The sequence below is a fragment of the Cololabis saira genome, chromosome 16 (assembly GCF_033807715.1).
Source record: "Cololabis saira isolate AMF1-May2022 chromosome 16, fColSai1.1, whole genome shotgun sequence".
Taxonomy (NCBI): domain Eukaryota; kingdom Metazoa; phylum Chordata; class Actinopteri; order Beloniformes; family Belonidae; genus Cololabis; species Cololabis saira.
This window is the reverse complement of record NC_084602.1, coordinates 17,055,624-17,310,940: the sequence shown is the minus strand read 5'-3', so window position 1 is coordinate 17,310,940 and position 255,317 is coordinate 17,055,624. Positions and strand designations below refer to the sequence as shown.

Here is a 255,317-nt window from a genome sequence, read left to right as displayed (position 1 = left end):
CCCGATACAACATGCATCATGTCTTCTATTAACAACATTCTGTAAGCATTTACAATTCAACACATCTGGATTGCCAGCAGAGCAGTTCGGTGTCTGGACGGTTTTATCTTCACACAGACTTTTGTAATACTTTCTAATTACTCCTTGGCATTTTTTGCTAAGAAACACAATTCCTCCACAGAGTAGTGAAAGAAAGTCTTTACTTCTGAGATTTGCTTTCTGCAACCAGATATGACCCTGACCTTTCGTCCCCTGATTTGTTTCATCTGGTGTTTTATTTATGCCATTTCAAAGTGTTACTGCTATCAAATTGCTCACTGCGGTCCTGTTTTCTGTTTAAATGTAGGATTTTAGGTGGCTGGTACATCACCGCTTTGGGCTTTTATTTCCGCTATACACGGTGCACCAACATTTTTAGAAGTACTCGTTATATATTGCAAATGTTCAAACATGACTTTAAGTATAAAAGCATTGTATTTTTATCCAGTTTCAGTTTAAGACAGAAGCAGCACAAACCAAAATGCTGAGTGTCTCTGTCAGGCAGTCAACAGTGGACTCCAGGCTATTTCAGTCTGGGGTTTCAGCAGCCCTGCTGCCCTCCCCGTCACTGCAGCGCTTTCTGGTTACTAGCTGTTTCCAAGGGAATTCTTTGGGGCTTTGGTTATGTGTTATTCTCTGAGGCTTCTGCCCTCTGTTATGCTTGCTAGACCCAGGCATATCAGACTTCAGTCTGCATTCCTGAAATACTGTATATGAGCATCTAAGACAAAAGGACCAGTAATATTGTGGGATGGATGTGTGGATGAACAAAAAGTCAGGGGCAGGGTCACATTTAGTGTCTGTTGGATTCATCAGCATGTTTGTTTTTCTGTCAGGATCAGGAACAATTAAGGGAATGTGAAACAGACGGGTATATGCTTTTGAATGATTTGTTTATGAATGCCGCGCTCTAAATGAGTTCGATTTGGCTGCAGGCGGGATATCATGTGATTTTTCCATGATGCAAGCTGAATGTCGAGGGCAGAATGAAGAGAAAACTTTTGTTTTCTCATCTTTTGGTTATTTGGAGAGAGACCAGATGAAACTGATACTCTCAAATGTTTGTCAGCCTAAATATTACCAGCATCACAGTTGATGCATTTCAAGCCTGTACCGCACTCTGCATCTTCCCTTTGTAAGGATCGCCTCCGCCTGAGAGGATCATCTTGGATTACAGTTCCTCCTGTCAGTAAATATTGTGCTCTTACAAAGTTCTCTTTGATGACCTGCACATAGAAGCTTGATAAATACTTCTCAAAGCACTTAAAACAATTTCTGTCCAGTATCTGATCCCTTTGGCTGGAGAATGTAACGTGTACCATTTCCTTTTATAACAGCTCTCATGCTTGGCATTTTTTGCCAACTCTTAGGTCATTATTACATAATGGACATTACCATACAGCTTGGAGAAACACTTTTAATCCAGCTCAGGCAAACAACAACAATATGGAACCTTTTTTTACCATCATTCTTGTATTTAACAATAGTGAAAATTAAAGGGAATAAAATCATATGGGTAATACCAAGCACCTCTTTGCTGCCTCAGCAGTATTTAGGAGGCTAAGCTGCAACCAGGTGCTGCTTGTCATCACCTTGATGCGCTGATCGTCAGCAGCTGTGCAGACCCCTATAAACGCCGTCGGTTTGGCGGCCTGAAGCGTTCAGGTGCGTGTTAACACAATGCCAAGAAGAAAAGACATAAACAATGGTCTTATTTAAGCAAATTTTTCTGCACATATATCACACGAGGGTTTGAAAAGCATTTCCAAACAAATCTGAGTTCAGTGTTCTACAGAGAGAAAGATTATTCCCAAAAGGCAACCATTCAAGACAGTTGGCACTCTTCCCAGGAGTGGATGACCCCGAGGTCAGACACTGCAATGTTCTGAAAATCCCAAAAGCTGCAGGGCATCGCAGATCCTCGAGGCCTTGGTGACTATGTTAAACGATACACTTCATCACAGGACAATTAGAAGAAACCTGATCAAGTATGAAACGTACAAGAAAAACCTGGTAGCGACATCTCACTTAACATGATAACTTTCTGAAGTCTGTGTAGAAAACTGAACAGGTTTGTTTGGAAGGGTTTCCTCGAGAAAACCTTGTTTGTCTACAAGTAACATGGATGCACCGCGGAGCTTAGCAAAAGTGCATCTGAACAAACCTCAAGACTCCTGGAACAATGACTTATGGACAAATGAGACCAAAGTGGAGATGTTTGGCTTTAACACCCAAACAGAACATTTCAGCAGAAACAACTCATACCCTCTGTCAAGCACGGCAGGGGAGGGGGGTCATTTGGGGTAGTTCTGAAATAACAAGACATCTTGCAGACATTGAGTCAACCATGAACTTCAAGAGGCAAGTGTGAGGCCGTCCGTCCAAAAGCCAATCACGCCATGCAAGAAGACAGTGATTACAAGGAACACCAGCAAGCTGAAAGATAAATGAATCAGAGTTTTGGAGTAGCCAAGCCAAAGTCCAGACCGTGACCCAACTGCTGTTAAAACACCCCAATGAAGTGAAGCAATGTTGGAAAGAAGAATGGATCCTGCCTCCTCAGGCATCAGCATCTACAAGCTTCTGAATCACGGGGGTGCTTAGTATCGCCTTTGTGAGTTTCTTTTCTTCTTGCTGCCATTTTTGTTAAATAAACAACATCACTGCGAAAAAAAAGTGTATACGTTTGTTTGACCGCAGTTGTATTTGCCTAGTACGAACACCCACTACAATCTGAACATTTTTATCACATAAAAAGAAAGGTAGGACGTTAAAGGGTGTTAGCTTGTCATCAACTGTCCTGAGCTATCATTGGCTGAGGATCTGCCAACCTCACTTATCTCACGCTAAACTACTTTTCTTTCACCTTCTATCATCTTCAGTCTTGTGTAAATAAAGACAAAAGTCATCATTTGCTTTCAATCTCATTTCTGTAGGTCATTTGGAAAAGATGTTTCTCGTGTGCAAATGTCCAAGGACAGAGGTATAATTTACTCACAAGTCAAACACACATCAGTTTGGCTCCCGTTTTAGTTTTTTTAAACACCTCATGCAGCACATGTTTGTCAAGTGATTCCTCCTTTCTGTCCATTCCTTCCACCCACTCCATCCCTCCACCCCAGCTGCGTGCGGTCAGGAGCTCGGAGAGCGGGCAGGCACACAGCTGGGCGGTCCTGCTGGCCCCAGGGTACTTGGCAGTGGGGAAAGTGTGTGGATTTAATCCCTCCCTTCTTCCAAAACCCGGATCTCTGAACGCAGAGCTAACCACTCTAACTGCACAGTATAAATAGTACAAACTTGGGTTTGAGAGAGACCACGTCAACTGTCAGGAGCATGAAAGACAGGGATAAACAGGCAGAATAAGTTTATAATGAAAATATACGGGGACGGGCTGAAGTTTGGACAGAAGTCATGTCAACGTGAAGTAGCAATAAGTGAGGGATGTAGTCACAAGAGACATGGACTTTAAGATGGATTTCATGGAATAATACTGTTATTTTTGTCTTTGTCCATTATCAGAATAAACAACTGAAAGAACTGCTATGCAAAAGTCCCCCCCCCCCCCCCCCCCCAAAAAACTCTCTTAGGTAACTTTTACCAAACATTTGGTGGTTTTCTGGCTTTTTTGGCAAGCAGCAGAACAACTCTTCTCTCAGCTTCAAAGGTTTTCAAAGAAACCTGATGCATTTTAGAACAAGTCATGTGGACTGATTAATTTAGATAGAGCTTAAAAGCTGCTAAGAGCAAGTGTAACTTTTGTCTTTCTTTTTTTTAAGGGCAAAATATTATGAGAAGACCACCTCTCCAGATGTTAAGCATGGGGGAGGACTGATCATTCCCAGGGCTTTTGTAGGTAATCAGGATATTTAACTAAAGGAAATCACAGCTGAGTCGGTGGATTCATCCAACCATCTGTTAAAAAGCTGAAAATGAAGAAAGGATGGTTTCTACCACAGGTAGATTTCCTGAATAAAACTCAAATAATCCAGAGACTTGATGAAACACAAGCTTGTTTTGCCACAGTCTTCACAATCCTCCAACCAAGACATCACCGAAAACCTCTGGGCTAAACTCAAAGAGTTTATGCAAAAACGTCCAAAAATCCATCACCTAGAAGACTTGAGTAGGAAAAATGGGATCAAAATCTCACATCCAATAATGGAGAACAGTCAAGTGTCCACAAGCTTTGCTTTTTTTCATAATTTTTTTTAATCTATTAAAAAGTAAAAAAAAGAGAAAAGAAGAGTTGTGCTTAAAACATTGAAGAAATTTATAATCTCTACAATTTTTAAAAAGATAATCCAAACGTCAGTATGCCTCTAAAACTTAATATGTTTGTTATCGTTTATACAGTAAGACGAAAAGGGAGGATAAAGTCTGCAGGATGGAAGACAAGATTTAAGGAAAGAGTACTAAGGAAACTCACACACAGTTTGAGCAGCTATCCCCACTGGGACATTGCATGGACTTCCATCCATTCTGTAACTTGACCCAAACCCCAACCAACCTTAATCATCCCACAATTACAGCCCTCACCCTGACCTTTTCCCTGATCCTAACCAACATGGAGTCTCAACCTAATCCTAACTCATCCATAATATTTTCCCAGGGCTTGGGCATTCACTCTGCACTTACTCACCTCAAACACAAACAGTGGACATTTGGGATCTCCCAAATATCCATGCACTCAAAGAACAGTGCAGAATCCCTCAACTGTCAATGCCCCACACGGCACGCTCCAAACATAAACTGACCTCAGTCATGGCTGTCATACCATGCACCACGCATAAACAGGAAGTCCAGGTCAAGCACCTCAACCAAATCTCAGGCTGTGAGCACGTTCAGTCTCCACACCAAACCTGAGCAGCAAAGGTTTTAATTTCAACTTGGTCCCCAGAAAGAATGTGTGTGTGTGTGTGTGTGTGTGCGTGTGTGTGTGTGTGTGTGTGTGTGTGTGTGTTTGTGTGTGTATTGATTTATATTATATTATATAACAAACATAAACTGTTATGTAAGCCTGCTCCTGCAGCTCCACCAACTTCCTGCCACTATGGAAGATTCATGGCTCCAGAGTCCCCTCCCAGTGGAGGTAACATTGAAATATCGAGCAGTGTTGAACTCATCCGGCTTTGAACTCTCGCAGAGGATTGTTGCTGCTGTTGCATTTCATTCCATGTTAAGTCACTATTAACCCCCTCCTCGGCCGACATGGGCTGTCAGGGCCAATCCACGCTCATATCACAGCTGCCAAACCATTTCTCCTATCCTGGAACATGCAGCAAAGACAGGCTGGATGCACGATGAAAACCTCACAGTGGTGTTAAATTCTTTACCACGCAGATGTTTTGGTTCTTCTATTTTTCCTCCAAATGTTATTGGTTGTGCTACTGGCTATAAAAAGTTTTTGTATCAGAGTTGCGCATGAGGACAGCTCAGTGACGACATTGCCATTGCAAGAGTGGGTGTGTGTATTGATCAGCAACAATGTGCCACTATCAATCAGATCACAGTGACTAGATGAGTGGAAGCTGATGCAGTTTATGAGCTTCAGTCACCCAGAGGGCCTTATCCTGTTGTGGCTGTTGCCAAGAGTTGATATTTCTGCCAGACTAAGTGTTCATATAACGGCTTTCCAGCAATGCTTCTTTTCCAGAAACTCTAACACGCACAGTCTGTTTCACCGGCATAGACGGAAGGAGATACCAGCGGCGCTCCTCTGCAGCTATGAAGTTGTGTGAAAAGACGAAGAGTGAAGGAGAACACATACAAAACGAAAGGTGTAAACTAATATCGGAGGGTGATTTGCAGCAACAACTTTCCTCTCCTGCTGTGTTCTGGGGCCGTTTCAGAAGCTTGTGAACACGGCCTGTTCAGCTGGATTTGTGAGACTACGAGTTTGCCAGAAGGTTAACAGAAGTCCATGTGCGGTAGTCAGCTCGTTGAAAGACGTGTAAGTCACCACGTCTTGTTTTTTCTGGCACTGTACATATTAAAAGGATTAGCGGTGTTAAAATAACTGGTTTTTGACCTCTGAACTGAACCTCTCCTTGTATGAGGTTGAATATAAATTAATAACTTATATAAGCTATTTGTAATTCGTACATGTCCCTAATGTGTGCAGCACACCAAGTATTACAATATGATTCCTGATAGTTTCAGACGTGGACGATTAACCCAGATCTGCAGGGATTCCTTCATCACTAGTTTCCATCCGGTCACATTACGCAGCACAGTTATGTCTTCTGAACTCATGGTAAATCCCTCAAGCCATAGTGTTGATGGATACGAAGAACCTCTTTAGTTTTGGCAGATCAGTTGCTGTTTGTGCCACCTCTGGGCCTCACTCTGACGTTGACATTCTGCAACCAACAAGGCAAAGCCTTCATCCTGGAGGTTTTCAGGAGTCCAAAGTCACTGTCCAGTGTTTCGTGGAGGAACACTGAATCCAAAATGTTAGATTTTGATGAACTTTGCAGAGAAATAACACCTCTTGTTGATCTGCCACATCAAACCCAAGGGAGTCAGCTCTCACAGAGCATTTGCAGGTCATGTGACCTGCAGAAGTGGAAAAGGCATTTCCTTGTACTTTTTTTTTGCGGTGGGTATTTTTGTGTCAATGGGCCATAAAAGAGGTTGTGTGTTGCTGTGTTTCCATACGTTGTATTTTATGTTCATAATTCTGTGATGAAATACAGTAGATGTAGGCTTAAAGCCATCCAACATTAACTTGGCAGTAAAAAATATTCAAATCAAGGCACCGTTGAAGAAGGTAATTGAATAAGTAAAATAATATAATAATAATACAAATACATTCAGAGACAAAACCAGAGGCAGGAAACAGACAGAGAGGAAAAACCAAACCATCCAAGCAAAGACAAACTCTGATCCCACGCTGAACAACGGAAAGCACAGAAACTTAAATTATAAAGCCACTTAGTAACAGAACACAGGTGTGTAACACTGGCTATAAGTAGAGAAAATACTCAGAGGAGCAAGTTATTCCAAATAAAACAGAAAGTAAAGCTGCCAAGGTGAAAAAAAGCCGAACTAAAGCTGACTAGAACGAGGAAATGAGGCCAGTAGCGAATAAACACAAAACAGTGGAAACACCCTGATGTTTTAAAGTTCAAGAAAACTGAAAATGAAGTTCTTTCTGAGGTGACCCGACTTGTACCTTTTTGTTAAACAAACCAAAATGTCTGTTTTAATTGCAGCACCAGATAATTCAGTTTCAACTTAAACGTCTTTCTTCCTTTTTTGTGTAAAAACAACAAACCAACAAAAATTATCTGAAGACACTTTACACAAAAAAGACAAATAAGTTCATGGCAGCCCAATCAAATATGGTATATTCCAAAAATGTTCCATTTAAATCCAAATTCTCCTCCATTTATAATCCAGCTGATTGTAACAGAGTCCAGTTTCAATGGTTATCTAAATCTAATCCATTAATTAACAGACTAGCTAAGGAACCCAACAGATTTCACTGAATCTTCACTTCCATCCAACCCTCCATGCTGAACGTGTGCAAGGTGATGGAGGACAGGAAAGCAAGTTTAACAAAGGAAACCTTAGCCAGAGCAGCAGGTGGTTCTGGGTCTCCTGAGCGATGGTCTCTAACTGAGCACCAGCTGGGAACTGGTTCCACAAGAGGAGAACCTGATAACCAAAGGTTCTTTCTCCCCGTCTGCTTTTAGAAACTGTAAAAATCACAAATATACCTGCATGCCGGTGTGAGTGTGAAATCCTCTGCTTTTATGAAACTATGGCATATTTCAGATAAGCTTAGGAGGGAGGAGTGAGGAGTAAAGAGTAAGGAATGGGGAGTGGGAATGGGGAACGAGGAGTGAGGAAAGGGGAGTGGGGAGTTTGGAGTGAGGAGTTTGGAGTGAGGAGTGGGGGGTGAGGAATAGGGAGTGAGGAGTGGGGAGTGAGGAGTGGGGTGTGAGGAGTTAGGAGTGAGGAATAGGGAGTGAGGAGTGGGGAGTGAGGAGTGAGGAGTGAGGAGTGAGGAGTGGAAAGTGAGGAATAGGGAGTGGGGAGTGGGGAGTGAGGAGTGAGGAGTGGAAAGTGAGGAATAGGGAGTGGGGAGTGAGGAGTGAGGAGTGGAAAGTGAGGAATAGGGACTGGGGAGTGGGGAGTGTGGAGTGGAAAGTGAGGAATAGGGAGTGGGGAGTGGGGAGTGTGGAGTGGAAAGTGAGGAATAGGGAGTGGGGAGTGGGGAGTGAGGAGTGAGGAGTGAGGAGTGGGGAGTGAGGAATAGGGAGTGGGGAGTGAGGAGTGAGGAGTGAGGAGTGGGGAGTGAGGAATAGGGAGTGGGGAGTGAGGAGTGGGGAGTGAGGAGTGGGGAGTGAGGAGTGAGGAGTGAGGAGTGGGGAGTGAGGAATAGGGAGTGGGGAGTGATGTGTGAGGAGTGGGGAGTGAGGATTGGAGAGTGGGGAGTAAGGAGTGAGGAATGGGGAGTGAGGAGTGAGGAGTGGAAAGTGAGGAATAGGGAGTAGGGAGTGAGGTGTGAGGAGTGAGGAGTGAGGAGTGAGGAGTGAGGAGTGAGGAGTGAGGAGTGAGGAGTGGAAAGTGAGGAATAGGGAGTGGGGAGTGATGTGTGAGGATTGGGGAGTGGGGAGTGAGGAGTGAGGAGTGGGGAGTGAGGTGTGAGGAGTGGGGAGTGAGGAGTGAGGAGTGGAAAGTGAGAAATAGAGAGTGGGGAGTGATGTGTGAGGAGTGGGGAGTGAGGATTGAGGAGTGAGGAATGAGGAGTGGAAAGTGAGGAATAGGGAGTGGGGAGTGAGGAGTGGAAAGTGAGGAATAGGGAGCAGGGAGTGAGGAGTGAGGAGTGGGGAGTGAGGAATAGGGAGTGGGGAGTGATGTGTGAGGAGTGGGGAGTGAGGATTGGAGAGTGGGGAGTAAGGAGTGAGGAATGGGGAGTGAGGAGTGGAAAGTGAGGAATAGGGAGTAGGGAGTGAGGTGTGAGGAGTGAGGAGTGAGGAGTGAGGAGTGAGGAGTGAGGAGTGGAAAGTGAGGAATAGGGAGTGGGGAGTGATGTGTGAGGATTGGGGAGTGGGGAGTGAGGAGTGAGGAGTGGGGAGTGAGGTGTGAGGAGTGGGGAGTGAGGAGTGAGGAGTGGAAAGTGAGAAATAGAGAGTGGGGAGTGATGTGTGAGGAGTGGGGAGTGAGGATTGAGGAGTGAGGAATGAGGAGTGGAAAGTGAGGAATAGGGAGTGGGGAGTGAGGAGTGGAAAGTGAGGAATAGGGAGCAGGGAGTGAGGAGTGGGGAGTGGGGAATGAGGAGTGGAAAGTGAGGAATAGGGAGCGGGGAGTGAGGTGGGAGGAGTGAGGAGTGAGGAGTGGAACGTGAGGAATAGGGAGTGAGAAGTGAGGAGTGAGGAGTGGGGAGTGAGGAGTGGGGAGTGAGGAGTGGGGAGTGAGGAGTGAGGAGTGAGGAGTGAGGAGTGAGGAGTGAGGAGTGGAAAGTGAGAAATAGGGAGTGGGGAGTGATGTGTGGAAAGTGAGGAATAGGGAGCGGGGAGTGGGGAGTGAGGAGTGAGGAGTGGGGAATGGGGAGTGAGGAATGAGGAGTGGGGAGTGAGGAGTGGGGAGTGAGGATTGGTTGAGTGAGGAGTGAGGAGTATAATTTTTAATGTAGTTTCATAGGAACCAATACAGGACAAGGAGCATTTGGAGAAAGTGATCTCTCCTGCTCAGAGGAGTGGGGAGTGAGGAGTGTGGAGTGAGGAGTGAGGAGTGAGGAGTGAGGAGTGAGGAGTGAGGAGTGAGGAGTGGAAAGTGAAGAATAGGGAGCGGGGAGTGAGGAGTGAGGAGTGAGGAGTGGGGAGTGGGGAGTGGGGAGTGAGGAGTGGGGAGTGGGGAGTGGGGAGTGAGGAGTGAGGAGTGGAAAGTGAGGAATAGGGAGTGGGGAGTGATGTGTGAGGATTGGGGAGTGGGGAATGAGGAGTGGAAAGTGAGGAATAGGGAGCGGGGAGTGAGGTGTGAGGAGTGAGGAGTGAGGAGTGGAACGTGAGGAATAGGGAGTGGGAAGTGAGGAGTGAGGAGTGGGGAGTGAGGAGTGAGGAGTGAGGAGTGAGGAGTGAGGAGTGGGGAGTGAGGAGTGGGGAGTGGGGAGTGAGGAGTGAGGAGTGGGGAGTGAGGAGTGAGGAGTGAGGAGTGGAAAGTGAGGAATAGGGAGCGGGGAGTGAGGAGTGAGGAGTGAGGAGTGGGGAGTGAGGAGTGAGGAGTGAGGAGTGGGGAGTGAGGAGTGGGGAGTGGGGAGTGAGGAGTGAGGAATGGGGAGTGAGGAGTGAGGAGTGAGGAGTGGAAAGTGAGGAATAGGGAGCGGGGAGTGAGGAGTGAGGAGTGAGGAGTGGGGAATGGGGAGTGAGGAATGAGGAGTGGGGAGTGAGGAGTGAGGATTGGTTGAGTGAGGAGTGAGGAGTATAATTTTTAATGTAGTTTCATAGGAACCAATACAGGACAAGGAGCATTTGGAGAAAGTGATCTCTCCTGCTCAGAGGAGTGGGGAGTGAGGAGTGGGGAGTGAGGAGTGTGGAGTGAGGAGTGAGGAGTGAGGAGTGAGGAGTGAGGAGTGAGGACATCATCACTACCAGTAATCGGGTGTAAGAACAGATCTGGGGACTCGAATGACGATGTATCATAAAGGAAACATCCATGAAAGCCTGACGAGTAAACATGGGCAAAGGATCTCAGTGTTGTTTAAGACATTTGAATGATTTTAAGTGGAAATAGTTCACAATGTTTTAAAACAATTTCTTAAAATGTGCATATTAAGTATACTGTATGTCTCCATCTACAGTTTATAAGATCATTAAATCTGGAGGAAATGATGAGAAAAGGCTCAAGCTGAAGCTGGATACCTGTAATCTCTGATCCCTCAGATCTCTGGCTGATAAAACTACATGGACAGAGGTTACTGTGGGAAACAAATCACAAATGATTCTTGACATGTTGCTGTGTATAAAAGAAGGCTAATTTCAACCTGGTGTCAACATCTCTGGACTCCGAGGCGTCTGGGATGGGCCAGTGGTAGCAACGTGATATGTCTTCAAGACCACTTCTGTTGCATTTTTCTAACAAAACTGCAGAAACACAGCCGGTACATATCACAAGGTCATGGCTGAGGAAAAGGAGGGTACTGGTCCGGTCCACCTGCAGTCCCACCCCGTCCCCAGTAGAGAATGTTGGAGAAATGCAAATACAACGTGCACAAATATACTGATGATGACCACACTTTAAAACATGTATTCAGGGAGAGTGGAGCAAAGCAAGCTCAGAAACCATTGCTTCATTTGTGTCAGTGCCAGATCATTAATGTGAGAAGAAATGGAGACGCTGGAAATTTTTAAAAACTCTTCTTTGGAATGTGTTAGGGGCCTGAAATGCAAAAATGGATTGATATTATAATTAATCAAGCTGATCAAAATAAAACACAAAATATGTTTGGTTCTTGTTGTCTTTATCAATTGTTGCTTTTTTTTCCTTTATTATTTTTCAATTTCTTCTGATTCAAAGTTCTACATTATCTGCCCCCCTTCCCCCATTAGACTGAAGTCAAACCTCTGCCCAAGATGTGTGTGTGCTGTAAGTGCATGCACATACATGTGTGTGCATGTTAAATGGACATATGTGGATTCATTTAACAGCCTTCTGCTCTCCCAGACACCCCAGAGATCTGGAGGTGTCGAACGGACCTTTTCACATCTGCAGCTCTGTCAAATCAGAAGCGTCCACAAACACGCTGGCTCCTGCCTGACAGACGCTCAGACGGTCCTCCTGTAATTGAATCTGTTAGTCTTGGCTCGCTCCGACTCACAGGCTACTTTCACATTATTAGAACCAATTCTGCCGCCTGGACTTTTCCTCAAAGGGCTGACAAGTCCAGCGGTTTCAAGTCTTTCAAACGTATACTTAAAAGTATGTCAAGTGTACTTTAACAAAGACGGTGCTTGGATCTGTTCTCCGCTGTTAACTCTGACCTCAGTAAAACCTGGATTGGCTACCTCTGAGCCTTGGATGCTGAACTTCTCTCTCTGGGTTTACTGGAAAAGTACTTGATTCGTAGCGGCGTCACTGAAAGAATGGCTTTCTATGACGTGGTGTGTCCACTGAATAATATCAAAAGTCATGTATTTGTGTTTCAAACAGTAGGTGGGTTTGTTTGAGTTGACTTCTGGCACCATGTGAAGGAAAGCATGTGTGTATGAACTGTCTGAATTGAATGATGTCATTATCTGACATGAATATAACTTCTTAGTGATATACAATCTGGTCTGGATTATAAATCTGACTCCCCCACCTAGTGTGACTAGTCTGAAGGGATTAATCGAGGCTTCCTGCTCGCTTTTCTCTCCACTGAGCTACTGAACAGCTCCACTCTGTCTCTGCATCTGGGTGACTTACAACCCCCCTCCTTTGAAAACATGACACTTACTGCAACACACAAGTTTGATTCTCTCTGGAAGCCACACACAGATACCATCTGAATTCTGAGCTACTTTATCCTGGATATAAACGGTTTGTGAAGTTGCAACAGTTAAAATAAAAAGATGGAGAAGAAGAACTGTTATCAGCAAGAACTGTCGAGGACACTGGGCTGTTCCTTTGCTAGACGCTCGAGGCCAAAGCGCCACAACTGCTGGTGTGGTGGTGGGCTCACGTGACCGAAAGGGTCCCACCTGGGGTGCAATTCAGTTTATTTAACATATAAACATATTCCACAAAACCCTTTCCTTATGAAAGTTAATTCAAATAATACTTATTTTTATTTCCAAATAAAGTAAGAGATTTGTTGGTAATTAATTTGTTGTCTGTTCAATCAGTTGTAAGCAGTGTAGGTTATGTGTTGTCGGCACTTGGTGCCACGGCTTTGGATTTTGTCACGGTTTTTGTATTTATGTCCTGTTTTATTTTGAAATCCCATGTCCTTGTGTTTAAGTTTTGTCTTTACTTCCCTGGTTCCCTGCTACCCCGATCGTGTGCACCTGTGTCTCATCAAGTCTTCTGTGTATATCTTGTCTTGTCTTTCCCTTGCTCCTGGCAGATCCGTACTGTTCTCCCTGCCATGTGTCATGTCAGGTTTTTTGGGGGGTTTGTTGTGTTGTGCATAAGCTCATGTCTTTTGTATTCTGCTCAGCAGCGCTTTGGTTTTTGTTTAATTAAATCACGTTTTTTGGAACTCCTGCCTCTTCTGTCTCCTGCGTCTGGGTCCTACTCATCCACACCTTGACAGAACAGATCTGCCAGCATGGACCCTAGCAGGACAGATCATCACTCTGGGAGTACTTCTGCCAGGAGGTGGAAAAAACAATGCCGTGTTGACAGGTGTAGGATTCAGCCTTCCGGGGAACGTGCCTGGCTCTCCACGGACCCAAGAGTGTTCAAGCCCAGTTTAGGCAAAAGACGACGTTGGTGCTGACAGTCCTCTCCTGTCCCTGTTCCCGAGGTGGTTCTGGCCACAGCCCAAGACTCTGCCCCGAGGCCAGCTCCCTGAACTGTATCGCCAGTCGGCCCAGCCCAGGGCTCGGCAGCGCTTTGGTTTTTTGATTAATGATCGCATGTTTTGGAACCCCTGGGTCCAAACAAATCAAGTGTGTTGCTGCAGAAAACATCCCTGGAACCAGTCTGGTTAAATCGTGTGTTTCTTGTTTTTTTGGTCTTTTCAAGTTCTCAAAAGATGAAATTACATTAGACAGAATTTATTTACTTTCATCGGCAGTCTTGATCAGACAGGTTGACAACTGATTTAAAATTGAGAAATATCCAGGAAAAGCCGTAATTACCATCCAGTACACTGCATCGTTATTTATGGAAAGAACTCCTTCCCTGCAACAATAGTTCATTTTGATAGTTGGTAGGTAACTAAAGATATATGTTTAGTCCTCTCTGGCACCTGTTAATAAAATGTTAGATCAGACTGTCAAAGAGGGCTGTGAAGGACACGCTCTCACACCCACGTGTCTTAAACATAATATCTGCTGCAAGATTAAAATGTGTGTTTGTTTGTTTTAACAAATGATGGTACTAACCATTAATATATATGTAGACAATTGTTTTAAAAAAAGTAGATATTCTAACTTTGTATCTAAAAACTTGAGGTCATTCAAATAGTCCAGCAAATGAAACTATACAGAATACATGTTCTGCAGTTACACTTGGTGTGCAGCAAAGAACAGTAATACATTTTGATCTTAAGCCAAAAAGTAAAGTGAATGACACGTTGAGTGCTAACCGTGACCGTTTAAATGCAACATTAGTTAAATGTACAGCTACTCATTCGTTTATGTTGCAGTTGCTTGTCTTGAGCTGATGATGCTCCAAGAAGCATCAACAGTATCCAGGGGATTTCAGGACTGTTGTCCAACAGTGGCAGGCCTGATGTTTATTTGACAGACTGCTTTTGTGTTGTCATCGCTTGATTTAGTGTGTCTCACAGCTGAGGTATTTGGTTACGTTTTCTTCCTCCTAATAGTGAAAGTGAACTTCAGCATAAATGTGCCTTCATTCTGAGGTGGCTGCATCTCATATTCAATATGAGTGTATATCTAATTTATTTCTAAGATGAAATAATTGTATCTTTGGGCTGCCTATAAATGTCAAAGCTGAAACATGAAAAACGTGCTAGTTTAAGTGGCCGCAGGCTTGTGGAGGTGCAGTAACCTTCCCCTGTCAGTTTTCTGTCTTCATCAAATAATTCAGGATTCTTTGCATGTTTCATTGACATCATGATATTTTCCTCTGCTGCTGAGGAGCTGTTGAGGAAGTGTTCAAGAACAGAAAAGAACAGAAGAACGCTCATCTAAAATATCTGGGTGATATGTGTTGTCAACATCTTCCACAGGAATTATGTATTATTGCACTTTTGTATATCTATGTTTAAAATAGCCACACACAATTTAAATAATTGTGTTCATAAATATCAGTTTTTTGTGTTCAACTTTAAATGAGGCATAATATAGAAACCCAGCGGAGAAGATGTCGGGGTGTTTCACTGTACCCCCTGAAACCAGCTGCATTGAACAGAGCTGTATAGCTGTGCTGGAAAGAAAAGCGTCTGTTTTGTATTTGTTTGATCGTTGAACAAATGCATGACACACACACCTGACTGAAGAAACTGTGGAAGACTGCAATGATCAGAGTGCTTTAAAAGCTTCCTCCAGCAGCAACACGAATGTTGTTGCTTTTTGGTGACCAGCGCTGACTGAACCGTCCTTGAAGCCGTTGTTGAAGGAGCCGATCACATCAACAGGGCTGTTGTTCATGTGTTGACAGAAAACATGGTTGTGGTTATATCTTGGTGACCTGCCAGACTCAGGAGATGACCTTAACACTTCTTCCTAAAACGCACCAGTCAGACTTCAGCCTCCAGTTCATCCATCCGTGCAGCCGCCACGGCCTGCGTGATCCAGAACGTCATAAGAACAACAACTGTGGATTACCACGAGTTCACTTCAGGCCACCTACTGCAATTTACGCCTCCACTCCCACCCAACCATGTTTACTGACCGTTACTCTGTTGCTTAGGAATTATCTCACTCCCTCTCCATAAACAGTACAGTGGGGGCTGTTTTTATTCTTAAATATGGGAAATTATGTTAGAGACCAGGTCAAAGTGGTTGACCAGAATATGCAATTAATGAGGTATTACAGGGAGTGAGGAGATCAAAACACAGCCAGCCATTGTGTTCCTGCGTATTTAAGAGGATTAAATGCTTGGCAGGTGGGCCAGCAGGAACTTTTTTTGCATTTACCAAACGTTATTAAACCTGCAGGCAGAGCCGTTTTTTGCAGACTATGGAGAGACGCAGGGCCCCGTAGCCATCGGGGCACCCCAAGCTACGAGGTCAGCCTAAATGTACAATGAAGAGTATCTGGGGAGAAATAAAATGACCTGATTTTGTTTGTAGCCACCTAAACAAGAACATCGAAGTATTTCAGTTTAAAGGTCATGAATTTAGGGCTCAGATGTGCAACATCTGTGTTGTGATGGGAGTTTTCTCCCAAGTTGTACGTCCATAGTCTGAATCCATTTCAAGTTTGCAAATATATATTGAGTATATAATGAAATACCTAATGAGTTTCTTTTTGCAAATTTGTGAGGTCATAGCCAGAAATTCTGGGTTTTCTCTCAGAGCAGCAGCCGGTTTTAATCAATGAATCCAGTGTTTAGTGAAAAAATGTGCAGTTCCTCGAGCAACCACTAGAAGCCAGCTTAAAAGTGTTGAATTATCCCATTCGAGAGCAAAAAGAAACATGAAGCCTGGCACAGAAAACAGTTCTGAAGCTGTACAAGAGTTAATTTGTATTTACTGCATCTACTGAACTTATAATAAACTCTAAATGTATATGTACTTGTGGGTGGGAGTGACACCTGCATTCCAGTCTATAGTTTAAAACGGCTCGCCGTCCTCACTTCAGCTACTAAGCACTTTTGGTGAATTCAAGACAGCTTTTGCTATTAAAAGCACAAACAGACCCATTGTTGGATTAACCAGGGGAGAGGGCAGAGTCTGCCTTGTACAGTCACTCCCCAGAACTCCAAAACACATGCAAAAGTGATGCAAGAAGTGTTGATGGGATCACTTTTCATCCCCCCCCCCCACCTTCTTTACCTGAGGCCTTCATATATGACAATGTTATTTGTCGGTTACCACCATGTGCTGCTTTACTACTTTACTCCTGTGTGTTTCTCGCTTTGACGTTGACTTTTGGTTGTAGACTTTGGCTAATGAGTAAAATAGTGATAAGTATTCTGTTTTTGGTTATTCTTATGGAAGCCAAAGATTTCTAGTGTAGATTAAAATGTTTCGAGATGTTAGAACAAATGTACAAACAAAAAAGCTGCCAATGTGATTTGGGAAGAGAACAGAGCTCCCTGACCGGTTGCCAGCGGTCAACTGCCGCTCTAGCACCTCTAGAGCTCAGGAGAATACCCATGCACCCATGCACCCATGCACTCCTTATTTTTTACCAGGATGTGGACGACTGATACTCTCAAGTGCCGACCAATCAAATTCTGAGTTGAATCCCATGGGGAAATAAGATTAATTGTAGTTCCTCGACTAGCCACTGGAGGCTAACTGAAATAGTGACTTAAGCCTGATATATGGTTCTGCGTTAAACCAACGCAGAGCCTACGCCATTGCCGTGACGCCGTCGTGAACCCTTCGGACTTCTCCGTCACTCCATTTCGCCGCGGTGCAATACCCCCCCAGAGCGCTAAGGGGTTGCATTCTTTTCCAGAGAAAAGAAAAGGCGATTCATGCTCGAAAACCCTCCAGTGTGGCTGAATTACAACAATTTTATTGTTATCGTCGTCTCTAGTTGATTCTTTGTTTAGCTTCCGGCTTTTCTGGTCACAGTGAACAATGGCGACCGAGAGAGAACCGGAACCGGAAATGCGTTTCTACCAAGCAAACCAATCACAGCCCTCTCGGTCTGCGTTGGGTCTGCATCTCCTCGACGCGTAGTTAAATTTTTTGGGAGGTGCACGTCAGGCTACAGAGAGCCTCCCGCGTAGCCGCGTACCCTACGGCGTAGGCTCTGCGTTGATTTAACGCAGAACCATAATTCAGCCTTTAATCTCCACTGACTGCTACGTTAAAAGGTAAAAGTTTACAGACAAAATAAACATATTTACAGCCAGTTCAAAAAACGGTTTTGTCTCTATTGTTTGATTTCACACCCATGACAACTCTGAGGAAGGTGAACTTTCTTGTACCACATCAGAGGAGTTATATAAAGCAATGAATGTATTTCTAATGTGAATGATTGATGGTCGGCTCAGCCACTGGACAGCTGTTATCACTTCCTCATCTGTCGTCATCATGCAAAGTAATGGCCAGTTTATAGATCCCTTTTTTGTTAGTAAACAGTATGACATATTTTGGTTGGCGGGGCATATTTGGAGGCAAAACAACTTCCACTGTAACCTGTGTGCAGCTGGGTTAGCAGCCCTGAGTTAACTCGTTTTAAAAGTTATGGGTGAAAATAATAATTGTATAACTCGCATCATGGACCCAGTCTGAGTAGCTACGTTTACTTAAACACCATGAGTGTTACTAATGGATATTAACCCTGACGGATGTAGTCCAACACACCCGTATGATAACACTCAGAGGAAGGTTGATTTATCGTTATTCTTGTTGTCCATCCAATTTCTGCTTAGATGGGTATGATAACCACCACATGCTATGTTATACACGTGACAATAAATGCATTTTTTAAAACTCATCTGCTATGTCATGTGCGCTGCAGACACAAGCATTTTTGATCATTGCCTCGTTCTGGTCTTCTTGCTGTATCGCCTTTTAACCAACTGAGTAATTTTCTGTTTTTTTTGCTCATAGAGTTGTGGCTGGCATGTGATTAAATGTTGATTTCAACAACACAACAAGAGGACATCTTAAAATTTCATATTTTGCCTACTGAACAGCGTATTTGTATTTTCATTCAGGCTTCCTCTGTTTTTATCGTGACATAGGCCCAGAAAGGTTCTATATACTCACTCAGCTTCAGCTAAACGCAGCAGGAAGTTTTAATTTTGCCACAGAAACAACATCTGAAATAAGATATTCCACTAAAAACATAGGCTGGCAGCTTTATAGCTATTTCAGCTACTGTAACTTTGATTGACATACAATGGGTGTATTCCTACCAACATGGCAGCGCACAGTAGGAGGAAAGGGCTTCAAAGCACGTTCAGAAGCATATGGGTAAAGTGACAGATGTTTTTTCCATGCTCCAAAGGAATGCAGGATATGTGGGACAGCCATTCATGTACACGTTATATGCGGCAAGTAAATTTCAACTTAATGCGCCAGCGTGCTAGCTCAGCTAGTTTACATAATTTCAGATATCAGAAATCTCTTTATTTTTGCCAAATGTACAATGTATACAGGAATCTGACCTGCTAAAAACAGCACCACTGAGCAATAAAATAACAATTAGAAATAAAATATAATAACTAAGTAAAATATATATAATATGTATGTAATATGTACATCCAGGAGTATTTACAGGATGGCAGCCAGGAATGAAAAATTAAATAAAGTGTTCTTTAAAGGTTTTTTTAGAAGCGGAGGGTTGAGACGCCTTTATTTAGGAGGGTGGTGGCCTGGGGGAAAAAACTGTTCGAGTGCCTGGTGGTTTTGGTTGATGGACCTGAACCTGCAACCTGATGGAACAGGGAGTGAGCTGGGTGAGATGGGTCCCCCACTATCCTCCTGTCCTGGCCCTCTGCCCGGATCTGGCATCCTGCAGAACACACACAGGCTCCAGTTTGAGGCCCGTAAGATGACTGGCTGTTCAGACGAAGTCTACAAAATTCATTTGCACGTCAAGTCAACTTAATTTTGGTAAATAAAGTCAACTTAATTTTGATAAATAAAGTAAACTTAACACAATTACGTTGAATGTACTTGCAAAATGTATTATTTACATACAAAAAATTAAGTAGTTTATACAAAGACTAGTCTTTCTTGATCAACATAATAATCTCATGAAAAAAGTTGACTTATTTTTTTTTAAGTAGATCAAGCACAATATTTATATCAGTGTACTGGTAGCAGAAGACATGTGCACGTCTCGGTTTGTGACTCAGAGCAGCTGAGCTCGCGGGAGCGCGGATTTTGCCCGTCATGCAGGCGCGCGGCGGCTTTAAGGAAGGAGGCGTGGTGCTGCTGCTGGAGCGACCTGTCAGCGGCTTCATCCCCACACGCACCCAGCTGAATGAGCAGCTCTCCACCGGGGATCGGCTCTGCCCTCAGCGCGCTCACGCTCCTTTCTGCCCGCGTCGCACCAGCTGACAGCGGCCAGGGATTATTATTTCCGAGCAGCGACCGTTTCCTCCCCGAGAAGCTGGAAGGTAAGCTCTCCGTGTCTGTGTGCGTCAGGGCGCACGGCGCTCCGCGGCCGCGGGCTCGGCTGGAAAACGGTGGACGCGCTTTGCCGTGGGAGTGGATGGTTGTGGTGTTTATGAAAATAGCAGAGCATCTCCAAATGTTCAAGGTAATGATGAAGCGATTTGCTGCTGCAGATGCCACTTCAGACCCAGCACTTGATCGTAACCTTTCTAAAAGCTATTATGCGTTGATATTACAGTGCAAATAATTCCCATCCAGTCTCCCTTCAGTTTGGCAATAACACGCTACAGGCCGCTGATAGGGACGTATTGGTTAATTTATATGCACTTTTTGCGCATGACAGTGCCCCTCCACTAAATATATTCTCCATCGGTATAAATTCCGCCTATTAATAGCCATTTCTGACATACGGAGGGAGCAAAATGATAATTTTCATGCCACTCTGTGCATTTGACCTGGATATTATGCGGCTGTGCGTTCACTGGGCTAAACGACCAGGAGGCAGTACCCGCAGGCGCCCATAGAGGGCGCTGCGCCACCTCAGCAGCACCGACTCCAGCTCCGCTTCAGCCCCTCTGGAAATGAACGGCCACTCATGCCAAGACATGATGTGCAGTGATGGTTCTGTGCCATCCGAGTGGAGAAGCCTTTCCCTGTTTTCATTCTGCATTACAACTTTCCCTTTTTACTCTGTAGAAATGTACTTGGCATAAAGCAGGATCATCTTTTTACTTTGCATGTGCAGTAGTTGAAGAATAAAAATGAAGTACATTTAAAGGAGGTCAGTCCATTTCTTTTGTTTTGCAAGATATTGTCTTGTTTGCATGAGAATGTGATACCTATGCTGAATGAATTGCAAGTTGTGATTGATATTCTTTTGCGCTGGGCAGTAATTCTTGTTCTCCAGAGTTACATTTGGCAGCAGGAGGTATTCTGGTTCTGTTTTACGTTCAAACATCAGCAAGTCCAAATATTTCTTTCTGAAACAGAAAACAGGTGTCTCCTTACAACTTGGCTGTCTAAATATCAATAATGGATGTGGACACTAAACTTGAAGTTTCAATTAAAAGTCCAGCAGAAGAGTTTAGCCGCGACTCTCAACGGCGTCTGCACTGGAAGCTCGAGCCGTGTGTCCGCTTATGGGAAGAGAAGGCATCAAGATCTGTTTAATCTGGCTGAACATCTGGCAGCGATGCCGCACTGGCTCCTCTTGGCCAGTTGTTGAGGCTTTACTAGCGCAGCACCATGCTAAGCCCAGAATGATCCCCTCCTCCTCACCCACAAAGCTTTGCATGAGGAGTTCTTAACATTTGCTGTTTTTCCCCAGTGGATAAGGGCTGTTCTGGTTTGGGAGCTTCGAGTAAAGCCACGGTGATCCTCAGCTGTTTGGCTGTGGTTCAGACAAACGAAGAAAAAAAAAAGATTAAGACATATAAATTTCATTTTAATCATATTAACCCAGAGGTGCAAGGCTGCTGCGGTAACTTTTTAACAGTGTGTAATGCACATACTTCACAGGGATCAATAACCCCGCAGAGATGTGTTAATGCATGTTGGTGATGGATGGATTTATTGTAAAGCTCTGTAGCTCGCTGTAGATCTCCAATCCACTGAGCTTTTAATGTTTTAATCTCTTCCACAGGTCCAGCTGCATATTTGATTTCATCTATGAAATGGAAATATTTGTCTTTTTTTTTACTCTCCAGTCAGGCTAGTGAAGCTACTTGAGTGTTTTGCCTCGAGTATTTTTAGGTTTACTGTTTCGAGCTTCTCCAGCTACCTGCGTGTTTTCAGAGGGGAAGAAAAACACTGGTGACATCCAAGAGTAACAGAGCCGCTGGGCCGAGGTGTTCTGCTTCTGGCTGCCGCCCTGCTGACTGAGCGGAGTGTGTACGATTTCTGGTTGTGTGTGTTTGTTTCTCCGGTGGTGGGGTCCTTGCGCAGCACAGCGTGGCTCTGTGCTGCTGTGTGCTGCCACACATGATGCTGAGCCGGGCCTGGTTTTTGCCACACGGAAGGCGGAGGTTGTAGGGAAGAGACGGGATCATTGTCCCCCGACCGGCAGCTGAATCAGAGGTTCATTCGTGTCCAACAGTGCCAGATGTTTTGGTTGGCAGTTCATTGTGCCCTGTGGGGGTGTGGGGTGGTTGGCAGGATAGGGCAGCCATGGAGCCAGGCTGAGGTATGTGCGTAAACCAGGGTGGTCATGTTAAACCATTTTTCCTGCATCTCTTGTGCCACTTTGTATAATAGATCCACATCTGGAACACACAGTCATCTGTGGAATAACGCTGTAATCCAATGTTTGTATGCATGATTTTTTTTTTTTTTGTAGTTTGTTTTTGTTTTGTTTTTTTGCATTAAAAAAAACAGTAAAATTAATCTCATTACAGTGGGAATTTCTTCTCAGTGAGAATTAGAAGAAATGAAACCATTAGAAAAAGACTTGATCAATACTAAGTACCCCTTTGGAACTTCCATGGGATTTAGGAGTGTAAATTGCAGAGGGGTGTGGCTAATCATTCTAACTTGATGAAATTATCATCATTAGGCGTGCAGACCTCTATCAAGGTAGATGTGGCAGTTTGTTGCTTGATGCATTCAGGTTTGTCAACACAGTGCCAAAAGGGAAAGACATAAGCAGTGAGCTCTTCATCGCGTGTTGACATTTGTTCGATTGTCAGTTGAAAGAAGCAATTGCCAGTTTCTGGGAAGTATTTTAGGGGTCAGTGTTCTACGTCGTATGCTTTCTTGTTGTCAAAGTTAGAAAGTATACAAAACAGCGGCCAACCTTCCCAGGAGTAGTCTTCCCCGCCCTCAGAAAATAATAAAAACCCCAAGAGCTAATTCTCAGAGCCTGCAGGCCACACTGAGCATGTTTAATAGTAACATTTAAGCAAAATTAGAAAAATATTTAATGATATATTGTGTGTGTGTGTTGAGAAGTTGGAAGGAGAAAACACTCCTTTCAGATGGAACACGCAAGCATGACTGTGGCCAGAGTTGCATCTGAAGAAACCACACAACTTCTGGAGCAATGCCTTATGGACAGATGAGACCAAAATGGAAACTCTGGACCATACACAGTGCCACATAAAGCAGAAAGCATGCAGCACATCAGCAATAACACCTTACACCTGCTTGGAAGCAGGGAGATGTTTTGGCGACCCGGGCACCTTGCAGAACATTGAGCCAACCATGAACTACTCCTCACCAGAATAATATAAAGGCAAATGTGAAGGAACCTGTCTGGAACCTAAAGCTTGGTCAAAACTGGTTCATGCAGCAGGATAGTGATCCGGAGTGCACCAGGACACATCGTAATGTTAAATGTTGTGAAGAAGAATGCACCCGAATTCTCCCACATCATCTACAGTAAAGACTGATGAAGTCAATAGTCAGGTCAAGAAACAGCAGCTACTTCCAGTTATTGCTGCAAACTATTGAATCATTGGGTTACTTAGGATTGCCCATATGTTGTCTTTTTTTCTTTTTTCAAAGTTCAATTTTTTTTAAGTATTGGGTTTGTGAAAACAACAACAACAAAACATTATGTCATATTCGTTTTTGCCTAAACTGGCCTCATAAAACTTCATCCTAAAATTACCAGGAGTTGGCAGGCCTCCTTTTTCTGTTTTTACTCCTCACTCTTCACACACCAAGTGGCCACAGTGCTCGCACAAGGCTTGTGCCAGTCTCCGCTCCCCACCACACTCCTCTTGGTGTGGTGGATAGACGGGCTCACATTATCTGTGCAGAGTTGCTGGCACAAACAGAAGAAATCTGGGAGCAATTAGCTGGGGGGGTATAATCCTGTACCGGGCAAAGTGGTGCGTCTGTTGTTCCTGATCGTCAGTCACTAGTGGTTCCATCCCCACGTCCCCCCATCCCTTTCCTTGTGCCTTCATACGTGAAGTGTGAAAGTGAAAGCGCTAAGATTTGCAGATTTGTCTGTGCTGAAGATGTTGACTCTCAAATGCTCATGAAAAGCACAGACGGGTGGAAGACGGGCTTAGACAGGTTAAAGCTCTCAACCTGTATAATCACCTGAGTGCCAAGTGTCTGCAGAACGGGTTGCAAACGCCTGCAAAGATGTGCAGATCAAATCCTCTCTGAGGGACTGATAATTTAAAGTTAGAGGTTGATTTAAGCATGAGTGCATTCGGATTCGCTCAACATTTCATTTTAATCCATATTGTTTAATCTATTTTGAAGCAAAATTGTGCAATAATACTTTTTGTGTCGTTTAGCTCGGTTAAGGGAGGAGAGCAAATGAGCCAAAGCTGATGTTGCAGTGCATCGGAAAAACATTGAATAACAACAATTTTTCCCGACATTGCAGCAATCCATCTTTTGATCCAGTTTGTCAGAGGATGTGGTAGCAGGGAAAACATAGAAATTAAATGCTAGCTAGCTGTGCCCGTCGCCCTGATGCCTACTTACGCTAGCCCACTGGAGAGGCTCAGGTGGTGCAACGTCTGCAGTTTCAGTGAAGGGGTCTCCACTATGGAAGCCCAATGCCATGAGTTCAACATAGGAGCGTAAAGTGGGCCTTACACGTGGTCCTGCTCGTGGGTACAGCAGGCTGCCAGTATTTCACAGCTTTTGGTTTCATGCAAGTCTTTCCCCAGTAGAAAAAGAGACTAATAACTTGTGGCTTCTATAGATGAGTGCTCTTTGATCCTTGTGGTAAATAAGACTTGAATGTATGTTTTTGTAGGATAACAGAAAACATACAGGTAGAAAAGTGAAGGAATGAGCGAGCAGCACAGTAGCTAGCCTCTTAAACTGTCAATAAAATATTGTTAGCTAGCTTACATTAAAGTTGCAGTTGGTAAGTGTATTTTTGTCATATTTGCTGAAATTGCCACTTTCGTTTCCGACCCTCCCGTCGCGGCCCCTCCAATCACAGCCAGGGGGCGTGTTTCTGAATGTCGGCCCCAGTTGTGTGTTCGAGACAACCCCCACTCCCCTTTTTCAGGTAAACATTTGCTCACCACTGCTTGAGGAGGACTGGATGTTTGTTATTTATGAAGTGATCTACCTCGATTTGTTATATTATTGCTGAGCGATAATGTAACGCCCTTCCCCCTGCTCCTCTTGAAGAGCAGGGGGAGGGGCTGTTGAGCAGAGGGGGTGGGGCAGTGGCAAATATAGGGGGTAGCTACTTGGGCTACAGCCCCGGATGTTTTCTCAAGAGCCCCGGATCTCGCTTCTGAGCTGGTGCGAATATAATGTGCACTACTGGAATTCACCAGAGAGTGGCAGCACGCGCAGGAAAGCAGCATGTAGCCTGCGTGTCCAGAAGAAGAAGTTTTTTCCTTTTGTCGCTGCCAGCTTCTACGGCAAATTTTAAATGGATAGGGCAATAGGGCAGTGGCGGATATCAAATTGATATCAGAATCCCCCCCAGCTCCGACAAACTTGCTCGCACCTGGCTAAACCCCTAATCTACTAGAATCTTAGATCCGCCCCTGGGTGGGGATTGACTTGGGCATGTGTAAGACTGTGATGGACATTCAGAAACCGGCCCTCTGGCCCTGATTGGAGGAGCTTCGACGGGAGCGGTGGAAACCGTAGTTTGTTTACAACAGTAGACGCTCGCTTGCAGTTTTACAGGTTTCACGCTTATTCTTGTGAATTCACATACATTACCATTGTTCCAGTGGAAAGTTTACGAGCTTTAAAAATTCCCGGAACCCTTGGGGCCGAGTGACCGGCGAGCTGCCGGGTGGCAGCGACGGCTCTGGTCTGGTTCTCACATACAGTAGTGAGGCTGTTCTCTGTGCGGAGAACCCGAGACGCGCTGCAGCGGAGCAGGAATGCTCCATGTCTGCCAGAGACTCGGCCTCGGCTTCACCCAACTGTGAAGTGCTGCGATACAATCTTAATATTCACTTGTGTGAAAAAAGGAGTACACCTTTTTTCCATTTGAGGACATTTTATATCCTGATGCATAAACTATTTGCGGTTTTTCTTTTGCATCAGTAATGTACGTTTTCTCTCTTTTCTCTGCATTTTTCTGTTGTTCTGCACAAATTCTGTTGCATGAATTAAAAAAAACAAACTGTCTGAATCTGTAGGCTATGCTTAGTTTGGGTCCATGTGTCACATCTCTTTTTTTTTTTTTAAGGAGGAGACATCTTTTTCTGGAGAGTTCAACTAAACAAATGTCGAAAAAATGGCAGGAGACCTTTTATTTTCCCATCCTTCGCTGCTCTTCCTCCGCCTCCTTTTTCTTCCTCCTCGGTCTCCTTTTTCTGTCACTCCCTCGCCACATACACCCATAAACATCAGATTTAAAGGACACGCAGGAATGTTGTTGTCAGTCCAAATTTTTCCTGTGAAACACAAACAAGACACACAAATCATTATTTGAAGAAAGGGCAAAGTTCTGTGCAGTTTGTCATCGTTAGCGCAGCTGTTCTTAGGAACCAGGGTTTGCTGCTACTTCTTCAGAAATGTCCATTTCTGGTGAAAAATCTCAGAGGGAGGGATGTTTGTGGGATTCTATCTGCACTGTTGTCTTTACTGAACCAGATTTTTGGTATCGTTGCTCATCAAAAGTCTGGTTGATGGTTGCTCTTTTAGAGGAAAACACAGACGTGACATGTCTGAACTGCTATGAAACATTCAAAGAAAATGAAAGTTTTATAATGAATATTTTTGTCATAATTAGATTTATTGACAGTATTGTGAGGAGGCTGTCTGCTCGCTGGTGGGGTTTATCCTGTGTTCATATCCTGTTGTGGACTATAACATGGGTTTACAGTAGTTTATACCAACAACAGCACAGTGTATCCAGGATCCTACTGGTTTAGTTGGAGCTGGTACAACTTCGGCAGTGGTTCTCAGTACTCACTCTTACCTCTGCTGTAAGTTGAAGGAAGTTGGCATTGGTTTTTTGTGCACTGCTCTGCTCCACAGTGGAGTGCTGGTGGCCCCTATAAAGCTGCATGACGGTTAGATCATTTGTTTTTGTCACTGGAAGTGGGGCTGAATGGGCAGGGAGCAGGTGCTCATCTAAGATTGCCTCTTTAATGTCTCTGACAATTATTTCCCCATGACTGGGACTCATTTAGCACTGGGAGTAATGGAGGCTGAGAATGTCCTAATATTTCTTCCCTTCATGACAGCTTTCTCTCCCTCTCTGGTCAATTGCCTTTCCCCTCTGCCCTCCTTCACCCCTCAGAAATCCGACTCAATGCGGTGCTTGTTTTGGTCCGCTGTCTCCATGTAGTCAAAGGCAATTAGCTCCCGTCAAAACAGGCAGCAGGAAAGCGGGTTGAGACTTGGGCATCCGTACCTCCTTCTCGTGCTCCTTGGCTAATATTACCCTGAGCTACCGAGAAAGGGCCACATAGGTTTTGTCAGAAAGTGGAAGGGGAGGGAGTCCATCTGAGACCTGTGCGCGTGCTACATCACTGAGCACAAAGCAGCTCTTTCACTTGGGATCTGGCGCACATATGGAATCATTTATCAAACCTCCAGTGCGTCAGCGGCCCTGCCATACTCTCTTGGTTGCAGGTTTTCCTCACCTTTACATATTATATCCCCTTTGCTTCTGAAGTCATGGTGAAGAGCGACTGGAGATGTGGTCGGCACTACTAGATTCATACTCGGTTAACATGTTTATTTCAGTCCTTTAGATATATTATCTGCAGCCTGCAGTCCGTTGACACCTTTAGCAGAATCGCAAGTCCTTTGATAGTGCGTCATGTATTCTCATGGGACCAGCTGGACATCATTATTTTCATTTATTGTCATTTTTACTTTGCAACTGTTTTAATAAGGGTTGTAGTTATCACATTTAAGGTCTGTGTTGACTTCCTCGTTCTTGAATGAATGATTATCTGTACACCATTCTAAAAGCACAACTCCAACAGTAACACGATGCCAGCGTGACATCATCTTCAGGATTGTCTCCTAAACCGCACAGCTGGGTGAAGATAACGTAGCAGCTTGGATGTTTATTTTCTCCCCCCTCCCTCTGCATTCCAATGTCTTATTTATAATGGACATGATATCCAGCACTGGGGGCTACTTCTATAAAAGGAAGTTTGTAGACTTTTGCTGACCCACTGGAAAGAAGGTTTGCATGCCACATTTTCATGAGATGTAACCCTCAGATTTTTAGCAGGGGAACATCAGTCACAGAAAGGCCAGTTTGTCTTTGGTCACGGTCGGAGAGATGCACGACCAAAGTCTTGTTGGACACTGCAGTAGGACTCTGTTATCCAGTTAGAAAGGGGAATTAAAATTCTCGGCTTCTGAAGTCCTTAGTTACTGCTCTCTTTGAAGGTCAGAACCGTGTCCATAAAAGATGGAGCTCTTTCACTGGCAGTTTCAGGCAACTTTTTCATTGAGAATTGATATTTTGATGCCTGATCTTTGACCTGTTACCGTAACTGATTTGGTTTTGTCTCTTGTAAAGAAACTTGTTCAAAGAGTTTCCAAGTATGTAGTTGAAGTGTGATTTATGGTTCCACGTAGCCCAGATTGTTGACGTTTCGCACTTTTTCGCTGTCGTTTGTGTCGCTCTTTAATTAAAACACCAAATGCTAGGTGGCGGTGCGGGTTGTTTTATGTAGGCCAGCAAAGGAGCAAATTAAGCATAATTTGTGCGAGCTGGAGCTGACATTACAGCAATCTTGTCTTTCTACCCGGCTTGAAACCCAGATAAAAACCTTTACAGATGGTCCAGAATGCGGCGAGCAGCGTTTTTTAAATGAACCTAAAAAATAACGCTTGCATCACTCTATTGCTTATTAGCTTTAACTGGCTACCAGCAGTAGCTCGGATCAAACTGAAATGACTTCTGCTGTCCTACCGTGGTACCTGTGTCGGCTCCCACCCACCTCAACTCAACAGGTGTGGGGGTCCCGGGGTAAACCTGCGAGATGGGAACCTCCTCCAGGGAACACCCTCCCCTGCTCCTTCAGCTGGCGTGTCTCCATTACACTTAGCGCCACACAAGAACCACTGAGCGAACACTGCTTACGAGGGGATAACCAACATAAAAGGAAGGGACAGAGATGTTTCGTGTTTGCTTTCTTAGCGTACATCGCAATAGTAAGTTGAGATTAGAAGAACTGAACTCACAGAGGATTTCCAGAGCGCCGAGCGGGTTGAGTTGTGCCCACGTGAGAGCTGAATTAAATTTCCTGCTAGTAGAATACCCAATCAACAGAGACCCCCAAGATGCGCATTAGTGATCCGGCCCCTGAGAAACTTGCCAGAACCCCCTCTAGTGGAAAAGTACATAATCACACAGGCTTACACTCCCGGCCACTCATTGCACTCCACACAGGAACGCCATCTGGCAGTGCCATCCTTCAGAAGATCCTCAATCCAGACAGTTCTCTTCGACCGTTACTCTTTGTTCAAGAAGGTGTTGAAGACACATCTTTTACCATCTTCATCTTCTCTCCTTAAATTTTATAAGAACTAACACAATCTAACTCTTTTTAAGGTGATTCTCTAGCTGTAATCTTGACTTTGTTTCCAGCTGGTACTTTATGAGTGCCCTTTTCCTTTTAGAAATTGCACCTTTGGGGCCCTGGATAGCTCAGTGGGTTGAGCGTGCGCCATTTGTAGAGGCTATAGTCCTCATGCGGGCAGCGCAGATTCAAGTTCCGGCCTGTCGCTCTATACTGCAAACCCCCCTCTCTACCCATTTCCTGTCTACCTACTAATGCCACAAAAACCTTTAAAAAAAAAAAAAGAAATTGCACCTTTGGCACACTGCAAGACTCTACTTTTTGGCTGGATTGTGCTCCTCTTTTTTTCTAAGTCAATCTGTCTGCTAGGTAATGGGTAATGTAGGGGAAATGCTTAAAGGGGAATGCGAAGCTGACCAAATCAGAAACTGACATGAAGTAACATTTCTAGAGAGGTGCATGTGAGGCTATGGCGGGGTTTACGGCGTAGGGTTCTCCCCTATGGTGGACGTACTTTGGTGGATTAATATAGATGCACATTAAACCACACTTACAGAAGTACAATTGCCTGCATACTTTAACCCAATAGATAGAAAGACTGAGGCTGCAGGCTGTGAGATAAAATGACCACCCTGGTCTCGCTGATGGCAGAGACTGGGTTTCTCAATATTATAAGCTTCCAAAGTAAAGACTTTTTTTTTCATGGCCACTCGCATGTACTGACACCAGCTAGAGCTGATTGGGTTCTGATAACCAACTCATCAATTGGCTGGTCTCTAGTCCGGACTCGATTGTCTTGGCATACGGGATACAGTAGACGATGACGAGCGACAGCCAGGTCTTGTTTAACCTGTTTATATGTTTAAACTGGCATCTAAAGTGATTGTTATACTTCCATGTAAATGTTCAGGGTGTGCCTTTAAGATTGCATTCTTCCTAACGGCCACCAGGGAATATAAAATGACGTCTGGCATAAGTTAGATCTATTGTTAGTTTCAAGTCTTTTCCTTTCATTTTGGAAATGCTACTTCACGCTGAGTTATCAAGTGTTAGGATCTTGTGAGTGACGTGTTAGTGCTCATTGTCTTTCATCATGTCTGGTCTCAAACATCAATATGACCTCAGCTTAAATGTCAAACCTGAGGCTCTGAAACTGAAGTCCACGAACCAGTGGGTGTTGGAGGCTAAGTCCATCATTTGTACAACCTCTACGGGTCTGGATAGTAGGTTGTTTTTTTTATCTCTCATTGTTTGTTTGAAAGATCAAATTCTCCCTGAATTAGCCTGAACTCCTCAACACTAACAAGCCAGATATCCCCGGTGGCCTGACACCCTGCTTAATACGCAGCAGATGGGATTTGTAGCGGTGGATTTTTCTCAAAACAGATTACCTTAATGAGGTCATTTACCAGTGAACTGAATGGATTTGGTCAAATCAGCTGGTGGAAGGCTGTACAGCCCCGTAGGTCTCTAAAGTTTACTTAGTTACTTTCGGGTTAAACGCCCGCGAAAGACTGTTGGACACCACATTTTCTATATGAAGATTGATGCCTTTAAACGAGATATGGTCTTGCATGTCTTTATTTGGTTTGCGTTATCGTCGCTATCAGGTCCTCTGCATCTCTATATTTTCTTTTTATTCCCGCCCTTTGCGCCTCTGTTTGTGTTCGATTGTGGGAAAATTTCCCCACTGTCCGTGAGAGTCCCTCGCTCCCCGGACCGGCTTTTCCCTGGAGGTCCTCCACCAGGCCCCACCGCTGCTCCGGGGCCGTTCTCGTCTCAGCTGCCCCCCCGTGGTAGCGAGCCAAATTCATGACTCGCAGTCCACACATATAAGATACGTATGTGACCTGTCCACTTCCTTCAATTATCAGGCTCAATGGCACGGAGAGGAGGAGGAGAAAGGGGAGGGAGGGGTCATTAAGCTTTTCAGCACAGTCATAAAGAAAACTGGCTAAAAGAACTCCCCAGCCATAAATCACTTTCGATGGGAGACTAAGATTGATGGATGGGTCTTGATGTGCCACATAACTTAAGGAAAGGGCCCGGCTGTGGCGGGTTTACTTTGGCCGACGGTTCTCAGCGGGCTCTGGCTCCAGAGCTGGATATTGACCTTGATTATGTAAAGTTTTTTTTATCTTGAGAAAGCACTTTTGTTAACTGTTCTTGTCACTTGGCTGCGGCCTCACTTAAGGCATGTTTGTGGCTTTCTATTTTAGATTTTGTGAAGTTGAGATCTCCTTAAGTGCATTTGGCTCCTGTCGGTTTTATTTTCACACAGAGCTGAGCAATTAACGGAATTAATCAAATTTAACACCCCCCCCCCCCCCCCCCCAAAAAAAAAAAAAAGAATGGGAGATAACACACACAAACAACATAAAACAAACATAAGACAGAGATAAATAAAAAAAAAACAGTTATTTTGCACATACCCCATCTTGTGTTGTGAGTGGTCGTGACCTCCAGGCATGGACAGCAGCTCTTGTGAATGTACCATCCTTCAGAAACCAGTGGAGGATCATTTTGATATTGGCATAAAAAAAACAAAACAATTATGATTGTTTTGATGGGACTATTTTTGGAGATGGGAGCTGGTTTTATTGTCACTTAAGGATAGAATGAACCTGAAATCCTCAGATTTCTGTGTTTGTATGTGATTGTGTCCATGATGACCAAGAAATAATGTTTTTTGAAGATGAGCCTGTCAGATACAAAAGCCTCTACCCACAGTCCTCAATTCAATTTAAGTATGTAATTCATTTTCCTGGTGTGACCAATTTGGTTAACTGTGCTGATTTAAGGCCGGAGCATCTTAATTTAACTAGATTTGACAAGTAGCTGCAGGTCATTCATCTTTCCATTCCTTCTAACCCATCAAGTTATTGTCATCCTTTCTCAAAATGCGAAAGCAAATTGTATAACCATTGAAAAAACAGTCTCACATGCAGTCAAGGAGAGTCAGGAAGAAACCCTTCCTGGTGCCGGTGATCTTGCTTCATTTTAAACCAAAAGGCTAAATGGTAAAACAGCTGAAAAGATCGACACCATCATAATTCTTGCACAGATTTGTGATTTGACTAAAATAGGCTTCTATATTTTTCCGTGCTTTTCTTTCCAATTATGTAACGAGTTTGAGATGCACTTCAAAGCTCGAGTGGAGAGCTGTGACGGGCGCTTTTACAGCGTGCTCAGCCTTGCTCCCGGTCCCTCGTGCATCCTCGGATCCAACTGCCATCATATTGTGTTTGAGCTTTAAGACGAACGAGCCAACAAAGTTAACGGTCCAGGACTGGTTCCGTCGTTCTGTTTTTGCTGTGGAGTAACTAAACGGACAAACAAAATCCAAACAGTGGACCGGAGACATATCGTTCGTTTACGGCAAGGTCTTTTCAAAAAGTGCTTTTCACCAAAAGACACACCACTTTGTTGGCAACGAATGAAGCACTCAGGGGTGGATGAATGGAGTTCTCTCTCTGGAGGGGCTTGTTGAAATGGGGGCTTTTGCTTTCATCCCTCGGGAGAGCAGACTGATCTCCAGCAGGTTCGCACTGGCAGCACACTTCAAATGGACCGTTGAAAGGCGACGCGTTTATTTGTGCTGTTATAAACTGTGTCCTTTTTCCAGATTTGAGATCAGTTGGGTGTTCTTCATCATCCGTGAGGATCAGCCGCCCGTGCTTGTCTCCTTCTACTTGAGTTATTCTTACATTCACATGTAAAGGTAACCCCGGCATCCCTCTCAGCTTGCCCTTTGGTGTTCTCCATGCGTGCACCAGAGCCTCCTCATCTTCTCTCTGATGAATTCTGATGAAAAACACAGGTATTCGCGTAGATCCTGGCTCCTTTTTCCTTTTCATAGTTCTGCAGATGGAGAGGAAGCCTGTTCCAACAGATGTCCTCCTCCTCCAACGTGCACTCCATCACTCCCTTGCGGTGAATATCACATGTGGCCATCATGTGATCCCCTTGTACTGTGCTCCTGGTTGCTAAGTTACTGCCCCCGTTCCCTCATCCTCCTCCTCCTTCCTCTTTTGCATCATGCAGCACCCTCTCAGAGCAGCGTGCTGTTTTTCTTCCCCATCCACTTGTATAAACTATCTGCCATCAGTGTTCAGGAAGTGTGGGGGTAAACAAACCACAGGAGCCTGTAGGAAACTGAAGGAACTCAAATGACCCCAGCATATCCCAGCAGCCGTGGAGAGGGGGTTATTTTTGGGTCGTGTTTGTGTCCGTATGCTCTTCGTTTACGGAATAATGTAGGTTCAGCTTCCTGTACTTTAAAGCATCAGCACCGACTGCCACGCACCATGATGCATCTTCTCTTCATCACTCACGCTAACTCATGACTCATTTACAGCCGTGTGCAAAAGTTAGTTTTTTCTAAAAGGAAAAATAATCACGTTATAGCAGCGGGTCTTAGTATTACGCGAATAAAACCTCAGACAATAACATATCATGTTTGTCTCTGTGCAGTCATGTACTATGTGGTCAATGCCTAGTAACGCCTAATTTCTTCCACAAGGTTTAACGGTTTAAAGTTGCAGTCAGGTGCTACTGAGTATTACTAATCAGTAAGTACAGCTTCTTTCTTTTATTGCAAACAGAGTTTCAGCAGGAACACCTCACACCCACTGGCCAGTATGGCAGTGATGAGGTGATTATTTGGGCCTATTAGCTTTTGCAGCCACAGGATCGGCGAACCCTGCAGTCATGGAGTCGGCCATGAACTCGCCTGCATGCCAGAGTATTCTAGAGGCAAGTGTGAGGCTGTTTGTCTCACAGCTGAAGCTTGGCTGCAACTGGGTCATGCAACAAGGCAGCGATCAGAAGCTCGCCAGCAAATCTACATCAGAGTGGCTGAAACGGAGAACAAAGTTCTGAGATGGTGCAGTTACAGACCAGACTTCAACCTGGTTGAAATGTTACCAAAGGACCTTAGTAGGGCAGTGAATAAGCAAAAGCCCCAAGAACCTCAAGTGTTTAGTAGAAAGAAATGCAGACCGTCAGCGTTAAAAGCCTTGCTTTATGGCTGTCTGTGTGCTCCTCTCATCCCTGGAGCTCTGGAGTGATGTGGAGATAACCCATGAGCCAGTGTTGTGTATGCCGAGCAGTCCAACTCGTTCAGGCACACATTAAAAGCAGGAACTGGCCTGCATCAAAGCTACAGGAGGTTGATAGCTTTTCCAATTGCTTAGGTATTGAAAGCCAATTTTTAAGCTGAATCACAGCATGTATGTTTTTTTCAGAAAGCAATCCATCTTTTTAAGAGGTACTTAATATCCAGTTTTCCTCCATCTCAGTTCAGCCCCTGTAATGGCACATTGTCCAGGAGCTGCAGGAATGATTTGAGGCTGAAAGATACGGTGAGCATTGCAGAGGGAAACGGAGGTGGAAGGAGGCGGAGGAGTGAAGGTCGGCACGGGTCTGTTGATGCTGCGCTGGGATTGATGCTAGCAGCGGGAGGCAAGGGGGGACAGATTAAAGGTATTAGGCAGACAAACCAAACCCTTGGTCCAGACATTCTGTAAATGCTGCGATATCCGCTCATGCGCACATCCCCGCCCCCCTCGAGCCCCCGGCCCCCCACCCTGCTGCGGCGAAGAACAAAACCCGTAAATGTGCAATTAACTGCTCGAGTGATCAGGGTTATTACAATAACACGGGCATCAGCTGTAATATGGATGAGTTTGAGTTTTACTCAAAGTCACGTGGATCTTTGATAGAAGGAGGCAGAATAGCTGTGCATTTCACCTGAAGTAGAACGTTGCTGGAATAGTGACACAAATTTAATTAGTTGATAACAGATCTAAATGAGGTGAATTTTTCAGTTTTGAAACTTACACTGAGGGAATTTATATCTTTAAACTGTCATTAGCATCCTGACATGGGTCACTGCCACAGCCCCAAGCTCACAAATAAAAACCCAACCATATAAATTGGTGATTTTATAAGTTCTGTTTTTAAAATCATATTTTTTGGGCCTCGATGAAAGCCTGTTGCCTAAACAGGCCGAGCTCTTTCCCTCCCCTGAATCACCACTGCTCTTGTGCATCATCCTGATTTGCCGCCAGGTTGCCTTGGCAATGGGCTGCAGTACATAAACCAGCTGATGTTTGGGGAACGCTACACTGCGAGGCAGGAAATCTTGTGCATTCCTTATCTCTCACCCGTTGGACGGTGCTGCGGCGGTCCTCGGTGGGGGCGGGGATTCCACCTCGCTGAGGCTGTTTCTCTGCTTGCTCCTCTTTAGACCGAGATAAACCAAAATCTTTTAGCCATGCACCTTTTAATGCATTTATACAATTAGCTGGGGGGGTGGGTTAAGAAGGAGTAATACTGTAATGGAAAATCTGGAAAATATCAAGACTTCTGCTTGATGATTGCTAGATGTTCCAAGTTCATCTATGGACTGCGTGTAAACATTCTCGACTTTGCTTTCCTCACATTCCATTCCAGAGTCTGAGGAAGAGGAAAGGGTAGCTCCTGACCTAAGGACCGCAGATCTGCGGGCCGGCAAGCCGGCAGGCCTGGCCTGTGAAAGAATAGAGGGAAAAAGTCCTGCTGCGATGGTGTGTTGTGTACATTTGGACACAAACGCTCTTCTAAGTTGTTGACAAAGTAATAAAACAGACACCGATCATAAATCTTTAGTGGCTACTAGCCAGTGGCGTGCAATACAATTCCCAGACTTATCCTCTCTTCCTCCTTTTCAACAGGGGAAATAATAGGTTCTTGAAAATGTTACTGGAGTGTACTTTTCAATATAGACCTCAGCTTTGGATGAACAGTGTCAGACACTTCTTCTTCTTCTTCTTCTTCTTTGCAGTATTCTAGTTTTACAAGCGGCCAGAGATGAAGGCCTTATTTCTGTAGCTCCACCCAGCTATGCCACCCAAACCAGGAGCTGGAGAGAGCTGAGGGGCATGAAGTCGCTCGACAATCGATGCTTGTGATTTATTGAAATGGCTGCTTTGGAGTGTGTCTGAAGGTCACTGAGTTCTTGTGTCACATCTCAGAGCTGAACGTTGTGCTTTACGCGGCTGTTGTGCACACAATGGTGCCCATTCCCACTGCAGTCCCGCTGTTGTGGGAGGAAGAAAGAAAAGTTGCAGTCATTGTTCGGAGAAGGAAACTCCGGTGCCGGGAGAGGAAGAACAGCGCGGGAAGAAAAAAGTGTTGACCCACATTTTTGCTGCAGCGTGCACTGGGACAACAATTTGAGGCCCGACCTGACCATTTCACTTAAATCGCATGTAATCGGAACAATGTGTGTTGATTGTTCGCTTCCAGAGCAGATGTGATTAACTCAGATTTGTACTACTGAGGTCAAGGTGTTTTTTGGAGTAGTTTTTCATCCTGTAGAGGTTGTTGAATGAGAGAACTTCTCATTGTGTTGCTGCTTTGCTTTTGTACTGATTTCTGCAAGCAATATTCCCTTTTGTAGAATGGGCAGGAAAACATCTGCAGCATATTTAATGAGAACACTATACGGTGAGTAAGGGATGCCTAAAGTTTCGACTTAAATGAGGCTGGATGCTACAATTGACTGCAGTTTGAATACTCCGGAGGAAACGTGCCTGCTTGAGGTCAGTGGAGGTCACGCTGTTGAGTACAGAGCTAAGACACGTTTGAAATTGTGATTACACAGCCCAGCCTGGACCTCTTGTTCAGTTGGACTTGGTCTGCAGAGCCCTGCTAAAGCATGTAGGAGGTAACTGTTAACCTGGATATTTTCTGTCTGGTGGTGAACTCAGAAACGGCCGCTGCTTTTAGCCGACGCTGGGTCAGCTCTAGCTCACGATTGCTAAGCTAACCTTCATAGCATGACAATGACGGATGAGGAAGTGATGATGGTTAACCTGGCTGCCAATCAAATGTCTATGTCTCCTTAATGTGGGAGTCGATGGGGATGAACTCTCTGTTGTAACCCAGCCCCTAGTGGTCAGTTGATGAACTGCAAGCCCCCCTCTTTAATACGGAGGTTAGATGGCACTTGGCCGTGCTCAGGCACGATTGACCTCATCCTGGCCAGCACTTGCAGGACTCCAACCTCAATCGTGTTTCCGCACAGCCCCTTTGTTTACTTGAAGTGCTCCAAGTCTCAGAGAGTCATCACGAAGGCGCACCGCTCAGGAAACCCAATGGCAGCTCTACCTTCTGTGTGGCCGTTTGTGTTTTTCTGGTTAGATGCAGACTTCTGACATTGTTTGAAATTATGGATGACACAACTTTGTTCTAAAATTATTCTCATGAGGAGCAGTCGCACCTACATGGCATGTACTTGCCCTCTTTTACATACGTTTACAGATTGGCTTCTCTTAGGGAACCATAAGATTTTGATATACAAAGTCAACTACTAATGTCTGATATATTCACTTCCAGCCCAAGATTTTTCGTGAGAGCAAATCAGAAACAGACCTGTGCTGAAATGGCCCACGGGGCTCGAACGGTGAGAATGTGTTATCTGTTTTTTATCCACACTTGTTAGGAAGTGTTTATGGGACTTAGAGTAATGCTCGTCTTCAACTTCAGCAACTCATAGTCTCACTTCTGCTGATTTGTTGCAGTCATGGAGAGAAGTAATGAATGACTCCCTGAAAGTAACTAAATAACTGTACACTCATATTTATGAACACTTAATAAAATTAGTTGGATAACATATATAAAAATGTAATAGTAAGGAAATTTGTATGTGGTTGTGTAGATTTTTGTTGGTGGTTGGTGTTTGGTTGGGGTTTGTGTGATATTTTAGGGAAAACTCTGAAAGGTTGCATCAGAAGCCAAACAACTGATTCTTTTATTGAGAAACGAGAACTTGAAAGGAAATTAAGAATTAGTTTTCCTCTGGTACATTGCTATTACTAACGGAGCCTCGTACGGGTCAGCTGAAACAAGCCCTGAGTGGTGAACTTTGTTTGTGTGACACACATCATGTACAAGACGATTAGAAGTGCTTACAAATAATGGTTCAGAATTTTGGAGTGTTTTTTTTTGTGTAACATTTTGCATGCCGTAGTCAAACATTTCATCTGCCTCTTCAAATGAGCTAAAGTCCTGCAGAGCCAGGGGAATGCCAAGCAGTAGCTACAGCTGATGAGTGGGCAGCCATGGTCAGCGTCGCAATGTAAAGTTGAGTTTGTCTGGTCGGATCTCACTTCCACCAGCTTTGCCGAACAAGCCTTTGTTCGTTTAGCTTGGCTTGATTTTCAGCAGCTTAATGACGAACAAGCCCGTATATCTGGCCCGTCGGCATGTCGTGGAAAAGCCAGATGGATGTCAGGGCCACGTGCCGATGGTCTGCTGCTGTATGAGCCTGTTCTGGGCTCAGCTGGCTTTAATCAACACAATCATTTACCCGTCATGTGGGTAATCGGTGCACAATGGACCCCTGAGTAACGGCCCCCCCTCCCTCTAACACCCCGCACAGCATGGGGGTGATGGTGTATACAGTTACACGGCCTATCTTCAGCACACAAGAAGAGCTCTGACACTGATTAATTTATCTCATCTTAATGAAGCACATCTATGCAGTCTTAAGCTTATCATGTCTCCAACTTGCTCTCGACTAAAACGGCGGCTAGTTTGACATCTTGTGTGCAACTGTCTTCCAACGTTTTGCTGTATCTCCGTGCTGTTGGCTCAGTGGCAGATGTGGGGTTGGGGGGGACTCAGCCATGACATCTCCGTCCACTCTGACACAATTGGGAAAGAATAATTAAAACTCGGATATGATCTTTGCTCACTTGGTTTGTGTACATGTGTGTCTGATGGCTTCCTGCAGACAAGGCTGAGTGGAGCTTATCAGCTAAAACACTGGTGGAGTGGTGGCCCAGCCCTCGGTGCTGAGGACCCTTTGTCTCGGGTTTGTTATTAGGGGGGGTTCCTCAGCAATGGACGATGTGTGTTGGCCCAGCAGACAAGAAATCCACTTGACATTACAGTGCATCATAACTCTGAGGAAGCCCCTACCCCCCCTTAGCTAGGGAGCAGGATGTTGCCACCTAATTTAGTGGGATAGTAAATCAGTGAAACATGTCCCACCCCTCCCAGACGGAGCCTGGAAACACACTGACTGTGTTGCTGGAGGGAAGACGGGGCACGTGTGTGTCTGAGTGATGCAGTTGTGTCAAAGGTCAGCTGGTATTTGGTCTTTCATGTTTTTTAACTAGATAGGCTCTTAATCTCTGCAGGCGCATCTGCACTCTTTATTTTATTTCATCCATCCATTAATCCATTATCTACTCACTCTCCTTCCTATCCAAGGTCATGTGGGTCCGGTGGGGCCTACCCCAGCTCTATAAAGGTGAAAGGTCGGTGTACAATAACAGAGGGGGGTCACCAGAAACATTGCAGGGCCACATGTAGACAAATGATCACACTCTGACACTCCTGTGGGTGATTTTTAAATCACCAATTAACCCTAAAGTGCACATAATTGGACTGTAGGAGGACACGCTGGACGCTGGAGAAACACCGCACAAGTTTGGGGAGAAACTTGAAAAAAGCCCCACCTGGCTGCCGAACCAGGGACCTTCTAGCTGTAAGGCAACAGTGCAGAGTAAAGTCAGGTGGTGGTCTTCGATAAATGTTTCTTTAACGTAAGCAAATCTGTGCCACATCAGCATCATAAATTGGCCATCTGCTTTTGTCACTCCACTCCAGACTTAGGTAGTCCTGTACCCCAACATAGAAGTTCTGGGAGCACCAATTAAATTTAGGAGTGCTGCTTACTTCCACTTTCCTCCACCACATTGGGTTTTTCTTGATTTATTTATTTTTTTGCCTTGGAAGCATTATTGATGAATACATATTATTTTTTTAGTAATCAACAAAGTTATTTATTCATTTGAAAGGAAAAGTGGTACCTTGAAACAATGCTTTAAAGCCCCTCAGCGGTTTTATCAATACTTATTTATACTGACACTTATCGATACTTACAGAAATTCTGATTTAGAAGAAAAGTTAGTTTTTATTTACAAATTAATTCATTTCCTTTTTTATGAAGAAAATCAAAATGTTAACTAATTTTACTGTCCATAATAATAAAACTAGTTGATGTACAAGTCACAGCATCCTGTACACAGACGGGGTGAAGCAACAGTTTCCTGTCTTGGCTCCAAAACATCTTTATATGTCAGGAGAGGAATTTGACTATTTATTTAGGATTTCACAGGAAGTCATTAAAGAGCAACTGAGACTGGAGAAATATGATGTCTCCTGCTTGATCCTCATCAGACCTCCTAATGGAGACTGTCCAGAGTCATGGTAAGACACCCTCCCAATGAGGAACCTTGAAGAATCAAATGCATGAACTTGTCTTTTTCAGCATCAATGAGACAGGATGTTCCTTACTGTAGCAGGTGGCCGGCGCAAGTTCTAGAAAGTTATATACAAATTAAAGGGCAACTGCTGCTCAGACTCCAGCTTTATGTTTGAGGTTCCTGCATGGTTTACACATCTCATTGCTCCAACATACCTGGTTCTAACTAATGCTCGTCATCAGCATACGTGTTGGTGATGTACTCATGCTAAAGTCTCACAGCATGGTGCATGTTTCTGAAGATGATGAAAACAGGAATTCTTTCCATGTGTTTTCAAGTCGCATTGCTGTAAAATTTAGTTTGCAAAAGGCCACTAAGTGATGGCAGTCCGGAGTCCTGAAGTAATAACCAAAGTATCTGTGTAGGAATGAGCGCTGGACGAGAACAGACTGTTCTGACTGACTGTGGAGATAAACAGGAAGTGTTTGTTATTCTTCTGACTTCCCTGGGGAGCTCATAAGATTCACTGCAGCAAAGTGCAACACCCATCCCCAACCCCTGGCACAGAATATGGAATCAGTCAATCAAATTTATGATCAACTTTATCTGAAGAAAGAAAAGGTTCCATCAAATGCTGAAACTTTAGTAGTTTTGAAATGTGTACAAAGACATTGTTGAGCATTTCAGTAAAATACTTTTGTCCCATATTTATGATTTATTTAAAAAAATGTTTCCCTACAAAATAAAAACTGCTGATTGAACATCTTTCAGGAGTGGTGATCCAACTGTTTTTGGTTGTTTTGTTTTTTTGCCAGGGTTTGCATCACCCAGAGCCTTTTAAGACACAGAAAGTGAGGGATTAAGAAAAAAAAGGTTTAACTTAACGTTTATTTTCAGCAATAGTAATCCGTGGCTTCAGCTGGGTTTGCTGGACCTATTATGGTCACTCCAGACTGAAAGGTTTGAAGGCAAAATTGGTGGGCTATTTTTAGGCCATCCACTTCCTGTGGTTTGTGATTAAATCTTTTGAGAGAGAACAGAACTTTTCTTTTTTAAATTGGCTTCATAGTTTGGCCTGTAGTTGCTCTTGCTGTCCCAGCACAATACAAATGCTTAATTCTTACAGCGGTACGTTTATTTTGAATATTTCTGCACGTTATTGTACCGGTTCCTCTCCGCAGCTCTTTACGCACATCATCTCATTATGCACTTAGAACTAGAGGTTTTCTCATCACTGCAAGCCCTGACCTGCAGACTATTCACCGAACAACAAATGAGTCCCGATCGATGGCGGCACGAGTCTCCGGAAATGTGACCTTGGCCATTCAGACAGAGCCGTCTTGCTCAGGGTCCAGCAAGCTCATTAGGGTCATGAAAAGGGTGAAAGGCCAAGGATGCAGACTCACACCTGTTCACAGCCTCAGCTAGCGGAACAGATGACTCCCAGATGTTTTCAGGGAGAACCATCGTACTGTGTTTCAAAGTAGGGGAACCTCAATAAAAATCCACACTTCAGAATAGTAGTGGACATTTTCATCACATTTCCCAGAGATTGTCCGGCATTGATGGATCGGTGTTCTCGGAGGGATATAAAAACCTCGGTTTACACTACAGGAAACGGCTGACTTTATGCCGGATGTTCAGACTGGTCAGAAATTAAGGTTTTTTAGGAAAAGGAATGTACTTTTTACTTTCTTTACTTTCTGTCTTTAGAATGAGTAAATTTAATAAATTACATTGTCAGCTGAAGGGCTGAAGTTGGTTTCCCACGGAAAGGTTATCCCAGGTCGGCACTGGAATACGTAAACCTTCCTTCTGAATGGAACCACCTGGAAAAAGAGCTGGAGCTCGAGTTTTATCTTTTTCCCATTGTGCTTCTCTGTCGGTCTTTTTTCTTCTTCGTAGTTAACACACCTGCTCATTATTGTGGCCAAAGGCAGCTCTGAGAAGTTAGATGATGCAACAAACGTATGGGATCTGTTTTTCTTACTTACTCTAGAACTCATACTCTAGAAGAGTATCTTTTGAGGATCCTTTTTTTAATTTTAGATTGTGCATCATCCAGTTTCCACATTTTCTTCATAGGTTTAAGTCAATCATTTTATTTCAGAGGTCTGTTGCTCTTGGGTTAAAAGTTGAGATCTACAAAACCACAGTGTTCTCAGACTGGAAGCTGCCTCAGAATTTGTTTTTCAAATCCGTATGAAAAGCTCAGTTTTGGTTTTGTCTCTTAAAGCTTCCTTCCTGGAATCCCCGTCTGCCCTGATATTTATCCATCAAAGATACACATACATTTACACAGTTACATATGTACCTTCGTTCTATAATAGTTGCCCTGTCATGAGGCTTTTTCACCAGAAAAACAGTGTTCATGAATTAAAGAAATTCTGAACCCAAAACTTGGTTCCCTGTTGAACATTTTTCACCAAAGTAGACCCACTGCTTGTTTTCAGCCATCACCCTTTTTTTTTTTTTTACAGGAAACTGTGAGTAGAGTTCTGGTTGAGAAGAACGCTGGTTCTGTTCTGGTACCAAAAGTTTGATGAGGATCAGACTATGGTGGCCAACTGAATGTAACCATCGTTGTTGGGCAATGTCGGTGTCCTACGACTAGAGTAGACGCTGACTTATTGGATTTAATGATGAATGGACACTAACATCAAGGAGTGGTCCATAAAGACAACTGGTCAATAACCATAGTGCAAGGATTTCAAAGAAATAGGATTAAAAAAGCTGAGTTTCAGCATGGAAGTGAATCTGACGCAGTGGTGGAAGAACATTTAACTGCGTTTAACGTTGTCCAAACTTTAAGCTGAAATGAAAACCAGTGTTTGCGGTTTCTTAAACATTTTTAGATAAGTCATGATCCCCTTTTTGGTCTTATCACGCGGACTCAAAACGACAAGTGTAAATCCTGCTTGTAGGGGCGTTCATGAGCACCGGTCAGCACTTGGAAACGCCAGTCAGCATAGTGGTTGACCCGTGTCTAATCTCTCTAGGGCCTTTGGTTCTGTGGTTCCTGACCAGACCTGCTGTGTGAACTGGTGCCAAACCAGTTCTCTGCTGGTCAAAATAAAACATGCAAGTTCTTTCTTCTTGAAAGTTTTGTTGAAGGAGACGGGACCCAGAACAAGGAGAGCCTTCTGCAGAAACCGGTACAATATACAAAACGAAGCACCACAACCTCCAGAATTATGCATCTGGCCTTTTTTTATATATATATATATATATAAAACATGACATGTTGCCACGCTGCAGCTGATTGGAATCCAGAAAGAGAAACCCTCATCTACCAACAAAACCTTCCAGACGGTTGAACACAGTGTCTCTTTTTGCTTGCACCAAAAATTCTGCTTAACACGAAAAGGGTCTCGATATGGCTGTTATTGACGCTGCAATATTGGATGAGGTCATTGTACAAGGAATCAAAGTCTAATAGCGGTGGCCTTCATGCTCAGAGATCAAGCTATTACATCATTTGTTAACATGTTGAAGCTGTCATCAGCCAGTCAGCAGAAAGCTGGACCATTGTCCAAACATGACCGCATTTAGCTGGCGCACCTCCAGGCAGACACAAGAGGTACTGTGGGAGCAGGCGGTTGGATGACCTCCGACCCTACCCAGTCTGGATCTCAGACAAAAGAGCCATTCAGATACCCGTTCCAGAAAAATCACTCGGTGCAAGTGACAAGTTATCCTGGGGCTATAGTTAAAGGCAGACTGCCTGTCACACTTTTAGGGAAGAAATATTGAAGGTAAAAGTTTATCCAAGTAGTAGGAGGACAGGGGAGGGTGTACAGAACATGAATGCTGTCATGAGGACAGCCTGGCTCTGTTCAGGTTTATGCTTTACTTCCTGACTGTGATTAGGCTGCTTTTATGCAAAAGCATTTGAAAGATGGTGGATATAGGGCTCCCCTGTTCTGTGATTTATAGCTAACATACAATTAGGCCATGTGTAAAAATGTGTCCTCATATTTATGCTGTCAAGAGTTCAGGCTTTGTGAAAAGCAGTGTTATTCTTCTCCGTAGCAATTTATCTCTCTGCGGGCGTGAAAGAAATGGTTGTGTGCGAAGTGCTGTCACAGAGAATTCCTCACTTAAACAAAACAAACTTAAATGAGAGCTGTCTGGTCAAAAGAAACCCTAAATAATACTTTTAAGGAACAACAGGTTGTAAAACATGACCGTTTGCCCTGTTGGCTCTGGCAGCTGCTGGTGTGGAGGTCGACCCGTGCCACTTCTCTCTGGCAATAACCCTGGAAATACTCTGCCGATTCTTCAGCTTTGACCGCTGCTGTACGTGAGGTGTCTGAAGAAGACATTTATTGTTCTGAAGTGGACCGCTTCTTCTTGTCCAATATCAATTTTCATCTTTAGTTCTCAGAATGCGAATGCATGCTCAGTGGAGGTGTTCATCCATGTCCTCTGTGAGTGTCATTTTTGTGGTGTACAGAACCCTGGAAAGGAAATGATCCAGCATACTGTGCAGCTGTTTTCTCAGTCATGACAAACAAATCGCCGGCATCACTAGTGTTTAAACTCGTAATGATGGGGGCAGATAAACTTCACCAGTGCCAGCCATGATCTGCGGCCATATTTTTTTTTCTCCTTCCCATTATTTATGCCGTGCAAGCCAAGGGAAAACATCATCAGGAAAGAAAAGCAGATGGGCCTGTGGGTGGGGTGAACTCTTTATGCCCAGGTTTTTCAGTGGGCGCGTGATGTTTAACACGAGCATCAACTCAATTTTCCTCAATTGGCAGGCTGTGATGGATGATGCAGGAGCAGCTGAAGAGCACTTAGCCAGACAGGAGCGTGCGTTTAGCCTTTTCCTTGGGGCTTCAACAGGGTTTCATCTTGTGCTTTGGGAACAGAGAGGTTACCCTGGAGAGAAAGTACAAGTGATGCTGCAGAGAAAGTGAGGGGAATATTCAGGAGGGGAAGTGGACATCATGGAGATAAGCTGGCTCTTTCTCTAAGCTGGGTTAATGGATGCGTCCCCAGGGTGCTCTCAGGAATGCACCCAGGCATTACAGTCAGCAACTTGATGTCATCCGTCTTCTGTCCCCTGAGAACGATGACGAATGGGATTTTAACTCCCTCTTTCTCCACTCTATAGCATATAAACATCTCCAGTTTGCCTGAGTTCAAACTCTGCTTTCATAAAAGTATGGTTGATTGTTATTGTATTTGGGCTCTGATTTATAGGCTTTGTGACAGACTTTTTTCTTCTTTTTTTTTTTTAAATCATTGTTATGCAATGAAAAATGTGACTATTTTTAATCTGTCGATTATCCAAAACATATGTGAAGCTGAAAATCCCCCAGGCCAAACAAGCAAACAAGGGAGAGAAACCTCTCGAAGACACAGGAAACACTGAGGTTTTAGTGAAAACATGTTATTTAAATCACGCAAAAGCTTCTTAAGTGTACGTTCAAATTTGTAGTTGAGGAGTTTTACTTGGGACCAAAGCTGAAAATGACACGTTGAGTTAGGTCCACTACTATAATCCGGGTTAGTTTGTTCACATCGGCCCGGTGTTGATGTTGAGTCACAAAACCCCGAGTGCGGGTTCGGTCTCGAGTCCCCAGTTTTTAAAGCTCAAATCGAATTCAAGCCATTAAAGAAAAAGTCCAAGTCCGAGTAAAGTCCAAGTTGAGCCCAATCCTGATTACGCAGCTGTCAGGACACGTTTTAACCAAATCTAAATGCACATGTTCAAAGGCATCCTAAATGTTTACTAGCCTTTCAAGCAGTTCTGCTCTGATTACCTGATATGTCTTCATGTTTCAGCTATAATTACATGTTTACAGCCTAATTCTTTGTCCAAAGTGACTTACGGGGAAATCAAAAAGACGTACACTGACGTTTAAATGAAAAACTTTGTCTATTCCTTAATTTGACACATGCGTGACATAAACTGATGGGATGTAGACACATGCACCCTTCATAAAACTGATATTAAGCTGAATGTAGTCATCATCATCTTATGCCAAATCATGATAAGTTGAGTCAGTATCATGGACAGCTTTCACGCTGCCAAAGCTGCATTTCAGACGAGCTTTCTAGGCAAAGATAAAGTCGCCAGTGAACGCGTGACCCCCGTATCTTCAAGCATGAGGCGGTGCTGTCGATCTGTGTGTTCTGTTCTGTCAGTGACGTGCAGTATAAAGGTCCTGATTGACTTGTAGATGTTGCACTGTGTAAGAAGAGTGATGCCACAAGGCTGATTATGAAACTCAGGTCTTTTGACTGTAGTTAATAAATGCTCTTTTAAGAAGAGGGGCACAACACAGATCTGGAGCTGCTCTTTCCCACATGAAAAACAAGCTATAATCCTCAACAAACATGAGGAATGTAATTGTAAAATGTACTCCAGATGGAAAGGGCCACTCAAGCCAAGAAGCAACACTAGCTGAAAGTTGTCTGCTGTGTGGATTAATGGGCTTCTATCGCTGCACAAGTCAATCTGCCTAAAAATGCAGCTGTGTGTCTTATATGTATAAATCAACACGTTTCCTTGGGGTGTATTACAACATTTGCCACACAATAAGGAGGATCTTAGTTCAAATACCAGCTGAGAGTTATCTATATGATGCAGTCCTGAAACTACCTGATAAGCGTGCAGCTGGACTCCACGACACTTGTGCCCACGTCTTCTGCTAGGAATCTTGGTGTCATGTTAGACAGGCAGCTGACCTTTAAGGACCTTGTTGCCTCAGTTTCCCGGTCTCGTTGATTTGCTCTTTACAACATCAGGAAAATCAGACCTTACCTGACAGAACATACAACACAGCTCTTGGTTCAGGCTCTGGTCATGTCACGTGTTGAGTACTGTTATTCCTTGTTGGTTCTACGTGCTCAGTTAGACCTCTTCAGGTGACCCAGAATGCAGCAGCATGTCTGGTCTTCAACCAACCCAAGAGAGCTCATGTCCCTCCGCTGCTAATCTCCCTGCACTGGCTTCCAGTTGCAGCATCAAGTTCAAAGCTCTGTTTTTGGCTACCAAACAATTACCCAAACAACTCCTGCCTACCTTCACTCCTTCATCCAGAGCTACACTCCCTCTACCTTCACTCCTTCATCCAGAGCTACACTCCCTCTCCACAGCTCCGTTCAGCCAGTGAAAGACACCTGGTGCTTCCACCACAACGTGGTGTGAAATCAGTAGTCAGACTCTTCTCCTCCATTGTTCCTCGATGGTGGAACGACCTGCCAAACTCTGTCCGGTCTGCAATGTCTGTATCTAACAGCAAAATAAAGACTCAGCTCTTCAAGGAGCACTTCTGCATCTAGTAAACTTCTCTGCTCATCAGAATTAGTTAGAAGATTTGTCCAGCTCTTTGCAGGACTCAGCACTGAGTAACCTGCTTGCCCTTATGACAAGATGATCATATGATGGTGTCTTTTAAGACGTAGCTTTATTGTATAATAAGGGACTTACTTGGCACTTAAAGAGTTGCTGGGTCTGGTCTGGGGGGTTGATTATTGGGATCGCTGCGATCACTGGGATGTCTTCGTCTTGACTGGTGAAATGGGACTCTTGGATGTGTTGAGTTTTTGAAGCGGATCTTTGCTCTCATTGACCTCTCATATTATCACAGCGGCGGGCTTTGAATCTCCTCCTCAAACCTGTCAGTGGCGGGACCCTTCGGCGAACACGCCCCCCTCCAGTTCCACGCTGACATCAGTCTGAGATAATGCTGCCAATTCCACCAGAATCTTGTATAATGGAGAGTTGCCTCACCTTCTTCTCAATGAACTCTGATTGGATCTCGGGAAAATCCTTTTCCTGTCTGAGTCACCGGGCTAATTACTAATGGCAACAGTTGGCATGGCTGTGCAGCTGAGACCTCATGCTGGCGTGTTTGTGTGTGTGTGTGTGTGTGTGTGTGTGTGTGTGTGTGTTTGTCAATGATGACGATATAACAGGAAAAGACTTTCCTTTGGGCCTTTCGTGTGTTATCTCACCATCCACAACCTTTCTTTAATGCTCACTCGCTGTGGGAATGCCTTGGGTGGAGTTTGGGTTGTAGACAGGGTGGGAAGCATAAGTCAGCAAGGGTTGCTTCCGTTCATCTTGCCCTCTTCCTCTGCCTCACACACACACACATACACATACACACACACGTACACTGTACACACACACACATTTACATACACAGAAAATCCACCGCCTTGTAGCTGACATCCACATGGACGCTGTCATATGCTGGGGCTGGAATCCAGAAAGGGAGGGGAAGGGAGGGAGGGGAGATGAGGGATCAAAAGACGGGGAGGGAGGGGGGAGTGAGAGGGGACAATGTCAACAGCTCAGCTCCCCAGCACAGTCAGCTGAAATCCAGAGCTCGTCCCAGCAGCTCACGGGACAAGAAGACGGCAGATTCGCTCAGACTCTGCTGAGGCATGGAACCAGGACCTGAAGCTCACGCCCCAGAAGGTGGAAAGACTTCCCTAAAACCAGAGAATGCAGGAATGCTCTAAATTTCCTCTCTGAGCTTGTTTTGCGGACTGGCTATTTTCCGTATTGCGACTCGACACAGGGACAATTAATCTCTCAGCGCAGCTCTTCTGAAGTGGGTAAGTAGGAGACATTTGATCTTGACACTGATGCCTCTAACCCATCCTGGTCAGAGAGAAGAGCGGCTTCACTGGCTCACGCTGAGGGAGACTTTCACACGGGGCTACACTGTAGATGTTCAGCCCGGTTGGGTCTCGTGCTGCGTCCTGCTGCTCGGCTCTGCCAGGGAAATGCACATTACAGCAGCCAATAAAATAAACAGTAAGTCACAAAACTCAGAAAGCTGCAGGGCAACAAAGTCTTCAGTTCCCGCCTGATAGTTTCCACATTTTCTGTTTTGATCGGAAGGGCAGTATTTTTCACTTATTAATTTTAATACTTTGGCTTTATAGGTCATAAACTGCAGCAAAAGCTGATTTGTAAATGCATGCCGTCGTCAAGTTTGGGCTCTTTATTCAGCATTACTGACAGAATTTCTTGCCAAACACACAAGTTTGCAGAGACAATGTACTCCAACAGAAACCTCTTTTGTTTGTGATGATTTTCCCAGAAGCTGGACTTTTAAAGTGGACATAGTATGAGGAAAAATCTGATTTCTTGTGTTTGGGAGGATTTATGTACGTGCCTGAAATGACTAATGAAACAACTCCAACATAAGCCTTTAGCTTTGTATGTTCGCCTTGGTCTGACAATTAATAATTTAGTTAACTGTTCAGATATGCAGGGTTCTGTGACATCACAAATCCAGCACTAAGCTGCAACTCTAATTTCAAATGAGGCCCAAATAATGAAAGAAGGCAGCGGAGTTGCATAAAAATGTATGTCTCCACCCCCTAAATCAGCTGCTGTGTACCAACCTCTACAGACGTGGTTGAAAAGGAAGCTCTTGTAGTGTATCTTTGGGGTATTTCGACCAAATAATGGCGTTGACGTTTCATTGAAAACTCAGGAAACTGTAAACTGGTGAAAAAAAATGTACATCTCCTTTTTAGTAGGGCTATGAAAATCCATGAGACAAACATCCCTTTCAACATTTCCAGGGTAAAAAAAACCCCGAAGAACCATCCATCAGTGTTGTCTTTGTGGTTTTGGATTGTGAACAAGATAAAAATCAATTTGGACCACATTAAAGGCTTACTCTTCAGCCTGCTGGAAATCCTCCTGCGTTCACGCGCACCCACAGGGCCAGCAAGAGTGACATCACTAAAACATTTAACATAGTAGGAGAGCATTAGCAAAAGTTGACAACTTGCATACTGTAAGTACACCTTCTGCTGCCGTCAGCACTTGCCAGGGTTTTCATATTTTAGCGACTGTCATGTATGCATGAGCTGCTATGTCAGGATTAGAGGGAGTTGCGAGGGCAGTTAGCGATCAACAGCCGGCGTTTCATCAGTTCAGATCTGCTACCAACTGGTGACTCGATGGGCTGTTCATTCGCACGGAGGAGGGGAGATGAAGCCTGCAAAGCTGCTTTAATCTGATCTTTTGGATAATCATCATGTTGTGTTTACAGTACACTGGATGCAGTGTTTGAAGAGCAAAAGTCCAGGAGGCTTCAGGAGGAATGCTACTGCTCCTCTGCCTCGCTGGAAGTCCCCGAACTTGAGCGTGTGTCAAATGGTGCTATTGTATTTGTGCCAGTGACACACTTTCTGTGGCCTATGATGTGTAAGCATATCTCCTCTTTACACTGCCTCAATTCAGTGCAACATTACTGCAGGCTATTTTAAAAATATGCTGGTCACTTCAGAGGGCTGTCCCTTTCTGCCTCGCTAAAAGTGTCCCAGAAGAGCATTCCAGACATTACCCAGAAGCCCTCTGTTCCTGATGCTGCAGCTGTTGACCTTTCACCCAGGGAAGACTGGTCACTTCAGACTGTAGTGCAAAGAATGATTAGTCAAACAACAGTAATGTGACAAATATACACATCCTCTGAGAACTGCTGGGCTGGCGCTGAAGGCCGGCGGTCTTCAGTGTAAGCCGGCGCAGAAACAAACCGGAGAACACTTGTGAAGGATTTTGCTCCCTTTGATAGTTCAAAAGTTGCTCCTTTCAAAAAGAGCTGGAGCTTCTCAAGCATCTGTGTAATTTGGACGAGTTCACCGTACTGATGGAAACAGTTCATTCCTTCAAAAAGAGAGGGCTCTGGGGTTTTGGGAGAACTCGGGTTCTCAAGGAAGACCAGCATTCTTGCTTCCCAGAGAGTCATGGTGACCAGCTCTGAAGCTGTAACTGTGCCAACTTCTTTCACATACATGATATTGCATGTTTAGTTGGAGAGAGCTCGTGACTCTGGCGCGTTCCTCCTATGTGAAATAAGAAGGCAATTTGACACGGCAGGATAGCGCTTTGGGGTTCGAGGGAAACGGGTGCCAAGTATTGGATTTCATTTCTGAGTCCTGTTAATACGTGGGAATGTTGGGGCTGCTGGAATGTGGAGCGGCCGGCTTTCTTCCCATTCCCAATATTAATAGCATAGTGATCCAGTGTATTGGATGAGCAGAGATTCATCCGTTGCCCGATGTAGAACTGGGTCAGCAGTGGGACTGTGCCTTTGTTTGTCTCTCCACCTGATTCAACCTCTGTCCTCAGCCAGCATCAACATCTGCATGGCAGGAACCCCATGCGGAATTTGGCTTATACTGTCTTTGTGCAACATGCAGATTAACTTCAGAATAGTTATTAGTACTAAAGCTTAACGGTGAAGATGCTGCATGAAGTGGAGGAGAAAGTCTCTCTTCAACAGTGGCATATAAACAGGTGTGGCATCTCTGATGTGTCAGACATCACTCGTGCAGATCACTCAAGTTCTCTGCTTTTGCACGGTTTGAATTTTCATCATGCAGCCTGTGTTTGGAGATGTCCGTGGCTTCTGTGGAGGGATTAACATGTTGATAATGATTTGCGCTGAGCTGCACCCATGCATGTTTGGTTAGAGCAACAAACTCAACAGCACTGTTGTAAAAACCTCCTGCTACTTCATGTGGTCTGCACCATAATGAATGTTCCTCACATCAGGAAAAGACTCGTTTTTTTCCTTTTTTTTAATGAATCAAACTAAATTAAATGGCTTTTAATGACATCCCTGGGGGATTGGAAAAGTCTCTCCCTCCTCTTTTTCCAGTGGTTGTAGTTGAGGCATTTCCGCTTCATGGGTGAGGTGGGTTACTATGCCTCACGGCTTTGTTAAAACCTAACAGCGCTTGTACAGTATGTTTGTTTTTCAATGAAGTCGCAGCCAATAAGACCTCTGAGAATTCTCCAGTGTTACTTATAAAAGACCCGACAGTTTAAGAATGACGGTCGAGGCTTAGGTTATACTGCAACGTACTGATCCAGGGAACAAGTGGTTGGACACATGACTGCTTCAGTAGAGGTGGGTCATCTGATGGTCTTGCATTCTGGGAAAATGAACATCATCCATTTTTCAAAAGAATGCTTCATTTCAAAGATTGGATATAACCTGACTTGGCTTTGATGTCGTGGACTTTTGCTCATTAGATGTACTTTGTATCTCTGAAAATAAACATCAGAAAAATTGCAAAAATGTAATAGAAAATCTATGAAAAATTTCACCTCTTTTCATCTAGAAGTTTCAAAATAAAACCGTGGTCATGATGGCTTTCTGTCTGCTCCGCATCAGCCTCGTTGGCCGGTCATCACACGGTATCGGCTGTTCTTTGTTGTTCATCATCCTCTGGCCACTCTCTGTAGGCTGTGAACTCTGGGATTTCCCACAACCTTTCTCTCTATTTGGATTGAGAAATGCACAGAAGAATATCCAACAATAAATCGGGCTGTAGTCTTGTATTGATGTGACAGGCTTGGTGCACAGGCAACATGTGTACAACATGTGTACAGCTCTGTTCACATTTTTGATCACGATGCTATCCCCAAAAGGTATCACATGATATTTGGTCCAGATGTCCCAACCCACCCTATATGAGAGATGCTGCCATGATTCTCCGTATATACGATTGATTAACTTGTGCAGAGGGTGGGGTGGGAAAATACCTAAACAGCATCATTTCAAGTTTGACCCACAGTTATATTCAGTTGAACGTGACTGCAGTATCACAACAAGGACAACTCCGGCTGATCTGAAGGGCGAGTTGGGGAAGCTGGAAGTGCGCGACTATGTCAACTCTGCGGAGTTGGTACAGGTTAAATTAAATCAGTCATTTTATGTCAAAAATGAATATTCCTAATTAAAATGTATCGGTTGACTCCTGTCATCACGGAAGTGTTGCTGATGATGAATCTGATGATTCCATCTCCACGGTCAAATCAAGCTCTAAAGCCTGGTTTACGCTTCTCTAGACCACAGACGCGTTCTCAGGTTAAACTCTAAACCTCAGTTTATCTAAGGAAAGGTCAGATGCTCTGCTTTCAACTATGTGACAGCTGTTTGTAAACAAGGACGATGAAATATGCCTCTCTGCCGGGCTGTGATTGCATGTGCCCTGGAGCCTGTCTGGAAATATTTAACCAACACTATTAACCACAAGCTATTAAAGTCATTAATAATAATTGTGGTTGTTGGCTATTTAAGTGGAGGAACAGCCGTCTGGCACTGAGTCAACTCGCCTCCTGAACATTGTTCTGTTAAGCTGGCATGATGAGTTTAACAGAACAATGATGAGAGACGTGAACTGCAACTGGAACCTGCCATGTTGTTACACAAGTATCACTCCACTATGAGGTTTCCTGGTGCATGTTTTGCCGCTGACCCGGATGGCTTTGCCCCAGACTGTGTCCCCGTGTCGATGTCTGGCGGCGCAGCACTCGGTTCAAAGGTTCTCGGCTGTCTCACCCTTTCAGCTGCTCTTGGCCGCTTGCGAGGCTGAAAGGAAGTGATTGAGGGAGAACATAAGCAAAAGAATGAATAAAAGCAGGAGGGCGTCTAAAGGGTGGGTTTCCGATTCTCTTCTGATTGTTGACTCTCTTCCTGGAAGATGCACGTAGGCATAATAGCGCAGGCGGCCCTTATCAGTAACCGCCAAACCCTTGAGGGCACGTGTGGATGTAGCCGAAGCAGAACAGATGAGTGTGGTTTCATACTGGCTGGACAAACATTCAGCTCCGATTGTAATGCTGTCAGGTATGATGTAGTAAAAGATTTGCTTTAACTTGTTTGCCAAAGGGCCCAGGACCCTGGTGCCAAAAGAGCAAACATCTTAGGGATCAGATGTACATGTACACTCCAGCAACAACCTACCCTGCCGGGCCTCAGCACAATGGTCTAAAACAAAGCAGACTATCCTAATTATTTTATGAAGGATAAAAAAACAACTGTAAATAATCCAAAGGAAATAGTCAATGAGTTTAATATATACTTCTCAAATGTACAGTAGGTTATAACTTGGCAAATGAGATTGTGGAGCCTGCAAATAAGGAAGGCATAGTAGATATAGTTGAACGGAATTATTATACAGTTTATATAAGTGAAGTTAAAGAAATAGATATACTTGATATAGTGCATAATTTCAAAGATAAAAAGTCTGCTGATTGGACAGAAATAGATATGTCATTAGTTAAAAATATTATAGTAAGCGTAAAACCACTGACCTACTGTATATATGTAACCTATCATTTCAAACTGGAATCTTCCCAAATAAAATGAAAACCGCCAAAGTAATACCCATTTTAAAAAAAGGAAATGACACCTTTTGAACAACTACAGACCAATTTCCTTGCTGTCTCAATTCTCAAAAATAATAGAAAAATTGTTTGTCAATAGACTTGATACATTCATAGATAAACACAATCTGCTGAGCAATCATCAATATGGGTTCAGCCTACACCTTTTCGGCAAAAGCAATGTTTATTTTACTTTTTTCATTTTGTTTTCTAAAATAACTTGTACTTGTCGAAATAAAGACAATTCATTCATTCATTCAAATCATCTGGCCTATTGTCCTGGTCCACACGAGAGAGCCTGGCTGCGTGTGTGATGAAAGCGCTGACCTTCCGACATGAAATCCCGACAGAATGTGTGCTTTCAGAGCAAGCGCAGGAATGCAGCGCATGCAAACGCAGCATGAAATAAAGGCAGTTCCTCAACTGTCAGCTCTGCTCATTTGTCAGCTGAGGCTGGAGCTCGCTGCGAACCGCCGAGACTTTCCCCGAAATAGATGGCTGATATCATGCCGCAGGAATGCACGATATATATGAGCTGAGAGCTCAGCATCGTGTGCTTCCAGATCGTTGATGATATGGAAAATGCAAAGAGAAAATATGTGTAGCGCTTCCAACACTGACAATTAACTCTTTTGTTGACGGTTTCTTTTGCGTTGTCTTCTTAAAAACGGCATGGAGGCTCCCGGGGGAGATGTGGTCATGAGCCAGAGCGTGTTGTTGTAAAATCAGCTTTTCTGCATTAACGCCATCACAAAAGAGGAGATGAGCTTTGCCAGAGGCACTGATTCAACCCCCGACCATCACAGAGCCTGACGATTGTACTCGCTTCTCACAGCAGTCTACTTTTCTTCCTCTTTGGGCCAAAACTTGAGGTGACTCCAGCTGACCAAACTTACACTTTCCCAGTGTATGATGGTCCCTCTCAGAAGGCTCCGAGCTCAGAGATGACAAAGTAATGTTTTAAGCAGCATTTTTCTATGAATCCGTTATAGTGCTGTATGGCCTGGCTGTACTGGTCCTTGTAGGAAAGTGTTGTGCATGCTAAAGACACATTTTTTGTTCATGTGGTACTCATGAATGACGGTTTTTCGTGCAGCCCTGAGGTCTGAAGGTCAGCGTCCACCGGACGGCCACAGCCTCTACACGCTAAAGTTCTTCTGGATTCCTTGAACTGAATAATAAAGTGTGGCTTCAAACCCTCCCAATCTTTCTTTGAGGAGCATATGACGTTGACAGAGTGTAGATCCTCCACCCATGACTCAGCCTTTCATGGATTCTGCTTTTGTACGAGTCATCAGTCTTTATGATCACATGTTGACATCACCCGCTCTAAATAGCACAAGTAACTTTTGCACTGGGTTTCAGGCCTGAAAGAGATGTGTATTAATAACTGACATGAAGTAAATGAGAAAACCCACGATGCGTATCTCGGGTAATAGTGTTTTGGGATGCACGTTGACGTGGTTTAGACCATGGCTGTATTTTGTCATTACTTATGCTTGTTGTCTCAAATCAATTATATATCATTCCTTCCCATGAATCGGACCACCCGTGCTGCTCAAGCGCCTGTAATTGAGGAAGTGATGGATAAGTGAGACGACTTTTATCTTTGTTGTGAGAGAGAACAAACAATGGCGTGTGTGTGTTTGCCTTAGTGCCTCTGTCTCGTGGTGCAGTAGGGGCAGCTCGCCCATATGTTGCTCTAATGTAACCAATTAGCACACAGTGTGGCCCCTGACTCCAATGAGGTGAGATGTCTTGTGTGTGCATGTGCCTCCCTGAGGCAGGAGAGCTTGGCTGCATGTTGGCTGCAGAGTTCGTGGGATCCGTGGGAGAATGGATTTTCAGGGTCCCAAGTGATTTGGCCTGCAGCCAGTGGTTTTTAGTGTGGAGGAAAGCACCAAGGGGTGAGCCCATTAGTCACTGGATAGACAGGCAGACAGCAGAAAGGGAAGGCTGGGCACGTTGGAGAGGGGAAGTCTGGGGCAACGAGAGCCAAGACGTGGCATGTCTCCAACATATTCAATGGCACGGGACGGGTGAATAGCTACTTCATGTCGAATAAACAGACTAGTTCACTTCCATGTCGAGAGACATGAAACTCTCACGCAGAAGCACCAAACCACATAGGGGGGAGCATGTAGACAGCAAGATCTTTACTTTGTACCAAACACGTTGGCATGCCAGATGACTTCAGTCCACAACGTTTATACATGACGACAGAAAAACTCTGATTATCACATAAGTCTGACTTAATGCGTGTGAGCATTTTAGTCTGATTGAGCTCAAACTAAAGCGAATAGTCTGACTAACGTACACACACACATGAAGGCAGTTTAGTTGCCTGCAAATGTCCAACTGGAATGCACCTGGCCTACGTGCTCCGCGCTTCCTGTCCTGGTCTTTGACCTGGAAGTACTGGAAGAAGCTGATTATAGAGAAGGAACAACGACCAGAGTGTACATGGTTTACGAAATGCACAGCGCTGTAGGTCAAAGTCACCACTCGCCACCTCTCACTTTTCACTTTCAGCTAAAGCAAATACTCATCCGTTGTTCTCGTGTATTGTTCCAGACAAGCCTAGTGCGACCGACTTTAGTCAATTAACCATTTCCCCAAAGAAGTGTCCCCTTTTAATAGCCTCATCAAGCTGTGACTGCAGTGAAGTGACTCACTGACTTAGAAGTTGTCATCTTCTGTTGGCCCATGATGTCTTCAGCTTTGCGCCGTCGTTGATGTGCCGTCAGAAACATCCTCTTATACGTAGTACTCACTGGGGCAGAGTCCGCCTTTCCTTTCCAACACCACGCATGAACCCCTACTTTCTCATGAGCTCCTAGCATGCCAGCATTCTTCATTTTAATGAGCAGGAAGCTGATTCAGCCATGTTTTCTGCCTCCCGGTAGGTGATAAGTGCTTTTTCAAATGTCTCCAAAGGAAATATAAAATGAAAGTACTGAAGTCACCACATCAACGGGAGCCAAATTCTAAACATGTGCCCAAACCCCACCCTTCCCGTCTGCAGCTGCCAAAACAAAGCCAGTTCCTTTAATGTGCGCTGCATTTTGGCATCTCGGTGGCGTCTGTGCCAGCGTGGCATCGCTCCCTCGTCTCTGGTACCGGCTGCTTACGTAAGCCCGCCTTGTCCTCCTCCTCTTCCACGGCCCAGCGCCCCGATGGAATGGTCCTCATTTGTGGAGCTCAGAAATGATGCATGTCCATAAAAGTGCACGCCACAGACTCATCTCTGATCTTTTATTCAGAGCCTCTTCAGAATACATGCAGCTCTTTTTTTTTTTTTACTTTTGCTCACTCCGCTCTTTTTTCTTCGACTTATTTCTCTTTACAGCTGCTTGGAAACAGATGGATGAAATAAATGGGAGGTTAGGCTAAAATCCAGTCATCTGTCTGTGTTTTTTGTGCATGATGGAGGGGCTAGGTAGCTGGAAAACAAATGACTTGCAAGCACAAACGGCAGCATCTTGTTTTATTTTAGGTTTTGCAACAGTCAGTATTGTGTTGTGTTGAGAGGCAGATGCTGAGGAGAGAACTTAAATCAAGCAGCCACACATGTTTGGAGGATAGATATTGTTCTCTCTTCTGCACAGTCACACAATCACACACCAGCAGCAACAGCAGCTCATCTTCTCCTCCTCCTCCTCCTCCTCCTCTTCCTCTGACCTACTTCCCAGCGCTCAGGATGAGGTAGTAGTCTGAATGAGAAGTGGCAGCAGTTTCTCCTTGTATCCTTCCCTCCCTAACTCGTCTCCTCCTCATCTCTCTGTTTGCTCGGTGCGTCTGCACTCTTCAAAACCGGAGCAGGAGGATGCGTTGCTCTGCTTCGGGTTTCTATGTGGTTTGGTATCCGGGGCTGTTTGTCCGCCTGTAACTAGATCAGAAGCTTGGAGTAGTTTTGTCTGAATTCAGCACCAATGAGCGCGGCTCCCATGATGGCTGTTTTATAAAGTGCATGGATATGTATTTTTCTTGGCAGTATTTTTTGCTATAAAAATGTGTCTGTTCACACATTCTCCAGGCATGGCTGTGTGAATGCAGGCGATTTCTGTGTGTGATGAGAACTGGTCGACAGTAACAAAGCCCAGAGTAGCTACTCATCCGTCTCCAAGTCTGGCGCTGAAGCCGATGGTTTATTTGTCCCCAGGTTTATTCCACACCAACTCCCCCAATACCCAGAATGTGGATTTTCTTGGAACCCCAAGAAAATCCGCAAATACTGATCGGCCTTCTGTCCGTCTTTCTTTTTTTAGTTCTGATTTGATTCAGACATATATCTACCTATAACTGAGATACATTTTCTTGAAAGTTGCTGAATTCATGAAGTAAACTATTTTCCTAAACGTACATGATCTTGAAGTTAAGTGTCGTGTTTGTGGGTCCTGAGATTTTCTGCACCTCTTCCAGCCTTTTTGAGACACCCCTGCAGCACTGTGACTAAAACACCTGATCAGGGAATATCTGTCGGAGAAATCTTGTTCCATTGATCATGCAGGGTTCTGAGGATTAGGAGAGTTAACGGTTGTGTTTCCATGACACTTTTGCTCAAAAGAAAATCAAATCCCTAAATCTGTGAATAAGGTGGCGCTGCAAGGGCTCGGTGTTTCCATTGAAGGGTGTTTTTTGAATAAGTTTGATTCTCATAACTCCTGCGAGACGTCTCTTCAAAACATCAAAAAGGAAAATCTCAACATTGAAGAAGATGGACAAAACATTGTGATTGCTGCTACTGCTGTTGAAAGAATAGTCATAGGATGATTATTCAGAGGTAAAGCCCTTATGTAGTGTAGTGTACATCATATAAACATGGCCAAAAACCGCTGTTAACTAGGTTTTGATGACTTGAGACTGACCGGCTACGTCACATCCAGCCCAGCCAGACGTGGAAGTGCACAAAAAGTGTTTCCATTACACTTTTGCGAATAAGTGGATAATCGAATCGCCTCAAAAACCACATCCAGGAAGCGCATAAGGGTTCATTCATTATTTGGGAGTTTTTTGGAATTGGTGCCATGTCCATTAAATGATTTCTTTTCCGATATTTGGTTCCGGGGTTGATGGAAATGCGCCTGAAGTCAAGGTGCACTCTGGCTTCTGGAAGAGGAAGGTGGTAGGGAGGAGCAGAGGGAAGAGGGGGATTAAAGATTAAAAGGGTAGATGGTGAGCAGTGGCAGAGAAAAGTGGCAGATGTTACTGTCAGAAGGGGATTGTTGGAGGGAATGGAGTAATAAAAGATGACAAGGCGGGAGGGAGAGGATGCATAAATGAAAAGCTCAGAGATCAGCCTTAGAGGGGGGGTGGGGGAGGGCTCTCGGGTCTCACGAGGCAGTGAACACGGTCGATTGGGATTGACGTGATAAAAGCTACACAGATAGTCTGCTTTTATAACTGGATACAACGTGTGCTGCGTTTCGCTCTGCATATTTAATGTTTGTGTGGATTTGGATTGCTTGGCCTACTTGGACTCGGTTGGAAGCGGCCCAGCAGGACAAGGTTGTGTGACCTTGTTTGTGCAGTGTATCAGCTGTATGTCATACTGAAATTCATCTGATGCAGGTAAATGTGTGCCCTCGATACACTCTGCACATAGTTTTGGAAAGTATGAACCAGTCTTTTAGAAAAAGCGTATTATTTTAAATTGAGAGCAGGCTTCCTTCATTTACTCTCGGATATTCCACCGTTCAGCCCTCAAAAGTCTGCCCTCACTCCGAGAACGGCTCTGCTGCACCCTAAAGCTGAATTTCTGAACTAAACGTACCTGGAAGGACATGGGGGACACCAGCATCGTGTCTCTGGGCTGGATGTCAGGGAAGGTGTGCAGGAGAGCACAGACACGCCGCTCGGGGTGAAGCAGAGCGTCTTTGCATGTCAGCAGGGACTTTCTGAGTTCTGTCTGTTCAGGCATGAAAGGAAACCCAAATGAAATACTGCAGTATTTTGAGAGCCGAAGAAGATATTTCACCCAGTTTTTGTCTGAGCTGTAATTTTTCAGGGGGAAGTTATCGCTTTCTGTTTCTTCGGAAGTCGTAGTTGGGAATGATGAGTTCAGCCGTAAAAAACATGGATGATCACAGGAAGGTGACATGCTGCTGTGTACGCTGTATTCATCACAGGGAAACGACAGCACAACACCTCCTCTGAAAGAAAGCGAGCCGTACCATGTGCGTGCCGGACTTATTTTCAAATTGAAGCAAACTCGTAGTAACACTAAAATTAGCTGGGTGTTCACTTTGTTGATGCCAGTAGCTGCAATGTTGGAGTCAAAGGTGGGATGGAGGACGTCTCTCTAACCTTTTCTGAGTGGAGTTAAAACATCGCTGTTTAAGCACAGCTGTTTAAGCAAGGTGGACTTCAGGATGCAACAAAGTTCACTGATGTGGTGAGAAGGAAGTACCATTTTCAAAACAACAGGTGCCACATTTATCTCATTCTGACTTGGGATGTATTCTGAAACCTGGGAACCTGCTTATCTGGACGTGGCCGACAATCTTTAAAGAGTGCTATGAATCAGCTCAGTGAGTTGAAAAGATCAGGGAGGGAAGAAAAAACCCCAAAACATACCGAACCATGTCAAGACAACATGATAAACTACTGTCCTATCAGTATGTGGGGCTGAGTAACGGCTTTGCAGCTTTATTTCTTCCCACACCACCATGCTTGCTAGAAGTGCACCGATGCACACCGTGAAACATTCCCCTCTTAAATATGTGGTTAAAATGACTAATTTAAGAAGTGGCACAGAAAACAATCCCGCTGATTCCTTGTTCAACAAACGAAAGAAACCTTTGGATGCGTTTCATTTAAAAACAGCTTCCTGTTCCTTTTTTGGCCGTTCCTTTGTTGCATGAGAGGAGAGGCATAATGGAGATGTCGTGTTTTTTGATCTTTCCCTGTTTTTGGAGCTCGTGTTGAGCGCAGAGCATGTTCATAAAGAATTTACCATGCTGCTAATTTTAGAAGGCGCAGCGAGAACTCGTTCACCCTCCAAACGTGTGGGAGGGATGGCGCAGAATCACTCAACATGTAGTAGATTGTGGCTTTTTGTGGAAGCTGAAGTCGTAAAGTTTTCCTAGCACACCAAACAGATGAGCGTGAGGCTCTGGTCATCATTTAACACTTGCTAGTCGTGAGCAAGTATCAGACAAGACATTAAGTTTTTTGCATTTATAATGTCTAAAACTGTGTTTTTTTTAAAATTCTATTAAAAACACTTCATAGACATTTTTCATTGGTAGCGTAGACAAATAGCTCCAAATCGATTTCTTTATTGAATAATTCTCTTGGGTTTGCATGTCCATGATATTAGCATAACAAGCGAGGGCTCCATTCATTCACAAATTTGGAGCCGTGGAGGCCGTGCGCTGCTGCGGCCGTCTTCTGGCGCCGTGCGCGTCCCTGGACAAAGTAAAGTGTGGAGAGTGTATTATGATGACAGAGTGAAGACCACCCATGTCCTTTTGTTGCGCCGAGGAAATCCTCCGAGGGCGTTCAGGCCTCTGCTCCAGTTTTGTGCTGCTCATGACCGCCAGCACACACACGCATGTGCAGTTTGTTTTCATGGCTGCATCAAAGCAACCGCTGTAGAAATGATGGCGGTGCGTGGCCATGACTGCTGCCACCTGCATTCTCTTTTCTGGTTCTTCTGTCCACACAGCAGCGACGGCTCCACCCCACACATGGACATAAATATGAGAAAATCCAACATTAGCATTCTGGGATGGAGTGGACATCAGCATTTATTGTATTTTTTTTTTTTTTGATGGCGTGATGTTTTCTTGCTAGGATTTTTGTGGCGATGCAGTTTTCTGCAGGTTGTTGTTTTATTTTTGCATGTTTGTTTGCCTGTGGTGGCTGTTGCTCATGTATTTATCCCAAACAATGTCAGGCAGCTGGAAACCAAAATAGCTTCACTGCCTCGCCGCTGCAGAAAAAGCAGTTTTTCGAAGGAGACGTTGACCAGACACAGACCGGCATGCAGCTTCATTAATTGACTCCAGGCTTAATCTTTGTTTGAAGTTGTGTTTGATTGAAATTGGGATGAATTATTCAGCAGACGGCTCTGTACTTGTTATTCTTAGCCACGCTTGCTCTGCGAGACATCTGGGACAGTCGGCATCTCTCATCCTCTCCCTTCTTCTCGCTTCTTTTGCAGATCATGCCCCCTAGATAGCAGCCTCGGCCTCCTCTCCACTCCCCCCCTGCCCCTTGGTTCCGTCCTCCGCCTTCCTGGTCCAGCTTTGCCACTGCCACCTTCATCACCGCGGCCATCATGCCCCCCAGGAAGAGGACGCGGCCGGGCCTGGGCTTCCTCTGTTGCTTTGGCAGCAGCGAGCCCCCGGAGATCAACCTGAAGGACAGCGTTCCACTTCAGCTGCTGGAGTTCAGCGCCCCCATGCCACCTGCAGAGGAGCTGCATGCACGTTTCTCCGAACTCGTGGTGAGTAAAGAACTTTTACACCTGATTACGCCGGTAGGATCGTGAGCTGGGGGCTGTTTCGCTTATGCAGGAGCATCAAAAATAAACCTCATTAAAAAAAAAAGGCTTTGTAAACTAAAAATATAAACAATGCAATGATTTGCAATAGAGCATAGAATAAAATCTGGTTTAAACTAAAGAAATGTAACGTCTGCAGGAAAAGTTAGGTAATTTTGCATTTGAGCAGCAACACACCAACAACATATGCATATATGTTCTAATGTTTAATAAAACGTGGTTATGCGATTTGAAAATCATTGCATTCCATTGTTATTGACACAGCATCCCACCTCTTACAGAGCTGGTGTTGTACACGTGTTCATGACTCAGTCTTAGAGGATGTGCTGTTACTTGTGAACGAACTGCCAATTAGTGCTCTAAGTGCTACAGCTTTAAGAGTCGACAGGAAAAATTAGCAGACTGATTGTTTCTGCAAGACTGATCCCACATTTTCAGGAGGTTTATCAGCTTCAGAAAAAAAAGCCTCTGCATGTCTGCTCTTAGCCATCTAGAGCATGCGTTAACGAACCTCTTCCTACTGGTCATACGGAGTTGAAGACTACTTTTCGAACTGGAAGTGAAAAGTTTGTTTTTAAAATATTAATTTGCTACAATATAGTTTCTTTTCTTTCATGTCGAGTGGCCCGATTCTTTCCCTGTGCGTGTTGCTCATTATCCTGAACAAATAGGATAATAGGATCAGAGACAGGAATTAGGATGGTTGGCTTTTGCACAAGGCATCTTGATGGTTGGCTGAGGCCATGCCCCCCCCCCCCAAATCACTGGCCCCTCTATCCACAAACGCAGAAGCTCATCATCTCTTATTAGTGCAGCCCACCACTTGTTTGGGGTGCAGGTCCCAGCACAGACCGGTCTCGTCGGCGGAGGCCCGTACCAGTGCCAGGTGGATTTAGCGGAGCTGACTTGAGCCCGTGTGCTGTAGAAGAGGATCATGGTACAGCTGTCAGAATGAAGAGTTCTGCGGTGGTTTCAGATGCCTTGCTGGCCATTTTGGAGATGTTTCTCTGAGTCTGTCGAGTGCCTGTCCCGTCACCTGTTTCAGTTCCGTCGGTCTCCATTTCAGTGCCTTTGTGGCTTCCCTTAACGTCATATTTCCTGTGCAGTTCCAGCTTTCTCAACATAATGTTGAGCAGGATGACTGCTGACTGCTTCCCGGGAATGCTGAACATCGTTGTCTGCAGGATATATCACTCCAGGTGGTACATGATCAAAAGGTCCCAGCTGGGGTTCAACTCAATTTTTTTAACACGCAAACTTATTCCCCAAATGCTTTTCCTATGAAAGTTAGGTCAAATAGTATTTCTTTTTTTGTTTACAATAAAATACAAGATTTGTTGACATTGTCCATCTATCTGATCCTTCAGTTGTAAGCAGCGTGAGTGAATTGAGTTGGCTCTTGAGATGTTTTTAGGCCACAAGCAAAATCTTGTTTAGGGCCAGTGAAATCCCAGGACCGGCCCTGTTCCCAGCTCCCCAACAAGACTGACCCTGCATTTGCTGTTTACATGTGATTACAAAGGAGTCTGGAGTAGACTCATTAAAGTTTAGTGGCTGCAGGATATTTATTGTCTTGATTGGAGAAAATTCAATAAGATTGCAGTAATCAAGTTGCTGGTTTCCTCTGAGTGGGATTGACCTTGTGGCTTTGCAGCTGTATAATATGTATAAATGTTAGTGGTGAGGGATCAACAGATTGTTTGACACTTTTGATGACCTTACAGCAAATAAATAATTGAAGCATTTGGTGACTTGTTGTTATTTTTAGGCCATATGTTGGTATAAAATGGAGCAGATGGGAACATTTAAGCCAATCATGGCCAGCCTGGTGGTTGGTAAGACAAAATGAGCCACAGCTCCTTCTGGAGTAAATAACCGAGCTGAAGATGAAAGCGACGCACATGTATGAATTAAAGTGTCTGTCCCTGCTTTCCAAACCTCTTGACTTTTCATCCAAAAAGAGGAGGATGGTTAAGAATGCTCTCTTCATCACTTGTGCTAATATAATATATCATTTTCCCTCTGGGTTTGATAAAGTATTATTGAATTGAACTGAAGTATTTTGAAGATGGTAGTTGGATGATTGTATTTTATAATTTATGTTGCCAGCTCAAATGTTTTGTCTTCAGTTTCTGCAGAACTGAAACATTTAATGCAGCACAGGTTAAGACTGTGTTGCTTTAAAGCTTCAAATGAAAGAAAGATGTTCCAGCAGGACGATCACCGTCTTTGACAGTCTGATTCATGTCTCCTCTGATTGTGACCAGTGCATGAACTGATTGTACCAAACCAAAGTCACCTGGGTCCTCCACATCTGTTTTACTGCTCCTGCAGCCGATGTGCTGACGCACATGTGACCAGGCGTCCAAAAATCAGCGCGACCAGACCTCTCGCAGACAGTCGGCCAGCCTGGCCTGGCTGCCTGTAACTCAACCGGAGAGCGGAGCTGTGCTGCAAGAGAGGAAATCAAGGAAAATGGATAATAACATAACATGGTGCGTTTCTGTGGCAACGGGAGACAGGGATTATTGTTGTAAAAGCCTCTTCTGACGAGGGGAGTGAGGCTCTGTGGAGACTGTTGGAGCTGGAGTGACGGATCTGGGTCAAACGGGGGAACAGTCACCTGCGCGTAGACTCACATTCATAACAGGCTCTTCCATTGTGTCTGGAGGCGAAGAAGTGCACACTCAGCGTACGGTTAGTGGGGTGGGGGGGCTACGGTGGGAATGTGTTGAAAAGAACTCCTCTGCTGCGGCCGTGGAATGGAAAGTGAGATCCTGATCTGTTTGTCTCTTGTGTTGCCTGGGAACACCAGAACGAGATGCCGAGCCGGGCCGCTCCGACCGTGCGTTCGCTATTCTGGTCGTTGTCTCGGTCAAAGACAGAACATGGACTCGAGTTCTTCCGGAATCACATTACACCTGCCGTCAGCAGTCTTCAGCACCTTATAACTGAAGGATTCACAAACAAAAAGTGATCAAGAACCCTTAAATCCTCATGGTTTTCTAGAAAGCTTAAAAACGCTCACTGAGTTTGTGAGACTAGAATCATGAAATACAAGCCGAAGGTTTGAGGGCGTAAACCTTCTGTTACTGCGCTCAGCTCTGCTCTCGTGTGGTCTGATACTCAAATAGGTCGGTTCACATCCACAAACGAGCGTTGGAATGCTCACCGTAATGCGTACAGAGCAGCGCTGCGTCTGCATGCTCACCTCACAAATGCCCGCCACCATGTGCGAATTCTTTGACGAGCACCGGCTATGCTGCTGCAGTTTGATTGGTTGATGCCTATGTGGAAGTGTTGATAGGTGAAAAAACCCCAACACTCCTCTGCGACCCCCCCCATCCAGAGTGAGTTGGCGGTGCCACCCAGGATGCTTTCAGCACGGCCCTGTGAGCTTCAGTCGGGCCCTCGCCTTCGGCTGCTGCTTGTATCGCGCAATACCGGATGGTTCCAACTAAAGCTGCTTTAGTCAACGAAAATTATGACTAAATATCGTTGTCAACGAACCTTTATCACCTGAGGAAAACGAGACGAGACGCAACAAAAATAATGGTCATGTGACGATAACGATAATTAAATATGTATTGCAATATTGTAGACGAATAAAAACAAGACTAAAATGTAGATTACAAAATAAAAACTCTGCTCAAATGTGTCTTACGGTAATTTTCGTTGACCCAAAATGAGACGAGACAAAATGTTATAACAAAGATCCTTAATCTCCATGTTTTAAGTAGTTTCCTCTGGTTTAGTTCTGCTGGGTGATGTCACGTCCTCCATCCCAGTCGCGGCAGCGGGGAATCAGATCCAGAAGATGCAGCTGCAGAGTTAGAGGCTGATGCTGTTAATGCAGAGCTCTAGGTTCACGTCAATTAAAAACAAAGTTACATAGAGAAAGGGGCCGATGGCCGGCCACGCGGGTATCTTCTCTGGGGCTGAGAGAAGAAGAAGAGACCATTTCTGGATACACTTTCGCTACATAGATGTGGAAAAGAAAACACAATGTGTTGTCGAAAAAGAAAAAGATGGGGAGAAATGTGGAAAAATAAATATGTTGTAAACTCAAATTATAGTCTTCTGTATCTGAAATGAATGTATTCTGGAGTCTATAAGGTAACAATAATATAATAATAAGATAACTTTGTTTGAATTACAAAATGTGTTTGGCTGAATACAATCTTTGACTAAAACTAGACTAAAAGGGTCAAGGACAATTCTGACTAAAATAAGACTAAAATGATCAGACTTTTAGTCGACTGAAACTTGATACGACTAAAAGGAGAATGAACGTGACTAAAACTAATAAAAACTAAAATGATAGCTTGACTCAAAGACTAGACTAAAACTAAAATTGAAACAGGCTGCCAAAAACAACACTAGTTCCGACCCTTCGGTGTTTCTTGTCTGGAGCGGCTGCTTATATGACAATGTTACACCTCAGCTAGACGACCCAAACATCTGAGACCAGGCACTGGAGGAGATTTTTCAGGGAGGCCGTTGTTGATAAATCAGCGGAGAGTTATTGGGACAGTACTTCCTCTGTGACTGATGACGCCTCACAAATCCACGAGAACACAAGTACAGACAGGAACACTTGCTGAGAAGTCTTTGGCCTTGATTAGGGCTCTTTCTGGGGAGGTGGCATTGGGATGTCGACCAGGGACGAGGCCCAGAGGCCGACCCAGAACCCAAGCCTGAGATCTGGACCTGTCTGCTTATGCTGCTGCTCCTGTGACCCATGGATGGATGGATGCTATGAGAAATGTTGTGCAACATTTGCTGGAGGTGAAAGCATTCTTTGTTCCCTGGTGTTAATACTCAACCCTGCTCTGTCGAATACACAAGTCCCCCTAGAGAGAGTCTGAAGAATAAACCTGTTTCTTAGCCTGTCATCATCAGCCCGTATGAAAGCCTCCTGTGGACCTGGAAGCAATCGACGCTGATTTTGTCACGATAAGCATAAACCACATCAGAGGGGTTGATGCAGCTCATCAGTTGAGCTGCATATTTGCATCTGGCAGCAGACGCCCGTCTTGCAGGTCTGGGTCTGTTTTTTGGATCTTGGTGCAGTTTAAACACTTTTCCCCTCAGAGCTTCACGGCTCTCACGCATAGTAGACACGAAGAGCATTTGTGAAAACCTAGCTGTGCCGCAAGGACATTGACAGTTTTTATCTTTGTTTGTCAGGGTCGTCCTGCTAATAACGTTTATCATCAGTGTGAAGCGACTCGTAGTTTGGTCATTGGAAGTGGGCTCTTTTTGGACGTGGATTCACCTCTCATTGGTGGCAGCACAGAAAACCAACGTCAGCCCTTCGTTTGTACAAATTGAAGTCAAGTGTGAAGTTGTTTGGGGACATCTAATCTGGCATTTACAAGTTTCAGCTGATAACACAAAGCGTTTATTGTGGAAAGGTGTCCATATGGCCGCAGTCTGTCGACACATGCTCCTGAGCTTCTCCGGGAAACATTTGAGGTTTATTTTGGCAGCTGCAGACTTCATTAACGTGTATACTTTGCTAATAAAGGCTGTTACTAACTTTTATATCACCCCCTTTTCTTGCTCACCTGTCGTGACTCATTGCTGGCTGAAAGAATGTTGTGCACAATATATCGGTCACGAGTGAATCAGCCCCACAAAACCAACATCTGGCGTTTACAATAGTGGCACACATGAGATTAGTGTTCTGAGCTTTGGCCTCTTTTTTTTTTTCCCTGTTTGGTATTATTTGGTGCTGTTTCAGTCTAGTCCCCCTCACAGCGTCCAGCTGTGTTCAAGAGCAGTTGCTTTTTTGTATGGAGGTGATCTTTTAATAATAATATTCTTACGGCCTGATATTGGAATGAAAATATTATTCTTATGTAGGAAAGGCTTAACTTGCTTTTCTTATTTAAAATCAAGCTATGTCATATATCATATATACTATCATATATTCTATACGGGAGAAAGTAACTCTTTGGAGCATAAACAATCTCCCAAAGTTCTTAGTGTGAGTTTTTAATTAAAACTGCATTTCACTGCGTGACGGCACTGGGGTGGGGGTGTCACTACTGGGCGACAGGAGTGAGTTTCCTTCCCTGTGCACACCCTGGGATGCACCATCCTTCCTTTCTGCTTCCCTCCCTCCTTTTGCTGCCTTCCTATTCCTAATACTCTCTTCCTATTCCTGTTGGAAAGCCAGCGCTCCCTGTCCCGAGTCAGCCTTATCACAGAAACAGCATCGCCTGGCGAGGGCTGTCGGCCAGCAGCAGCACACTGACTCATCAAAGACTAGATGGTGTGACTCATCTGGAAGCTTCTACATGGGGCGAGCCCAGCGTGTGAGGGTGCAGTGGTGGTTGGCAAAGCCGAGCAATCTGGCAAACTCACACTCAGAAGTTCATATTTGACCTTTTCTGGGTTACTGTTGATGATAAGAGCAAGTCCATCCTGCGAGGATTAGCTGTAATTAAGACTCAGGGGCGTCAATAGGAGGCTGACGCACACGAAAGCAAAGGCAGTGAATCTTGTCTGGGTCAATAATGGCAGCTACAGCTTCCTGCGGGTCCCCCGGGGGCCTCATATGACTTCCTGCCATCTTGCTTGTCTTTCCTGCACTTCCCCGTCTCGCCCCGAGACCGCTGCGGGATTTCTGTGTGTCCTCTAAGCCAGATGTACCAGAGGGTGTACACGCTGAAATCTAGCCAGGAAATGCCACTTTACACACACACACACACACACACACACACACACACACACACACACACACACACACACACACACACACACTTGTATGAGGAAGGGTGTTGCATTTCCCTTGTAGGTGGAAAACTGAGGATTTCCAGTCTGAAGATTCTCCCAGAAGAATAATTGCAGCTCCTCACACCTAGGGCCAATCCCAATACACCCCCTACTTTCTACCACTAGCCCTCACTCACCACCACTAGCCCTAAAAATGAAGCCACAAGGCGTAGGGCCCGTGTAATCTTCCCTAGGGATTGGGACACCACTTGCTACGTCACTGCGTGGTTTACGTTCGGGTACGTAAGCGACTGCGTAGTTACGTTTGCACATACGTCACACCATATCAGGAAGCCCAGAGCTAAAAGCTGTTTTAATTTCAGCTGTAGCGCTGTTAACATGCCACTTTATTAAATTTTAATATTTTTTCAGGCGTAAAAGTAACCATTAAGATCCCCAACCTGGGCTCAGTTTATCCAAATAACGCCTGTTAAGAAATTTGCTCCGATGTTTTCGGCCTGCCGGCTCGGGAGCTGATTTATGGTTCCGCGTTAAATCGACGCAGAGCCTACGACGTAGGTTACGGCGTAGGCTCTGCGTTGGTGTAATGCGGAACCATAAATCAGCGTTTATTCTGGTGCGATCTGAAAAGACTTCGCAACAACGGGCAAGCAAGTACATTCACTGAGTGAATATTATGAAAGTAAAATATCTATTTCTCACTAGAAATGTAATCAAAACGTATTTTAATGCAGAAACTAACTCAAAATATTGATTTTATTCACAAAAAAATAAGAAATGTCCGCCATGTTTTTTTGTTTGATTCAGTCTGCAAATGATGACGTAAAGCATTCTGGGAAATTTTCTCAGGCCCTAGGTCGCAAAGTCAGCATCTAAAATCCCTAGCTGTGAAGGGGTAGATTCATACATACTACCCCTCGATATGCCCACTACCCCTAGATGCAAAGAGGAATTGGGACACCACTACCCTCACGGGAACGCGCACAAATTAGGGGTAGGGCTGAAAAGTAGGGCTAGGGGGAGTATTGGGACTGACCCCTAGTCACTCACTGAGCCTTTTTATTTCCCATCATATACATGTGAATTCCGTTTCATTTGACCTTTGTTTAATCTCCATGTTGATTACAACTACATGCACTGGTTCATACAAGAAAAATCCACTTTTTTACCCACAGTTTTTCTACTGAGCTCTTTATCTCCTTGCCCCTTAACTGCTTGCTCCCTGGAGTGGAAGCATTTGATAAACAGTGGGATTTTTGTGTCACCAACAACACAGGGATTTTTAACCTTGTGTTTCTTTACCTCTCAACCCTCTGCTTATTTACACAATACGTCCCTGTGGTGCATACATTCAAAGTTCATATGACGACTCATTAAGAAACGGGCTAAGAACCCAACAGAATGCACTGGATCCATCGATTATCCATCCCGAGCAAGTATGAGGCGACAGTGAGAAGAAGAAACCTCCTGCAGAAGGGAAGAGGAACGTCTACCTCCACCCCTGGAGAAGTTGAGGGAAAAAAAAGAAATTAATCCAGGGATACCCTGTATGACGCACACAAGTAACAAGGACATATACATACAAGAAGAGGAAAGGAAGTGGCATGAGGAAAGAGCCCAGTGCATCATGGGGTAAGTCCCCCAACAGTGTAGGCCTTTAACAATGTCCTGCCCACACGCTACCTTTTGGATAAATATGTAACACTTCAGCAAACATGCAGCACAATTTAATCTCAGAAATGACATAAAAATAATTTCAAGCTGTCATATGATATATATCCTTTACCAATATTTCAAAACATTTGTGTGCTCAAGATAAGATAAGATAAGAAATCCTTTAATAGTCCCACAGAGGGGAAATTTGCAGATTACAGCAGCAAAGGGAATAGTGCAAAAACAAGAGGCATCAATAAAAATAGTTATCACACAGTAATAATAAAAACACTATAAACAGTATATACAATAATAAGAAGAAGAAGGAGAAGAAAAATAAATAATAAGAAATACTAGTATATAAAAAATAACAGATGGATATTTACAGATGTTATTTACATGATTGCACGTTGCAGAGAATGATATTGCACATTATTTTCCGGTATGTATATTTATTGTCAGGTTGTATGTGGTCTACTGTGAGCAGTGCTGGTTGTGTAGTCTCACAGCTGCAGGGAGGACAGACACGCGTTTGTGTTTTGTCATATTTTACTTACAACGGTGCCTGAAAACTCATGACGCCCTGAAAAGCCACAACGCTCCGAAAATACATGGAAAATTCTGGAAATGTTGCCACTAGAAAATTCAAAGTTGGAATGAAACGGTTTCTGTTAACTATTTTGTTTGAAACAGACGGACATCACCGCTACCTGCAGACAGATTTGATCACACATATTGTATTCAACCTTATCCCTGACAATGCTGATTGTTGTGCAGACCACAGGGACATGTCTCCCTGTTTTGTAAATACTGATGCCAGTCAGGTTTTATGTGCACATGTGCTTGAGCCTGGTGCACTCACTGCGACCTGGGAAACGGATCCCGGTCTAACAGGCTGGTCGTGGTGTATCAGCATGGCTGAGAATCCCACCTAGAGGCGCAGAGAAGACGGCGACAGAGAAAGTGTAGCGTTATTGGACTGGCAGCTCTGGGCAGAATTTGAAAGAATCTGGAGGTGTGAACTTTCCCCTGGAGCAGCAGGTGGAACAATATTAGCTTTGGTTTATGTGAACTCCCATCTGAAACATGCTGGCGTTGGAGGAGGAGGGCACATCAAGAGAAGGTTTTACACAGCGAAGAGGAAAGTGTTGGATTTGTTTTTGGAAGAATGAGGGACCTGCATGTTTTTTGGGTGTTGCTTGGGTCATGAGGATAGTCCATGTGATGTGGATGTGGTTTGGAAGGAGGTGGAAAGATGGAGGTGCAAGAAAGCGGAGGGATATTACATAACTGGAAAGTGAGAAGACTTTTCTCCCACCCTCTCCATGTCCTCATCATCTACTTTGGATTTTTCCTTTTTCTCTGCCTTTAATGCAGACCAGCAGCGTTGGACCTGACAATAATTGAATCAAACATACCACAGTTTAAGCTCTCTAGAACGCCTCCGCTCTTCCCCTGATTTCCTGTTATTGCTCTCATACGCAACGTTGCCGTTATCCTGTTAATGCCCTTAACGTATTATGTAATCCAACAAGCATTGCTTAATGGAAGTCTTTAAAAGAAAAATGCCCTGATGTGGTACAGATGTTCTCTTTAACTGTACAGAAGTGTTAAAAATGATGCCTTCAGTCAAAGCAGTGTAGAGACAGCGTACCATTACAGGAACTAAGAACTTAACTAACACTGTTTGTGTTGTTCTCTCAGATGTAAGTTGCTTTGGATAAAAGCGTCTGCTAAATGACAGTAGTAGTAGTAGTAGTAGTAGTAGTAGTAGTAGTTTGTCAATATGACATAGCAGTCATCTTCTAAATGTCATAATGTTATTGTAAATAAAGTTGGCCAACTGCTTACGAACAGGTTCTACTAAGAGAGGCGGTTTGTGTGTCCATTTAGTTTTTAGTACAGCATTTGTACCGTTTTAGTATGTAGTTTTAGTGTCGGAGAGATTTCATTTAGACATGTAAGCAATATTTTAAGCATCCATCCATCCATACATCCCAGCAGAAGCACAGAAGTCCAGACCTCCCTCTCCTCCTCTCCAGCTCTTCCAGGACACCAGCCGAGGGTTAAATGCTCTGCAGGGTTCTGGGTCTACTTCTGTTCTTCTCTCAGGTGGACATGCTTAAAACACCTCCCCAGTTAGACGTCCAGGTAGCATCCTCACCACATGTCTGAACCACATCAACTGTTTTCTCTTGATGTGGATGAGCAGCAGCTCTGCTCTGATTCCCTCCCAGATGACTGAACTTCTCACCTATGTCTAAGGGCGGGTCCAGCCACCCTGCGGAAGACAATCATGTCAGCTCCTTGTGCGTCTTGTTCTTTTGGTCATTACCCGAAACTGGTGACCATAGATGAGGGTGGGCTCAGAGAAGCGTTAGCTGAACGTCGGTAAATAGAGAGTTATCTGTGAATAATATCACAAAATCTGTAATTAAGGCTCATTTGACATGGAAGGCAGTAGAAAAGTGATCTGAGGTATGATCGAACAGAATTTGAGATTTTGTTCATAAGTCCTGGATGGATGGTATCTTGGAATTAGGAGCAGAGGAATCATCATGCAGTTAAAAGCCAGCGTCATTATTATTTGCTGATTATTGCATTCAATGTTTATTTACAATTATGCAACATCCAATGCTGCGTTTTTCTGAAAGCAAACCTGTGGAAAGTACAACCCCAAATCAGAAAAATGATATGGAAAATGCAAATAAAATTAAGTTTCTTTGCAGACGGTAAATTCAGTCCTTCAATACGTGGCAACAAGAAGTTGGTACGGAGGCAGATTAGTTCTGGTAATGATATTGATGTCAGCAGGTACATTTAGTGAAGGTTTAGTACCAAAGGCTGGGATGTTGAGGAGTTGATGGAAAAAGGTTCACTATTTAGGAATTGATTTTTGAGGAAAACCAACACTCCTCAAGGAAAGGTTTTCTAATGTCTCACTTCAGAGTCATGTGATTGAAAGATTCCAGGGATCTTGAGGTATTCAAGTGCAAGAATACAAGCCTGAGATGTGATCTCCAATCCTTCAGAGGGCACACGTTCATCCGCAACTGATATACCCACATGATGAAGGGATTACAGTGTGGTCGGATGAATGAACAGTCCAGATAGTTTTTGGAAGGAACGGGTGCCAAAGGTGAAAAGCAGAAGCAAGTACAGGCGTCAGGCTCCGTGACGGTTCGGGGGTTGTATCGGTGTTCTTGGCAAAGCTAATTTTTACGTTGTGAAGGCAGCATTAATGCAGAAAAGTATGCAGAGGTTTTAGAGGAACATAGACCGCCTGCAGAAGTGCTTTGACTTGGAATGACTGCATTAAAAGTGGTTAAAGCATTACTGTGCCAGCTGTTTTGGGATTGGGTGCCCCAGGCTGGAAATCTTAAAATGTCTTAGCAAAACGTAAAATTAAATATAAGGATTGCTTTGCTGTTATTTTTTCATGTTACATGTCACCCCAACATTTTCTGGTTTGGGGTTGTAAATGTCCCAGATGGGACATTCCTAGTGTGCTGATGTTGCTCTCCAATTGCTCTCCCATTGCTCTGTGGCCATGTAAAAGCTGAAATTGGGAAGCCTGAGGCACAGAAGCTGCTGGGCTCAGCTCCCATCGGGTTCACATCCAGGAGCATCGTTCACACCAGCTCCCAGAGTTGGATCCTCAGAAGAGCAGCGGCTTGGGAAGCGGGGCTTTGACCCGGTGACCAGGCGAGGGCCCAGAGACGCGCTTTCTTCTGCTTCCTTGTTTCAGGGCTGGAGGATGCGGAGAGAGCACTAGGGTCCAAGTCGGGAGTAAATGACAGAGTCAGGGGTTAGATGTGGGGTTGCTACATGTTGGCTAGTTTTCCACGCAAGGGGTGGGTATTGGGAAGGACCTCACGATACGATACGCATCACGATACTTGAGCCACGATACGATACACATTGCAATATCCCGATTATGCGATATCCCGATTATTATATTCTACATAGTTCACCGAAAAACTTAAAAATGCATTACACATCTTAAAATCCAAGTTGTATACTGTATGTACATCAGATGATAGTGATGGATCTTAAAATCCGAGTTGCACGTTCATCAGATTATAGTGACAATTCATGGGACAAACTGAGTCAAAACAATGTTTTATTATAACTATACAAGCTAAAGTTACAACATATTTGTATATGTTTTTCATATTATTTACATCATATGAAATTAACATTAAATTTAGTATGAGGTTGCTTTAATTATGTGGCAAATGATAATAAACACAAGAAAGATGGTACTAAAACCAAGGACAGGCACAGTGATCAGTCAGTATAGATATAAATCCATAAATAAATAAACCTCTGTCCATTATTTTTAATTTTTAAGGACAGCCAATTGTGTTATATAAAAAAGAAATTATAAAATGAAATAAAACGTGAAATAAAACCTGAGCTCAGTGCAGGGCCCTCCCAGGGTTGGTAGAGAGTGGCAATGCCCAGGACTGTCACTTAGGTAGGAGCACTGGGTGATATAATGGGGAAAAAATCGGGGATAAAAAGAAAAATCGATATTCAAATTTTGAATATCGATATTGAATCGGCTGGAAAAGTATCGCGATATATTGCCATATCGATATTTTTGCCCACCCCTACACGCAACACATGCGTGGAAAGGTGGACCCGTGGTGAAGAGATTGCGCGATTGGAGCCTGCACCGCCAGCGCGGGGGCAACAGCCTCTGCACACGGTGCGCCCGCTCAACCCGCTGAGCCATCTGGGGCCCAGGTCACAAGTAATCCTTGAAATCATTCTTTCAAGATGAAAATGCTTTGACCAGATGCTCTAAAGCTTCCTTACAGTTTCTATCTGTGTTTCACCCCCGTGACGTTCACAGCATTGAGATGTATTTTTTCCTTTTCTTCAAAATGCCAGTAATGTTTCTCCTGCTAATCCCAGTGAAAGGACTGGCTGAGAGATGATGTCATTCTTCTCACCATCAAACTCTTGGAGTTTGGAATTGGCCTCGGTCCTCCCTGTCCAGTGGAAAACAAACCCTAGCTGGCTTAAAGGGGCCCCACCTCTGTCACCAGTGGCCATCTTCATTCTGGGGGGCCCCGGGAGGCCCCGCAGGTCACGTCTGACGTCATGGTAGAAAACCATTATGAGGAGCTTAGTTTGAGCTTTGGGACAAAAGCCCCGGCACTGCGGCCTCTAGTGTTTTTTTATTTTGTGCCCTCCATCGCCACATCCTCACTTTGCTCTTTTTCATTGCATCTCTCTCTCCTTGCCCCTTTCCCTCATCTCACACTCTTCCATCAAGCCTGATTTATCCACCTCTCTTTCCCAAGACTTCACCGTTCCTCCCTGGCATGCAGAGACTCATTTCCTGGGCTCATATGCATTTCAAAAGGTGCAGGGGTCTCCTTGTACCAAGCTGGAGGATTGAACGGAGCAGCAGGGAGAATATTAAAACCCTCCTCTGTGCTTAGTGGAGACACTTCTCAGACGGACAATTAAACACTCTGAGTAAACTAAACTCATCCAGTGATCTATGGCCACGCCTAAAATGTTTGACTTGCATTATTGTTTGGATGTCCTGAGGGACGTGATCATGTTCACGGTAGTGTTCCCTTTTTTCTGATCAGTTGACACAGTGTCCTGAGATCTTAATGAATGCTTTGGCATGTTTGGTCAGAACCCAACAGTGACACAAAGCTCGGTTCCCAGCAGCCGGTACCAGAGGGCTGGCAGCTCCTTTCTTCATCGGCGTGGGGCTTTTTCTGACATCAGTCAAACCAAACAGCTTTGTGCCATCTTTCTCAGAGAAACTGAATTAATTTTGAAAGGACATTTTGTCAACCTGGTCTCACAGAATGGTTTGTGTTTTTATGACAAACTGCTCATGACACATTTACTAATAAAGTTTTTCTTTTCTTATACACGGCAATCACTCTTGATAAAAGTTTTCATTTCTGCATTAAAACTTCATATCAGTCCTTGATATCCATAAAGCCCAGGACGTAACATAGTTTTAGCATGACTTTCATGATAAGTTGCTTGTTGTGTTTTTACGGGTTCGTAGTCGCTCCAGTTGGTTTACAGTTGGTCTTGTTTTAAACAACATCCAGAGTTAAATGTGACCACATGCGTTCTCTTCTTTCTCCCAAACGTTCACATTTTCCAGTTGTTTCGTCCTCTCGGGGGGCGACGAGAGGATGCAAAGGCCCAACTTCTGGATTACTGCCTAACCTGTTCTGCTTTTCCACACAACTAAATGAGTTCTGACCAGCTTGTTTGTGCTGAATATTTTGTCTTGGTTTTTATCGGTTGACGGCTGTGACCAAACATTTCAAACATGTCCTCAGGCATGCGTTTTTGTTCAGTTATTTCCTCATTTTCACTAGTTATTTGAAACAAAAAGGCCATTTGCCAAAAACTGTCTAAACAGTAACACAGTTGATGTGGAGGTAAAGATGGGGAAGATGATGCAGGTTTGGGAGGTTACAGAACCCTGAAATTATAACCGGCTGATATTTCTGACCGATTCAGCCCCAAACAAAGTGAAAGTGTTGTTTTATCTTAGTTTTTGGACCATCAGTGACATCACACACCCAAATTCATGCTGTCAGTTGTGTATGAAGGTGTCCCCTTTTAAATGGTGCGTGACTAGTATATGTAATGGCTATTCTTGTCATTGTTTGCTTCTTCTTGACAGCAACTTATAAATGATTTCTGTCTGGTTGCAGGATGAGCTGGACCTGACGGATAAGAACAGAGAGGCCATGTTTGCTCTGGCTGATGAGAAGAAATGGCAGATCTACTGCAGCAAGAAGAAGGTGAGTGGTCTTTAGTGGTATTTGATCATACATCAGCTCTGATCCGTGGCTGGCCTTTTGTTGACCGGCTGCCTGAACCCACAACTTGGAGTTCAACATCAGCCATGAATATTACTGAAAGCAGCCTCTTACAGTTTGGAATCAGCTCGACCGCACAGCCAGACTCCTTTCCAGCTTCTAATGTATTCTTTGTTCTTAATGTATGCACACACTGTCCCATCGGGGTATTGCAGAGTATTCTTTAACAGCCTATTGTATGTGCAGTACTGGTACACACATGCACTCCTGACCTCTGCTCTGAAGCACTCACCTTTCACACTTTTAACCCGGCATGATGACAATCATGCCGGGAAAGATTTCCCGGGAATGCTTTGGTTAGGCCTCTCTTTTACCTCTTTCCTTCACGTAAACCTCCCTTCATACCCTTCAGCACGACAGCCATGGTCTCATATTGTGGTGGAGTGTCCACAGACATGAGAGTGCCGCTCTTCCAGCAACCTTGACTGAAGCTCAATAGTGAATTGAATAAACACTCTTGGACCCTCCGCAGTGTTTCATTGCTGTTGTTTCTCTGGCTGCAGATTTTGTGTCAGTAGCAGAGTGAGGATCACATCACTGCTTCTCCTTTCCAGAGCGTGCCTGCTCGGCTTCAGGCTGGCCCACGCTAAAAGATTTAGAACATCTTGACAGATATTCATGAAGTGAGAGGCAACACTCGACCATTTCAAACATGATAGACTTAACAGTTGGAGTACGTGGAATGATGCAGTATGACCTGGCCCCTGGCAGCATGCCAGAACCTTACGTTTCTTCTGTAACATTAGTTGGCGTTTGTTGTAGCGAGGGGACTTCGGGAGCTCCAGCTGAGTGACGGACAGCCGGGGCTACCGGTGATCCGGCCGGGCAGCGAGGTCCAAGCAGCTGGCGGCGCCAGCGGGATTGGACTCCAGCCAACACTTTCTCATGAAGAAGATATTCCTTCTGAGACTATTGGATTAAATAAACTTTACATCAATTTCTTCCACCGTCTCACCTTCTCCGTGTAACAGTCCAAAGAACGTGTTAGCATCCTGAGGGGTTCTCCTCTCACAGCAGGACATTGTCCTTGCATCTATCTGTCATTAATACCCCCTTCATCCTGTTGTTCTGGAGTTTACACCAGCTATCAACATGCCAAAGCCACAGGTACAGAAAGGTCAGCAACAGGATTTTTGAGTATTTACAGTGTAAGGCTGGTCACTAGGGGTGGGTATTGGGAAGGACCTCACGATACGATACACATCACGATACTTGAGCCACGATACGATACACATTGCGATATCCCGATTATGCGATATCCCGATTATTATATTCTACATAGTTCACCAAAAAATTTAAAAATGCATTACACATCTTAAAATCCAAGCTGTATATATGTACATCAGATGATAGTGATGGATCTTAAAATCCGAGTTGCACGTTCATCAGATTATAGTGACAATTCATGGGACAAACTGAGTCAAAACAATGTTTTATTATAACTATACAAGCTAAAGTTACAACATATTTGTATATGTTTTTCATATTATTTACATCATATGAAATTAACATTAAATTTAGTATGAGGTTGCTTTAATTATGTGGCAAATGATAATAAACACAAGAAAGATGGTTACTAAAACCAAGGACAGGCACAGTGATCAGTCAGTATAGATATAAATCCATAAATAAATAAACCTCTGTCCATTATTTTTCATTTTTTAAGGACAGGCAATTGTGTTATATAAAAAATAAATAATAAAATGAAATAAAACGTGAAATAAAACCTGAGCTCAGTGCAGGGCCCTCCCAGGGTTGGTAGAGAGTGGCAATGCCCAGGACTGTCAATTAGGTAGGAGCACTGGGTGATAAAATGGGAAAAAAATCGGGGATAAAAAATATTAAAAAAAAAAAAAAAAAAAAAAATCGATATTCAAATTTTGAATATCGATATTGCATCAGCTGGAAAAGTATCGCGATATATTGCAATATCGATATTTTTGCCCACCCCTACTGGTCACTCAGTCTTTACACACCACATTGCAAAGGGAAATTTGAGAGAGGTACTTGAACTCCTCCACTTGGAGCAGGATCGTACTCTCGACCCGGAGGGGGTACCCCACCCTATTCCGACTGAGGACCATGGTCGCAGATTTGAAGGTGCTGATTCTCATCCCAGCCGCTTCGCGTAACCCTGCAAACCGCCTCAGTGAGAGCTGCAGATTGTGGCTCGATGAAGCCAGCAGAACCTCATCATCCCCCAAAATCACCAAACAGGACTCCCTCCGCTGCTTGGCTACACCTAGAAACCCCTGCCCATAAAAGCAATGAACAGAAGTGGTGACAAAGAGCATCCTTGATGGAAACAACTCAGTGGAGAGAAGCCTCCTACCTACGGTCCAGAGTCTTGGGTAGTGACTGAAATGACGAAAAACATGGATAAAATCGGCCGAAATGACTTTCCTTCGGAGTGGGTCCGGGCTTTCCCTTAAAGGACGAGCTCAGTAATCCGGGAGGGGCTCATAGCAGAGCCGCTGCTCCTCCACGCCGAGAGGAGCAACATGATGTGGCTCGGGCATCTGGTTAGGATCCCTCCAAGACACCAGGACACGCTAGATGGATCATGTTCCTCAGCTGGCCAGGGAACGCCTTGAGATGCCACCAGATGAGCTGGACTGAGGTGGCCGGGGAGAGGGAGATCTCAGCCTCCCTGCTTAGGCTGTGTCCCGACCCCGGATAAGCAGGAGAAGATGGACGGAGAGGATTGATGAGCTTCAGGAACTGAGATTAAAGTCAGCCTGGTTATCTTGTAGTGTCTGGCCTGACTTAAGATGCTCTGATACTTTTTTGTGTAATTGCGTGCGTGCGTGCGTGCGTGCGTGCGTGCGTGCGTGCGTGATTTTAACTTACTCAATAACTTAAGAAGAGTTGAATTCAGGCATGTTTGGGTGTTTGTCCAGGTGATTGAAGATGGAAAACAGTAAGAACAGTAAGCTTTTAATACATTATGTTAACCTGCAGTATCATGAGATCAGATCGTTGCCAGAACATGTATTTACGCTTTAATAACACCGGTATCAGTTACTGCATATCTGACGGCAGCAAACACAGGCTTTTATGTGGGCTGTCTGCTCTGTAGTAGAAGGTACTGGAAACAAAATCTTGGCAGCAGCAAAGGCTCTTGGGAACTTGTGCTCCTGAGTTAGGTTTTAAGGTAGGATATATTAGTTTGTCATTCCTCCCCCATCTCTCCCAGTCAGAAATCATTTCCTCTGCAAAACTAAGGTGGAAAAAAAATAAAAACTGGCCACGTGTCCAGGCCAGGAAACGGAAAGTATAACCGGGGTAACCGGGAACAGCGGAAAGCCGGAGGAAAATCCAAACAGACCCCTCATTCATGGACTGAAGCAGCGTAATGGAGAAAAGGGGGGGGGGGGACAACTAAGGGGCGACATTAGATAATAACCTGCATATGTGTGTATGAATGTGCAGACAGGAAGACATAAATACTGTCCTTGCCGGCACACACCCAAACAAAAACCTCATACAGTAGGGAAAAGCCCGCTTGGATGTTAGAGAGACGTGACACGCACATGCACCGGCCATAGTGCCCTCTGTCGCTGAGAATGAACGCAGGACAGCGATGTGACTGGAGAGCAGGGGACAGCAGAAATCCCCTTCTGGGACAAACACTGGGCGCCTTGTTTGCTCTGCTGCAGCAACGGCTTCAGTTGTTGTGGTTAGATAACACTTGGAGTGGCCAACTTTGTTCCCGTGCAACAGACCGCTCAACAAGGCAACGTGCCGGGGTCTTGTAGTCCTTATTAAGAGAAGAACTGCATGTGTGCGATCTGTATGCAAAAGTATCTAAATGATAAACTGATGCATGTTGTGCAGAGATGCAGATTCTCTCACAGATCACCTCATCAGGAGCTCCTGCACCGTTGTTTATTCAGGCAGTAACTCAATCACGTGGGAGGGGCGCAGCAGAAGATCATCGAGATGCACATCAGGAACTCCGCTTCAGGTTCAAGCCAGATATCTGAAATGGGGAATGATGTAAAACATGACTACTGAAGTCTTGAGAAGAGCAGGTCATCGTGTTAGTTTGACGTCCTCAATGTGGATCCCTGAAGAGAACCTGCTCCGTGTCAACAGGCTAGGCGGTTGGTGGTGCTCCAACCAGATCAGAAATATTTTCTACAGTTCTTTGGATGCTAAATGAAACCACAAAATATGAAACATGGACTTTTCTTTTCCTTTTTTTTTTGTTACAGAATCTCAGTGACTATTGTGATCATGATTTGGGGGTTCTAATCTGTTGTTTTATATGAAATGTCCCTTCATATCCCTTGTTTTGTTTGGTTTCTTCTGTTTTGCAACTCAGGGCCACCGCACTATGAAAACTAGTCCGAATGCTTTTCACCGTGCAACCATCGTATACAGCCACAGTCAGACGACTTCTTCCTGTATGATGATGCACTATGTCGCACAGCAAATCTGTTTAAAACTGGCATCTGGAAAGTGAACGGCTGACCCATGAGCCTGAGAATAAAGGCAACATCACTTCATATTCAGCTGTCTGCCAAGCCAAACTGGTATTTCTCAACATGAATGGCTTTACTTAATATCTATGTATTATTTACTCCTGAGGTCCACTGAGCGAGGAAAAACATATGAGCGCTACTGCTCTCATCCACTTTGATTATACATTTGGTTCCCTGCAACTTGCAGTTCTGTCCCAGTCAAGAGTTTATTAACAGTTTAACTTCACCTGTACTAAGGTTTTAGATCCTTCGGTTGAAATTAACCCAAAACTAAATGATTGTCTCAGCGCAGGCTGAGAGAGCGTGGATGTGCTGAAGGAAGCCCCACGTCTCTTTAGACATCACAGGCTGCCTGTTCTTGATGTTTTTGCCTCGGTTGCAGTTCCTTGCTGTGTATGTTTTGGTCTGGTGGAAATGTTGGAGTGTTGGACAAAGTTTTTAATGCTGTGCTGTCTTTGAGCTGTTTGAGCCAGTGACATTTTCTACTTTAAAAGAACAGTAAAATTCAAGTTATTTTCAGATTCAGCAGCTGGCGAAAAGGCCACTGCTGAATTGGAAACCAAGTTCAGGGTCGTGAAGTATGCCGTGATTTAGTCTTTGAAGTCAGTACAGCCTACAGGAAGTTACTTGTTTTATTTACTGTATATTTAGCTGATTTTCTGCTTCCATGTGCTTAAACAAAGGTAAATGATAACAAAATGCGTGTAGAATGAGAAACATGTCTTCTTTTTTAAGGACGAGTTGAACTTTTCTCAAAACTTCACTGTATCACCTTTTGCAAATACACAGGAGAAGACATCTCTAGCGGTCAGTATTTTCTCAGGACACTATCTGACTGCTAGCAAACTAACCTTCAGCTTCAGGTTAAACCATAGAACTGAGTGGTCTTGTGACTTGCTTACATAACAGTTTAACCCTGGGTTGAAGTCTAACCCTCAGTTAGGGTCGTTACGGTATAATTGGCCCTTTGTAGCACAGCTTCTCATCAGGAAGTAAAACACTGATCAAAATCTTCAAACTGTAGTCCAATACCTAAGGTCCTTTAATAGTCTCCAATAACCCCCCTAAATTTCAATTATTTTATTGACTGCCATATAGGGGTTAAAGCAGTGGATCACACTATTCTGTTGTCCAGACTTGAACAGATTGTTGATGTCTAAAATAAAGATTCATATCAGTTCAAGTCAGACCAGACAGCACCTTTGTACACTTACTGTATAAGAGTGGTCTTCTTCTGTAGCCCCTCTTACGTGGGGTGCTTCATGGCTCAATTTTAGCCCCAGTGCTATTTTCACTCTCCATTTCCTCTGAGCACTATTTTTAGGAAACATGATGACTTCTGTGGTTCTGTTGATGTCCTCCAAATATATTGTATGCATTGGACAAAACAAAAAATAGAAGAAAAAAAATGCTGCAACCTTTACTGTAATGTCTGTAATGACCTTAAAACCTGGATGAAGCTCAAGTTTCTAAATCTCATTGAAAACAAGATAGAAGTCATTTGGTTTGCAAAGTCTGATCTCTTTGCCAGTTCTACTGGTGCCCTTGGCTCTTTGGCTCCAGATACTTGTTCTGTTGTCAGTTCTCTTTTTTTATGTTCCTTTTGGTCTTTTGACAGCTGTTTTATGTTGGGTAAACTGATCAATACAAAGATTTTTTTCCAAGATGAAACCAGATCTCCCCTCACAGACCTTTACTTTTATCAGCTCTCGGTCAGATTACGGCCGTGTGCTGAGTCTGGCTTCAGATCTGTCTTCTTAGTGGTTTTTGCAAATAATTCAGAAGGCCGCAGTTTGTCTTATAACTGGCACAAAAAAAAAGATCATATCACTTCAGTCTTGGCATCCAATTCTTCCCTGTCTCATATTGAATTAAAAAACATGTCCCCATTAGTCTTTAAATTTGAAGTTTTTTTTTTTTGCTGTATCATATCTTTTCCATATCCATACCCTTGTAAGAGCTCCCAGTTACTCCATGAGGCGCCCTCAAGAAAGCTTTTTGTCATCACCTGGAAACACTGGGTTGAATATTTGCACAAAGACCCTGATCAAGCATTCATGAGAGCACGAGAATGTCATGTTCAAAATTCAAATTCAGCAGCCGTGTTTGGAATTGGCCATGTGTGCTGGCTCGTTGAACACTGGTCCATGTACAACGTCTTGCTTCCACTCAGCGCTGATTTAAGGTAATTTGCGTAAATAAAGTTTCCTGTGTACCAATGCTGTTGGCCATGATACACAGGAACATTTCGTCACTGTTGTTTATATTAGCCAGTGACTTCTGCACGATTGATCACAGAAGGATCGCTATGTGGACATGAGACAAGAGTGAAGAGATGGTTTTATGTTGTTTGTCTTTGTCAGTACAAGTGGAGGTGGACTGAGTAATGGCGCTTTTACATTAGTACCTACTCAGCCCGGCTTGGCTTGCTTCCACTCGGTTTGGTGCTTTCCCACTAGGGGTCTAACGTGCCGGGTAGATACTTTTCTGTAACTACTGTGCCGAGGTTTTAAGCATCTGACGTCATCACACTACACGCCACCGATTGGTCGGGGGGTGGGGAGTCAGACGTCTGAGTCAGGATGTGGAGATCAGTGAAAGAGCGACTCTGACGGCGGCTTCTCATTCATTCTATTCGACAGGCAACGGTAGCGCAAAAGTCTGAACTCTGAAGTGCAGATGTTCATAAACCTGGTGGCTGAGGAGAGAATTAAAAAAGGGATCTAGACGGGCGATAAGGAACGACAAGATCTACCAGGAGTTCTGTCACTTCATAGCTGCTCGCAGCTACCAACGGACTTTTCAGCAGCGCCGAGACAAACAAAAAAATGTTAAAGCGTCGCCGCTTGAAGCTTCTCTCACTCTCATTTTTTAACTTGATATCGAACACAAGCCACAGACCCAGCAACACATATACCATCTCCTCCAGGTTCTACATCTTTAGTGTCTTTAGTGTTTAGTGTCTTCTTCGTTTAGATCACACAATCAAATACGTCACAGCAGCTTCACTCCAACCTGCCCACTTCTGCTCCGGGTACTGGATTGTAGTGGAAAAGAAACTAGGACAAGTTGAGTCGAGTCGAGCTGAGATGAGTACAGCCGAGTAGGTACTAGTGGAAAAGTGCCATTAGTCTCTATTTGAGCACATTGCCTTCCTGCCTCTGTGAGTATGTGTGTCTGTGTGTGTGTGTGTGTGTGTGTGTGTGTGTGTGTGTGTGTGTGTGTGTGTGTGTGTGTGTGTGTGTGTGTGTGTGTGTGTGTGTGTGTGTGTGTGTGTGTGTGTGTGTGTGTGTGTGTGTGTGTGTGTGTGTGTGTGTGTGTGTACTTGTTTTTGCATGACTTGTGTTGAGCAGCCTGCAGGTAGAGAACACGATGTAACATCGAATGGCTCCTGATAATCGTTGAGCGCCGGAGGCCAAACAGGCTCTCCTGACTCCCATTAGTTGCACTGCATGACAAACACAAACACTCTTGTGTTTTGAGGACAGGATCACACAGTAGATCCCTTTATCACTTTCTGAAACAGTGACAAAAAACCCCAGCCCTGCTCCCCAAAAAGCAGAAAATGCCACAAAGATATCCTATCAAATGTTTAAAACTGAGATGATGCAGATGTAGATGGGTCTCATGACAGACAGGACTAAAAGGGTATTTTAAAAGCAATTATGAAGAAGAGTTGAGTGTTGTTTGAAGGCTTGTGACAGTAAATAGTCCAACAGTTTCTAAGTTTCTAAACATAAACAGCAAAGAACTTGGAGATTTTACCATGGAGAGTGTATAGTATCGTGAAAGTATCTCTGCACGAGCCAAGGCTGGAAACGAGCTGTGAATGTTGAAGTTCTTCGGGTCCTGAGGCAGCACTGCATTAAAACCAGACACAATTGTAGACTGAAATCACCTCATGAGCTCACGAGCAGGAGCTCACGAACACCTCAAAAAGCCACCGTCAGTGAACACAGTTCATCACTTAGTCCTCAGAAAGAAGTTAAAACCTTACCATGCAAACAAGACCCACAAACCCTGAGAAAACTGTCCTGAGGTCAGCCCAATCTAAATGTCAGAGTCTCTTTGGAAATGATCAATGTTGCATGTGTGATGATGTGTAGGTGTAACTTTCTGAGAAACTGGACTATATCTGCCGGTACGTCTGGAGAAAAATACCTCTTTGCTGGGGCACTTCTAGCTTTGATTGCAAACATTCACAGTGGCATTGGTTTTATAAACGCGTGCAGTTTCAAAACATCAATTTCTGTTCAGAATTTCGCACTTTTTTTTTCCAACATGATCTTGTAGAGTCGGACAACTATGTAAAGTCTTCTCCAGCACATCCCAGAGTTTCTCTCAGGGTTTAAGGTGCAGATTCAAAAGAACTGTGTGAGCCAATCAGTGTATGAAAATGAAATGCCACGCTCCCATAACAGATCTTTCCAAAAATCCATTGGTGGACATTAAGTTTAGTCAGGTAGTCAGTTAGCTTAACTCTTCTCAAGAGACCTAAAACTAACCCACTGAAGCAACCCCAGATCGTGGTCCTGCCAGCGAGGCAGGATGAGGGCATCACTTCATCGGCCAGTCTTCCTCCCCTGATGCCTCCATCGCTCCCATCAAACAGGGTAAACCTGGACTATTAGATTATCAGATTTTCACTGAAACACAATGGTTCACTACTATCCTTCCAGGTTTCAGTGACGTGCTGGACCGTTTGGCCACAGCCCTCCCCTGGGGTGAACTCAGTCATCCAGGTCACAACTACTCCTAAAGGCTTGAACCACGTCTTCAGTGAGGTCAGCTAAAGTCTGACCAGTCTGCAGTCCAGACCTGACGAACCCTGAGGAGACTTGCCCTTTTATCATACCCTGAACTGCAGAGGTGTCAAAAGTATTCACATTCGTTACTCAGGTAGAAGTATAGATACTAGAGTTTAAAAATACTCCTGTAGAAGTTGAAGTATCAACTCAAGTTTTTTACTCAAGTAAAAGTATAAAAGTACTTGTTTCAAAACTACTTAAAGTATAAAAGTAAAAGTAATGTAAGGGGGAAAAGCCATTAAGGATAAAAGCCATTGAAAATGAATGCATCTTGGTATAATGCAAATATATTAAAGAACCATATATGTGTACTATTGAGCATTAACATGTGTTTCAGAGAGCAGGAGATATGATGACTAGTTGCCTATAAGTATTGTAATGGTGCAAAAAGTCAAACTTCAGAGGCATGTTATCATTTATCCTAACCTTTATTGGAATGTACATCCAAGTTTATTTGCAGGAATCTGAGGGATGTAGAACAAAACTGGACAAGAACATCTGTGGCACAACCAAATTCACTCTATCCGGATGGAGCAATTTAACTGGAGAGGTTTTTTCCAAAGGCCGAAATGAAATAGAGTAACAAGGCTGTTTTTAAAATGTAAGGAGTAAAAAGTACAGATAATTGTGTGAAAATGTAAGGAGTAAAAGTAAAAAGTCGTCTGAAAAATAATTACTCTGGTGAAGTATAGATAACCAAAATTTCTAAGGTAAGGAAAGGTAACGAAGTATTTGTACTTCGTTACTTGACACCTCTGCTGAACTGTATATCAGCTTGAGAGAGACGGTCCGTTGCCTCAGTTGCCAAACACTTGCACCTTGTCCCCAAAAGAAAAGGTGATGAAACAGAGTGGTAAGTCGCTCTCATTTCCATCTTATTTTCCATCTTACACGACATCTTTTCCGACTTCTAGGCTTCATCTTGTCACTTTCTAATGATTAGATTCAGATTTTATTTACATGACGCAGAGTCACAACCTGTTTTTAAACTGCTGTAAATTTCCACCTTCTAAAATGCTATCAGGAATTCTGTTGCATAACTCATTCTGGCCGTTATTACGATACACATGGGCACGCCGCCTCTGAATGTAACAGCAGCTTATGTCTTCAATTATCAATCACATGTCCTTCATCCCCGTTTAATGTAACCCCCAGGCAGAGATTGCAAAAAAATCTTTTACGTCTGCTAACTGTAAAATAACCGGCAAGTGTTACATAACCTCCCAGAATTCAATATCCTGTCCATTTCCTGCCTCTCAAGGTGGGACCTTATATCCTGGATTCAGTACTGTAGATAAATACTCCCCACGGACAGATCTGCTCCGTGGAATGTCAGATATTCCCGCTGATTCCACAGATGGGAACTTATTGTGGTGTCAGCTTGAGCTGAGAATATGCAGAAAATATCATGTGTAATGACCGCTAATGGATCCCAGTATCCAGCTGTAGGGAGTGTGTTTAACGGGGCTGGACAGCTCGTCTGCTCCTTCTACAGTAGTTTAGTATACAGCAGTCACAGCCAGAACTATTTAATGGATGTAATGAGCACATTCAAGAAGACTTGGTTCCCGTTCGCATCCAAGTGGATGTCAAATATTTTAGATGATGAATAAAATCATCTGTTGAAAAAATTGTTTCCTGCACACTATTTGGTTAAAAACTGCAGGCATTTCTTCCTAATTTTTTGCTTATTTTGTCAATAAATTTTCAAACCATATTCTAATTATCCACTTGGCTCGGTAACGAATGAGTCCAGGTGCTATACTGTCCTCCCTCCACAGTTTTGAAGTTTACTCTTGTCCAATAAAAGGCTGTCTTGTTCAGTCCAGTCCAGCCAGAGTGGCTCTGCGGTAAAAGAATCCCACCTCCACTCCTTTGCTGTTTGTTCCAGTCCAATGAAAGGGTGTTTTGTTCAGTCAGGTCTTTGTTGGTCCTGTCATGATTCTGGACTCCTAAGGGTCCAGACTTTACACCCAGGGCCCCCTAGGTTTCTCTGAGTGTCCGGGTAACATCTTTTCAGAGAAGGTCTTGTTGATTTCAACAATACATTATCAAAGCATATTCAGTACGTAATACAAACAGCATGGCTCTGCAGCAATAGAGTCCTGCCTGCACTCTTGCAGTTTATTCCCGCATAATGAGGCGGTATTGTGTTGAATCTTGTTCTCGCTGGCGCTGCCATGTTTTTGGACTCCTCCTGAGGGTCCACACTTTACAGCCAGGGTCCACCTGGGCCTCTCTTAGCACATGTGAACAGAGTGAGGTGGCCAACACTTATTTCCTGTCGCCAGAGAAACCGTAGAGCTCATGGAAGCACGGGAGCAAGCCTCCCAGACCCGATGTAAAGATGCAGAAGCAGTTGAAATGCACTTGAATGAGCCATTTTGGAAAGTTGTCCGTCAAAGCTGAAAGGCATGAAAATTCACTGCTGTCCCAGCTTTGTTGCACACAGCATTTTAATATGGGTGTGTGGACATGCGTTGCGGGGTCATGTCAGGGCACGCTTTCCTCTTGTCGGCTCAGCATCCTGTCGGACGTTCTCATTTCTTTGCTCCTCATCTTCTGTTGAGACCATCTCCTTCAGTCAAGCAAACCGTGACCTTTCAAAGAGCTTCTGCTTTAATGTGGCCAGCTCAGTGGTTAGAATTCCATCCCCTGTTGTTCCTGAAGCTTTGACTTGAAAGACGTGCAGGTATTTGCACGGGATTGTTGCAATCTGAGCGCTTGGTTCTGATTGCCGGTGAAGCCTCTGAGGGGGTTTGAAATCTTTAGCTCACTGCACAACAGAAGGAAAGCTGAAATATGTAATTTCATCTTCTCTTTCAACAGGTGCCTCTCCAAACACTATGCCTCGCCAAACAGACAGCAAAATATGCGTTCTGGCTTCAGTCAGGTATTTGGGTCTTTGGAGACGATATATTCTTCAGCAGATGTTTGCAATAAGAGAAGCACCTTACAGATATACCTGATACACTGCTGGGGATTCCTGTCCTCCTTCGTTGCAGCCCTGACTGTAAATCATATTTAATGTCACTAGACGTGAGGAATGCAAGTTGTAAGTGTGTAATTTCGGCAGCAGAATGATGGACCTGACCTTAAACTGCTGCAGCCGAGCTCAAGACTGGAACGACTTCACCCGGTGGAAACCATCAGCAGGCTGCGTTTGTGATTTTGTGTAATGCAACAAGAAATTTCATACACGTGAAAACAAATGCTGAATTTTCCAGAACTGGATATTGGTACTTTTCACCATTCACAAGCACCATTCACCAAGTCTGGCTTTTTATCACAGGACTTTAATACCAGTCATCAACTGTGATTAACTCCCAAAAAGGTTTGTTCAGAGCAGCAACACGCAGGAACGGACTCGCCATCACTTCACCGCTTAAAAATTCCATGATAACGATTTGAATTCAGGAAGTGTGTGGACTGATATGACTTGCGCCCTCAAAACAAACCTTGTGTTGTCATAATGTCTTATTTGTCCTGAAACATGTTGGAAATTGCAGTCCTTAATTCCTTCTTGTGACGCCGCCAAAGTAAATGTTTGGTTGGGCTCGACATGTTTTCGAAGGAGTGTCGGCAGCTGTAATTTGTCTGAAGGGTCATAAAGAGGCAGTGGAGTTGTTAATCTCAGCGTCAGCATCTGTCTGGCACAGCGTCCAGAGCGTGTCAGCAGCGCTGTCGAAATGACGGCCAGCCTGGACACTGGGTTCTATTGTTTTTCTTTTACTTTAACTCTGAAGATCTGACTGGCTTCTGGCCCTCAGACCTGCAGGTCAGAGACAATGCTCATTAAAGGGGCTGAAACCTAAACTGACCAAACCGTTTCCCACTTCAGGACAGAGGAAACTGGTGGTGAAGGGGAACAAAAAACAAAAATCAACAGACTTGCTGATTCAGCAGCTTTCTTTTTTTAATGCTCACATTTTGTCTTTTATTTTATTAGTGCAATTAATTAAGATGATTCAAGGTCTCAGAGTGGAGCATGTTGATTTCAGTCATCCGAAAGGATCATTTGAAACAGTATTGTTGGTGGTTCTGTAGGAAGGAACGCACACAGAACTGATTAGGTTTTACTGAGCACAAGTGACCTGGAAGTACATAAAGATGTAGAGTACGGTTGAGACAATCCTTCAATTAAACATTTCAGTCGGGTTATTGTTGTAAACATGTAAACCTTGGAAACCTCCTTAATTATGACCTCATACAGAATCAGTACCAGCAGGTGGGTTTCAGCCGTCCCTCTGACGGGACTCTGAAGACGCTGCATGAGCCGTCACCTCCCGAGAAAAAGGTCCTAGTAAAATAAGTAATGAAAAAGTAAGTCAATTGTGCGTTCAAAGATGAAGTTTGATTTTGTAGGAATGAAGTAGTAATTATTGGACAAAATGGTAAAATAAAGTATAAATAATATAATGAGAATTAAATTGATTAGTAATATAAAGTCTTTTTTTAAGAGAAACAGTAATTTATAGGTAGTGGTCGGCACCTCTCTGGTGTTTGATAAAGTGGTTTTGATGACACACATGAGGAAGGCCGAGGACAGCCGTGTTCCTGGCTTCCCACCAGGTTTTTTCTTTGTCTTTGTAGTCGGAACTTTAGCATCAGAAGCATAACTTGCGACACATGTCGAGACTTAAAACACACTGAAAGCCTCTCTGTTCTGCATCTTATGGAGTTGGTCAAATTTGCAGTGATGTGGCTCAGTCTTACTCCACACAGGACGGTAATGTGTCTCCGAGCCTGAGGTAAATAGCAGCAGATGTGACTGATGAATATGGTCCATCAATGCCCTCGTTTTGAGGTGGTGTGTCGCGTCACAGTTCCCCCGACCGGCTGCAGCAGACGGAGATGCGAGGCGTCTGTTGTCTGGTCGACTTCCGTCCCTGGAGCACTTTTTTCTGCTTTATGCATCTAATAAAAGCTAAATGTAGCGAACAGTCGGACATGTTGAAGCTTCTAATAGACTAGAGAGACCTGCTAACCTGAAGATAAAAGCGGTGGTTTGGATGTGTGGGAGTGGGAGGACCACAGGGAGCATTGACTGACTAAAAGTTTGGATAAAAATTAAACTGCATTGTTTTGGATCTTCCTTGAGGGGCTTCATCACATTCCTAATGTGTTCAGAAATCCTAATAATTCTGCTGTTTTGGTCCTACGTCACCTGCTTTCTGGTCACGACTGTTGTAGCATGGCATGCAGTTAAAGTTCCGTCCACTTGTACTCCAACCACTTTATAAGGAACTTTACACAGAAAGCAAAATTGAATTCAGTCCAATAACACAATCCAGTTCAGTTCAAATTCTATTCCAGTTTGCTTCAGTTGAGCCCAAAACTTCATATCCTGCCAAGTATAATAAAAATGGCTTTTTGGTTTTCAACCTAATCTCAACGATGAAGATGGTTTCTGCGCCCTGAACTGCCAGATGGTTGCACAAGAGAGGAGGACGATCTCTGAAGGCCTCGCCTCCATTTCTGCTTCTGGAAACTTTAGGAACCACAGCTGCTAACCGCTAACCGCTAATCCTGCTGTGTGAGAGTGTCTGTGGGGATGGTGATTTTGATTCTAAAGTCCCGGTGTTATTGTAACTGCATCATGAATACAAATTTGGAACTTCTGAGGACCAGTTTGCTTGGTCCCTTTTGGTCTTTGTATGTGCAGCAAAAACAGGAAACGGCAAGCTTTGTACTGGAGGTCAGACCAAAACGTTATGTCCATCAGCAGAAATACTTTCTTTTTTTTTATGGAGGGGGGGGGTCCTTACCACCAATGATTACAGATATGTGCCTAAATGACATATAAATGTTGACACATTTGACTGATCAAGCCGTCGTAATCTCACTCAAGTTGACGGGTTTGCCACCTTTCAGAAATAGAAATAAGGGACACCCGATTTCAGCAGCGCAGGAGCCAAAAAAAAGCCCCAAAACTTCTAAATTGCATAAAAAAGTGTTTATTTTATATGAAAAAACAAAATGCTTTGATTTAAAGTGCTTTAATAGCATTGAACTTGCATGACTGTACAGACAACCAACCATACTAGTAACTGAAATATCCTCCTATTCTATGTATGTCCACATCAGCCAAGATGTATAATATAGCCTACAGGTGAAGAATATGGTGTAAAAGTTAATTTATTTCAATAATTCAACTAGCAAATAGTGTAAAAGTTAATTTATTTCAATAATTCAACTAGAATACTGTGTAAAAGTTAATTTATTTCAATAATTCAACTAGAATACTGTGTAAAAGTTAATTTATTTCAATAATTCAACTATAATATACAGAGCGCAGCAGGTCCTGTTGTCCTGCCACAAAGATTTTGCTGGCCTTAATGTTTCCTGTGTTTTTATTTTGTTCAGTATTGGTAAATTTAGTGTTGATGTGTGTGTGACAGACGTGTGTATGGGGCGTTAATGAAAATACAGGAAAATACAGGACGCGTCCCGTATTAGTTCAATACGGGACGCAACATTTTTTTCTCAAATAAAGGACAATTCCGTATTTTACTGGACGGGTGGCAACCCTACGTATGTCCATTATCATCTTGTGTTGCCTTAAACTGGCTCAGGCAGCAGCCGCTGCTGCCGATGCCACCTGAATGTGATTTTAACTTAGGGTTGACTGGTTTGGGCAGGAAAGTGTCCAATGTGAGCATCATTTCTGCCTTCATAAATGAACTGAAAATAAATGCAGAGTGACTCTGATTACATCACGTTCTGGATCCTTTTTGACTTCCACGTCCAGCTTCTTGACAGTCTCACTTGTGGCTGTCAAGACCTGTTACTTTATTCCACAAGGTGTTCTGGCTGTCAGCCAAATCCAATAAAGGAGCCAGAATAAACGCAGGTTCCACGTTTGCAGAATGGCTGTCACGTAAACTTCAGATTTTGGTCTGAAGTGAAAAATAAACACATTTCAACTTTAACTAATTGCTTAACCCTTAAATCACAACATTTGGGTTGTGATGTGTAGAAATGACCCCGTCTCTTTCTGTGTGTCTGCAGGAGCAAGAGGACCCCAACAAGCTGGCCACCAGCTGGCCCGACTACTACATAGACCGCATCAACTCCATGGCGGCTGTGAGTAAAAATGATTTCTAATTCCTTTTGGACAGAAGTTTACTTGTAGTGTAGAAAAAGACTTGTCTTCATGTCTGACAGGAAAGTTGACAAAATCTTTCCTGTTTTAGCTCAGTTAGGATTCCTGAATGTCACAATAATGAGAGTTCATAGAGGGTTTTGGTTGTATTAGCTTCTTCAATGTCAGGTGTTTATCCACTAACTTGACCTTAACCCTTTGAAGCCTGACACTTGAAATAATGCTGAAAATATGCTTTATTTACTCTGTTGCCATGTCTGCGGCATATAAAGCAGCAACACAAAAGAACCCTAATGACCATCTAGCATTTACTGTTATTACAGAGCAACTCACCAAGAACGCCCAAGTATGTCCGCCAACTACTATGTAGGTCCCATACGTAGACTGCGCGTAGCTGTTATTTTGAAGTAAATCCTGTGTTCCACATGATGATATTCAGAAGCTTCTGATAGCCTTATTGACATAATTTGGGTTAATTGGGGATATTCCTGTGGATGTATTTTAAGACACACCTCCAAACACAAGGACCTCATAAATCAAGAGACTCGGAAGGAAACTACCAAGACTTCAGGAAAAAAAAACCAACTATGAACCTCATAAGCCTGGTTCTTCCTGGGCTACAATTCCCAGAGGCGTGAAGGCCCCATGTTCGTCTCTTCAAACATTGAAACATGAGTAGAAACAGCCATCAACCACTCAGGAAGGAACTGGATTATGTGTCCCAGAGATGAGCGTGTTTTGGTATCAAATGTACAAATGGACCTGAGAACAAGTACACAGGTTGTAAAGATGCTGTCTCAAAGCAGGACAAGAAGATCATTATCCCATTAAAACACTGTGCTGACATGAGCTGCAGAGAGAACACCACGGCTCCAAAACCACCATAAAATAGGACAGATCACAGTTTACAGCTGCACATGTGGACAAAGATCTTTATCCACGGTGACGTGTCCTGTGGTGTGATAAAACAATGTTTGGTCATAATGATCATTGTAATGATTAGTGGGAAAATGGGGACGTGTGCAGGCCTCAGAACATGGCCACAGCTGTGAAGTATGAGGCTGCCGGGATCATGTACTCCACAAAAACTTCATGAGGAAAAATACTTATGTGGAAATACTGAAAGAACATCTCAAGACATCAGCCAACAAGTTGAAGCTTGGCCTGGATAGGTTTTCCAAATGGACAAAGACCCCAAGTGTGCCTTCACATTAGTTGCAAAGTGGCCGAGGGACAACAGAGTGAAGTTTTTGGAGCAGTCACCAGAAAGCCCCGAGCTTAGTCCTGCAGCAGAAGGCATCTGTGAGCCAGAAGGGGACAAACTTGAGCCAGACCCACCAGTTCTGTCAGGAAGAACGATCCAAAACGTTTGAGCCAAGCTAAACGGTTTAAAGTCAATTCTACCAAATAATAACAAAGTGTATGTAAACTTCTGACATTGAAAAATAGAATAAAAAAATACTCTCTTAGTCTGACATTTTACAGATTAAAGAAACCCCACAAATTCTAACTGACTTAAAACAGGAAAATGTTCCTCAACTTTACTGTCAGACATGGAGGAGAAAAAAAAGTCAACTTTTTATAAACTGTTTCTGAACTTGTGGCTGCAGCTGCACCTCCCTGTGTTTTAAATCTGCACATAAATTTGCTTTAACATTCTCCGCTTTAGTCAAGCATCTCCCTCCGAGGAGGTCATGGCTCTCTGTCGTTCTTTCTCATACTTCTCTCTGGGCGAACTTTTTATCGTCCCCCTGCTGAGTGCCGGGTTTATTCACATGACCGCATTCCTCCGCCGCGACCCTGGCGTTCACACACGCACTGTGATGACAAACAGGCCATTTAGACACTCAGCAGTTCGATGAGTGGGAACGAGCCGGGCCCCGACGGCAGTGATTCCACCCCATTTGGATGAGAGTGAAAACAGCATGATAACATCCCAGACATCTGCTCTGCTGCGATGTTGCTGTCACTTTACTTGTGCTGCTATGTGGTAATTTATTTGAATCTGTCAGCCGCTGGCGCTTCGAACCCGTGACGTCTCACCCGGAGTCTTTATGGTGACCACTTGTTGGCTCCTAAAAGTTTGGAGTTCATAAATGCTGACGTTTTAAGAGAGCTCTCCAAGGGTGACATGTAAACATGAAATTTAGAGAAGAGGGCAACTTTTACAATTTCAACCGATTAATTTATTTGCATATTCACTTTTTTAAAGTTTTTTCCCTTCTTTTACGATTACTTCTATTTCTTTTGTGTTTCCAGGCCATAGATCACATAAACTGGCGTTTATTTACACAGACCGCCAAAAAATAATGATATTAAAATCTCCTGCTTATTCCTCCTGGTTATTTGGCCGGCAAACACCCTTGTAGCAGCAGCCAGTGATGATGCTTGTGTATTTTACAGTTTACATTTGTTTTATTGGCTTTGATTGGGAAGGGAACGAGCTGCTTCTGAAAAGCATGCTGGTTCCAGAGTGCAGCCTTGAAGTTCGTGGAGGTGGGTTTTACTGTCAGGCTCAGGCGGCGTGCACGCTCGCATAAATGGCGTTGGAAGTGGAGCGCAGAGAAAGTTCTGACATGTTCGCTGCCAAAAAAATCTCAAATCCAACCGGGCTGTAGCAGTGCCTTGCGCTTATTGGATGTCAGACGTGCTGTCAGGGTTTGTGCCAGCCTTTTTTTTTACAGATCTGCCTGGTGCACGTTCAACACCAAGTCCAAAAAGACGTAAATAGAACCAGAATGCAATGCTTGTCACAAAAAAAGGCAAGACAAGACAAGGCAAGTTTATTTGTATAGCACAATTCAACACAAGGTAATTCAAAGTGCTTTACATCAACATTGAAAGCGGCAAGAAAAAAAGAGGTAAAATAATAATAAGCACAAGTTGTTAAAAAGTAAGGGCAGTAGAGTACAGGAGATACACATCTCATTCTTCAAATGGCAAGAATTATGTTTCTATACGGTCAAAACGTACAAAGACCAGGTCAAATACAGTATTACAAAAGTAATCTGTATGAATTCACAAAAGTAATCTGTATGAATTTTAACAACAGTCCACACACATCGGGGAACAGAGGAGACCAGTCGTTGATATCAGACTGGGCTTGACTAACTGTCCTGGATCTTTTCTGTTGTATCTTTTGTTTTGCGATGCTCCAGATCTTTTTAGTTGGTGAAAGCGTTGCAGGCAAGCCAGTTCAGCATCCGGACTCTGCTGTTACGAAGCTTTGATGAAATGAAGCTCAGTCACTCAGCTGAAAGGGACCAACTGAAGAGTTTGCTCAGTCAGTTCACACGTAAACCTTCAACCAACCCAACAGAGGGAAAAAGGAACTATTTTAAAAAAAAATCCAATTCCAGTCACTTAATATCTGAAGGCAGGCGAGTCTTGGGTTAGTGTTGCTGCCCACAGGCCAGGCTGACGGATATCGGGGGGAAGCTTGGAGGTTGTGGACAACTGGAGTTATATCATTGGCAGGTGGGGTTTAGCACAGAGAGATTACGGTTTTATGGTTTTATAGTGCATTCCTTTTTCCACTTTATTCCCCACTTACACAAGTACACACTTTCCATCCCCAGTTTCCATTATTCACCATCAGACCAGTTTCCTTTGCCTTCCAAACTGTTTATCATCTCAACAACCAGTCCTCCATCAGCTCCACCCTGCAGACAGCATCTTCATAAGAGGGCTATTACTCCAAGTCTTGGCTCGCGAGCAAACTCAGAGGGGACTCGTCCTTCTACAGTAGCTGAGTTATTGGACGACAGCCCTCAGGCTGCCGTACGGTGTTCATAAACACATGACACGGCCCTGAGGTTGTAATGCAGATGTCCCTGCGACTCTGATGAGTTACTGTCATCCTGACATGTCCAACCGAATGAGGTGGTGGCTTCTTCTGCAGCAAAGTTGGGGGTGTGGGGTGTGTGTGTGTGTGGGGAGGGATTGGGGGGGGGGTAGCGCTCACGATGGGAAGAGAAATGACTCGTACTGATGTCTCAGAGGAAAGAAATCATGTAAAACTCACCTGCAGCTTCACAAGCACAAAATCACAGGGGCCGGGTTTCCCAGATCCAACCTCTCTTAAGGATTTAAGAAGGTTCCAAAGAAGGTTTGAACTAAGAGAGAACCCTAAGATACGGGTGTTTCCCAGATGACTTCTTAACACCGTCCTTTAGTTTCGCTCTTTCAGAAGCTCTTTGGAGCAGCTGTCCGGTTCTGAAACCAAATGAATCGATGCCAGGCAAATCGATCACCGATCACTATCAGCGCATTTTCACACGCAGCACTGCTGCCTAACGCACTAATTCACTGCTGCCTGTGCGTTATAATAAAAAATTAAGATGATAAATATAATTCAATTACCCTTTTTCATCCAAACGGTGCGTTACTCCGTTATTTCTGGCTACAGTGAGGCTTTTTTTCCCCACACGCAGAAACCGGGAGGAAACGGGGTGGGCGTGCGTGTGCATTCAAAAACATGAGCCAAGAGAAGGCGAGTTTCGCAAATCGCAACGTGGAATTACAGCAATCCCTGGTTTTTCGCATGGGTTATGTTCCAAAAAGAACCCGTGATAAGTGAAATTCTTTTTACAATTATAGAGGGCTTCAGATTGCAGAGATCATCCCCGCCTCGCACGTATTCCTCCTCTTCTGAATGATGCGGCATCCCGACTCGCGCTGTATACAGCGCGAGTCGGCAGGTGGGTTTTTTCAAGAGAAGAAAATAGTTATGGGTCGTTGTCTTCGCTCTTTTTTCTTCTGGGCAAAAAGATTCTTTAATATAAACCGACACCATTGATTATATTTGAGACTGTAATGAACGATTCATCAAAGGATCTCGTTCTTCAGCTGCTGCTTCCCTGTCATCACATAGGGGCTCGGGCTCGGGCACGGCGCAGGTGTCACGGCTGCCTGACAGCCCGGTCCGACACGTCCAGGGGATTGAAGTGCTGACGCACGAATGCGTTCATAAAAACAGTTCTGCTTCGCGCACGGCGATGCGGTTGATTTGCAGCGAGAACATGCTGTATAGCAGCCAAATTATCAAATAAATGATATTCATGATGATCGTTTTATTTGTGCGTAAAGCATAAAGCATATACAGGAACACACTTGTTATTCCTTATTTTTCTTTTTTTTCCCCCTTTGCTGTCACCAATAAATGCTAAACAATATAAATCTAAAGTATAAAATAGATCAAAATTTGTGCGGGGTGCATTGTTTTAATATCTCATTGCTTGGTGTGATATTGATTTGCCTGACGCGGCTGGATCTGTGAGTCTTTGTTCACTAAGATGGTTGGAAAGACTGGGTCAGCAGCATCTTTCATTTCCTTCTTAATGAAAGAGATACTTAAGCTAAGAGCGACTCTGGGAAACGCGATTTTCTTTCACAGGCTCCTTAAGAAGGTTTGAAAGAAGTCTTTCGCTGTTAAGAACTACTTAACTGATCTGGGAAACCCGGCCAGGGTCTGTTATGTATGTTTTTGGACTTATATCTTTTATGAATACTGGTTTGGTTATATTTTAAACCAGCTATTTTACAAAATGTAAAGCTTTGCCTTGAAAAGTCATTTCTAAATGTAAAACATCACATAATGGCTTTATTCTGGTGGGCGTTTTTCCATTTTTAGTCCATTCTCGCCACGTGGCATGACCTGGGCTTCAGTGGTTTTACTTGTCTGTGGGTGAGGTGATATACTGTCCCTCACTTATATATTCCTGCTTGCGTTAAATGATGAGAACGCTTCAGCCAGGCGTTGGCTCTCTGTGGCTCCGAGTTCTAAAGTCCATCACGCCCAGTATCAAACAACAGGTGGTTTTGCAAATGGGTTAAAAAAAAGACAAGAAAAGAAACAACAACAACACTGACTTCTCCTTCTTCTTTTAGCCTTTTCATTCAGCAGATGGAACCCTGTTTTCTGCATTGTCCTCTTCCACCACATCCATAAATCTCCTCTTTTGTCGTCTCCTTTTTCTTCTGGATTCTGGTTCCAGCTTCAGTATCCTTCCGTCGCTTTATCCGTCTGTGTTCAAACCATCTCAATTTGGCACGCCTTACTCTGACTCAGATGTCTCACCGTGGCTGATCCTCTGATGGGCTCACTCTTGATCCCGTCCTGTCAGTCCCAAAGACAATCTTAACATCTTCAACTCTGCCACTTCCAGCGTTACTTTCTGTCTCTTGGTCGGTGCTTCCTCCGAGCTTTAAAGGAGCTTGAGGCAGGATTGAGGCAGGATTTATGAAAAAAATCAGTATACGTTGTAAGTTTTCTAGTAATAATGTTATGGAGCCAAATCAAGGCCAAAAGTTTTGCTAATTTGAAAAAAAAATTTGAACCTGAAAATTTTTTTTTACAGTTTCAATTTTATTTTTTTCAGTATCAGATCTTTTTTTCAGTTTCAAATCTTTTTATTTCAGTTTCAAATCTTTTTTTCAGTTTCAAATCTTTTTTTTTCAGTTTCACGTCTTTTTTTTTCAGTTTCAAATTTTTTTCATGAGTGACAGCAGAACAGAGAAGGCGGGGGACGTTACTCAGTCCTGTTGCCTTCAGGAAATGTAGGTTGCAGAAGTTATCAGTAGAAGTATGATCCAACACTATACACCATATTCACGTGATTGGCAGTGGAAAAACTGATATTAGTGACACATTTCTGTTTAAAAAGCTGTTTTAGACCGTATTTGGCACCAATCGCAGTATAAAAGCAATAAACTATGCCAGACTGTACAGTTCAACAGCCACACTTTAAAGTTTGACATTTCCCACTTCAACATACTACCAAGTACGGTCTAAAACAGCTTTTTAAACAGAAATGTGTCACTAATATCAGTTTTTTCCACTGCCAATCACGTGAATATGGTGTATATACAGCGTTGAATCATACTTCTACTGATAACTTCTGCAACCTACGTTTCCTGAAGGCAACAGGACTGAGGAACGTCCCCCGCCTTCTCTGTTCTGCTGTCACTCATGATGCCACGCCCCTCTCAGTTGATGCCACGCCCCCCACGCCAGATCCGGGCCAAAAGTCTGAACCTGAAAAAAAAATTTGAAACTGAAAAAAAAAGAAGTGAAACTGAAAAAAAAAGAAGTGAAACTGAAAAAAAAAGATGTGAAACTGAAAAAAAAGACGTGAAACTGAAAAAAAAAGATTTGAAACTGAAAAAAAGATTTGAAACTGAAATAAAAAGATTTGAAACTGAAAAAAAGATCTGATACTGAAAAAAATAAAATTGAAACTGTAAAAAAAAATTTTCAGGTTCAAATTTTATTTTCAAATTAGCAAAACTTTTGGCCCTGATTTGGCTCCATATAATGTCAGATGAAGCGTTCCAAACCAAAAAGAATGAGCTCTCTAGTGTTTATCTCCGTTGCCTTGAACAGGCTGTGTGCTGCAAAATGTGCTGCAATTCGGACTCCGAATTTCCCGCGTTGGGCGGCGGATGTGACGTCACATGACGCTGCATGCACGTTCTCCCCGTTCTCCCGTGCCGGCTTCGCTGTTGGCTGCAGTACCCCCAACGGCCGTTGTGGCGAAGGGTGGTGCTAGAGAGTCTAATTTCTTAAAAGAAGCCTCATGCTCCTTTAAAGGAGGGCTTGTTTTACAAACATCTGGTAATGCTTTCCCTTGACTCTTGCTGCTACTCTTCTGTCACAGATACCTCTAGACCCTCTTCTCTGTGTGGTCCGCCCTCCCTACACTCTACACTCCCTACACTTCACCTTTTGACTGACTTTTGTTCATCAGTGATATCCATCTTTGACATGCCACACCAAGTTTGATTCCTGTATTCAGGTTTATCATCATCATGTTTTTATTGTTTATTATGGTTATGATTATGTTTTGATGTGCTATATAAATAAAGTTTGATTTGATTATTGATTAGTATGCCGTAAGATAAGGTTCCCCAGTCCAAGTCCCTGAGGGCCGCTGCCCTGCATGTCTTAGTTGTTTCCTGCTAAGCAGTTGATTTCAATGAAGGTTTTATTAGCAGACTTGTGCAAACAATGTTTAGTAGCTGACGCCGAGCCATCGGTTTAGATCAGGGTTGTTGGAGACGGGGAATGTGTAAGACATGCAGCGCCGAGGACCTGGACTGAGGAACACTGCATCAGGAAACAAGATCTTTATCTCAAGTGTATATCCTCAGACTCCTCTCAAAACTGCATCTGCAGTCATCAACTCCACATTCTGATTCTTGGTCCCCCTAAAGAAGACCTCCACATGTTTTATTTGCAGGAAAATGACCGTTGTCTCATGTAGAGCGATTCACTGCACAAATGTAGATAAATGGATCATTTAGAGATTTAAAAGGCATAACGATAAATTTTGTAAAGCCACGGGATAACAAGTAGAAAAATTGTTTTTTAGGCGAAAATCAAATAATTTTTCCTCAAAGGTCGTTATTGATATTCTTTTTATATGCTTTAATTAGATTTACAGTAGTACTCATACGTGACTTTGACTCAGAATCTTGGCAGTACTGTCTGTTTCTCTTTTTCTTCTTGCGTCCTGAAGTAATTCTTCAGTATCAGTGATCCATATGGTCCAAGTTAAGACGTAGATGAGCAGCACTCATCGCTCAGGGACCAGAGCTCTGATGACAAGCTCCAAAGCGCTGTTTGGGCTCTGGGGGGCACTTCCCATAATGAAGATTTAGAGAAGTACGGTCTGCTGGTTTACCAACAGGCTGTAATGGTATCCTTGTGTGGATGTTGGCCACAGGTATGAATGAGCTTACAAATAGCAGATGTAGGAAGGAGCCCTTGGCTACACTCATTGACGTGGGGAGCTGGCTCACAGCACGACCAAATCATTCACGCTCCCCAACACTCGTGGAGTCCAACTTCCCATTGACTAAGATCACATTAGAGCAACAGGAGCCAGAGCCTTTAGCTCCTGGCTCAGAGATCCCGAGCCATCTGGACTCGAGGCTAAGTTGACATGATGGATGTTTTGACTGTACTGTTTCTAGATTAAACACACTCAGACCAGGCAAGTTGGAGTTGTTGCAAGGTAGTCAAGCATCAGGTGTCTGGTAGGTAACGAAGAGCTGTCAGTCATGCTGTGGAATATTAACACCCAACTTTAACCTGGATGTCATGTTTAAGGGCTGGAGAAGAAGACCACATTCAAGCAAGTGCCAGATTAATCTGCAGCGCTGTGACAAGCTTTCTCCACGGCTGAAGCCTTCTCAGTTTGAGCACTTGGCAGCGAGCTGCCGTGGAAAATGCCTGGAAAGACTGAACAGAAGCCGTGACTAATGGGACAACAACAGCTCTTAGATGTTACTGACGAAAGCTTTTAAGTGATGCAGAGGTGCATTAAGGCTATCACCAGTATAAATGCTTTTCATTATGCGCTCCATTTGTTGTAAGCTTGATTAGAGCTAAAGTTCGCATGATTTCTCGTGGCATATTCTAGCAGTTCTCCCAAAACAAAGGACAGTCAAAGAGCTAAAACGCATTGGTTTTTTGTCGGCTGAAACATGATCTGAGTGAAGACGCTGGTTATGTGTTACTGGGTTTGATTGAAACAAATGCATTTAGCTGTGAAGTAAGGGGGCCAAGTTCTTATTAAAGGTCCATTCCAGAGTTAAATCGACCCCAGCCATGTTGTTAGATGTTTAGTAGAGTGGACTTTTATTAAGGACCACAAAGATGAGAATGGAAGCATCTTTGAGCCTTGTAGCGTTGGTCCCTGACTTTGGTCTGTTTCCATCCATTCTGCTGTAAATCTACAGTCCAGCTCTGTGAATTTAATAGTCCTGCTAACACCTGCATTTGTCACTGCAGATGCAGACATTGTTTGCCTTTGATGAAGAGGAAATGGAGATGAGAAACAAGGTGGTTGAAGATCTGAAGACGGCGCTCCGAACTCAGCCAATGAGGTGAGTGGACATTCCCACTGTTTTTCTCTGAGCCCTGCACAAAATGGCACTCGGTTAGATAAAGCAACATTTTCACTTGTTGAGGTCATCAGCTCAAGCGAATTACAGCTAATTATATAACATGCCACTGGAATGATTTGCTCTCCGTCAAGTCAGCTTCTTGTGTTTGGGAATGAACCTACAGTATTTAATTACTTACAACTGAACTGCAACCAGTTGCAGATATTTTTAAACCAACTGACACGGTCAAGGGCAGCTGTTTGGCTGCAGTCATCACCGCAGAGAATTGTTCAAGGACACTGGACATCCCACTCATACTGGGCCGTCCGTCTGCCTGCATATCTTGTGTGATGCTGTGGTTTGGATCAAAGTGGGTTATTTGGTTGGGTTTTCTCAAGGGGAGCGGTAACGTGGCAGACCTGCAGTGCAGGGCGACAGAAACTCCGGGCAGCTTTGAAGTCTGGGTCACGTCTGGGTTGTTGGTTTGTAGGTCAAGTCTGTGTCTGCATGGTTGCATTTGTGTTTGCTCCATCTGCATTTGTTGTTGGAAGAAGTCCACTGATACGACTTTTTCAGTTTCTACTTCAAATTATTTATGAAACGGGGCCAAAAAATATGTCCTTTTGTTACGCGGATGCAGTGTTGTTTTTGCTTAAAGGAGACCTATTATGGCATTTAATGTATATTTTAAACAGGCCTTGAATGTCTTAAAAACAATCAAAAGCTTGTTTTTTCTACATAAATGAGAAATTCAGCCTGTGGGCCATGTCTCTATTTTTATAGCTTCTTACCTTCTTCTCTATGAGAGATTCTGAGGGGAGGGGAGGTTATGATAATGAGGCTCTAAGCTGATTGGCTGCCTGAATGACGTGTAGCAGGGGAGGACACAAAGCATCGCTCCAGGCTGAAGAGCAGCCGGCTGCGTACACAAAGCGTGTCCCATGCGATCCGATTGAACTTCAGTGAGAAAATCAATTCCATTGCTTTATTTTGTATTGGACTGTCCTAACTGGCCGCGAGTTTAACGGTTTCAGTGTGGACAGAGAGCGTCCGATGTCACGCAGCTCAACGCGATAGTCGGACGCTCGCATGCATTTATGACCCGGTGTAAACGGATCTTAAAGCCTGAATTAGGGTTCTGAGTTAAATCAACGCGTAACCTACGCCGTGGGCTCCGCGTTGGTTTAACACGGAACCATAAATCAGCCTTTAGTCACCTCGTCTTCACACAGGAAGATTTATTTGAATTCTAAACAGTTACACCACAGTTATTTACTCCAATTCCTCATAATTTCATTTCTTATGTTACAAGACAAATGCATCATGTTAACTGTAAATAAATCACAACACTGAATTTTCAGAAATGGCAACTTTATTGTTAAAAAAAATAAAACAAAAGTTGTATATAAATAACATTTATGCACTATTGCTGGCTCAAGGAAGGGCCGTGCATTTCTTCTGAAGGTGTCGTTGAACAGCTTCAGGTGCATTGCTTGGAAGATCTGAAACCATAAACAGAAGAAAATGTATTACGGTACTAATAGAGCTCCATAACACGGAGTAACACCGGAGCTAAGCTAAATACTTAGCCCATGCAAAGATCATACTTGTAAACAAATATAAATAACATAAAAAATGAACGTCACTTACCGCTGACTCGTGTGCAGTTGCCGGGTCTGTACTGTTGGTACTGATCCTTTTATGAGGGTAAGTGTTGATGCAAAACCTCATTATTACTGTCCCTCGCTGTGGAAACAGCCACCGCTACAGAACAATGGCAGACGCTCCGGCCAGCGGAGTTAGTTGTGGGTGTGGTTTCAGCAGCGGAGGCCGACCTATGGAAATCTGCTCCCGTCATGACTCACAACGGGAGCAGATTCTACACGGCTCGTAGAAGTCACATGACACTGGAAGGATCCTCCGGGCGGGGTGTACAGACACTGCAGAATATGTTTGCTTTCCTCCTTCTCTGAGTTGGCAGGCTGAGGGGAGACCAATTTATATATGTTAAAGCAAGAAAAAACGTGTTTTTCATAATAGGTCCCCTTTAAATCAACTATTTTTGGATCTAATTTTCTAATTTCTTCATACTCTCTTTTTCTTTTTGTGCATTTATTCTAATTCAGTTCTGATGTATATTAAAATTAGGTCCAATTCAGGTCTGAGATGAGAGAAGAGAGATTCCTCAGATATCTGTCTATGAGACACAAAGTAATAATGACAAATGCTCTACATACAAGAAGATTCAAGTGAACGGAGAGAGGAAAGACCCCAGTGCATCATGGGAGTCCTCCAGCAATCTATCCCTAACAGCACGGTTCAGGGTTCCTTGAGCCACACATATGTTTTACCCAGAAAACAATTGTGAGCCTAATTTTAACGGTAGAGTGGAGCCTTATAACTAAAGAAGCCACAGGTAAGCCTGCAATCTGAACGAAGGGCTCTGTTGGGGTAAAATGGAACGATGAGATCTTTAAGATAAGAGAACTAAGCCCTGAAGAGCTCTGTATGAGAGGGAAAGACTTTTATATTCTGACTTTTACAAGAAGCTGAGAGTGGAGACACATGACCTCTTTTGCTAATCCTCGTCATAACTCTTACCGCAGCGTCAGAGTACTACTCAGATCAGAGTAGAATTTCCCACACTCCACATCTGTAACTCAACTCAGCTTCACGTCGTGCAGCATTTGCTTCTCAGATCAGGGTGTGAAGCTGCATCGTAACAGCTGATTGGTTATCAGGGGCAATCCCTTGGTCAAACTGGAGTGGTGCGTCTAACTCCTCCCCCTCAAATCAGCTGCGCTGAACAAAACTGCAGAGATATGGTGGAAAAGGAAGCATTTTCTGGTGTATTTTTAGCCTAAGCGTGTCACAGAGAATTCCTTAAGACTTCAGGAAATTGTTTCAGCTTTTGAAAAACGAGCAGAATATGCCTCCTTTAAACTCACGTTAACTAAATAAATGCCCACAGAAAATAAAAACCAGCCATGCTGATCGGGCTGTCTGTGTGGCAGATGTGTCTGCGTTTAATTTTTGTTCTTCCACCATGATTACAATATGAACAACAGTGACGAATGGCATATGGAGTTGGTTGAAGTATCTTGGAGGACTTGATGAGTGGGGAGAAAACTTTTGTATCAGACTGATACAAAAAAGATACTAGATACAGTGGGCACGGAAAGTATTCAGACCCCTTTAAATGTGTCACTCTTTGTTTCATTGCAACCATTTGCTAAAATTAAAAGAGTTCATTTTATTTCTCATTAATGTACACTCAGCATCCCATCTTGAAAAAAAAATGAAATTTAGAAATTTTTGCAAATTTATTGAAAAAGAAAAACTGAAATATCACATGGTCATAAGTATTCAGATCCTTTGCTGGTGTTATTCAGCATAATTTTCATCGGCTGAGTCAGCTGATCGTTGGTCAGTTTGAGCTGCCATCTGCAACAACTCATGACCACCTTTGGCAAGTCTTTTGAGTTGTAAGTTTTTTGTAATATTCATTATGTAGGTCTGCTGAAGTTGTCAAATAGTGTAATTTGCCCTGTGAAGGTTAATGTGCAGTCAGCATCTGCACAGAGGGAAATAAAGGCTTTGTCAGTTTCAGAACCTCCAGGTCACCCAAGTCCGTTGTTTTTTAGACATTTTGTTTGTTTGACAGTTACTCCTCCACTATGGTCGTCTGTCTTTCTTCCTTTCATTCGTTGTATGTTTTTCAGTTAATGAGCGTCTTTAAAGGCGACTGTAACGACTCAGTCAACATTTGGATAATGCACCTGCACTCACCGTCGTTTAGGTTTTGTCCCAGAATGAGTGATGGACCATTAAAATACTGATGTTCTCAGGCCTGTAACAGTGATGTGAGTAGCAGGTGCGTTTCATTGAATATGGGTGTTCAGGGAAACATCAGGGTAGTGTGTTAATATCCTGCCATTGTCACCTTGGTGACAGATGGGGGTCTGAGACAAAAAGATGGCTTTGAGCTTGGATGCTTGGGAGAAATTGAACTACCTCACCAGTTTTACGGGTGGTGTGTGTGTGTGTGTGTGTGTGTGTGTGTGTGTGTGTGTGTGTGTGTGTGTGTGTGTGTGTGTGTGTGTGTGTGTGTGTGTGTGTGTGTGTGTGTGTGTGTGTGTGTGTGTGTGTGTGTGTGTGTGTGTGTGTGTGTGTGTGTGTGTGTGTGTGTGTGTGGTTTTTATGGCCGTGTCTTGTGAGACATGGTGGTGTCTGTCCTTATTCAGCTTTGATTCATCCTCCCTCCCTCCCTCCATCCTTCTGGCACTTTGCAGATGCAGCTGGGCCCGGTTGTGAAGAGGGGCCTTGTTGCCACCAGCTTGCTCTGCAGGGCCGCAGGAACCAACCACATGGTCGTTATGTAGGGTGCCAGGCAGAGTGCTCAAAAAGAGCACATTGTTAGCGAGCCGCCCACTGCTGTCACACTCACTCACAGGAAGATAATGCAGATGCCGAGGTGTGTGTTACTGTATATAGAACAAGATATGAACACACACTGTAAGGTTATTTAAAGTCATCCTCCTCCCCCCCAACCTCCCCAACCAAGTGCAGATGTCACTGGGATAGCTTTTGGGATAGTTGCTTGTACATTTACAGTTGCAAGAAAATACATGTGGACCCCTTGAAATCAAAAAAGTGATGTGTGCGTGAGTATGTATTTTGTTTTATCAGCGATATTTGCTTATTTTAATTGTTGATTTGGGGATTTTAATTTTCTTTAGTGTTATGTCCCACGTTTAGTCAGCTTAGGAGACGACATGAATGAGGTCCCACGCCCCCCTCAACCTTCAACCAGTCAATAGGCATAAATAGTTTAAATACATTAATTTTTTTCTTCCATATCATTAGGTGGTATCGGCACACTTCAGGCCAAAATAACAAACAACAGAGAACTACCTTCAATAACAACAACCATACCTGATTTCACAATGAACAAACCAAAAGACAAGGACTTCCCTCCCTAAACTAAAGAGTCGGGCGAAAACAAGGATCGACATAAATGACAGCCCACTCCGACACAGGAGCCACCCCTGACTACGGGAGGAAGGCCTGGCTGGTTGGGGGGGGTGCAGTGAGCCTCTCCTTGTTCCACATCCTGGCACTTAAAAATCCTTCTCAGGTGGATCTCAGGCAGCCAATCCCGAACGAGCAACCGCACACTATTTCAATCCCGACCAAGCTCCTGCACGCTAAAATTAAGTCATTGGATCAACACAAGATGTCAGTCATACCATGGTCCTTAGGCCTGTGCACTACTTTGATCAGCTGAGGTTGTTTAAAATGTGCTGTATAAATAAACTTGACTTGACTGTTTATACATCATTCAATCATTTTAACAGGATAAACAAACAAACATTTTCAGCTTACACTCATTTTGTTCTAGACGTGTCTTTTATTGCAACAGGTTTCCAAGTTGTAGGAGGGTTAGATTTTTCTCAGCCAATCATATGAGACTAGTATTTTGCTTCAAACCAGAAGTTCGTTAATCACGTCGGCTCGCCAAGATGTTTGGACTGAAAACCTCTGTTTCATGTCATCGCGTGAGACAAACGGGTCGTCTCGGTGGCGTGTCCAGATTCAGGGACCAGTCAGCGGTCACGCGTCAGGCACCGACCACATCATTCTGATTGTGACTGGTGAAACTGGGGGTTAATGTGTTTGAGTGGGAGCCGAGCCAGATGTAGTTTGCTGGAACATATGAAACATAAGATTTCCCACTTCACTCCAAAAACTCCTTCCAGGGCGTTTCTGCTTTTGCAAACAAAATTCCTCTGTCATACCATTTAATCATGTATATCTATCTTTATTGTGTAATGAAAGGGGGTTTTTACAAGATCACAATCACAAGAGAAGTCATCTGTCCCTAACTATGTAGAAAAAATGAATGAATAGAACCTCACGTTAAAGACGACACATTAACTGTTACCCTCATCACTTCTTTAACAAAAACGAAGTACGGTAACAATTCAGAGGCAGTGGGTGGAAAAGGATAAGTAGCCGCCAAATACTGATAAACCAAAAAACTGGATTACATTGAATTGATTTAGCAGATATTTCCATTCCAAGTGACTCCCAAATGAAGAATCCTATGTTGGGAAGCAACTTCTTGCCGAAGGGCTTTCCCGTCGAAACCGGAGAGTTGACCGGTCAAAATGGAGAAGACACTTGCTGTGCCTCCTGAACCTCCACAGCCACTCAAAGACGGGCAGCAAGGGCGACTGCCACTGTAGATGACAGCAGTTTAACAGTTTGCTAGTGGGAAGCATTCCGTGGTTTTAACACAATGCCAAAAAAGCAAAGACATCAGCAAAAATATGAGATGTTTCCAATCATCCCAGTAGTTGACTTAACATACAGTTCAAATTACACAACGCTCAAGAGCTGCATTTGAGTTTCTCTGATACTAGTTAATGGAAAGATTCATGATGATATAGAAAAAGATCTGGGGTTTTTAGAAGAAAGACCCTTTCAAAAAAAAAAGAACATGGCATCATGGTTTAGGTTTGAAAATGTACTTGTGTGTGAGAACAAAAGTGTTTTTGGTGAGAATCAACCTCAGCACTTCAGCAGGGACACAACCGTCAAGCACGATGGCGGAGGGGTGATGGTTCGGGTTATTGGGCCCCAGAACCAGGACGTCCTCCGTTTACTGGGGGAAACATGAGCTCCTCCCCACATCAGTCTCCTTCTGAGACGTTGTTCATAAGGCTTAACATCCAGCACGTGTCCCGTATCGCTGTGAAGCAAGTTGATATATTTGAGTCAGAAGTGGATTTCCTGAAGCAGCTCAAAGTGAATCTTGCAGCAGGACATTGAGACAAAACATCAGCAGTCCTCCACCTGAATGGTTGAAAAATAAAAGAATCAAGGTGTTGCCATGCTACAGTCAAAGTAAACATCTGACACTGGATTTAAAAAAAATGTATCTAGTGTTATAATGCTGAAATTAAATCCCAATCAAGCCGACAGTCAAATATAACCTGCTTCGAACATGTGCACCGCCTGGTTTTTTACGTCGATGCAGTTTCCAAATATTAGAGTAAGTGAGTTTGCAGTATGTAAACTGTCCGGTGAAGTAGTTTCTGAAACGTCTTCCTGAGTCATCTGTAAATCTGTTCTGATGTCTATGTTCATGCTGAGGAGTTAAGTGGCCGTTCTTGCATCCGAGACGTGAAGCTCCACGAATGTTGCCATTTCAGTTGTGAATCATCTGCAGGAGGTCGGAGGAAAAACACTTTCCTCTCAGGTCACTGAGGCCGCCCTGGCCCAGGAAGCACTGCAGTCACAGGCTGCTGTCAGCCGTCTCAGAGTTTCTCAAAACAGCTGTCTGGACGTTGTTTCTGCAAATCTCTTCCAGCAGGAATATTGACTTGAGCCGACATCAGCCGGTCGCCTTGCTCCTGTGTCAACAGCCCTTTGAATGATCTGCTACCAACACATGTACATATTATGCTTGAAAACATGTTGCTGCCAGATCTGACAGAGGGAGTTGTCTCTTTTCACTATTTACAATTTGCATTAGTGGGAGAGATGAGTAACGTGAAGACAATCTAAAGAGTCCTAAATGGACTTGTGTGTTGGCTTCTCTGACAAGACGGAATAATTTCTTGGTACTTCGCACTGAGAAGTGAAACGGACAGAAATGAGGGCCAGGTGGGTTCAGGTGTGTTTACAGAGACCTGGAACAGGTGTTGCTAGAGCAGCTCCAGATCCTGAGAGGACAAAAGGAGATAACCGCAGGGTTGGTCTGTTGGCACATTTCATCTGTTACTTGTAATTACTACTGGATACAACACTGATATCTGGAGAGGGAGCAGATCTACTGCCTTACGGTCCGTGTTGCAATGATGAGATTGCATGGTACTTCAGGATAAACAAAACTCTGCTCTTCCCCGGCCTTCAGGATGAGCCGGGATTTTAATTTGCAGGTTGCAGATCTGCAGCTTTCCCAGTTAGTTTTCACCAAACCCTTCTACCTCTTCTTAAAAGAGGCAAATACGCACAACATACACAGTTAAGTGAGGCTAAAGGTCCGTTTGTTCTGTGTTTGAAAGGTAAACTCAGCCAATCATCTTATTACTGCTGTGGATGAGAGATGCCTGAAGAGGTCCCTTCCAGGTCTCAAGAACTGGAGTGTTTTCTTCAGGCTTCTATATAAACATTTATAAATTTCCCCATCTGTAAAATTTGAAATAAAATGCATCTCATTTAAAGTGATTTGTGTCTTTGTCCCAAAAAAAAGAAAAATCTGTCCATGAGTGAGAATGGGAACAGTCCTGACGAATCAGTTGTGATGTAAAGAAGGTTCTCGTCACATGACTGGTCCACAACTGCTGTATCAGAGCTGCTCCCCGTCTTTCAGGCTAAGACCCATTTTTAAAGATCTGTTTCCATATCCGTCTCAGATGTTGGAGGCCGGTGTTTTCGTCTGTCTTCCACCGTGAGGATGGAGTAATGTGTAATGTAGCCTCGAAACCGTGCAAAGGCACAGTTCTGGTCGGCGTCCAAGTGAATGTGCTCGTGCACATTTCCTGTTTGACATTTCAGAAATTTGCTTTCCACTTGGATGGAAACACGTTTAAGTAAGATGAGAGCAGGAATACTTTAAACTGGCATGTTTTTGGATGAGCTGGCAGGAGTTGATGACGGGAGACATCGCTGCCCTACAGAGAGCAGGCAGCACATCAGCTCCAGCGTTTCAGTCAGGAGGAAAATGTTTTCCATTATTCTCAATGGAAGTTTTTGTGAGGATAATAGTGGCACGATAGAGTAAGAGCACAAGCTTTTTCTAATTACCTTCATGTCAGATCGCTGCAGCGTCATTATGCAATTTAGATTTTTAAGAAATAACTGCACACATATTTAAGTTGATTAATTTTTCATTTAATTTGTTTCACTGATGTTTCCTATATACTTCATTTTACACAAGATGGGGTGGATGGGAAGAGCGTTTCATGTGGTTAGAAAACAGGATGTTTGAAAAGTGTCAGTTAAACGTCTTGTTAACATATTTAACCGTGTGTTGGTATTTTATGTGACGGCACACAGAAACTGGTGCAATTATTGACATTTGTTGTGGTCTGTTGTGTGGAAACGTTAGTGGCATGGTTTGATGTTTTGAGGTTTGATGTTGACGGGTTTGTTCTCGTAGCAGAAGCTTCTGGAAAATGTCCAGGAGTCCTGAGTTGTACAAGTGGTGAATTTCAAGGTTAGAAACCAGTTATTTTTGTCCGTCTGCCGCTTGGTCAACTTGTTTTTTTGTAAATTTGTATCCACAGTGGTGGTCGTCTAAGCAAGTTAACCCACCGAAGCACATGTAAACCCACATTTGTTGGGTGAGTGGGTGCTCATTTCCAACCCTGGTCAAGCTGCAGCCATGATCCTAATCTGTGTTTTATTTACGAACTAACTCATTTACATTCTTTTTTTTTTTTTTAAATCAACCAAAACATGTGTTTTCTCTGTGAAAGTGGTGTGAATCAACCACCAGGTGACTCCTCACAATACGTGCAGCAGCTGGCATGCACATAATAATAAAATGTTTAGGGTATACAGTATAAGGTTGTTAAACCAAGTCCATGGTCTGAAAGGCGATCTTGAAATTTTCCTCCTAACACTGTGATACTGTTTAAAATATACTCCAATTATGCAATTTAATGCATTTTGCTGGCTTCCTAGACAAGTCATAGAGATATATTTCTGATGACCGGACCCAGCTGGGAGACACCAGTGCATTGAGAGCTGTGGATTAGCCCCAGTGGAGCTGCTAATGAATCATGAGAACACTTCTGTCCGTACCCTGATATTTATTTTACGCACGTATTCATCGCAGATGTGTGCCTTGGCCACGAGTTTTATTGTGTCAGTTTCATGCAGGTGGTCCTTTGTTCAACCTTTACTATAGCTCAGTTACACACCACGACTCACAAGTGGAGAGCTGATATCAATGACTGCTGCTCCAACTGTCGCAGACACCTCTGTCAGCTGCCTTTGACTGGCGTTTCTGACGACCCTCCCGGGCCCTCACGCACATTCTGGCCCTTTTAAACCAGAGAGACGCATGAGTGCACATGTGTGTCCCTGCATGTAGGTGAGTAGGTGTTTGATGGAGATGCTACGTGTGGGACAAGGTGGTGGTGATGTGAAGGGCAGAAGAGATGCTCTGGGGACACATGAGCACTGGAGTTTGTGGAAGTGTAGGACTCAGATAAGTCGTGTGGTTCAGCTTTTAGGCAGACTGTCTGCCGCAAGGGTCGTCCTCAGTTCAGAAAGGAAGAAAGTTTTGGACACGCAGCTAAAACCTCAAGCAATTCTTCTCGTTGGACCCGAGTTCTGAATTTAGAGTGGGCCGTCTGGATATGTTTTCCTCCTGGTCCTGCTCATTAAGAGTATTGTCTGCCTGTGGTCGAGGGGGTTTCCAATTCTGAGAAGAGTTCATAGAGATAGTATAGCTTTGTATTAATGTTTATCAAAGAATGTGATGGGTCTTTAAGGTGACGAATCAGTGCAAGGTAGCAACGCCCCTTTCAGACCAACTTGAACCAGATGCTGTGTTGAAAGTTCAGTGTTGCTCCAACTTTGCTGCTTTGTTTTTTCCATACACTCAGAGCCATGTCATTACATCATTACGTCTGTGGTTTGGACCTCCCTTTAGTGCACTCTGAATATCTGTGGAGGACCGGAGTGCACTAAGGACATCGGTCCCACTGTTTGTTCCCTCAAAAGCAGCATCTTAATATTGCGTTATGAAGGTTGCCGTTTGGTGTTTGTGAATGTGATATTTCCTACTGTAAATATTGCGTTTAGAGGGGTTTCGTTTGATTGGTTGGTATGTTGATGCGCTGCGATATATGTTTTGCGCTTTCGTGAACGAGGTGCAAGGAAACGGTTGACTCCATTGATCGGTGCGGCTCGATCTCCTTTTGATGTCACGTTGTATTGCTTGTATTCCTCCCTTCTTTAATTACGTTTCATTAGTTTCCTACCCTGTCCAAGAACAGCAGAGCTCTGAGGCCAGAGCAGTACCTCTGGTACTAAGGGAGGCACCAGTTCTTAGCCAGCATTTCAATCTCTTTGGTGGAATAAGTCCCTAAAAGTCTGGAAATAGATCTGGTGCTTGAAATGCCACAACAACAACAACAACAATCTCCGTGTGAACTATTTGGTGTGCAGATCCATCTGTTCTTATTCTGTCTCCCATAATTTGATTCTGTAACCAATCAAGACTACTTTTTTGGATGGGAGTTTCAGACGCATTATGAAACAATAAAGAATTTATTTGCCGCTCAGCATGTATTTGACAAAATAAAAAGCTCTGAAATTATATTTCGTTCTCTTTGTTCGGAGCTCCTAGGTCTTGTAAAAATGCTGTTCAGTGAGCCGTTTAAATTTGCTGAGAAGTGTGACATGTGTGAAGTGTGTCCAGCTTCCTCATCTTCACTCCACCCAATTACACATCATGCTGCATTTGTGTATCCTCGGAAGTGAGTCTAGTTTCAAATTTTAAATGAGGCAAACCCGCAAAAAGGGGTGCGGTTGAGCTTCTGGCTCCGCCCCCTAACTGGATGCTCCGAACAGAGCTGAAAATACATGGTTGAAAAGGGAGATTATGCCGTGCTTCTTTGTGGTATATTAATGAAAACAGCTCACAGAAATGTCATGAAGAACTCAGGAAACTGCGAAGTCTCGAGACACGGAATAATATGTTTGCTTTAATCTTGATCAGTCTTGACCCAGACTTAATACAGCACCCCCCCCACCCCCCCCCACTGTCACTTTTGTTTAGTCTGATCTTACTCCAAGCTATGCTGCCTCCTTTTTTCTCTTGTTTGAAGATCTTGATGCGTCTGTGTGTGGTTGGCTTACCTTCAGCATTGTTCTGCAGCTCTGCCGCCGATCACATTGTATGCAGAAGCGGTTGTACGCTTGCTGTTTTGAACCTTGTGGGTTTTTTTAAGTATGCAGCGCTTGTTCAGAGAGGGGAAAGGCGCTGGGGGGGGGCTGCATGCCAGTCGGTTAAGCGTGAATGTCAGCGGGTAGGAGAAGACTGGAGTGGACTTCAGAGTTCGAGGATATGTGATTCATTGATTCAAGTGCACATTGGAGAGAGCACAAAGTATAGAAGGGGAGGAGTAAGGAATTGTTGCATGTCAGCTCAGGAGGTTTTACAGTGGATTGGACACAGGTGAATGTCTTTAAAGGAGCCATGAATGTACGTTTTGTGCAAACGTCTTGCGTGCAACTCCTCTTAAACTTCACCTACACACAGATGCATCAGGTTATATGGCTTGTGCATGTGCATATGTGTTTTCTGGCAAATGGTTGTCAATTCAAAAGAATGAATCAAAGCAGGCAGCGTGCAAAGCTTTGAATCCCATCCATCCATTTGAACTCAGACTCCAAGAACAACATCTCTCACTCTCTGCTTTCCATACATTAATCACGAGGATGTTCAGCTTAATTTCTCTTCCACTATGAAATCTCCCTCAGTTCCCGAGCAGGCATTGGGCCATCGCTGCCTTCTGTACTGGCCAAATACTTGTCACTGATATAAAATGTGCAACTGTTACAGTTGGAGCAGTTCTGCCTTGCTCCAGCTCCAGCGTCTGCCTTAAATCAAGTCATATATAATACGATGAATTTACTTTTTACCACCCTGGTGCAGAGTGGAGACTGCAGCGTCTGCACCCAAACAAGAAGCACATTGTCTGCTGAGAGGTTTAAGCGCACCGTTGAGAGCATACATGTATGATCTTCTCCATCTCATTCAGGCACTGCTGGAAATAAGAGGTATGACTGTTCCAGGTGGAGTTTCTGTTGTTTATGAAGGCTGCTGGATATCTGGGTTGAGGGGAAGGGGTGGGTATAAATATACGATGCTTTACATCTTCTGACGTGTGTTTGAGCCAAGATGGGGTTGGAATTATGACACCAATATAGTTGTCACAACAAACAGCTCCTTTTGTCACTTTTTTTTCCTCTGTTCCTTTCGTTATCTGACTCCCCCGCTCCGTCCTCTGCAGGTCTTTGTCTTCATTTTCTTCATCTCACAAACCCTCATTTGTTTGAAATAGTTTAGGCCTAACAGGAATCTTATTGAGTGGGAGCGTCATTTACAAAACAGCCCGCATTGTGCTGACTGGACGTGACTTCCTTCACTTGTTGACACGCGTTGCCGGTCGCTGTTCTGCTGTCGGTCAGTGACTCATTACTTTTTGATTAATGCAGCTAAGGAGGGCTGCAAGCAGGAAACTGGCTGAGCTCAGTGTAAGTTTGAAACATTTACTTGGTAGTGATGAGTAACCTTCTGCTGCTCAGCTGGCCTGAGGACCACGGCAGTGCCCTGCGGTCCTCAGGCCAGCTTTTACAGGATGCCCCCAGATCCACATTTAAACAGAGGGGTGACCGCTCCTTCGCCTCGGCGGCCCCCAGATTATGGAGTAAACGGCCCCCAAACATTTGCACGGCCACAGACTTTTTAAGTCAAAACTCAAGACCCACTTTTTTAGTCTAGTTTTTAACTGCAACTAGAGAAGTCCTTTCCTTGGGTCGTTGTAAATACTTGCTTATATTGGTTTTATGTTTTGTTATGTTTTTGTTTTTTTTTTATGTAGCATTTTACATACTTATTAACTTTTTATGGGCGTTTTAATTATCTCTTTTTTGTAAGCTATTGTTTTAGGACCTTCATGTAAAACACTTTGGGTACATTTTAGTTATTGTAAAGGGCTATTCAAATAAACTTGATTTGATGTGATGAGGTTTGGGCGTTAAAGAAGCGTCTCAGTGGGCACGGTGGCGCAGCTGGTAGTGCAGCGGTCTCACAGCAAGAAGGTCCTGGGTTCGATTCCCGCCGGGGACGCTGTGGGTGCTGAAGTGCGTGTTAGTTCCCCCATGACTTCAGTGCCCACACCATGGGTGGGGTTGGCGAAAGGATCTTTCTGTGTGGAGTTTGTATGTTCTCCCCGTGTTTCCCTGGGTAGCTAGTGTGAGCTACCCTCACAAAAACATGCACACAGTCCTGGGCTATACATGCCCCCTCTGGCCAGCCGGGGCGCCAGATGGGGTGGGGAGGATCCGGCCGGAATAACGTGATCCTTCCACGCGCTACGTTCGGCCGGAGAAGCCTGGTGAAAAGATGCGGCCTGCTCACTCCTCAGGTTAAGGAGGAGACCTGAGCTCAGTGCAGGGTTGGTAGAGGATGGCAATGCCCAGGACTGCCAGTAGGTAGGACCACGGGGTGGTAAAAAAAATGGGAAAAAAACCGGGATAAAAATATTTAAAAAAAAATATTTTTTTTTTTTTTTAAAAAAAAAAAAAAAAAAGAAGCGTCTCAATTGAAATGAATAAAGTGAGGCTGGACCGGCTCTTTGTGAGTCCCCACAGAACAAAATCATGGCTCCTGATTTGAAATTGTTTCTACTTTGGTTGGTCTTTACAATTGTATTTGACACACTGACACGAATCTAAATAGATTATAAACAACATGATGAGCAAGAACATGTATGTGATCTTTTTGGAGTTAACTGCTTATCTGATCTTCAAATAATTCTCAATAAAAGTCAAACACAATGTGATCAAGCTGACAACTGAACGTTGAAATGTCAGAGACTACTTGGAATTAACACCTGGTTGAACCTCCTTTGGCAGTGGTGACTTTAAGAAAGCTGTTCCAGTATTTCTGTATTGGAGCTCCACAAAATTCAGGAGGAAGTCTGGCCCATTCCTCTTTCCAGGACTGCTTCAGCTCAGACACATTTGTAGATGTCAGTCTTCAGGGCATCTTTATGACATATGGCGTTACTGATGTCTCGGTTCTGACTGTGAGGATAGTTGTTTTACGGATTTTACTTCCTGTTCAAGGTCATTCTCCAGCTTTTACAAAGCTTCAGCTGCTTGACAGCCACCCTGGCAGTTTTGATGTTGGAACGATGCACTCACATCGCCCAGTAATTAATGCTGAGAAGCCTTCGCCAGCGAACTTTTCTTCATCAGTCCACAAAACATTTTCCAAGTGGTGCTGCAGATTGACACGGTGCAGGAACAGGCTTGTGGAGTCCTGCCGTGGTCATCTTGCCGGTTCAGTGACTTGCATTTGGTAGCCTCATGAGTGGAGATGTTTGCCAGTTCCAGTGACGTCTTCAAGCCTTTAGCTAACACACTTCCTTATGGGTTCTTCTCTGTCTTATTGAATATTCTGGCTTGTTCCTTTGGAGTCATCTTGGCTGGAAGTCCACCTCCTGGAAGAGAAGCCACAGTTCCAAACCTTCTCTGTTATGGATAGTTGGATGGTTGTGGGCTGACAGACTTGTAAACCGCTTTGCATGACTGTGTATCCCTTTCCAACCTCATGCAGATCAGTTAGTCTAGTCTTCAGGTGTATGAGTATATACAGGTGTACTCGTGTACATACACTTACTACGTTAGTACAGTAGCGCCAAAGACTCGTATGATTTGGTCTCTCCAGTGAGTGATAATCAAAGTTTCTCTAAACTACACCTCCCAACTGTTTAATCTGAGTAGCATTCATTAAAGTATAGATTTATGGTTCTAATTTTTTAAGTCCATTTTTAAGTCCAGCTAAAATGATCAAACTGCAAATGTTATTGATGAATTTGCATACTTTTTCTTCTGTGTTTATCTAAATGTTCATATTTTGTGCTTCATCAGGTTCGTCACGCGCTTCATCGAACTCGACGGCCTCACCTGCCTCCTCAACTTCCTGCGCAGCATGGACTACGAAACATCAGAGAGCCGTGTCCACACCTCCCTCATCGGCTGCATCAAGGCCCTGATGAACAACTCGCAGGGCCGTGCACACGTCCTGGCTCACCCTCAGAGCATCAACATCATCTCACAGAGCCTGCGCACGGAAAACATCAAGACCAAAGTGGCGGTGCTGGAGATCCTTGGGGCGGTTTGCCTAGTGCCTGATGGCCATAAGAAGGTGCTGCAGGCCATGGCGCATTACCAGAAATACGCTGCTGAGAGGACTCGCTTCCAGGTCAGGAAAAGTCAAATGACCTTAATGAGAGAATCTGTTTAAGAAATTCAGACTTGAGGTGCCCTCAAAGAATGGTAACTGCATCACATGCACATGGGTTAAACAGGACTTTGTAGGAGATAACGTTCAGATAAATCAAGCTGCAGTCATTTTAAAAAGGTAGCTTATTTTAGTTTTGTTGACTCAGATGGCCTCATGTTAGATCAACATTAGGGGTGTCAAATTAGTGTGTTAATTGCGATTAATTAATTACAAACATATTGAGCGCGTTGTATTTTTTAATCGCTTAATCTATTTTTAAATCTCTAACTTTACTTTTTCTGTTTGCGAGTTGCTTTTATTATGAAATCTGTGTTTGTGCAGTGGGCTTCTTGTAGGGTGGAAAACAATGGTCAGTCACACCTTGAAGTGGACATTGATTGGCTGTCACTGTGTGTGGGCGTGGTTAGCTACGCTGGTAGACTCCCATTGGACAGGCATGGGGGGGGCAGTGAGTAGCGGAGAAGAGAGGTGAAACTGGAGGAGCAGGTGAAAGTTGATGGTCCAGTAATTGGGGAATTTACATTTCTAAAACGCCCCAAAGGCACCATTGATAAAGGTAAAGTTATGTGTTCTTTGTGGAAAGGACTTTGCTGACCACCGAAGCAGCTCAAGTTTAGCCACATAAACACAAAGCACCCGTTCGCGAGCGCAGCCACAGTTAATGTTAGCAGCTACGATGTTGCCACAGCAACGCTTTTCAAACTAGACTGGAGGAGAGCACCGCGCATGCGCTCGTCTGCGAATAAGAGGCTGGTGAATGTTCCTGCCAAGTAAATGTAAATGCTAGGACTGCATCTATTTGAGTATGATAAAAAAATAAATAAATAACTTTATACAGCCACTTTTTTTTGTTATATATCAATCTTTTGATCTGCCACAATATTGTAATGAATTTAAATGAAAACACCTCAAGTTGAGGGCTTTTCTCAGCAATTTTTAGGTGTGATTAAACAAGCGATTAATTAGATTAATTAATTACAGATCTTAATTAATTAATCGCTCAATTTTTGTAATCGCTTGGCAGCACTAATCAACATACTGTGCATATTTGAAAAAATGAGGACTCATTGAAAGCACAGTATGTGTAATGTTGTAGTAAGTAGCATGACTGAGTTAACACATGTTACACCCCTTGGAGAGTTATGTGATAGATCATACCCCATGGATTCAATTAACACCACAGGAGATGAATGTAGGAGGGCTTTGAATGTTGGTTTGAGTTATGACTGAGCTGCTGAAGTATGTTGAGTCTCGGTTTAAGATGAAGCGAAGGGTTTGAGAGGTGAGAACAGTGCTCCTGTGTCACCTTGCTTGCCACATTGTTTGAGTTGTGCAGTTGGGTATGTGATGATTTCAACACTGTAAAACAAACATTTTGCTGACTAACTTTCCACTCTGTGCTGTTTCTTCAGACACTGCTGACCGAGCTGGACAAAAGCACGGGCCGCTACAGAGATGAGGTCAACCTGAAGACCGCCATCATGTCCTTCATCAACGCGGTGCTCAATGCAGGAGCAGGAGAGGTTTGCATCCGCTGCCTTTTAAACACACTGTGATCACATGCAAGGAGAAATCTGAACTGTCTTGAGCTGAATGCAGTTGTTTTTATACTATCTTCTTAGTTAGTGCTGTAAATATAAAGCTACATTTACCAGCTGCTTAGCTTAGCTTAGCACAGGCTTCTGGAAACAAAAAAGCTGGGCGAACCCTCTGAGATGTCACCCATGAGGTTCTGAAGATATTTGAATATTTCTTAAACCTAAGACGGACACCATCTCTGTAGAAAGGTACTTTAGCAGTTAGCTGAACGCTTCCAACTTAATTCATTTACACCCCAACACAACCTGCATGTTTTAGCTTAGTTTATCTCATGCTAACTTATGATGCTAACATCATCTGATGTTTTTCAGACGAAATCTGTCTTTGGTGACCAGCACGGCCTGGCCCGGGACCATCAGCATGTTCAATTCAATTCATTTCAATATACTTTATTGTCCCACTTGGGGAAATTTGTCTTGGACTCGACAGCTGAGCCACAAATGCCACAGCTACAGTGACAAAACAATACATCACCATTTCAGCAACAACTACAAACACACACATACACTACCTGAAACATGTTAAAAAATCACCAAAATAAAACACATTATAAAAAGAAATAAATGAAACTGTTGATGTGAAACTACAAACGGTCAGTTTTGTAAATGGTGAGGGTGTAGTTTTGACCCACAAACGTCTCCAGGACTGCAGGTGCAGGTGTGGGCCGCAGGTCTGTGTCGCCACTTATTGCCTTCTCTTTAACTTCCAGGACAACCTGGAGTTCCGCCTTCACCTGAGGTACGAGTTCCTCATGTTGGGCATTCAGCCCGTCATCGACAAACTCAGAGAGCATGAAAACGCTACCCTGGACAGGTGAGTGTTTCCAGTTGACTCTCTGAAGAAGAAATGTTTAGAAAAGTATTGATGGGACGCTGTTTTTGGAGGTGACAACCGAAAAGTATTACCCCAGACAGACCCGCTGTTACATACCAGGAATATCCATTAATCCATCTTCCCAGATTGCTTCTTCCTGTTCAGCATTGGAGATAGTTTTTTTGTTACTCTTCACTATGAAATATTAGTCCGGTGCTTCTGCAACTGTGATTTCCTAGACCCTGTTGAACAGGAATAAAACCAGTCGGTCACAGACGCTCCTGTATGAGTCATTGCACGGAGCCCGGCGCCGCTTCACTGTGATGGCTTCGGTATATTCTGTACTGGAGGGGTAGCAGACAATTTCACGACACTTTTCACTAAGTGAATGAGTATAGGTGGCTAAGCTAGCTCACACCTCCATCCATCTGACACGCACGTTTCTGGAGTTAAGATCGTTACTGTGCGTTGTATCCTGAGCATGTTTACTCAGACTTCTGGTTTTGAATTACAAACGGTGAATGTTATACGTGAGTGCAAAACTCTAGCGGTGATCCCAGTGTAGATGACTCCGTCAACAGTGGTGCCTTATCAGCTTGTGATCAGTTTAAAATCTTTCTAAGCAGCTGTTTAAGGGATGTAATGAATGTAAAAACTGTCATGGTGATGAAAACAAAAGATAGAACTTTTTGGAGTGTCCGGACGGCTTTAAATACTTTGGTCTGTCCTCTCTGTCAAGGCACTTGGACTTCTTTGAGATGGTGAGGAATGAAGATGACTCAGAGCTGGCGAAAAGGTTCGATTTGGTGAGTTGAACCACTATTGCCCTTACACTGTGGTTTATTTGTAGAGAAGGCACTCCTTTAAGTGTTTGACAGGGGTTAATCAACACTACTTGCTCTTTCTTATCAGACCCATGTAGATACAAAGAGCGCTGCTGCCATGTTTGAGCTGATCAAGAAGAAACTGAGCCACACAGACTCCTACCCACACCTCCTCTCCATCCTCCACCACTGCCTGCAGATGCCCTGTAAGTCGCAGCAAATCATGCAAAAAATATACCATTAGAACGATTTCTTGCCTCTGTGTCACACTCTGAGGAAAGTGGGTTGCGACCAAGGTGCATCATGGTTATAAAGTGTGTCATTGCTGGGCCGTGTTCTCAGATAAACGTGGAGGCGGCAGCCTGCAGCACTGGCAGCTCTTGGACAGAATCCTCCAGCAGATAGTCCTGCAGGATGACAAGGGAGAGGACCCCGACGTGACCCCCCTGGACAACTTTAACGTTAAGAACATCATTCGCATGTGAGTGAAAGCTGCACAAACGGAGACACATATCACATACAGCAGGTTCTGCACACAGATTTCCAGTTTTGATATATTTCCTTGCATGGATGTGAATGTCCAAATGAATCCCTTATTTTAGTGAGTGTTTATTCACAGTCTTCTGCATTGTAGGTGATCCAGGTCAATTGTCCATCCGTGCCCTCTTTAAAAATCTGATCATATTACAAAGCTGTAAAAGAATTCTAGGGAAAAGAATAAGCCGTGATATCAGCTTCCGTGTGAACGTCCCGAAGGGCAACTGCCACAGGTGTAATCTGATTCTGCTTCTTTGCAATGCTCATGCTGGGAACAGAGAATGTGACGGCACAAGAAGATGAGGTGATTTGAAGGTGTCTGCGGGGGGTCGGGGCTGAATCGGAGGAAGCTTCACTCTGAGCATGAACTGGCATGAAAGCGGAAACTGGAGATCAAAAGAAATGTCCTCTAATCGCATTAAGAGGGCCGGTCAGCCATGTCGGCCGTGTGGAGGTGCGGCGAAGCAGCCATCTGGGGGACAACAGGGATAAGTAATCATTTTCTGGAGGAACATCAAGCAGTTTTGGATGTGTTGTGTCATTTCTTCATTTCTGCAGTTTGGGTTCCTCTCTTTATCCTGCGTTTGGGTGCATATGGTTAAAAGATGTAGTAAAAGTCAACTGAGCATCCTGGGTCTTAATAAAAGGCAAACCCAACCTCAGACGAAAAACAACATATCACTTTTTTCACTAACCCGCCATTTTTTATTTGACAAAATGTTAACTGTAGAAATTTGAGATTCAGGTTTTATGGGAATAGTTTTGTAGCCCTTTTTCTTTCTAGCAACACAAATAGCTTCTCTAAGGCTGTTGCTTATCTATTGCCTTCTTGTCATTGTTTTACCAAAATTCTCCAGACTGGTGAACTACCAATTGTCTGCTTAAACTGAGGTCTGCAAACCTGCAGATGTTTAGCAGCACCTGACTGCAACCTTTTAAATAGTGAGGGGGGTGCTTGGTGTTGCCAAAGTGATTTTTTTTTTCTTATTTTTTTTGGTTAATAGATGTAAACAAGTAATGGCACACAGAGAGAAGGAGAAGTTAATATGTTCATGCAAGGCTGTATTTTCCCAAGAGTAAGACCCACTACACTCGGATTAGTTATGTTTTTGCAAACAAACAAAAAAAGACTAAAAGAGGGGTGACACACTTTTGCACATGACAGTAAGAGAAGACCTTTGTAGCTCCGTCTACAGATCCTGCATAGATTATCCTCAGTTTCTCGTTCTGACAGGCTGTCACTCTTCTCTTTTATCATACTTCCTCTCACCCGCCTCAGTTTTGTTATGTTTAAACCAAGCTCTCAATCAGAGATTATTGTGTTTAGTCTCTGTGGTGAGAGCATGCCGTGTGGTGCACCTTGGCTTCTGCCAGCTCCTGCTTTGTTCACTAATTCAGCCACCAGTGCAATTCTTTCCAGAAAGTGGTTCCGCGTCTCAGCCCCGAACATTCATTCTTCCCCCTCGCAGGCTCATCACGGCGGTCAGAACCTTCCCCTCACTTTACATCCCTGCCAAAGTCTTATTCTGTTTCCATAAACTCTCAGAGTAAACTGTGGCTGGAAAAAGAGAGCCTGAACTGAGATTTCCTCGTCGCGTTGGCCGCGTGCCGGAGGACCCTGGTGGTTAACGGGTGAAAACATAGGTCTCGTGACGTGACGTGCGGATGGAGGAGGGGCGCATTGAAGCAACTGGCAGGCAAAGGCACTCATCATCTGTGATCCCCATGACGATCTGAATCCTCACACTTGTGCCAGGTCTGACATTAAGGCTCATGTACCACTCATATTTACTGCAGCTATGCTAGGTACTTATTTGACAGGTGGATGAAGAAGAGGTTGTGTGTCTTTGCTTTAATCCATCCAGAGGTAATTGAAGCAGAACTGATTTAAAAAAAATGTTTTTATCATGTTTGAATAATTTTCGTGGACGTGAAACTGATTGACCATTTTGTTGTTAAATTGCCTTGTGGATTATGTAACCTGAAGTAATTAGGTCTGAATCATTATTAGAGAGAAATCCTCACTGGCAGCCAAACTTCCCTCCAGTCGGTTGTTCTTTCTCTCACTCATTGTAAAAAAGAGCTTTGTGTCAGTCGTGTGCCTGAAACATGTTTGTCTCCTCAGCTCTAGCCGGGGCCCGCACCATTGTTCAAGGTTTCACTTTCCAGTCTTTCACCTCATGACCTCCTCAAACATCCCATTACTAATCTATTTCCATCTGTCTTATAACAGTTTTCTTTGTACAATTGAGGATTAATGCTCCCTCTCACATTAAATGGCCTCATATTTATAACCCCAGTTCCAAAGACAGGAGAAAATGGTTAATTTTGAAAGCAATTTAATGACACAAAGTGTGGTACATGGGCAACGAAAGGCTTGGGGGGGAGGGGGAGGGGACATCTTGCAACTTACTAAGTTAATTGTCATCAGGTCAGTAGCATCATTGGGTATAAGAAGCATTTTAGGCAGAAGCAAGTGGAGCTCTCCTGAAAGAATACATCTCCAAATTGTGAAGCAATTTCAGGAAACATTGTACTTTATATAAAGTTGTGAAGACTTTTAATAGCTCACAATCTGTAGTGCATTATACTGTCAAACGAATCTTGGGAAATCCATGTGGCCACAGGAAAATGGTGAAAAATCACTTGGATGACAGTGATCTCTGTGCTGTCAGGCAGAAGTCACTGCGGGGGCTCAAACAGTTCTGAATCTCTTCTAAATCTTTGTCAAAGAACACAGTTGGCAATGCTATTCAGAAGTGCAGGTTAAAGCGTTGTCATCCAAAGGAGAACATAAACCAGAAATATGGCAGTCTTGTCCTGGCCACAGCTCTTCTAAAATGGAGTGATGCAAAATGGAAAACTGTCCTGTGATCATTAAATTATTCATGGGAACCATGTACTCCATGCCCTCTGGACTAAAGAGCAGAGGGCTCATCATCTGCACAGCGCTCAGTTCAAATCTGATCGTATGGGGGTGCAGTAGTGTCTATTAAATAGGCTGCGTACACATCTGAAAAGAAAGCATACGAGGTTAAAGGTTTACATAGATATTCTCCCATATAGACAATATCTTTGTCCGGGAAGGCCTTTCATTCTTCAGCAAGATGATGCTAAACCACATACCACAGCCATTGCAAGAACCTGGTGCTGAACGGACCTGCCTGCAGTCCGGACCTTTCACCACCTGGAAATATTTGGCACATCACGAAAAAGATATAACTTAGAAGACCCAAAATTGTACCCTGATGCACCCCCTTCTTTTCCTCTCTAAAATGTCCTTGGTTTTAAATATATATATGTTTTTTGTCCTCCACTATGAATAAAATATAAGTGTAGGAGATTTACAAATCATTGTATTCATTTGGATTTGGGGTTGTAGAGTCATTTATAACAGATTTTTCAGCCCAGCAGGATTTATTTCAGCACTAATTTCTTTTTTTTTGCAGCTTACAAATTCAAACTGCATCAACTTGGTCTATAATACTGATAATCAGACACAAGGAATGTTGAGGATTGCAGGTCCTTGGCATCCCTTGTTACGGTTTCTGTGTGGTTATTTTTGTCTGTCTGCTTCACAGGTTGGTCAATGAGAATGAGGTGAAATTGTGGCGCGACCAGGCAGAGAAGTTCAGGAAAGGTAAGACTCGGCCCATTATTCGGTCTCAGCCTCTTTACACAGCTCAGTTTGGGGGGTCTTACCACCCCCCCCCCCGTCGTTCTTCTCCATCATGAAAACTGCCCTCCCCCTTGTTTACCTTCAGATCATGTAGAGCTGATGGGAAAACTGGAGAGGAAAGAGCGGGAGTGTGATACCAAGACCCAGGAGAAGGAGGACATGATGAAGACTTTGAACAAGATGAAGGACAAGCTCCAACGAGAGGGTGTGGAGCTGCGCTCGGCCCGGGAACAAGTGCTGGATCTCTCGTTGCGTATCACCGACTTTTCAGTGAGTAGAGCCGCTGGCTGTAGCGGGTTAGAGTGCTTTCACTCCTGAGTTAATTTGTTCTGGTACAAATTGCTTGGTGAGTTTGTAAACTGGTTTAATTTCTTGTCACACAGACAGAAATCCAAACGTCCTAAATGCATCTCAGTATTAATCCCACAGAAATAAATGTCTGCATTTAATTTAGCACCACAAATCATCTGATTCTAGGCATCAGGTCATGTGTTGGTCTGGTATGCTCTCTCACAAGGACGGTTGCACCAAAGTTCACCTTTTGATTCAGATTTGGACCAGCTCTTTTGGAGGTGTTGGATTGCGTTGGAGTTTCTGGACAAAACTACACCCAACAAACTCATGTTCATAAAGCCTTGATGAGCAGTAGCCTCAATGATTTAGAGAAGATTATTCCATGATTTCTGTGAGATACTTGTTTTTGTCACCTCCTACTAAGAGCCCTCGGATCACGATCTGTCGTTGGAGTTCTCTGTGGTCCACTGAGCTGTAACCAGCCTCAACACTACCTGTAAAAAAACACTGGTAGTTTGTGTCTGGACCTTTGTGTCAGTCGGCCACCACCGGACCTAAAACTGAGGAGGAACAAGGAACAGTTGTTTCTTCAGCTCTACAGTTGTTTACTTTAAACACGACTTACACGATCTGATTTTATTTACAGTTGAAAATGTTTTTTTTTTTAAGATGAATTTTTTTCTTGTGCTTATTGTAGTTATGTACAAAAATAGAAAATAGCAGCTTTGATGAACATCTGATCAAAAATGAACAAAAGGAAAGACAGACTAGTCTGAGTCATACTTCCTTAAAAACTGCCAATATGTTTATTTTACAGTGACAAATTATTATATTCATGTAGTTCTATGTCTTAAGTTGATCAACACACTGCAGTGAAAATAACAAGCAGTAAATGGTCAAGACAGCTGCTCTGGGCATTTGTTAATCAGGTCTTCAGTTATCGGGTTTTCTTGTATGTATGTATTTATTATTATTTATTTATTATTCAAATAGTTGTCTCTTGCAGTTTTGTTATTAACACGAGCAATGTAGTTGTGATGTAGTTAAAGATGTGTAATAACGTCTCATTTGGTCCAGCAGGGCGGCAGCGGCTCTTTACCACCTCCCCCTCCCGGCGGCCCCATGGCTCCACCTCCTCCACCCATGATGACCGGCTTTCCTCCACCACCACCGCCTCCACTACCATTCAGCAGCCCGCCTCCTCCGCCGCCTCCTCCTCCACCAGGAGGACCGCCTCCTCCACCTGGAGCTCCTCCCATGTTTGGAGCTCCACCCCCTCCCATGCTGTTGTCATGCAACTCCACCATGCGCTCCAGGTCCCTCCCTCAACCTTCTCACCCCCTCAAGTCCTTCAACTGGGCCAAAATTGGAGAGGTGAGAAAATGCTCAAAACTTTCCTCCAACAAACACAAACACAAAATGTACACAATAGAAGGTGAAAAGTGACAGTAAGAATCATTTAAGCAACTCAGCATCCAAAACTGTGTGGAGAGAGAAAAATAAAATGGCCAGAAAAAGTTCAGGAGAAAATAAACAATACACACAACCCATCTTTGAAATAAAAGTGCATTTCCAACAGAGCCAAGGACCTCAGGCCTTTGTCGTAACTTCCTCCATTTCAAATCATGCCTATGGATGTAACCATGACGACGGGAAGTTGATTACATGCAGGTGCCACTGAATGAGATTTCCAACTCATTTGTAATGTCCAGAATTGAATCCAGAATACAAGGATATGTCAAAGATGTAGAGCAAGTCGGGTGAAACCGGCTGTAAGGAGGAAGAAGTCTGAACTCTTTTCTTTCCCTTGATCATCAAGGGGAGCATGAGGTCACATCAAGAACACCATCAATGCAGGAATGCAGTTTAGACACTGCAGGAATGTTGGGAAGAGACTGCAGACGGAGCGGTAAAAGTAAAAGAACAGGTGCTGCGGTGATTGGTAAAAACAGACGCAGTGATTCTGAACATGTCCCTGCAAAGGAGCGTCTTTTCTCTCAGATATTGAACTGTTGGCCTTGAGTTTCCATCCTTGTTGTCTACCAGGAGAGATGGCACTGCAGTGACATCATCAACTCAGGAGTTCCCAGGTTACATCACAGAGCAGTTTAGTCACGAGGTCATCAGTCACTGTGGAGATTTAACCCTCTTTTTTTGCACCACTTCCAACTTTTCATCAGTAATTATTCTGTAATGATGAATATTTCCACTGGGGATTCATACGCTATTGTTCGTTTCAGTCCAACAGGACTCTGACGGGAAATCAGCAGCATGGCAGTCTGATCAGTGACGCGTCGTTTGATTGGCTGATGACGAGTTGATGCTGATGAATGAGTGTTCAGAAGTCCAAGGTTTTTTAATTGCCCATAGATGGCGCTGACGGGGAAACGTGACGTGAGAGATTGTCACTCTGAGTGCAGAATAGTCAAACAAGGCGGTTTGTATGATCCAGAGGGGACAAATTCACCTTCAGCTCTAGAGGAGGCGTTTCCTGCTCCTTTTCACAGACAGTGAAGCAAAAGGGTATCAAGTAGGCAAGATGTCTCTAAACCTCTCACATAACATCTGCCGATCCAGTAAGTGGGAGAAGTGCATGCTGCAGCCGTGGGTGAGTTTTCAGTGACATCCAGGAGTGGAGGTTCCTATTTGCTGATTCAGCAAGTTGTTCAACTACACTACTTAAAGTGGCGGCAGCATATTTTTTCCCATCATCCGCTACTTACCGTTGTCCCAAACAGAACTTCCCAGATGGTTCGGTGTCATTGTTCCTGACTGGCGAACCCTTTCTGAACGATGGGACAGAACATGGGAGCCTTTAGCATGTCGCCTTTACCCTGTCGTGATCTTCTGGAGGCTGCTCTTCTGCACATGCAGATGCCCACACAGGCAGCGTGTTCAGGACCCGCCGCTTTGAACCTCGCTGCACTTGTGTAGTTGCAATTGAGCCCGGAGACTTTAACTGCACACAAAATTGAAAACATCTGTTCTCTTCATCCCCCTAACACATGACTCAGGAGTAGCGGTCTTCATTGCGAATGAATGTGTTTATGTTAACTTGTGTCTCTGTCCCGTTCCAGAATATGATCAATGGCACCATCTGGAATGAAATCGATGACCTGAAAGCTTTCAAAATTCTTGACCTGAAGGACATAGAGAAGATGTTTTCAGCCTATCAGAGACAGCAGGTCTGTATTGTGTGACTGAGTGTGTGTGTTGCGATGGGCAGAGGGGTGGGGTGTGTTTTAAGAGTGGGCTCCGAGCAGCGCCAGCGGTCCATCTTCAGGCCAACACGAGCAGCTGTTCACTGCTGAATGCCTCGTTGTAGGAACGCCACAGAGCTCCAGCTTCCGCCAGTATCTGCAGAGCGTTCGTGTGAGAACTGCCGGGTTCTTCGTGGGCTCATGAATCACGACAGTGCCGGGGAAGCACTCGGCCCGCAAGGTCTCACGGCACACAAAGATGGGACACTCACTGAAATGAGGATACCAAAATAAAGAGACTATTCAGTAAATCATGTTGGACCAGGGACTGACTAATGGGGTAATTGCAGCATGCGTGCTCTTGTGGCAATACAGTACGTAGCAATTACTCCCCTCTGCGCTCCAAACTAATTGCACACTTGTCATGTGATAATATTAGGTGTAATTGCACAAACTGATATATTACAAAGTTCTGAATGGGTTTAAGTGGAAAGTTAATATGCCCTCATTATTTTCTAGTAATGGCAGTTTAAAGCGTGGTCCGTAAGGATTCATGCAAGAGCAACACATGCTCTTTGTTGAGGTTGAGCAGTTAAATTCCTGCATAATGCATTTTACAGCTTTGATCGAAAGCAGACAGTAAAAAGCACAAGATTTCTTTGCAGGCTTCTATTAAAGAGTAACGGGTCATTTTAGGTTGCTGCTGACAGTGATTAAGTGCGGGTATTTCTTTTTACGGAGCAGGTTTTCATTGGCACAGGCCAGCGCTTAAATGCAGATTTCACTGGACACGGCCACATTTAAGCCAATCTTCCTGCGTTTGACAACTGGGCTTCATTTGGCAGGAGTGCGGTTCAACTGGACTGTACTGCAGTGTTTATGCATGGCATTATTTCTGTCCCTAAAACCTCTTGGTCTTTGTCTGAAATGGAATTTTGTTTACGTTTTCCCTCTGTAGGATTAGCCACAGCCGTTTTTCAGGGCTTTGGTTTTTTTTTTCATGTCAAAACAGACATAGATGCAAATGAAAAGAATACACTTGAGCAATCGTGAGTGCTGCTAGGAGATGGAAGCCTAGCTAGAAGGGTGATTTTGCTCCCCTTCCAGCCCCCCGTGCAAAGTTCATGAGCCCTCGGAGACGCGGACAGTTTGTCACACAGAGCTTCGCAGCTTCAGCTTTTGAGGTGCACATGGTAGCTGTAGTTCTTTTCTGTAGCCGCCACTTTTCCTCCAGCTTTAAATGCTAATCTTTGCATGTGTTTTCAATTTTTTTTGTCTCTCTCCGCTCTTCGCTCTCCGACTGCCTGGCCAGGACCTGCTAACTAACCAATCCTTCAAACAGGTGAGTGCTCGGTTACCTTCCTTAATTGCTTCCTGTACTTCCTGATGCCGTTTTTCATTACCATCCTTTGGCATTCAGTTTGAATTGTACTCTGGGATGTTGGTTTACTCTAATATTTATAATCCAGAATGATATATTGGCAACAGTTCAGATCGCGTGTGATGTGAATCTTGTGAGAAGCCCTCGTGAACCCAAATCAGAATCGTGGGAAGATATGGAATCACACACTGATTCGGTTTACATTTCTTTCTTTGCACACAGTTTGAACCCCTAGTTTTTAATGTTGTTGTTTTTTTGGCCTTAACATCATTTTATTTACTTATATACAACCATCTTAACATGGTCCAAAAAGTGGTATCCGTGACGACCAGATGAGCAAACGGTTTTCAGGAGCAGATTTTGTCACCTCCTACTGCATTCACAAGAAAAAACTTTTTTTCCACACCATTTTTCTCTGGTTTTATCAGCTCTGATGAATCACAGTTCCTGATTTAGGTTTCTTGAATTTTTTAATAATGGAGAAGTTAAAAACACCCAGGTTCCTTGGGATTTTTTTTTTGAGGAGTGTGGTTTTTCAAAAGACGAAGATCATCTGTATCTTTTCTCCTTCAAGACTTGCGTGTTCACGGATACTGCATTTGTACCAAATCATCAGTACCATCCCCTGAAATGCTGCCCAAGATGTTTTTGGAACGTGTTATAGGCCTAAAATGGTTGGAGACTAAGAAATAAAGTTGGAGAAAAAAAAGTATGAAAAATATTGGTGTCACACAGAATGCAAGACTGTAAACTGAAAGTAAAGAGAAAAGAAAAAAAATTATTGTATTTGCCTTTATCCTTCTAATCTTTTCTGAATTTTGTGAGCTAAGATGGCTTTCCGTAGTCGCTACTATCTTTTATCAGGCATATTTAAGTCCATTATTGTGTGAATATAATTATACCATCATCATTCCGTTGGGTCATAAGTTACTGTCACAAATGGACATTTTTAAAAGTATATATTTAGAAGCCCCACCTCCAATTGGTGTCACCTGGGGACTGCTACAAGGGTCATATATTCAGTCTCCAGGTACGTCAGTGCTGAATGCTCATGTTTCACTGCTCAGCTGCTCAAGTTGCCCTCTGAACGTGGCCCGACGGGACTCCCCTGGTATCGGTTGATGGGAGTTGCCCCGGTAACCCAGTGCCAACCTCCGTCTGCTGCCAAACACTGCGGAGCAGCACAGGCGTGGAAATGTGTCACGTTCTCTTCTGGCTGCATCTGTTGTACAGGTGCTTCACACGGCAGCAGCAAAGAAGAACATTTCTGATGCGGAGGAACCCCCAGCCCAGAAAATAAGCACTTTATGCTCGTGATGAAGCCAGTTTTCTCAGACACGTGCTCTCTCCGTCTGCAGATTTTAATACTGTATCTGTGCGACACTAACGTGGCCGGCTCTGGTTGAATCCCGTTTTTAAGGGTCGCATTGGGACTTTGATGAGCTGATTTGCATCGTATTTGCAGCAGTGACTCAACAAAGACGTGCTCTGAATATTTGGTGGTATTGGGCTTTCTAACTGAATCAATGAATCGATACATTTCCCTCCACATTTACAAGGTAGTAACTGCAAAAAATGTGTGGTCCAATTTTATTGGTTGGAGGGAACACTTTTATTCTGTGCTTGGTACAGCAACCGTGCTTGGTGGTCTTGGGTTGTTTTTGTTTTTTTCTCTCTTTTTTTTTTAAATCCGTTGTAAATGACCACCTTGTTAAACCTCAGAAGGGTGAGTTAAATACCTCCCACCGATGTGAGCGCGGACATCACTGTGCATGCTTTGAGTTTGGTGAGCACTGTTGGTCTGAAGTGATTTGGAACCTGAATCCCTCTTCTGTTTCAACGTTCCTGCAGAAAGAGACGGGCTCCATGGATGACATTTACGTCAGCACGCGGAAGGTCAAAGAGTTGTCCGTCATCGACGGCAGACGTGCGCAGAACTGTGTCATCCTGCTTTCAAAGTAAGAGTTTCCACTAAGAAAGATCTCTGATCCCACACGGGGAAACTGGTGAGCAACTGATTATTTCTGTGCCCGTGACTTCAGAAAGAAAAGTACACAAAACCTTTGGAATCAAGTCTTTTCTGCATCAATTTGTCATAAAATCTTACTTGATCTTGATCTAAGTTACAATTATGGACAAACGCAATGTGTTGAAGCTGATAACTACAATAACATGTGTCTCTATTGAACTCATTAAACATTCGTGAACCCAGACACGTATTACTTCAGTGAAAGCTAACCGGACTTCATCGTTTTCACACTTGGAGTACAAATGCTGAGATGAGTTAAGAGCTACTTTAATTGTTTTGACTGACTTTAATTTGAGTCCCTCAGACATGTTCAGCTTGCTGTGAATAAAAGTTATGTCGTTGTTAATCACGACTCACACAAAGAAGATGTCTGAGATGACTTTGTACCCGTCGAGCCTCAGGCAGACCACCCACATTGATCGGAAGTCTTCAGCGCATTGAGGCCTCCGTCCGTCCACAGTTTTGTTCGGTGGATCCTTTTAAAAGTGGGCTTCCAGCTCGGTGGCTCCCTGTAAGGGAAATCAAAATCCTCAGTGGGTAAAGACTTCTCTATTCATGAGTCCACTGAGCAGAGGCTGTTGACCTGGCAGGGTGTCCGTGGAAGAAAACACAGAGGACATACTCAATATTATTTATGGCACAAAATCACCCTAGTCCGTATGGTGGAGGGGGTGTCATGATTTGGGCCTGGACCACTTGCTGTCATGAACACAAACATTAGTCCACGTTTACAAATATATTCTCCAGGATAATGTCGGAGTGAATGATCACCAGCTCAAGCTTAGTAGAAGTTGGGTGACACAGCAGAACAAACAACATAAACGTGGAAATAAATCCACTAAAGAGCAGATAAAAAAAAGAAAAAGAAAATCCACCTTTTGGAGCAGTTTTGCTCAAAACCCAGGACTTGACCCCGTAGAGATGCTGTGGAATGAGCCCAAGCGAGCCGCTCAGGCCAGACATCCTACAAATGTGTCTGAGCTGAAGCAGATCTGGGAAGAGGAATTGCCCACAATTCTTCCTGAACAGCGCCGATTCCTGGCATGAACGCTTTATGTGTTTTTTGGGGCCAAAACTACTGAGGGGGCCACATGATGAAAACAGCCCCAGTGGGTTCAGTTCAATTTATTTAACACGCACAGATATATTGCGAGCTGTAAGCAGTGCGTGTGATTTTGCTTGGAGTGGTTTTGAGGCCACAAACAGAATCTTGTTTAGGCCCACCAAAGTCCTAGGGCCGGCCCTGTTCCTGAACGTTTAGCAGCTCGGTTCCAGAGATACTGAAAAAGCTTGATGAAGTCTCCGCTGCCAAAGGAAGTTAAAGCAGCTTGTAACTCCAAAGAGTGTGACTGTTTCCTGGGAGAATTCAGGAGGTGCAAGAAATGACAACTGTTTGTCGGTTGTCAGTTGAATCACATTTATATTTGTCTATTGTTGTTGCTTATGAAAATTCCACCATATTTCATGTCAAATTAATGGAGAAAATCAAATAATTCTAAGGGGTTCATATACATTTTCTTACCATGAGAGAAGGACCTTTTAGGGGAAAGTGCAGCCTGTAGGTCAGATTCAGTGCCTGAAGCATGAAGTAAAACTGCTTTAGCCGAGTGCTTTTATTTGCAGACAATGACAAATGTCAGGAAAATCGAATTGCCAACCACGTGTCTCTTTAAAAAAAAAAAAAAGCATGTGACGGAAAGTATTGTCCAGGCAAGGGTGCGTATCAGAAAGACAACCCTTCAAGGGCTATCTATCTACTGTACATCCACTTCAGGTCACATGAAGTTTTTATAAGTGACCTCTTTCCCAAGAGGCTCACAGGACATCTCAGCCGCAATCAATTGTCACTGTTTAAGGTCCAGTCCACAATAGGGTCAGAATTCTTATGTCTCCAAACACCCATGGACCAGATCCCCTCTCACACAGCAAAAAAAAAAAAAAGAAAATCAATAAAGAGGCTTCCTGGGTCCTTTTGTGTGCCTGACAAAACAGCAGCACAGTCCCTGAACTCACTTTCGTGTCAATAGCAAATGACCCCGGGGTATAGAGCGACCCAGATAGGGTCAGCAGCTGGTCAATAAGGCTTTGATGCTCACACTAACAATGCTGTTATTGATCGTGACCCGGCACACGTAACACCGATCAGATGCACTGAGAACAGCCGGCAGCGCTTCCGGGGGGCAGCGGGGGGGGGTCCGGGGAGGGTGTGGGCCGGTGACAGGTCGATGTTCAGATCGCTGGCCAGTCCACTTGTGTTTGTATTAAATGTGATTAAGCAGGTTTCCCTCCTTTTACAGATTAAAAATGACAAATGAAGAAATCAAGAGGGCGATACTGGAGATGGATGAGAGGGAGGAGCTCGCCAAAGATATGTTGGAGCAGGTAGGCGTCACTGCCAGAGGAAGCTGCCCAGCTGGGCTTTAACAGGAGAGCTGTGGAGAGACGGGGCTTCTCTGTTTTCAACGGGCTGTTTTGTATTGAAGATTTTTAACAGATAGTTAATTATAGTAATGGCTTCGCTGCACAGACTGTTCTGCTTTAACAGTTGGCCCGAATGTCATTGTCATTTTCTACCCTCATCTTCGCAGCTGCTTAAGTTTATCCCTGAGAAAAGTGACATCGATCTGCTGGAGGAGCACAAACATGAGTTGGAGAGGATGGCCCGGGCCGACCGCTTCCTCTTTGAAATGAGCAGGTACACAGATTAATTATCATGTAACGCAGCATCAGCATTGTTGTTGGGTTGAATATCGGGTTTCTTTTGTCCACAACATGTGTCAGTGCATCAGACGGGTTAAAGTTTACGGCAGAACTCTGCAGCTTGAGTAGACGTACTTGATGAAACAGACGGTGTCCTCTGGCTCCTCCTAGTGTTCCTATGGCAGTTCTGCAAAACTCCCCAGTGCCTGCATGAAAAAAACGAAACCTCGATCAGTCAGGAGTCGTCTCTTGCAGCTGTCAGTCGCGTCTTCACGCGCGTGTATGAAAGCACAAGCACAGCAGAAAGGGAGACGAAAGCAACTTACAAGTCCGAGTCCTGTTCAAGTCAAGTTCATTTTGGAAGAAAGATACATCACCTGTAAAATGTCATCCTCTGTCAATCTGCCTGTTTTCCGGGCTCCATCCTCTCACAGGCCAAAATGTTTTTACAAGAAAAATTAAGTGAAACAGGATCTCTTCCTCTCGACTGCATCTCTTTGAAATCCACACCCTTGAAGACGACTCTCCCTTGACTTGCTCTTGTTTTTTCTCCCTCGCCAGAATTGACCACTACCAGCAGAGATTGCAGGCGCTGTTCTTCAAGAAGAAGTTTGCGGAGCGTCTCGCTGAGACCAAGCCAAAGGTTGAAGGTGAGTGTGTTACTTAAAGAAATACATGAATCCACGGCAGATATTCTGCTTTTAACTCAAGAGGTCATTTTTTAAGGTTAATTGTTGTTCAATAATTTCACCGATTGCACACACACGTTTTGATGTCAAGGCATCCTTGCTTCCATCACACCACAACACGTTTAGTCGTCAGCTGAAAGGCCCCCACCGTTCCTGCTGAACAAGGAAGAGCAGAGCATCTAAACCAAGGAATGACTGCGGACCTGCATCACAAAGAGAGAGCTTCAGCTGCAGGGAGGAGCGCCTCAGGACATCCGAGTGTCAAGCAAGCGTCAGAAACATTTCATCTTGAGGATTCAGCCCAAGAATCGTGCCACCATCTTTGCAGAGCTACTCGGGGAAGACAGCTGGTGGCTGTGATGCATCTGCGGCAACAGTGAGGCTGAGGCGTTCAGACAACAAGTTACTGTTAAGAAGGACGACAAAGAGGCCACTTATCACCGCATCACAAGACTCGTGTCAACGGGGCTTGGAGATCGTGCCGTTGAAATCTGAGCTCTGTGGCCAGGAAACTCAAAAAAGCGGCTGGAATCAACTCGAGGCACCAACGCAGCAGGTTTGGATGCCTGGTAGTCAGGACTCAGACCAGAGACTGTTTCCAGCGAGACAGAAGTTTTCAAGACCAAAGATTAACATTATGAATATTAGTGTTTCTAATGAATCTGATGTATTTTCTCACAGAAACTCTGAAACTTCTGTTGAACTTGAATCTGATTCAGAAACTCAGCCAGGATATTTTGAAAACTGATATTTGATATGAATATTTCCATAAAATTGCGTTTTCCAAAACTGCCCTCTACATAATAATTGTACACATGGACCGGATGAGTGGACTTTTGCGACCCAAACACGTTCAAACTGCAGTTACGTGCAAGTGTGCGTGCACGATGGTCACGCACGGGTTCTCAGGAAGGTTTTCTAAGGGTTTTCCCCTTGTAGCCAGCATTCAGGTTACCAGGGAGACTGTTGTGGAAAGCTGGCTCGGGATGAGAGAGCGGGAGAGGTGTTCCTTGTAAACCCGGCAGACCGCTTCAAAGACCCGGCATAAAAGTCTCTCAGAGCAGCCCACAGACGTGTTCAACGCCGGTCCGTCTCCACCGAGCTGTGACCGCGGCTGTTTGAGTCAGAACCTCTGCGGTGGCCTGGCGCTTTCCCGGGCTCGGATGATGACGTTGCAGCAGTCACTGCTGACAGACAGTCATGCCGAGTCGTGTCAGATATTCCAGTTATACTAGTTTCAGCTCAGATGAATACAGTCACGCTAACGTTACTAGCCTCTTTTGTAGTCCTGTTTTGCTTCAAACCACCTAATTGCCAAAATACAGTTTGATGCTGTTTATCCTAGGTGCTGTGTGCTGATGATAAATGAATTTATTATGTTTTATCACCAAAATACTGGATTAACGTTTATTCATGACTGCGACTTCTGATGTGCAAACATTCAGTGTCGGGGGTGGAAAGAGAAAGCTACAATTTCCGAAAATCCCCCGACCACACTGCTGATCATTGTCCGTAATGAAAGTATCAGCCCATTCTTTTATGCATGTCATGTACCGTAGCATATTTCCACGGCCCACCCAGCATGTTCATTGGCATCAGCTCTAACATGAAGCCAGCAGCGAGCCATCAGCAGCGAGCCTTCAGCAGCGAGCCATCAGCAGCGAGCCATCAGCAGCTAGCCATGAGCCTTCAGCAGCGAGCCATCAGCAGCGAGCCATCAGCAGCTAGCCATCAGCGGGGCCAGAGTCGCCGCTCCCGTCCTTTACAACAGCAGAAAGTGAAAGTGCTGCAACAATAACAACATGTCACACTGAGGTTTCCTCTGTGGAAACGGGGAACCACCTGCACTCTGCCAGGCGGGCCTTTTTTTTAGGGGAAAAAGCGGATGGCTCAGGGGGATATTCCCTTTAATCTGGACCTGGTGGGTTTCCCCACCAAGCTGCCCAGTTGTGGATGATGCTGATCTCTCCCCATGAAAGATCGCAAGGACAATGCTTGAGTTTCTGCGTCGCCGTGGGGTTTGAGTGGAGAAGGGAAGAGTGGGAGTTCGGTTTGTTATGTAATATAAAGGTTTGGAAGTTTGCACGTGCTCAGTCTCCGTATGATATCCCCAGCTGCTTCTCATCATCTTTCCTTTTCCCTCCAGCCATCCTGAGCGCTTCAAGAGAGGTGGTTCGGAGCAAGCGGCTGGCCCAGGTCCTGGAGGTGGTGCTGGCCTTCGGCAACTTCATGAACAAAGGCCAGCGGGGAAATGCCTTCGGATTCAAGGTCTCCAGCCTGAACAAGATCGCTGACACCAAGTCCAGCATCGACAGGTGGGCCAGAGGAGGCCGCTGGATGAGGGTTAGGGTTAGGGTTAGGGTTAGGGTTAGCCCATTCTCTGTTTAGTCCAAAATTGTGTTTTTTCTGCTATGTAAAAACTTGTGTAAAAGAGAACCATTGATGGTACGCATGTATCCCCAGAATCCGTGCCTGTCATCCTTCTTGCCTCATAAAAGCATTTCAAAGTAAAAGATGTGCAAGAAGGGGTTCAGATTTGTTGGTGAAACCTTAAAGCTTTAGCAGCAGTTACTGTACACAAACCATGTCAGTAGTTCTCAGTGATCACAAGTAGAACATAAAAGCATGGATTAAAGATAAAACAGGGGCGTAGCTGTTCAGTTGGAGGTTGTGCATTGTTCACTTTGTTGCCTTCAGTATGGAGATGTCATTTTTTGAATGACCTTTAGCCAGAGGAACTTTGTAGCACCCCCCAGAAGCTTTCCTCCTCCTGTCAGTACATATGTTGGCCAAGGGCTCCTGGGTTTCCCCACTATTTTACTACAGATTTTACAATTATATTTAGTTAGCTCTTCCACCGGCAGGTCAGGTGACCAAAACAGGCAGACAGATGAAAAGTTAAAACACTCTATGTACACCAACCCAGCTAAATGTTCTGAGAAGGTTGAGTCACTGCTGACATTTTTAAAAGATAAAATCTGTGTTTCCAGAGAAGCTCAAACGGCTATCAAGAACAGTACCGACATATTTGAAGCTTTCTATAGATTCAACAAGCTGAGTTATGATTGTTTTATGGCAGGTGAGCTGCTGGCGTCCCCCTCCCGTAGGCGACACTTGACTCAGTAGCTTTACTTCAGCGTGAGTGGTTTCTAAGGAATCACAGACTCATGAAGAACCAGGCAGCTGCTCATGAAAGTTCACACGTGTCGGCAGAGTGTGAGGGAGTTCTCTCCTTTCAGCACCAGAAGCCACCAAAGGTTGTCATGGTAACGACAACTCCTTGCAGCTTCTGCTTCAGCATGATTTCCCATGACTTCACCATGTGAAAATGTTGAACCGTTGGTTGCGTTGAGGCCAAGCTGCTGCCGTGACCCAGTTCCACTCCGCTCTCAGAGTTTAAGCACATTTGGTTGTGCAGCTTTCAAATAAAATCAAATGAAATCAAATAAATAGAACAGCACTGTGTCCAAAATGCACAATACTCTCACGCAATGTGCTTTCCAAAGGAAATAACGAGTTGCAGCCAAAAATAATTAAAACCAGTTATAGATGGTGGTGATCCAGCTGACGGGTTTACATCAAAGGAAAGGGACTTGAATGCATCTGAGTTTGGTTTGTTTTTCACTATTTGGGGCCAATGTTGGGAAACAAAAATGTAAAATTTCTTGTAAAATAATATAGTATATTGAAATTAAGTCCTAAAAGAAAAAAACAATGTTTATACTAATTAAACAAGATGTGCAATGCCACATCAGTGTCTGCGTTAAGCGAGCATGCAGGGGTGGCGGGTGTCTCAGGCATCGCAGGCGTCACAGGCACCTCAGGGGCTGCGGGTGTTGCTTGTGTCAACAGAACCAGCTTTCACTACATTTCCTCCTGGTTCTGGGCTGGTGGGGCTTCAGGTTAAAAAACCCTGCGTGGACTTTTCCTGCAGTCATGAATCCTTCAGAGTCACCATCATTTCTGCAGCGTCTTCGTCCTCGCGGTAAAAGTCAGCAAGGTGGCAACACTTCAAACATCTTCACAAAGTCTGGTGCGTTGTCGGTGTCGGTGATGATGTTGGAAAGGTTCTGTTTGATTTCTGCTCTGATGACATGAGTCTGTTTCCCTCTGATCCCAGTGAGTGTCAGATTAATAAAAGTAGCGGTGTGTAAGTTATTTTAACTAGCAGTAATGGTGATAGTTCTGTTAGTTGTTAGTTGTGCTGCTTGTTAGTGGAAGGTAGCGTGTGATGATCCACACCTGAGACTGGTACTTCTTTGCTGAAAGCCTCTCAATAAAAATTAAGAAAAGACTTTTTTTTTATGAGTTTAGTGTCACACGAGTTGGTTGAAGGCTGCTCGGTTTACTCTCGTGTGTCTTCGTTTGTGGTTGAACAGGAGCATCACCATGCTGCACTACTTGATCATGATCTTTGAGAAGAACTACCCGGACACACTTCGCATCCAGGAGGACCTCAGCAGCGTGCCAACGGCCGCCAAAGTCAAGTGAGTGCATATGTCCCTGCGGGGATGTTTAGTTGGAAAGCACGGGTGTCCACTTAAGCCATCCAGGCGATGTAACTCTGACAGCTTTCAGCACCAAATGTATAAAAGGCATAAAACAGCCTGTTCTTGTAATGAAGACCGAGTCCGTTAGATTACAACACAACTGCTGCAGATGAGTGCACACTGAGACCGGTCCTTGTTCGTTTTTGTCTCTCCAGCCTGGCGGAGTTGGAAAAAGAAGTACACGCCATCAAAAGTGGGCTGAAGGCTCTCGAGGCGGTGAGTTGTTGCGAGTCTGTGTCGCACTCCCTCCCTTTGGTTCTTCTGCTGCCTGTAATTATGTTTCCATGTCGGTAGAGATGGGCAGCGGCCCGAGGTGTTTAGGTGCTGGTCATGTCCCGCACACTCCTGGTGGCACCGCACAAACAAGAGCTCCACTGCAAATGCAGATTCTTTAATGTTTATTCTCAGAAGGCGGGAGCGCTCTGAGCCGCATTTGATCTGAAGGTTGCACATCTGCGCTCTGTCTCGCTGCCATGCAGGAGCTGCACTACCAGCAGAGCCGGACGAGGGAACGCGGGGACAAGTTTGTGGCTGTGATTGGTGACTTCATCACCGTGGCTGGATTCAGCTTCTCTGAACTGGAGGACCAGCTGGGTGAAGCCAAGGACAAGGTAACTGTTAAATTACTCGTACCTGCAGCAAGTGACGTGTGTGAAAAGAGGTTATCAAAGTGTGAGCTTTGATTCATTCTCGATGCCAAGTCTTTGGGCCAATCCCAATTCTCCTTCACTCGCCCTTCTTTTGTCCACTCGCACTTCTTTTCTTCCCTAAACCCTAAAAAAGAAGGGGGAGATTTTAGGGCACTTGAGATCTAGGGCACTTGGCCCAGGTGCCTGTCCCATTTCTCCTACTCCGCCTCGTTTTCATCCCTAACCTGATCAGGAAGCAGAGAGCCAAAAGCTGTTTTAATTTCAGCTGTAGCGCTGTTAATATGGCACTTTATTAAGTTTTAATATTTTTTCAGGCATAAAGGTAACCTTAAGATCCCCTACCTGGGCTCAGTTTATCCAAATAACGCCTGTTAAGAAATTTGACCCGATGTTTTCGGAGATGAGAAGAGCCGCCGCCCCCGGGGAGCAGCCTCAGCTCACAGCCCGAGAAGAGACGTGTCCGCCGGGTCAAGCTGCTCCGTCGCCCCGGGAGAAAACTCTCTCTGGGACGCTGCTCTGTTGAGAATCACGCCGGCTGAAATAAATCATTTAGGAAGATGTTGGTTTAATAGATGAAATCTAAAAGTTGTAGCTACGCCTGTTAAGAAATTTGCTCCGAAATGTAGAGATTTCTGTCTGCCGGCTCCGGAGCTTAGGTCTGCGTTAAATCGACGCAGAGCCTACGGCGTAGGGTGCGGCGTACGGTGCGCGTCGCCGCGTACAACGACGCAGACCTTATGGCGTAGGTTACGTAACCTACGCCGTAGGCTCTGCGTTGGTGTAACGCGGAACCATAAATCCCTTTATTCTGGCGTGATCTTCTACAACTTTATCTGAAAGTGTGTAAATTACCCAGATAACAGCTGGATTACTTTGTGGTTTCTGAAGACTATTATATCAGAAACATCCAAAATAAATCTGACGAGTCACAGGATTATTTCTCTCTATTTCTCTGAGATGAGTCTGCCTGTTTGCCTTCGGTCGGCGAGTCAAATCGACGCAGAGCCTACGGCAAAAGCATTCCGGGAAATTTTCATAGCCCCTCGCTCGCGAGTCAGCATCTGAAATCCCTCGATTTGAAGGGGCTATCCTCTGCCCCTAGCCCTCGTTATGCCCCCTCCCACTTGGTGAAAAGAGGAATTGGGACACCACTACCTTCACGGGAACGCGCAAAAGTTAGGGTTAGTGAAGAAAACGAGGGCGAGGGGTTCAATTGGGACGCAGCCTTTGTGTCAGACGCTCTGAAGAGAAAGAAGGAGGGTTACTGCAGAACGGTGAAGCCTCTGGGCATCCATCCAGGGTGACGTCAGCAGGGTTGGGAAACCCAGAGTCGAGTGCTTGCTGTGGACTCCCCCTCCCACGTCTTCTCTTTGTCTTGTTTTTAAACTCAGCGCTTTAAATCCACACATTTGTCTACACCTGGGACAACCGGCCTTTCAAACCCCACTGGATCAAGTGCCGATGCACACAAGAAAGAACTTAAAGTAAAACAAGACAAACAGATTGGCGGGCTGTGGGAATGTCAGAGTAGGTCGGCGTGTCACAGATTACTGAGAAAACGTTGTTTAACTTCCAAGCATGTCCATTTAGCATCCTGACACTGACATATCCAAAGGTTTTAGATCTTTCAGACCTTTGCTTTACCACAGATGTCATATTCTACTTAACCTTCTGAGGACTGGCTCCAGCATGAAACGATGACAGAAACACACACTGCTGAACTCGTAGAGCCTCCCCTTCACTGGATTATTTGTTCAATGAGGGGTCCGTGAGGAATACAAGGGAAGATGTCCGGATATGATGAATGAGAACTGAGAAATAAGACAAAAGCTGTTCCACCGGCCCAGAGCCAGAATACACAAGCGGCGAATCTCACACGTCCACTCGGTGCTCGTCAAGGCCCGGTGGCGCTCTGGTGGGTTTCCACTGGAGTACAAACACAGAAGGACGGGTGTGTGTTTTGTCCTTAACAAAGTTCATATTGGTTCAACAGAGCGGGACAGACCCTCCGAGGCCAGTCAGGCTCCATGGCGACAAGCATGTGTGTGAGCCTGCAGTATGGATACATGCGTGCTCGCCAGACCCTCCTACGCGAAGAACAAAGAAGTCCAGTCCAGCACGCTCATGTGGCTTGCTGGCATGGACATTTCCAGAGACACTGGAGGGGTTTAAACTTAACAACACGCCCCCACAGCAGCGCACTCAGAAAATACAAGAATCTCTTTCTGTCCAAAAACAAAAATTACTCAGTTTCAATCTAGTGAAACCGCTAAAGCAAGGGTTGCTTTGGGTTATTTGTTCGCCACGTGTTTGGATGTTTTAGGAAACATGTAGTAGAAGAGAATTAAGACTTAAAAACACGATAGATGAATAAGTAGAATCCAGTGTACCAGTGTACAGTAAATGTAGCTCATAAAAAGTCCTTTTACTAGAAGGAGAATAATGTGGAGACGTTTCTGACATCAAGCATCCTGCAGAAACGATGAAAATGCCTCATGATGTTTCACGGAAAGTGTCTGAGACACATTGCTGGGAGATTAAATAATCTAATTACAGACATATCTGGCATTTGGTGGCATCGTTGTGACACTTTGATGACAAAAAGCACCTTGCTCCATCTTTAACACTGGCCAGTATGGCGACATTACCTCATCTTCTGCCTCACGGGCCTTGTGATTTGGGTACCAAATATTTAAGATGTACCACTATCATTTGCTTTTACATGGTAGGTTGTGTTGACCACCAGTCACATTTGATGGGAGCAGGGACGTTACACCAAGACCCAGGTGTGTTTCAACTGATCCAAAGACTCTGCAGCTGGATTTCATGACCGGTCCTGAGTAAGAACAGCTGGCAGTGGACAGTGTAGAAGAAGAGCTCCCTTTAACTGGGAGATGCATCTGCCTCAAACGACTGGAGGCAAGATATGCACAGCAAGAAAAATACTACAACAAAACAATAAAGAGAAAGCCAAAGTTCAGGGCAGCATTAATGGCACACAGATGCATGGAGACGAACGGGTTTTCTCTTTGGACATACAAGGAGATGGCGGATGTTGGTCTGTGACACCTCTGGACCAAAATGAGGTTTTCCAGGAGAGGTTTAGTTGCAGCGGCGTCACTTCAGGTGTCAGAGGCCCACAGTGGACCCTGCCTGAGATGGCTAACGTTTCTAAACATACATGAATTAAAGATGCAAGAATTTAGCATTCTGTACACAGACGAACAAACTCGTGTACGTGTGTGTACTCTGGCTGTAACTTGACACAGTCGTGTCATAGAAAGTGTTATTTCCTCCTGGAAAAGAACTTGATACAAACCAAATCTACTACAGTAACAAGAAATCTGCATGAATATCAAGTTTCCTCAATGTCATGCTTCCCTCAGTGTTCAGTCCAGCCGTTATTCCAGATATACCAGATCCTCCACTTGCTTTGGACCTAATTTTGCCGTTTTCTTGCTTGTGGAGACTTCATTTTACTGGTCTTTTCATTTTCTTATTGGACCTCAAAAATGTATTTGGACAGCAACAATGTAATGATAGATATTTCATCAGGGTGCGTGCAGTCTCCAGCCTTCTTGCCGTTGTTGCATGGACGGAATCCAGATATCACCAAATGAAACTGGATTCATCATCAGCTCCATGAATATCTGCATAAAAAGTTACGAATGATGACATGAAGAGAAGTCTAAATGTCTTCATTCAAAAAGGTTGGGAGTTGAAAGGGAAGCGGCAATGCAGAAGACAGATAACCTCTCACACAATTTGTTTGTCTTGCTGGTGAGTGCGATGAGGAAAATCTGTGTAACCTCACTTTCTCCATTTCATCATGTTTGCGTGCAAGTTTGTGTTTACTCATTTCGCACAGACCCGAGGGGATGACAGGAAACTGCTTTGACCAGACACATAATTAGTAGCAGATAGAGGATACAGATACAGATACAGATACAGGTTGCCGTGGACACCGTGCCCAGAATGATGGGATGGTTTTGCATCCTCAGTAAAAAGTCCCACTGTCTTCTCGCAGCACCGAGGCCACGTGCAGAACATTACACTTGTGTAAACATTATGATATGATGATATAATACTTTACCCCTTGACTGCAGCAGAAATGATTAGATTTGTTGGGATGTTTTGGATGCAGGGGCCTGAACTGTAATGAGTCTGTGTGTACCTGTGTGCTCTGGCGTACAAAGCTGAGTGTGCAGGAACATTTGGCTGCAGGCGTTATCCTGGCACAGAGCGTCCAACAGCTTGGACAGAACAGAGTGGACATACGGTGGTTAAATCACGCAGCCGCTCTAACTACCGCACGGGCGAGTGTGTGTGTGTGTGTGTGCGCGCGCGTGCGTGCGTGCGTGTGTGCGCGCGCGTGCGTGCGTGCGTGCGTGCGTGCGTGTTTGTGTGGGACTCCAGGTCTTAAGACGTGAATAAATACCAGCCGACTTTAATATGAAGAGCATTTGAAGACTTGTAATCTTTCAGAACACAAGGAAAAGGTCACTCTTTACTGTGATAAGATGTTGTTTTTCAGGTCTCGTGTTTATGTTCGCAGAAGCTTTATGTAGGAAAGTAGCTGTCACATAATGTAAAATTACAAAAACGGCATATGTTCTGCACAGTTTGCCAAATCTCTGAAGCACTTTGGGGAAGAGGAGGGCAGGAAGCAGCCAGACGAGTTCTTCGGGATCTTCGACACCTTCCTTCAGTCGTTCTGCGAAGCACGGCAGGATCTGGAGAACATGCAGCGCCGCAAGGACGAGGAGGAGCGGAGGGCTCGGATGGAGGCCATGGTGAGACATACAGAGAGTTATCCTGGCTGCGTTCTTTTTTGTTTTTTTCTATATGATAAGCAGGGGACCTGCAGAGAGCCCAAGCTTTTCCTGTTAAATCAGTTGTCTAAAAATAAAAGCCAGGGGACGTTACTGAGAGCATTCTTGATGAAGAGGAGGGAATGAGGCTAAACAGCTAAAATTATTATTTCCACCCGGATATCGACAGAAGAAGCCCCATTTTCAAACTAGTTTTAGCCAATGCAGGTTTGAATATGGGTCATAAGTGAAAAAAAAAACATAACAATGTATGTTCACCCTTTTCCAGAAGTAACTTTTCATAATATGAATGGCTAGCAGTTTAATGATGGATGTTGATTACGGAGTTGACTTTTATAGCAGATTACTAACCTTTATGGAGATTTTCTGGAAGACCATATGGGTTATTTAACGAGTGCCGCAGAGGCAACCGGAAGCCCCCAGAGTGAAAACTCTTCTTCCCTCTCAGCCCTTTTATCACCCTGTTTCTTTCCCCTTCTCCAGCTGAAGGAGCAGAGGGAGAGGGAGCGGCGGGCCAAAAAGGGAGGAGCCTCAGATGAGGTCAGCGGGGAGTTCGACGACCTCGTTTCAGCGCTACGTTCCGGCGAGGTCTTCGATAAGGACCTGAACAAGTTTAAGCGTAATCGCAAACGCTCCGGTCCCCAGCTAGTGGAGGGGGGCGGCCGTGAACGAGCCGTCACCAAGGTGAACTACTAGGTTGGAAGAGGCAAGTAGAAGAAAGTCACGGGACATCTGAATTCTGCCATGGTGTAGATATCTTAACACCTTTAGTCCAGGTGCTAGAACTGTCTCCGCTGACACTGGAGGGGATGTACGCAACAGCTGGACTGGACATGTAGAGAAATGCATGGAGAGCTATGCTGTCTTGAATGATGCAACACTCTGATTGGTCTTGTAAATCCATGTCCAACCCGTTTGTTCTGCACGTTGTAAGCTCTGGACAGTTGGGAAGGACAGACCACTGTGACACATTTCCCCATGTCATTTGTCAATATCCCTTTAACACTGTGCTCCAGGTTCTCAACATCCATCACCCCACTGTCTGTCATTTCTGCTCTTTTTTCCTTCATAAACCTGCTCTGGTCCGCTGTAAGCACCTCGGTACTGAACAGGCCTCTGTCATTGGTTATGCGGCCCTAAAAGGACATGAAGGAGTTGTGTTAAGGTAGATCGAACGCCAGGAGAAAGATTGGAAAAGGGACCATGAAGCTTTTCCAGGCAGGTTTAAATCCCAAGCAAAAAGAGGTGAGAGGGAGCTCAGCTTCCACAGCCATGGTTGTTCCAGGCCTTCCCCACAAGAGGGATTTCCCAGCAACTTAATGGATGGATGTTCATACACGTCTCTTACGGCAAAGAAGGACGTGGAGTCAGCAAATCCTCGAAGATTTTGTTGTCTTCTGAAACAGTGGGGGGAGAACACATGTTATGGGGTTAGAGGTTTAAAACAGAGGGTTCATCCCAGTGGTCCACGGCACACGGCATTCCCAGGAAGAACGTCCCCATTGATGATCAGTTTCCCAGGAAAAAAACGGCTCCTCTCCAGGAAACAGCTGATCCAGCAGACAGAGCTGACGGTCACGCCTAACGTACTCTGAAACAGTTCCATCATTGCTCGGGCTTGAAACTGTGCCAAAGCAGACAGAAAACACATGTAAATGTATTAATACAAAACCTACAGCAATTAGGCATTGATATATATTTATATTTAGAGGCAGACAAGCTAATTGCAAAGATGTAGAGGTTTTTTTTTTTTTTTTAATATTTTGGGATTTTGTACGCGCAATGCATTCTATGTTGTTGTTGCAAGTTCACACTGCCGCTGAAGTGGATTTCTATACATTTTCCGCTTCATGTAAAAGAGAACTGCTTTTCCTTTTTACATTCTGTCTTGTTTGCACTGCAGCTTTTTTGACAGACTTTTCAGTCAAAAGTACACGTAAACTGTGGTTGGCTCTAATGAAGGAATGAAAATGAACGACAAATTAACTTGAAGAAACAATCTGCAATCAGTTCAGTACGTTCAGCAGTCTGCCAGGAGTCACGGGGGTCATATCTGACTGGGTCCATCACAAGCTCAACTTCTGTCGAGAAAATCTCTCTCTCGCTCTGCTATCTTTCCAGGTGTTAAACCACATCATGTCACGGGTCTACTTATTACTGCATCATCAGGGTTCAGCAAGTCACTTGCATTTTATGGGGTAAATTGACAGAATCCCAGAACCCCATCATGTCAGACCAACATAATGAAGTCACCCTCATTTTCCTTAAGTTCGTTGGAAGTACAGTTTTCTCTAATTGATATAGCTTTTTCCAAATCCTGAACAAGGACGTACAGCAGAGGCTTTAACGTTTGGTTTGGGGGTCTAATGAAGTCATTAAGATGAATCTAAATAATTAAAATTTAGATTTGTACTTGGAAATACCATAGCCTGTAGGAGAGCTCTCATCCTGCTCATTTGTTCACACTCGGCATTGAATCATTCTTACTCATGTGGGGATAAAACATTGAGTTGGGATGTTGCAGGTTCAACACAGTGGTAAAGTGTTTGATTTTCCTTCATTTTAGTCGCTCCATCCATGAAACTTGCAAGGGAAATGTCTAAAATTGCTAAATGAGTATTGGACTGCTCAGATACCCTTGTGTTTTGTCACTTTTGTGAAGCTGATCAAAGACAGAAAAGACGCTGCTTCAGTTTACAAAAGGAGCTGAAGCTGTGTTTCTATAGGAACGGTTGAAGTAAACAGTTCTCCTGTCTGCTCTGTGTGTGTGTGTGTATATATATGTATATATACATGTATGTATATATACATATATATGTATGTGTGTGTATACCTCCACTTCCCGTAGCCTCCTTCTGCAAAACAACACTTGTCACACATATACATTAAATTACAAGAGCCATTGTAAACCAGACTTTCATCTCTGCATGTTATCATTTCCAGTGATCACAGTCCCAGTTCTTACAACTTATCTGCTAATTATCTGTAAGTTCACCTGTAAGTGCCTCTGATCCTTTCTTTTTCTTTTCTTTTCACACAAACCATTCCTTCCACTCACTATTGGTGCTTGTGACTTTCCAGAAAACAGTCTCCTGGTGAACTGGCACTTTGACTAACTGGCACCATCTAGTGGTAAACTGTCATCCTGATATCTTCACATTAACGTTCTCCAGAGTCCAGCTGCAGGCTCTCCACAGCATCCTCTAAATACTTTCAGTGGTTGTGTTTCATTGTGGTTGGCTTGTCATCACAGACGTATGGTTGGGAATAAAAAAGACCTATAACTCTTATTTATCCATTGGGAGTTCTTTCACCGTAACAACTCATTGTATCAGGTTTTATTCTTTAATTCTTCAAACCACTGCAGAGAGGAAGGGATATGCGGGATACGAGGCAGCGCATGTGTTAAAGATTAACCTGTGAACCGAATTCATTCAGGCAATTTTTAAAATCCCAACTTGATAAATTTGTATCTGAGCTTTTCTCTAACCTGTCCTCCTTTAGTTCACCAGAGCAGAGCCTTTTGAACTCCTAATTCAGAGCTTTAACCAGTATTGTAGCGCAGACTATTTACTGAGGGGTATTGCGACATTGTCAGTATTAATATGTTTGTGTTGTTACATGTTTGGATGTTTTATTTGGCCATTGACTGGCTGTATAGGAGCGTAAACGTGGAAAACAGAGGAAAGACATTAGTAGCTGTTCAATGCACTTTTATGATGGGATATTTCCATTTGCAGCAACAGTTCTGAGGGTTTGGGTTCCTCGAGAGGCGAGAGCGGTGCAACGAGAGTAAGGTGCACAAAAATATGATGTACAGGGGAAAAAGATGAAGAGGGCAATTGAGGCGTCGGACTCCGGCTGGACCGCTCAGAGATTAGATTTTAGTCTACACAGAGGAAGGATTTCGGGTTTTAAACAGAATAAAAATTAAAGATAACTGTCAGGTGGGCTGGGGGTATTTTTTGTCACATTTCTGTCATTAAACCCACATGGTGTTGATGTGCATGCCTACAGAAGAGTACACAAAGTGTGATGTGTTGATCCTTTGGAAAGGAACTTTACTTGCAGAAGGCGCGCACCTGTTACACCAGAGTTTTTACTGCACCCATTCTTCCCAGTTCTGTGATGGTGAGGAGTCAGTAGTTTTATGGTTGGAAAATAAGATCCTCCACCAAAAGATGTACAGTTGGAAATAAAAAAAATAAATGAATAAAAAAGAAAGAAGCATTTTGTACACCATTGTTAATGTTTGAGATAAGAATAAAAAAGATGAAAACATTGAAGAATGTTCAATTTTCCTGTAAATTGTACCTCTATTTATTTGCCTTATTTAGTTTGCTATATTTTGTATGTACACACAGCATTACAACAAATTGTTATATTAAAAATATGAACAATTAAAATGTGGTCCATGTATGATGGATAGTTCTGAGACTTGTTCAACAATGAGTCCTTTTTTTGCTATGAATTTATTTTGTTTTGTATACTTTTCCCATCATCGTGTCTTTTGTAGGGTTACAATAAACTTTTGTCCCTTAAAGCTGACTATTATTTTCTGCATCAGTACGTGTGGAGTTGGAGTTTCTCCTCACGCCTACACGCGTTTTCTGCTCCATCTTTGGCCCACAATCCAAAAACATTTAGCTCACGTACATGTTGGCCAGAGAATCCGAGTTTCTGGTAGAAGCGAGTCTTCGCCGACTTGTGTTGTTGTGTGCCTGCCTCTTTTCCAAAAACAGATATAGAAATGGATCAGACAGTCGTGCAGAAGTTGGAACCAGAATTCTGCAAGTCAGATTTTATTAACATTTAAGCAACAATAACACAGAGAGATCATTAGCTGCTACACTCATCTCACTCACTCTCTGCACCAACAACCAGAACATCCCTTTTGAAAACTATCGCAACTGAGACCAAACAATAAAAAAAAAATTTTTAAAAATGGCGAAACCACAAATATAAAACACACAAAACCACAGATAGTGAAGGAAATCTCCAAAGGAATATGGCATTCCATGAGTCCCTGCGCCCCCCCTGACAGTGCCCCTACATGGACAGCTGCCACTACAATAATATGCGCCATGTATTGGGAGTTGCACAATTAAAGCGATTTAGATTAATAACTAAACACTTCTTAAAGCAAACCGGGGAATTAAGTAGTGTGGAGAATAAAAGTCATATAGGCTATGTGTGTGAAAAACACCAATTTTAAATTGTGTGTTTTAACTTTACCCCTAATTACTTACGCATGAATAATTGTTTTCAGCCCTATAAAAAGGATATCTTAGCAGGTAAAATTAATGCAAAATTACTGCATGTGTGTAATGTTCAGCTAATAAATACAGCTATTGTTAAAGGACTGTGCAATAGGATAGAAGGTTCAGCAGGTGTTCAATGCAGATAACAACTAACTGATGTTGTGGACTCCCTGAAAAGTACTCCCTGTATAACTGAGAGAAAATCAACTCCTCTCAAGGTTGTCAACGGGAACGGGATGTTTCATGAAAGGAAGGAAAAGGGATGACTACAATGGATGTCACTGATTGTTAGTTTTTATCACGTTACTCAGACTGGGTTAGACATTGATGCGCATGCCAGTCCGCGCTCAGAAACGACTCAGGCGGATCGGGAAGCTGATGTTTGTGGTATTGGTGAGTTGTCTCCATTCAGCTGAATGTCTCAAAAATGATTGTTGATTGATTGATTTTGAAATATCTCGTCTGTAACTCATAATTGTGTTCTTCCTTTTGTCACATCAACGAGCTGATTGAGAGATGGGGTAGTAACGCAGAGTAAAATAGGAAAATCTCCTCTCTCAACAGTAGCCAAACATGTTAAATTATGTTCTGTGCATTTGTGAATCGTTCTGTGGATTTGGGACTATTGCCCAGTGGCGGCTGGTGATAAAAAAATTTTGGATGGGGGCGCATTGGCGAGTGGGGTTTACAACACAACTATAAACTCTACTTGAACATCATTTTTTTGTTATTTTTTATTACATATTACTACATATACATATACTACATACACATGTAGCATATTTTACATAAACATATTTAAAAAATTTCAAGTAACAAAATAACATATTTGAACGATTTTTCAGATTTTTTCATGTATTATATAGAGATATTGACCGATATTGTCTGAAAAATGGTTCAGATATGTTATTTTGTTATTTGAAAAATGTAAAATGGGTTTTGTTGATGAGAAAATATGTTATATTATATTATTTATTTTTGTGAGGGGGGATATATATTGTTTTTCGGCACTACCTTGTTCTCTATAGCTGATTGACACTGTTATTTCTGAGTTTTTGTCCGTTGGCGTCACTCACTGGCGATGCAGTGAAGTCCAGAATATGAGGAAACGTGACATTGTAGTCAATGTTACGAACATAATTCACCTTTATTATTAAGTGTGGTTCTACACATGGTTCAAAAGCAGCATCTTGTTCTTCATGCAATGCCAAATTAATATTTTGCATGTGATTTACTGTCCACAGTTACTTCTTGTAACTGAGTTTTTTTCTCTCTTGCAATTACAATAAACGAGATATGCTTTCCTGTGCTCAACATTGAAATTGTCTACTCGATTTTCTGCAATTTCCACAACATCAACAATAAGTTTACAACCACACGTGAAGTACACAACAGTCCTTTTTGTTATCCTCTATCAACGATGAATATTAAGCTGTTCTGGCTTTGCAAACGGCTTTTTTATATACTATTAGACTATCTTTCCATTCACGATAGGAGTCTACAGACTTACAAGATTACCACTTCCGTTCCATTTTACGCACGTTTTGTTTCAACATATGGATATCTGAATTATACCAGGGAGTTAAGCTCCTATGGTTGGAAACCCTTCTTCTCAAAGGAAAAACTGATTCTAAAGTAAGGAAATCAACATCTTCAGAGGTAGAACCCAGGTCACTGGCCTTGATTACTTCACTATTTTCCACTATCATAAGATGAGCAATGGCCTCCCTAAATTTAGCAATAGCTTCATCGGACGAACATCTGCTAAAATAATACCTCCTATATTGCGCTTCAACATCAACAATATTAAATTAAAACATTATTAAATAGTGGTCGGATAAGAGGGAGTTTACAGGTGACACCAACAGATCATCAGTTTCAACACCGTAGGTGAGAACGAGATCCAAGGTATGATTAAAACGCATCGGTTTGTCCACTTTTTGTCAGATACCCATCGATTCTAGAGGAGAATTGAAATCTAATTTAAGATTTAAGATTGAAAAACATATGAATGTTAAAGTCACCCACTATGATGAATTTATCTGTACTGATCAATAAACCATATAGGAAATCTGAAAATTCAGACAGAAACTCTAGATAAGCACCAGCAAGGGGCCGGTACACTACCACTAACAAAACTGGCTTCTCTTAAAAGACGCTATATAAATGAAATTGAATTGAAATAAGCAGCTATTGCTATCGGATACATGGATGTTATCAATGTTTTTAAAAGGTACAGCAAGGTTTCATCTAAGGATATGACAATCCCAGCAAGTCCAGCGTCTTTTTTCTTTATACATTCATGCAGAGCAATCAGAAGTGGTCTACATTTCAAATTCAAGTGTCAAATTCAAAAAGTAATGAATCCCCGATTAGGCTACTTAAATAAGACATTTTACGTGTCTTATCTGTAATTGATAAATAGCAGCTAGTTAATCTACTCTATTGACCATTGTATTTCTGTGTTTAACTCATTTCAATTTTACAAACATAATACAATATTAGTACTGTCATGTTTTCTGTGTCCAGTTAATGAATCCTTTAAATTCCAAATTTAATTGAATGCACCGCAATCCATGGCCCTACTGGGTATCAGGTGAGGGTAATGAGTCTAATTAGAGTGTCTGGAGCTTCAATATAAGTTCAAGTGAAGCCACATGACAGTTACAGTAGTGATTGTTTTGCTGTCTTTTACTTTTCCTGTGCTGCTTCATCTAGTCCATTATGGTGTCCAAGCCTCCCCACTAAAAAAGGCAAGTAAACCAACAGTTGTTATAACTTCATCTAGCTAGAAAACTTTTACCCAGACAAACAATTCTATATCTTAGTATGAAGATGGCCTGGTGAAACTGAGTCTCACTGCTCTAAATTTCATGTGGCCTTTTAAAGGAGCATGAGGCAGGATTTATGAAAAAAATTCGTATACGTTTTAAGTTTTCTAGTAATAATGTCAGATGAAGCGTTCCAAACCAAAAAGAATGAGCCCTCTAGCTAGCGTATCTCTCCGTTGCCTTTGTAACCCATGTTAAAATATGACATAAATAAGTTTGAAAGTTAAAGCTGATTTATTTAATGGCAATTAATTCATCAGAATTAATTAAAGATGTTAATACAACAATCTTTTAATTTCGAAGATCAAAAGTCTGTAGACAGAAAATAATGTTGCTGCCCCTTTAAGGGATCAGCGCCACAGACGCAGCACCTGCAGACTGAGACCAATTTAGAGAGCAGAGGAGAAACGGGAGGAAAACCAGCAGTGGTTAAAAGCAGTGAAAAAGTTCATATTACAGCTAAAAAACATAACTTACCTGGTCGGGAACTGACGGGGATTTAATGAGAACTAAGCCACATCGGTTTTGGTGAGTTTTATGCTTATTTTCCCGCAGTTTTACCGTGTTTTACTTTTTTTTTTTTTCTCTCTGGCGGAGCTTAAACTTAAAAACTTATGAAAAAAAATGCTCCGTCATAAACTGTTATCCAGTTAATATTTTGGGTTTATGAAGACTGAATGTTATAAAAAGTGTTTGTGTAAGCTGTGTAAATGGAAGATTTGTGCGGGAGACGGAGCCGTGACTTCAAAGGGACCGCTCCGCTGCCATTTTGAGTTGAAAAAACACCGTAGCAGTAACGTTACAACTCAGACTGTGAATCATTTATTTGTGTAATTTAAGGATTTAAAGAGTTTTATTTTGTTTATGGCCTGTTATACAGGTCAGGTTTTTTTCTTGGTTGAAAGCTCGGTCGGAGCAAGGATTGGTCTGCCATGTTCAGGCGTGCACATCCACAGACGGGATTGAAGATGGCGAGCCAGACCCAGACGTTCAACTAATCTTCTCCATCACACCAGTGAGGGGTTCTCCTGCGTGTGGTAACTCGCTGCCAGAGTGGTAGGAGTATCAGGAACTAGTCTGAACTGAACAGAACTGATTGAACCATTATTATTGAACTGAAACTTTTCATTGAACTGAACGCTTGAACTCACATTTGGACTTGAACTTAAATTTAAAGTGTCATACTTTTATTTTCATATGTTTATGTTTTGAGTGTGATTTGAATAACTGTGGTCCACCTTGATTTTAATTGTGTTTTGAAGGTATTTTCTTACCTGGAAAAAGAGTTAACTCAGGAAGAAAAATAGAAATCCTAAAATAGGTGCAACCTAGGAAAAAGAGACTGGTCTAACTAACTCAAATTAGTCTGACTAAAGTAACCTAGGAGAAAAGAGACTGGTCTTATTAAATTAGATTAGCTTTACCAAAATAAATTAGGTGAACTAAAGAACAAAAAGAGTGATATACTTTTTTCATTTATATTTACATTTTAAGAACCTGCAGGGTATTTTTGATTTCATGTACTGTGTTTTATATGTGTGTTTGTCGTTCACTAAATTGCCGGCTTTTCTACTTTAATCAATGGTCTCTGGTGTCATTATTTTTGCTCCCCACTCCTTAGAGCCTAGAACTGGTCCAGTGGCGCAGTTAGTGGTGTGATACCGGTGCTACACCTTGAACAGGCAATGTGCTGCAATTCCAAGCCGGAATTTCCTGCGCTGTCCTGCGGATGTGACGTCAAATGACGCTGCATGCGCGTTCTTGGCGGCGCACGAGTGAACATTGGATACGCGTTTGAGTCATGGAAGCAGCTTCAACTTGAATTGGGACTGAAAACAGATGCAGACATGGCTCATTTCCTACTGACCAGGTAAGATAAAATTGTAAGTCATATTTACAGCTTGATTTGAAAATCACATGAGATTACACACGCGCTCCCATGCCGGCTTCGCTGTTGGCTGCAGGAACCCTGACGGTCGTCGTGGCGCTAATGAGTCTCATTTCTTATCTTGCCCCATGCTCCTTTACAGTAAATGATTCAGCTTGGTCAGACTCCTAACCATGTTTCATTAACTTGACTTGTAATTCATTCTGATGAAATGGGTGTTGTGGGATTAGTTCAAACTGGCACAGGTAGCAGCTATGGCACAGGGTCCGGCTACACCACCAGTGGCGGCGCAGGAAGCAGCTACGGCGCAGGGTCCGGCTACACCACCGGTGGCGGCGCAGGAAGCGGCTACGGCGCGGGGTCCGGCTACACCACCGGTGGCGGCGCAGGAAGCGGCTACGGCGCGGGGTCCGGCTACACCACCGGTGGCGGCGCAGGAAGCGGCTATGGTGCGGGGTCCAGCTACACCGCCGGTGCAGGGTCTGGCGCAGGAAGCGGCTACAGCGCAGGGTCCGGCTACACCGCCGGCGCAGGAAGCGGCTACTGCGCAGGGTCCAATACTGGCTTCTGGGCTCAAGCTGCAGAGATTGCTTCTATCATTGAGCAGCTGTTGCACCTCAGGCCTAACCGTCCTGTCTCAGCCCCTGCCTGGACCTCTGTTCATGTACCCTCTGACTTGGTTAAAGATAATCCAGAGTTCCTTTCATCCCACGCCATCCATTTCAGCAGTGGCTATGAGCGAGCACAGGACCTCCAATCTCATGCCAAGTACTCCATGGATACTTTTGACCATATCCCTGTTGCAAAGAAGCAGCAAGGGACTGGGTCTTAAGGACAGAAAATGTTCTAAAGGGGTAAGAATCTGCGCTTATCACGCAACATGGTATCAACACACCTGTAATGTCATCTCTCTTGCAGGTTTGATCATCTGGCGACTCAAATGTGGAGGAATTAAAACTTGTAGCTCAGTTTGTTGTGCATGACTGAAGCCTTCCACTGAATCCATGTCTGCCTGAGATGCTTGTAAGCCATGTCTTAAACACAGACCCACTCTAAAAAAAGCACTCACTTTCCAGCCTTGCTTGGGGAAATGCCGTTCTGCACATGTGCTATTCCAATAACTTAATTGGCAAGTTGGCATCTCTATGGTCCCTGCAGAAGCAGGGAATAATTTGTATTGCCGACAACTTTATTTTCATAATTGAAATCTTGTCTGAGGTATTTGCCTATTGCAGGCTAGCACCTGCTTATACTGCTGTGTAGACTACTTGGGATGTCTTCTGATGAATAGCACACATCAGGAGTCTCACTGTAGAAGTCAGAGGGTTAGGCAGGGCCAGACTGGGACAATGCCTGGTTAGGAATCGAAATCACCCAGGCCACCCTCCACGCTGCACACTTATGCTCCCACTTGAGCAGATGCTTCACACAACCAGGAATCCATGCACATGCTGACATGGGTAAGGAATCACCAAAAGCTCATTCTATATTAACTTTAAACGAAGCCTCCAGTGCTTTACCCTCATTCAAAAGGTCAACTGCAACAGTCACATGAGGACTCTTATATTGAGCTAAACAAAACTATTGTCTGTAACCTATATGCCAGATTACTCCCGTAAATTGCTGGGATGATTTGGCTGTATTACAAAAAGTAAATCTGTTCAGCTTTGGGTTTATAAATTTGACAAATGTCACACTCTTCCCCAAAGCTCTGTCTTGTACAGACCATAATCCAAAGGCTTTCAATTTACTGTTGTAGACCAGAACATATGTATATCTAAGAAACTGCATCTGAGATTTGTTCTTAGTTTAAAGCACCCAAAACAACTAGCTTTATGAAATGGGTGAGTTTTGTCAGAAGGTACTCTATCGCACATGTACGAAGGAAATCCTGGATTGCTCCAATTCATCAAAAATGAGCTAGTTTTCAACTTGATGTTGAACTGATGTTTGAAGAGAAGAACTGACACTTTGAAGAACTAACATGTTTTCTGGCAACTGTTTTTTTTTTTTTTTAAATCATGGAAATAACACAATCAACCATTACACTGGTCAGTTTAGATTAGCAGGAAACTTTGGTGACAAAATTGAGTTTGAGGGCAAGTCAAAACATTTGTTGACAGCTTCCAACAAGCTCTTGGGGTTCTCCCCTTGTATCTGTACCAGAAAATGCAGTCCCCAGCTTCAGCTGACATGTCTTCTACATTCTCAAAAGCTTTCAAAGACAAACACTTTTTGCCATCTTCTAACTTTTCATGTCAGTTTTGGAGCTGATGTCAGTAAGGAATTTTACCAGAGCTCTCTCTCAGTTCTATGGTATGGCCAGAAACTTGACTGGAGGACATCAAAACAGTCTTTTATAGGTGTTACTAAGCTTCCTCCAACAAAGAGAGCTTCTCTCATGCCAGCCTCATGTTCCCTGCATTGGCTGGGAATCGAACCCAGGTCGACTGCTTGGAAAGCAGCCATGCTGACCACTATACCACCAACGCTCCATGGAAAGAACCTGAGACAGTGTCAGGAGACATCGCAGTTTACCATCCAAATGAGTAGGTCAGCAGTCGCTATCTGAGGGAAAGTTGCTCTTTGATGATGGTTTCTTCAATAGCACACGCTACTTGCCTCCATTTGTCATTCAGCTGTACCAGAAAATGCAGTCCCCAGCATCAGCTGACATGTCTTCTATATTGTTCTCAATAGCTTTCAAAGACTAACACTTTTTGCCATCTTCTAACTTTTCATGTCAGTTTTGGAGCTGATGTCAGTAAGGAATTTTACCAGAGCTCTCTCTCAGTTCTATGGTATGGCCAGCAACTTGACTGGAGGGCATCAAAACAGTCTTTTATAGGTGTTACTAAGCTTCCTCCAACAAAGAGAGCTTCTCTCATGCCAGCCTCATGTTTCCTGCATTGGCTGGGAATCGAACCCAGGTCGACTGCTTGGGAGGCAGCCATGCTGACCACTATACCACCAACGCTCCATGGAGAGAACCTGAAACAGCGTCAGGAGACATCGCAGTTTACCATCCAAATGAGTAGGTCAGCAGTCACTATTTCAGGGAAAGTTGCTCTTTGATGATAGTTTCTTCAATAGCACACGCTACTTGCCTCCATTTGTCATTCAGCTGTACCAGAAAATGCAGTCCCCAGCATCAGCTGACATGTCTTCTATATTGTTCTCAAAAGCTTTCAAGGACTAACACTTTTTGCCATCTTCTAACTTTTCATGTCAGTTTTGGAGCTGATGTCAGTAAGGAATTTTACCAGAGCTCTCTCTCAGTTCTATGGTATGGCCAGAAACTTGACTGGAGGACATCAAAACAGACTTTTATAGGTGTTACTAAGCTTCCTCCAACAAAGAGAGCTTCTCTCATGCCAGCCTCATGTTCCCTGCATTGGCTGGGAATCGAACCCAGGTCGACTGCTTGGAAAGCAGCCATGCTGACCACTATACCACCAACGCTCCATGGAAAGAACCTGAAACAGTGTCAGGAGACATCGCAGTTTACCATCCAAATGAGGAGGTCAGCAGTCACTCAGTACGTACACATGCAGCGATTCAAGCTGGTTGCAGATCTGATCAGATAATGACATGCAGAAGATTGGATCAACTTGTCTGAGTACACATGCTGTTCTGAGATCAGACTGAATCAGATTGAATAAACCACTGTAACCAGAGCATGACTGACTCCGTGACGCTAGGTGGCGCTGTACCCGAGGTAACCATGGTAACCATTTCAACAAAGAGCCACTTCCGGTTGACCTCCGCTTAACAACAACAAGGAATGGAAAAAGTGCATTCTCACTGCTTTCCTATTAATAATCTGTCTAAAACAGCCTTTCTCAACCTTTTTTCAGTCATGACACCTTTCAAAGGTGAATAAAATCTCACGACACCCCAGAGTAAAATATAATTAAAAACCGCGCTGCATCGCTCTGACTGTAAATGCGAATCTTACACCGTGTCCACACTGCATGCGACGCGAGCGAGCGTCAGCGTCAAAAACAGTTCCATTGCTTTATGTTTTATTTGCACTGTCTATACTGGTTGCGAGCGACGCGGCGCGCCGTTTTGAGCTGGACTTTTGTCGCACGCCCTGCTTCTATTTTCTTCCTGTCGGTCGCGTTGAAAGCCGGTTGAAAGTTGGAAAAAAAAGGTGAAAGCGCTGTAGGAAACAGTCATTTCAATACAAGAACCTCAATAAAGTGGCAGCTGCTGGAGGGAGATCGCCAGGCTGGAAGGTTCTGATAAAATAATAAGATATAGCCTAACAAGAATCTTATCTTAATCTTATTTGGGCTTAATTTGTGCCGGATCCAACAAGATCTGGTACCTATTTGATCATTTCTCGTGTCCTCTGCTTTTCCCCACATCCCAGTAATGATGTGACATGTTTGCTGCATTTAACACCACGAACACGCCGCTCACTCCAGCTGTTCGCTGTTTCATTGCGTCGCCTCACGCCGTTATTTTGTTGTTTTTTTCCCCACTTTGGTCGGACGGTAGACCTGCTTATATTTTCTTCCTGCCGCCTGCGTTAAAAGCGCTGTAGGAAACAGTCATGGATGAGGAACGGCTGATCCAGTTAGTTGAAATGAGAAGTTATCTCTATGATTCCTCCTCATTTCACTACAAAAACCTCAATAAAGTGGCAGCTGCTGGAGGGAGATCACCAGAGAGCTGGCAAAGGGAGCGCACGGGCGGTTGGTGGGGAGAATAAAAGGAGAGTCTCGGGCGGGTGAATAAAGGCAGATTTATGGTTCCGCGTAAAATCGACGGCGTAGGGTACGCGGCGACGCGCACCGTTCGGTGAGTGCGCCGCGTACCCTACGCCATAAGGTCTGCGTTGGTTAACGCAGAACCATAAATCAGCCTTAAGGCTGCAGGCGGCGTGTGAGCAACGGATGACTAAGAGGGAGAATAGTTTCTCCAGGAGTGGAAGCAACGCCGGGCCAGTTATGCCACAGTTTGCAGATGGATTGTTGATCCGTGGGCTAACGTGTTTGCTGGGACTATTTTGCGAGCTTTTGCAAAAGCGTGCATTTCCGAGGCGCCGCACGGCACGGAACGAGACTCTGACAGCGAGGAGTTCGGACTGGCACAGCTGATTTAGCGGAGCTCTTTAATGCAGAAACAGAGGATGAGACTTAATGGGTTTGATTAATGTAAAAACTGAAATAAAGTAGCCTACAATCAAACAAAGTTTTGCTCCCGCTGTATTTTTAAATGGCACGCTTGTGTGCGTTTGTGTGTGTGTTCTTGTGTGTGTGCCTTTTCGGTCGGTGCGCCGTGTGTGTTTCAAATACAGAAATGACACAAGACTGAGGCCTTTCCACACGGCGCCCGTATGGTCGCGAAAATACAGTATTTATATATGAAATGTCAGAATAGGAAATATTTTGACGACACCCCTGAAGCAGTCACACGACACCCCAGGGAGCTACTACTGAGCAGCGTCGCGTATTTCACTTCCAGGTGAATCCCCTCCCCCGGGGGAAAACCCCACCCGGGGGAAAATCTCGAGCATGCGCAGACTGTAATATCTATGTCCCCGTTCACATGGCATTAACAAGGCGGTTGCGACTGGCTTGGGACTGGCTTATCTAGGTGCTCCAAGCGGGTTGATGAATCCAGTCTGATCAGATTACTTGACTGACTTAAGGTGTTCACATGCAGTTTAAAAGTCAGTACGATGTGTGCAAATGATCTCCAACCAGGTTGAATCGCTGCATGTGCACGTACTGACTATTTCAGGGAAAGTTGCTCTTTGATGATAGTTTCTTCAATAGCACACGCTACTTGCCTCCATTTGTCATTCAGCTGTACCAGAAAATGCAGTCCCCAGCATCAGCTGACATGTCTTCTATATTGTTCTCAAAAGCTTTCAAAGAATAACACTTTTTGCCATCTTCTAACTTTTCATGTCAGTTTTGGAGCTGATGTCAGTAAGGAATTTTACCAGAGCTCTCTCTCAGTTCTATGGTATGGCCAGAAACTTGACTGGAGGACATCAAAACAGTCTTTTATAGGTGTTACTAAGCTTCCTCCAACAAAGAGAGCTTCTCTCATGCCAGCCTCATGTTCCCTGCATTGGCTGGGAATCGAACCCAGGTCGACTGCTTGGAAAGCAGCCATGCTGACCACTATACCACCAACGCTCCATGGAAAGAACCTGAAACAGTGTCAGGAGACATCGCAGTTTACCATCCAAATGAGTAGGTCAGCAGTCACTATTTCAGGGAAAGTTGCTCTTTGATGATAGTTTCTTCAATAGCACACGCTACTTGCCTCCATTTGTCATTCAGCTGTACCAGAAAATGCAGTCCCCAGCATCAGCTGACATGTCTTCTATATTGTTCTCAAAAGCTTTCAAAGAATAACACTTTTTGCCATCTTCTAACTTTTCATGTCAGTTTTGGAGCTGATGTCAGTAAGGAATTTTACCAGAGCTCTCTCTCAGTTCTATGGTATGGCCAGAAACTTGACTGGAGGACATCAAAACAGTCTTTTATAGGTGTTACTAAGCTTCCTCCAACAAAGAGAGCTTCTCTCATGCAAGCCTTAGGTTTCCTGCATTGGCTGGGAATCGAACCCAGGTCGACTGCTTGGGAAGCAGCCATGCTGACCACTATACCACCAACGCTCCATGGAGAGAACCTGAAACAGCGTCAGGAGACATCGCAGTTTACCATCCAAATGAGTAGGTCAGCTGTCACTATTTCAGGGAAAGTTGCTCTTTGATGATAGTTTCTTCAATAGCACACGCTACTTGCCTCCATTTGTCATTCAGCTGTACCAGAAAATGCAGTCCCCAGCATCAGCTGACATGTCTTCTATATTGTTCTCAAAAGCTTTCAAAGACTAACACTTTTTGCCATCTTCTAACTTTTCATGTCAGTTTTGGAGCTGATGTCAGTAAGGAATTTTACCAGAGCTCTCTCTCAGTTCTATGGTATGGCCAGAAACTTGACTGGAGGACATCAAAACATACTTTCATTGTTAGACTTTTATAGGTGTTACTAAGCTTCCTCCAACAAAGAGAGCTTCTCTCATGCCAGCCTCATGTTTCCTGCATTGGCTGGGAATCGAACCCAGGTCGACTGCTTGGGAAGCAGCCATGCTGACCACTATACCACCAACGCTCCATGGAGAGAACCTGAAACAGCGTCAGGAGACATCGCAGTTTACCATCCAAATGAGTAGGTCAGCAGTCACTATTTCAGGGAAAGTTGCTCTTTGATGATAGTTTCTTCAATAGCACACGCTACTTGCCTCCATTTGTCATTCAGCTGTACCAGAAAATGCAGTCCCCAGCATCAGCTGACATGTCTTCTATATTGTTCTCAAAAGCTTTCAAAGAATAACACTTTTTGCCATCTTCTAACTTTTCATGTCAGTTTTGGAGCTGATGTCGGTAAGGAATTTTACCAGAGCTCTCTCTCAGTTCTATGGTATGGCCAGAAACTTGACTGGAGGACATCAAAACAGTCTTTTATAGGTGTTACTAAGCTTCCTCCAACAAAGAGAGCTTCTCTCATGCAAGCCTTATGTTTCCTGCATTGGCTGGGAATCGAACCCAGGTCGACTGCTTGGGAAGCAGCCATGCTGACCACTATACCACCAACGCTCCATGGAGAGAACCTGAAACAGCGTCAGGAGACATCGCAGTTTACCATCCAAATGAGGAGGTCAGCAGTCACTATTTCAGGGAAAGTTGCTCTTTGAGGATAGTTTCTTCAATAGCACACGCTACTTGCCTCCATTTGTCATTCAGCTGTACCAGAAAATGCAGTCCCCAGCATCAGCTGACATGTCTTCTATATTGTTCTCAAAAGCTTTCAAAGACTAACACTTTTTGCCATCTTCTAACTTTTCATGTCAGTTTTGGAGCTGATGTCAGTAAGGAATTTTACCAGAGCTCTCTCTCAGTTCTATGGTATGGCCAGAAACTTGACTGGAGGACATCAAAACATACTTTCATTGTTAGACTTTTATAGGTGTTACTAAGCTTCCTCCAACAAAGCGAGCTTCTCTCATGCCAGCCTCATGTTTCCTGCATTGGCTGGGAATCGAACCCAGGTCGACTGCTTGGGAAGCAGCCATGCTGACCACTATACCACCAACGCTCCATGGAGAGAACCTGAAACAGCGTCAGGAGACATCGCAGTTTACCATCCAAATGAGTAGGTCAGCAGTCACTATTTCAGGGAAAGTTGCTCTTTGATGATAGTTTCTTCAATAGCACACGCTACTTGCCTCCATTTATCATTCAGCTGTACCAGAAAATGCAGTCCCCAGCATCAGCTGACATGTCTTCTATATTGTTCTCAAAAGCTTTCAAAGAATAACACTTTTTGCCATCTTCTAACTTTTCATGTCAGTTTTGGAGCTGATGTCAGTAAGGAATTTTACCAGAGCTCTCTCTCAGTTCTATGGTATGGCCAGAAACTTGACTGGAGGACATCAAAACAGTCTTTTATAGGTGTTACTAAGCTTCCTCCAACAAAGAGAGCTTCTCTCATGCAAGCCTTATGTTTCCTGCATTGGCTGGGAATCGAACCCAGGTCGACTGCTTGGGAAGCAGCCATGCTGACCACTATACCACCAACGCTCCATGGAGAGAACCTGAAACAGCGTCAGGAGACATCGCAGTTTACCATCCAAATGAGTAGGTCAGCAGTCACTATTTCAGGGAAAGTTGCTCTTTGATGATAGTTTCTTCAATAGCACACGCTACTTGCCTCCATTTGTCATTCAGCTGTACCAGAAAATGCAGTCCCCAGCATCAGCTGACATGTCTTCTATATTGTTCTCAAAAGCTTTCAAAGAATAACACTTTTTGCCATCTTCTAACTTTTCATGTCAGTTTTGGAGCTGATGTCAGTAAGGAATTTTACCAGAGCTCTCTCTCAGTTCTATGGTATGGCCAGAAACTTGACTGGAGGACATCAAAACATACTTTCATTGTTAGACTTTTATAGGTGTTACTAAGCTTCCTCCAACAAAGAGAGCTTCTCTCATGCCAGCCTCATGTTTCCTGCATTGGCTGGGAATCGAACCCAGGTCGACTGCTTGGGAAGCAGCCATGCTGACCACTATACGACCAACGCTCCATGGAGAGAACCTGAAACAGCGTCAGGAGACATCGCAGTTTACCATCCAAATGAGTAGGTCAGCAGTCACTATTTCAGGGAAAGTTGCTCTTTGATGATAGTTTCTTCAATAGCACACGCTACTTGCCTCCATTTGTCATTCAGCTGTACCAGAAAATGCAGTCCCCAGCATCAGCTGACATGTCTTCTATATTGTTCTCAAAAGCTTTCAAAGAATAACACTTTTTGCCATCTTCTAACTTTTCATGTCAGTTTTGGAGCTGATGTCAGTAAGGAATTTTACCAGAGCTCTCTCTCAGTTCTATGGTATGGCCAGAAACTTGACTGGAGGACATCAAAACAGTCTTTTATAGGTGTTACTAAGCTTCCTCCAACAAAGAGAGCTTCTCTCATGCAAGCCTTATGTTTCCTGCATTGGCTGGGAATCGAACCCAGGTCGACTGCTTGGGAAGCAGCCATGCTGACCACTATACCACCAACGCTCCATGGAGAGAACCTGAAACAGCGTCAGGAGACATCGCAGTTTACCATCCAAATGAGTAGGTCAGCAGTCACTATTTCAGGGAAAGTTGCTCTTTGATGATGGTTTCTTCAATAAAACACGCTACTTGCCTCCATTTGTCATTCAGCTGTACCAGAAAATGCAGTCCCCAGCATCAGCTGACATGTCTTCTATATTGTTCTCAAAAGCTTTCAAAGAATAACACTTTTTGCCATCTTCTAACTTTTCATGTCAGTTTTGGAGCTGATGTCAGTAAGGAATTTTACCAGAGCTCTCTCTCAGTTCTATGGTATGGCCAGAAACTTGACTGGAGGACATCAAAACATACTTTCATTGTTAGACTTTTATAGGTGTTACTAAGCTTCCTCCAACAAAGAGAGCTTCTCTCATGCCATTCTCATGTTTCCTGCATTGGCTGGGAATCGAACCCAGGTCGACTGCTTGGGAAGCAGCCATGCTGACCACTATACCACCAACGCTCCATGGAGAGAACCTGAAACAGCGTCAGGAGACATCGCAGTTTACCATCCAAATGAGTAGGTCAGCAGTCACTATTTCAGGGAAAGTTGCTCTTTGATGATGGTTTCTTCAATAGCACACGCTACTTGCCTCCATTTGTCATTCAGCTGTACCAGAAAATGCAGTCCCCAGCATCAGCTGACATGTCTTCTATATTGTTCTCAAAAGCTTTCAAAGAATAACACTTTTTGCCATCTTCTAACTTTTCATGTCAGTTTTGGAGCTGATGTCAGTAAGGAATTTTACCAGAGCTCTCTCTCAGTTCTATGGTATGGCCAGAAACTTGACTGGAGGACATCAAAACAGTCTTTTATAGGTGTTACTAAGCTTCCTCCAACAAAGAGAGCTTCTCTCATGCAAGCCTTATGTTTCCTGCATTGGCTGGGAATCGAACCCAGGTCGACTGCTTGGGAAGCAGCCATGCTGACCACTATACCACCAACGCTCCATGGAGAGAACCTGAAACAGCGTCAGGAGACATCGCAGTTTACCATCCAAATGAGTAGGTCAGCAGTCACTATTTCAGGCAAAGTTGCTCTTTGATGATGGTTTCTTCAATAGCACACGCTACTTGCCTCCATTTGTCATTCAGCTGTACCAGAAAATGCAGTCCCCAGCATCAGCTGACATGTCTTCTATATTGTTCTCAAAAGCTTTCAACGACTAACACTTTTTGCCATCTTCTAACTTTTCATGTCAGTTTTGGAGCTGATGTCAGTATGGAATTTTACCAGAGCTCTCTCTCAGTTCTATGGTATGGCCAGAAACTTGACTGGAGGACATCAAAACATACTTTCATTGTTAGACTTTTATAGGTGTTACTAAGCTTCCTCCAACAAAGAGAGCTTCTCTCATGCCAGCCTCATGTTTCCTGCATTGGCTGGGAATCGAACCCAGGTCGACTGCTTGGGAAGCAGCCATGCTGACCACTATACCACCAACGCTCCATGGAGAGAACCTGAAACAGCGTCAGGAGACATCGCAGTTTACCATCCAAATGAGTAGGTCAGCAGTCACTATTTCAGGGAAAGTTGCTCTTTGATGATAGTTTCTTCAATAGCACACGCTACTTGCCTCCATTTGTCATTCAGCTGTACCAGAAAATGCGGTCCCCAGCATCAGCTGACATGTCTTCTATATTGTTCTCAAAAGCTTTCAAAGACTAACACTTTTTGCCATCTTCTAACTTTTCATGTCAGTTTTGGAGCTGATGTCAGTAAGGAATTTTACCAGAGCTCTCTCTCAGTTCTATGGTATGGCCAGAAACTTGACTGGAGGACATCAAAACATACTTTCATTGTTAGACTTTTATAGGTGTTACTAAGCTTCCTCCAACAAAGCGAGCTTCTCTCATGCCAGCCTCATGTTTCCTGCATTGGCTGGGAATTGAACCCAGGTCGACTGCTTGGGAAGCAGCCATGCTGACCACTATACCACCAACGCTCCATGGAGAGAACCTGAAACAGCGTCAGGAGACATCGCAGTTTACCATCCAAATGAGTAGGTCAGCAGTCACTATTTCAGGCAAAGTTGCTCTTTGATGATGGTTTCTTCAATAGCACACGCTACTTGCCTCCATTTGTCATTCAGCTGTACCAGAAAATGCAGTCCCCAGCATCAGCTGACATGTCTTCTATATTGTTCTCAAAAGCTTTCAAAGACTAACACTTTTTGCCATCTTCTAACTTTTCATGTCAGTTTTGGAGCTGATGTCAGTATGGAATTTTACCAGAGCTCTCTCTCAGTTCTATGGTATGGCCAGAAACTTGACTGGAGGACATCAAAACATACTTTCATTGTTAGACTTTTATAGGTGTTACTAAGCTTCCTCCAACAAAGAGAGCTTCTCTCATGCCAGCCTCATGTTTCCTGCATTGGCTGGGAATCGAACCCAGGTCGACTGCTTGGGAAGCAGCCATGCTGACCACTATACCACCAACGCTCCATGGAGAGAACCTGAAACAGCGTCAGGAGACATCGCAGTTTACCATCCAAATGAGTAGGTCAGCAGTCACTATTTCAGGGAAAGTTGCTCTTTGATGATAGTTTCTTCAATAGCACACGCTACTTGCCTCCATTTGTCATTCAGCTGTACCAGAAAATGCGGTCCCCAGCATCAGCTGACATGTCTTCTATATTGTTCTCAAAAGCTTTCAAAGACTAACACTTTTTGCCATCTTCTAACTTTTCATGTCAGTTTTGGAGCTGATGTCAGTAAGGAATTTTACCAGAGCTCTCTCTCAGTTCTATGGTATGGCCAGAAACTTGACTGGAGGACATCAAAACATACTTTCATTGTTAGACTTTTATAGGTGTTACTAAGCTTCCTCCAACAAAGCGAGCTTCTCTCATGCCAGCCTCATGTTTCCTGCATTGGCTGGGAATCGAACCCAGGTCGACTGCTTGGGAAGCAGCCATGCTGACCACTATACCACCAACGCTCCATGGAGAGAACCTGAAACAGCGTCAGGAGACATCGCAGTTTACCATCCAAATGAGTAGGTCAGCAGTCACTATTTCAGGGAAAGTTGCTCTTTGATGATGGTTTCTTCAATAGCACACGCTACTTGCCTCCATTTGTCATTCAGCTGTACCAGAAAATGCAGTCCCCAGCATCAGCTGACATGTCTTCTATATTGTTCTCAAAAGCTTTCAAAGACTAACACTTTTTGCCATCTTCTAACTTTTCATGTCAGTTTTGGAGCTGATGTCAGTATGGAATTTTACCAGAGCTCTCTCTCAGTTCTATGGTATGGCCAGAAACTTGACTGGAGGACATCAAAACATACTTTCATTGTTAGACTTTTATAGGTGTTACTAAGCTTCCTCCAACAAAGAGAGGTTCTCTCATGCCAGCCTCATGTTTCCTGCATTGGCTGGGAATCGAACCCAGGTCGACTGCTTGGGAAGCAGCCATGCTGACCACTATACCACCAACGCTCCATGGAGAGAACCTGAAACAGCGTCAGGAGACATCGCAGTTTACCATCCAAATGAGTAGGTCAGCAGTCACTATTTCAGGGAAAGTTGCTCTTTGATGATAGTTTCTTCAATAGCACACGCTACTTGCCTCCATTTGTCATTCAGCTGTACCAGAAAATGCAGTCCCCAGCATCAGCTGACATGTCTTCTATATTGTTCTCAAAAGCTTTCAAAGAATAACACTTTTTGCCATCTTCTAACTTTTCATGTCAGTTTTGGAGCTGATGTCAGTAAGGAATTTTACCAGAGCTCTCTCTCAGTTCTATGGTATGGCCAGAAACTTGACTGGAGGACATCAAAACAGTCTTTTATAGGTGTTACTAAGCTTCCTCCAACAAAGAGAGCTTCTCTCATGCCAGCCTCATGTTTCCTGCATTGGCTGGGAATCGAACCCAGGTCGACTGCTTGGGAAGCAGCCATGCTGACCACTATACCACCAACGCTCCATGGAGAGAACCTGAAACAGCGTCAGGAGACATCGCAGTTTACCATCCAAATGAGTAGGTCAGCAGTCACTATTTCAGGGAAAGTTGCTCTTTGATGATAGTTTCTTCAATAGCACACGCTACTTGCCTCCATTTGTCATTCAGCTGTACCAGAAAATGCGGTCCCCAGCATCAGCTGACATGTCTTCTATATTGTTCTCAAAAGCTTTCAAAGACTAACACTTTTTGCCATCTTCTAACTTTTCATGTCAGTTTTGGAGCTGATGTCAGTAAGGAATTTTACCAGAGCTCTCTCTCAGTTCTATGGTATGGCCAGAAACTTGACTGGAGGACATCAAAACATACTTTCATTGTTAGACTTTTATAGGTGTTACTAAGCTTCCTCCAACAAAGCGAGCTTCTCTCATGCCAGCCTCATGTTTCCTGCATTGGCTGGGAATCGAACCCAGGTCGACTGCTTGGGAAGCAGCCATGCTGACCACTATACCACCAACGCTCCATGGAGAGAACCTGAAACAGCGTCAGGAGACATCGCAGTTTACCATCCAAATGAGTAGGTCAGCAGTCACTATTTCAGGGAAAGTTGCTCTTTGATGATAGTTTCTTCAATAGCACACGCTACTTGCCTCCATTTATCATTCAGCTGTACCAGAAAATGCAGTCCCCAGCATCAGCTGACATGTCTTCTATATTGTTCTCAAAAGCTTTCAAAGAATAACACTTTTTGCCATCTTCTAACTTTTCATGTCAGTTTTGGAGCTGATGTCAGTAAGGAATTTTACCAGAGCTCTCTCTCAGTTCTATGGTATGGCCAGAAACTTGACTGGAGGACATCAAAACAGTCTTTTATAGGTGTTACTAAGCTTCCTCCAACAAAGAGAGCTTCTCTCATGCCAGCCTTATGTTTCCTGCATTGGCTGGGAATCGAACCCAGGTCGACTGCTTGGGAAGCAGCCATGCTGACCACTATACCACCAACGCTCCATGGAGAGAACCTGAAACAGCGTCAGGAGACATCGCAGTTTACCATCCAAATGAGTAGGTCAGCAGTCACTATTTCAGGGAAAGTTGCTCTTTGAGGATAGTTTCTTCAATAGCACACGCTACTTGCCTCCATTTGTCATTCAGCTGTACCAGAAAATGCAGTCCCCAGCATCAGCTGACATGTCTTCTATATTGTTCTCAAAAGCTTTCAAAGACTAACACTTTTTGCCATCTTCTAACTTTTCATGTCAGTTTTGGAGCTGATGTCCAGGGCTCCAGACTAACTTTTTCACAGGTAGCACTGGTGCCACCTAGTTTTTCATTTAGTAGCACCAAAACAAATTAGGTAGCACCATATTTTTCATTGCTAACATTAGTTAAATTATTAAGCATTAATTACCTGTTTACAGATTAACAATCATTATGTATAGGAAACACATATAGCCTACAGTTAGGCTAATTAATGTTTACTACTCAGAGTTAGTTAATAAATTAAAAGTTGGATAATATAATTTATATAAATGCTTAGTAATGTTAATGTACTAACTAATGTTAGGCTAATTAAGGTGACTTTATGGTAAAGTGTTACCTCTGTGTGTTTTCATAAGATACCTGATCATTTACCTACAAAAATGAGACACACTCCTTACCTTCTGCATGAGCGTGTTCAACCTCAATATGGCCAATAAGCAAATTGCAGATTAAGCAAAAATAAGCAGAAAATTAGAATATTGTGATAAAGTCCTTTATTTTCTGTAATGCAAAAATGTCATACATTCTGGATTCATTAAAAATCGACTGAAATATTTCAAGCCTTTTATTATTTTAATATTGCTGATCATGGTTTACAGCTTAAGAAAACTCAAATATCCTATCTCAAAAAATTAGAATATTCTGGGAATCTTAATCTTAAACTTTAAACCATAATCAGCAATATTAAAATAATAAAAAGCTTGCAATATTTCAGTTGATTTGTAATGAATCCAGAATGTATGACATTTTTGTTTTTTTAATTGCATTACAGAAAATAAAGGACTTTATCACAATATTCTAATTTTCTGAGACAGTCCTGTAAACTTGCTTGCGTCGTTGTGCTTGAAACACTTCTGAATATCCATGTTACTTTGTGTTAACGGAGCAGCAGAGAGCAGTGTTGTTCTCGTTCACGAAAACGGAAACGAAATATGTTCGTCAACGCCCATTTTTCCCCGGACGAAAACGAGACCGGACTAGAAAAAAAACACGTGTATAAACAATAACTAGGACTAAATCATTATGCAAGTTCGTTGACTAATAAAAACTAAACGAAAATATAGTTCACAAAATAAATACTCCGCTAAAATCTATGATCATTTTCGTTCATAAACAAAGACGACACGAAATATATAATTATAATGAACGTATCACTTCCTCCTGTCTCTTTTGCCATAGAGCGCCGCTGTGCGTTCGCAAATGCTCACCGGGACTGTCCGGGAGCACAGTTGTCTATCACTTTGTATTGGCATTGTGGTCAGGGCGGATATATCGAACATACCCTTCCCCCACACACTCACACTCACACATAAACAAACACACCCCCATTTGAAGTTACCGCAACAGCGCTGCATGCAGCCGCAGCTGCACACGATCTCAACGCGGACATTTCATTTAATGTCATTAAATAAACGGTAACATGCTTTGCACGGGGATCGGGAGAAAGAGAAGGGAAAATGTCTGGAAACATTTTAGATACATTGACGTCGAAGATAAAACGGAATGCTTGATTTTAACGGACGGGGAGCAGTGCGGTCATACTTCAAGGTAAGGTCTAAAAATCAAGGTAAGCTAAGTTAACATAAAGTATGTTGCTGGTTGTTTACAACATTAAATCAACGTCGTGTTGTTGAGTGTACTGTCAGCTTAATGTTACTACAATAAAACCTACCCGAAAATAGTCTACTAGTTAGTGTGTGTTGTATAAATGCACACTACACACACCTGCACAAGAGGTCCATAAACACAAATAAATCCAAACATGGGGCATTTTGAATCACATGAAAGGTGCAGCCATAGAGAGAATCATAACAAACTCCGGCTTTTTGTTGAGTCGTTTACACAGCTGCGACTGCAGCCAAAGTTTATAAAACCTGGCATTTAAAGGGTTAAATCTTTAAAAAAAAATCATGAATATTTGATATCAATACTTAGGTCAGATATTGGTGAAAGAAATGAGCTCAATTAAAGTAGAATATAATATTAATGTATAATATGTTTTATAGCTACCTTATGAAAAGCGAATTTTTTGCGCTAAGGGGTCAGAGTGTAACAATTATTCAGACTGCAATTACATTTTTGTTTAAAGTAGGATAGTTTTGGATTGGAATGACATTGACTACGTTTACATGCAGTCAAAATTCGTGTTTTTACTAATATTCGGGTTTTAGATCTACAGTACACTCAACAACACAACGTTGATTTAATGTTCTAAACAACCAGCAAGATATACTGATGTCTAAAATAATTGTCAAACTAAAATTAGACTAAATTGTCAGACTAAAACTAGACTAAAATGCAAATAGTTTTTGTTGACTAAAACTAAACAAATAAATTCACGGTTTCATGGACTAAGACAAAGACTAAAATGCTCGACTTTTAGTCGACAAAAATGTGACTAAATAAAAAAAGGATGAGTTCGACTAAATATGACAAAAAATAACAACGGCGATTGAAACAGGACTAAGACTGAAACAAAATTTAAAAATAGCCGACAAGAACAACACTGGCAGAGAGCAGCGTCTTGCTGCTGCAGGAAGCAGATCAGTGACGTACACTGGCTGATTTATGGTTCCGCGTTGCACCAACGCAGATCTTACGGCGTAGGATAAGCGGGGACGCGAAAGTATGGTGCGCGTCGCCGAGTACATACACCGTAGGCTACGTCGTCGATTTAACGCGGAACCATAAATGAGGCTTAACGCGCGCGCATTAAGTTTTCTTTTCGTCTTTTCAACTGAGCAAACACATAAACTGAGGGTGCAATGCTTATGCACCCTCGTAGAACCGGGCCTGGGCCTGTCCCTCGTATCTTAACCACGGGAACTGGCCAGAAAGCTGTACTTTTTTTTTCTTCTCCCCACTCTCCCCCGCCTCTTTCTCCAACCTGTCACTCGCTTCATCAGAAGAAGAAGAATTCATGATTATTGTCGCTCCCTCTGCTGACCCTTCTTCTCCTCCTCCTCCACCAGCCTCGTTTGTTTCCTCCGGCACATTTTTTTTCTTAAAAGAATCGACTATAGACCGCTTCATACTGCATCTGCTTTGTTTACCTTTTTGAGCGCGCTGCGTGTACGCGCGCCTGCACTGCTGTGCACGTAACGTGCGCAGACCGTACCAGGTGCAGTCAGACAGGTATAGGACTCGCAGGAATGAGCCAGAAAGTAAGATTGTATTATCAACCACTCCATTAATGCACTAACACAGCCGAGTGAAAAAATAAAAAATAAAATGTTTTTTTTTTTCCACTAGTCCTCTTGCAAGTAGCACTGGAGCGACCTCATTAAATTTTAACTCGCACCTTAATAAATTAGGTCGCATATGCGACCTAATAGGTCGCACTCTGGAGCCCTGCTGATGTCAGTAAGGAATTTTACCAGAGCTCTCTCTCAGTTCTATGGTATGGCCAGAAACTTGACTGGAGGACATCAAAACATACTTTCATTGTTAGACTTTTATAGGTGTTACTAAGCTTCCTCCAACAAAGCGAGCTTCTCTCATGCCAGCCTCATGTTTCCTGCATTGGCTGGGAATCGAACCCAGGTCGACTGCTTGGGAAGCAGCCATGCTGACCACTATACCACCAACGCTCCATGGAGAGAACCTGAAACAGCGTCAGGAGACATCGCAGTTTACCATCCAAATGAGTAGGTCAGCAGTCACTATTTCAGGGAAAGTTGCTCTTTGATGATAGTTTCTTCAATAGCACACGCTACTTGCCTCCATTTATCATTCAGCTGTACCAGAAAATGCAGTCCCCAGCATCAGCTGACATGTCTTCTATATTGTTCTCAAAAGCTTTCAAAGAATAACACTTTTTGCCATCTTCTAACTTTTCATGTCAGTTTTGGAGCTGATGTCAGTAAGGAATTTTACCAGAGCTCTCTCTCAGTTCTATGGTATGGCCAGAAACTTGACTGGAGGACATCAAAACAGTCTTTTATAGGTGTTACTAAGCTTCCTCCAACAAAGAGAGCTTCTCTCATGCCAGCCTTATGTTTCCTGCATTGGCTGGGAATCGAACCCAGGTCGACTGCTTGGGAAGCAGCCATGCTGACCACTATACCACCAACGCTCCATGGAGAGAACCTGAAACAGCGTCAGGAGACATCGCAGTTTACCATCCAAATGAGTAGGTCAGCAGTCACTATTTCAGGGAAAGTTGCTCTTTGAGGATAGTTTCTTCAATAGCACACGCTACTTGCCTCCATTTGTCATTCAGCTGTACCAGAAAATGCAGTCCCCAGCATCAGCTGACATGTCTTCTATATTGTTCTCAAAAGCTTTCAAAGACTAACACTTTTTGCCATCTTCTAACTTTTCATGTCAGTTTTGGAGCTGATGTCAGTAAGGAATTTTACCAGAGCTCTCTCTCAGTTCTATGGTATGGCCAGAAACTTGACTGGAGGACATCAAAACAGTCTTTTATTGTCAGACTTTGATAGGTATTACTAAGCTTCCTCCAACAAAGAGAGCTTCTCTCATGCCAGCCTCATGTTTCCTGCATTGGCTGGGAATCGAACCCAGGTCGACTGCTTGGGAAGCAGCCATGCTGACCACTATACCACCAACGCTCCATGGAGAGAACCTGAAACAGCGTCAGGAGACATCGCAGTTTACCATCCAAATGAGTAGGTCAGCAGTCACTATTTCAGGGAAAGTTGCTCTTTGAGGATAGTTTCTTCAATAGCACACGCTACTTGCCTCCATTTGTCATTCAGCTGTACCAGAAAATGCAGTCCCCAGCATCAGCTGACATGTCTTCTATATTGTTCTCAAAAGCTTTCAAAGACTAACACTTTTTGCCATCTTCTAACTTTTCATGTCAGTTTTGGAGCTGATGTCAGTAAGGAATTTTACCAGAGCTCTCTCTCAGTTCTATGGTATGGCCAGAAACTTGACTGGAGGACATCAAAACATACTTTCATTGTTAGACTTTTATAGGTGTTACTAAGCTTCCTCCAACAAAGAGAGCTTCTCTCATGCCAGCCTCATGTTTCCTGCATTGGCTGGGAATCGAACCCAGGTCAACTGCTTGGGAAGCAGCCATGCTGACCACTATACCACCAACGCTCCATGGAGAGAACCTGAAACAGCGTCAGGAGACATCGCAGTTTACCATCCAAATGAGTAGGTCAGCAGTCACTATTTCAGGGAAAGTTGCTCTTTGATGATGGTTTCTTCAATAGCACACGCTACTTGCCTCCATTTGTCATTCAGCTGTACCAGAAAATGCAGTCCCCAGCATCAGCTGACATGTCTTCTATATTGTTCTCAAAAGCTTTCAAAGACTAACACTTTTTGCCATCTTCTAACTTTTCATGTCAGTTTTGGAGCTGATGTCAGTAAGGAATTTTACCAGAGCTCTCTCTCAGTTCTATGGTATGGCCAGAAACTTGACTGGAGGACATCAAAACAGTCTTTTATAGGTGTTACTAAGCTTCCTCCAACAAAGAGAGCTTCTCTCATGCCAGCCTCATGTTTCCTGCATTGGCTGGGAATCGAACCCAGGTCGACTGCTTGGGAAGCAGCCATGCTGACCACTATACCACCAACGCTCCATGGAGAGAACCTGAAACAGCGTCAGGAGACATCGCAGTTTACCATCCAAATGAGTAGGTCAGCAGTCACTATTTCAGGGAAAGTTGCTCTTTGAGGATAGTTTCTTCAATAGCACACGCTACTTGCCTCCATTTGTCATTCAGATGTACCAGAAAATGCAGTCCCCAGCATCAGCTGACATGTCTTCTATATTGTTCTCAAAAGCTTTCAAAGATTAACACTTTTTGCCATCTTCTAACTTTTCATGTCAGTTTTGGAGCTGATGTCAGTAAGGAATTTTACCAGAGCTCTCTCTCAGTTCTATGGTATGGCCAGAAACTTGACTGGAGGACATCAAAACATACTTTCATTGTTAGACTTTTATAGGTGTTACTAAGCTTCCTCCAACAAAGAGAGCTTCTCTCATGCCAGCCTCATGTTTCCTGCATTGGCTGGGAATCGAACCCAGGTCGACTGCTTGGGAAGCAGCCATGCTGACCACTATACCACCAACGCTCCATGGAGAGAACCTGAAACAGCGTCAGGAGACATCGCAGTTTACCATCCAAATGAGTAGGTCAGCAGTCACTATTTCAGGGAAAGTTGCTCTTTGATGATGGTTTCTTCAATAGCACACGCTACTTGCCTCCATTTGTCATTCAGCTGTACCAGAAAATGCAGTCCCCAGCATCAGCTGACATGTCTTCTATATTGTTCTCAAAAGCTTTCAAAGACTAACACTTTTTGCCATCTTCTAACTTTTCATGTCAGTTTTGGAGCTGATGTCAGTAAGGAATTTTACCAGAGCTCTCTCTCAGTTCTATGGTATGGCCAGAAACTTGACTGGAGGACATCAAAACAGTCTTTTATTGTCAGACTTTGATAGGTATTACTAAGCTTCCTCCAACAAAGAGAGCTTCTCTCATGCCAGCCTCATGTTTCCTGCATTGGCTGGGAATCGAACCCAGGTCGACTGCTTGGGAAGCAGCCATGCTGACCACTATACCACCAACGCTCCATGGAGAGAACCTGAAACAGCGTCAGGAGACATCGCAGTTTACCATCCAAATGAGTAGGTCAGCAGTCACTATTTCAGGGAAAGTTGCTCTTTGATGATAGTTTCTTCAATAGCACACGCTACTTGCCTCCATTTGTCATTCAGCTGTACCAGAAAATGCAGTCCCCAGCATCAGCTGACATGTCTTCTATATTGTTCTCAAAAGCTTTCAAAGACTAACACTTTTTGCCATCTTCTAACTTTTCATGTCAGTTTTGGAGCTGATGTCAGTAAGGAATTTTACCAGAGCTCTCTCTCAGTTCTATGGTATGGCCAGAAACTTGACTGGAGGACATCAAAACAGTCTTTTATAGGTGTTACTAAGCTTCCCCCAACAAAGAGAGCTTCTCTCATGCCAGCCTCATGTTTCCTGCATTGGCTGGGAATCGAACCCAGGTCGACTGCTTGGGAAGCAGCCATGCTGACCACTATACCACCAACGCTCCATGGAGAGAACCTGAAACAGCGTCAGGAGACATCGCAGTTTACCATCCAAATGAGTAGGTCAGCAGTCACTATTTCAGGGAAAGTTGCTCTTTGAGGATAGTTTCTTCAATAGCACACGCTACTTGCCTCCATTTGTCATTCAGCTGTACCAGAAAATGCAGTCCCCAGCATCAGCTGACATGTCTTCTATATTGTTCTCAAAAGCTTTCAAAGACTAACACTTTTTGCCATCTTCTAACTTTTCATGTCAGTTTTGGAGCTGATGTCAGTAAGGAATTTTACCAGAGCTCTCTCTCAGTTCTATGGTATGGCTAGAAACTTGACTGGAGGACATCAAAACATACTTTCATTGTTAGACTTTTATAGGTGTTACTAAGCTTCCTCCAACAAAGCGAGCTTCTCTCATGCCAGCCTCATGTTTCCTGCATTGGCTGCGAATCGAACCCAGGTCGACTGCTTGGGAAGCAGCCATGCTGACCACTATACCACCAACACTCCATGGAGAGAACCTGAAACAGCGTCAGGAGACATCGCAGTTTACCATCCAAATGAGTAGGTCAGCAGTCACTAGCCCCTTTCACACAGAGATTCCGCAATATTGGTGTAAAGAAGTCCTGCCAATACGCCGCCTTTGTTGGTTCACACAGAACCATACAACGCCGGCATAACGCCGCTCCCGTCTGTAAATTCACACAGCATGCCGGCGTTCCGCAATCAGAGGCGTGACGACAGCGTCAGTCCGACAGTCATGTGAGCGGCATGCCGGCTGTGTCATTCACACAGACCCCGTTTCGTCTCTGTGACGGCTCTGTGACTACCTCCGCTGCCGGCTTATTGGTGGGGCCACTTGGCCCCCCCATTCCGCCTCCGTGACTTTCACACAGAACAGCGAGGCGGCTTAAAGGCGCAACGTTCCCGCCTCGAACTGGCTGTGTGAAAGGGGCTACTATTTCAGGGAAAGTTGCTCTTTGATGATGGTTTCTTCAATAGCACACGCTACTTGCCTCCATTTGTCATTCAGCTGTACCAGAAAATGCAGTCCCCAGCATCAGCTGACATGTCTTCTATATTGTTCTCAAAAGCTTTCAAAGACTAACACTTTTTGCCATCTTCTAACTTTTCATGTCAGTTTTGGAGCTGATGTCAGTAAGGAATTTTACCAGAGCTCTCTCTCAGTTCTATGGTATGGCCAGAAACTTGACTGGAGGACATCAAAACAGTCTTTTATTGTCAGACTTTGATAGGTATTACTAAGCTTCCTCCAACAAAGAGAGCTTCTCTCATGCCAGCCTCATGTTTCCTGCATTGGCTGGGAATCGAACCCAGGTCGACTGCTTGGGAAGCAGCCATGCTGACCACTATACCACCAACGCTCCATGGAGAGAACCTGAAACAGCGTCAGGAGACATCGCAGTTTACCATCCAAATGAGTAGGTCAGCAGTCACTATTTCAGGGAAAGTTGCTCTTTGATGATAGTTTCTTCAATAGCACACGCTACTTGCCTCCATTTGTCATTCAGCTGTACCAGAAAATGCAGTCCCCAGCATCAGCTGACATGTCTTCTATATTGTTCTCAAAAGCTTTCAAAGACTAACACTTTTTGCCATCTTCTAACTTTTCATGTCAGTTTTGGAGCTGATGTCAGTAAGGAATTTTACCAGAGCTCTCTCTCAGTTCTATGGTATGGCCAGAAACTTGACTGGAGGACATCAAAACAGTCTTTTATAGGTGTTACTAAGCTTCCCCCAACAAAGAGAGCTTCTCTCATGCCAGCCTCATGTTTCCTGCATTGGCTGGGAATCGAACCCAGGTCGACTGCTTGGGAAGCAGCCATGCTGACCACTATACCACCAACGCTCCATGGAGAGAACCTGAAACAGCGTCAGGAGACATCGCAGTTTACCATCCAAATGAGTAGGTCAGCAGTCACTATTTCAGGGAAAGTTGCTCTTTGAGGATAGTTTCTTCAATAGCACACGCTACTTGCCTCCATTTGTCATTCAGCTGTACCAGAAAATGCAGTCCCCAGCATCAGCTGACATGTCTTCTATATTGTTCTCAAAAGCTTTCAAAGACTAACACTTTTTGCCATCTTCTAACTTTTCATGTCAGTTTTGGAGCTGATGTCAGTAAGGAATTTTACCAGAGCTCTCTCTCAGTTCTATGGTATGGCCAGAAACTTGACTGGAGGACATCAAAACATACTTTCATTGTTAGACTTTTATAGGTGTTACTAAGCTTCCTCCAACAAAGAGAGCTTCTCTCATGCCAGCCTCATGTTTCCTGCATTGGCTGGGAATCCAACCCAGGTCGACTGCTTGGGAAGCAGCCATGCTGACCACTATACCACCAACGCTCCATGGAGAGAACCTGAAACAGCGTCAGGAGACATCGCAGTTTACCATCCAAATGAGTAGGTCAGCAGTCACTATTTCAGGGAAAGTTGCTCTTTGATGATGGTTTCTTCAATAGCACACGCTACTTGCCTCCATTTGTCATTCAGCTGTACCAGAAAATGCAGTCCCCAGCATCAGCTGACATGTCTTCTATATTGTTCTCAAAAGCTTTCAAAGACTAACACTTTTTGCCATCTTCTAACTTTTCATGTCAGTTTTGGAGCTGATGTCAGTAAGGAATTTTACCAGAGCTCTCTCTCAGTTCTATGGTATGGCCAGAAACTTGACTGGAGGACATCAAAACAGTCTTTTATTGTCAGACTTTGATAGGTATTACTAAGCTTCCTCCAACAAAGAGAGCTTCTCTCATGCCAGCCTCATGTTTCCTGCATTGGCTGGGAATCGAACCCAGGTCGACTGCTTGGGAAGCAGCCATGCTGACCACTATACCACCAACGCTCCATGGAGAGAACCTGAAACAGCGTCAGGAGACATCGCAGTTTACCATCCAAATGAGTAGGTCAGCAGTCACTATTTCAGGGAAAGTTGCTCTTTGATGATAGTTTCTTCAATAGCACACGCTACTTGCCTCCATTTGTCATTCAGCTGTACCAGAAAATGTAGTCCCCAGCATCAGCTGACATGTCTTCTATATTGTTCTCAAAAGCTTTCAAAGACTAACACTTTTTGCCATCTTCTAACTTTTCATGTCAGTTTTGGAGCTGATGTCAGTAAGGAATTTTACCAGAGCTCTCTCTCAGTTCTATGGTATGGCCAGAAACTTGACTGGAGGACATCAAAACAGTCTTTTATAGGTGTTACTAAGCTTCCTCCAACAAAGAGAGCTTCTCTCATGCCAGCCTCATGTTTCCTGCATTGGCTGGGAATCGAACCCAGGTCGACTGCTTGGGAAGCAGCCATGCTGACCACTATACCACCAACGCTCCATGGAGAGAACCTGAAACAGCGTCAGGAGACATCGCAGTTTACCATCCAAATGAGTAGGTCAGCAGTCACTATTTCAGGGAAAGTTGCTCTTTGAGGATAGTTTCTTCAATAGCACACGCTACTTGCCTCCATTTGTCATTCAGCTGTACCAGAAAATGCAGTCCCCAGCATCAGCTGACATGTCTTCTATATTGTTCTCAAAAGCTTTCAAAGACTAACACTTTTTGCCATCTTCTAACTTTTCATGTCAGTTTTGGAGCTGATGTCAGTAAGGAATTTTACCAGAGCTCTCTCTCAGTTCTATGGTATGGCCAGAAACTTGACTGGAGGACATCAAAACATACTTTCATTGTTAGACTTTTATAGGTGTTACTAAGCTTCCTCCAACAAAGAGAGCTTCTCTCATGCCAGCCTCATGTTTCCTGCATTGGCTGGGAATCGAACCCAGGTCGACTTCTTGGGAAGCAGCCATGCTGACCACTATACCACCAACGCTCCATGGAGAGAACCTGAAACAGCGTCAGGAGACATCGCAGTTTACCATCCAAATGAGTAGGTCAGCAGTCACTATTTCAGGGAAAGTTGCTCTTTGATGATGGTTTCTTCAATAGCACACGCTACTTGCCTCCATTTATCATTCAGCTGTACCAGAAAATGCAGTCCCCAGCATCAGCTTACATGTCTTCTACATGGTTCTCAAAAGCTTTCAAAGACTAACACTTTTTGCCATCTTCTAACTTTTCATGTCAGTTTTGGAGCTGATGTCAGTAAGGAATTTTACCAAAGCTCTCTCTCAGTTCTATGGTATGGCCAGAAACTTGACTGGAGGGCATCAAAACAGTGTTTTATTTTCAGACTTTGATAGGTGTTACTAAGCTTCCCCCAACAAAGAGAGCTTCTCTCATGCCAGCCTCATGTTTCCTGCATTGGCTGGGAATCGAACCCAGGTAGACTGCTTGGGAAGCAGCCATGCTGACCACTATATCACCAACGCTCCATGGAGAGAACCTGAAACAGCGTCAGGAGACATCGCAGTTTACCATCCAAATGAGTAGGTCAGCAGTCACTATTTCAGGGAAAGTTGCTCTTTGATGATAGTTTCTTCAATAGCACACGCTACTTGCCTCCATTTGTCATTCAGCTGTACCAGAAAATGCAGTCCCCAGCATCAGCTGACGTGTCTTCTATATTGTTCTCAAAAGCTTTCAAAGACTAACACTTTTTGCCATCTTCTAACTTTTCATGTCAGTTTTGGAGCTGATGTCAGTAAGGAATTTTACCAGAGCTCTCTCAGTTCTATGGTATGGCCGGAAACTTGACTGGAGGGCATCAAAACAGTATTTTATTGTCAGACTTTTATAGGTGTTACTAAGCTTCCTCCAACAAAGAGAGCTTCTCTCATGCCAGCCTCATGTTTCCTGCATTGGCTGGGAATCGAACCCAGGTCGACTGCATAGGAAGCAGCCATGCTGACCACTATACCACCAACGCTCCATGGAGAGAACCTGAAACAGCGTCAGGAGACATCGCAGTTTACCATCCAAATGAGTAGGTCAGCAGTCACTATTTCAGGGAAAGTTGCTCTTTGATGATAGTTTCTTCAATAGCACATGCTACTTGCCTCCATTTATCATTCAGCTGTACCAGAAAATGCAGTCCCCAGCATCAGCTGACATGTCTTCTATATTGTTCTCAAAAGCTTTCAAAGAATAACACTTTTTGCCATCTTCTAACTTTTCATGTCAGTTTTGGAGCTGATGTCAGTAAGGAATTTTACCAGAGCTCTCTCTCAGTTCTATGGTATGGCCAGAAACTTGACTGGAGGACATCAAAACAGTCTTTTATAGGTGTTACTAAGCTTCCTCCAACAAAGAGAGCTTCTCTCATGCCAGCCTTATGTTTCCTGCATTGGCTGGGAATCGAACCCAGGTCGACTGCTTGGGAAGCAGCCATGCTGACCACTATACCACCAACGCTCCATGGAGAGAACCTGAAACAGCGTCAGGAGACATCGCAGTTTACCATCCAAATGAGTAGGTCAGCAGTCACTATTTCAGGGAAAGTTGCTCTTTGAGGATAGTTTCTTCAATAGCACACGCTACTTGCCTCCATTTGTCATTCAGCTGTACCAGAAAATGCAGTCCCCAGCATCAGCTGACATGTCTTCTATATTGTTCTCAAAAGCTTTCAAAGACTAACACTTTTTGCCATCTTCTAACTTTTCATGTCAGTTTTGGAGCTGATGTCAGTAAGGAATTTTACCAGAGCTCTCTCTCAGTTCTATGGTATGGCCAGAAACTTGACTGGAGGACATCAAAACAGTCTTTTATTGTCAGACTTTGATAGGTATTACTAAGCTTCCTCCAACAAAGAGAGCTTCTCTCATGCCAGCCTCATGTTTCCTGCATTGGCTGGGAATCGAACCCAGGTCGACTGCTTGGGAAGCAGCCATGCTGACCACTATACCACCAACGCTCCATGGAGAGAACCCTAAACAGCGTCAGGAGACATCGCAGTTTACCATCCAAATGAGTAGGTCAGCAGTCACTATTTCAGGGAAAGTTGCTCTTTGATGATAGTTTCTTCAATAGCACACGCTACTTGCCTCCATTTGTCATTCAGCTGTACCAGAAAATGCAGTAGCCAGCATCAGCTGACATGTCTTCTATATTGTTCTCAAAAGCTTTCAAAGACTAACACTTTTTGCCATCTTCTAACTTTTCATGTCAGTTTTGGAGCTGATGTCAGTAAGGAATTTTACCAGAGCTCTCTCTCAGTTCTATGGTATGGCCAGAAACTTGACTGGAGGACATCAAAACAGTCTTTTATAGGTGTTACTAAGCTTCCTCCAACAAAGAGAGCTTCTCTCATGCCAGCCTCATGTTTCCTGCATTGGCTGGGAATCGAACCCAGGTCGACTGCTTGGGAAGCAGCCATGCTGACCACTATACCACCAACGCTCCATGGAGAGAACCTGAAACAGCGTCAGGAGACATCGCAGTTTACCATCCAAATGAGTAGGTCAGCAGTCACTATTTCAGGGAAAGTTGCTCTTTGATGATGGTTTCTTCAATAGCACACGCTACTTGCCTCCATTTGTCATTCAGCTGTACCAGAAAATGCAGTCCCCAGCATCAGCTGACATGTCTTCTATATTGTTCTCAAAAGCTTTCAAAGACTAACACTTTTTGCCATCTTCTAACTTTTCATGTCAGTTTTGGAGCTGATGTCAGTAAGGAATTTTACCAGAGCTCTCTCTCAGTTCTATGGTATGGCCAGAAACTTGACTGGAGGACATCAAAACAGTCTTTTATTGTCAGACTTTGATAGGTATTACTAAGCTTCCTCCAACAAAGAGAGCTTCTCTCATGCCAGCCTCATGTTTCCTGCATTGGCTGGGAATCGAACCCAGGTCGACTGCTTGGGAAGCAGCCATGCTGACCACTATACCACCAACACTCCATGGAGAGAACCTGAAACAGCGTCAGGAGACATCGCAGTTTACCATCCAAATGAGTAGGTCAGCAGTCACTAGCCCCTTTCACACAGAGATTCCGCAATATTGGTGTAAAGAAGTCCTGCCAATACGCCGCCTTTGTTGGTTCACACAGAACCATACAACGCCGGCATAACGCCGCTCCCGTCTGTAAATTCACACAGCATGCCGGCGTTCCGCAATCAGAGGCGTGACGACAGCGTCAGTCCGACAGTCATGTGAGCGGCATGCCGGCTGTGTCATTCACACAGACCCCGTTTCGTCTCTGTGACGGCTCTGTGACTACCTCCGCTGCCGGCTTATTGGTGGGGCCACTTGGCCCCCCCATTCCGCCTCCGTGACTTTCACACAGAACAGCGAGGCGGCTTAAAGGCGCAACGTTCCCGCCTCGAACTGGCTGTGTGAAAGGGGCTACTATTTCAGGGAAAGTTGCTCTTTGATGATGGTTTCTTCAATAGCACACGCTACTTGCCTCCATTTGTCATTCAGCTGTACCAGAAAATGCAGTCCCCAGCATCAGCTGACATGTCTTCTATATTGTTCTCAAAAGCTTTCAAAGACTAACACTTTTTGCCATCTTCTAACTTTTCATGTCAGTTTTGGAGCTGATGTCAGTAAGGAATTTTACCAGAGCTCTCTCTCAGTTCTATGGTATGGCCAGAAACTTGACTGGAGGACATCAAAACATACTTTCATTGTTAGACTTTTATAGGTGTTACTAAGCTTCCTCCAACAAAGAGAGCTTCTCTCATGCCAGCCTCATGTTTCCTGCATTGGCTGGGAATCGAACCCAGGTCGACTGCTTGGGAAGCAGCCATGCTGACCACTATACCACCAACGCTCCATGGAGAGAACCTGAAACAGCGTCAGGAGACATCGCAGTTTACCATCCAAATGAGTAGGTCAGCAGTCACTATTTCAGGGAAAGTTGCTCTTTGATGATGGTTTCTTCAATAGCACACGCTACTTGCCTCCATTTGTCATTCAGCTGTACCAGAAAATGCAGTCCCCAGCATCAGCTGACATGTCTTCTATATTGTTCTCAAAAGCTTTCAAAGACTAACACTTTTTGCCATCTTCTAACTTTTCATGTCAGTTTTGGAGCTGATGTCAGTAAGGAATTTTACCAGAGCTCTCTCTCAGTTCTATGGTATGGCCAGAAACTTGACTGGAGGACATCAAAACAGTCTTTTATAGGTGTTACTAAGCTTCCCCCAACAAAGAGAGCTTCTCTCATGCCAGCCTCATGTTTCCTGCATTGGCTGGGAATCGAACCCAGGTCGACTGCTTGGGAAGCAGCCATGCTGACCACTATACCACCAACGCTCCATGGAGAGAACCTGAAACAGCGTCAGGAGACATCGCAGTTTACCATCCAAATGAGTAGGTCAGCAGTCACTATTTCAGGGAAAGTTGCTCTTTGAGGATAGTTTCTTCAATAGCACACGCTACTTGCCTCCATTTGTCATTCAGCTGTACCAGAAAATGCAGTCCCCAGCATCAGCTGACATGTCTTCTATATTGTTCTCAAAAGCTTTCAAAGACTAACACTTTTTGCCATCTTCTAACTTTTCATGTCAGTTTTGGAGCTGATGTCAGTAAGGAATTTTACCAGAGCTCTCTCTCAGTTCTATGGTATGGCCAGAAACTTGACTGGAGGACATCAAAACATACTTTCATTGTTAGACTTTTATAGGTGTTACTAAGCTTCCTCCAACAAAGAGAGCTTCTCTCATGCCAGCCTCATGTTTCCTGCATTGGCTGGGAATCCAACCCAGGTCGACTGCTTGGGAAGCAGCCATGCTGACCACTATACCACCAACGCTCCATGGAGAGAACCTGAAACAGCGTCAGGAGACATCGCAGTTTACCATCCAAATGAGTAGGTCAGCAGTCACTATTTCAGGGAAAGTTGCTCTTTGATGATGGTTTCTTCAATAGCACACGCTACTTGCCTCCATTTGTCATTCAGCTGTACCAGAAAATGCAGTCCCCAGCATCAGCTGACATGTCTTCTATATTGTTCTCAAAAGCTTTCAAAGACTAACACTTTTTGCCATCTTCTAACTTTTCATGTCAGTTTTGGAGCTGATGTCAGTAAGGAATTTTACCAGAGCTCTCTCTCAGTTCTATGGTATGGCCAGAAACTTGACTGGAGGACATCAAAACATACTTTCATTGTTAGACTTTTATAGATGTTACTAAGCTTCCTCCAACAAAGAGAGCTTCTCTCATGCCAGCCTCATGTTTCCTGCATTGGCTGGGAATCCAACCCAGGTCGACTGCTTGGGAAGCAGCCATGCTGACCACTATACCACTAACGCTCCATGGAGAGAACCTGAAACAGCGGTCGTTTTCGAATTCGCATACTGTACTACAAGTATACACTGATTTGGGCAAAGTGTAGTAAGTAGTATGCTGTATGTGAACAGAAGGAAATCTGCAGTGTGCGAAAAATACCCGGATGTTGTACTGATCTGGAAAAAAATCCGCAGCATGCTTCAAACCAGCTACCTCGCTTACTTTATCCCAGAATGCAATGCGGCCTCGGCCGGGCAGCGCTTTTTTATTTTTTTTCTCAAAGCTTTATTGAGAAAACAGCTGCAATCGGACAGTGATGTGATGTGAAGGCAGAAAGTACTAATTGCACCGTGGAGAGGGAGAGGAGGAATATAAATGTAAGTAACTTTAATATATAACCTTTTTAATTCAATTTAGTGTAAGGACAACGATTAAAAATTGTGGGTTTTTAATAGTATGTTAGGTTTTTGTTAGTTATCTTAGCGTGCTTGCTACGTAAATAAAAGTGAACTAAGTGTTATGACAACGTTATATATCGGTAGTTCGTTGTCTTTTCATGAAATAACAAAAAAAAAAAAAAAATTTCATGAAATAACTACTTTTCGTTGCTGTGTTTTGACAGAGAATTTGTCCGGGAGCTGAAATAAATAGATGCAGAGAGAGGGTTTGGACAAGGAGGAGAAGATGGAGAGGGAAGAATTTTGTTAATAATAAAATAAAATGAAATTCAATAGACTGATATGTTCATTTCAATACATTTATTAAAATCCCTTTCCATCCATTATGTCTTTTCATCAATAAATGTGGTTTTACTGCTATTTCAACATTTAAAATAAGATAATCCTTTACTAATCCCACATCGGGGAAATTTGCAAAATATGTCCTGACTGGAATCGAACACGCATTCGCTGTGCGAAAGTCGCCTACGCAACCATTGCGCTATAGCTTTGTTTTATCTGCAGATTGTGGTTTTGTCTGAATATAAAGTAAAGCTATCTATTAAAACACGAAGCTTCACTTTATACAAACTAACGTGACAGCTACGACTGTTAGATTTCATCTATTAAACCAACATTTATTTTCCTAAATGATTTATTTCAGCCGGCGACAATTCTCCACAGAGCTGCAGTTTCTCCCCGGGACGGCGCCGTAGTTTGACCCGGCGATCGCGTCTGTTCTCCGGCCGTGAGCTGCTGATGCGGCCGGACCGGCGGCTCTTTTGATCCCCGGAACATCGGATCAAATTTCTTAACAGGCGTTATTTGGATGAACTGAGCCCAGGGTGGGGATTTAACGGTTACTTTTACGCCTGAAAAGATGTTAAAACGTAATAAAGTGGCATATTAACAGCGCTACAGCTGGAATTACAACAGCTTCTAGTCCAGTGTTTCTCAATCCTGGTCCTCCTGCATGTTTTAGATGTTTCCCTGCTTCAGCGCACCGTGATAAAAGTACGTGTGTCATCAACAGAATTGTGCAGACCTTGGTGACAAGCTAATTAGGACCTTTAATTAGAATCAGGTGTGTTGATGCAGGGAAACATCTAAAACATGCAGGACAGGGAACACGAGGACCGGGATTGAGAAGCACTGTTTAGTCGGCTTTTAAATCTCATCTTTCGCTGACGTTTTGGTGCGAGATGCATTCTGGGATACACTGTAGCACACTGCTGTGTGAACGGTCTGCTGGAGCAGCGTACTGAATCCTTCATTCAGTAGGCAGTATTCAGTGCATACTTTGCAGTATGTAGCATGTAGTGCGGTAGTGTCTGAATTCGAAAACGGCCAGCGTCAGGAGACATCGCAGTTTACCATCCAAATGAGTAGGTCAGCAGTCACTATTTCAGGGAAAGTTGCTCTTTGATGATAGTTTCTTCAATAGCACACGCTACTTGCCTCCATTTGTCATTCAGCTGTACCAGAAAATGCAGTCCCCAGCATCAGCTGACATGTCTTCTATATTGTTCTCAAAAGCTTCCAAAGACTAACACTTTCTGCCATCTTCTAACTTTTCATGTCAGTTTTGGAGCTGATGTCAGTAAGGAATTTTACCAGAGCTCTCTCTCAGTTCTATGGTATGGCCAGAAACTTGACTGGAGGACATCGAAACAGTCTTTTATAGGTGTTACTAAGCTTCCCCCAACAAAGAGAGCTTCTCTCATGCCAGCCTCATGTTTCCTGCATTGGCTGGGAATCGAACCCAGGTCGACTGCTTGGGAAGCAGCCATGCTGACCACTATACCACCAACGCTCCATGGAGAGAACCTGAAACAGCGTCAGGAGACATCGCAGTTTACCATCCAAATGAGTAGGTCAGCAGTCACTATTTCAGGGAAAGTTGCTCTTTGATGATAGTTTCTTCAATAGCACACGCTACTTGCCTCCATTTGTCATTCAGCTGTACCAGAAAATGCAGTCCCCAGCATCAGCTGACATGTCTTCTATATTGTTCTCAAAAGCTTTCAAAGAATAACACTTTTTGCCATCTTCTAACTTTTCATGTCAGTTTTGGAGCTGATGTCAGTAAGGAATTTTACCAGAGCTCTCTCTCAGTTCTATGGTATGGCCAGAAACTTGACTGGAGGACATCAAAACAGTCTTTTATAGGTGTTACTAAGCTTCCCCCAACAAAGAGAGCTTCTCTCATGCCAGCCTCATGTTTCCTGCATTGGCTGGGAATTGAACCCAGGTCGACTGCTTGGGAAGCAGCCATGCTGACCACTATACCACCAACGCTCCATGGAGAGAACCTGAAACAGCGTCAGGAGACATCGCAGTTTACCATCCAAATGAGTAGGTCAGCAGTCACTATTTCAGGGAAAGTTGCTCTTTGATGATGGTTTCTTCAATAGCACACGCTACTTGCCTCCATTTGTCATTCAGCTGTACCAGAAAATGCAGTCCCCAGCATCAGCTGACATGTCTTCTATATTGTTCTCAAAAGCTTTCAAAGACTAACACTTTTTGCCATCTTCTAACTTTTCATGTCAGTTTTGGAGCTGATGTCAGTAAGGAATTTTACCAGAGCTCTCTCTCAGTTCTATGGTATGGCCAGAAACTTGACTGGAGGACATCAAAACATACTTTCATTGTTAGACTTTTATAGGTGTTACTAAGCTTCCTCCAACAAAGCGAGCTTCTCTCATGCCAGCCTCATGTTTCCTGCATTGGCTGGGAATCGAACCCAGGTCGACTGCTTGGGAAGCAGCCATGCTGACCACTATACCACCAACGCTCCATGGAGAGAACCTGAAACAGCGTCAGGAGACATCGCAGTTTACCATCCAAATGAGTAGGTCAGCAGTCACTATTTCAGGGAAAGTTGCTCTTTGATGATAGTTTCTTCAATAGCACACGCTACTTGCCTCCATTTATCATTCAGCTGTACCAGAAAATGCAGTCCCCAGCATCAGCTGACATGTCTTCTATATTGTTCTCAAAAGCTTCCAAAGACTAACACTTTTTGCCATTTTCTAACTTTTCATGTCAGTTTTGGAGCTGATGTCAGTAAGGAATTTTACCAGAGCTCTCTCTCAGTTCTATGGTATGGCCAGAAACTTGACTGGAGGACATCAAAACAGTCTTTTATTGTCAGACTTTGATAGGTGTTACTAAGCTTCCTCCAACAAAGAGAGCTTCTCTCATGCCAGCCTCATGTTTCCTGCATTGGCTGGGAATCGAACCCAGGTCGACTGCTTGGGAAGCAGCCATGCTGACCACTATACCACCAACACTCCATGGAGAGAACCTGAAACAGCGTCAGGAGACATCGCAGTTTACCATCCAAATGAGTAGGTCAGCAGTCACTATTTCAGGGAAAGTTGCTCTTTGATGATAGTTTCTTCAATAGCACACGCTACTTGCCTCCATTTGTCATTCAGCTGTACCAGAAAATGCAGTCCCCAGCATCAGCTGACATGTCTTCTATATTGTTCTCAAAAGCTTTCAAAGACTAACACTTTTTGCCATCTTCTAACTTTTCATGTCAGTTTTGGAGCTGATGTCAGTAAGGAATTTTACCAGAGCTCTCTCTAAGTTCTATGGTATGGCCAGAAACTTGACTGGAGGACATCAAAACAGTCTTTTATAGGTGTTACTAAGCTTCCTCCAACAAAGAGAGCTTCTCTCATGCCAGCCTCATGTTTCCTGCATTGGCTGGGAATCGAACCCAGGTCGACTGCTTGGGAAGCAGCCATGCTGACCACTATACCACCAACGCTCCATGGAGAGAACCTGAAACAGCGTCAGGAGACATCGCAGTTTACCATCCAAATGAGTAGGTCAGCAGTCACTATTTCAGGGAAAGTTGCTCTTTGATGATAGTTTCTTCAATAGCACACGCTACTTGCCTCCATTTGTCATTCAGCTGTACCAGAAAATGCAGTCCCCAGCATCAGCTGACATGTCTTCTATATTGTTCTCAAAAGCTTTCAAAGAATAACACTTTTTGCCATCTTCTAACTTTTCATGTCAGTTTTGGAGCTGATGTCAGTAAGGAATTTTACCAGAGCTCTCTCTCAGTTCTATGGTATGGCCAGAAACTTGACTGGAGGACATCAAAACAGTCTTTTATAGGTGTTACTAAGCTTCCCCCAACAAAGAGAGCTTCTCTCATGCCAGCCTCATGTTTCCTGCATTTGCTGGGAATCGAACCCAGGTCGACTGCTCGGGAAGCAGCCATGCTGACCACTATACCACCAAGGCTCCATGGAGAGAACCTGAAACAGCGTCAGGAGACATCGCAGTTTACCATCCAAATGAGTAGGTCAGCAGTCACTATTTCAGGGAAAGTTGCTCTTTGATGATGGTTTCTTCAATAGCACACGCTACTTGCCTCCATTTGTCATTCAGCTGTACCAGAAAATGCAGTCCCCAGCATCAGCTGACATATCTTCTATATTGTTCTCAAAAGCTTTCAAAGACTAACACTTTTTGCCATCTTCTAACTTTTCATGTCAGTTTTGGAGCTGATGTCAGTAAGGAATTTTACCAGAGCTCTCTCTCAGTTCTATGGTATGGCCAGAAACTTGACTGGAGGACATCAAAACATACTTTCATTGTTAGACTTTTATAGGTGTTACTAAGCTTCCTCCAACAAAGAGAGCTTCTCTCATGCCAGCCTCATGTTTCCTGCATTGGCTGGGAATCGAACCCAGGTCGACTGCTTGGGAAGCAGCCATGCTGACCACTATACCACCAACGCTCCATGGAGAGAACCTGAAACAGCGTCAGGAGACATCGCAGTTTACCATCCAAATGAGTAGGTCAGCAGTCACTATTTCAGGGAAAGTTACTCTTTGATGATAGTTTCTTCAATAGCACACGCTACTTGCCTCCATTTGTCATTCAGCTGTACCAGAAAATGCAGTCCCCAGCATCAGCTGACATGTCTTCTATATTGTTCTCAAAAGCTTTCAAAGAATAACACTTTTTGCCATCTTCTAACTTTTCATGTCAGTTTTGGAGCTGATGTCAGTAAGGAATTTTACCAGAGCTCTCTCTCTCAGTTCTATGGTATGGCCAGAAACTTGACTGGAGGACATCAAAACAGTCTTTTATTGTCAGACTTTTATAGGTGTTACTAAGCTTCCTCCAACAAAGAGAGCTTCTCTCATGCCAGCCTCATGTTTCCTGCTTTGGCTGGGAATCGAACCCAGGTCGACTGCTTGGGAAGCAGCCATGCTGACCACTATACCACCAACGCTCCATGGAGAGAACCTGAAACAGCGTCAGGAGACATCGCAGTTTACCATCCAAATGAGTAGGTCAGCAGTCACTATTTCAGGGAAAGTTGCTCTTTGATGATAGTTTCTTCAATAGCACACGCTACTTGCCTCCATTTGTCATTCAGCTGTACCAGAAAATGCAGTCCCCAGCATCAGCTGACGTGTCTTCTATATTGTTCTCAAAAGCTTTCAAAGACTAACACTTTTTGCCATCTTCTAACTTTTCATGTCAGTTTTGGAGCTGATGTCAGTAAGGAATTTTACCAGAGCTCTCTCTCAGTCCTATGGTATGGCCAGAAACTTGACTGGAGGACATCAAAACAGTCTTTTATAGGTGTTACTAAGCTTCCTCCAACAAAGAGAGCTTCTCTCATGCCAGCCTCATGTTTCCTGCATTGGCTGGGAATCGAACCCAGGTCGACTGCTTGGGAAGCAGCCATGCTGACCACTATACCACCAACACTCCATGGAGAGAACCTGAAACAGCGTCAGGAGACATCGCAGTTTACCATCCAAATGAGTAGGTCAGCAGTCACTATTTCAGGGAAAGTTGCTCTTTGATGATAGTTTCTTCAATAGCACACGCTACTTGCCTCCATTTGTCATTCAGCTGTACCAGAAAATACAGTCCCCAGCATCAGCTGACATGTCTTCTATATTGTTCTCAAAAGCTTCCAAAGACTAATACTTTTTGCCATCTTCTAATTTTTCATGTCAGTTTTGGAGCTGATGTCAGTAAGGCATTTACCAGAGCTCTCTCAGTTCCATGGTATGGCCGGAAACTTGAGTGGAGGGCATCAAAACAGTCTTTTACTTTCAGACTTTGATAGGTGTTACTAAGCTTCCCCCAACAAAGAGAGCTTCTCTCATGCCAGCCTCATGTTTCCTGCATTGGCTGGGAATCAAACCCAGGTCTACTGCTTGGGAAGCAGCCATGCTGACCACTACACCACCAACGCTCCATGGAGAGAACCTGAAACAGCTTCAGGAGACATCACAGTTTACCATCCAAATGAGTAGGTCAGCAGTCAATATCTCAGGGAAAGTTGCTCTTTGATGATGGCTTCTTCAATATCACAAGCTACTTGCCTGCATTTGACATTGAGCTGTACCAGAAAATGCAGTCCCCAGCATCAGCTGACATGTTTTCTACATTGTTCTCAAAAGCTTTCAAAGACTAACACTTTTTGCCATCTTCTAACTTTTCATGTCAGTTTTGGAGCTGATGTCAGTAAGGAATTTTACCAGAGCTCTCTCTCAGTTCTATGGTATGGCCAGAAACTTGACTGGAGGACATCAAAACAGTCTTTTATTGTCAGACTTTGATAGGTGTTACTAACCTTCCCCCAACAAAGAGAGCTTCTCTCATGCCAGCCTCATGTTTCCTGCATTGGCTGGGAATCAAACCCAGGTCTACTGCTTGGGAAGCAGCCATGCTGACCACTATACCACCAATGCTCCATGGAGAGAACCTGAAACAGCTTCAGGAGACATCACAGTTTACCATCCAAATGAGTAGGTCAGCAGTCACTATCTCAGGGAAAGTTTGTCTTTGATGATCGTTTCTTCAATATCACAAGCTACTTTCCTCCATTTGTCATTCAGCTGTACCAGAAAATGCAGTCCCCAGCATCAACTGACATGTCTTCTACATTGTTCTCAAAAGCTTTCAAAGACTAACACTTTTTGCCATCTTCTAACTTTTCATGTCAGTATTGGAGTTGATGTCAGTAAGGAATTTTACCAGAGCTCTCTCTCAGTTCTATGGTATGGCCGGAAACTTGACTGGAGGACATTAAAACTGTTATTTTGTTTCAGACTTTTTTTACAGGTGTTAGTGGCTAGAAATTGGAAATAGGAGCCATTGGTGGACAACGTGGCCAAATGGACAAGGCATTTGACTTCGTATCAGGAGGTTGAGAGTTCACGTTCCTTTTTGGTTAAAGAGACTTGAGACATAAAATCCCTTTGTCCTGCTTCACAATTTCTCTCCACACGTCATTTCAGGTTAGCTCCTCTCTCTGGTTCTTGCAAAAGATACGAGAGACTAGAGCAGTGTTTCCCAACCCTGGTCCTCGAGGCACACTGTCCTGCATGTTTTAGATGTTTCCTTTCATCATCACACCTGATTCTAATTAATGGTCCTAATTAGCTTGTCATCCAGCTCTGCACAATTCTGTTGATGACACAGCCACTTGTATCACGGTGTGCTGAAGCAGGGTAACATCTAAAACATGTTTCCCTGCTTCATTCCACCATGATACAAGTGACATTAACAGAATTGTGCAGGCCTTGATGACATGATGATGATGATGATGATGATGATGATGATGATGAATTAGAATCAGGTGTGTTAAAGCAAGGAAACATCTAGTCCATTATGGTGTCCATGTTTGTTTTAAGGTGACTTGGTTAAAGTTTGTTTTTTTCGGACTTGAGCCCGTTAGTGGGTCGGAAGCGGAAGGAACACGTCAGCTAGAGCACGAGGACAGTAGCGTTTCGATTCAAACAGTTGGCGGGAGATGGCGGAGGCGTCAGCCGGGAATGGACTGGGGAGAAATAGTCGTCTGAATACGGGAAATCCCAGTCGAGGTGATAGAAATTCTCTGGCGGTTGAGCACGACTGTTCCGTGAATGGATCAGAAGTAGGCAGTTGGGCAGATATGGATGAGATGGAAGGTGGGGATTATGAGGTGGAAGAGGGGGCGAGTGAGTGGAGTAAAGATAGGAAAAAACGGAAGAAGGAAGGCAATGATGACAGCTACAGTGAGGAGGAAGGAGTAGAGCATGTTGAGAAGGAGATTCCTGAGAATCATATTGTCATCATACGGTTCGATGAAAAGACACAAGATAACATGAAGAAGCTTAACCCCTTTACACTGACAAAAATGTTGGCAAACAAAATAGGAGGGATACAGTTTGCAAAGGTCCTGAATGATGGCAACTTGTTGATTTAAATGTGCTAATAAACAGCAAGTTGAGAAGCAATTCAAACTGAAAGAGATGAGGAAAAACAAGGTGGCAAGCACAGGGAGGGTGGGAGCACAAAATGGTGGTGGATGCAAAGGAGTGATTACAGGGGTGTCACTGAGTGTTAATATGGAGGAACTTAGGAAGAATATTAAAGGAGGGACAATAATGAGTGTGCAAAGAATGAAGACAACAAAAGAAGGAGTGAGTAAAGATAGTGAAACTGTACTGATTCAGTTTGGAGGAGAGAGTGTGCCTAAAAAAGTTTTCCTGGGTTTCATGAGCTACCCAGTAAGAGTTTATGTACCAAAACCGTTAAGGTGCTTTAAATGTCAAAGGTTTGGACACATAGCTAAAAACTGCAAGGAATAGAGGAGATGTGCGAGGTGTGCGGGAGACCATGAGTACGGAGAATGTGGAACAGGGGTACAACCAAAATGTTGTAATTGTGGAGGAGCCCATAATGTGGCTTATGGAGGATGTGAGGTCATGAAAAGGGAGAATAACATCCAAAAATTGAGGGTGGAAAGAAAGATATCATATGCTGAAGCTGCAAGGGTGTCAAGGGGGCAGAGTAATGGAGCTAATGAACAAGGAGTAATGGGACAATGGGCAGACACACGCTCATCCACAGACAGGTTGTATGTGGACAATAGGGACTTGGTAACATTCATTGCAGGGGTGGTCAACAGTACAGCAGAAGTAAAATCAAAAAGTGAGAAAATCCAGCTGATTGTTAAAGCAGCAGTACATCATTTGGGACTAATGGGACTGACATGGGAAGAAGTGAGGGACAACCTCACTAATCAGTCAAGTCACGAGACACCATGGGGTGGATAATACTAATAATGGTAATAATCCTACAATGGAATGCAAGGAGCTTACTGGCTAATGGTCAGGAATTCAAGTATTTCATTAAAAAGATGTCTGAAAAACCGGATGTAATGTGTGTGCAGGAAACGTGGCTAAAACCAAGTTTAGATTTTGTGGTACACGGATATACAGTAATAAGGAATGACAGACGTAAAGGGGGAGGAGGAGGTTGCGCCACATTGATCAAACAAGACATTCCATATAGGTTACTGGAAAAGGGAGTGGATCAGGAATATATAGTAGTGGAAGTATGGGAAAGAGAGGAAAAAATGGTGATAACTACTACAATCCCTGCAAAAGGTTGGATTTGGATAGCCTATTAAGGATAACAGGACAAGACAGAAGTAAGGTAGTTTGGTGTGCGGATGCTCACAGCACGGTGTGGGGAGGGTTGCAAACAGACACGAATGGACAGTTGATCGAAGATATGATGGGTGAAAGGGATTTGGTATGTGTGAATGATGGCAGAGGAACAAGAGTGAACATTGCAGCAGGTACTGAGTCAGTCTTGGATATAACTTTAGTGTCTAACGTTATGGCTGGGATTAGTGAATGGGAGGTTTGGACAGCATCAACAATAGGTAACGATCACTACCCAGTCTTATGCATGGTGGGGGAGAGAGTAGAAGTGGGAGTGAGTGGGGGGGTCGCAAAGTGGATATTTCAGAAAGCAGAATGGGAATAGTTTCAGAGACTGAGTGAGGAAGCAATGAACAGGGTAGAGATGTCTGGAGATATTGATGACATAAATAATCAGGTGACGTCAGCAATTGTGGGGGCAGCAGATGGCACTATACCCAAGAGTAAAGGCAAAAGGAGCAGGAAGCTGGTACCATGGTGGACAGAAGAATGTCATCAGGCTGTTAAAACTAGGAACAAAGCATTCAGACAACTTAAAAGGACACATAACATGCAGAATTTGGTTCAATACAAAAAGACACAGGCAGTGGTGAGGAGAACAATACGTCAAGCCAAGAGGGCAAGTTGGAGGAACTTCTGTGACGAGATAGGGAGAACTACACCAGTGGGAGAAGTGTGGGGGATGATAAAGAAGATGGGAGGGGACAGAAGGGAATGGGACTATCCGGTCATAACATCTGAGGAGGAGAAAGCAGTAACCAACAGGGAAAAAGCAGAGATCATGGCCAAGGCGTTTGTCAAAGTGCACAGCTCAGAAAACTTGTCAGAGGAAGGGAGACAGAGAAGAGAAAGAACAATGACTTTGCTGGCTTTCGTGGGAGCAGGTGCACCTGACCGCGTTGGCGCGCGGCGTGGCTCTGTCTCTCCGGGCAGGCGTGGACCTCCTGGCCGCATGTCCGGTCCGAGCCGGGTGGTCGGGGTTCACCTGGGTTCCGGTCCACCGCCGTGGGTTCCCTGGCTGCCTCTTCCCATGGTCGTGGGGGTCGCTGGGAGGGGGCGGGCCTCGCTGGCGGTGGGTTTCCTGCCGCCCTCTTCTCGCCCTCTGTGGTGTTGCTGGTGGCCTGGGTTCTGGGTTTTTCCTTGTCGGCCTCTGGTCTCTCGGGTGGCGGGGTTACCCCCTCTCCTCCACTATAGATACAGTTCAGGTGGAGCATTGATAGGACTAATACACCACACACACACACACACACATGCACACACATAGCCGCACACACACACACACACACACACACACACACATCTTTGTTTGCAATTACAGAGATCAGACGTTTCCTGTAGTTCTTGACCAGGTTTGCACACACTGCAGCAGGGATTTTGGCCCACTCCTCCATACAGATCTTCTCCAGATCCTTCAGGTTTCGGGGCTGTCGCTGGGCAATACGGACTTTCAGCTCCCTCCAAAGATTTTCTATTGGGTTCAGGTCTGGAGACTGGCTAGGCCACTCCAGGACCTTGAAATGCTTCTTACGGAGCCACTCCTTAGTTGCCCTGGCTGTGTGTTTCGGGTCGTTGTCATGCTGGAAGACCCAGCCACGACCCATCTTCAATGCTCTTACTGAGGGAAGGAGGTTGTTGGCCAAGATCTCGCGATACATGGCCCCATCCATCCTCCCCTCAATACGGTGCAGTCGTCCTGTCCCCTTTGCAGAAAAGCATCCCCAAAGAATGATGTTTCCACCTCCATGCTTCACGGTTGGGATGGTGTTCTTGGGGTTGTACTCATCCTTCTTCTTCCTCCAAACACAGCGAATGGAGTTTAGACCAAAAAGCTCTATTTTAGTCTCATCAGACCACATGACCTTCTCCCATTCCTCCTCTGGATCATCCAGATGGCCATTGGCAAACTTCAGACGGGCCTTGACATGCACTGGCTTGAGCAGGGGGACCTTTGCATGGATCCCCAGACCGAGGGAGATTGACCGTCATCTTGAACTTCTTCCTTTTTCTAATAATTGCGCCAACAGTTGTTGCCTTCTACTAGGTCTACAATTTTGCAAATTAATTACTTAAAAATCATACAATGTGATTTTCTGGATTTTTTTTTAGATTCCATCACTCACAGTCGAAGAGTACCTATGATAAAAATTACAGACTTCTACATGCTTTTCAAGTGGGAAAACCTGCAAAATCGGCAGTGTATCAAATACTTGTTCTCCCCACTGTATGTATAGTAGATTGAGTCCAAATATAAGACTCTATCATGTGTATAAACTGAAATCTATGATGTTCTTTTCCTTTCTTGTATTTTATTTTATATAAGATAAGGAGACTTTTGATGAGGCATTAACCCCAGTACCTTAGCTGCTCGTGATTGGGTAAAGAGAATACTTGACCCCCCCATGCACTGAGGCCGCCGCTGGGAACAAAACTAGGGTGCTCAAACAGTTTGTAAGAGAGTTAATTAAATTGAGTTGAATTGAGTAGAATGGAGTTGTGAGGTTTGAGATTGTTAATATTCCTTTGGCTCCTTTATCCGTCTTTTCTTTTCCTTAGTAATTTTCCTCTGAAACTTTGAGTTTGACTTGTTTTATCCTTTCCAGCTGAATGAAATCCTCCTTTATTTTTGGAGTAATTCATTTTTTATTAACTTTTGTATCATTAAGAAAACCAAGTAATATTCTCTACCAAGAAGTTTTGGTTTTCTTATATTTTTAAGAACAGGTTGGAGGCCCCACTAAGACTTCAACACAGAGATGACGTCATGCAGGTCAGAGGTCTTGTTTACAAACTGACTTCATTGTTATACACACAGCCCCGGATGTAGACAACAGGTCCTGGAAGCAGATCTAGTGATTCATAAAAGAAATGAACGAGTTTCGCGGCAATCATGTGTTATTGTCAGGGTTTGACACTTCCCCCCCAGTTTGTGACTTTCAGTTTCTGTCTTGCCCCGCCTGTGTTCCATCTAGTCCATGGGCCAGACCAGATATCAGTGCCACTCAAGGTGACCAAACTTACTTATGATTTTTGAAAAGATCCATGTCTGTAGATGATATTCTGGTATGATAACCCTTCCTGAGTGGCAGCTGTATCATAGTTATCAGCTCATGAAGTTACCCACTCCCTTCAAAAAATTACATTTCAGATACTGGTGCATATCCTGGTTTACACTCATGTACAGGAAATCTGTCAATATTTCACAATATTGTCTTTGGTATCATTTTAAAGGGGACCTTTTAAGCATTCATTCAAGCTAAGATGTGAATCTTTCTGACCAACATAGAGGTCACTGCAGCTCTTTAAACTATATACAACACACATTTTTACACCATTTTCGCCTAAATGATATACTATCTTTTATCCCTGTGTCACCTAAGAACAACAGAGACACAAAATACAAAAACTGGAATACTCACAGGACCATAAGGATTCAGGAAATGTATAATATACCCATACTATATCATTGTCACAGGTCATTGTGAGCCTTAAACTAGAAGAGCATCATTAGGCTCCTATGAAACTATCAGTACGTTTACTAGTGCAGCAGATTAACTCATTTTATCAACACAATACGTCACTTTGGTATAGAAGCATGAAATTTGGCACAGATACTCTCCAAGGTCTACTCTTTAGGGAACAGGCGCGTGCCACTCAAAATTCCAAGATGGCGGCCCCCAAAATCCAAGGTGACCGCCCAAAAACGTGCTTTTTCCTTTATAACTCAAAATGCCTTGATTTTTAGCCCCATAGATATATTAAGGTTGAATATAAAGTTGGGTATTGTGGACATTTTGGTACCAAGTACATGTCTGCATCCATTACGGTTATTGAGATACATCATACAGAAACTTGTATACCCGGAAAAGTGAGAATTTTGTAAGATTGATTGTTGTTACGAGAACATGGATTCATGAAAATGTTACTCTCATAACCTGATATTTCCAGTAGGGTTACTTACTATTAAGACGTTTACATGCAGTAAAGAAATCGGATTTCTGATCGTATCAGATAAAGACATATCTTTATATGTGATCTAACAGCCGCTAGGCTAATGTCACAAACTGGTCTTTATCATGCAAATACACAACATAAAGGACACCACAATGAGATAAAGAACCAGCTTAGTTTTATAAACAACATTATAAACACAACAATATTGTAAACAAAATGAACATCGTTAATAGAAATAGAAATTATTATCATTATATATTATTATATTAGTTATTAATAGAAATATGTCAAGATCTGATTATAGTTAGGCTATCAAGTTCTGTGTGTACTTAAGATAGTGTTAAGAAAGTTAACCAAGTACAGAATCATCACATAATGTCACTCAAACTGCTCGTCTCTCTCGTCATCTGACTCCCCGAGTTCGAAGTCGGATTCTGGATCATCCTGCAGTTTTTGGTTGCTGCAAGTCTAACTTGCACATAATAATAATTCATTTTATTTGGAGGCGCCTTTCACGACACCCAAGGTCCCCTTACAGAATAAAAACACAAGAAATACAATTAAAATGTCTGTGCATGCCAGTCCATTTGATAAGCACGTGCAGCTTGGCATTTTGCATGAACGCACACATTTGCATGTTAGCAGTTCCAAGACTACATCTGGTGCAGGTGGGGAGCGCATCCAGTAAATGGCCAGCTTGCCCTCATCTTCTTTCCATCCATGCTCAGTAGGACTTGGCACCACAGGGTTAGCCTGCAGACCGCTCTTCCAAATGGCTGCCTGATAATTGGCTCCTTCAACATGCAGGAAGACACAGTCTCTACATGGTGGCAGCTGACTGGACTCGGCCTCTCCCCTTTTGTAGTAGCGCAGTTGGTTCACCTCACCAGTGCTGCTGTTTGCAGCATACATGTGACATGTAAACTCCTCAATTATCTGGAACAGCTCCTCACTCACATCCCATGACTGCCCAAGTCCTCTAGAGGTTTCTTGGTAGGAAGTGTCCTTCTTCAGTATCTTCAGGGCATTCAGCTTTCCCCTGGCCAGCGGACGCACTGACAGTTTCACAGCCAGTGAAGGCTATCACAAAGGCCGTCTCCAACTGAGCTTGCCAGTTTGCTGATGTCCACAAATCGTGTGCGGTTCTGTGTCCCACACTTCAGGTAGATGGGACAGGTGATGTCCTTCTGAGACGCAAGACAAAGAACCATGACATCCATGTCCTCAGCAGTGATGATGACTGCTTTTGAGCCTGTGTTTGCGGCATCCGAAGCATGCAGGAGCAGGCGTGTGTCAGCTTCTTCATGTGTGGAGTGCAGCTCTACTACTTCTTCACACCCATCATCTGTCAACCTGTAGCAGGTTTCTTCACAGGTCATGTACAACACCTTGCCATTCAGCCTATCTCTGTATTGTGGGAGTTTCCACTCTTTCACCAGAAACTTGATGAGACTGGTCTTGTTGGAAGGACTGCACAGAAAAGTCCTCCATTGCTGTACATGGTGTCCCCCTGCCAGGTTCTTGTACTGGACAGTGTTGTCTGCACCCCGGTTCAGTCGTTCAGCATCTTTGATCGAAGTCTGGTGGTAAACATCAAACACAACATCAATCCTCCGACTCTGTGCCCCCTCGTGGAAGACCTGGGTGGAAAGTGACTCTGCCACATGTCCAAAGGTTTTGTTGTTGCCATTCATTTTCTGGACCAGGCTCATCCCATCAATGATGGTAGTGGATGTGGTTGGGATCTGTTCTGCAGGAGACACATTCGTTTCCAGCTCTCTGGCAAGTGCAGCCTTGTTTGTTTTTCGTAGGGACCCATCAGCATTTGCCTTATGGAGAACAGGTGATTCAATCCTATGTCTCCTGATGAGAACTATCTGGTTAGCCTGTCCACTGGCTCCAGAGCTCCACCTGATGTGACCAGGGATCTCCTGAGAATTCATGAGATAGAAGAACAGGCCAACAAGGCATTCAAGCAAACAAGGTTAGACGAGGACACACCATCTTTGAAATTCTATGACAAGGTGACCAAGCAAAGTCTGAAGACATTCTCCACCGTCAGCACAAAAAAAGCTGAAGGAAAGAAAGGACAGGATGTGGTGCTGTAGGCACTGGGCCCACTGCCATGGGCACTTGCAAATGCTGATGCCCATGTTCTACCATACCAATGAACTGCAGGAGAGTTGGAGGAATGGCATCTTTGATACATCCCTCATGGAAAGTTCCATCAAATCTTGACTTATGGTCCAGAATTTTTTTTCTCAGGATTTTGGCAGCTTTGGCTATGATAACTGCCTCTGAGTATTCAGATGCTTGAGAGAGAGCCAAGCCAACATCTTTCTTGAAAGCCAGGAGTACATATTTGCCTGTTTTGTTTGCTGTGAGTTCAGGGATCTCTTCCAACAGTTTTTCCTTAAGTCTAGTACAGTTTACTGTAGGGGAGTTAACACCCAGTTGCTCCAGACGCTGCTGGTACAGGTTGCACATATCTGCAAGTCGGAAGGAGGTAGGACCATCAGAACTGTGACTGGTGTCTACAATATAGTTCACCAATTCACAGAGAGCCTGAGGAAATACATCTGTTTGAACTGTTTCACTCTGAAGGGACTCAAGTCTTCTGAGGTGGAGTTTCTCCCTGTTGTAAAGACAAGCGAGGCATGCAGGATGGTATTTCAGCTCCTGTGCAATGGCATCACCCCCACTGAGTTTAGCCAATAATTTACCATCATTCAGTGTGTGTGCACATTCATGTAGTCTGTTGTTTGTGTGCATTGTCATGACCTGGCTGAGCTCAGATGCAGAAGATATCTTATCACAAAGAAAGCAAACCTGATCATCCTTACTCTTTTGCATCATGGATCTGGGATGCTTTACTTGACTGTCATCTGTTTCACTGCACTGAGTATTGGAGTGTCTCTTCCTTGCACGAAGTAACTTTGTGTTGTTGAACAAAGCTCGACAGTTTAAATGGTACTTTGCTTGGTTCCTTCTCAAAGTAGCTTCTATCCCACCACCTTCATCCAGCCTTCCCAGGTCCAGGATCATTGGCATTTGCTTGATCTCATGGAAGAGTGGAGCGTTGGTGGCGAGCATTGTATAGCCATCATGTTGAAGAACATGATGCGTAGGTGGTGATTGGAGATCTTCTTTCTTGTCTGTCTGACAAAGACAGCTTTTCTTCCAATCAGTTTGCCTCTTAGCTAACATTGGGTTTGCATTTGCCATGTCTGATTAAGGCCGAGGGCTTATCCTTATATACCACCTTAATCATAATGCTACACATTCGGGTATGGGATTCAACTAGGTTCGGGTCACCTACACCTAGCCCGATCATTCATCCAGTGCCATTTAAGTCCCGTGTGATCTGTACACCTTCCAGGTAAGAATACATGAACAAGTCTTGTAATGCCCCACTTACCCTTGGCTCGGCTCTCCCGCGCTGGCACAACCTGTCAATTCAGGTGCGGCTATCTAACTACATCTAACTAGTACTACCTAATTGACATGGGGCTGTTAGACAGCATTTGGGACACTAAACAAAGCTATACTATCACTACTAGACAACAACTACAGTATTAGTACAACTAGATCAGCTTGCACTGAACCCCATGCTGAGTTCCACAGCAGTGATGTCACCAGTGTGCCCTGGTTGTGTAGTGACATTCACTCTACTATACTCTACTATAATGAGAATTTGATGGCCATCTTGAAAAAAGGGCCGACATCTTTAACTAATAAGACAACCCCTAGGTTGTCTTAATAGTAAGTAACCCTACTGGAAATATCAGGTTATGAGAGTAACATTTTCATGAATCCATGTTCTCGTAACAACAATCAATCTTACAAAATTCTCACTTTTCCGGGTATATACAAGTTTCTGTATGATGTATCTCAATAACCGTAATGGATACAGACATGTACTTGGTACCAAAATGTCCACAATACCCAACTTTATATTCAACTTTAATATATCTATGGGGCTAAAAATCAAGGCATTTTGAGTTATAAAGGAAAAAGCACGTTTTTGGGCGGTCATCTTGGATTTTGGGGGCCGCCATCTTGGAATTTTGAGTGGCACGTGCCTGTTCACTAAAGAGTAGACCTTGGAGAGTATCTGTGCCAAATTTCATGCTTCTATACCAAAGTGACATATTGTGTTGATAAAATGAGTTAATCTGCTGCACTAGTAAACGTACTGATAGTTTCATAGGAGCCTAATGATGCTCTTCTAGTTGAAGGCACACAATGACCTGTGACAATGATATAGTATGGGTATATTATACATTTCCTGAATCCTTATGGTCCTGTGAGTATTCCAGTTTTTGTATTTTGTGTCTCTGTTGTTCTTAGGTGACACAGGGATAAAAGATAGTATATCATTAAGGCGAAATTGGTGTAAAAATGTGTGTTGTATATAGTTTAAAGAGCTGCAGTGACCTCTATGTTGGTCAGAAAGATTCACACCTTAGTTTGAATGAATGCTTAAAAGGTCCCCTTTAAAATGATACCAAAGACAATATTGTGAAACATTGACAGATATCCTGTACATGAGTGTAAACTGGGATATGCACCAGTATCTGAAATGTAATTTTTTGAAGGGAGTGGGTAACTTCATGAGCTGATAACTATGATACAGCTGCCACTCAGGAAGGGTTATCATACCAGAATATCATCTACAGACATGGATCTTTTCAAAAATCATAAGTAAGTTTGGTCACCTTGAGTGGCACTGACAAGTGAAATTTTGGGCTCTGGCCCATGGACTAATCTGCCCTGATTGTGTCTGCACCTGTGTCTCGTCATGTCTCGTTATCCTCTCAGTATATCTTGTCTTGTCATTCCTTGGTTCCCTGTCGGTCCGTACTGTTCCCTCCTCCATGTGCTCCAAGTTTTTGATCCCTGTTCCTTGTGTTTTTGATCCTGCTCTGCAGCGCTTTGTTTTTACCTTTTGTTGGAATAAATCCTTTGTTTTTTGAGAACTCCTGCCTTTGGCCTCCCTCTCTCTCCTGCATTTGGGTCCTAGCAAACCAAACCACAACAGTTATTTAGACGCTGCATCATCTGTGTCCCGCTGTGCCCTCATGCGCTACCATTATATGGAGAAGCGGCTCGCACAAAACTCCTAATATCTTCCGAAGGACTCCAAATGACACCAAACTTGCCTGGGTGAGTATACGACCATAAAAAATGCCAGAAATAAGGTCCAGGTTGTAAAAACTTTCCCTTTAACTCAATGTAGGTTGATGTTGCCTTTATTGATGTATGTTTGGTAAAAAATGCCAAACATAACACAACTGCAGTAAACTAACAGATCTCCATATATCTGGTCCTCCTTCAGCTTGAAGTCTTTGATCTTCTTCATCCCTGATCACACATCTCTCACCTTGTTGTGCTTCAGCTTGTTCTCCAGCTTCCTCCTCTTGGTGGTGCTAGATCTCTTTAAAACTCTAGTTCTTTGGTGGTTCTGCTTTCTTCCTCACTACTGTCATTGTACTGTGTGACGCCTGATCAGGGTTCCAACTCTGAGAGATGGATTATAATGCAGAATTAGGAATATTAACAAACTAAACCAACATGAAAAATAAAATACAAAAAACATCCCAGTGTAGCCCAGCTAAAAAAGGTGGAGAATTAGAAAAATAAAAGCCTAGTTGAGCAAGAAAGGCACAAACTGTAGGGGATTGCAGTTCAGCCATCATGGTTGTAGATGACAAGTTCATGTTTGAATTTTATTCTGTTAATTGAAATGGAGGAAAAATATATATTCTATTGATGAATGTTATGTGGAAGCAACTTTTGGCCAGTAGGGGGTGGTGTGAGCTGAGTAGAAAAGGAGAGAGAAAAAGAACGTGAGTATGAGATCTCTGATGTGAGTTGCTCATTAAATTTAACAAGAGGCTGCTTGTACCTTGATTCCCAACTATATAATCATTAGGACAGGAAATAGTGTGAGAGGCAGATGATTTATTCCCGAAGCTGTTACTGTTAAGCGCACTGGGTGGCCACACTAATCCAGTGGGCCTGAAGGCTAGTGAGCAAGTGTCTTTAAGCAGCCGAGACCTAACACAGCTAGCCATGCTAATGTAACTTCGGGGGAAGTTCTGTGTTACGGCCAATTCGGATGTCTGTCGGAGGAGAACACGAGGAGCGCCGGCATCTGACAGAGAAGCTGGTGGAAACCTCCTTTCAGATCTTGACTTGGACTTGAAAAGTCCTGGAGGAACTTTCAGTGGTTGTTCCTCTTAAACATGACAGGAAGTACTGCTCAGTTCTGCTTTAAACTTTGCAGGTTTTTCTTTCTTTAAAGTCTTTCTGTCTGGCAAAAGTATGTCTTCATTTTTCAGGTATTTGTAGTCAAAATGGTGTAAAACGTGGGCTAAACAGAAAATCTTAGATAGAAAGTCTGAAACTGGATAAATACAAACATTTGTTAAAAGCCAGATCAGAAATGTCTTGAACCTGCTTTTAAACGTTAATATTCACTTTGGCCCTCAGGTTCTCCATGTTGCTGATCCATAAACGTGGGGCGTTGTGCTGGAAGACCGTCTCACCATGGGTTCTGGTATTAACAATGACAACGGTTAATAGGCTGGTACCGGAGGACCTGAGGGTCCGTAAGGGTTCATAACATAAAAGCAAATCAGTAAGACAAGAAGGTGCTAGATGATGAAGACTTGTTCCAAAAGGATGCAACTCCTTCTGTGTTCATTCAACTGATACTTCAGTCGTTCTAAAATTGGACCACAATGCAACGCCTGATCTCATCTTCTGCTTAAAACTGGATCATTTTCTTTTTTCTTCATCTCCCCAATTCAACTTTGTTAAATCATTTAGATGAGTAAATAATAACAATAGCGTGAGGTTCAAACAGTGTAAACACAAATGTTCTTACCCAGACTATATGAGATTTTAAGTGTTTAAGAAGCGCATTAAACATGAATGATGTCTCCGCTCCCATCAAAGACACCCTCGTGTCACCATAGTGATTTTACAGTTTACCAGGCAGCTGAGCAGTCAGGAATCATTGAAATGAATTTTAAAGTCTGCAGTTCTCCATTTTCCTAGTGATAGTGGTGGAAAAAAAAACCCAGCATGGAGCATACCTGCCAACACTCCCGATTTAAGCGGGAGTCTCCCGATTTTCAACCATTTCTCCTGCCCTGCTCCCGATTTGTAATTTCTCCCGCTTATCTCCCGATTTTAAAGTGAAATGAGTCAATGGTGTTTCACGTGTCGGGGTTCCTGCATGGATGTATTATATTAACGGGTTCCTGACAAACCTGGCAACCCAACCCAAAAGCACTGCCTACGTCCAAGCTCCGCCCCATGGAGCTGCTGCGATACGTCAACGTCGCCGCCATATTGGATGGGCGCTTTATTTTCATAAAGCGCCTTTCTACAAAGAAATTTACGTTTTACGTCTCATTTATTCATTCACACACGCACTAATATACTTTGGAAACAGTTGGGCACCAAATATAATATGTTTAATTTTCTCAGATGGCAAAAATAAGAACTTTATCGATCCCACAGTAATTCATGTTATATCAGCTATAGAGAACAAGGTAGTGCCGAAAAACAATATCCCCCCTCAAAAAAATAAGAAAAATAGAGAAACATATTCTCTCATCAGCAAAGCATTACATAAACATATTTTAAAATTTTCAAATTACAAAATAACATATTTGAACAATTTTTCAGATTTTTTCAGTTATTTTATTGTTTGGAAAATGGTTAAAATATGTTATTTTGTTATTTGAAAATTTGAAAATTTGTTTTGTTTGAAAAAATGCTTTGAAAAAAAGCTGAGGGAAGAGTTGGTGGAGTATCAAGTCATAGCAAGCAAGGATCTCCCACAGGAAGAGAGAGTTGAAGGTTCTGGGTTCTTCTAGGGAAAGAGGAGAGCTTTACAAATCTGGCATCACTGATGAAGGCAATTCTCTGCATCCCTCACAGCAATGCAAGCTCAGAGAGGTCATACAGCATGGTGAAAAAGATCCTCACAGAAAACACAATGAGTATGGATAATTCTACTCTTTGCGCACTCCTTTCTTGCAAGATTAACCATACCAGCCCTGGCCACAAGTATGTACCCTCCAAGAAAGTGATTGAAGCTGCAAAGTCTGCCACCTCCAATTACAACAGGCCCTTGGGTGACAAAGGGAACCTGGAAAATTCTACAAATATTGTATTTTATTGTTATTAATACTAAACTTATTTGGCTCCAAAAAGGCTGTAGAATCATTTTGGGAGGTACATTTTAGCACATTTCATTGTAGCTATGGATTTAAAGCTCATTAAAAGTCGCCTTGTTTATATCAGGGCGGGGATGTTGTGAGTGGAGCATTCCAACCACTACCCCAGAAAATCTCCCTCTTTTTCACAGCCCAATGTTGGCAGGTATGGCATGGAGACGAGGTGACCGAAAAGTTAAGGTGATGGACTGCTAATCCATTGTGTTCTGCACGCATGGGTTTGAATCCCATTCTCGTTGTATTGTCTTTAACATCACAACAATGTCTCAGTGATGTTTAAAGTCTCTTCTAAAGCTGCTCCGAGGGAGGAGTTTCAAGTCACAGCCAAGTCTTGATGAGCTCTTCATCAAACTCAATGTTATGAAAAACATTTCAAAGTAGTAAAATATGAATCTTACATTAATCATATGTTCAGAAATGTGTACTTGTTTATTTGAACAGTTTTACAAATCCAGTAAATAACTAATTTTGAAGAAGAAATACATTGATATTGCACTTCCATCACACAGTAATGTAAAAAACTTAACAGGTTGAATTTTCTCTGTTTCTATTCAGTCTGATATTTATCCAATACTATATTTGAAAAATGTAGCAACTTTGTCTTTTTTGTTGATTTATGTGTCCTTTCACACATTAACACGTTAAAAAACATAAAGAAAAACTAAAACTTCAAGACTTTATGAAAAACTTCAGTCATTAATATTCCTTAAGTGATGAAAAAAGACAGATGAAAACAAAACAAAGATAAAAACTTACCAATGGATATATTCAAGGTTATGGTGAAAGTTCCTCTCCAGTTTCCTTGTTACAGAAGGATCATCTGTGTGGGTGGACGTTGGAGAGGGTCATGTTACTTCCAAGCCTGGAATGTCACTGGAAACACTGGAATGTCTATAAGAAGGGGAACACACAATCACATATGAGGGTTTTATAATAATCAACACTGAACAATATCATTAAAAGAATCTTATTTGAATTTTTTGTTAATTACTCGATAGCTTGGATCAACTGGACAACTTTGATCTTCAGATAATAAAAAGTATTGAGGGAAATAACGCTTTACTCAGATGAAAATTCAGATGACCCAGCTTTCCACCAGTACTTAAAGGGGACCTATTATGAAAAACACGTTTTCTCTTTGTTAGCCTGCGGGTTGCACGTGGACTCTCCTGGTTGTGCACCAGTTAAATAAACTTTGCTTTGTCTGTGCCTTCATTCAGGCAGCCAATCAGCACAGTGCCTCATTATCATAGCCTCCCCGCCAACTCAGAATCCTGCATAGATAATGAGGTTAGAGACTGGAATGCTAAAGAAATGGCTCAGAGGCTGAATTTCTAATTTATTTAGCCAAAAAAATCAAAAGCTTGTTTCTAATACATTCAAGGCCTGTTTAAAATAGGTATTAGATGCCATAATAGGTCCACTTTAAATGCACCATGTATCACAAATCTGTGAGGCTTCTTGGAGGCGTGAAAAGACAAAAACAACAGAATAAATGACCATAGCTATGCAGAACACACAGTTGACCTGTACTGGGAACCCCATCCTCATCCCCCTCCACATACAGTATGCTTATGATGTTGTTAATCCATGAGTATGTTGCCTCTCTGTGATGAGGTGTTTTTCTGGTACCTTCATACTGTGTCTTTAAACAGTGTGAAGATGTATTTTTTCCCTTCAATTTCCCAGTGTCATATTTTCTCAGCTAATTGATAAAGGCGGTGCCTATGGTCAGCGGTCCACAGTACCTGTCTACCCATGTCCTACAGTATGTTGTCGTTTGTTGTGTCTCCTATTTGTTCTCTTCGACGGGCTGTACTTGAACAAATTTTGCTGTGTCGGGCCGCTGACTCAATGTGATAAAATGAATCTTTATCTGTATATTACAATGTCACCAGGAGACCAGGGTACGAGTTGACTGAATTCGTTTTCATGAAGATGCTGAGCTTCCCCCAACAAAGAGAGCTTCTCTCATGCCAACCTCATGTTTACTGCATTGGCTGGGAATCAAACCCAGGTCTACTGCTTGGGAAGCAGCCATGCTGACCACTATACCACCAACGCTCCATGGAGAGAACCTGAAACAGCTTCAGGAGACATCACAGTTTACCATCCAAATGAGCAGGTCAGCAGTCACGATGTCAGTGAAAGTAGCTCTTTGATGATGGTTTCTTCAATATCACAAGCTACTTACCTCCATTTGTCCCTCAGCTTATTCGACAACTTCTAGATTACCGTCTGCATGTTTGCAGGTATATTCAGTTAGACCTGTGATGTATGTCATCCGTTGCAATACAACATCCTCTGAAAAGAGACTATAGAGTTGGAGAGGATTGACATCTTCTGCTTTAACCACAGACCATGAAAGTACTTTGTCCAAATAAGCTGAATCAATGTTTTGCTCTTTCCTAAGTGTAAAAACCACCAACCAGGCCAGAAATCTGGGCGTAGTGATGGACAGACTTAAATTTGGAAAAACACATTAAGGCAATAACAAAATCAGCCTACTATCACCGTAAGAATATATCAAGGATAAAAGACCTGATGTCTCAGATATTATATTTACTAACATTTTTGAAAATAATTGCGATATTTAAAGTTTTATTAATAAGAAAAGTGAAGGATTTCAGATCATTTGGTTTGTGTTACAACAAATATTTTCTTGTTTCTGACTTTGTGCCTAATAGTGTTACAATTGAGTTATATTGTCTTCATAACATATAATGAAAAGGGAAACTACTGATACAAAAAGAAGGAATAAGAGTATTTGTACATAATCTTGTAATCTTGTACATAATCTTGCGGGCATCGAGCCCACTATCTCGCGCTTGCGTGAGAAGATTGGCTCCCTGCCTTAAACCACAGGGGGGAAATGTGTTTGGCTAATGTGGGCTTACTTTAGCGAAGTTAAAGGAGCTGCATATATATGTATCTTATATATATATACAGTATATATATATATATATATATATATATATATATATATATATATATATATATATATATACAAACATCATCTGCATAGTTATGGTATGTCTACATGGTACATGTAGATGTTAAACAGAAGAGGTCCCAGGATGGAACCTTGGGGAACTCCACATGTATCTTGTCTGCTCATATGTAGTTTTTCATTTGTATCATGTCAAGATTGTCTTTTTTCAGCAAAGCAGCTGTTTTTAATGGCTCTGGAAACACGCCTGACGTTAAGCACAGGTTCACGACCTGTAACATGTCTTTTTTTAAAAACAACTTGTCTGGATATCTAAACAGCAAGAGGACAAGTTGAGCTGAGGTAAAATGTCCTCCAGGTCTTTGCTGTTACTGGGTTGAAACTGTGTGATTGTGTTTAAACCGGTTGTCGGTGGACACAGTACATATGCTGAACCTGCTGCTGATGTACCAACCGCTTGTCTAATATTTTTGATTTTGTCTGTAAAGAAATTGGCAAAGTCATTGCAGGCCACGGTGTAATGAAGTTCAGTTGCCATGGATACAGGAGGGTTTGTTAGCCTGTCAACTGTAGTAAATAAGGCCAGAGCATTATGACGTATGTTTTTGGTGATGATGAAATGAAATAATGATGTCGGAGAAGTAGGACTTCCTTACATCCCCCCGTTGTAAATTATAAGAGTGAAGTTTCTCTTTATAGATGTCATAATGAACCTGGAGGTTTGTTTTTCTGCATCTGCACTCAGCTTTCAAACTCTCTTTTCCCATTTTCACCAGTACAGAATTTCGCCATGGAGACTTCCTTCTTCGAGAGATAACCTTACCCCCTAATGGGAGCAATAGTGTCCACAATATTTAACATTTTAGCATTGAAGCTACTGACGAGCTCATTGACTGAACCCCCGGACAGGACAAGTGTTAGAGAGAAGACTTTGTTAAAGATCTTACTACTGTTTTAAGTTATACACCGTTTTGAGATCACTGCTTTTGAGACATTTGTGTGCACTGAAGTCGTCCTCTCAAATAAAACCCAGGGGTGATCAGACGGGCCCACATCAGACAAAGTAACCTTTGAAATGCTCAGAGACCCTTAGACATCAGTAATTCAAGAGTGTGCCCCATATAGTGCATGCGTCTGATACATGTTGAGTCAGACCAAATATATATATATATATATATATATATATATATATATATATATATATATATATATATATATATATATATATAAACATATTAAATATAGCTACTAATAATATTACTGTGCTAACTATGAATTGTGATATAGTGCACACTACACAATGGATGTGATCACATTGGTCTTTATTGAAAACTGCACAATACTTTTTTTTCTTGCCAAAATTAATATGCATACATATGTCATATCACTTGACTGCAAGTGTATGACTTTATATTAGTATATTTACATACGTATATATAACCATTCAAGATACTTTTATGTAGTATGTAGTATTTAGTATGGATATGGCTGGTCAGACGAGTGTTGCCTGCCTTGACTCATTTTTATTTCTTTACCTTCGGAACGTACCACCTTGTCTGTGCTTTTTATTCACTTTTTTGTTTAATAAAAAGCAGCTTCATCAGTCCTACCTCCTGTTCTCTTTCGTTCAGGTCCAACGCCTGCAACCCTGGCGGTTCAGTTGCATGATGTAGTTTAGTTTGCTCTTTGCTGTGAACCACTTGAGCTCAAACTCATCTTCCTCATTTCTGGCCACAAAAGGCTACCAGCCTTTGATCCTCTTCTGTTTGAAGATGGACAGTGTGGGCATCTCTCCCTCGTTCGTCACCATTTCAATGGTGCACTGCTTGGGAGTCTTGCACCACGTGGGAGACGGTTCAGGTCCAGCTCGATTGCAAGTGATGACATGTTGGGATTAAAGTTTTAAAGGAGACATATTCAATCCCTCTTCTTTTTTTCTGACAAACTGACCCAATTTTTTGTAGTCTGTCATGAAACATCTGTGACAACCCCCCCCCCCCCCCCAAATACATAGAACAAGGTTTTGTTAAAATGTACATGTACAACAGCTGTTTATTGCAGCCAGCTTTAAAGGATGGAGTCAGCTACTTATATCCATTCCACCCCCCTCATTGTGCCTAGTTATCACTTCAAATCCCCCCCTTTTTTTATATATCCCCTTTCATGACAACCTCCCATGGTTCTGGATTTATTAGTGGTACTCTGGCTCAAGATAATAGCGTGTAATCAAACTTTGGCCCACACCTCTTTGGTTTCCTCAGTGAAATGTAAAGTGCAGGACCTGGTGCAGTCATATCTTTAGAGAACATAACCACCCACATTTCGATTCTTCCCTAGATGTAACAAAACGCAAGAAAATTACCTCGGCAGGATGCAAACACACAAAAATGGTAAGTTAAGACAGAGGTGTCTGTTTGATTCACGCCGACAGGAAGACGTCAGCATACTTGCTCTATTCCTGGCTTGTCGGGGTGAAGCAGGGGTCTGGTCTCAACATGCTCTGGGATGAGTTTGCAGCCAGCTCAAGGGATTTCCTCACAGTTTCTCAGTACAGTTAGAGCGAGATGTTCATCAGTCTGCTTCTTCAAACCTGCCAAACAATTTCAAACATAGTTTAGTGGGGAACGCACTAGAACCAGCATTTCGTCATTTATCCAGCTGCAGCAGGACAGCTACAGTGGTAACGTTGAAACAAGCAGAGAGGAGCACGACTATATCATATTTCAGCCAAACCTTTTTTTTGTTGTTGTTACTTACTTGCCGAACAAATGGTTCAGATGTTTTGAAATGTAGTTCTCCTTGTCTTTGATCTCTGTTTTTCCCAGTTTGATTGCAACGTAGGGGTGAGCTTTCCCATTCATTTCTGCAGGATGTAGGTCAGTCGCATGTCAGGAGAAGGGATCTCTTCAGTATCTTTTTCATAACGGCGGAGTCTGGGGTCCTCCTGAGAGAGTTTTACTTTCTGATGTTTTGAAAGTCATTTCTTACCCTGATGTCATAAATCCTCTCTTCCTAAACAACATTTCTTTAGATATTTCCAAGTCCCCAGATTCGTTCCCTCGCTTTCCTAATTTGCCTTCTGACTCAGCTTTATAGTTTTTTTGACACCACTCCAGACTCTGAAAGGCTCCATCTCCTTTATTTATATTTGAATTAATCTTTTACGTTCAGAGCCCAGATGCTTGATAAAGTATCTCTGGAAGGAGGACCTGGGAGTGGGGTCAACAGAGGACATTTGGACTTTGATTTCTTCAATTTGTGCAAGACATACCTGTTACACTAAGGCCCGACTGGCTAAGATTTATGATGACGTAACTTGTGATTGACGTCAGCGGTCTCCAGTGAACTTAATATAGATGTTCTGGCTTTGTCCGTCCCTGCATAACTAGTTTACTGAGATTTTCAATACTTTGTCAGAAGTAGTTGTGGCAAAAATAGAGCCAGGGGCTCTGACTGCACTTTTTGGGGTGGCTCCCCGCTTCTCTCAGACGGTCCAAAAAGGATGTACTTGCTTTTACTGCTCTGCTCATAAGAAGATTAATTGTGATTAATCATCAACAGCACCCTGTCGTGCCTGTTGGATTTAAGACACCCTTTATTTTCCTAAATTGGAGAAAATCCGACCGTCTCTAAGTGGCAGCTCTAGTAAATTTGTAGAATTATGGGGTCCATGTTTTTCATTTTCAATTCAATCTTATTCATATAACATCTATTACAACAGAAGTCTCTGGATCTTTCCAGAGACCCTGAACATGACCCCCAAACAATTACTACATAAACAACGGCAGGTAAAACTCCCCTATTGTGAGAAAAACCTTAAACCAAAGAGTGGCAAGAAAAACTCCCCTTAGGAGGGAAGAAACCTTGAGCAGGACCTGAATGATAAGGGGGGACCCTCCCCCTGAAGGCCGAGCCAGGTAGAGCCAGCAAAGAGAGATAGGACAGCGAAGATGAAGAAAAGAGAGAGGAGAGGCAAACATTGTGAAAGGTACAAAAGACAAGATATATTACTATTAACTATCCGTGAGCAGGAGAATTAAGAGTTGTATGTTCATATGGCTCATACATAGTTCATAGGGGGATGGCAGGGCAGCTCCTGAGGATGAGGTTGAGATATTCCTCTCATCCCTGATTGACTGTAGCAACTTTACAAGGTTGCAACTTTATGAGGTAGATGCATTATTTCTGTTGTAATGAGGTTTAAAGGTCATCTGTCTTGAGATGTCTGCCGCTATTGTAGTTTTGTAGAACTTGGCTGATGTTGCAATGTTTTTTTTAAATATATATAACTTATTCATTTGTTTGTTTTAGTGTGGTTTTTCTAGTTTCCCCCCATGCATAAATCCTGCTTTAATGACCACTTTCTTTTGTTTTTCTGAAAACTTTACACTTGACTTATACATAAAAGTATATTATATTGTACTTCTAAAACAGTGGTTCCCAACCTTTTTTCCATGGAGCCCCTCCCTACTTGTGTCTAAGACCAGCCGGGCCCCCCGACCCGTACGTACTAGCAGCAAAAGAGTAAAGTTATTCGTTACAAACCTTTAATTGTAAAAATTAACATTAATTATGTTTTTTTGATACATTTCTCTTTGGTTTACCCTGTACTTTGTTTTTCTCACCTTCCTTTTGTGTCACCAATGTATAAAATACGCACAAAAAATAATTGCAAGGACAAAATAATTTCTGAAAAATGTCTCTTAATATGAGAGCAAAATTTTTTAACATTTTTCCTTTAACAACCTGTCGGAGTAGTAGTATGATTAAATATTGAATAATGATATAATGATACGTTTTTAAGTTTTTATCCTGATAAATAAGTAAATAAATAAGTATTTTAAAATGACCAAAATATATTTCTAAGTGGGTTTATACAGACTTGGATTACTGTATTCTATTATGTTATTATGATTTTATTTATTTAACATCAGAGCTAAACCTGAAAACGATCACATCTAAGACGCACATGGAGGCTGGAGGAGCTGGGTGGAGCCATCCACCACTGCTGTGTATCTTATGTTGGTTTTACTTTCTTATACTTTTGCTTGCTTATGCTTTTTATTCTCTGTAATGATTAGTAATGAGGCTGCAGATGGAGGTGCAGATGTGCTGGAGGCAGATGCGCATGATCGCTATAAGACATACGCCTTAAAAATGGCCTTGATGGTCTTGGGCGGGACATCTGCTGTAACCAGGTACTTAATGAGGGCCTGTGCCTCCTCGCTCTGGTCCTCATAAAACTGTGTCATGGAGTATCCCTGGAGTTCTCCAAACTCCACCATCAATAGGCCCGGGCCTCCAGTTTTTTCGTGCTTTAGTCTGGATGTCCTGCCTGTACGAACTAAAAACTATTGTTAAGGAGCCATCTCAATCTATGGCCCTGGTACATGCCAAACTGAAGCTGGCAGTGAGCCAACGCCACATTGGGTGGGGCCAGTTCTGGCTGTGAAATAATGGATGGACACTGCCATTTGAGTTAATCCCTCCCCCCCGTCTTCCACATTTGAGGTGAGATTTAGTCGCTTTTTTTCTAAACCCCCACATATGACACCACACATTTTCATTTCACAACTGTTTATTTATTCAAAACTCAAAAGATGAGTGTTATGTTGACTTGGTCGATGAATGCGTCCAGAGAATCCAGAGAACAGACACGAGCCAATTTGCTAAGTTGAAAGGAAAATAAAAAGTAACAAAAGAAAAAAAAATGAAGAAAGAAATGTTTTATTTGATGCTGTTGATAACCAGTCAGCTGGTTACAGACCTCGATTCAGACATCAACTCTTAAAAATCTGGACAAAACTTCACAGCAAATCATAGCATGTTAGGCAGATGAGAGAAGTTGTCATGTGTATATGTTGTTTATATTGTGTATATAGGCCCACAAATACTATTAGAGGAAAACATTAGAACTGCTACATATCCGTGTTGTCGGTCTGCAGGTGCCTTTTTTGTCTCTTTCATTTCAACTTGTCTGCCTCGAAGAAATAGTGGCAACATCAGACAAAATACATTTACAAAATATCACTCATTCACAGTCAATATGGAACATTCTCATGCTCAAGATGTGTTGCTGATCAATAAAGAATAATCGGAGAGTACAGATCCATTTCTCGGTGAGCCATCATATGAAAGCGCTTTCTTCCTTCGGCGTTTCTACGTGCGTCAAACCCACCGCAGCAAAAAAAAACAACAAAAAGCTCGACTCCAGTGCTCTCAACAGGTCTGCATCAGTTTTGCTACAGAAAGTGAATCTAAATGAAAGTGAATCTAAATAAGTTAAATAAATAAGACATAGTTGTTCAAAAGTCACTTCTGTTACAGTTTTTAGTAGCTCGGGGAGGTTCCCGATGGCACACCGGAGCAGAGTTGTTATGTGCTCTAACAGTTGTATTAACAGCACACAAAAAGGCAAATAAATAACTCCAGAATAAGCAAAGACATTAATCTTTCAGAAATCAAAATGTCGGTAATATTTACAGACTCAAACTCACTTTTTTTCCTTTTTTTTTGCCATAACAATCTTCATTTCAGGCAACTCAATGATCTGTATTAGTCATGCTGAAATAACTGGGATATGTAATACATTACTGTTACTGCTGCTGTGTACGTGGAGGAGAGAGGCGGTCTGAGGGTGGAGGGCTTGGGGTCCCGACAGAGATGCTCATGAGCAAGAAAAGAAAAAGACAGACGGAGCTGGGGTAATGGTGAGCATTTATAGAAAGCGTGCAGAGAGTACAAAATAAACGAGGAGCCGAAAAAGTAAAGAAAAAGAAACTAGAAGGGAGAAGCTGGGGGAGCAGGGAGAAGACGGGTTTAGTATTCATCCTGGTCCAGGTGACCTTGTTCATCGAGGTCCTCGTCATCTGGAGGTGCAAAGCCTTCCTGAGGTACAGAGGGGGAAAAAAGGACAATACTCAGATCCTCTATAAATACTAATTTTGTTTATTTGTAATCACTAAAAATGTCATACATGCTGAAAAACAACCCCAACGGTCGGGACTCATTGCTGAAAATGATCTTGCTGAACAGCAAATAAGCAGGTTACTGCTGCTTCTGATGTCCTAAGGTGACAATATTTAGACCACCTGGTACAAGTTGCCTTACTCATCATTGCAAGATTATTTATTGATTTTTATTTTATGCTGAAACTGGTAAAACTGTAGTTTAATGTATGTTTTAATTAAGAACTAACAAATGACTGTCAATAAGTACACAACACCCTCGTATCTGTGCATATGCCGTATATGTTGTGGCTAATTTTTACATTATTTTTGTGAAATCTCTGATATAAAGTGAATAATTTTCTGTAACCACATAAAACACAGAAGAGAACGGTGGTCCGTAAACTAGTTCATAACTAGTTAAACTTGGGTAAACCCATTAAGAACATCAAGTAATTCAAACTTCCTAAATATTTTTTTTTAATTAATTTAAATAGCTATTGGAGCTGAAATTGCAGTTTTATTCATTAATTTTTTTGTGTGTGTCCAAATGTTTCCAAATGTGAGGTTTGGATCAAGTTATACTTTACGGTAGTTATAAGTATTAATTAAACTGCTAAAATAAACAAGATAACACTTTTAACCATCAGAGTTGAACATCAAGTCATCTTTTCTAGGATCAATCTATATCCTAGAAGATTCTTATTCCTATTTTGGTTTCCTCCAGTGGATATGCTGACTTATAAAAGGTACATCAGTAAGGATTTTCAATTTATTTAATGTATCACTTCCTATACATGATTTAAACTTTTCTTTAACTTTTTGAAAAGTTAATATGAGAGTATATATGAGTAATAACATCTAAGGGTATAAAATTGGAGATGTTATGGCAGATTGTAGGCTAAAATATCCCAAAATAACCTAGAAAAACCAGGACAATAAGAAGAAATAAGTGCAGTGATGTCACAAAAATCAGGACTTTGTATTTGGCCCCTAAGATTTCTACTGAGTTAGCGTGCTAAATGGCTAGCTGGGCTCTGTCCAGTCTTGAATACCAGTTATCTGCCATGAGTGGCAGTAGCAAGCAACATAGCAGCCTCAGTACAACATGATGGCACAGTTCGTGGGCGTACATGAACTCGTTGCCAGTCACGTAGGTACCGCCACCTAGTTACTGTACCAGGATGGGTAAACAGAAACACGGGTGGCTGAAGCCCCTACAGGAGTAACGCTTGACTCATGATGAAAAGCCAGATGACCCAGCTCTCCACCAGTACTTAAATGCACCATACGGACAAATCTGTGAGGCTTCATGCCGTGAAAAGAGTCTCAAAACCATTTGTGCGCATCTATAGCTTTGTTTGTGTGTATCAGGTGATCCTCCATGCGTATTTAACGATGTGTGTGAAGGAGGCTTTTTGAATTCGTATTTTTATCGTTTTGTCCGTAACTTTCAGTAAGTTACACACACACAAATCTAGTAATACGCACAAATCAGATAATACGCACACACAAATGTTTTGTGTGGGTTTTCTCTCCATAATGGATGCCGTAGAACTGACATTGCGTTTTCCCGTTTCTTACGTGAGTACAGACCAACTTGCTTTGCTCAGCTAGTATGGAGTATGAATTTAATTTTTGGCTTCACATTACACATTAGTCCTTTCTAACTCATGATTGCTTAAACTCAGAGGAGCCTTCATGCTGAGGAGTTAAATCTGATATCGTGGTTTGATCCCATTTTAAAAGGATTTATTGCTGTTCTGTCAGGTGAGAAGTCAAGTTTAAGAAATGTACGTGTCCACAGAATACAAAACTAATGTCTGCTTGCTGCTGAAATCAACTTTAACTTCGTCTGAATGGTAAAACTGCATCGTCTCTCTGTCTGTATGAAGACAAATGTTGTACCGCCGCAGCATGTTTGAGTCCTGTCTTGAGAGAAAACGACTTGTTTCTGACATCCTGCCAAGTGCTCAGATAGTTTTTTCTGCTTTCAAGACAAAAGTGTCTTCAATAGTGTTCGACAGCACCTTTGACCTTCGCTCAGACTTTTGCAGTCAGAGGTCTGTGGGAACTTTAAACCAGGAACTTTCTATTGTTAAAGACATATTGGACAAGAACAAATCAACATGGCATGTTTTGACAAATATCCGCCCTAAAGGACACGTACCTCTGTTGCGTAGAGAATGTTAATTATCTTCCTGAGGATGGGGCTGTTTTCGCTTTCGTGTTCCTGGCAGATGAGCTCGATGTCCCGTAATTTGCTGAAGTAGAAGTCCCGCTCCTTCTCTAGACCGTCGACAGTCAGCTTCAGCTCCATCAGCTGAGGAGAGAGAGGAAAACCCGTTCAAACCGACGCTCTAAAACCACAAAATGTTTAAGTGAAACTCTACATTTTTTGTGACAATCATATTTTTATTACGGACAAAAGTTCTTGTTTTTGGGAAAATGGTGCAACAACCGAGACTGGGACGTGTTTACTACGGAGATGCAACGCTTCTTGTTGTAGCCAAACATCTGTAGGTATGTGGGAAATGAGAAGAGCAACTGCTGATGTTCGAAGGTAAAAACACGTTCCCGTTAGTTCTTTATAAAGAATTTAATTGTCTTGTGATGTTTTCAGGAGGTGTAGGGACTGGACTTTTCTTATACCTCACATCTTTATTCCTAAAACCTCAAGTCTAGGATGTAGGGCAGGAGTTACACACAGGGCCAGATGTTTAAACCATTTCCTTCCCTCAGTCATTGTGGACAACATGAGATTATGAATATAAATAAAAAATAAAGTTAACTTGAGTTTTACACGATGCCCCTCTACCTCAGTACGAGTGCCAGAGATGGGACGAAAAAGTAGATGGTGGGATATTCCTGGAGAGGTGAGAAGGTCTGAAATCCAGATGTTGGGCTGTTATTTTTTGGAGTTTAAGGTCATGTTGTCCATCATGAGAGGTAATCTGTTACCTGCCGACGTTGTAATGTGCTCAGCGGTTGCAAACTTGCAGCAAACCTGCGAACCACGCGGCCCGATGTGTTCATCTCTGATCCCGCCTCCAGCTTTACCTCACTGATTTCCTCATCTTTTTATAAAACAACACTGTAGACTCTCTTTGAGGACCAATACAGAACTATTTCATCCTCAACAATGTACCTAATTAGTTATTAAATGTGCAAAAAGGAGTACACAACTTTTACATTTTAAAACCTTTAAAAGCAGCACATTGTTTTCACATCATTCATCTGACCTTTGACCGCTAACTTCGGCTTCTTCTTTATCAAACATAACAGCGTGAAAAAAATAAATATATATATATATAAAGCTTTTGGAAATGTTAAACCACAGAGTTGCACAGACGTGACAGAGAATGATGAACTGGACTTGGCAGTGCCGCCCTGTGAGACGCTACCTGTTGATTTAGCTCCATGATCTCAGCATCGCTGCCGCCGTTTCTGGACAACGTCGGGTTCTTCCTCAACGCAGGAGTGTTGTGCTGGACCCGCTGTGGTGTCGGCATGTTTTTGGGAACTGTGGGAGAAGTTCGCTGTGGTCCTGGAGCGTTCAGAAATGGCGAGAAAACATTTGATTCGTTAGAGAAAAAACTCTTTCTTTTCTCTTTTCTTTTTCTTCGTTTTTTGTTTTGTTTTTGCAGTTGTGGCGATGGACAGAGCAGAGTATCAGAGCACTAATGCTGTAGCCTCGTAGCATGATGTGCCTTTGATATGTCGCTTTCTGGGAATGGAGTAAAACCTGGTAGTAAAGTTAGAGAGACATTTGATTTTACTTTGAAACAACTACAAGTTGTGCTCCTTTGCGGTGAAAAATGTTTTAAAGAAATAAAAAAAAGAAACCCAGCCAAACCTCCACAAGTGCTTCAGCCAAAGTCTTTCAAAGAGAAAACATGCCAACACGTATGATTGCAGTTCTGTAGATAAATACAGTCATTCTGCTGCTTCTCCCACCCACACTGCTCACTAGTGACAGCCAGAAAGCCGGCATATGACACGTTAAAAATCAAATTAGAGCGCTGCTCATGGATTCCAGCACAAAGCAGGGCTGTTCGGGCCGAAGCTCTTCTTGTTAGTTAGTTAGTTAGATGAGACTGAAGTTCTTGTTTCATCAAACCAGCTTCCACAGAGATGAAACTGCACTGCACTGCATCGGCTCTGTGATGCAGGAAATAACCAGATTCGATATCTTTGCTGCAAATGTTTTTTGGGCACTTTTTTTTTTTTTTTTGCTCACATTCAATTCAATCTGAGGAAGTGATAACTGGAGTCGCGGGATGCATAATTTCTTGCTCACGAGTGCTGCATCCCGCTATGCAGCGTCGATAATTACCACAGTCCTGCTGCCGGACCTCCAGCGTCACAGATCTTGTGGATGCTGGGCAGTGAGATGGATCACGGAGGGCAGCAGCAGTCGCTCTGTGAGTCGTGCTGCTCACACCGCCTGCTCGCCCCGGCCGAGCGCTTTTGAGCCAGTCCAAAGCTCAGCAAGACCGTGCAGCGAAAAAGGCAAAGTTGTTTGGTTTACCTGGATGTCTCTTTGGTCTGTGGATAAAGTTATCACCTGGATTGGGGGCTGGGGACACATCCTGGCCTTGTCTGGCTAGTAAAGGGTCGTACTCCTTCCCGTCGTAGTTGGCGTCGAAGAACTTCTTGAACCACTGCACGAACTCAAAGTTGTCCTGGAACTTCCCTTTTACGAGCTTTTCTACAGGAATGATCTGGACGGACGAAACAGAAGGCGCAGAGGTCAGGGACGAAACCGCAAGTCACCCGGAGTTTAAAGGTATTGCATGAAATGCAGCACGACGATCCTAACTTTGTCGACATTCATCCTTTTAAACGCAGCTTGGAGAACTTTGAAGTTGTGTATAAATTCGTGCTCCAGCTTGGCTTGAAATTTGACTTTCTTCAGAAGAATGCATCCTGGAAACAACATGTCCATGAACTGGCAGTACGCCGCTCCTGGAAAACACAACCACAGATAGTCAGAGTTCCCCCCCAGCAGAGCTCTCTGGGATCTACGCACAAATCTGTCTACATATAACATGTTTACACTGTTTTAGTCTGAGCTCACCTGAGCAGAGCTGCTCGATCTTGGTGTAGGTGAGATGCAGAGAATCGTTGACCCACGCCAGCATGTCATGTCGGCTGAGGTTGTCGATGGACACGGACGTGGCATACACATTCACCGCCATCCCCGACCAGACGCAAGCAACGAAGATCACTCAGCTGCTACTTGTTTGAACCTTCAGGGGGAACCGGACCTTGGCAGTGATTGCGTCACCTTCTTCTTCCTGGCCACTGCATGCAAATCAATGTGCAGTGATTGCTTTTGTCACATGATCAAGTACTGCCTGTCCTAAAGTTAAACCTCCCCTTCCTCCAGCTTTATCTGCTGATCTTACACATAACATCTCCTCTGTTTACCCTCTTGGACTGGCTGGATTGGAAAGAATGTCTGAGTGTATTAAATTATCTTGAATATTGGGTACAAAAACTACTGCAACTGCACCCTCAGGAGTCTGCGGGTTGCTCCAGAGGTTTTGATGGGTACCTTCACCTCTAATCACCTCAGATTAGAGATGGTGTGCTGGGTCAGAAACACTTTCGAACTGAACAGAAATACACTTGATTTCTGGCTGTAAACAAGCATCTCCTCTATCAGTTTTAATCCACAGATGTGTTGCCAGCATAATCCTCCGCAGATTTAACATAACAAATCCTGCTGTTTGCGAGCTGCCGGACACATCTGGCAGCTCCTGCCTCGTCCGGGCTCGGTTTGCTGGCCTGTTAATTCCTTACAGCGGTGTCAGAATGAGGCAGGGGACTCCTCCCTGCTCGAAAAACGCATATGTGCACATTTTTAAATGACGTGCCCGCACATGACGGCCACGCAGAAATTGTTGCATGTCTCTTTTGTTTGTTTTTCTTTACTCATATTAACTGAATCACCTGCAATGCTCAATAGATATTGTTGGTGAACACCTTCAGCACGGGCGCATGCCAGCATTATCCCATGGGGGTTTGGCTCCCCTACAACCAGTACTCGAGTTGAGGGGGGATGAGGGGGGAGGGCATCCCCCCTGAAATAAAAACGGTCAAAATCATCCCCCCTGTAAAACTGCCATCCCCCCTTTCCATCCCTTATGTCATTTCATCAATGAATGTGGTTTTACTGCTATTTCAACATTTAGAGTCATCACCAGAAAAATAACTTATTTGACAATTTTCTCCTGTTTCATGTAGATTTTCACTTGAAATAAGTAGAAAATCTGCCAGTGAGACAAGATTTATCTTCTTATTACAATCAAAAAAAATTGTTCCACTGGCAGATTTTTCTACTTATTTCAAGTTAAATTCTACTTGAAACAGGTGAAAATTGTTGTTTTTTTCCAGTGATGAGTCTTGTTTTAAGTGTAATGAGATTTTTTTACTAAAATGAGACATTTTAACTAGAAATAAGACAAATATTCTTGTTAAGATTTTGAATTTTTGCAGTGATCCATTTTACTTATCCTGTGAAGGACAGAGTCATATTGATAAGTTCAGAAAACAGTTTTTTATTGTTGTGTTTTGATGTATTAGATGTAAGCCCAGTGGATATTTAAAGCTTACAGAAGGCTGCATTTAACTGCTGCTATGTCATTCCTGCAGTATTTCTGCAGGTGTTTTGGTCAGTGCTATTATTTGTAATATATTATATTATTTGTAATCAGCACAAATGATCTGTCCCCATATGATAAAATCCACCATCTCCCCTAATTTTTTTTTACAACTCGAGTACTGCCTACAACGACATGATTATTACCTATAATAACTCTGGAAGACACGCAGTATTTTTCTTTTCTTGTTTTTTATCCCTGCTACATGAAAGTGCACAGCTTCTGTAATGGATGTATTGCATGAGGATAAGGGCTCTATCTATTCCACACACAAAAAAAAGAGAAAGGAAAAATGTGCCGGGCCTTGCAAAAGCATGGAATAAGCGCTCACAGTTGTGACTGCAGCAAAACCCTGAGTGCAAACCGCTGAAGTGAATAAAGAGAGGAATGGGCGGCGGTCCAGCATGAGAACAATAACCGTTTGGTGGGAGCTTTGGCTGAAAAAGCCGCAGCGCTGCTGCTGGATCCGCTGGATCTGCGAGCGGCCCCCTCTACAGGCCTCCCCGAATACCTTAGGACCGGCAGCGCACGGGGAATATTCTCGCTGCGTGGGAATAAAAACACAGCCCCGCTTTTGCCCTGCAAACACGCGCAAACGCAGGGCTTTTTGCGGCTGTGCGCGGCTCCGCGGGACGAGCACAGGTCCGTACTCACCCAGATCTGGTGCGTCTGTGTTGTTGTCACGCCGGTGTCTCTCCTCACGCCAAAGCCCGCTGCTGTCGTCGCTGTCGGACCGTGCGCGGTGCAGTGCGTGCTTGGTAACCGACGGGCCGCCCTGTCTGAAACCTCAATTATGGTTCCGCGTTAAATCGACGCAGAGCCTACGCCGTAAGGGTACGGCGTAGGTGCGCGTCGCCGCGTACCTTACAGCGTAGGCTCTGCGTTGGTGTAACGCGGAACCATAAATCAGTCTTGAGGCGCAACAATCCAGCCCTCGCTGCGCATGCGCCCGACTCCATGCTGTTAAAGGCTCTTTATAAATAGGACTTTGGCCTGTTCCGGCTAAAGAGACACACGATGTGCGTGCCTAAGCCTCGAAGTGACTGGGGTTATGGGTAGATCCGGCCGCTCTAAAATACTTTCCACTCACGTTTAACTTGCTGGTGAGGTTGTGCCATTGATGCATTTTAAAACAGATAACGGAAAGTGCAATCTCACAATTCTCCAAGTACAGTCATGCGCAAACATGGATGAGAAGAAGGGGTACTATGTTTGTTTGGAGCAGGGATCTTTGCATAAGGCAAATGACTCTGCAGATTTCTTTACCAACCCCTATGTATAAAACATAAATGAAGTCAACAAGAGAAATCAAATTATGGGTTATACCAAGTACCCTCCTTTTTGTGCTCCTATAGGATTTAAAGTGGCACATAGAAACTTTGGCAATTTTAAGCTCAGTCAACCCATCCATCCATCCATCCATCCATCCATCCATCCATCCGTCAACTACCCCTTATCTGAGTTTGGATGGCAGGGGCAGCAGTTTAAACAATGTGGTCCAGTCTTTCCCCTCCCCAGTCGCCTCCTTTAGATTCTGGGGATTACAAAGGTGGTTCCAAAGTAAGACGAAATATAATCTCTGCATCCTAGTCCTCCCTGTGTTTTAGGGACTGCGGATGGAAATCAATATATTTTTCTTTTGTGATTAAACGCTGCTGTACAAGGTTACTTAATGAAATAACGTAAACTAAGTTCTGCTTCAGTGCCTTCTCCTAGTCTGGCATGCCTGCAAACACCTCCTCCAGGGGAGGGATCCAGGAGGGGTCCCAACAAGACGCCTGGACCACCTCAACTGGCTCCTCTCAATATGGAGGAGCAGCGACTCCACTCCAAACCTCTCACGCTATCTCTACGGGAGAGTCCAGACACCCTGTGAAGTAAACATTTTTTTTGGTCACTACCCACAGTTTATGAGGGTAGAAACACAGATGCCTTTTGGCTCACCCCTCTCTTCACCATAACAGATAGAGTCACTATTACTGCATTTGATGGACCAGTCCTCCAGCTGAGGCGGCACGTCCCTCACTGACTTGAGAATTGGAATAGAGCTTCATCTGCAGATGATGACATTTCATGAGAACACAACAACACAGGTGCACATGTTGAGAAACGGCACATGTATATAAAAGTCCAGACCTCAGCCCGATTAAAATGCTGTGGTGGAACCTTTAGAGAGCTCTCCAGAAGAAAAACGCCTAAAGACAGAAGCAGTGTCAAGAACAATGGAAGAGATGCATCAATTCATACAAGAAACGACTAACGTGAAACTTCAAATAAAGTCCCAATTATCCACCGGTTGTGGCAAAAAAAAATTTATTCTAAACGCCCATCCCAAATAAAGACCGGGTCAAACAATGTTTTTCTGGTTGCCAAAAAATATTCTACCGTATGCAAATATAGCGCACCTAAACACAAACAAATAACCTTAAAGGAATTGAAAAGTGTGTGACTATTCATTTAATTTTAGAGGGACTTTACTGATGATGCGTTATGAAGCTGAGCGGCTTGTGTATCAAAGAGAAAGGCATTCCAGCACCATGGCCAGCAACACGGCTCCTCACAAGAAATATTAGAAATTAGAAAGACTTTATTGTCATTGCATGTCAGACATAAAATGAAATTTGGAACGCTTCTCCATTTTGTGCCACAATAAATAAAATGCCATGAATAAAATAAAATAGAATAAAATCATTTAAAAATAGAAAATAAAAGCAAGGCAGAGTAGAATGACATTTACAGTGTCTGTATTCCTTGTTGTTGTATGATTTCAGCAGGATTTGTTCTTATGGATTGGTGTGGTTTTTTTTTTTTTGTTTTTTTTTTTTATATGATGTTCAATTTAAGTTAAATGTAGTTCGATATGCAAAGAAAAATAGTGGAGAAGCAGCGGTCAAAGAATTCAGCGTGGAAAACAAAAGATTGAGAGAGTGGGAAAAAAACCCCAAGTTAGCCCTTTTTTTGGCTTAATTTGTGTTTATATAACACATGTCAATGGATACAGCTAACTATGTTATCTGTGTTGTATTTGCCTCATCCTAAGATTAACTATGACCAGATGTTTCTACAGAGTGAGTACCAAACTTTGCACATGCCTGTAAATCAAAGATACAAGCACTCACTTCAATGGATTAAAAAAACTACAGCATATGACGTGAAGTTTGTCCTCCTGTTGCACAGAAAGGTGCCGGACCATTTTCTAATCAGTAATAATTAAGATGAATAATAAATCAATCCTTAGAAATCTGTTGCTGTGAAAGTGTTGCTCATCAATAACGGACAAGATGGGATTCAATGTGTTTTTATTTGCACTTAAATCATGTGATAAAGAAAAGATAACAAAAATCGGTACAGGAAACATGGATTCAATGTGACGATACATTGTTCAGCACCAGTGTAACTTGGCAGGGGAAAGACGTGACAAGAGTCACTGCAGCTCTGCAAGACGGAAAGTGAAATCTGTGCAAAAAAGTTCAGACTATTGTGAGTTTTTGCATCCCAACTTATACGTGACAGAAACTGAATAAAAAAACAGGTCCTAAAGACAATTATTCTTGGGTAAATATAAGAAATAAAAATACATATACAGTAGTAGACGGCTTTAAAAAAGTATCAAGAGGGTTTGAACAAACATACAACGTCTGGTGGCATAAGAGGGCAGTTAATTACAAATGTAAACGCCAAGTGGGATGTTTTAATTTCCATATTGTTCACAGTGGTATGTTGAAATTGGTGTCAGAAAGAGGAAGATTTACACCCAGTATTTTCAGAGCAGTGAAAAAGAAAGGACAGTGATGGTGCCGTGGTCTGCACTGGTGAGGTGAAACGATGTGTTCGAGGGTGAAGGAGGCAACTTGTGTGAGGCTTTTTTTTTTCTCTCTCTCTGTGGATGAATATGATCACAAAGAGTGCTGCGTAACACAATCCACACTTGTGCTTGGTGTCATAGTTCAAGCAGTGCTGCCACCTGCAGGCGTCACAGCGGAGGTGTATTCACATTTGCTAGGGGTGGAACAGAAGTTCATCATGCTAAATAAGGCTATAACCAACCATCCACTTCTCTACACCTGCTTGTCTAAGGTCCTGTGTGTGTGTGTGTGTGTGTGTGTGTGTGTGTGTGTGTGTGTGTGTGTGTGTGTGTGTGTGTGTGTGTGTGTGTGTGTGTGTGTGTGTGTGTGTGTGTGTGTGTGTGTGTGTGTGTGTGTGTGTGTGTGTGTGTGTGTGTGTGTGTGTGTGTGTGTGTGTGGAGCCTATTCCAGCTGTCCATCATACGCTATAAGGCTATAAACATGATCTAAAATGCTAATCTGACAACAAACCACTGAGCTCAAACGTCATTCCTATTTGAGTTAATTATATCATCAAAGTAGAAAAAAACAACTCAAATAATGCAACATAAAAAAAAAGCTTGTATTCGTTCCTCCATCAATTGAACTATTTGTTTAACAGCTAATATTGCAATATTTAACTACACATCATACGGTTCGCCATAAAAGGACATTATTTTTTGTGACATTAAATGATGTAAAAAGGCATGTAAATAGTACATGATACAAGTGCAAAATTGGATTTTACAGACGGGTTACACAAGCTTATCAAAAAAAATAACACGACTCACCTTCATTCCTAAAACCATTAATAAGATACGATGCTTCTCCCCCCCTAGCACGATCCAATCCCCAAAGTCACCCAACAGCAACTCATTTTTTATTCGCTACTGATGTTTTGTTAACATTTGACTGGAATTTGGTACCCTGGCCGTTCTGCAACATTATAATGGCAAAGTCACACGATTTTACAGCTCTAAATAACTGTTCTGAGTTCAACGTGAAAGACAAAAATAAATAAATAAAATGAACAGACTTCTTGTTCTGCCGTACATCTCCCTCAGGCATCCTCCACCCTGGCGGCGTGCAAGGTTTACCAGATCCCGCTGGATCTCCCTCCAGGAGGAGCCAAGATCCTCGCGGAGGATCTCTTTGGAATGCTGTCATCGATCTGAGCCCCTGGAACAGAGAACAGGAACAGGTCGTGTTTTCTAGTGTTATTGAGTTGAAAGGAACGGTATTAGCTTGGTTTGAGTCATATTCAGGGATACGTACTTAGGTCATTACTCTTCCCTCTACATGTTTCCATTAGTAATATTATTATACTGCATGGCACAAGCATTCATTGATACTCAGCTATACTAATACATGAAGCCAGATGGGGACCGTAAAGGAACTGTACTCCAAACATGTCTTCATGGTATAAAAGCCAGATGGCTGCTAATTTACAGTTATTGAACTCAGATAAGACTGAGGTTGCTGTCTTTGAACCTGAGCAACTCAGAAAAAGACTGTAGTCATTTAGTATATCTGGATGGCATTACTTTTGCATCTTGCCCTACTATGGTAAATATTGGGCCTAAAGTTCTGCTTCTGATAAAACTCATAGATCCTTCTATGTCGGCTCTTCCTATCATTGTGAAGCAGAATTCACCAAGTGTTGGATTGTTCACCCATTAATTAGGGAACATGAGCTGGGATTACACCAGAAGTAAAAAGTAAAATGGGAACAGAGCCTTTAGTTATCAGGCTCCTCTCTTGTGGAATAAGGTCTGACTTAGTGTTTGTGCTCATCTGTAAGGTTAGTTTGATAACTTTTCCATCCCTTTAGTAATGTTGCGATAGGCTGGGTCTTCAATGATGCACTGAGCTCTGTCCTGTATTGGTTCTCCTTATTTTACGTCATGACTATGGCAATAAAAACTTTTCTTTTCCTGTGTCTAATAGGTAGATATGCCTGGACAAATCTCTCTGTTAGTTTGGTCTCTCTTTCTCACCATGTCAAACCTCCAGTTGGTCAATGCATATAGCTGCGTCCCTGTGGAGAATGAATTGGACTAACTGAATTAAAATGAATTGGTTTATAGTGTAATTTGTCTGAACTGAACTTGTTTTCTGTGTAAACAAATGATGTGAACCAAATTTAATAAAGTCAATATTCTGGGTGGGTTTTAAGCACCTTCTGTTCAAGTCTAGACAGATTTGAGATGAGCAACATGCATAAAAACATTAAAGCAATATGTCACGTTCCTTCTACTCCTACAACAGTTGTGGTTCCTGGTAACTGACTGTTAATTATATTGTGACATTATTTCAAACTGTTGTGTTAAAACCATTTTTCAAAATTAGATTATGTTGATTTCAAGTGTAAACATTATATATTTCAATTAATGCCATTCCTGATGCCATCAGTGGTACGATGAGTTTCTCATTTCTCTATACACCTCCATTATATCCGTTTTTAATTCAGGACGGTCTCTTTTCATCCAAGAAACGTTATAAAAAACTCTTAACGGCTTCACCTCTGAAAAATGTTTTCCTCCTTAAAGAGCGTATAATACAGAGACCTATAAGAGAATCAGAAGTAGATATAACAACCTTCCTGTTCCATTTAATGGTAAAAAGTGTACTTTAAAACAATAAGCGATCTCGGCCCATGCAGCTGAAGTTAGATACCAACTTTGATGACTAAAATATATGACTAGGAGTTCAATAACTGCATTTTGACTAATAATTTGTGCCAAATACTGTAGCTTCTTTTTTTGGACACAAGTGCCAGTAAAAGCCACCTCGTGATTTCCAGACAGAATTCCAGAACAGACTCTCGCTGCCACCGCTCAGGGATTTGTTGTTTTGGTCACAAGAAGCAAAAGCTGGATTTTTAACCCCTTAATGGCTGAAATAATACACAGGAAACCTTTTTTTATGATTTATTTAATGTATAAATACTTCTTTTTTTAAACTCAATTTTTGCCTTTAACAGTTTTCAAATATTTCTTTCTCATCTCTATAAAGACTTGGGTATTTCTTAAAAAAAAAATCTATTTTATTTATTTTTATTCTATAACACTTTTTTTTTTATTGTTTCGATTACAGATGTGGTCCAAAAGTCTTGGAAATGTAATTATCACATAAGATGCATCAGGTATTAAGGGGTTAAAACACAAGCTGCAGAGTTCATATTTACTTTTCCACCAAATACTGCATCAAATGCTGTAAATAAATTTAAAATAAAATTTTATACCTCCACCTGCAGATGTTTGGGCACTGGATTTTTATTTATCTTGATTTCCTTGTTTTCAGCTCAGTGCAATAACATTCTCCCGCCGAAGGCCAATTATATTCTGTGATTGTAACAGATGAGGTGATTGTAAGTAAATACTGGTTTAAATGTGTAGAATGAAAAAAATTTGTAAATAAACAATTAGAAATTCTTTGGATATAGTTTATCTATTTTGTTTCCCATCCAATTAAAGTGATGCTCGTCCCCTGGCAGGGTCAGTTTTAGGATGTTTTTTTTGGGGGGGCACAAAACAATGTTTTATTGACGCTTTATAAGTATTTGATTGAATAAACCACGAGACATGACTTCATAAATTAATAAAGCTATCTTATGAGAACTCTGGCACGCTCAACAGACGATGAGTTAGAGTAACTCTGTTCCTGCTCCTTCTTATGTAGGCAGCGGCATCCTTCAGGGAAGAATTTTATCCATTTTTTTAATCTAATATTAACAAGACTGACCTGTCGGAGCTGACAATTATTAACCACCTCATGCATGAAGATGATGTGATTGTTTTCAGCCCCTAGATTATATCAAATTTAATGCTATAAAGAGCATTGTTATGATTGTCGGGGGTAAGGAGGACAGAAAATTGGCATTTCATTATTTCTGCCTGCTTTTGTGGTTAATATATATAATGAGGTTCAATAAATAGGACATTAGATAACTAATGACCTCACAGTTGACAGCAGTATTTACAGAGTGTATGTGAGGAAATGCGCTGCTTTGAAATTTTAGAGATGTGCAATCTCTGTGAAAACCTTTCTTTTTTTTTCTTTTTTTTTAGTAACTTTTTAGTAACTTTTGGAGTGTTTTGTTCCCGAGAAGTCACATGCAGGAACTCCCCGTGTTTGAGCTGCTGGTCCTCACCCGACAGGCTGAAGCTGGACTCGTGGAGGTCCCTCACCCCACCGTGCCGGGTGCAGGGGCGCGTGGGGGTGTCCAGGTCCGAGGCGCCAAAGTCCCTTTTTCCTGAATTCACCACGGCAACAACCTCACCGTCGTAGGGCTCCCGCTCCACGGCCTTCACTGCCTGACTCTGCAGGATCAATTTTTCAGAAAAGAGAAGAAAACCAGGTGAATTAAAAAAACGTTTGCTGTAAATGTGTTGGATTTTAGATGAGGTCCTAAAAAAAAAAAAAACGCTGTACACGATTAAGTAATAAAACTGGACATTTATGCATTTCATATTATACTAATAATTATATTATTTTATTATAAATTCATACAGTAATACAAAGAAAGTGTGAACAAAAAAAAATGGGGAGAGGGGTTGCTTTAATGCTCCAATAAACACTTTCAAATCTCTTAATTATTTCATAAATCAGACATAATTCCAGACATCGTAGCCAACATCCGTATTATGTCAAATACAGAGATGTATTTAAAAGCTTGGACTCTTTTTTTCCTGTTATGAACATTTTCTTCCTTGACAAACTGCGAACTTTGTCCTCAAATTCAAAAGATGAATTTTAATTACGTTTGACCTCAAAGTTTAACACGTGGCACCGAACGTTTGCATGAAACTGCACCACTGACCTTCCTGGTGAGGTGAAATTACTGTCAGCATTGTCTCTTTATATGTCGACATCATCACTAATGGCCATAATTATGTAAATAAATGAATTTGACACAACTGCATGTGAATTTAAAGTGAGGACCATTTGTAACTTGACCCCGGTCTCCTACAACTGCACAGTATTGTTGACTGGCCTGGAAATGAAAGAGAACCAAGGTCATAACGGTTAAAAATATATTCTTAATGTCTCATATTGCCCACACACTGAAATTATCGTGATGAACTGCATCTCAACATGGTAGTCTCGCTGCAGTGTGGTGGACAAAGAGGCCCTGCAGCGGGTTGTGAGGGCCACAGAGGAGACGGTCCCTGCCCCGCGTCCAGGAGCCGAGTCAGAGCTGCAGGGCGCTGGCTTCAGCGTCCTCCCACAACCCATCAGACCTTTAAACTCTTGATTACTGCATCCACAACACTAAAAATAATCTTAATAAGCAGTTCTCAGAATGCCCCTTTGTTACTGGCCATGACATCATCCTCGGTAGGTCTCAAGGGTGCTTTTTAATGATGGTTTATTAGTACATTTTAAAACATTGCTTCAAAGAATTTCCCTTGGGTTGAGGTTTTCTTGAAGTTTTAACTATTAGACAGATTGTCTTAAATTTGCTAATAAAAAGTTTATGCAAATTACCCCTCCCCCGCAGTGCTTCTGCTGAAATTCTGTGTTTGGTTGTCACCTAATGTGGGACATTAAGGCCGAACACCTCTGCGTTGATGTCACTTATCAACAGGACTGTAACCCAGAAGTCTTCCACTTTTTTTAACCCCTACTAGATGCAGTTTTGTGAACTTAAGTCAGCTTCTACTGTGTTTTTAGACAAAAGGTGCTTCATCTGGCAACTCTTCCAAACAAATCGGACTTGTTCAGTTTTCTTCTAAATCTTCTGTCGTCGACCTTAAAATTTTAAATACTTGAATCTAAGATGAAGCTTTTGGCTTATTTATGTTTCCCTGGTTTGACCTCAGGGTAAATTTGATGGGAAGTCCTCTCTTGTGCATGTTGGCAACTGTCTGGAATATGTTTCTGTTAAGAATTATTTGACTTATGTTGACTCTATTAAATCCTATGGAACCAGGAAGGGGGGGCACTTACTGTAGTATTGCCCATACGTTTTTATTTATTTAGCTTTATTTTGTTTAATAAATAAGTGCATGGCGGGTTGCAAAGGTCATAGAAACTATAGTTTAATAAAATAGCATTACTATGCTATGGATTGAAAGGACAGAGTGGAGCGTAAAACTAATTAATATAAGCAAAAACAAGAGCAGCGTATTTTTACGTCGTCTGATACCTTCTCCCTCTGAACCATCTTCTTGTAGAGATAATCTGGGAAAGTCCTCAGCGGGCAAAACTTTCCAGAGCCCTCGGCACACGTGAACATGCCATTTTCATAGACCAGACGGCCGCGGCTGATGGTGACCAGAGGCACGCCATGACAGCGGAGGCCTTCGTAGAGGTTTACATCACCGCCCTGAACCTGACTGTCCACCGAGATGGTCCTGCAGGAGGAGACAGGGAGACAAAGATGACCCAGTTTAGCTCAATAAATGGGGTGGAGAGTGGTACTTAAAAGCTACAGTGAGACAAGCTGGTCGATAAATGGAAGGGTAAGGTTTCATACTTGGATCCCTCGGGGTCCCAGACCACCAAATCAGCATCTGCACCGGGGATGATCCTGCCTTTCCTGGGGTAGAGGTTGTAGATCTTGGCTGCGTTGGAACTTGTGACTGCAACAAAGCGATTCTCATCCATTTTACCTCCAATCTGTCAATAAGAAGACATCAACTTCACCATGATTCTAATATTGGTCATCAACTAAAGAAAATAAAGCATTTATTGGACACGTCAGAAGCCCCCTTGCATCCCTTAAGTTACACGCACCACTCCTTTCTCCCAGATGACGCTCATCCGATCCTGGATGCCAGGAAGCCCATGGGGGATCTTTGTGAAATCATCCTTACCCATTGCTTTCTGTTTGATGGTGAATGGACGGTGGTCAGAGGCAACAACATTCAGAGAGTCACTGTGGTACAACAGATGAGGTCACTTTCAGTCTCGTTCATGAACACATCAGTGACATTAACTGATATTAATGGGACATTTTATGGGCTTTTCCTCACTTTCCCAGTAGACTCATGAGGAAATTTGGCGTGTTGGGGTCCAGGCGAAGAGGAGGCACGGTGACGTGGGCGGCTGCATAAGCCCAGTCCTGGTGATAGTATTGCATGCCGTTCAGGACAGCGTGGGCTGTGGTTGTTTCCCCGTGGATCACCTTACCTACATGTGCACCATGTGACACGCACATTTTTTTTTACTTTGTTAGAGAAGAGTTTTTGCAGTGTCATAAAATGAGTCTTACCTTGCATCTTCGCTGAAGCCACTACATCTCCTGAAGACATGCTGGACACATTCACCAGATAGACCGGGCAGTGAGCCTGAAAACATACAATAAAAGGTATGTTTATCTTTTTGTTTATAACTAACAACCATCAAATCAACCACTCTGAGATGCTGTAATGAGGCTTGGAACGGGCGTTGCATTGTAGGGCTGGGTTTCCACGTTGGTTGCTATGGAAGTACATGGTGAATGACAAGTCAAGTCAGGGCCGCCGCAAGGGGTGTGCAACCCGTGCGACCGCACGGGGCCTCGCGCCCCAAGGGGCCTCGCGCTAGGAGCCGTTTTTTTATTTTTTTTTTTCAATTTTTTTTATTTTTTTTTCAAATTTTTTTTTTCCTTTTTTCCCTTATAAATATCAACAGTCATGTTCCATTATAGACCTAAATGTGTACTAGTCTGTGCATATCAATAAATATATGTGCAATGATGCGCGTGTCTGTTGTTCAATACAACTGATCAGACCAAGCGCAGACACAAGCTGCTCTGATCCAGACGGTGGAGTTGGAACAAACTGTCACACAATGTTGAGAGAACGAGACACATTCAGGAAATTTCCATCAGGGGATGAAAAAAGAAAAAAAACAAAGAAAATGGAAGAGTTTAATGCCTCTCTGAAAGGCTCGTTTGATAAATTTGTTACAAAAATCACCGATCCGACCGGGTCTCAAGCAGCCGCGGGGCCCCGCGTCGAGGCAAGCCAAATGATGAGGCAGGGGAAGGTATCCAGTATTTTGATAATTGGAGAGTTAAAATTGCGCATATAGACACCCGATCTGACCCGAAAAACCCACAAATTTTGGGCCCCCCCCCGGCCCTTGCGCACAGGGCCTCGCAAATCTCCCAGACAGCTCTGAGTCAAGTCATAAGGAGCCAAAACATAAAGTAACACAGTTTACTCTCAAGAGTTATCAGCCGAAGCAAGGTGGTATCACATGAAGATGATAGAGCTTCTGAATGATTTAGATCCATATGACTTCCCAAAGTCTGCATCCCTATCCCCACTTTCTACCTCTGCTCAGACAACCAACAGGGTTTCTGACGCATTTGTGTTGTGAGTGTAGATCAGTAACTCCAGAGGTTCAGGACACACAAACCTTCAAGCTGCCGCGCTCTTCTGACAAGGTCACCTGAACAAAACTACCTGGGGGATAAACCAAGCGCCAACCACCTGACCTCTGGGTTCAGGCTCATACGTAACTAAGATCTGTTGCAGTTCCTCGACTGGCCGCTGGAAGCTGTATCCAAAAGTGTACCCGGTCAGGAGGATTTTTAAAGAGCAATAAATATATTTCTAATTAGAATGATTGACAGCCGGCTCAGCCAATGGCTATCCGTTATCACTTCCTCATTCGTAATCATCCAGCAGAATAACTGTCCACGTAGCTACCAACATGGCACAATGACACCACCCAAAACCCTGCAGGTACTGAAAGACTCTAAATTTGATCTGATGCTAACATGCTTCCCTTGCTTCCAGCACTAACGCAAGAAGTTTAGCTGTTATTATGTTTATCCTCTTTAACCTAAGGTGTTATTCTCTCTTTTGTTTGACGGCGTCTCACTCACCCTGTTGCCGATGGTGATTATCCTGTGCGTTGCCTCTGCTTCCAACTGCAAAGACACCAAAGACTATGAGAAACCATGCTGTATCGTTGTATTTATTTATTTAATCGCGAGATTGGCATGCATACGTTCAAAAAGAGCCTGGGAGTAATGAAAAGCTTATTTTTGACTGAAAAATAACAGCTAGTTAAACTGAAGCACGGCACCTCTTCAGGACGGCTGATTTCAATCCCCTCCGGACCACTGATGCCCAGGTCTAACGCCTCCTTTGCTCCCTGTGAGAAAAACATAGGAAATACTATTATAATTAAATTACTACTACTAGTAAATTAGATAAACAAATAATATGATTTCATATTAATCAAGAATGTATTGAGCAGCAGGCTGTTTGAGATCAAGTGCAGCTGATCATCAGCAGGTGTGAGCACCTCTATGAAAGCAGAAGTTTGAGCATTCTAGTGCCAACACAATGTCAAGAAGGAAAGACATTAGCAATGAACTGTTGCTGCTAATTAATTTGGCAAGGGTTACTAGAGGCCATTCCCAAACTCTTTGGAGTTCATCGATGTAGAAAATTCTTATTCGTAAATGTAGCTAATCTTCCCTTCAACGAACGGTCACAACAGCCACACCGCCAATGATCAGAGAAATATACACCCACAAACCACATCTCTGACTCTGCAGGCATCAGATAGCTTGTCAAATGATAATGTCTGCAAAAAAAGTGCAATGAACTAAGGCAAAATTGCGAAGAAAAGTGGGTTAAAACTCCTGCACAACAATCCCTCGATTATTATGTTGCACCTCAGCCACCAGCTCCCCGTTCTCGGCGTGGACCCTTGCCACGGCTCCGATGTCCTTGCAGTGCTGAAGGACTTGGAACAGCTCGCTGTCCCTCAGCATGAACGTGTCCTTGTACGCCATGAACATCTGGAAAGAGTTCACTCCCTTCTCTCTCACCAGCTTCTCCATCTCTGCTCGCACCTGTGGAAGGCAAAGCATCCCGATGAGTGCGGTTAAATGACCAACCGTTTCCAGATGTTTGATGCCTTTTCTTGTTAATAAGTAGAACGATAGATAAGAAACCTTTTAGCAGATCAGATCGTATAAAAAGAGCTTGCTTTAGTCAAAACTACTAAACTAAATAAAATGTTTTCAAGTAAAAATAGGCCTTTATATCAAGTTTTTGTGATGAACGTTACACAAAGATCATATTTAACAATTTAAATTTAAGAAAAAAGGAAAAAAAAGGACTGTTTTTAATACCTTGGGTCCCCACCACGTAACGCCCACGTGCAGAGCGTAGTCGCAGCAGGACTTGGAGTCCGCCGAGCTGCGGCACCTCTCGTAGGCTTCCAGCAGAGACTCATCCTTCTCCGGCAGAACGTGTCCGATCACCATCGTCGTCCCACCGGCTAAGGCGGCCTGGAACCCACCCAGAGAGAGGTTTATCAATGAGTCAATGAGGTTTTTACTTTTCGGTTGCAATAAGTATGTTTTTGTATCTAACAAACTGAAACACAAATCTGATAAAAAAATAAAAACTCCTCACAGTGAGGAGACACACATGAGGAACGATGGGGAAAGATGGCGGCGAGTCATTTCTTTGCATTCTCAGCATATTTCTCCTTCCTCTACATTCCCATCCTCTAAAAGCTCATTTACTGCGATAAATCTTAATAATCACGACAAATGAAGACAGAGAGTGTTCTGTGTGTGTAAGTGCATGCTTTGCTTGAGCATCTGTCAGCTGACCCCGGAGGGAGTAGAGGGGTGCGTTCTGGGAGAGCGGCGCTGGTGGGAAAGGGGGCGTGAGTCTGAGAACCATTGTCTTCACAGCACAATGGCGCGAGTGGAAAGGCTTTGCGGCACCCCCCTGGTATCCATGGAAACGGATACTGATCTGCATTTGTCTCCAGATATTTTTTCGTCTGGAGCAGGGCGGTAGCCGAGCAGGCAGGGAGGGGCCTAGGAGGGAGACGGAGGGAGGGACGAGAGGCTGAGAGAGAGAACAGTGGAGAATAGCGACTGTCACCAGCGTCTGCTCGGCCCCAGCATCCAGCTCCAGCCGTCACGGTGAAAATGAGTCGCCGTGGAGCCTTGAAGCAGAGTGGGATTGCTCAGTTTTATAAGTGAAGCATCTATTCTGCTGCCAGCCTCACCAACAAAAACAGATACATTTTTGAGAAACAAGAAGAAGAAAAATGCCTTTTATCATCAAATTGAGTTTTTTCCAGCACATCCCAAAGCACCATCGACAACAGCTCCAACATGTAGCGAGAAAAAGATATTTGTGAGAAATATTGCATCATTATTTTGGACTTCACTAAAATAAATAGATAAATGAGAATGTCGATGATGGGAAAACCTGGTCAGTAACTTGAGGGAGTCTAGGAGACTGAACCCAGATGAACCCAGACTCGGCCGACTGAAAAAATCCCTGACTAGGAATGATGGATGCACCACTTCATCCGCCTCTCCTCTTATCTTAATGCACCCATCGCTCCGTGACGGAGAAACTCTAGATTAATCAGAGTGCACAAGTCTTTCTTCCATATCTGATCTCTACACTTGCCCCCACCCCCAAATAAAATAGCCTCACTGATAAGTGGCTGTCTTAAAGCTACACAGGTGTTTAGTCCCAACACCTTGAGTTTTATTCACTCTTACTTCCACCTTGTTGATTTTCTTTCAGCAGATGATGGTTCACTGCCATCTTTGTACATCTTAATGATCTACTAGATAAAACAAACTATTATCTTCCAACGTGATTGTTCAAAGAACAAGAAGCCCCTCGCTGCATCAATTAGGGTTAAATAATTTGTTGCCATATAAATCCTGTAACGTTTTTTTGTCTTTGTCTGGCATATTCATAATATAAAAAACGATCAAATATGGCTTCAAAAACTATGTCTGAAATGATCTCTTGTTATTTTCCCACCATGCATCTAATTTACTTGTATTTTAAGGCAAAGAAATGATCTGGGTTAATAATGTTCTGCTCTGTTAACCAATTATCTCATTATAGCAGCTGAATTTAAGTGTTCAAATTGACATCGTCAACATACAACATGCTGTTTTCCTTCTGATTTGCTTTATATTTAACATCTTACTGCGGTTCAGGAGAGGATCAGCCCAAAATAACTGACATATTTGATCCCAGAAGTTAAAAAAGCATCAGAACCAAACACAAGAATAATTCCTGACATTTCAGCTAAATATAACTCCAGTGGCAGACTTTAGTTTTCGTTGAATAAACTAAGACATTTCTATGTCAAAAAGTGGATTTGCATGAAGAACATCATCTTAAATCAACTAGTTTATGACAGAAATCTGGTAAAAAGCAGCTGTTGCTGGCGATCACCTTGGTGCCGCTGTAGTAGTCGTCGGCCGTGGTGGCGTTCATGAAGCTCTCCTCCAGGTGGACGCTGGTGTCGATGCCCCCGGGGAGCACCAGCTTCCCCGAGGCGTCGATGACTTTGGCCCCCCCGGGGATCATCAGCTCCTTCCCCACCTGCTGGATGATGCCGTTCTCGATGTAAACGTCGGCCTCCAGGGTGCAGTCGTCATTCACCACTTTACCTCCTTTTATCAGGATCCGCACCATGGCTGAGCTGGAGGACATGGCTATCGCTCTGCGGGGAGGGCACAAACAGGTTCAGCACCACACGCCTCACCAAGCATTTGCTGTTATGACAATCAATACCACAAGAGAAATAACAACAAGAACCTCTTCCAGTACCTCATTCTGAGACGGAGAAATAAAGACTTTGGAGGAGAGAAAGCTCGGCGACGTTACTCTGCAAGCAGGACTGTCCGGCTGTGACTGACCTCAGCTGCAACTCTGAGTCTGACTCCGTGTCTGTCACTGCCTGAAACCTGACGTCCTGGCAGAGCGTGACGTTGCGGTGAACAGAGAGAAGTGGGGTCCAGTTGTGGGTAACAATAGAGCTAACACGGGTCAATGAGGCCATTATTTTTTAAAGGACTCAAGGAGGCATACTCACAATGATGTGCACCGCACAATTAAGCTACAATACAATAAATATAGTGGCAGTGTGTGTGTTTGTTTCCTCAGTCTGAAACCTCCTCAGTGATGATACCAAACAAAAGCTCCCGGTACCATCTACAGCGCAGAACAACAGAAAAGTGAGTCCTATTTATCAGTATATCCACGTTAGTATTGACTTGCTGAAAGATCCAAGGCTTTCCCTGAAAAAGACATCATTTGGATGGAGAGAGATGTCACTCTGAAACCTGTATTTATTAACCTGTAGCACTGATGTTTCCTCTCCAGATGTGCAAGACTCTCATCCCACAGGCACCGATGCTTCCTCGTACCATCTGAGATGCAGGATTTTGGAGCTGAGCCCTGATAACCGGCCGGATGGTCTCTCCTCTCTGCAGTCAGGAGGACGTGTCATCCGTATGACATCATCACACATGATTTCTTCTTTGCATGACAGAGCTTTTACCTGCATCTGAAGCTGTGTGCTTTCTGGAAGTGTTTCTGACTCCATGCAATGATTTATATTACAGTCCCCCTTCTTTTTTTTTAATAAAGTACCACCCAGTGGCTCAGAGATCAAGAATCCAATCCTGACTCTCAGCTTTTTTTGTCTTTGCACGAAGATTCGTACAGAGTCTCGCCATCTTCTGACGATTTTATGCACTTTATACAGTAAAATATACAAATCCTTTGAACTATTGGGCTGCAACTGTTTCACGGTGTTTTCACATACAGGCGAAACTCTGTTCATCTCTCCTCCTATGAGTGTCTAAGATGCTCTTTTTAAACCCAAATATGTCACTGGCATTTTTGCCAACTTATCTGTTTAGATGTAAATAATCCTCCAGATGTTTGTTTTTAGTAGCATGTTTTTCATTCTTTTTCTAATTGATAAAACACTTCTGATGTGTTTTCTTTGTTCTATGGTGTATAAAATAACTGTTTCAGATGTGCAAATCAGTAAGAGTGGTGCAAAAACAAGTCCCCTCCTAGAGGGTGTAATTAAGGTGCGTTCAGAGACGAACTATTCAGAAGTAACAAAGAAACAATCAAGATCGGGTCCTGCTCCCTCCCCTCCGTCCCCCCACCCCTCTGTAGTAATAATGTGATGTATCTGGGGTGTGAGGCTGTGCGTGTGCTTGTGCGTGTGCGTGTGTGTGTGTGTGTCCATCTTCACGTGCATGCAGGAATCGTTCGTATGAGGGTGTGGCAACCTCCCTGCATGGCACCGACACCTTCACACATCCAGATCCGATGGCTGATAAAGCCTCCAGCCTCTCTTTCTTCAGACCTCACCCTCTGTGACTCTGAGTTTTACATAAACCCGCACTGATCCCGCTTCTTAACGCCTGAACGGGCCGCTGCAGGTACAATCAAGTTATCATTATATGAGCGCGTAAACAACATGGAAGTTTATTCCTTACAGTATGTATAAATAATAATAAACAGATGAGCCCACCCCGCTTGTTTTTTAAAGAGTGCTACAATAAAGGAATGTTAATTGAGGGTGGAGTGAGATTGATGACAGTCCTGCTGGAGCCATCTGACACAAAGAAGCCGGTCTCCATCGTGATCGTGTGCGTGCATCCCCGACCTAGAAACTGCGATCCCACCATCTCGGTGCGCCACTTAAAGCCTGGATTATGGTTCCGCGTTAAATCGACGCCGTAGGCTACGGCGTACGGTGCGCGTCGCCGCGTACCCTACGCTGTAGGCTTTGCGTTGGTGTAACGCGGAACCATAAATCAGCCTTAAGTGTCTGCACCTTTCAAAGCCCATGTGGCGGAGCTCTTTCCTGATCTGGAGCTGTGCTCGGACTTCAGGGTAAGGGGTTGATCCTGGGGAGGAGCAGCAGCCTGGGCGTGTTGCCTGGGCGGGGGGCATGCATGCAGGAGTCTCCAGGAGGATTCCCCCTCAGACAGGGCCACTGCAGCTCACCGGCCACAATCATGGTTATAATGTGAGCACATACCTCCTTAAGGGCCTGCTGCTGCTGCACCTGCTGCTCCTGCACCTGCTGCTCCACTAGGCTGTCCGGCCACTTTCTGAGAGGAGCTGGAGAGACGCAATCCGTGGACGGCACTTCCCAGTGAGCTCTACACACCAGATGGATACCTTCCAGGCCGGTCCGGGACCAGCAGACGCAGCAGCATCATAGTAAAAGCAGCAAGGAGATTAAAGGATGACTTCTGGGTTAGCATTTCAAAATAAAAGCTGCTGTTGAATGAAAGTTGAGTTTTAAAGCTACTACTACTGCTGCTGTCATTTAGCAGACGCTTTTATCCAAAGCGACTTACATCTGAGAGAACAACACAAGCAATAAATCACATAGGAGAGTACAGCTAGATAAGTGCTGGTCAGACTGCTGAGAGTCCAGTTGGACACAGGTGCTGCCATGCTAGTGGTACTTTTTTTTTTTTAAGTGTTCCCTTCCCACCCAACACAACAGTCCCTTTATACAAGAAAACTACGTCTTAAAATACACCATCATGCGATCATCTTGTCATAGGTGCATGCAGCTTACTCAGTGCTGAGTCCTGCAAAGAGCTGGATCTTGTAACTCATTCTGATGAGCAGAGAAGTTTACTAGATGCAGAAGTGCTGCTTAAAGAGCTGAGTGTTTAGTTAAAAGTAGGTTCAGACCCTGCAGATGGAAAGAGTTTGGTAGGTCGTTCCACCATCGAGGAACAATGGAGGAGAAGAGTCTGGCTAATGATTCATGCCATGTTGTGGTGGAAGCACCAGGCGTCTTTCACTGGCTGAGCGGAGCTGTTGAGAGGGAGTGTAGCTCTGGATGAAGGAGTGAAGGTAGGCAGGAGCCGTTTGGGTAATTGTTTGGTGGCCAAAAGCAGAGCTTTGAACTTGATGCACGCTGCAATTGGAAGCCAAGAGAGATCAGCAGCGGAGTGACATGAGCTCTCTTGGGTTGGTTGAAGACCAGACATGCTGCTGCATTCTGGGTCATCTGAAGAGGTCTAACTGAGCATGTAGGACCAACAAGGAATTACAGTAGTCAATGCGTGACATGACCAGAGCCTGAACAAGAGCTGTTTCGTATGTTCTGTCAGGTACGGTCTGATTTGCCTGATGTTGTAAAGAGCGAATTGACAAGACCAGGTAACCAAGGCAACAAGGTCCTTAAAGGTCAGCTGGCTGTCTAATATGACACCAAGATTCCTAGCAGAAGACGTGGGTATAAGTGTGGTGGAATCCAGCTGCACGCTATCTATCTGAGGAGGAAAGGAATGACTGGCTGGACAGACAATAAACTCAGTCTTGGACAGATTTAGCTGAAGATGACGGTCCTTCATCCAAGCAGAGATATCAGAAAGACAGACTGATATACGCATTGAGATGGCAGTGTCACCAGGTGGGAAGGAAAGGAAAAGTGGGGTGTCATTGGCATAGTGATAGTAGGAAAAGCCATCAGAGCTGATGATTTCACCTAGTGAAGTGGTGTATAGAGAAAAGAGAAAAGTACCAAGGACAGATCCCTGTGGCACCCCTGGGCACCCCTATTCTAAGCTAGTAAGCATTTGTTTGAGCATTCCAAGTGACTACAAACTTTGGTCTTTTTGTATTTTCTCTTTTGAAACATCCATTTTTGGGAAGATGGGCAACGAGCCTACTTGTGAATAACAGTCTCTGAGAGCGAAACATTTGTACATTGTTTAGAAGGGCTTTTATAAGCCTCTCCAGACCAGCAAACTTATATAGATGTCTGCACATTTGCTGATGGTCAATTAATCAAGGGCTGATGACAGAAGTGCCTGGCTGCAACTTAACCTCTTAAATCCAATAAAAGCCGCGAGAGGGTACTTGGTATTGCCCATGTACTTTTTCTTTCTTTCCGGCTTCATTTTGTCAATGATTGTTTGTCTAATACTAAAACCCACTTTGGTCAGGGGATTTTTTTTCTCTCTCTCTCTCTCTCTCTCTCTCTCTCTCTCTCTCTCTTGAATGAATGAATGAATGAATGAATCTCTATTTCGCTTGTACACACTTTTTTTACAAAACAAGATGAAAAGGTAAAATAAACATTTCTTTTGCCGAAAAGGGGTAGGCTGAAGCCGTAACTTATAGTGCCTACCCTTTTTATCTTATGATCAGCTTAAATATGAGACATTAGTATTACTCTGTGGAAACAAACAATGCATAAAGAAGACAAAAATAAATAAGACGAAAATATAAAATTGACGTTTCACATTCTAGAATGTTTTTGATAATATACGTTATAATTATAGTGTTTTATATTTATTTACAATATTTTCTTTAAACATTTCCTTAAACTTGAAGATAGAACTGCACATTTTTAGGTAGTTGTCACAACTATTCCACATTTCTCTAGCCTTAATTGATGTACATCCTCTTTTGATGATTTAAAAGAAAGAAAATACAGTGTTAAAGGAAGGTTTATGAGTGTTTGCATTATGAATGAATTGAACTTGAATGAATTGAATAATATAAATATTCAACAGAAAATTATGCTGTTTCAGTATGAAATGAGAATAAATAAGCAGAAACAAATTAATTTGCAGTTCAACATCTGGAGTCTAGAGATGCTGCTCCACTCTGACGTGTACAGGATAACAACACTTTACTTTTAGTCAGAGTCTCCATCCCCGCCATGAAAGCTGGAAAGAGATATGCTAGAGTCCTTATGTTCCTGCACCCACACCTTTATACAATTCCCATCAGTCTTCATTATCTCTCCAAGTGCATCTACTTAATGTGCAAGTGACCTCAAATTCTCCATGACAACTGAGCGAAAATATTATTTCAACTTCCTGCTGCTTACCCATCTTTTTACTCCCGCTCAACATCCTTGACCTTCAGGATTTGGGCATCGCACAGGGAAGAGAATAAAAAACTGACTCCCATATGTAAACAATTGTGTTGTCATGGTTACACAGCATAACAGATGTGACAGAAGTGCTGGAATTGGTTGCAGAAATCCTTTAAGGATCACAACACACAAACCAACAGAGAAAAAATAGAAGTATTTTAATGAAAAAAAAAGATCCAAAGAAAATCTCAAGATATAGCAAAGGATTAAACGTTAATTATAGAAGTCTCTTACAACCTGCAGAGTTTGGCATATACAAACATTATTTCTGAACCAGTAATTGATTACTACATGAAAAAATATATAAAATATTATTATACAGCATCGAACAAAGAGAGGTGCGTTGCTAATTCATTTGGACAGATTAAACAAAAGTCAATTTGTTCCAGAATCAGAGTCTCTCTGGAACAAATTATTCCAGAATAAACATTAAAAGGCTTTGAAGAGTTCAAGATGTGAAACATACAAAACTATTTGTAAAACACATGGAGACAATGATATCATGGTTATCCATGGCTTTGTCTGGTTTGGGGTCCTGCTGTTTATCAAAGACTTTGAAGGAAGACAGAAGCAGCAGGATGTCTTCTGAAGCCAATTTGGACATTACGTCATCCCAGATTCAGACAAATGCAGCAAAGCTTGTTAGCAAATGTGAAAGTTGGACAACTGATTTCAAACAGACCGACTTGGATTTCCCCTTCTGAAAACAGAAAATAAGAAAAGATGGCTGCAATAAAGGCCTGGCAGAGACATGGAAACTAAGCTTTTGGTGATGTACATGACTTCAGACAGACTTAAGCATTGTGTTAAATACAGTTATTCTGACTAACTAGAATTGATCCTTTAAAATGAAACACATCTGTCTTTCAAAAGTAATCGTAAATTTAGATTAACAAGAGTAATTTTCTTGCTCCATGCACACTATTTAAATGCATAGAGCCTCTGCAGCCACTAGGGGCCCCCCAAACAACATCAACCTCATACGATATATTTGGGGAGACATAAAATTACTTGTTCATTTATTTTCAGTATATTTAAAAAGAAACTTAAAGCACTGAAATGACACCTTAGATAAATAACATCTGTGTTGTGCTCATAAAGGCTTTTCAGTCATTTATAAACATTTGCATTTATACCTACTTTTTGCATGTAATTTTACAATTTCATTGTTTTTTTTTTCTAAAAAAAATACTTAAAATTATCCCAGTTTCTAAGGTTTTAATTTTGACTCATTTATTTATTTTTTTAATATTAAAAAAAAAAGAAAACGCTTTTCATAATTTTGTTTGCATAAGTGTGACAGAGCAATACATCTCAATGAGTCATCTTAAGGGATTTGAACTCTCTTCATCACACTATATTTACAAAATACGTTCTCCCGGCCCAAAAACAGAATCTTGCCAAGGGCCCCGATAAAGCTAGAAACAACCTGAAAGTTAATGATGAGCAACAAATGTCAAGTTTAACACTTGTGTTTCAGTTCCATGTTCTCTTTTTTTTTTTATCTCAACATCATTTGGGAAAAATAAGTCGCTGAAAGGTGGTGACTGAGCTCACCTTTCCATCGGAATAAAGATTCAGCTGCTGACTTTTATTTTGGAGGTAAATCTCCACATTTCCGGCAGTGCTCTGTGTTTCTATGGTTACTTGACGCAGGTCACAGCATCCAAGCGGCGAGACGACGTGACGCTCCAATCGCCTGCGCTGCGTAAAGGCTTGGTCGCCTCGGCAACCAATTAGTGCAGACGCGGGGCGTGGCCACCCGGGGGAGGCCGTACCACTGAGAAGATGAAGAGGGTGACGTGAGAGCAAAGCCACATAGTCAGGGCCGAAAATTGAAAAAGCCCCTTAGAAAACAACATGGTAGGCATTTTTGAGGAAAAGCACTTTCTCTATTGTTTCTGTATGATTTTTTTGTGCTGAATCCATTTCTGCCGTATGCTAAGCTGTCAAAGTTATCGTTTAGTCATAATTATTGATTAATTAGCACAACTATTGATTTGTCGTCTAAAGTTAGAAATGGTGATCAGTTTCCTATTTGTCAATAGTAGATATATGATTGTTTGGTATCAATGTAAAGGGGACCATCTCAGCTTTTATCTGAGCCCATGGTTGTGTTTTTCTGACAAACATAGAGGTCACACGGCCTCCTTAAACCATAAATTACACACATTTCCATACAATTTTTCGCCTAAACTATCTAGTTAATTTTATCTTCTGGGATCAAGAGATATCAACGACCCAAAAAACAACAACCACAATACCCAATGGACTTTGAGGAGTCAGGAAATGTATGATATAACCTTACTTTTTCTTTGTGAGAAGTTATTATAAGGCTTGAAATAGCTGTAACCAGCTCAGTCCCATTCACCACCATTCATTCTTTGTACCAGCATTTTGTAAAGACTACCACATTATTAGTAAGCAAAATTCAAAGGCCTGAATGATTTTCATCAATTTAATTCATCAAACATTTCACTGAACAATCACATTTTTCACCTGCTTGAACCGAGTGATCCTAGGAGCTATGTTGTCAGGGGCATTACGCCCCTGGTAGGGTCTCTCATGGCAAACGGGTCCTAGGTGACGGGCCAGACTAAGAGCGGTTCACGCCAATCATGGAGGAGAAAGAACAAAGGACCGTAACGTTGCTCGGATCGGCGTCACCGGGGCCCCGCCCTGGAGCCAGGCCTGGGGTTGGGGCTCGTAGGCGAGCGCCTGGTGGCCGGGTCTTTGCCCGTGGGACCCGGCCGGGCTCAGCCCGAAACGGCGACGTGGGCCCGCCTTCCCGTAGGAAGGTCCATGAGGCTGGTGCAATGTGGGCTGGGTAGCAGTCGTGGCAGGGTGCCTCGACGACCCAATCCCCGGACCGGGCCGGAGGGGATCCGGTTTGGGAACCTCAGGATTTCGTCTCTGCTTTTTGCAGATGATGTTGTCCTGTTGGCTTCATCAGACCGGGACCTTCAGCATGTGCTGGGGCGGTTTGAGGCCGAGTGCGACGCGGCAGGGATGGGAATCAGCACCTCCAAAACCGATCGCCATGGTTCTCCATCAGGAAAGGGTGGCGTGCCTTCTCCGGGTGGGTGGAGAAGTCCTGCCTCAGGTGGAGGAGTTCAAGTATCTCGGGGTCTTGTTCACGAGTGAGGGAACAATGGAGCGTGAGATTGACAGACGGATCGGTGCAGCGTTTGCAGTTATGCGGTCGATGTACTGGACCGTCGTGTTGAAGAAGGAGCTGAGTCGAAAGGCAAAGCTCTCGATTTACCGGTCAATCTACGCACCTACCCTCACCTATGGTCATGAACTTTGGGTAGTGACCGAAAGGACAAGATCAAGGATACAAGCAACCGAGATGAGTTTCCTCCGCAGGGTGGCTGGACGCTCCCTTAGAGATAGGGTGAGGAGTTCGGTCACCCGGGAGGAGCTCGGAGTCGATGCTCCTTCACATTGAGAGTCAGCTGAGGTGGCTTGGGGATCTGTACCGGATCCTCCTGGACGCCTCCCTAGGGAGGTGTTCCAGGCATGTCCCTCCGGGAGGAGACCCCGGGGAAGACCCAGGACACGCTGGAGAGACAATGTCTCTCGGCTGGCCTGGGAACGCCTCGGACTCCCCCCGGAAGAGCTGGAGGAAGTGTCTGGGGTGAAGGAAGTCTGGGCATCCCTGCTGACTTTGCTGCTCCCGCGACCCGGGAACGGATAAGCGGAAGAAGATGAGTGAGTGATGAGCTATCACATATTTGTCTTCAGTGCTTTAGGCCTACATATTCATGCAACATTCACTTGACTTTTGGCACTGACAAGATGCAGTGCATGGGTTTGGTTTGCAACCGCATCGGGCTGTCTTGCATCCAGTTGTGCAACCACAGGTCATTAGTTCCTCACAGGCATCTGGAACCGCAGGAAGCAACATCAGTTTAGGAATGAGCACATTGTCCATCTCCCATTCCATATTTTCAGGGGGCGGCAGTACCGGGTACTGCAAATGGGCCTGCCGCCAGACCAAGCTCTGGAAGTGAACGCGCTGAATATGAAAGCTCAAAGCATCTCTGGTGGGCAGTAGTCTCTCTATTGTCAGACCCTTGACAAACATGCCCAAACGGACATCATTGATGTTCTCACTGACTGAACCCTTTAACTTTAACTTTAATCCAGGAAATTGGTTGATATTCTTTTTAAATGACTTGATTAACTTAAACACATGATTCATCTTTTCAAAATTATTGTTACTGTTACTCACCCTTAATAGAGGAGATGAACACCACCACATATATTTGCACTGGCAACATCCATGTTAGCTAGTTGTCTCGCTAACTCGTTGTTGTGGCAACTCGCCACCTGCTGCTTGACTGCAGTATTTCAGCATCCTAACTGCCCACGAAATCCAGCACACAATCACCCACAAGATAGAAATAATATGGTGATATTATACATTTTCTGAAACTGTATATGAAAGTGAGTATTGCTGTACTTGTTTTTTATGTCTATGGTATTCCTAGGTGTCACAGAGTTAATACAAATAAAAATAACATAGGCGAAAATGGTGAAAAATTTACATTCTCTGGGGTTTCTGGAGCTCTATTGACCTCCAAGTATGTCAGAAAAGTTTAACTTTAGGTTTGAAAGACAGCTATAAATGTCTCCTTTAAAATGATACCAAACACAGTATTATTGGAACTTAGGAATTGCTTGATCTATGAGCCTAAACCAGGATAGGCAATAGCGTTTACTGTCCAATTTACCATATGGGGTGGCCATCTTGAATGTGGGAATATAGAAAACCAGGGGTCTAATTTTTTTGGCATACGGTGGATTCTGGTTTGGGACACATTGATCTTTCAAAAGATGCTGTATGCCATCTTTTCCTCAAAAATGCCTACAGGGTTACATGATTCTGAAGTTACAGCCCAGTCTAACAGCAACGCTGACATTTATACTCTGATGTGAGTGTCGATACGTGTAATTTTCCTTATGAAAACTACCATTTTGTAATTAACTCGAGATTTATGTGGAAATTAGTCAACAAATGCAGTATTTTTAAGCGTAAGTAGGAAGAAATTATAGAATCATAAAACAGGTACCTTACAAAAAACATTTGAAAAGAAAAACCTGTGCTGTGAGAGTTCTTAAAAGGAACCCTGGCTATTAAGACATGTAGGTCTTAAAAGATAAATGTTGGTATCAATTATAACAATGTGATATAAAAAACCTTGTTGATGTCTTCGTTTTTATAAAATTTGAAAATATAATTTAACTAGTAGGTCGCCATTGTTGTTTACATTCTGGGTAGTGACGTCAGACGGTGGCTCCTGCTAGCCCCCGTACACTGTTTTGACACCCAGAAACAGATGAAAACACAGCTAAACAGGTGACGGCGCACCAGAAACACAGATGAAAACACAGCTAAACATTAAGGTGACGGCGCACCTACAAAAAAGTAAAAAAAAAAAAAAAAAAAAA

General features: G+C 43.4%; 3 protein-coding genes and 55 non-coding genes across 65 annotated transcripts; 1 reads left to right on the top strand and 57 right to left on the bottom strand.

Moving 5' to 3' along the window:
- Positions 1-19,761: 19,761 nt before the first annotated feature.
- Positions 19,762-152,996, top strand: daam2 (dishevelled associated activator of morphogenesis 2). Of its 6 annotated transcripts, XM_061743117.1 has the most exons (27): positions 48,956-49,194; positions 62,946-63,230; positions 78,398-78,487; positions 94,872-94,946; positions 104,762-104,856; positions 120,544-120,877; positions 122,332-122,442; positions 123,228-123,331; positions 124,071-124,137; positions 124,244-124,361; positions 124,498-124,636; positions 128,274-128,332; positions 128,457-128,641; positions 129,743-129,908; positions 129,939-130,039; positions 131,743-131,850; positions 133,178-133,207; positions 135,098-135,204; positions 137,573-137,657; positions 137,864-137,970; positions 138,537-138,625; positions 140,811-140,979; positions 143,044-143,151; positions 143,370-143,430; positions 143,694-143,825; positions 148,487-148,657; positions 149,180-152,996. In XM_061743117.1, exons 2-27 carry the CDS (start codon positions 63,063-63,065, stop codon positions 149,390-149,392), a joined length of 3,192 nt encoding a protein of 1,063 aa, XP_061599101.1. In that variant the 5' UTR covers positions 48,956-49,194; positions 62,946-63,062; the 3' UTR covers positions 149,393-152,996. The 6 variants fall into 6 exon arrangements, with proteins under 6 accessions (XP_061599097.1, XP_061599101.1, XP_061599099.1 ...); XM_061743113.1 differs by lacking the exon at positions 48,956-49,194 and adding an exon at positions 19,762-19,912 and having other exon boundaries at positions 129,743-130,039; XM_061743115.1 differs by having other exon boundaries at positions 129,746-130,039.
- Positions 152,997-161,096: 8,100 nt separating this feature from the next.
- Positions 161,097-161,168, bottom strand: trnag-ucc (transfer RNA glycine (anticodon UCC)). The gene has a single exon. It is a non-coding gene; the product is annotated as a tRNA-Gly (tRNA).
- A 413-nt stretch (positions 161,169-161,581) lies between these two features.
- trnag-ccc (transfer RNA glycine (anticodon CCC)) lies at positions 161,582-161,653 on the bottom strand. Its single transcript has one exon. It is a non-coding gene; the product is annotated as a tRNA-Gly (tRNA).
- Positions 161,654-162,066: 413 nt separating this feature from the next.
- Positions 162,067-162,138, bottom strand: trnag-ucc (transfer RNA glycine (anticodon UCC)). The gene has a single exon. It is a non-coding gene; the product is annotated as a tRNA-Gly (tRNA).
- Positions 162,139-164,762: 2,624 nt separating this feature from the next.
- trnag-ucc (transfer RNA glycine (anticodon UCC)) lies at positions 164,763-164,834 on the bottom strand. The gene has a single exon. It is a non-coding gene; the product is annotated as a tRNA-Gly (tRNA).
- Positions 164,835-165,247: 413 nt separating this feature from the next.
- Positions 165,248-165,319, bottom strand: trnag-ccc (transfer RNA glycine (anticodon CCC)). The gene has a single exon. It is a non-coding gene; the product is annotated as a tRNA-Gly (tRNA).
- A 427-nt stretch (positions 165,320-165,746) lies between these two features.
- On the bottom strand, positions 165,747-165,818 carry trnag-ccc (transfer RNA glycine (anticodon CCC)). Its single transcript has one exon. It is a non-coding gene; the product is annotated as a tRNA-Gly (tRNA).
- Positions 165,819-166,231: 413 nt separating this feature from the next.
- On the bottom strand, positions 166,232-166,303 carry trnag-ccc (transfer RNA glycine (anticodon CCC)). Its single transcript has one exon. It is a non-coding gene; the product is annotated as a tRNA-Gly (tRNA).
- Positions 166,304-166,730: 427 nt separating this feature from the next.
- Positions 166,731-166,802, bottom strand: trnag-ccc (transfer RNA glycine (anticodon CCC)). The gene has a single exon. It is a non-coding gene; the product is annotated as a tRNA-Gly (tRNA).
- A 413-nt stretch (positions 166,803-167,215) lies between these two features.
- trnag-ccc (transfer RNA glycine (anticodon CCC)) lies at positions 167,216-167,287 on the bottom strand. The gene has a single exon. It is a non-coding gene; the product is annotated as a tRNA-Gly (tRNA).
- A 427-nt stretch (positions 167,288-167,714) lies between these two features.
- trnag-ccc (transfer RNA glycine (anticodon CCC)) lies at positions 167,715-167,786 on the bottom strand. Its single transcript has one exon. It is a non-coding gene; the product is annotated as a tRNA-Gly (tRNA).
- Positions 167,787-168,199: 413 nt separating this feature from the next.
- Positions 168,200-168,271, bottom strand: trnag-ccc (transfer RNA glycine (anticodon CCC)). The gene has a single exon. It is a non-coding gene; the product is annotated as a tRNA-Gly (tRNA).
- Positions 168,272-168,698: 427 nt separating this feature from the next.
- trnag-ccc (transfer RNA glycine (anticodon CCC)) lies at positions 168,699-168,770 on the bottom strand. Its single transcript has one exon. It is a non-coding gene; the product is annotated as a tRNA-Gly (tRNA).
- Positions 168,771-169,183: 413 nt separating this feature from the next.
- Positions 169,184-169,255, bottom strand: trnag-ccc (transfer RNA glycine (anticodon CCC)). The gene has a single exon. It is a non-coding gene; the product is annotated as a tRNA-Gly (tRNA).
- A 427-nt stretch (positions 169,256-169,682) lies between these two features.
- trnag-ccc (transfer RNA glycine (anticodon CCC)) lies at positions 169,683-169,754 on the bottom strand. The gene has a single exon. It is a non-coding gene; the product is annotated as a tRNA-Gly (tRNA).
- Positions 169,755-170,181: 427 nt separating this feature from the next.
- Positions 170,182-170,253, bottom strand: trnag-ccc (transfer RNA glycine (anticodon CCC)). The gene has a single exon. It is a non-coding gene; the product is annotated as a tRNA-Gly (tRNA).
- Positions 170,254-170,680: 427 nt separating this feature from the next.
- trnag-ccc (transfer RNA glycine (anticodon CCC)) lies at positions 170,681-170,752 on the bottom strand. Its single transcript has one exon. It is a non-coding gene; the product is annotated as a tRNA-Gly (tRNA).
- Positions 170,753-171,179: 427 nt separating this feature from the next.
- Positions 171,180-171,251, bottom strand: trnag-ccc (transfer RNA glycine (anticodon CCC)). The gene has a single exon. It is a non-coding gene; the product is annotated as a tRNA-Gly (tRNA).
- A 427-nt stretch (positions 171,252-171,678) lies between these two features.
- Positions 171,679-171,750, bottom strand: trnag-ccc (transfer RNA glycine (anticodon CCC)). The gene has a single exon. It is a non-coding gene; the product is annotated as a tRNA-Gly (tRNA).
- Positions 171,751-172,163: 413 nt separating this feature from the next.
- Positions 172,164-172,235, bottom strand: trnag-ccc (transfer RNA glycine (anticodon CCC)). Its single transcript has one exon. It is a non-coding gene; the product is annotated as a tRNA-Gly (tRNA).
- A 427-nt stretch (positions 172,236-172,662) lies between these two features.
- trnag-ccc (transfer RNA glycine (anticodon CCC)) lies at positions 172,663-172,734 on the bottom strand. The gene has a single exon. It is a non-coding gene; the product is annotated as a tRNA-Gly (tRNA).
- Positions 172,735-173,147: 413 nt separating this feature from the next.
- Positions 173,148-173,219, bottom strand: trnag-ccc (transfer RNA glycine (anticodon CCC)). The gene has a single exon. It is a non-coding gene; the product is annotated as a tRNA-Gly (tRNA).
- Positions 173,220-176,992: 3,773 nt separating this feature from the next.
- Positions 176,993-177,064, bottom strand: trnag-ccc (transfer RNA glycine (anticodon CCC)). Its single transcript has one exon. It is a non-coding gene; the product is annotated as a tRNA-Gly (tRNA).
- A 413-nt stretch (positions 177,065-177,477) lies between these two features.
- On the bottom strand, positions 177,478-177,549 carry trnag-ccc (transfer RNA glycine (anticodon CCC)). Its single transcript has one exon. It is a non-coding gene; the product is annotated as a tRNA-Gly (tRNA).
- Positions 177,550-177,976: 427 nt separating this feature from the next.
- On the bottom strand, positions 177,977-178,048 carry trnag-ccc (transfer RNA glycine (anticodon CCC)). The gene has a single exon. It is a non-coding gene; the product is annotated as a tRNA-Gly (tRNA).
- A 427-nt stretch (positions 178,049-178,475) lies between these two features.
- Positions 178,476-178,547, bottom strand: trnag-ccc (transfer RNA glycine (anticodon CCC)). Its single transcript has one exon. It is a non-coding gene; the product is annotated as a tRNA-Gly (tRNA).
- A 413-nt stretch (positions 178,548-178,960) lies between these two features.
- Positions 178,961-179,032, bottom strand: trnag-ccc (transfer RNA glycine (anticodon CCC)). The gene has a single exon. It is a non-coding gene; the product is annotated as a tRNA-Gly (tRNA).
- Positions 179,033-179,459: 427 nt separating this feature from the next.
- Positions 179,460-179,531, bottom strand: trnag-ccc (transfer RNA glycine (anticodon CCC)). Its single transcript has one exon. It is a non-coding gene; the product is annotated as a tRNA-Gly (tRNA).
- Positions 179,532-179,958: 427 nt separating this feature from the next.
- Positions 179,959-180,030, bottom strand: trnag-ccc (transfer RNA glycine (anticodon CCC)). Its single transcript has one exon. It is a non-coding gene; the product is annotated as a tRNA-Gly (tRNA).
- Positions 180,031-180,443: 413 nt separating this feature from the next.
- trnag-ccc (transfer RNA glycine (anticodon CCC)) lies at positions 180,444-180,515 on the bottom strand. The gene has a single exon. It is a non-coding gene; the product is annotated as a tRNA-Gly (tRNA).
- Positions 180,516-181,820: 1,305 nt separating this feature from the next.
- Positions 181,821-181,892, bottom strand: trnag-ccc (transfer RNA glycine (anticodon CCC)). Its single transcript has one exon. It is a non-coding gene; the product is annotated as a tRNA-Gly (tRNA).
- Positions 181,893-182,305: 413 nt separating this feature from the next.
- Positions 182,306-182,377, bottom strand: trnag-ccc (transfer RNA glycine (anticodon CCC)). Its single transcript has one exon. It is a non-coding gene; the product is annotated as a tRNA-Gly (tRNA).
- A 427-nt stretch (positions 182,378-182,804) lies between these two features.
- trnag-ccc (transfer RNA glycine (anticodon CCC)) lies at positions 182,805-182,876 on the bottom strand. Its single transcript has one exon. It is a non-coding gene; the product is annotated as a tRNA-Gly (tRNA).
- A 427-nt stretch (positions 182,877-183,303) lies between these two features.
- On the bottom strand, positions 183,304-183,375 carry trnag-ccc (transfer RNA glycine (anticodon CCC)). Its single transcript has one exon. It is a non-coding gene; the product is annotated as a tRNA-Gly (tRNA).
- Positions 183,376-183,788: 413 nt separating this feature from the next.
- trnag-ccc (transfer RNA glycine (anticodon CCC)) lies at positions 183,789-183,860 on the bottom strand. The gene has a single exon. It is a non-coding gene; the product is annotated as a tRNA-Gly (tRNA).
- A 427-nt stretch (positions 183,861-184,287) lies between these two features.
- On the bottom strand, positions 184,288-184,359 carry trnag-ccc (transfer RNA glycine (anticodon CCC)). Its single transcript has one exon. It is a non-coding gene; the product is annotated as a tRNA-Gly (tRNA).
- Positions 184,360-184,786: 427 nt separating this feature from the next.
- Positions 184,787-184,858, bottom strand: trnag-ccc (transfer RNA glycine (anticodon CCC)). Its single transcript has one exon. It is a non-coding gene; the product is annotated as a tRNA-Gly (tRNA).
- Positions 184,859-185,283: 425 nt separating this feature from the next.
- On the bottom strand, positions 185,284-185,355 carry trnar-ccu (transfer RNA arginine (anticodon CCU)). The gene has a single exon. It is a non-coding gene; the product is annotated as a tRNA-Arg (tRNA).
- Positions 185,356-185,768: 413 nt separating this feature from the next.
- trnag-ccc (transfer RNA glycine (anticodon CCC)) lies at positions 185,769-185,840 on the bottom strand. Its single transcript has one exon. It is a non-coding gene; the product is annotated as a tRNA-Gly (tRNA).
- A 427-nt stretch (positions 185,841-186,267) lies between these two features.
- On the bottom strand, positions 186,268-186,339 carry trnag-ccc (transfer RNA glycine (anticodon CCC)). The gene has a single exon. It is a non-coding gene; the product is annotated as a tRNA-Gly (tRNA).
- A 413-nt stretch (positions 186,340-186,752) lies between these two features.
- trnag-ccc (transfer RNA glycine (anticodon CCC)) lies at positions 186,753-186,824 on the bottom strand. Its single transcript has one exon. It is a non-coding gene; the product is annotated as a tRNA-Gly (tRNA).
- A 427-nt stretch (positions 186,825-187,251) lies between these two features.
- Positions 187,252-187,323, bottom strand: trnag-ccc (transfer RNA glycine (anticodon CCC)). Its single transcript has one exon. It is a non-coding gene; the product is annotated as a tRNA-Gly (tRNA).
- Positions 187,324-188,129: 806 nt separating this feature from the next.
- On the bottom strand, positions 188,130-188,201 carry trnag-ccc (transfer RNA glycine (anticodon CCC)). Its single transcript has one exon. It is a non-coding gene; the product is annotated as a tRNA-Gly (tRNA).
- Positions 188,202-188,614: 413 nt separating this feature from the next.
- Positions 188,615-188,686, bottom strand: trnag-ccc (transfer RNA glycine (anticodon CCC)). Its single transcript has one exon. It is a non-coding gene; the product is annotated as a tRNA-Gly (tRNA).
- A 427-nt stretch (positions 188,687-189,113) lies between these two features.
- Positions 189,114-189,185, bottom strand: trnag-ccc (transfer RNA glycine (anticodon CCC)). The gene has a single exon. It is a non-coding gene; the product is annotated as a tRNA-Gly (tRNA).
- Positions 189,186-191,839: 2,654 nt separating this feature from the next.
- trnag-ccc (transfer RNA glycine (anticodon CCC)) lies at positions 191,840-191,911 on the bottom strand. Its single transcript has one exon. It is a non-coding gene; the product is annotated as a tRNA-Gly (tRNA).
- A 413-nt stretch (positions 191,912-192,324) lies between these two features.
- Positions 192,325-192,396, bottom strand: trnag-ccc (transfer RNA glycine (anticodon CCC)). Its single transcript has one exon. It is a non-coding gene; the product is annotated as a tRNA-Gly (tRNA).
- Positions 192,397-192,823: 427 nt separating this feature from the next.
- Positions 192,824-192,895, bottom strand: trnag-ccc (transfer RNA glycine (anticodon CCC)). The gene has a single exon. It is a non-coding gene; the product is annotated as a tRNA-Gly (tRNA).
- Positions 192,896-193,322: 427 nt separating this feature from the next.
- trnag-ccc (transfer RNA glycine (anticodon CCC)) lies at positions 193,323-193,394 on the bottom strand. Its single transcript has one exon. It is a non-coding gene; the product is annotated as a tRNA-Gly (tRNA).
- A 413-nt stretch (positions 193,395-193,807) lies between these two features.
- Positions 193,808-193,879, bottom strand: trnag-ccc (transfer RNA glycine (anticodon CCC)). Its single transcript has one exon. It is a non-coding gene; the product is annotated as a tRNA-Gly (tRNA).
- Positions 193,880-194,791: 912 nt separating this feature from the next.
- Positions 194,792-194,863, bottom strand: trnag-ccc (transfer RNA glycine (anticodon CCC)). The gene has a single exon. It is a non-coding gene; the product is annotated as a tRNA-Gly (tRNA).
- A 429-nt stretch (positions 194,864-195,292) lies between these two features.
- Positions 195,293-195,364, bottom strand: trnag-ccc (transfer RNA glycine (anticodon CCC)). Its single transcript has one exon. It is a non-coding gene; the product is annotated as a tRNA-Gly (tRNA).
- Positions 195,365-195,777: 413 nt separating this feature from the next.
- Positions 195,778-195,849, bottom strand: trnag-ccc (transfer RNA glycine (anticodon CCC)). The gene has a single exon. It is a non-coding gene; the product is annotated as a tRNA-Gly (tRNA).
- A 424-nt stretch (positions 195,850-196,273) lies between these two features.
- Positions 196,274-196,345, bottom strand: trnag-ccc (transfer RNA glycine (anticodon CCC)). The gene has a single exon. It is a non-coding gene; the product is annotated as a tRNA-Gly (tRNA).
- A 427-nt stretch (positions 196,346-196,772) lies between these two features.
- Positions 196,773-196,844, bottom strand: trnag-ccc (transfer RNA glycine (anticodon CCC)). Its single transcript has one exon. It is a non-coding gene; the product is annotated as a tRNA-Gly (tRNA).
- Positions 196,845-213,787: 16,943 nt separating this feature from the next.
- Positions 213,788-213,859, bottom strand: trnag-ccc (transfer RNA glycine (anticodon CCC)). Its single transcript has one exon. It is a non-coding gene; the product is annotated as a tRNA-Gly (tRNA).
- A 6,464-nt stretch (positions 213,860-220,323) lies between these two features.
- mapre3a (microtubule-associated protein, RP/EB family, member 3a) lies at positions 220,324-229,203 on the bottom strand. Of its 2 annotated transcripts, none has more exons than XM_061743791.1 (7): positions 229,015-229,203; positions 226,773-226,999; positions 226,515-226,660; positions 226,224-226,416; positions 225,097-225,239; positions 223,863-224,015; positions 220,324-221,633 (listed from the first exon to the last, which is right to left on the bottom strand). In XM_061743791.1, exons 2-7 carry the CDS (start codon positions 226,891-226,893, stop codon positions 221,565-221,567), a joined length of 825 nt encoding a protein of 274 aa, XP_061599775.1. In that variant the 5' UTR covers positions 226,894-226,999; positions 229,015-229,203; the 3' UTR covers positions 220,324-221,564. The 2 variants fall into 2 exon arrangements, with proteins under 2 accessions (XP_061599775.1, XP_061599776.1); XM_061743792.1 differs by having other exon boundaries at positions 226,260-226,416; positions 229,015-229,175.
- A 2,439-nt stretch (positions 229,204-231,642) lies between these two features.
- On the bottom strand, positions 231,643-247,138 carry dpysl5a (dihydropyrimidinase like 5a). 2 transcript variants are annotated; one of them, XM_061743578.1, is made up of 13 exons: positions 246,987-247,138; positions 244,370-244,640; positions 242,272-242,430; positions 241,810-241,989; positions 241,212-241,280; positions 241,009-241,053; positions 239,404-239,479; positions 239,165-239,321; positions 238,926-239,067; positions 238,666-238,808; positions 238,336-238,543; positions 236,338-236,506; positions 231,643-233,363 (listed from the first exon to the last, which is right to left on the bottom strand). In XM_061743578.1, the coding sequence occupies exons 2-13, from the start codon at positions 244,628-244,630 to the stop codon at positions 233,278-233,280; spliced, it is 1,695 nt and encodes a 564-aa protein (XP_061599562.1). In that variant the 5' UTR covers positions 244,631-244,640; positions 246,987-247,138; the 3' UTR covers positions 231,643-233,277. The 2 variants fall into 2 exon arrangements, with proteins under 2 accessions (XP_061599562.1, XP_061599561.1); XM_061743577.1 differs by lacking the exon at positions 246,987-247,138 and adding an exon at positions 244,748-244,888.
- Between the last annotated feature and the right edge of the window lie 8,179 nt (positions 247,139-255,317).

Excerpts from the sequence above, each read along its gene's own strand:
- daam2 (XM_061743113.1), top strand. The coding sequence starts at position 63,063 with ATGCCCCCCAGGAAGAGGACGCGGCCGGGCCTGGGCTTCCTCTGTTGC. Across the intron at positions 124,637-128,273 it reads GTTAAGAACATCATTCGCAT|GTTGGTCAATGAGAATGAGG; the intron begins GTGAGTGAAAGC and ends TCTGCTTCACAG. Across the intron at positions 131,851-133,177 it reads CAGCCTATCAGAGACAGCAG|GACCTGCTAACTAACCAATC; the intron begins GTCTGTATTGTG and ends CTGCCTGGCCAG.
- mapre3a (XM_061743791.1), bottom strand. The coding sequence starts at position 226,893 with ATGGCGGTGAATGTGTATGCCACGTCCGTGTCCATCGACAACCTCAGC. Across the intron at positions 226,661-226,772 it reads GATCGAGCAGCTCTGCTCAG|GAGCGGCGTACTGCCAGTTC; the intron begins GTGAGCTCAGAC and ends TGTGTTTTCCAG. Across the intron at positions 224,016-225,096 it reads TCATGGAGCTAAATCAACAG|CTGATGGAGCTGAAGCTGAC; the intron begins GTAGCGTCTCAC and ends CTCTCTCCTCAG.
- dpysl5a (XM_061743577.1), bottom strand. Across the intron at positions 239,322-239,403 it reads GGCTTCAGCGAAGATGCAAG|GTAAGGTGATCCACGGGGAA; the intron begins GTAAGACTCATT and ends GTGCACATGTAG. Across the intron at positions 238,544-238,665 it reads TGGGACCCCGAGGGATCCAA|GACCATCTCGGTGGACAGTC; the intron begins GTATGAAACCTT and ends CTCCTCCTGCAG.